General features: G+C 31.7%; 1 protein-coding gene across 1 annotated transcript; it reads left to right on the forward strand.

Annotated features, from left to right (window-relative positions):
• Positions 1 to 19,364: 19,364 nt before the first annotated feature.
• LOC147064004 (neurotrimin-like) lies at positions 19,365 to 221,679 on the forward strand. The gene is made up of 8 exons (XM_085958843.1): positions 19,365 to 19,501; positions 33,846 to 34,428; positions 144,193 to 144,437; positions 170,575 to 170,703; positions 177,943 to 178,036; positions 214,204 to 214,331; positions 217,955 to 218,123; positions 221,204 to 221,679. The coding sequence occupies exons 2-8, from the start codon at positions 34,356 to 34,358 to the stop codon at positions 221,305 to 221,307; spliced, it is 942 nt and encodes a 313-aa protein (XP_085814969.1). The 5' UTR covers positions 19,365 to 19,501; positions 33,846 to 34,355; the 3' UTR covers positions 221,308 to 221,679.
• Positions 221,680 to 288,358: the final 66,679 nt, after the last annotated feature.

Below are 288,358 nucleotides of genomic sequence, written 5' to 3' on the forward strand. Positions count from 1 at the left end.
GTACTACATAAATCATAAACTGTTTAAGACATAAATTTTAGATATTTAACTACTCGTATTAAGCCAGCTTAACATACATTATAATATATATTTTGACTAATAAAACAAAACTAAATAATACATTTTAATAAAAAGCTAGCTTTTAAAAAAATCTGGTCACAACTTGAAGCAGTACCAAAACATTAAGTAGTTAAGTAAACTAGTTAATGAAAGATGTAGTTGGTAGATTTTTCATCGGGTAATTTTTTCATAAGAAGTCCATTTTTAAGACAATTCTTTAATTATTTCACGAATTTATAGTATAAACACAACATTTATAAATAATGGAAATATTTAACTATTTAACTTTTTATATACCACGTTTTTAAATGTTCTGTTGAATCATATAAACTTGACAATTCTATGTATTAATAAATATAGAACACTGAAATGTCATTTTGACATTTCGTATTGATTTCCATAGTAACGCACGCATATATTAATAATTAAGTTGCTAGAACCCCCTTAGCAACAACGATTTTTTCCAAAATATCTTTCCATACAAAACAGAATTATCTGAAAATGAATTCAATTCTGTTTAAAGATGGCTAAAAGTATTAAAAGAATGCATTGTTCACATATTTGTACATATATTCTAAAAGCTTCAAACGTCTAGCTAGTCGGGAAGTTAGTTAAAAATCGGTTACAAGATTGGACAATCAAGAAAAAATCTGTACCGGATAAACAAGAATTCGAGCTAATAAAACACGTGGTAAAATATCGGGGACTATATTAGTAAGAAGTAAGAATCGCACCTCTTACCCCGAAAGGATTGATTAAATACATTTATACGTTAAATGCAACTTTTACGTATTATTTTTTAGGGGACATTATGAGAGAAGACTTACTTCTACCCTTTCCAAGACTATCGTAATGTTTTTTTCGATTGTACGTTCTGACACATGTGAGGAATACATATAAATTGAATACTATTACAAGACCGCATGATATATTACATTACTTAGGTAATTTATATTCATAATAATACATGCCTTTATATTAAATATAACGGTAGTCATAGTATGTATGTACCTATATACTACAAATACAATCTGATTACATACATATTTATGACAGAAATTGAAGGATATACCTTCTTAGGTACGCAAAACATAGAAATAGCTCATTACCGTATCAAAAGGTGCATATTAATTCAGATTTGGTTAGGTTATTGATTATGTTTTTATTTAGATATAATAAATAGAATATTAGTGTCACAAAGTAGACTACGTCAGAAAATCGAGGACTGCCAAGACGAACCATTATACAACGCTTTTCTGTAAAACTTCACAAGATATACTATGCATTGAAACACTCGTCTGTCTGGAAAAGTAATGGCTTTCTTTTGTCAGGTAATTGTTACATTTAATATATTTGTTAAACTGACATCACATTCTTTATTTATAAAATGTATTATAATATTTAATTATTCTCTTTCATAAAATAATAGAAGTGTATTAGAAGTATAAAATGATAACTTTAGTTTCTAGTTCAAAGCAAATTGATAGTCGTAATTAGCTGTACTGAAACTGTCATTACTATGACTATTTTCTCTTATCAGTTTCGAACGGTTTCTTTAGAAACTGAGTCCATGTAAATTTATAAGAGAATCTATCTTAAATAATGCAAAACACTTAAAGAATTAATCAACATCTATAACAAATATATTAATCTTCCAAGCCACTATTATATATAAATTAGTTACTTAGGTATAAGCTTAATTACTATCACGGAGCAACATTGTACCGTAGTGCAAGTACAAAATTGGCCCATTTCTCTCGATCCAGAAGTGCTAAATTCACGTATCATCACGTAACACATAATACAGTGTATAAATTGGTCTTGCAGCATGGTAGGCCATGGTGCCGGAACCCATGAGGCTGTCACAGAGAATCACGAAGTGTTGCACTCTTGATCGGTTATTGATAAAATCTTTCTTTGTGATCATATTCGTCACGCATCTGCTTATGAACTCGAGTGCGTGTGACACGATCGTATCAATGTACCCCCAAGACTTGATGATAATATCGATTATTATAACACAAAAATAAAGACACTTTAGCCTTAGTCAGTAAAGTTGCTATCGTCATTTTCGTCAACATTTTTTAAATTAATTATCTGTCTTATGTATTAATTAATAATTTTATATGAAAAAGCTTAAAGTTATATGTTTTTTTTTAGAATTAATACTAACTATGTCCTCGCTTTTTCGTACAAGGTGATTGTTAGTAATTTTGAACAATCACAAACACCCAGGCTTTGAGAAAAATACATAAATATTGTATCCTGACCGGGAACCGAACCCATAACTCTCGGGTGGAAGGCAAGCCCCTTACGCACCGCACCACGATAGCCGCCTAAAGGTACGAGTATTATGCTATAATAATATTTATTATAGAAACTGCTCAAAAACTAATTGAATAATAAAATAATAATTTGAAAGTTTGTACTAATTATAATTATTAAAACTTTAAAGATATGGTAAGTGACAATCATAATATTTATACTTCAATAATAGATATTTTATATATTACTAGCTGAAGTACCCGGCTTCGCACAGGGTCGCTTCGTGGTTATATTTATCTTAGATATTTGAAAAATAATAAGAGGTAATTATTTTTTTAATATTAAAATATCTGTGTAATACAATATGGCAATATGAAAATAATTCTAATAGGAGTAAAGGTCAAACATAAGAACACTAAATTAAAATCGAATCCAAAATATGAAAACGTTATTAATGTTATTAATATGTAGTAAAAAAAAAAACAAAATTGGATGGAAAAAACAAACAACAAACTTTGTATTTTATATAATAATAATTTAGAAACCTTCGCAGGTGTGCGCACAACAACTGACAAAAGTTTCATCGCAATCGGATGAATGGTATAGGAGCGCATACGAATAGTAGAAGAAGATGATTTTCTAAATCAGAAATCTTTGTGGGCATGCGCATGACAACTCACCAAAGTTTCATTGCAATCGGATTAATAGTATAGGAACGCATACGAATAGAAGGAGAAGAAGATGGTTGTACTAATTCAAAAACCTTCGCGGGCGTGCGCACAACAACTGGTCAAAATTTCATCACAATCGGATGAATGGCATAAGAACGCATACAAATAGAAGAAGAAAAAGATGATTGTACTAATTGAGAAACCTTTACGGGCAAGGGCACTCAAAATGTCATTGCAATCGGATGAATGGTATAGGAACGCATAAGAATAGAAGTAGAAGATGATTTTCTAATTCAGAAATCTTTGTGGGCATGCGCACGACAACTCACCAAAGTTTCATTGCAATCGGATGAATGGTGTAGGTACGAATTCGAATAGAAGAAGAAGATGATGGTTTTACTAATTCAGAAACCTTTGTAGGCGTGCGCACGACAACTCACCAAAGTTTCATTGCAATCGGATGAATGGTATAGGAACGCATACGAATAGAAGAAGATGGTTGTACTAATTCAGAAACCTTCGCGGGCTTGCGCACAACAACTGGTCAAATTTTCATCGCAATTGGATGAATGGTATAAGAACGCATACGAATAGAAGAAGATAGAATGAAGAAGAAGAAGAAGATGATAATTTTTCGGTACTGTTCGGTTATACCGGAGCCAGCGGAAAACGCATTTTGAAAATAGCCGATAAACTGGATTATTTGTTAGGTTAACCTAACCAAACCTAACCTAACCTAACCTAACCTAACCCAACCTAACCGAACCTAAACTAACCCAAACTAACAAATAATCCAGTTTATCGGCTATTTTCAAAATGCGTTTTCCGCTGGCTCCGGTATAACCGAACAGTACCAATTTTTCTAATTCAGAAACCTTCATGAATGTGCATACAACCACTTACCAAATTTTCATTGCAATCGGATGAATGGTATAGGAACCAAGGAAGAAGAAGAAGATACTTGTACTAATTCAAAAACCATTGCGGGTGTTACCACAATAACTGACGAAGGTTTCATCGCAATCGGATGAATGGTATAGGGACCATACGAATAAAAGAAAATAGAATGAAGAAGAAGAATAAGAAGAAGAAGATGGTTGTACTAATTCAGAAACCTTCGCGGGTGTTGGCACAATTATTGACGAAAATTTTATTGCAATCGGATGAATGGAATAGGAACGCATACGAATAGAATAATATAGAATAGAAGAAAAAGAAGAAGAAGAAGATGGTTGTACTAATTCAAAAACCATTGCGGGTGTTACCACAACAACTGACGAAGGTTTTATTGCAATCGGATGAATGGTATAGGGACCATACGAATAAAAGAAGATAAAAAGAAGAAGAAGAAGAAGATGGTTGTACTATTTTAGAAACCTTTGCGGGTGTTAACACAATAACTGACGATGGTTTCATCGCAATCGGATGAACGGTATAGGAACCATACGAATAAAAGAAGATAGAATGAAGAAAAAGAAGAAGATGATGATTTTTCTAATTCAGAAACCTTCATGGATGTGCATACAACCACTTTCCAAAATTTCATTGCAATCGGATGAATGGTATAGGAACGCATACGGGACAGACACACAGACAGACAGACATACAGACAGACAGACATTCATTTTTATATATCAGTATAGCCTATACTCTTCCCGCAAGTGCAAGCAATAAGTTTACAAAGTTTTATCGCAATCGGATGAACGGTATGGCTGCGTATTAAATACGAACAAACAAACACACAAACACACAAATATTAATTTTTATATATTAGATGTAGTACATAAAATACGTCATAATATGCTATCTGTTATATATATTTTTTATAATAATATTTTTTTTCAGAAGTTATTTATCTTATTTCAGAAATTCTCTTTTGAATTGAGTGCTTTGTCTCTATATTAATATTTTTATCATTTCTTATGATCTATTTTTAATCATATAATAATAGCAAAAACAGAATTTTATTTATTGAATTTATACATAAATTATTGGTGTTATAAGCAATTATTACTTATATAACTTCTTTACTAAACTAATAACTTTGACAAAATAGCTATTAAAAACATTAATTATTGAGAAAAATGTCAATATTTTCCAAGTTTAAATCGTGCGTGGGAATAATTATATATAGGTTTAATGGCCATAGTAAAGTATTAATTTCGTTTCAATTGAAATGGATTTAACAATGTATCTTCTAATTTGAAAAGTTGTAAAGTTATGAGTGTTTTATTTTTAAGATTGGATTACACTCCATGAAGTTTTTATGCATAAAACATTACTATTTTATTCTTAACAAAAGATATAATTCAAATTTTATGGTCTGACCAATCCTATCGAATACTAAAACACTAAAAAACTTACAGATTTGACAATATGTTTTTTATCATTTAAAAAACTAGACCTTATTAAATTTACTGAATGTCGAAAACAGATAATTAATATGTAGAATTTATAGTTGCATACTCAACGTTTTGAAATCGATTAATAATTGATCCTGGTTACATGCACAATAATTCAAATTCAAATTTATTTATTTACATACAGTAAAAATTACAAATTACAAATTTAAGTCATTCATAACATGACATGATAAACAAAAAAATAGTATTTAAAAAAGTATAACAAAACAAAGGTATCAAGGTACAAACCACGCCGAATTAGTAGACTCTATCGTCAAATAATAACTTCTTGTTCACGTGTTAAAACTGTAAATTTACTATCACCTCCAGTGCAGCTAATCGCACTTCCATTTTCAAATGGGGAAACGTTCCCAAATATATTATTTCATTTTACGCTCCCGTGGTGTATGGATCTATCAATTTACGTAATTTTAAGCTTTTTATAATAAAAAATATGTCTAAAACAATCAGGAGTGATGTTAGAATTATTATTAGTAAACATTTATTTTATTGCAAACACGGAAAGGAGTCGCATCTAATAGAAAAGCCAACACAATATTTAAACACACCTCTAGCACGCATTGCCGCCATGACAGGTACGTCATCGAAAAATCATCTACATGCGACTACAGCAACTTACTGTTATCGCCGATTTCATATTTTAAGAATTTATAAAAAATATCAAACTCTCATTGACATCACAAATTACAGCTCGTTTTTTTTTGGTAGAACTAACAACTGATGCCCCCAATTTCCAAGATAGTTATCAGGAAAATGTGACAACACTATCAATAATGTAAAATTTTACAACGCGTATAAGTAATGGTTTATAAAATAAAAAGAAAACCAGTCACTGTTATGCCAAAGCGTGTAAAAATTAGATAGATGCATTGCCAGTTTACACCACACACTTATCAACCCACGTTGCCTACTTGATAGTATGTAAAATTTATATTGTTGACTAGAGAGTCATTGAGTTTTGCACTAACTCGAAAGCGTGCTAAATCTTCGTGAACATCTTTCTCAAACAGTTTTAGCCATAATCCAATATTTGGTGTCACAGGTTTGTCATGCAGAGCAACGTACTCATTTGAGCAGCACCATACTTTGTTTAACCCTATCTATGCTTCACACAGTAAACAGTAATTTGACATTCGCGTTTGAAGCAGTTTTTTATATCAACAAATTTATTTTTGTTAATACTGATAGTATTTCTATATTATATAATTTATTCAAACTTTAATATATTAATATCATAAGTCAGATTTCACTTTGAAATTATTAATAATAATTTATGACTTATTTTTTATGAAGTATGTACATAGCTAGTTTTTAATGAATTTCAAAATCTATTATTTTTCTTCCAGTTTTATTTCTGAACTATTTTAAACTTTGAAAATAATTAGTTATTACATTTCGCATTACTGTAATAGGAAAGAAGTGTATTAATTAATGACTAGCTTTTTCTTCGTTTATTCGTAAAGTCTGGTGTAAAGTTTGACTACTCATATAGATACTATGAAAAAATGTGCAAAGGAAAACGCTTTACAAATACCTTCTTATACTGTCTTACGCTAGCATTATTAATTATTATCATCGGCCTTCCCCTCTCTCTATATATATTTTTTTTCTTAATAGTGATGCGTATTTAATACTACAGTAGTAATGATTCTTTATTAAATTACTATCTAGCATTTATTATACAACATAATATGTTTAATATATCTCATTATGAGTAATAGAAGAACGAATGCATATAATTGAATACTAGAAAACACTGATATATCTCAAAGAGGTCATTCAATTGACCAAAGATAATTTAGAGACCTAAACTACGCTAGTAGGATTATTTAAAAAGAGCCACAATATTGCAGCAGCTATGGTAGTAAAAGTGGTTTCTGAATGGTAGTTATACAGCAGTGGCGAGGGGTTGAGGTAGGCTGTTAAGTATCGACGTAAATAGTGCACACTAAACTTTGTAAACTAAGAATACAATTATTTGCAGATGGTGCTGGTTAGTTTTCAAAAATCAAATAAACCCTACCTAAACCAAATCTTAATAGTTTAGGTATGCTATGGGCGACCCGACAAAAATAGTACACATTTTTTCAATCATACTAGTTGTTGATTTTTTTTTAATTAAGCATACATATTACAGATTTTTTTTAAATTCAAAGCCCTGCCTAACCAAACCATAATCTATTAAAATAATATTCTATCTATAAAAAATCTAAAATGATATACGTAGAGTTAAATGTCATAATTTTAGATATTTTATAGATAAACGAATGTTTTTCCTCTATTATCTACTTGGATTAGGCAGGGTTAAATTGAATTTTAAAAACTAACAAACACCATCTACACAATTAATATAGACTTAGTCCTATGAAAAAAAATACGTTTGCCCGACAAAATTTAGTGTGTATTATTTATATCTGATCTTAACAACCTACCTCCGTCCTTCGCAACTGCTGTATACCTACTGTTTAGAAGCTCCATTTACTACCATAGCTTCTGGAATATTGTGGTTCTTTCTACATAATCATACTACGGCATATTAGCTCTCTAAACTTTGGTCTATTGAATGACCTCGTTGACGTATGTCAGTGTTCTCTAGCATTGAATATGAATTCGCTCTTCTATCACTGATGAGATCTATTAAAAATATGTCGTATAATATGTAATAAATGCTAGATAGTAATTAAGTAAAAAATTATTACCACTGTAGTATTAAGTACGCATCACTATTGTTTTTAAATATTATTTAATAATTAATATGGTATCTTTTGGGTTGAAATCACTCAAACATGTAGACTGGAGGCATCTCTACGTGCCACTTTGCTAGCAAGTAAATGCATATCTTAAGAAGGCTTACACTACTTCACTCTACTTAGCAAGTGTGAATGTACTTAGCGTTTACGAAAATGGATAATACTTATTATTATTTAAAATATTATACTACATCATATTAGCATCATTTTTTGTGGATACGTCATTTTTGAAAGCCTTTTTCATGATGTATTTCTAAGCTAATCAATTCTTGTAATGTCTTTGAACTTATTTTCATTTTGTATAAAAATATTGCCAATGCATTTTTCAATTTAAATTGTTATACAGAAAACGATTTAATATCGTCATTGTTCTGGCAGAAGACACTAATTCGAAAAAATTACATATTGAGTTAGTTATACCAAAATGTTCCTTATTTCAAACTTTACCGTCTGGAAAACTTCTTAATAAATAAACAGTTTTTATTTTAAAGTCATCCTTTTTACGATTACTTAATAAACTCACATGATAGACCATTTTAACAACTTCAAAGTCAAATTACTTAAAACTAGTATTTTCCAGTTAGTGTGTTCTGGCAGAACAGAGACGATATATTAGTGTCATTAAATCACTCATTCAAACTGTATTTTATTCTCACACAAAAACTGTCAGTACAGTACTGTATTTATTAGTTTTAACCAGTTAAAATTTACCTAACTGTTGGCTATTAAAATCGTTATATGTTATTTATGTGAATAACATAATAATGTCTGTAAAAAAGATAATCTTAATAAGCTAGCAACGAATAATTCACAAGTTTTGAATAGAATAAATAGTTTATTAAAATTATTAGCAAGTGCAAGTACGTTATAATCAAAATTTGGAACGATCCAGGTGAAGGTTTTGTAATTAGGTCACTTTATACAATGTCTTTTAACCTTTTTAATCCGCGGACCACAAAAAAAATCAAAAAATGTTTTGCGGAACATCAACGTTGGAATAAAATAATTAATATTTATATTTACACTATTTTTTAAACAATTGTCGAAATATAATAATATACAACCTCACTTCAAATGTTGGGTTTCTAGGTAAACTACGCCACAGTTCTTCTATGAAACGATTTATGACTATATACAATAGTGTCATTGATTCCGAAAATGACTTGTTCATTATGAACCCTTATAGGTGCATGAGTTCTGAAAGATATTTATTACTTGAAATTTAATTTAAGCTTTTAAAAATGGATACTAACTATTTTTGAACTGCAGAAAATTTTTGCTGCCCACCCAAACATCTTCGCAGACCACCGGTTAAGAAGCTATGACTTAGTTGATACCTTGATTTAAAACACAAAAAACTAATAGCAAACATTAACTCAATTTGATAATATTTAATATAAAAACTACAGATTAAAATCGTCGTAATTAAGAGGACATCCGTAGTTTGCATTGACGCGAATCGAGTGGTTATAGGTTGAAGTCCCACTGAGCGTTGTATTTTTCAAATAAGATTTTTTATAATAGGTATATTTTCAATAAAAATGGAATCATCATACATATTGATTAAGTTTAACATTACATTCTTTTATTCTTTGTATAATAATATGTACCTACTTTCACTTGATAATATTTTATATATGTCTCGCTACATTTCAAAATCAGCCAAGTCTGCCTTTAGGTATTTTTTTACTTGTTTGTGAATTGCTGAAAAACTACTGCTTTCTAACATTTCTGCATTATCAAAATGTGGAATTTAATAATTTTAAATATTCTATACTCGAATTAATATAAACTTTCATCCTTGTGACTGTGTAATTGAGAAAACAAAAACCTGTTTTTCTCTTATTCATCTATTATGGACTTGGCTGATTTTGAAATCTAGCGACACATATATCCTTGTTCTTAGGTTGCATTCTTCTAACGATTATCAGACATTTTGTTGTAAATTACGATTAAGTACACAGAATTTGGACAACTATATAAAATTGATTTTGGTAATTTTACATTATCTTACTTTATAGTCTATCTATAGTAAAGTGATACTATTACTAAAATAACTAAATCAAAGATTTTACGAGGAATTACAAAAAAGGTTCCATTAAAATAATTAAAGTAGTACCTACACACAAAAAGTTTTTGTCCATTATAAAAATCCTACAAAAAAACATCCATACAAAGGCTTTTTATCAAACCTATTTCAAGCGAAACGGGCTGCCCGTCCTCCAAATCGTCACATCCAATCAGCACTAATTGGTATATGTGAATATTTCAAATATGTTACATTTACCGCGAGAATTGTCTTTTAAATCTTTAATTTTGCCACAGGCTTACTTGTTTTTTTTCAGCTAAAACCCACAAAACATTTATAATTAAAGTTTACTATAGCCCACTTTGGACAATGGCCTGATTATTTTCATTGTCACGATTTTTAAAGTAGTCAATTAATACCTAATTTCTTACATAGTACGTTAAAACAATATTATTACTTGCTAACTTTTGCTCAGTGAACTCACTTTATCCACATAACACAATATAATATACGAAAAACATACTTACCTGCTACGGATTTCAATACCTAATCAAAATATTATTTCATAAAAATAAATAAAAAATATTGTTATTAATTAAGTACATATTTCTATTATTCAACGATTAATTCACAAGATTTAAGAATGTACCATTCTAATTATTGAACATACATAATTTTTAAAACACTGTCACATGGGTGTCTTACTTTTTTCGAAAAAGATTTTTTCTATTGGCTATATTTTCTCATGAGTGTTTTCAAAATTATGTATGTTTATAAAATATTATACGATTACATAATGTAGTACTTATTATATATTTTTTTAATGAATTAATCACAAAATTTAAGATTGTACCATTCACAATTTAATATGACTGTAGTATATAGCCCCTTCAGAAACTTACATATAAATATTGGTACCTACGTAATACCACATAAATCCGCAGCCATTGAAATAATATTCTTTGATCTATATTATTATCATTCATATCGAATTGAAATTGAAATTAAATTAAAATTCTAATAATTTTGACAGTAGTAATTTATTACGAGTCTTCATACTAGATAATATTTTTTAATTTATCACATACTTCCATGCAACTAATAATAATTTATGCATGGTTATCAATTTAACTACACAATAAAACAAACATTCACAGGCAAAAGTTTGCAAACATTAACATCAAAATATACAAACTTTCATAATTTATTATCACAGTATAATGTTTAATTACGAATAAGCAGTTTTGTTCGTGGAAGAGGTTGACCGTTTTACAATGCAAAGGTCCTTGGAAGCTATTTCGTAAGACATCAGGGACTATATGACGTTATTATGACGCCAAATAATACGTATTTATAGTTCATTCAACTTCAAATTGACGTTCATGGAAACTAATATTTTTAAAGTATCAATTTCAATTTATTTCAATTTTCAATTTATTTTTAACATATTGTGGACATTATAAATTATAAGTTTAAGACGTTCACAACATAGAAACAAAGAAGTATACTTAACACAGTAAGTGTTACATAAAAAAGAGATACATAGTATGTTATTAAACAGTAGAAATATGTACATGCAAAAATATTAATTAGATAGGTACAAGAAAGTACACAGGATGAGTTAAGCAGACCCTATTTTAAGAATTTATAAAACAACGTCCACCTATACTCATCCTCACGTAGGTGGAATATATCAACACCCGAAGCAATTTCGTTGAACATAGTTATCGCCCTCCCAATTGGCATTACCAGTGGCAGGTTGGTTCTGCACCTTTGGGAGAATAAACAACTGATGTTCTCTATTTCTAAGATAGTTAATAATCAATTAGTTATCTTTATTTTTATTTATTCTACTTACTAATGTTCTTTAAGGTATTAAGTGAAAAATTTCCATTTAGATAATTCATTACTGAGAATAATAGTTGTAATTACTGTCAAAACCTTCCAACTTGTCCGGTTGATCGATAACTCATACTGTAGATAAGGTCATATAGCCTGAAATAAGTCAATGACTGCGATGAACGATTGTTTATGTAAAATGTACAAAATTATTTACACAACTACAGCATGGTTGAAAATGTTTTTACTCATTGCAGATTGTAGAAGATCATTGAAAATGAATGGAATATTCATCAAACAACATTTTACCGAGCACTAATTTCTGCAAATAAATATTTTTTAAATTAGCTGTTCCAATTACGAAATATTTTAATTTATACTATTAATATTCATGGAAAGATGATAGCTAAAATTCGTTTAGAAGACGGCGCACAGAGAAAGATATATTTTCTTCTGGAATAACGTGTTCTCTTTTACATCTTAATAACGTCGAATAATTACTTAGTAAATCGTTATCAAGTGGATAAGTTAAAAAAACATCAATTTTCATTTTATTTTAGTATTAGAACTTGTCTTATATAAATGTATATATATATATATATATATATATGTTTGGCAAGTATGATGAGGTGGTGGTAGATGATGAGTCGTTGAGAATGAGGATACACTGAATACAATAATAATGATGATGACGTGAGATTATAATCGCGAGGTAATGATGTACTGATGAGATCGATATGATCAAGAGATTAATTATAAGAATGCACTGAGAGACTTGATTCGAGTGGATTAATGGATGTACTATGTCGAGTGAAGAACACGCGACAATATAAGTAGGTACTTATGTCTCGTGACGGACTCGATGAGTGGAGTGTTAGTTCATAGATTGTTTTTCTTATTTATATTAATGCAGTACATATATTACCATATATATTTTCGTAATTCTCAATCAAAACAAGCAATACTGGTCTAGTTATGATTGAGAAAACGCTGACAATTATTATTGATAATATTTTGTTTTTTATACCAAAAACTACATTCTAAAGTGTCTCACTAATTTAATGCAGAGTAACATGACCACATATGTATTTAAAAACATGGTTATCTTGACTGATGTCTTGTTTTATGATCATACCGTTGATATTATACAATAGTGATGAAGACATGGCTGCAAATAATTATTTAACATTCACTGCGAATCTTAATTCTATAGAGATTTTATGGTATTTTCAAAGCATTAGCCTGAACATTCCTTAAACGTTTAAGAAATGTCCATGGTTATGCTCTGAAAATACCATAAAATCTCAATTTTTACCTACGTTGGGCATGTGGGCCCTTAAAATTAGTGATGGAAAAAATATATTTACCCATGTAATTATGTAACTAAGGCAATTGCGTTTCTATATTATATAAACCTCACGATTATTGCCGCCTGCTTCATGCATCAAAAATATAAACAAACACGAAGGTGACGTCACAAATAATAGTAATTCAAAATGTATGAGTGAACTAGGAAATTGTTGACTAGCTTACTACATAATGCAAAAATAAAGCCGTATGTTTGAAAAAAAGGAGGTATAATGTATTAATATTAATCTGCTGTTTTATCTTTCTGCTATTATTTGTAGTAAGTATGTTATTTGTTTATATTATTTTAATTTTAAAAAACTTATTCCACGTACTTTTTACAGCGCCTACTGTGACCAAATTAGTATAACGACTGTCTATGAAGTCGTGGGTCATAGGATATATTGCATGTTGTCTTTTTACAAAAATATCTAATTTAAAAAACTTAAAAAAATAAATCACTAGAGTACTGAAAATGAAACAAAATTCAACTTCAAATCCACCACCCACCACCCTTCAATAAGCACTTTCACCACTCCTATATTACAATCCATGACTTCTTTGTCGTAATACAATGTTTGGTTTTCTTCAAGTGAGAGGTTGTATAGTAAACGTCAAAAATAGTTGTATATACCACGAGGGTCTTCGCCTTCTTCAACATCCACTTCCGTGTTCTTTAAAAGCTTTACCCAGGGGTTAACTGTCTTGATATTTTACGATAAAGGGCGTTATCTATTAGCTCAACCGTTTTTGGAAGAGGTAAAACTGTGGGGTATGGTAAAAGTATGGGGAAAATTTACAACGTAGAATATGTATAGCATCTAAGTACGTTAATACTTAGATTTGTTTTTATAACCTACAGAAAATATTCACCATTTAAATGTTGAATAATTGATTTTAACTCATAAACTATTTTCTTATTCGTATGTAGGTACATCATAACTGAATATCGTGAACTGGATAATTCAACTGTCAACTATCTTAGCTTATATTATACAGATATTTTTCTCATCCCTATAAGAAGCTTATTTTTAGAAAAGCATTAAATAGTTAAAATATTGTGTAATTGTAATAAAAGTTATTGAGTCGTCCGTCATCGATTGATTTGTTCCAAGAACAGCTAGTGATGAAATAAAGACAGTATAATAAGCCAGATTTTTGACTTCGTGTAAAAGCTCGTGATATGTGTTTTTTGGGTTCGCCATATTATATTTTACTACCCCACAAAAACGGTTTCATGTTTACAGAATAATTCTTTTGGATACACTTTTGGGACACTCAAGATGAAATTGTAATCAATCTAACCCCATTAATAACACTGTTTTGTTAAAATAAGTCTAACATTATTTTGTCTTAGCATTCTTTAATTCTCCATCGTATGGTACGTTGGCATTTACAATGTAAACTTTACAATAATTATTGATTATTTTAGTTTCTTAATTTTAATTATAAATAAGTATATTATGTATTCCTAATTTATATTGAATGAAGTATAGTGGGTTTGTGATCCTCTCGTTGACAAGCCACACAAAGGTCATAATATACGAAACCGTAATCAGACCTTTCTTGACCTACGGCTCTCAAACTTCAAGCCCTAAGCCTACGACCAAAATGTGGTTATACATGCTCTAGAAATTGACTAATTTTAATTAAACTCTTCATATTTATTAAGAAAATTAAAACGATCGATCGAGGGCACTTGATGAAAATTTAATTTATATTCAAACTTATATTAACTTTGTAAACTTACATATTTCGAATCATTTGTTTACATAATGTTTAAGGGTACTGAAAAGTAAGCCCCACATTTTAATTATCAGTAAATATAGAAATACAATATTTTTACAATTATAAATTTCAATCTTCGTATTATATTACTCGCACGTCGTATTTTTTTAAATTTCAATATCAAATCCTGAAGTCCAATTATTGATATTATTATATACATTGTGGTAAGTACAATATCTCCGGATGGTCCCTGATGGTTTCTTACATATATTGATTTAGGTACGTATTGGTTAAAAAGAATTAAACCAAGTGTATGTCGAAAATTATTCATATAAATCCACGCATTTTACTTGTAACTACCACATGATGTAGACTTGAAATATATATTCGCGAATTTTTAATATCCACCCTTATTAAGATATAGGTAAAATTAATAATATTTCAATCGTATATAAGATAAAATGTATATTGTATTTGGCAATAATTATTAAGCAAACACGTCATGTATACATATTAGCAGAATATGAGAAGTGTTGTAAGATTTGCATTATCGACTGCATAATCTGCAAACCAGCCAACTGCATTTTTGACCAAAAATTTAATTTTGAAGGTCTTTTGTTATAAAGCATGTTTTTTTATGCTCACACAAAATTTCAAACTCCTAAACCTATTATAAATAAATGTGTTATCGCACCCAAATTTCCAGTATCGTAAATAGAACAACTCCGCTCTTTATATAAAAGTTCTTTATATATAGGGAAGAAAAAATAGTGCATTAATTCATAGTGCAGCTTATTTGAGGTGCATATAAGATAATTTTTCAGACAAATATTCTTTTCTAGGCAATTTTCCTTATACAATTCATACATTTTATCCATTTTAAGAATTTATATTGAAATAAAAGATTTTATATAAGTCAAATATTATGTATTCGATAGTTTTTTACTTCTACTTTCAGAAAAACTTTTCAAAACATTAAAAAAGTGAATCGAATTGTAAAACGCTATGTTGTTACGTTTGTGTGTTAATAATATTTTAGGACGAATATTGTTATCACGAAAACGTATCAAGCGATACGTTTGTGTGTTTCTCATCAAAGTAACAAAATATGAGATACGTCTTAGGTTATTTCGATCTGTGATGACATTTTTAAATTTTTTGTTTTTCCATCAGGTAGAAAACGTTATTCTGAGTAAAACTGCATACTTAACTCAAAAACGCATTTTTTGTCGATACGTTTTTGTGTTAATCAGGGGACGAATTATTACAAAGTTTCAACCACATTTATCTGAAAAGAAAGATATTCCACATGAGGAAATTTCTATATTTGATAGAAATCGTGCAAGTTTTATTAATCAGTCGATAACTATAAAATCTCTATAAATTTTCTTAAATTCCTATAAACTGTCGATTTAATATCTCATAAATTAATATTACTAATGGTAATAAGTAGTAGACAATTAATAATCCTGTTTCACGTTAGTCATTTAGAGATTAGTAGATGCAACAGAAGAATATTTTTCAGATTAATTTAGATTCTAGAATAATATAATGCTAGAATTAAATGCACTACCATGATGTATATAATAATTATTTAATTATAAAATGAAAATAACTCATACTTATGATAATTAGGACTATATCTATATTTGTTATGATACAAATTTACATTGTTTCATTGTAGTTATCATCTTATACGTTATTTTTTAATTATGTACCTAAACACGTAATAAATTTATGACCCAAACAACCTATAAAAGTAATGGCAACTATAAAAAGAAGAAAAATTGGGTAGTAAAATTTAATAATATGAAAATTTAATTGCATGGATTGAGGTGTGAAAGTATATCTTTGTGACATTAAATTTATGAGACATAAAGTGGAAACTGAAAATAGGTGGGAAAAGGAAATAAATTATCTATTACGTGAAAAAACTAAATACAAAAGACTCAAAGTGTCATAATGGTCAGGTGTGTCTAACCTTTTGAATTGAAAAATGCATGTAAGTATATTCTCTTCATGGAAGTAAAATATCTGGAGCAGCATTTAACTTAATGCGGAAGATCTGTGACATCTATAATATATAAATACTTGGACAGAACTAGAGCATGCATTACCGATTTTCGGTTAACCGATATACTGGCAAAAATAACTAAATTTCTTAACCGAATTCCCGGTAATTGTATTTCTAATTGTCTCTACTTATAAGTAGTATAAAACTACTTTTCCTTATTTCGTATTGTGTAACAATAGCTGATCTTCCAACCTATAACAACAATATAATCATAAATTGTACCACAATCTCAAGGGTTCACCGTGGCCGACCCTCCTTCAGCCTGCAACGGTGCTGTAAATGCGATCTGTGTGCTGCGGGTATCGTATGGCCACCAGGAACCGAGAGAAGTGGCACGACTTTATGCCTGCACTATGTCTCAATACTAGGGCGTGACAGGATGAAGTAAGTAAGTAATGAAGTAATCTGAATAATGTTAAAAAGCAATACATACTTAATAAAATTATTCTCAGAAAATACTTATTTGGGGCCAATCTAATGCGGATATGAAAAGCAATAATTTCATTGGTATTAAATTAGAAAATTTTCACGACTACTTGGATGTTATGAACAGTAAATAATTTAGGAGAAGGAAGTAAAAGAACAGTTTACACTCGACATGATCATAGTTGTACGGAGTCAAGCGACTGGCCGCAGTATCTACCAGAATTTTGTATTTGTATGTGTGAATGAATTGTAGGGGGAAATGTGACGCCAAGTTATTATATTGTTTTTATGCGAAATTCGTGAACTTGCCTAATCCTAAAAAAGGTTTACAATTTAATACTAGAGTTTACTAGATTTTTAATAATAATTATTTGGTTGTTTTTAATTTTATTTTTCAATGTATTTTTAAAGTAGATCGTTAATGGTCAATAACAATAAATATACAGTTTTTTTAGACTACATAACTAACTAACAATAATATAACTTACTTTACTGTGTATTACTTACTCGTATCATTTGTTAGATTGGATTATAATACGTAAAATAATCTTTATTCTATCTTATTAATCTATCTATGTTTAAATATAATATCGCCAATTTAATGACATTTATAGTACCTAGAGCTTATAATATGATTAGTCGCAGCACTTAGGTAATTTTGGATTTGAGGAGCTTTTGGTCACGAAATTTCAATTATATTAGAAACAATGATATTATAGGTGAGACAATTTTTGTTTGCTATTTTTTCCAATGCCAAAAGTCACTAAACACTAGCTTATTTCCAAAATTTAATAAATGCCAGGACTTAATATATAGCTACTTTAGATATAGTAAATACTGTGTGATTACACGTTCAAATTTCATGAATCAAGTATGATGCATGCAGGTGATGAAAGTTTGTTCAACTAAACGTAATGCGAATTTAGTTCGCGAAAATTAATTACTTGCAAACTAAAACTTGACACACTGATGATCCGAGCCATCTTGAAACATTGAAAGGCCTAATTTGTGTACAGTGTGCATTAATGTGCCCCATTCTATTCAATCTGCAATTAATATCAGAGGTAAACGGTTTAAATCTATCCCGGCTTCGTTAAGATTCGCTATCTTTCGTGGAAACGAGACCTCGTTCGGGACAGCTACTTTTGCAGGCGGAGGGAAGGGGGCGCCGGAGGTCGGCTGCGGCGGCGTGCAGGGGAGGGGTGGAAACCCGGGAGGGTAGTCTCTTCGGAACCTTTGGAGGGATTACACGTGTCGATGGAGCGTGTCGTTTTTCATGTGAAAAAAAAATGTAGCACTCCAATCCAATCCAAATAATACAGCGCCCAATTCGTGTGACATGTGACCTGTGAGACGTGCTTCATACACATAAAAATAATATTAAACGTACTGACATTCGCAAAGAAACAGACATTTTATAAGTTGTATAACGTTAAACGTGATTTTTATTGAATACGTTAGGATTAACTTTAAAAAATACGTAATACATAGAAATTTTAAATTATATTACCAATCTGTTAAATTGATAAAGTTTTATTGTAACGTAATTCAAAATATATTTAAAAGCTTAGTATAAACTATTTTATACAGTGTATTATAAAATATGCATGTGAAATTTGTGAAATTATTAAAAGAGTGTCCCTCAAAAAAAATTTTAAATTAGCTTTAATACGAGTTTAAATCAAAGTTATTCAAGTATTTAAATGTTGTATAGAAAATTAATGTATAAAATTGCTTTACGAAAAAAGTGCGTATAGTTATTTACTATGTGTAATAATTAATGTGATTTTTAAATTTTAAATAATATATTCTGTTAAAAATTAACACAATATAAAGTAAAATTAAAAATTCTATAGTTGAGTACATTATACCATAATATTATAACTAAGGTAAGAAAAGATTTTATTAGGTACAATATTTATTTATGTATTTCATTGTTATTCGTTATTTATTTGGTACCTGTTTTATTTATGGCTTGACAAACCATTGGTTTGGAATAAATATTGATCGGATTAATTTAATGGGTTCTTGTCTATTTAATGGAAGCCAGAGTCAAACAATTTTTGAAAATAGGCGATGATATAATGGAGTATTGTATATTGTTGGGTTAGTTTAGGTTAGGTTACCATTCTTGAATTTAGCCGAAATCGGCTATGAAAATTACCGCTAATCTCGCCTAGCTTCCATTAAACAGACTTGTACCATTTTAATATTACTCAATTATGAATAATTTAAAAATGCCTTATACCTAGGTATTTCGATTATTACATTCTGGTGTATTAAATTAACTTCTTATTTATGTAAGATTATCATTGAATAATAAAAATACGTGATAAATAATATTTGTATCACTTTTTTTAGTGATATTAGTTTATTACCTCCCTCACAAGTAAGAGCTTTTAAATAATACAAACCTAGTAATTTAGACACTTATAATATCAGTACCAATATTGATTGAAATTTAATATGTTTGTTAATATTTCCTTAAAGCTGAAACGTTAAAATATTCGTAGGCTGTTATTATCGACTGAAATGAAATTATTAATGTATATTTAATACGCTCACAAAATACGACTAAATTATATTTTGATAAGCAAGTTCGTACAGCGCCATAGTATTAGCTTCAAATTTTGTTAAGTGTATTTTATTATTTATGATTTACCTACGTTGCGAACATGCGAGAGTTAAAACTTTTTTTCCATTGGTAGGTACCTAGTATCCAAATAATAAACCATTAAATTCCTACGAAGTTCCATTTTATATTAACTTTTGTTTGATATTACCTTTACTAATATAGGGAAGAAATATAAATTAATTTATATTCTTTATAAGTGGTGTTATCATTTTAAACTTAATACAATTTATAATCAACTATTTATTTTTATTTAACGAATAATTCATAAGATTTAAGAATATAACATTCGATCGCCAATAGTAACTCAATTTGGAAAGTGCTTCATAGAGTATTAAGAGCCATTAATTAAAATTTGTCGCAATTAAGTATGACGCCGATAGCATAGTGGTATATGCACATGGGCGCGAAACCCAAAAAATCCAGATTTGATTCCTGCTTGTTGTCTTCCTTTTTTCATAAAAGATTTTTTCTATTAGTTATAATAAATTTGTTTGTTGTGTTTTCGAAATGATGTATATTTAATATAAATTATATTTTTCATATGATATTACGATAACTATTTGCAATAACTGATCATGTTGCGGGTCCCAGTTCGAATCCTGGGTCTGGAAAATACACATATTGTTTCTCAATTTGTATTTGGATTGTATGGACCTAATTAATAGGTTGAGCAAGTGGCTAACATATTATATTTCTCGTAAAAATAAAAATATGTTAATACAAACTTCCACTCCGTGGAGGCCCAGATATTTAGATCGGACATGGTCAAAAGAAAATAAGATGAGTTATGACTATTTTGCTACGAATATTATATTATTATTAATATCGAAGCATTATGCCATCAGTCAAGCAATTACTCAAATTCGAATACCAAATTAATCAAAACAACGAGACCAGCTATACGAAGTGCCGTTTGCTACGAGGGAGGGAACCGATATGGGATAAATTATTTGATGAATAAAATAATATGTTTCCGGTACCAGATATATTCATAAGCGACTTTGCAATAACAATACTGTTTTCCAAAAACCTACGGAAAATAATATAGTCACATTTTAATTATTTCTTCCGAATATTTGATAAACACGTATATAATAAGAGTATGTATAAAAAAGACACCTGTAGAGAACGGTGGTACATGACATTATCATACAAATTAAATAGAATAATTGTATTTTATATGTACCTACACTGTGAAAATAAATGTTTGTATATTTTCAGAGAAAAAAAATATATTAAAAAATCCAATCACACATTTTGATTTAAAAAACAATATGCTTATTTGAACCCTAAACCTATCTATCGCGATCTTTCCGCCATATCATCTGCGCCATGGTGTGTGGCCTTCAATATATTATCGAAATAAACTGGTCTGTATAATAGTAATTAGATGAAAATAGATTTTTTACATTTTTGTGCTTGAGATGATTACACTTATTACTTATTTACTTACTTTTTCTTGTAAATCTCTATCCTCGAATCATAGAAAAAGCACAAGATTGCGACCACTTCGTTCGATCCCGCGACATGTCCTTATTCTCCGCACACACACTCCGCGTTCTTACTTAGTTTTACCACCGTAATTATTACGAATATTACCTTATACTTGCAGGTTCCTTTTTATATTAATAACGTAATTTTTATGTTGCTTTAATTCTTTAACTCAGTGATATTCAACTTATTTCTATTTATATACACATTCAGATAATTCAATGCGCTGATGCATAAGCCCAATAATAGATTCGTACGCTTTAGTAGCCATTTTATTCAGGCAACAACACAATTTAATTTGCACTTCCCTTGCTGTAACGATGGTCGTTTGACCTTTCTGTCTTCCTTAGATTTATTTTTCTGTTATAATCTTTAATTTAGACTTTACTTCAAAATCGTATTTTATTTTCTTTTGAAATTGCGTAAAATGGAAAATAATATGCAAAAATTATTTTGTTTATATTGATAAGTAAGAATAACCTCTTACGTCTGATTCTCATAAGGTAATTATCGATTGGCAGCGTGAAATATCAAAAAAATATATCGAATTCTGAAGACAAACAATAATTATACAATTAGATGTTCAAAACATATATTTTAAGGGCGTCATCAAAGTTTGACAAGTTACTTAATAAACAATAAATTAATTATTTGCAAACCATACAAAATGGCAAAAATGTAGAGTGCTTCAGTTAAAACATTCACGCCCATTTTTTTTGCTTGAAGATTCTTTCTCCAATGTAGGATCTGGTCCGCTTCAGAAATAGGTTTCGTAACGATTTTTTACGATAAATGGTTAGTAGCCACATTTTCAATCTACTAGATCTATGCTCGGAGTCCAAAATCACATTGAAAAAAAAATCCAGACCAGGAATCGAACCAGCGACCACCGACATGCTACCGCCCGTCTATCGCATGCATAGAGATGGTACATTAAGAAGAAGAATAGCATACCAACAATTATTATTGAAATTTATTTATTGTAGTTATACATTAAAATATATTTTGAATAAGTATTACTTCCGGTGTTGGTGTTGAACAAATTTTTGATTAATGACTACAGTATTCAAATTTGTCAGATCATCAATACCAGAAATTAATAGTGGAGCGTGGAAATAATTAATCTCATATTATATGTATTATTAACTTACTATTAGTCACGTTCGAATAATGAATTTAATTACCGAGAATAAATATTCAAGACAAAATGAACATTCGTAACTATTTATGGTTTTACTAATCAAGTGTCTACTGCAAATTGAATTTCCATTATGAAGAAAAGCTCAGAGAGTTTCTCATTGTTCCTAAGTACAACATTTAACAATCTATCACGAGACTTGTAAATTTCAATTACAAAACTAATTGAAACATATTATCTGCACACTATACAATTAGTTATTGTTTCATATTTCACCAACAGAGCCAATTCATTGTAATTAGGATAATTATGCCCAGTCATTCATTATTTGAGAGACGTTTAACTAAATACATTCACTGTACATAATAGCATCTGCGAGTACCTAGATACCTAACGTTATATTATTAGCCGCCCGCAATGGACGAATTGTAACGTGTCCGCTTATGAAATGTTGGGTCAAAAAATCTAGTCCCGAGAATTCTCTAGAAATATTCAGAATAGTCAAAACTCGAATCACGAGAAATTAATTTACCGAAAATTCAAGAATTTTTATTTCTCGAAAAATCATCAATAAGATTCTCGAGAAATGTATAAATTTTCATCAGGTTGAAATGTTGACCGCGACCAGAATTTACCAAAAACTGAACTTCTAAAGATAAGGTTCTCCAAAAAATTGTTTTTCGAAAGAAAAAAAAACTATAATTATTCTACTAAAATTGATTCCAACCTAAATCCTGACTAAATTAAAAAAAAAAGGCAAGAAGAGGTGACTTCGTAATAATGTTGATTTCTCTAAAATCTCGAGAATTCTCAATAAATTAAACAGCAATCTTGAATTCTCGAGAAAACAAAATTCTTGATTTCGAGTCTCAGGAAATGAAAAAATTCGAGAAATGACAAGTCTCATATTATGAGATTCTCTGTTTATTCAATCTATATTTGGGTCCATAGTATGGACCTTATTATTTTAGTAAGGAGCTACAAAAAAAATTGCTTAAAAACCTATTCACAGGGAACTCAGAAATTGTTCTGTGCCTGTTCGTAAGGCGGGTAAAAATGGGTCTTCTTGATGCAGCATCAATCAAACAATACGGATGAGATTTTTACCAGACGTGCACACACATGGCCTCAGTAATGATTATTCTGCCACAACTACATCGTCGATCTGGGTATATTTAAAATGTATAGTGATCTAACTTGTTAGGAATAAAATTTATTAGGAAAAAATTTTATTTAATAAAGATTTTCCCTATCTTTTTTCTTCAACTTTCTGATAATAATGTGTTGTTTTAAAAACTCTTTGTATATTATATGTTGCCACTATTATCATTGTTTCACTATTGAATGAAGATCTTTACTGACCTTACTCTTTCTGATCATTATACTTTCGTTTCCATATACTTTCGCTAATATTGATTATGTCATAGGACCAACGGCCTCTCAGTCAATCTTTATATTTTTTAATATCACTTGGGTATTACTGGATGAATAGATTTGTGAGGCGATGATCGAAGAGGGAGATAGCCTGTCTATCTTAAATTCAATAATATATTAACATGAATTATGTATTCTGTTGAATAGACTTATTTGTTATATCATCCATTTAATGATATTTAGTTACACCCAATTTTCATCATGCATCAGAAGTAGTTTTTATCACATTATTTATATTTTATGAGGTAACAATAGGAATACATATATTTTAGCTTGGGTACCTACAGATCAATTTTTAGTAACACATAAAATTGTTGAATTCCCTACTTTGTTGATTTTACTAATATTTCTTAAATAAAATTTAGATAATATTAAGATATTTTTGTTTACTATGCAATAAAGGTTCTTAATTGATCAAAATCACATTTACAACGGTGTTTGATGTAGTTATAAATGAGCGCTTCGTATGACTTTGACATAATTATGTTATGGATTAAGCCACAAAGCGCGACACTCAATATCATTGTGTTACAACAATGCTCTCAATATGATTTACATTCGTATGTGGCGATAGACCAAAGGGAGGGCAAAAATTTCTGCATACCCTTTGCTCTGATGCTGGAGCATAACACAATATTACAAATTAGTTGGTACAAGTAGACGTTGTCGATCCGCGACGATATGAAACTAATTAAGTTTCTTTCGTTATATATATTATTATCATTAGATTATAGTATGAAATGTGTATGTATAACGTGATGTAGTCTGAAATCAATAGTGAAACAATAAGTTAATGTGAAAGATAAGTCCCGTTTTTTTAATATAATATAATAATGTGCCTATGTTTATAAAATCGATTGATGATTTTTCAATATTGACGCTTATCTATTGGGTTTGTGAAATTAATGTTGACATAGTAGGCATAATGATAAATTAGTCATTAGTAACTTTCCAATTAATAAAGTTGTGTTGACTGTGAAATTTAACGCCTTCATAGTGAAAAACCGCCCATGTATGGCTTGATAAATTGCTTTTTTTACAAAGTGACTACTATGAAAATATTTTGCAATAACTTATCCCTCAGGATTATGTAATTTTTTCAGCTGCACAATAAGCGATCTTTGTTCGGAATTAACTGCGGATCTGATCTGTGTCGTCACATTAGACTTTCAAATGAAAATATATAAATAGCCCGAGCTCACTTATAAGTTTATTTTCTACGCAATGTGGAGAAGAAGTTTTCTTGTTAGGTTTACAGCTTTTAGATGCAAGATATATGCCCATTGGCTAGGGTAGGACACATTATGAATGCCTTGTACATACCAACATACATTTTATCGCAACCAAAACAAAACACTATTTAAAAAATGTATAAACGTTCCATAAAAACATTATTTTCTTTTAAAATTTCGTATTTTTATATTCCGCCGCTGTTGGAAAACATGTTCTAACAAACGAGGTAGTATTGAGATGTTTTCGGTAAATTTCTACTCTTTGATCAGAAACTAAGTAACTAAGCATGGTTTTATGAATTGGAGGGTATAGGGGAAGATTTGAGTCATGAGATATTTTAGTTTAAAAAATGTAGTATAAAAGAGGTCAATATGAAAGATGCAATTGAAAAAAGATGAAATTTCGTCTTCTGAACATTTTAACAAAACTGACTTCTATCCTTATTCCCCTGTACCCTTCAAGTGTTATTTTGATTAAAGTGACCAATTTTTCACGATATAAACTGTCCAAACTATATTTAATTTAATTGAAGGAGTACTTTCTTTTTACTTCTCAGCTTTTAACAAATTATATTATATATTAACTGAAGTTGCGTGGTAGAACTTATATAGAGTAATAATAATTATTTACATGTTTCTATTAGTTTTATATATATTTTTTAAAAATATTAATGTTATAAGATATCCGGCTAGAAACCCATTCGTACAATAATCTATTACCAAATCACATGGACAATTCATGGATGAAAGACTAATAAAATTCATTTTTTTCCTCTCGTAGGAATTACTTGTATTTGGGTTTTTACCGAATGTTCTTCTTCTTTTTCTCAATGTCTCGGGTTACTGTGGAGGCAATTCTCAAGATATAATGGATATTTTTTTTGTCAAAAAGGGTCAGATTTAACCTACAAGAAATAATATTAAAGTGAGGTGATAGTTTGCTGTATTACTTACGACCAGAGATGCCAAATCAAACATAAAATTTTGCTGAAAAAGACAAAAAAATGCAACATTTTTAATCATAGCTCGTCATTTATATTGATAATATCTAGGTTTTGGTATATTATTTACTATAATATTACTTCTTAAATTATGATTATATTTTTAGTTTAGTCAGCTACAATGATTATACACAAATAAAAAAATATTCAAATTCTTACATTCCACATGACAAAACATTGTACAGGGGAAAATAGCATATCAATTTTGAATAGATATTTAAAATTTGTACATACATTCATTCATACATCTCACATTAAAACTGTACCTGAGAGTCAATATATCATAATAAATATTTTTAAAAAAAAATACTTAGATTTGTAAGCCGCTTGATGTCTACAGAATTTCAGATTTCTGTCTTATTTTCTACAAAATCGTACATACGACACACTAGCTTTGAGGTATATAACTAATACGCTAAGTTATAGGCACATATAAAATTCATCTTGATTTATAAAAAAAACAGTTATTTATTTTTGCAGCCACTTTCTATTAGATTTGGGGAATTTATCGCTTTCTATTTGTGTTTCAAAAAAAATATCTAGCCCGCTTCACCCGCAAATCATAAACATCAACCCACTTAGTGATTAATTAACTTTTTTATTTGTTGATTTTAGTGTTTTGGCCCCTTAACAGGTCGTGCGTAGTATGGAGAGCTTTTTTAGATTGTACTTTACGTCCGGATGGTCACCTGGGGGACATTAAATATTATCAACTGACTGGTTACCATAATACTGCTTTGATATTCCATCTTTTTAATGACCTGATCAAAAATTTTCATTTGAATATGCATTTTTTTATTTATGAATCCCTGGAGCATCGTTTTTAACAACGTATTTAATGTAAACAAACAACGATATCCCACTATTCTAGGCATACTATTATGCAATCTATCATTGTGTTTTAAATAATAAATCCAATAGAATAAGCTTGCAAGATTAAAAATATTATTTTGAAAAAGCTGTATACAATTTATTTAATTTCAGTTTCATATTATACAGTATTCAATTTTCGCAAAATACAACTTACAAATTCAAATACTAAAATAAATAAATATCTTTACATAAATCTATATTAATTGTTGAACTACTAAAGATATTTTGGGATATTATTTGGGATATAGTGCAATTATTATGATAATGACATTACTCTGATTAATAATTATATTTAAAATAATATAGAGATTGTATCTCAGTGGAATACCTATCCGTATAAAGCAGATGAAATCAATTCTACTTTTTTGACATTCATCTTCTTTTTAAATACAAATATTTGCCAGAGGTGAGCTTAGAATTTAGATGAATGTTGTTTTATAAATTTCTCAGATAAAGTTTATTTAACTCACATGACGCACTTAATTTTAACACTCTCGTTACTGTAATATCACCTTAGGTTACCCAGCCCATTAAACTGCAAATATTTTAGTTAATATGCACTTTGTGATCTTCATATTTCGGCTATTTATTGAATCATCAATGTTACATCTAATAAAAATGTAATTATTTTCATGATCGATAGATGTCGACAAAGAGAAGCACACATACTTAATTGTGAGAAAGAGCTTTAAAAGTAAGCATTGCGATCAAGTACCTATGATGACCAGCATTCTTGTAGGCTGTAATAATGTATATAAATACTTGTATGATTATAATTACATTTTATTGCCTTTTTGATCATTAAAGTTAAAACAAATAGAAAATAATGATCATGCAACCTTATTAGACTTATTTCTGTTGCTAAATTAGACATTTTCCTTTTACTTATTTATAATATTATCAATATCGTATGGCAACCCAAGGTAACATCACCCGAACGGTCAAAATTTATTATCATCGTAAAGGGAAGGTTAATATGTAATTTTTTTCTCATAATATTATCTTTTTGTTTTAATCGCATATAAATCTTATAACTTATAATGTTTTGTTGTGTACACATACTTTTAATTTAACTTTAAATGCAATAAATTGGTTTTATTTGATGGTAAAGTTTTTCATAAACCTCGAAAGTTATAATACTATGTTTTTCATCATTACACCTGATTTCATACTGCTATGTATGTTTGCCACGTTTTAAATAAAATATATTACCTACGTGGATACAGAGCTGATATAAATAACACATACATGATAAATCTATGTTCATTTCTTCTCCAATCGTATGATGGATATTTATCGGCATGATTTGCTTGAGCTGGCTTTTAATTTTTAATGTTGGCAATAATAACCAGATCCTTTTAACCCGATTTAATTAAATTATAATTATAATCAATGTCATATAGGCAGACTGCGTGATTAATGATAAACTATTAAGTAATATTCTAATTGATTTTTTTTTGAGTCATTTATGATAACATGGTAAATGCACACTGACAACGAATACAATTAATTCTCGTTTATAAAATAAATTATTACAATAAAAGAAGGTAAAAAAACTGATAACGTACTAAATAAAAGATCAAGTATAAAAATACATTTTGAATAAGTACAATATATTTGATTTTTTTAAAAAAAACCCGTAGTAGATACATTAGATTCTCACTATTTATACATTCAGTAAGCGCATTAAATTGTCATTCTTAGTACAAATAAGCAATGGAACCAGGCGACGTGTAACAAAACCAGCTTATGAGAAGTATCACCAAATATAATTATTTACCTCCTAAATAAATAAACAAGTAAACAATATTAATGTACAATCCATAATCGGTAAAGTAAATGCATCAACCGCAGTACCAAAATATCAGGCTACCCATTACATTTAGGTATAGTCTATTTTTGCTGTTTAATGTATGTCAAACAAATAGAGAAAATCAATTGCAATCCCTGTATCCCAACATATTTTGATACCAAAATACCGGTTTTAAAAATCAGACAATACTAGTATAGGTATTCGGTATTGAAAGTGGAAAAAATGTATTAATTAACATAAAAAGCTTAACAGAATTCAAATATTTTTGTCGGGTTACGCGATGTACTTCCGTGACCCTTCATCGTTCTTTGTGACCAACAATGACACATGCTATAAAATATTAATATTTTAAAAAGGTTTTTACGTCTATTATATTTATTAATATATACGGTACTGTTCGGTTAAAGCGGATACAGCGGAAAACGCATTTTGAAAATAGCCGGTAAACTGGATTATTTGTTAGGTTAACCTAACCAAACCTAACCTAACCCAACCTAACCTAACCTTAACTAACCCAAACTAACAAATAATCCAGTTTATCGACTATTTTCAAAATGCGTTTTCCGCTGTATCCGCTTTAACCGAACAGTACCATATATACTTCTGTATTTTTCACTCATTCTACGAATAGGTACCGATATTAATACCGGTATTCAATATGAAATACCGGTATAGGTATTTTCATTCGATAATGCAATCACTAAATACATGGAATGAATAGTAATTCAGTTATATTTTTTTGTAAAATTAAATAAAGTCGTGGGTCTCAGGTTCGAATCCTGGGTCTGGCAAGTACACATATTATTTTTCAATTTGTTTATGAGTCAGAGTATGGACCTAATAGGTTGAGCAAGTGGCTGACATCCATTTCTCGTAAAAACAAAATCTGTCAATACAAACCTTCACTCTGTGGAGGCCCATATGATCCTATTAGGATCGGACATGGTCGAAAGAAGAAATAAAGTCAAAGTATATTAATTAACAATATTACATTACCTGCACTTTGAAGCTCGTGTACATTATTATCAATTAACAATAATATATAAACAAGACTACTTCAATAATTATCTTCTCAAATTTGATGTCACACTAGGTGTTCCCTTCCCTAACAGGTAAAATACCTCTCCAACCCCCTTGCGTTATCAAGTGTACCCCAGAGAAAAACCGTACTACCTCATTGGCTTCCCATACTAAACCACTTCCTCAGATACTCTCACAAACGACACGCATCATTTTATTCGCTAAATGTTGCCTTATTTTCGCCACTGACTTTAACGTGGAGCATTATCATTCAACACCATAAAATTTTAAATATAATGGAGCGATAGCTTTTCTTAGTTTTTAATGCTACGCGTGCATAATGTGGTCCTTCTAATGACCAAAGTTGTTGCAGTCATAATGTTTATAAATTAATATTAAGAGCGTACATAAGTGAAACGGCAAATAATTTTTAATACTGTGTGGGACATAATTTCGGCCGCGTTGCCATTCGGTGAGCGATAGTCGACTTGTGAGCACGTCTATTTGTGTTGTGATGGCGTCGGAGGAATATATTCTTAAATCGTGTAAAGATGACCAAAAAACATTCCGCATGTACTTGAAAAAGTAAACTTACTATTATTATTAGTAATATAACAATAAACATAACATTAAATGGACGCATATTGGATTTTTATGACAAATTATATTTCGTTCGGTTCGCGTCATTTTCACAATCCGCGCATCGCCTATTCACGATCTTTTTAGACCATGCCTCAGCTGAGGTTTAGCCTTAAATCGCACCATTTAATGCGCACTTGAAAGATGCGTCCAGCTGGTCACAACAAGCAGCGTTTTGATTTGGAACTCGGTCAGAAAGTCGCAGCGACCAAAAATAATATAGGTGGAAATGAGTTAACGCATACTTTCCTGAGGCAGGAAATGCGGCCAGACGATTTTTTCGTACCCTTATGTAAACATCAGTTTTGACGCTGAATAACTTATCCATGGAATCGAATTATGACGAGCAATATGGTACATGTCCAACAATACTGTGTTTAAATATATACGGGAATTAAAAACAATGCTCCGAAATAACAGTTTTTTGTAATGAATGTAAACTTGAATGTAAATTTGAATGATCTTGGTAAGAAAATAATATGATCTAAACCAAAAAATTGAATAACACGTTCATCTATACAGAGATGAACCTTAAATATGGGACAATAAATGGGATCTTTAATAGTCGTACAAAACTTTCTAAAAATGATAGATTAGCCCTATTTTACAACGTTTTTATTAGGTCGTATTCTTATTTGTCCGGTGGTTCTTTATCCGGTATAAATCTTCCAATCGACTTTTAACTAACTTCCCGACTATCTAGATATTTGAAATTTTTAGAATATATCAGAACACGATGCCAATACATTTTTTAATACTTTAAGCCATCTTTAAGTGGAATTGAATTCATTTTTAGTTAATTCTGTTTTGTATGAAAAGTTATTTCGATAACATTATTGGTTGCTAGGGGTCTGGGGTCCTAGCAACTAAATTATTAATATATACGTGCGTTACTATGGAAATCAATATGAATGTCAAAATGACATTTCAGTATTATTTCTATCAAGTACAATTTTTTTTGATCGTTTAAGCTAGTCAAGTCAAGTTTATATGATTCAACAGAAAATTTAAAAACGTTGTATATAAAAAGTTCTTTTTATCTTGTAATTATTTTATATAAAAAAACACCACAAACTAGACCTTACTTCAGTGATTTTTATGGGGAAATAACATAAGGTTCCATCTAGAGGTAAATACATATAAACATGTTTATATAATTTATTATTAAAATATGAAATTATATAATTTTATAATTACCTATATAATTCATTTATTATTACATTAACGAGTATTATAATATAGAATTAAGTTTATTTATCTTTTGTATTATGTCATTCTAATATTATTTCCATAGTCATTTCGAAAAGATACTTCTAAAAGTTAGTCCTTCTAATACTTATTATGGTTATTCTAAAAATCTTATCTTTGCCAAAAAACAGTAGACCTAAGAAATGTGTATGTATTGGTATCAGTCTCTGAGGACATTTTTGCGGCGTCCCGACGACTAAGCGCATAAAGCCTCGCGCCGTTTCTGTAACAACGACGCCCTGGAAACCCGGCGCCCTTTCCCCTGTGGGAGCGTCGCGAGATAAGCCTGCGAATTTTCAATGTTTCCTCCTCCGAAAATCATCATCTGCGAAACATAACACTTCTTTCAAATTGCCTTGAAAGGGTTGAAAAGGTCTCAGCGTAATGGATTTCCGTGTTAAATGTTTAATGTTATTTTATACAAATTCAGATTTGAGTGTCAGATATTCGCAGAAGATTTTCGGGTCACGCTACTCATAAATTTGAGATGTATTTTTTTGCGAAAGGAAATCTTTCCTTTTATGCTCTTCAAAAACATGCCGTGGTACCACCTTTTTACAAATACTTAAAACATCTTCTGTCAAATATATATTAAACGATCTGTTACAAAACTGAAACCTATTTTATTTGTGGTGAACTATTTTACACTCCACATGATTCATAAATTTCAGTAGTTTTTATTGAAAATTGAACTAATTTTTACGCGATAGAACTCGTGTCATATTAGTGAGAATATAAACACAATTATATTATTTTTACAATTTCAACTCTGCTATATTGACAGCTGTTTATTTTAGATACACGATCTTATATATACATGACTCACTACTCTTTAATAAACATTTTGGTGATTTTAAAAACAACGCAATTTATTTTTAAATCCAAATATTATCTTTTTTTTTGCTTATTAAAATAATCAATTTTCGAACATATTTTTTACATCTTAGTCAGAATAATTAAATGTAGTATCTACAATCTCAAATAAGATATGTCGTCTTGATTGATATGCCAATCAATATATTCACTAGTGACTAAATTTAAAACGATTAATTATAACCTCTGTTGGTATTTCTCATGATTCGTCATTTATGAAACGTCTTAAAAATATGTTATATTAGTAAATAGTCCTAGGTGTAAAACGTAAAATTTTCATTTAGCATATTTAAATTACTATACTGCATGTTATTTTTTTATATGAGATATTTTTATATTATGATAATAATTCTTAATAGTCTATAATTTCTAGTAATTACGTCTTGTAGAAAATAATGATGTTCATGAAATAAAATAATGGTATTTTTTGCATTTATGAATAGAATAAATTTAATTAAATTCTAAGGGAATTTTCATTTGTTGTCAAACCTAAGCTGTTTTGTATTTTCTTTTTAGATTTCCACTAACAATGAAGTGCTTAAGACCTACTACCATGCTAAAATTGAGAAGTCTTTGAGACTTGAGAAAAAAATCATATTTCACAGACGTCGGTTTAGTTTTTTTAGTTTTTTCATTATTCTGAGTAGTTGTATTTAATATTTACGAATGCTCTTTTTCAGTTTTCTATCTCGTTTATTTATAAATGATAAAGCTTGGCCTTGGATAAACACTTAAATTTTTGATTCTAACACATCCATTATTTTTACTTGTAATAAACGTATAAGTATATATGTATATATATATAATATAATAATGTATTTTTTCTATTGTTCCAGGACGATAAATCAAAGATTATATCATCTCATCTAATGTGAGCTGTAACTCTTCTCCTCGCCACGAAGAAAATACTTTTCTCAAGAGCCAGACACGTGTGATGATAACCTGACCTTATTTATGTCACCGAAACTTCATGTGAAATATATATATATTTTATGGTTGCACCAAACCGCCATTTGCTAAAGCCGGCAATGTGGCATTCCATTACACATATACGCTGAAAAAAAACTTTTTATGATACCATATCAACTTGATTCATAAAAGAAAGGTCAAATGATCACATAAACTATAATACATATAAATATCTTGTTTGTGTGGTTGTGAATCTATAGGACTGGTGATAAGGTTTATAAAAATAATAATATGTAAGCATTTGTACTTGGTGCACTATTCTTCTGTGACAAATGGTTGTAATGACCCATTTGTGTGAAAAACAGCTCATGTCGCAGACGTGAATAACGTGAAAAGTGTTTTAAGTTTTTTTTCGTGGAAATTCGTTTCAAGTAAACATGAATCCTCTAACAATGCCTGTAAGGGTTGCCTGCCTTCTCTTTATGATGTCGCTGTTCCGTCCAAGCTACGGTAAGTTTTTTACATATTTCACTTTTCATATTATTTTACACAAACTTATGATTCCGCCTAAATTTTATAAAATTGCTTTCGCCTACCTAACTTTTTTAGGTCTTCTATGGATATCATTCCCTTTATTATTTTTCGTCAGAACCTCATGACCGAGAAACGTAATTCGGATGATTTAGGCATTGAACAGCCTTTCTCACCCCTCTCAATATTCATGAGTATCATAGCCTGTATCAATGGGAAACTTATGGCAGTTTTGATTAGTCCATCCACTTGAATGAAAGTATTCCTCGTTCTCTGTGAATTTCAATCCAACTAAATTCCGTAATTTTTTTCGTACTATCTTCTTAGCTTTGTACTATAATGGTCAATTATTTTGAGTGTGTCTCAAATCTGAAGTTTGCTAATGATGGAATGCATTGGTATCTACATTTTGTTCAGTTTCCGTTTCCAAAAGTACATTTTAAACGTATCTAGTCTCTTTCTGTCTCTTGGTGGCATATATTTAATCCATTTAAATTCAAACGTAGTCTGAATATTTAATATTTAAAATATACTATGTTTTCTCTAGTAAACAAATACTTCTTCTTCTTTTACACTTTATGCCCCAGCATTGAGGCATAGGACAAGCACAAATTCACATCGCCAACTCTCACGCCTCCCGTCTTGCTAGACCTGCAGCACTTAGATAACTTTTGTAGCACCGCTGCACAGTAAGGGAAGGCCGGCCACGGCGACGGAAACCCTGAGGCTGTACCACAAAGGTACGATAAGACAAACACAGTTATACATTAATCATATCGATTTCTCTAGTACGTACAGAATATTTTTTTATATTTATTCACCGATAGTATAAAACAAAAATTGGTAAAAATATCGTTCAGAAGAATACTTCTGATTTTAATGACATAAAATGGATTATTCTTACTTTTAGTGTACCCAATATATTATTCCATAAATTATTACAATGTCATTTCGTAAATTTATATCTATTTTGGTATATAATACGAGTATCATAATTTAAAAAAATAATTACAATAGCAGAATTGATTTTTTTTACTAGTTGTAAATAATGGGAAAGAAACTTTCGTTTCTTTCTGTTAGTAAAATACTAAAACAAGATAAAAATTGTTTATATTTGTAGTTTATTGTTTAAAATAATGATGAGCCACCTAAAATATTTGTCGGCTAGAAAAACTAATGTCTTAAATGTAATATAATTAATATTTTACTACTGTTAACTCATTCGCTGTTGACTAGATAATGATTTTTTAATGACCACCTTTAAAATGCACCTTAATTACATTGATCGGCCGCCTGGTCATTACGCGCCAGGTGCGTCTTCAGCGTCAAAAGTATTTTAATCGATGACTACTAAGTACACACTATAATAAATAATACATATTTCAGAACAATGTTTTATATATTATATATAGAAATACTACCAGAAACTTTATAGATGCCATTTTAGCCCTGAAAAGATCGGCATCTCAATTTGTACTGAAACATAATATGTTTAGTATTGACACACGTAGCGAGAAAAGGCGGTGTGTATTACTACCCAGTTACCCACTAAAAACGTATTATTAAGATTTGTGTGAGTTCTTAAGATAATGACTTTAACCAAAACAACGTCATGGCTAGAAATAATCTTCCTGAACATTTAAAACAATGTCATATGAGACGCGAAGGTGTGTTAAAACAATGTTCCTAAGCTCAAGTTTTCCATGCTCAAGGATGTCTTATAATTACACAAGTTATTGTGTGGATCATTCGGTATCTTTCGACTTACGAGTTAAATTAAATTGATGTAGCTTTTATAAAAAAAAAAACATTTTTTGTATCCCGAAGCATCCATTTTTACTGAAATATTTAGAATTGGCAATCGCCCATCACATTGTGAGGATGAAATATGGAAAAATTCAATGTATGTGCTTACATCGAAGAAAATAATATCGACTTTTCCAAATCGCTACTCCACATGAGAGCAAAAAGAGTGAAATGTTAATAAGAACAATTCTTAGTATGACTTTTTTTCTTTCGTTTATGGTAGAATAATATTTATGTAGTGGTAATTTATTTATTTATTTGCAATTAAAAAATATTTAATCACTTAACTCGTTTTAGCTGTCCAAGAAAAAATACAGAGTTAATAAAGAAAGCACCGATTTTTTTCCATCTTATTCATGTTTTTGTTTATAATTTATGTTATGTTTTTTTTGTTTATTATAATCGTTTTAGTAGGGTTATCACTTACACCCAAATCGTAATCTGTTGCAATAATCTATGTTTGCAATTATATACATGAAGAACGACCTTTTGCCAGTCTGTAGATATTTTTTTTGTAAACCTAACCTCATATTCAACTCAAAATCACCAAAATGTTACTTACAAACTTTTGACTTGGAGCAGTCCATATACTGGTTCAATTTACAAAAGCACTCTTCTCTAACTTCACATCACGTTATATTGTTTGTTTTGATACATCTAGAATCGAGATGGGAATCTATCAAACTGGTACCTAACAAGAGTGTAGTCTATTTGTTGCATAAGTTTCAATAGTCCAGCAGTTTGAGTTATAACCTGTAAAACGGGAAAACATTCCAATTTTATTATTATTGTAGTTTTAAATTCAATATAGTCTATCTATATTATATAGATAGATATCTAGATAAAAAAAAATATTATTTAATACCTCAATTGCATAGTGTCATTATTATTATAAAAGTTATCACATGAAGGTTTCAATCCACACTTGAAAATATATTTTTATCATTCACAACTCCATATATATACCTAGATATCATATTCAAAACAAGTAATCGAACATAATAATAATGTTTAATATAAATTTCTTCTTGTGTATTGTTCATTACTAACTTAACCAAACCTAATCTGTAAGAGGACCATGGTCAAGCAAAAATGTGTCGGCTTATAGTGTCGTGGGTCCTTGGAACGAACCTCGGTTCTGGCAAATTCGTGTGTTATTTTTCAACGTGTATTTGGACCCCAAGTATGGATCTAATAGATTGAACATGTGGTCAATTTCCATTTCTCGTTATAACACAAGTCTGCTTTATTCTGTGGAGGCTCAAATGATCCTTAAAAAAATCATTGATTATATTATAATATATTCCTTTTCGATGTGAATTTTTTTTAATGGTAATTTATTAATAATATTATTAGGTAAGAAATAGTTTTTTTGAAGATAAGTATTTAAAAAAACCAATCCTGAAAATATCTAGCTTTTTTATTTATTTTGAGAAATACTACGTATAAAGTTTTCTTTTTTGGTTCCCAATACATCCTAAGAAAATTCGTAAATTATTTTAATTTCCATATATATTTTTCCAAGTATATAATATAATGTACTTGTCCGTCACCCGGCTTCGTAATAATAATTTTGATTGCCGCGTCAATCATTTTAATTTTTGCGAGTGGCCCGCTCGGCAAAATAATTTAATATCCCTTCTGCACAGGTTGAAGGTTTATATCCATATTTGACGTAATGTTTTCGCGCGTGTACTACCCTTTAAGGAAAATTAGTTTCCGCCAAACTCACCCCTTAAAAAGTGAAACATGCCTACATTTCTCCGAGAATATTATTCTATACATGGAGGTAAAGAGGAACATATCGAAGTGGAGTGATATTTGTTTACAAAATTTTTCCTCAAAGATCTTTATAGTGACAATTACGATCCTCTATTTGCACGGCTTTTTTTTGCACGGTTTCGAAATAACACGGTTTAAAAAAAGTATCGATTATATTTCATTTACATTGATTTTTTTGCCTTAACGCAGTTTAAAAAATCAAAAAAGAATAAAAATACGTATTTATATACATATTTATCAAAAAATTACGTTGCAAGAGACCGTACGCCACTGGTGCATACATATGTAAATGTTGTCACCGGATGCCGCCTAGCCATATATAAATGTACATACATGGCGCCATTAGTCAGTCACTTCGGGTTCGATACAAGAGACGTGCCGCGTGCTTCGGCGTCAGCGTCATTAAATATTTCCAGCGATGAGAGTGATTTTTTGCCAGCGAAAAACAGCAGTAAACAAACAGACACCTTTATTGTCAAGTAGCGACACTGAATGAATACATTTCTCTATGCTAAATATAATTTAAATTTACAAATATTTTTATGTATAAATAATAAATAAAATCGATTTATTTTTGAGTTCAAGAATTTCGTATTTTGGGTTGATTTTAAGTAATGGACCTATCTAACATTTTTGTATGGGCACCTTATCTTTTTTTACATGGTTTTGTTTTGCACGGTCGTCTTTGGAACGTATCTCCCGTGCAAAAAGAGGATCGGGTGTAATTTTATTAACACATCACTTTTTTTAAAAACTTGCCTTTGTCAAAAAAAAGTAATCGAGATATTGTTTAAAATATAGTCACAATATTACGGAAGTAAAATTAAAAATAATATTGTTATGCACATTGTACAGTAGTCCCCGAGATGTTTCGAATGTGAAATTGGCGCAAGTCCGTTGGTCAGGCCATGTCTCAAGAATGGAAGCTTCTCAACCCTCCAAGAGGCTTTTTTTTTTATAAATTAACTTGGAAAAGGAAAGTTGGGAGAGCTGTGCTTCGATGTTTAAAGATACACGGTAACCTCAAGTGTAAGGCTGTCGAGAGAACTTGCAATAGAGTATTCGATATTTTCAAGAGAAGGCAATAATATTATATAATACTAGCTGACCCGGCAAACGTTGTTCTGCCATATAAATTATTTCTAGTGAATATTTTGGTTGTTAAATAAAAAAAATAACGAATGTATCGTAAGTGTGTGGGGATGGGATATATAACAGAAAGAGGAATGGAGCGCTGTAGACGATGACCGTCGATAAAAACAAAAAAACATCAACCATTCATTTTCTCAATTCAAAATGAGTAATGATGTTCATAATGAATGAATTACCTGTGACAGGATCTCGTTGTTTAATGTTTATGCAATATCCGTCTTGTCCCTTCCAGAAAATTAGCGGATATTGGAGAGCGTCGTATGAACGGTGTATGTCAGCGATGAACTACAGATTATTGTTTCTTCTTCGAATCACGATTTCTCGCGTCGATGTGCGGTCGCCAACCATGATTACAGCAATGTCGTCAATAACAGGCGCATTGAATTGAAGCACGTGCTCTCCAGCTGGTGTTTTATCAGGATTGACAATAGCGTGATTGTCACTTTGCAATTCGTGCATATGTGCTTTGAAGAATTTCAATAATTCATTGTGCCCATTCAATAGGGCGTCCAGTTTGCCGACGATGCGCCTGGCATTAGGCGAATTGAGGCTATTGTAGCCGCAACGTGCATTCACATGATTGATGTCCTCACCGCCCATGAAGTAGATTTGTAAAAATTTATGTGGTTCGTTTGGCATTGGCAGCAATGAGCCTACTTTGTGGTATACTTGGCCTTAGATTTTGAACGTAGAATGAAATTGTTGACCATTTGCCGCAGTATTGTGAACTATTTCTGTTGCTCCGAACGAAGTCTTTTGGAAGCATGAATTGAATGTGCGAATGGACTTCAGGAACATGTTTGAATCTGGAACCGTGCCGATGAGCAAGCCGTTCAATGGTTCTGGTGGTATCTCAATTTCTGGTAGTTGCACTTTTCCTGATGCGCAACACATCCCGGCTGACTCATGTTTGAATTTGAGCGCATGACAATGGGGACATTCTTTGTCCATATCACCAATCAGTACTTTCGGATGAACGGAATATTCAATATCTGGCTCGTACTCAAATGCGAGTCGAAGGAACGAAGCGGATGTAAATGTTCGATGTACTTGTTGGCGTTGTCGGTCATTTGCTCTGCGTGTGTTAACTACAAACCGGCGCGCTTGGCTCCGTTCCAATTGTCGTTGTTGATTTCGTTCAGCTCGTGCCTCTTGTGATTGGGATGCACGCAATTGCGACATGCTTACACGCACGTTTTTGTTATCTTGTTGGATTTGTTCGTCTGTTCTTTCTGCTCTACTATTTTGCATGTTTGTTGCTTTATTTGTTCGACGGCCCAAATGGCCCCCCTTGCGTCTTGGTGGCATTGTGCACTGTAATACACGCACATAAAAATAGATAAATTAAAATAAATCGTACAAAATTTTGCACGCACTGCGTTGTGATATGCCGAATGAAATGTCAAAATGACGCGACGCTTCTCTTGAATTCTTCTTGGACGTAGCGCCATCTGTCATTCAACAACATAAATAATTTCGTTCTGTTTGAAATACGAACGACGGTTAAATTTGTTCATACAAAAATAATAAAATCGCGATTAAAAAATGGGTGGGTAGGGGTAGGAGGGTGAAAATTTGGGGTTATAGGTATTTTTTGATGCAAAATAATAAAAAAAAATACAAAAAGAAATTTTCAAAAAAATAAAAGAAATAATTTTCTGGATAGAGATACCCTAATCACCTAGCGGTATGAAATATACTTGTTGACCTATTCTCATACCTAACAAATATACATAAAAAAACTCATAACAATCGGTTTAGCCATTTCGGAGGAGTTCGACCACAAACATCGTGACACGAGATTTTTATATATATAGAGATAGATGCTGTGGACGATGCTTTAATTATACAAAATATGAGTTTCAATATCGACAACATTAATAAATAAATTAATTAATAACACACTGGTTGTCCGGTACTGCAGCCTATGAGAGCAAATGTGATGTGGTTTGTGACTCGATATTCAATAATATCTGTTTCAAATAGTTTCCCATTATTTTAATATACCATTTTCAACTTCTAATTTCATTAGGGACTAATGACCACTAAATTCATTTAAAATATCGTACAGAAGCTATTGATAATAATATCTGCGTACTATATACATATTATATATTATTGCGTAAAAGAAAACATAGACATATATTATTATAATGTAATTTTGCAGTTTTTAGCATATTGCTGTATAATAAATAAATAAACAAAAATATTTTCCTTCCATTTAATTTTGGATCACAAATACAAATACAATATTTTTTTTATTTAATACACTCAATAAGAATATTTTTATTGACAAATTTAAGAAGGTACCTATATGTATATTAATATAATATTATACCGAAGATAAGAATACAAATAGAAATACAACATAATAAAATAAATAAAATTATCATTATTTTTGAACTATAGATATAGAGGTATATTGGTATTTACAGAAATGAAAATAAATATAAAAATGTGTATGTATATACTATAAATTATGAATGTGTCTATTTATATTATAAAATATTGTTGTAAGCGGATGATAACGTCCTTGGTGGTTGTTAATATTTTCTAACAAAAAATTATAGTTCACACCAATAAAGTGATAATATTATGTAAGAAGATATTCGTTAGCACCATTGGGTAAATAAGTTACCCCTTCCTTTATTGATAACACCTGAGTCCGACTTAATAAGATTACTAGTAGGTCCCAAACAATCCGTTCAGCACTCAGCCCTCTGTAGTAGTACTATTCGTGTTTATTCTATTGCCAGGTAAATTGACGGAAAATTCTATTACAGGGGAAGTAATAATTGCTCAAATAACGAGAAGAATTTGTCGCCAGCGAGTGAAACGTGTCAAAATACGTTTTCCTAGTATTACGCAGATCTCAAAGTGAGAGGTTTTAATACAAATGCCACATCTAGATTTATATGTGCGAACACAATTTTCGCGAAGTATCTTTTATTGAAGATTGTTCTTTCAACTGAAAAAAAGCATTCAGTTTAAAAGAACATATTATATAAATTCGGTAGATATTTAGAAATAATTCCATACATTGTAGTTATTTCTGTATTAATCGCTTATCATGGTAATATTCTTGACTTTTTTTCTGTAGCACTATTTCATGAAATTGTATTTTTTTCTCTTGCGGTGCAGTGCGTAAGGCGCTGGCCGTCCATCCGGGAGCTCTGGGTTCGATTCGATACAATATATTTATGTCATTTTCTTCTCAAACTCTGAGTGTTTGTGATTGTACCAAATTACTAACAATCACCTTGTACGAAAAATCAAGGACGTATATATTAATAATTAAAATATATATATTATATATCAGAAAGCTTGTAACCAAATTGCAATAAATTACTTAGGTATATATTATTTCATATTCGGTTTTATGGTGGTGTATTTGGTAGAGTGTATATTCCTTAAGCCATGTGTAATACCTACATCTTGTTTTTTCAACCTGTATTTGATACAGATCATTACCCAAAACCAATTCTCCTCAAAAATACAATATAAGAATACTTGTACTTTGGACTAAAAATGAGCTTATTTATTATTTTCCCATATTTTTTAAATTTTTGTATGTAATACTTAATACCATTTAGTTGAGTTGAAACTTTAGAGATTAAGTATCGATTTTTGAATGACCTAAATTTTCAGAAGAACACCTTTTCTTTTTGTAAATATTATATTCAGATATGGGCGGCTCTCGTGGTGCAGTGAATAAGGCGCTGGCCTTCCACCCGAGAGTTCTGGGTTCGATTCCCGGTCAGGACACAATATTTATGTGTTTTTCTCAAAGCCTGGGTGTTTGTGATTGTTCAAAATTACTAACAACCCACGTTGTACAAAAGAGCAAGGACATGGTTATTAATACATAATTCTATATTCAGATATGGTATGAGGTATGGACGCCAAACCAATTAATAGATGTCACGAGTTGAGACTTTTGAGATTTGGCTGTATAGATGCATCCTTAAAATTTCTTGGACTGACCGGATGACAAATGTTGATGTTTTCAAACGAATGGTAGCGAACAAAAAAGTTGTGCGTAGTCTTAAAAATACAGAAAACTCGGCCATATTATTAAAAGTACAAAATACAGCTTTCTGTAAGTAGTTATTATCCAAGAAAAGATCAGTGGTAAACAAAGAAGATCACGACGCCGCATTTTATCGTTTGAACACTTCTGTGATCGTTACGAGTGCAGCTCCAGTGATTTTTACCAATAATCTGACGTGGCTACTTCACGAAGTTGTTTTTATGAGAAAATTATGTCAACCTTTTCTCAATCTACTATGTATGTCCATTAGTATGGTCGATAAAATTATTATTGAAAAGCAAAACGTAAATTAACTAGACGCGATATTTAAAATCAAGACTCATGATATCATAAGCGAATACGTCACCACTAGGAAATACAATCCCGAGCCAAAATTCTGATCCCGGGATTTCGGGATTACAATTTGACAATCCCGGGATTGGCATTTTTGTCCATTGTTAATATGAAATTTTTATATTTACAAATAACTAGAATAAATAAAATCGGTCAAAAATAAATCTAGTATAATTTATACTATTTAAAATAATTATTGTTAATATTGTTTACGTTCAATTTTGGAAATACATAAGTTTAATGGAGTAAATAATATTGTAATATAAATAATAATATGAATTTAATATGAGATTGTTGTTTCTGATAGTAAAGATTAAATGAATAAGTTAGCGAGATTTAAAATAGTAAAGCAAATCATGGTGTACTTATGGCCTTTTCGCTTCATAAATTTAACTAGTAAGAAAAATATGAAACTGCCGTAAAACATATGAGATCATGGTGGAATTACTTTGTTATTAGTGAGAAGCATTGTTTTTTTCCAATCTTTCTCATTTTTATTAATTTATGTGAAAAAATAAAATGAATCGGCATTTCGTTTTTATTTTATTTTCCATAAAAATTGATAAAAAAAATCAATCACGAAAGTTTCGGGATTATGATTATCAATCCCTGGATTCATAGGTATCTAAAATAGCTCGGGATCCCGGGATTGGAATCCCTAGTCACCGCTCTTTCATTTGATATAGATTAATCACATTTTTTTCATTTTGAAATCTCATAAAAAGAACTAATAGGAATATTAGTCATCTTCAGATCTTCAAAAATCAAAGAATTGTTATTCTGGTCTCTTTATTGTTTTTTCAGTGTATTTATAAATAATCATAATTATTATTAGCAAGTGCAAAGTTGTCAAAACTATAATTTAATAAATTTAAGGTTTTTCTTAGTCAAGTAGTTATATTTTTAACTCTACAAATCACAATATCAGCAGTAATCTTCAGTATAATAATAATATTATACTGAATAGTGTCGGTTTGTAGTTTGTTAAATTAAGTTATCCTTTACAATTATCCAAAAACATGTGACATTCCCATCGGGGAAAACTTAATCAACGCCTTTACATTACTCGTTAAACACATACTCTTTTGCACAAATCAAATCAAATAAAACCTCACACGCTTGGCGCACAAGAGTGGGTTACTCCACCCGGTCGAGTGGGATGATATTTGTCAGTATGTAAAATTGTCGGTGGAAGGCCTGTTAGGTTTGTTTAGGCATCGCAGAGATGTATTCAAGATCCCAAAACACAGAGACAAGGGTACCCTTCAACTACAAATAATATATGCCTCCTCAATTCCAACTTTGTCCTCGATTCTGTTCAAACCACAATTCAATTGTTTTTTTTTGCGAAGGCCGAATGTAAATAATCAAATATTCTATTGGCAATTTTAGAGAGCGTTTTTTCTGGTGATCAATATAAATAAATAATTGATATAGGGTTGATTGGAGAGTAAGAGTGGATTTTAATTGGCTTAGCGTCCTATTACAGTACATTTGCATCATTTTGGGGTAATGATAAATGGATAGGACAATTATTTTAATACTCTTACGTATTATTATTGTTATGTATTATTATAAATTTTTTAATATATCTCTAGATACTCCATAACGAAGCGAATGAACGCATAATACAGAATATGGATAGTAAACGACTATTTAGTACCTAGGTATATTGTAAAAGATTTGTATGACCACATATTGTAAGTTATCATTCTCTCGAACCCTTACCTTAAATTCAAATATATGTATTGATTAAGAATCTAAATCTGCCAAACTGTATTCTGTGGTACCTACTCCAATATATCTTTATACCTATAAAAGGTTATTTATATAAAAAAAATATGAAGTAGATACATTAGACTTTTATTTAAGACAAATATCGGTATCATCTCGGGATGGAAAAGTTTTCTCAAAAAAAACAGTACTCGCACGATTTGCAATCATAAATAATTTATTGATCCGATGCTGATATTTGTGGTTTTTAATTTCTTTACAAAGACAATGTTGGTGAGTGAGTTTTGAGAATTTGATTTTTTTAAATTTGAGACTGCTAGGCGCGAACAAAATATCATTTTAATCACAGGCAAATTGAAATCTTTCGTCGACAAGTTAGAACTATAGACCAGAAAAGCTAAAAAATCTCAGCATTTTCCAGGCGTAGACATTTCCTAAAACAAATTTAAAATTTTATTAGAAGTGCAGAAGACAGAAAGAAACTCTTTCTGAATAATTTTCTATGTATCACTTGATTATCAAACAGGTGAGTGGGTTATCAATCCTTTCGTCATATTTTTCATGGCGTCCATGCTGTAGATCAAACACACATTGAAATAATTAAATGTTATTTATGCCAGACGCTGGATTCAATCCAAACCAAAGGCTTTAGAGATGATCGGGTGCTTACGAATTGTGCCAATGCGTGTAGAAAAAATTTGAATTTTATACGTATTGCAATGAATTTTATAGATTAAAAATATATAAATATTGTCTTTTATTCAACAAATAATTCATAATATTTAAGAATATAAGATTCTGAATATTGAAAATACATAATTTAAAAATATCTCATGAATATACCCACTAGAAAAAACCGATAGCCAACATAACGCGATTAGATAAGCATTTCATGTAATAACCATTAGTTTGGCCGTAATTAAGTAGGATGCCCGTAGCTTAGGTAATTGATAAAGCAAACTGGTGCGAATCCAGAGGTTACAGGTTCTTGTCGGGTATAGTATTTCTGTGTAAAAAAAGATTTTTTTCTAGTGCATGATACGTTTTTAAATTATGTATGTTCAATATAAGTATAATTTCATTTTTTATTTGTGTTTTTAAAAAAATAAGCTTTACTCATTTGAATCTATTATTTCGTCAAAATAGCGTCTTAAAATGTGGTGATAAAAATCGACAAATAATAGCAAGATGAGCAATATGGAGACAATGACGTTTCGACGACTCGAGGGCGGCAGACTGCTTCTAATCTCTCCGGAGATTCTAATTAAGCCTCGCTCTAGTCAACCGAAGCAACCTTATCCTCAGGCAACCCTCAAACTACGCTTTAAATGAGTTTGCGGAACTTGAAAAGATAAGGGGGCTGCCATCTGCCTTTACTCACTTCCCATTTCACAGTGAAAGATTCGCCAAACTTTTCATTATATCGATTGCTCGCACCTTTTTTGAATATTTTTTTGCCTTTCGAGTTTTGATCTTACGCCTTTTAAACACGACTGTTTAAACTCAATTAGCAATATTCTATCGAAATGGATAAAAAATCTTTAGCTAAAATTTTACATATATAACTTGAAAATATCTCAGATATAATACCCACCAGAAAAAATCATATTTGAGCAAAATTCGATGATCTACCTACAGGATTTGAACCCGTATAACCACCGATATCGCGCCAACTGTGCATTAACCAATTATTATGCTACGAGCCTCTTATCTAATCACGACAATTAAAACTAGCAGGTCATACATGAAATGCTTATCAAATTGCGCTATTATTGATTATGATTTTTTCTAATGGGTATATATCTGAAGTGTTTTCAAGTTATGTATGTTCATTATATTATGGAATGTTACATTCTCAAAATCTTGTGAATTATTCGTTGAATAAAAGGAATGATTTAATAAAAATTTACATATTACTATATTATTAGATAAGAGAATGCACCAAGCAGCCTCTCATTACGATCATCATGAAGAAGTACCAAACCTGACTCGGCCAAGTGCTTCGAATGCCAGAAGAGAACCTCAACCTGGCTTGGCTGTTCTACATGTCAACCGGATTCCGGTGTCCCGAAAAGCCGCTAAATACTATCTATAGAGTATATACGGCGAAGCTATGAGATACTGGTATGACCTGAAATAAAAAAAAACTGGATAGCGATAGGGATTCTTGGCGACACCGCGTTGTGTCCATATGCTCCAGTTATGGGCCGGATATAGCCAAAAAAGAAGAAGAATATATTATACAAGCTACCAATGCAAAATTTAGCAGTTTCAGGCGGATAATATCGCTATCTCTCTTTGTATAACGAGTGCTTAAAGTCAGACAACGTTATGTACAAAAAAGTGTTGTTTTTTGTTGAGATAACGTTATTTTACATTTACGGCTACATGATAGTCAAACAACGTTATGTCATTTTTTTCTAATTTCTTATTAAATCGTCAGTAAAGTTAAACGCTAACTACATAAGTTACCCTTATTTTCATATTTTTTAGAAACTATCCCTATACATTTTAACATCATCATAAGCAAGATAAATGTACAATACACAATAAATTATAAAATATTAACATTAGGTTTTAAATAAACATTTCCCTTGTTGAGTAACAAGAATTTAAAATAACGATTTTTGGCTCTCCTGTAAAGTTGCACTTTTGTAGATAGTGTTGTTTGACACTAAGCCCTCGATAATATTTTTTATTACTGAGGATACCAATTCTTTCTTCTTTTGATAATGTTCGATCCAAAGTTTTACAAGAAAATGGATATTAGCCATTTGCTCAAAGGTCCATATTCTCACTCCAAACAAAAATTGAAAAACAATTTGCCAGACTTAGGATTCGAATCTGGAACCCACGACATTATAAGCCGACGTGTAACCCGCTCGGCCATTGTTGGCACACTGATTACTGATATTATAATACCCATTATGTTATCATCTAAATACATTGTCTGTCAGCTGAATTTGGAACTAAAATTTCCATTATTTTCCAAAAACTACAAAAGGAGTTATCTACCGAATACAGAATAGTAAATTATGATTAATGATTACTGTTCATATTAGATTTGCTCAATATTCCAATTGTTCGTTTGTGAAATTAATATCACAACAGCGTCTTTACATGATGTCAAGTTATTTTGATTATACTGCTGGGTAGTTATGTAGGTACACCACGGGTACGCAGTGCTTCCAAGAATCTCTTTTGATCGTCAGTCCTATCTTGTCTTCTCAGCTTATGTCAGTACTATATGGCTCCAATTTACACACCATATGGCTGACATTTAGCGGTCTATTTATGGGGTCGTTTATAATTCATGTGACACGGTTTTCGATATTTTTGAAAGATACCCTCCCCACCTCCCATCATCACAATCCATCACAAAAACTTACAATACTTCTAAACTTCCCTTACATAAACTATCTTACATTTATAACCCCCCCTCCCCCATGTTTTGCAATACCGGTATTACAAAACCGATATCATAGTATTTTTTGATACCAAAATACCGGTTTTAAAAATCAGACAATACCGATATAGGTATATATAGGTATTGAAAGTGGAAACAAAATGTGTTAATTAGCATAACATAGCAATAGGCCTACATGTTACACGATGTCTGGTTTACTTCCGTTACCCGTCCACGTCCTTGGTTACCAGCAATGACACGTGAAGATTTGCGAAATAGATTATTGTATGTACTTTCCTAAATTTAAATCTATCCAAATAATGTTTTAGCCAGTCGCTTGCGGATTTTGGAAATTGTCAGATGAATCAGAGATTTATATAAGTATATATAGGTATATTTATTTTATTGGTGGATACTTTGGTTTTTTTCCATATATTTCACGAATACCGGGTATTCAATAAGAAATACAGAAATACTTGTATTGGTATTTTCATTCGGTATTGCAATCGCTGCCCCTCCCTCTTATTAAAAAAACAAATTCATTGTATCGTTGAAAATGATCGACTTCAATACCTACCTACGATGTTACGAAAAAAATAACATGTTGTGACGTTCCTTCATAATCCGTTTGTTACTGATCATCACATTAGAATCATTATGGTGTGACATCATAATGTACGACCCCTATATTACCACAGAAAAAAAATTATAGTACATATCTGTGTTGCCAATCGTACTATAAGTTTAGTACAATACTAGTATTTTGATTATTTGATTTGTCAAAAATACATTCATTCATTTTAAGAATTCAATAAAATAACAGCTTATTTTTCGAAAATATCATAAATTTTACACGTTTAAATTATAATCAGCATTGAAAAAAATGGCAACACTAAAATGCTCATCCAGATTTTTTCCGCATACATCCAACATAAATTTACATAGAACATTGCAGAAGTTATATTGTCTCGTTTCAAAATGATATCGTGGAAAAAATATATTATTACTAGCTGACCCGGCAAACGTTGTTCTGCCATATAAATTATTTCTAGTGAATATTTTGGTTGTTAAATAAAAAATAACGAATGTATCGTAAGTGTGTGGGGATGGGATCTATGACAGAAAGAGGAATAGAGCGCTGTAGACGATAACCGCCGATGAAAACAAAAAAACATCAACCATTCATTCTCAATTCAAAATGAGTAATGATGTTCATAATGAATGAATTATCTGTGACAGGATCTCGTTGTTTAATGTTTATGCAATATCCGTCTTGTCCCTTCCAGAAAATAAGCGGATATTAGAGAGCGTCCTATGTACGGTGTGTGTCAGCGATGAACTCCAGATTATTGTTTTTTCTTCGAATCACGATTTCTCGCGTCGATGTGCGGTCGCCAACCATGATTCCAGCAATTTCGTCAACAACAGTCGCATTGAATCGACGTACGTGCTCTCCAGCTGGTGTTTTATCAGGATTGATGACAATAGCGTGATTGTCACTTTGCAATTCGTGCATGTGTGCTTTGAAGAATTTCAATAATTCATTGTGCTCATTCAATAGGGCGTCCAGTTCGCCGACGATGCGCCTGGCATTAGGCGAATTGAGGCTATTGTAGCCGCAACGTGCATCCACATGATTGATGTCCTCACCGCCGCGCCCATGAAGTAGATTTGTAAAAATGTATGTGGTTCGTTTGGCATTAGCAGCAATGAGCCTACTTTGTGGTATACTTGGCCTTTGATTTTGAAAGTAGAATGGAATTGTTGACAATTTGCCGCAGTATTGTGAACTATTTCTGTTGCTCCGGACGAAGTCATTTGGAAGCATGAATTGAATGTGCGAATGGACTTCAGGAACAGGTTTGAATCTGGAACCGTGCCGATGAGCAAGCCGTTCAATGGTTCTGGTAGTATCTCAATTTCTGGTAGTTGCACTTTTCCTGATGCGCAACACATCCCGGCTGACTCATGTTTGAATTTGAGCGCATGACAATGGGGACATTCTTTGTCCATAGCACCAATCAGCACTTTCGGATGAGCGGAATATTAAATATCTGGCTCGTACTCGAATGCGAGACGAAGGAACGAAGCGGATGTAAATGTTCGATGTACTTGTTGGCGTTGTCGGTCATTTGCTCTGCGTGTGTTAACTACGAACCGGCGCGCTTGGCTCCATTCCAATTGTCGTTGTTGATTTCATTCAGCTCGTGCCTCTTGTGATTGAGATGCACGCAATTGCGACATGCTTACACGCACGTTTTTGTTATCTTGTTGGATTTGTTCGTCTGTTCTTTCTGCTCTACTATTTCGCATGTTTGTTGCTTTATTCGTTCGACGGCCCAAATGGCCCCCTTGCGTCTTGCTGGCATTGTGCACTGTAATACACGCACAAAAAAATAGATAAATAAAATAAATCGTACAAAATTTTGCACGCACTGCATTGTGGTATGCCGAATGAAATGTCAAAATGACGCGACGCTTCTCTTGAATTCTTCTCGGACGTAGCGCCATCTGTCATTCAACAACATAAATAATTTCGTTCTGTTTGAAATACGAACGACGGTTAAATTTGTTCATACAAAAATAATAAAATCGCGATTAAAAAATGGGAGGGTGGGGTTAGGGGGGTGAAAATTTGGGGTTATAGGAATTTTTTATGCCAAATAATAAAAAAATACAAAAAAAAAATTGTCAAAAAAATAAAAGAAAATTTTTCTGGATAGAGATACCCTAATCACCTAGCGGTATGAAATATACTTGTTGACCTATTCTCATACCTAACAAATATACATAAAAAAATTCATAAAAATCGGTCGAGCCATTTCGGAGGAGTTCGACCACAAACATCGTGACACGAGATTTTTATATATATAGAGATTGAAAACTTTTGAAACACACCTGGAGATACTTAAATATTATTTCAGTCATAAAATGAGATGAAAGTTTAGGAGCTTTCGTGAATAACAATTCCACTCCCTACTCATAATAATAATACAGCACTAGAAAGATTCCTTCTTCGTGATACTTCGTTTCCGGAAAATGCATGATCATTCCATACAATATCTCTCGCAGGTCGCGACCTTGCGAAGCCTCACCCCACTTGCTCGAGATGAATAATATAACAGTCGAGTGTTGTGTTCAGACAATGTTCCGTCTGTTTGCATTATTGTACTTAATGGTGACAATAAATTAGAACTATTAAGATTATTTTTGAACCAGATATTATAATATAATAATTACACCAACTAAGATTATGATAAATAAACAGATAAAGTGTGTAGCGTTCAAAACGACAAACCGGAGCGATCTATAATTTTCTGAAAATATTAAAGTACGCTCATTTTGTTGTTATATAATGTACCTACTTTGGATGAACTGTTTATACGGCCTCCCAAGTTTCAAAGTATGTTATACCTACCAAACTTTTCAAGTTAATAAAGGTTAATAAACAATTTTCATGTCATCATCATCATCAGCCGGGGTCAATCCACTGCTGGATGAAGGCCTCTCCAAGCTTTCTCCAACTCTCTTGGTCCTGTGTCGTTCGCTGCCACGTATTTCCGCCGAACTTTACCAGTTCGTCAATCCAGCGGCTTTTAGGCCGACCCTGTGGCCGTTTCGTACCCCTTGGGTACCATTGGATGACGGCATTTGTCCAGCGGCCGTCCTTTCGGCGAGCAATGTGCCCCGCCCATCTCTATTTTAGCTGTTTGGCAACGTCTATTACATCGCGTACTCTTGTCTGCTTCCTAACCCATTCGTTTCTCTTACGGTCCTTTCGCGTGATGCCCAACATGCACCTCTCCATGCCTCGCTGTGTGACTCTTAGCCTTTGGACATCTCTCGTGTTGAGGGTCCACGTCTCGCAGATACGTACAATACCTACAGTATTATTATAACTTGACGGTCATAGTACTATGGACCCACGCCAGATATCACATATAAGACATCCATAAACTAATTTAAATGATATCACCAAATTGTATTAAAGGAGGGACAAGCACCTCGCACCCTCCGTCTATTATTTGTAATTCTTTGTAACGCGTATATCTTGGTCGCTGTATATTTACTTGCATTTCCGTTGAATTAACTTTTGTGAGAGCTTATTGTTACCCGATCATCTCCTCGCCATCTAGTGTAAATACATCCTTGAATATAAATCATCTGACAATTACCTTCAAGACGACGATCTTTAAACGTAACAGTTGTGTATACTACTCAGGAGTTGCACTATGGTAAGGAGACGAAGGAAGGATAACAACATCACACTACATCAGGTTCCTGTCAACCCAGGCCACCTGATTTCTTTACCCTCTTCCTTGAGGGACATTATTGAAGGACAAATCAATACCTACCTCATTCGTAAAAGGTTTTAAAAAAGTTCGAAGATATAAAAACTGTAACTTCAAATTTATAAAATATTCCAAAATATACTGAGATACGTTAACATTCGACCTTGTATGCCAAATAAATAGATACTCTACAACCATATTATGAATGACGTAGGATGTGTCAGATACTACATTGTACGCTGAAATTTTGCATACGACTATGTTTTATGTTTGAGCGAACATTATTGAGATATTTTGTTGGCGAATATAACCAATTTTTTAGTATGATTTCAAATAGAGCCCTGTTAATTTTCAATATGGGATATTCTCAGAATGTGTCCAATATAAACGTAGAAAATTGCGATTAAAAGATATCACCTCCCAAAACTGTCGAACACAAGTTTTGATATTTATTTTTTTTATTATCTGATTTCAATAATAATACCTATAAGTAAAATAATTAAAACTGTAATATATGTAATTAAGATTATTATTATAATAATAAATTTTCATCAAGGATGCTTTTACAATAAATACCTATTACTGGTTTTCTTATAGATTATTAAAAATATCCCACGTATATAGTACGTTTTACCAATAATTAAGACTGTCTATGTTGAAAACAATACATAATAATATTTCATATTAGTTTCCATAGTAACGCACGTATATTTTAATAATTTAGTTGCTAGGACCCACTTAGCAACCAATAATAGTGAGTAGTAAATATTACTTTTATCGAATTTTTTTCCGAAATATATAAAACAGAATTAAGTGAACATGAATTCAATTCTGCTTAAAGATGACCAAAATTATTAAAATAATACATTGACGTCATGTTCTGATATATTCTAAAAGTTTCAAATGTCTAACTAGTCGGGAAGTTAGTTCAAAATCTTCAATCGTCTAATACAAATCTTGGACAAACAAGAAAAAATTTGTAATGTACACACAATAAAAAATCTGTACCGGACAAACAAGAATACGAGCTAATAAAAACGTGGTAAAATGACTGGAATTAGTACTAAATATTGTGTTTTATTTAAATTACATACATTATTGGCGGATAACGTCAAATGGACGCGGAGAGCGTGTGATCAACTAGAGAAAGAGAAATAACTCGTGATAGAGATACCTTTAGGATGGTTGTGTAGTCATGGATCTGAATGGTATATAATATTAGCTTAAGTACATATATAAGTAATTAGTATAATATCTTTTTTATAATGTCAGCTGTACGTTTGCGTCACCAAATCATTTTTTTTCTTTTATTTTGTTAACTGTCAATTCATGGTGGAACTGCATTGTATTGTTGTTTTTATTTAATAAAACGCAATTTTTTTATAGTACTTATTCCACTTTATTCCTCTATAAAAAAATTTCGTTTTATTAAATAAAAACAACAATACCAAATCATTTCGTGAGTATTAATTGTAGTCGTTACTAAAATTGTGAATGTATAGGCTTAGTCCATTTTATATAATAGAAACACTGAATTTATTCCGTACATATGTATATATGACTGATTTATTAGCACCTCTCTTGTATTTGATTATTCTTGCATGTTATATTATGTAAACTGATTTCAATTTTTAAATTCATGTTGTCACTACCTAAAAAAAGTTTCACGTTTGATAAAACGACATAATTTTGAATTATTAATACCGTCATAATTTTATTTTCATACCATAAACCTGCCATTTAAATCAAGCACGGTGTATAGTTCTGTGAAACATTGCCAGCGTTTCAATGTCATTGCCGAACATTACAACCTTTATTTTTGAAACAATACAAAACAGCGTTATTACCCCACCAAACTTTTATAGTTATTGTGTCCATAAAAGAAAATACAACGCCATCTATGAACATAATGTGTGACCGTTAATCATGTTTTGTCACCGAAAACGGAAACGCACTTCCCGGGTTTTCATACAATGTACAATGAAAGAATTACTGAATCGTTTTTTCCTATGCCAGCGGTGTGCGCGTGTTTTCCCTTAAATGTAGATAAAGAATGGCCTCATATGATATAATCTACGGTCTGGGCGATGGGTTGGATATCTGATGCTCGAATACATATATCCTGGGAAGGAAAAAAACCTTTCTCAATTTAGTATATGCGCAATTCAAACATACGACTGAGGTAAAATATTATTTCCTGTAAAGGACCGAACAATTTTCTTTGCTTACGAAAAATGGCTAACCGCTCGAATAAACGATAAATTCAATGATTGATAACATAGCAAACATAATATTTGGCTGAGTAGGCAAGAACAAGTAATTGCTTTTCTTTGCTGTTTGAAAAAAATGTTAATATAATTTTTTACAGGAAAAAACCAGCATTTTAAAAATGCGTGTTTGTATAAAATTATAAATACATAGTACTTACCTATCATAATATATTACAGTGTAAATAATGTTTAAGATTTTTACATAATATTAACTAAATCTGGGAATAATTCTTATTAGGTCCATTCTAACCTATAGATCAGAATGCTGGACAATAAGAAGAAGATTTAAAAAACCTGAATATTTTGAAAGTTATATATCCAGCGCATTTTGAGAAAAAATTATCACGAATGTATCCTTGAACAATGGACTCCCGAGTCATTTCACATGAAAGAGTGGTCGACTCCGTTGGGTAGGCCATGTCTCAATGATGAAGTCACCCAACTCTTTTTCCTTGCGGACTGTGTAGAAGCAAATATGGCATCCATGAGCCTATGGCAGCGGAGAGTACTTACGGCAGACATAGATGAATGGAGACATTTTTGTTAGAGGCGTCACTTTGATAAACTAATATGATATGTGAATTTTATAAAGTTTATTCTGTAGTTATAATATAGGTGTCTCATAACCTAATGACTGAGTTTTATATAGATAGGGAGAAAAGATTATGGCACTCAATATTACATCCTAATAAACGATATTTTTATTCAATGAATAATTTACAAGATTTCAGAATGGAACGTTATTTATTAAATAGGTATACATAATTTTTAAAATATCTCAAGCATACATATTAGAAAAAAAATCTTAAAAAAATATGATGCCCGACAGGATTCGAACTTGTATCCGTCGTGCCTCGGCCAATGTGCGACTGGCTTAGACAGATGAGACTGCTACAGCTGTTCAGTTATACCTTCTTCAATATACATAATATGCAATAATGCAGTATCGAAACCCAAACATTTCTGATGCTTGTTTATTCATAAGATGTACTTATGCATCAATATCAATAATATCATACACACGGTTATGTATGTATTAGGTATGCAGTAATACATTTGTAGCTGATGTTATTTTAGGATGAGATTCAGATCGAGCAAAATATTATTAAAAATATTTATTATTAATTACAACCAATGATTCTCATCATAAAATTTCAAATTAAGTTCTTTACTCAGCCTTTCTACCAGAGGCACCTAGCGTAGAAATATGAAGCTTGCAATTTGAGACATTTTTTTGATAATTTATAATTTGATCGATATGTTTTGTTATTACATACATTTATAATAAAATTAGTATATCTCAACATATTAATAAAATAAAACACACTATATTTTCAAAAATTAAAAAAACTTTATTGTTTTTTATTTATGCAAAACTTTTTGCATTCATGGAAATATAAATTCCACCTGTTTTAAAACCACATTGATTATCATGCAAAAATAATACCAAACAAAACCGACCGAATTTACTTTTTGATTGCGAATAAATATTTAGCCAACGTAAACATAAAAACATATTTATTCACCATGATAATATTATATAATTATTTATGTTTCTATTAGTATACGCTGTCTAAATATTGCGTACATAGTCAAAAATAAAATGTATTTGATAAAAATGGTTAGTATTCGTTACTTGTTTAATAGAGATGTTTATTTTTCATAATGTATTGGACTGTTGTTAGAACAATTTGACAATTAAATTTGATTCTGCCTTACGCATCGAATTACGTAGCTAGAAATTAATTTTAAGACATGGAATTATTTTATAAGTGTCAATATGAGTATGTACGGGAAAAGCGATTTGCAGTTATATTGGTAAATATACATATAAATAAATATAAACGTGAAATGAAAAAAAAAAACCAAAATACGATAATAAACACGAAAATATAAACGTATAAAATGATTTTTTGAACTGTATCGATCATTAGCAAGCTTAAAACCAAAGAAAAATTGGTATAAATAACGATAAAATCATTACATAAATTTATTTACAAATGAAAATGTAACTTTTTAGCGCCTTTCCTGTTGTATTTTTGTTCGTTTTTTTTCTTGACGTAATGCTCACTAAGGGTGACTAAATTGGATCGTAAAAAAGCTCTACTGAACTAAACATCATTTTTTATGACAAAAAATACACAAATTTTAGTCAAGACGAATACGCAGAAACATTATGTTTGTTTTCATAATATTAAATTGCTTTTTTTCAAATTTTCCATTATATACTAAGTTAATTTTATTTACAATGATAAAATCATGTACAATCAATTATTATTTACAAAATATTGGATAGCTCAGAATAGATTTACACGGCTTATAATAATTATAATGGTTTTTTCCTTCAATTATCATATCCTTTAAAATATTTTAAATTCAGCTTAATATAAAATTTAATTACACTGACATTCAGTATAATATACAAAATATAATATGTCACTATAAACCTAAAATCGATTATACATAATATAAAGTATGTAATGTAGTATTCAAAATAGTATAAGGAGTTATATTTCGTTATACCAGTTTTACTTTATTGTAAGTGCGATTTATGTTTTGAATTAATCTAGTTTGACGATTGAAACCATTGATGCGATGTTGGTAAATGAGAAAAATTACAATTCCGAGTAATTCGATTAATCCAGGCGTAAGACGATTGATAAGCTATAACCATGTTTCAAGATGTTTCTCCCAGTATACCTACTATACTTCAGTAAGAGAGAGTAGTTACGACGAGTCTCAAAAGTAATTTTTCGTTACAAAGATTAGAGACTGCGTAAGTAATAAGTTGATGGTATTTGTTTAAAATACATTCTAAATAGGATGTTGGAAACATAATATTATAATATAACGTCTAGTTCAGATCAATATACATAATATTATCTTCTTTTATCATGGCTAAGGATCATAAACATCTTGGATATTTTCATCGTTTGAGCGACCAAGACTTTTTTTTTATTTATTAAGGAAACAAACAGTTACATTTTGATTACAAAATTTTAAAATATAATAATGAAAAGTTATTGCAACCAGCAAAGTTTCCATAAGACTTTGTGTGAATGCTCCTCCTCCTTCACTTGGTCGCTACCTAACCAAAAAAAAAAAAATTTTAAACGATACATGTTAAATAGTAGAATAAATAAATTATCATTGATTTTGAAATTGCGGTAATTTTAATTAGCAGGTATTGTTAATTGTTTAAACGCGCGTGTTTAATTCATAAATATAAAAGATAATAAGGCTTCAAAATTATATAAATAGATTATCTACAACGTTTAAGGAATGTCCAGGATCATGCTTTGAAAATAGAACAAAAGCTCCATTTTGACCTACGCTGAGCATGTCCCCCCTTAATTTCGCAAGATTACGCGCCACTAATTCCCATCAAATGGTAAAAAAAATCCTCCACATAATAACAACTTTCTTGTTTGTACTAAGTACATTTGGCCTATACTACGCATAATCAATATATGTACATATTAGTAATGAAATCCATATTGTTTTAATGGTCAGAACCATTATTCATACTTTTGAATGGGACATTGTCAACAGTTACCAAATATACAATGATACAAATATAACAGTTACCAAATACAGCTATGAATACTAAGAAATTTAAAGACAAAAATATTTAATGAATATATCGACAATAATTAAATGCAATTCTAAGAAATTATTATATTCAAATATATTTCGCATTTCAAAAAACATTTACATTTAGATGGCCGTATGCTGTACTTAAAAGCAGATGTAAGAAGCCTAATATGTAGATTTAAATATTCCACACTTTGGATATTTTATACGTAAAGTATAATTTCGAATAAAACGATATTTTAGAGCCGTGAATAAAAATGATAACTTACCCGAATCACAAACAAAGACGGCGAACCCCGGGTAAAGTTTGAAGTGATAGCCGCTAAAAAATGTCCCCATTTCCGGCGCTTTTTGAAGCTATTTCAGTATTCTCTATTGGCAAAAGACCTGCGTGCCAGAATAATTCGTAGGCCCGCTGTGATGAGGGGAAGAAATATCACCTCTTATCACGTGTGGCGCGTCATCACGCCTTGTCGATTCGAGCGGAAGTTCGACCCAAATTACTTCATTTCCTACGAACGCGTACGAATTCATGATGGAAAATTTCGTGTCGTTTTGTTCGAGGCAGTTTGCTTTTTTATATGCTTGCGAATCGTTGCCTGGAAATAGTTATTTACTGCCGTATTTGAATAAATATTATGATGTTGCTTTTGTACGGATATATCGAAAGCATTGTTTTACGGAAATATAAAGGTTCCGTATTAGATATATTTCTTCTATCTAGTTTGTTATATCAAAATGGCGTACCTACATAATATTTTGCAACTTAAAATTTAAGCAATTTCACATTACAATTTTATTAGTAACATTACATATATCAACAATAAAAAAATGGCGTTAGTAAAGATTTGTCATTTAAAAAAAAAACAATCTGAAACAAGAAAGAAGAAGAACACACAGAAGAATTCGCTGATGTACAGCTCCTACAGTATGGGAGCATTGATTCTATATTCTGTCCAGGATACCTTCAATAGTCGTTGTTAACATCACATTTAAGGCTGTTGGTTTCAAAGTAGGTAACCTCCACATTTCATCATTTTGATAAAATCACAAAAAAACATCAACCACACAGGATCGCCAATAGAATATTTTCTTATTTTGGAATATTTTTTTAAATGTTCGGAACCTTATTAAAATTAACCGAAATGAGATTACAATATTAAAAAAAAAAACATTTTTAAAAAATGATGGCTGATGAATATAAACAACTTTGCAATCAACCTCCGGATTAATTCTATTTAACCAACAAACTGAACTGGATTTGATATTCTATGTATATATTATGCAAAAGTACTAATAGAATCATAATCAAGAAAAATATCAAAAATAATTAAAATGGAGATTAGAGACTTCAAAATTATTAGTCCCGTTTCGAAAACGTCAAGGGTTGTCTTTTCCTTGACTCGTAACCAGATGGCACATAACCTCATAAATAACTGATGTTTACCAAAATGTCCGTTATCATTTAGAATAGGAATTTCAACTTTATGAGACATCGTAAAATGTAATACTTCATCTCCAATTCCAGCCGATGTGTTAGCTTTCAAACTACGTAATGCATATTAATTTACGTCTCCGGAAACTTGCACGTATGCAGTTCACCGTATCACTATAAAATGTTGTATGAGAAATATATGGCTGTATATTAAAGACCGTCCAACCGCTTTGGGTCGAATTATAACTGACATAAAATTCATGTCCAAATAACATACTATTTTTGTCGGTTTACACATTACAGGAAGCCAGCAGCAAACAAATTTTGAAAATAACCGATATACTGGATTATTTGTTAGGTTAGGTTAGGTTTTCATTCTTGAATTCATGAATTTGGCCAAAATCAGCTATGAATAATAATTAATGATCATCTAATAATATTGGAAACCATAGGTATAGCATACGGTCATCTCTTTCAGATAGAAAGCTCACGGCAAACTGGCCACAATTTACATATTGTCTTAATTTAACTTCAGCTGAGGTTGAAAAATTTCATTGAGAAGATAAAAACTATAGTGTAATGATTTTATATTGGTAGCTACTGATATAATTATACACATAAACGTATCATAAACGTCACCAATTAGACAGTTACAAACAGAATAAATTCGAGGTTATATATTGACCTTTTACTAGGTGAATATTGAACAGCGGTGTTATGCGGGTGGATCAGCTTAATAAATGTCTTTTACTTCCGTTCCGTCTGGAAGCAACATGAAGTAGAAATGTAGTAGCAAAAACTGATTTGTAGTCTAAACTAGACTTTAATCTGAATAGAAATAAATATAATTTAAAGTTTGTGAAATAAATAACGCAAAGTTATGTTTAGCCGTTACTATTAATACGAGCCGTTGAAATAATTATAGTAAGATAAACGTATTAAAATGAATCATTTCCTATTTAGCATAAGAACAAAAGTCATGATAACAGTTAAACTAAGTCATTAATTACCCGGGCTTTACACAACAATCAGTTAGTGAGATAATATTTCAAGCCTTTCTACACATTGGTATGTTGTCCTTGGTAGGGTTTTCATTTTTTTCTACTACTGTAGTAGGTACTTTTCATTTTACTGAATAGAAATTTGAAAATAAAAAAGATATTCTTTGGTGAAAGATAACTGTATTTTTTAATATGTAACGCTTCAATATTCTTAGGCAAATATATAATATGTTTGTTTAGTTTAGAGAATATATTAGATAATTATTGAAGACACCCCCCGACCAACGATTAGCAGCATATAATATTTCGCATATTGAGTTATAGTAGTATAGTACAATAATAAGTGGGTCCTTGTGAACATTTCAATGCATCGAAAAGGTTTATCCTTCACTCCTAGATGATGCTGTAAGGTTTTGAAAACTGCTTCATCCAACAAAGACGGTGGTGTGAGCTCGTCATCTAGTGGTATAAATCAATTATTAAATAAAGGCAGAAAAGGGGTGATCGACAACAAAAATTGAGTTGATGTCAAAAGGAAAAAACTGAAAGATGCCGGGAAACCATTTATTTCGAAAAAAGGAGCCTCAGTTCCAGGAAAACAAGAGCCAAGAACAATGATAAACGTATATTGAAAAAATGTTTGATTAAACGTTTTTCTTCATTCCTCAAATTTATTGTAATATGACCATTATCGTTTTTCGGGGGATGCCTTCAATTATTGCCAGTTTTTATAGTAGATACCATAAGATCATAACCTACTTAAAGTTGGACATGCCTGATTTAGAGTATCAGTTTTAGTCTTCCAAGTTTATTGCTAACATTAGGAGCCTGACGTTAATATATTAAACTTCATATTATCACGCATGTTTTACTGTCTAAATGACAAGTACTAAGTTTCTTTCATTAAACAGGCAGGTACCACTACTATCATTTATAATAAAATACCCACGATAACATTTACATACCGCTTTCTGGGAATTACAAAAATCATTATTGATAACCCTAAGTAATCCACAGTTACCAGTAGCAAATACGGTGAAAAAGGACCCAGAGTGGAAATAGCATGTTGTCATTATGTAACTAACGTTTATCTTGTGGCGATCGCGTGTCGTCTACCGACTTAAGCCCTCAGCTCGCTCTACTGAGCAATTATTTATTCTTATCCGGAATTCGTTAGAAAAACTACTAATACCACCGACCTTTGCATTTAGAAAAAAGTCCACCATACTTCCCTTATTTAGCGTCGGAAGCTTGGTAGACATACAACAATTATGATATTATGAGTACGGTTTACACAAATACAAATTATAATAATTATTGAATGTTTATTTTGACATATCAATAAGAATATTTTAACAGTAACAAAGCTAACAATTGGTTGAATTAACAACGTCATTAAAAATATTCACTGATATCATTCAATCTTAATTAACAATATTAATTTAATCCTCCATACATGAAAACGGATGGCTGATTAACTAAAAGCTACCTATATTTAAAAATAAATTCAAAATGTACAATTCGAAAAATCTAAGTAAACAGGATGTGGAAGTCTAAAGCTGTGTATCTTTATATTGAAATAATAAATTACCTGAAAGTCTATCTGTACCGCTTTTTGTCTTCATCGTCGATAAATAGTGTATGTATAGTTTATTTCACTGATTTCATCCAAGTCAATACTAGATATACCAAATCTTCTTTCTGGTAGGTAATGATATAGTTCTACGAGTATGTATCATCGTGGTCTTTTGATGTGTTAATTTAATACTTACTATATAATTCTATATAGTTTTACATTGCGCATGGTGTTTGAAGATCTACTCAAGTCGCTAAAAACGATTCAAATAAATTAGAACAAAGTTTATATCAATTATAATAATACATTTTCAAATTAATCGTCGAATAATTTATATAGTAACGTATATATTCCTTTCATCTGTTTAGCAATATTTTCTTATAACACAGAAACACTTTATAAACCAAATAGTTTTCATGTTAAATAACTCTTCAATGGGATAGCTTATATCTAAAAAAGTCATGCATGTGCGACTTAACCTTTCGTAAGGTAGAGCTTTTTGGTTCGAAAGTCGTTTAAAGGATAACGAGAATGGCCCATTTTAAAAGTCTATTTTCGTAATGGAAAGTCCATAACTATTAAACTTTTGATCCGATTGTGAGCTTTTTATCAGTTCATTTTATTGTCATATTATTTTAAACACTCCAAACACTTATTTTAATCACCAATAAGTACAGTTTGTTCTAATCGGATTTTTTTATCAACGTGAGGTAAGATTTTATTAAGTCATACGTTTTAGGTATATGTTTGGATGTCTTTTCATAATCATTATCACGATAAATAGCTTAGCAATCAAGGGCGGGTTTTGACTTACTTATTTGTCTTCTGATCCTGAGGCAGTGTGTTTGTTGACATCATCGACATCCGGGTTTATCTAGGATACCCCTCGGCGATTAAGACCTACCACTCTACCTACATAAACTGTCCATGTTAGGAGAATTATCGTTCGTGGAGGTTATAGAACTTTATACTGTGTAGTATACGTCATTCGCGTCCGTATAGTATTAGATCATTTATCATTCATAGAACCTTTCTTTTAAAGATGTTAGTATAGTATAAATATTTAATGACTAACTCCAATACTCCGACCCTTAATGATCGGATTAACGCTATTAAATATGTCAGTTCAAATACAAAAAGTAATTTTGTAGCAGTAAAATCATAAGTGCTTCACCAATAGCTAGTAAAAATAATCTTCTCTTCAAAAATATCATAATTATTATACTTACGTGATCATTTTAATTTTTTACTAAAGGAAAAATAGCTAAAATTATAACATCATTCAATATAATACCCAAATTTTTAATTGATCCTTCCCACATTTTTTTTAATTTTAAAAACAGTACCTATTTAGTATTATCTCGTAGATTTTTCACTGAATACTTCTTTACCGGTGATGGCAAAACTATGACATGTGGACCTTTCGACTCTCCTCCTGCCTTTATCTCATCTCCCAGGGCGGGGACTTTTAGTATGTTTACCTACTAACTACTCCTAACAAAGTCCTGAAGTAAAAAATTGTGGCATATTACATGCACTATACAATATATTCATTGATTGGACTATTATGGCCAATTTAAGTTAATATGTGAAGACACAAATATTTTTTTTTTTTTTTTTTAAATTTTATTTATCAGACATATTATTGACTGCATAAATTTTGACAAGTACAGCCTGAGCGCAATCCTGCACCGTATGTTTCATCTGATGACAAAGGTGTGGGAAGTAGAGCGCTGTCCAAGGGACTGGGTGAACGGTGAAATCATCACACTTCATAAAAAAGTGACCCTCTAAGCTGCGACTATTACCGAGGCATTACGATACTCAGTGTTCCGGGAAAGATTTTGGCAAACATCCTCTTGATGAGAATAGGGGACCCAATAATGCACATCCTCAGGAAAAACCAAGCCGGGTTTCTACCTGGTCGAGCGTGTGCAGACCAAATCCACAACCTTCGATATCTTCTCCAGCAGAACCATGAGCTGAACAGTCCGATGGCTTGCTGCTTTGTGGATTATGAGAAGGCTTTCAACAGTCCACACCGCCCCTCCCTCTGAATGATACTGGGAGCATTAATGATCCCTCCCAAGATCATTGCCATAATCAAAAGCCTGCACGAGAATAGCGAATGCTGTGTCGGAATTGGAGACACTGTCACGGAATGGTTCGGGGTCACGACCGTGTCCTTGCTCCGTTTCTCTTCATCATTCTCTTTGACTTCATACTGCGAAAGTCAATACCACCCGACCAAGGCATACCTGTTACCCCCACGGTGAAGCTATGTGACCTGGAATACGCAAATGACGCTGTCCTATTCGATAACTCAATCGAAGGCATTCAAGAGACAATCGACAGGTTGCATAACAACTCCTCTCGCGTTGGTTTGAAAATCAATGCGAAGAAAACCAACGTCTTGTGTAATAGCACCTGTCCTGATTCAGGTTTCCCTCTGATTAGCGACGGACAAAACATCGAGAGCGTCGACAGCTTCAAGTACCTGGGGGTACACATCACGGGAGATGGCATTTTGCAGAAAGATCTCGCTATCCGAATGGGAATGGCTGGAGCAACATTCAACTCGATGCGAAATGTCTGGGTGTCACGTTTGTATTCGGTCAAAACCAAATGCCGCCTATTCGACGCTTACAGTCTGATGGTGCTGCTTTACGGTAGCGAATCATGGCACCTTACGAAGGCTCAGAGCAACCGTATACTGAGGCTCGAAAACAGATGTTTGCGACGAATACTGGGTGTGCGGTGGTATGACTTTAGGAGCAACGAGGAGATAAGAGAACGCACCAAACAGCCTCTCATCACGCTGAAAGTGAAGTGGCGACGTTAGAGCTGGCTCGGCCACGTGCTGCGGATGCCAGAAGAGAATTTCAACCTGGCTTGCCTGTTCTTCAAACCGACCGGATTCCGGCGTCCTGAAAGGCCGCTAAATACAATCTACAGAGTGTATACGGCAGATCTACGGGATGTTGGTTTAACCTGGAATGAAGCAAGAAGACTGGCGAGCGACAGGGATTCTTGGAAGCGCCGCGTGGTGTCCATATGCTCCAGTTAAGGAGCGGATATGGCAAAAGAAAGAAAAGAATAAATTTTGACATACTTGCAGAAAAAGGTTCACCATTCCAGCTAGATTACTCGTCATGGAACATATTACTCAAAGCTACTTTTTCTTGTTTCACAATATAATAGATTCCAATAATTATAGGAACTTTCATTAAAATTAATACTTTTGATAACATTAATTCACTTCACGGGTTTATTATTCACGGTTTAACGTTCCCCTGACATAATCGCAGCATGTTCCAGTTTTATTCTTCAGAATTACTCTGCATTAGGTTGACCGCGACCCGTTGCTTTTTAAAGCCAGTGTACCATGTCGGGAGAATTTTTTAGGGATGAATGCTTTGAAAAATATTCAATATTCAAGGCAGGGATCTCATTTTTACTCATACTTGTGTCAGAGTGGTTATTTTTGTATGTTCAAAAAGGTTTTATTTTAGTTTTGGTTACTTACCTACATATTATTTTTCTTTAAAAACAGTTTAACTTCAAAAGTGTTTGAGCTACATTGGCTAAAGTTCAATGAAAAGTCCGTAACTACTTTTTTCAGCAACTTAAAAAATTGGATTGAACATATTTTTTTAGTTATATGTTGATTGAATATTTCGAAAGGTCACATGTACAAATCAAACAGTTTAATCAAAATGTTAAAACGTAAATACAGTTAATTCAGAATCTTATCGAAATATTAACAAATCTACTGTTAATTAAAAACGATGATTAAAACAACGTAAACCTTATGATGAGTTCCTAATAAAATGTCATTGCGTAAAAGATACCTAACTTAAATTTAGTTAAAACAACCGTATAAAAATCTTACTGTAGGTATTAGTGTGACAAAAACTGCACGGAAATACGTGATATTCAGCACCCATAATTCACTGTGTGTTCGATAAAGTATGAAATTTTATTCACATTACAATGCCCCTCGCTTTTGCGCAAGTAGACGACGTGCACTATTTAGAATGTTAAAGTATTGCGAGGAGAAGAAACATAAAAGAAAGCTTTTAATTTCTTTCAATAGTGCCAGAAATTGATTATCTCTTATGACAAGTGAACATGCAAAGAACACGTAATAGTATCATTAAATGCAGTGCAGTGACGTAAAAGACTTGATATAGAAGTCGCATTGTAAGCAGGCACACGAGTCGACTATATTCAAGAGGGAATAGGTGATTTTTCCGTAGAGGAACAATACAACAACAAACAATGTCAAAAATCCAAGTAGTCTATGTTATATGTATGCTCGAGTAAATGCTACTTTTCATGCTGTTGCTTGTCGTTATATAGTATATAGACGACGTCTTTATTTTATTGTTGTGCAATGTTATTAACTACAATAATATTGGTACAAAAAACCTAAATAAATATTTTAAAAATGCATTCTTTGTTAGAAATTATACTTCATTTTTTTCATAACTTTGATATAACTAACATTTTTTTAAGATCCTTATTAAACATATTATAATTACTACTTTATATACCTACGTCTGTGTAAGAACCTAAGTCTACGTAAGTGGGACTCTTTGTAGGAGGCCTTCGCCCGAGGAGCGGTTCTTACAAACCAAACAAACTAATTACATATCACTGTTTAATTTATAAACATTATCTAATAGTATTATATACAAAATAAAAAATCTTAATATATATATATATATATATGTATTACACAAAAATATAAAAAAATTATAATAATTAATATTATATAAACTAGAAAATAAGTAGATATATTCACAGGTTGTATATATATGCATAAGATATAGTCAATTAACTGTCATTTACTTTTGTTTGTAAGAAATAAAAAGGCTTTTTTATTTTTATTTATTCATTTATACCTACGTCTGCTCTAATCAAAATATTTAAGGAAGTCGTCCAAAAGCTCATCTCTTATCAAATCTCCTATATTTAGGCAAGATAAGAGGCCGGTGGAATTTGTCTTCCCCGTTTCCATTCCGGTTTCGTGGAAACAAAACGAAATTGCCTTTCCGCGAGAGGATTTCCGTGTTCTCTGCCGATTGATGGAGTGGGAATACCTATGAATGCATTTAGAGGAGAATGGCGTGTAGGAAAAGCATCTTTATGGGAGAAAACTCTAGCGATAATACAATTTAGGGGTGATAATAATGTAATCAAAAAATACCGGCTGTTATTAATAATATAATATTCAACTCAGACTTATTAGATACAGCGAAGAAAACTTCTTACTAGATGATTATTTAGAGTATAATATATCTTAATATAAAATAAACCTTCATTATTAGCGTATAAAGCAAAAACTCAATAATAAATACTTGAAAATGGAAAGATTTAATTTTCACATTGACTTGGAAAGAAATTTATCACTTAAAGTACGTAATGAGTAGTAGAAACAATATTATTTACGTAAAATTAATCAGGGAATACAACAAATTTTCCAGGTCTAAAGGGGATGATAAGATGTGTGAAGATAAGTAATGGTTGTTTGGACGCTGTGAAGCGAAAGATTATCATTTATCGTTACAAGAATATAATAAATATAATAATAGGTACTTTAATCTTTTACTGCATAGTGTCCCAATTTTGGAATAAACAAAAAATATGCTTTTTCTTAATAACTTAATAACTATTTTACCATAAACATCCTTCTTTACCGATTTTGTTTAGACATTTCAAGAAAATAAAGCATTTCTGCATTATAGCCTATGCATTTCTGCTTTGACAGTTGACGAATTTGTATGTACCTACGCCAAAATCCGCATTTGTAAATAAACAAAAAAAAAATATACAGAAGATTGAAATTGGTTGATTAAAAATATTTACACATCAAATAAGGTGTGTAAGTAAGTATATTAGTTTTTTATAATTTTTATCATTTGGTTTTGTATTTTGTCATACTGAAATGTGAGATTTCATAATGTCGTAAATATGCGACACCACGCAATAACGAACAAAATTAAGTGAAATATTCGAAAAAAAAATATTATTTTTCCTTCATTCATAAAGCATTTTGACTCCAAGAAATTTTTTTTTTCAAAAACAAAAAACCATACAGTAAAGGGTAAAGATGGCAGCGTGAGATTATAATCGCGGGTAACGATGTACTGGTGAGATCGATGTGATCAAGAGATTGATTATATTAATGAACTGAGAGACTTTATTCGAGTGTAATGACGTTGACTATGTCGAGTGAAGGACTCGTGACAATAGCAGTGCGTCTCGTGACGGACTCGATGAGTGAGTGAGGATTCATGCATTCTCCTTCCAATTTATACAAATGCAGTCCACATATTACAATAAATGTTCTCGCAATTAATAAATTATAACAGACTCTACTGATCTAGTTATGATTGAGGAAATGCTGACGATCATTGTTGCTTTATTTTTTTGTTTTGACAACAAAGCGTTTATAAGTTAAAGTATGTTGCTTATTTAATATATGGTATGATCATGGCCTCCACATCCTGTTGCGGGCCCCCAGGCCAGAATCATTGCTGCCCCCCCCTACCTATCGCTCAGGTTAAAGGCAATCTGATGCTTTACAATGGCGTTTTCCAAATGGTGTTTGAGGTCAAATAAAATTCAGTGCAGATTTTTTAACACAAAACAACCAAACTTTGCGTTGCACGTAAAATAGCGCTGCAGGCGACTACTTATTAGAGCATAATATTTTTTTATCTCGTTTATCTGGTCGATCGACACGCCAGGCCACCTCTGCCTGGGCCCTTAAGCTAGAGCCCTGTCAGCCCTTCCCCCTTGTGGGGGGGGCATGGGTATGATTACTACACATCAATGACATCACAAAATATTATTCTAGATTGTGTTGGCGAATGAGAAGTATTTTTATCGAAAAGTTTTTTTGTCTAGTTTGCTTTAGTTTATAACAGATTAATTTTTCGCGCGTTTTACACGTCCTCTTTCCGAAGCTAGGTGAACAAAAAAAAACACCAAAGAAACCGTGGCATTGATTCACGCTTAATCCCGCGTTTAACATAAATTATTTGTTATGTTCAGTAAATAATTGAAAGTAAACTACCGATGAAACAAAATTCAACTTCAAGTCTTTTAATTATAACTTTCCTAGCACGTTTCAGATAGCCTACCTTCCTTAAACAGACTTGTTTTGCTACTGATCTGCTGTATGGCACTGTTGTCATAATCATTTTTGATACTACACCCCACATAAGTCTCCCTAGAAAAAGTCTACGCATCTTGTCGCAAACTTTAGCTTCAGAGATTTCATGTCCCCCTCCTATAGCACATTCAACAAATACATTTTGGTGTACCAAACCTTTCAGTCTGCTTTATTCTTATTTTTTTTTTAAATATTGTTTTATTTTTATCTACAATATATTATGTTTTGTCAAACATGAATAGGCAGGTTACATTATTATACATCAAAGAGCTCCAAAACGAATAGAATGGTCACATTTTTACAACATGGTGTTTTCGTTACAAAATTATTTATAATCCAATGTTTTCCAAATAATTTTAGTCATATAGTTACAAGATAAAAAGAACTTTTTCTATACAACGTTTTTAAATTTTCTGTTGAATTATTACGCTCAATATGCTCAAACTTGTACTTGATAATGAAGTAAATAAAAAACAAACAAATATAGAATACTGAAATGTCATTTTGGCATTTCATTTTGATTTCCATAGTAACGCACGTATATATTAATAATTTTGTTGCTAGGACCACCCTCTTAGCAACCATTAATAGTCTTTTACTTTTTATGGATTTTTCTGAAATAACTTTCCATACAAAACAGAATTAACTGAAAATGAATTCAATTCTGCTTAAAGATCGCTAAAAGTATGAAAAGAATGCATTGGCATCATGTTCTGATAATATATTCTAAAAGTTTCAAATGTCTAGCTAGTCAGGAAGTTAGTTGAAAATTGATTGCAAGATTTGTACTGAACAAACAACCACCGGATATACAAGAATACGAGCTAATAAAAACGTTGTCATAAATAGTGAATATCAAAAAATGCCATTATGTTCTTTTATTCAGTCTTGGCTATTCTATTTTATAGCCATAACTTACTATAAAAATGTATAAATGTCAACATCATACAAAAATTATAATTTCATAACATGAAAAAGTATCAGAAACAAAGCCTTGAAATGAAGCATTTTTTTAAAGATCGATATTGCAAGAGAATAATCGTAAGAAAACATCTATTGTATGTATATAAAAGCATATTTTCCGTTATTCATTTAATATGTAAAATGTGCATCTTTTCAAGTCCCTTGAATACATCAGGACAATTATTATTAGTGTACCCAAAATAGCAGCTGTATTATTACGCCAAGCTTATCCACCCGCTCAGATATTCAACTGAGTGGAACTCACCTGTTTTTTTAGCTAACCAACGACCAATCTTTTATCGACTTGATTTTCAAAGCAGAGATTCTATAGTATCGAAATGTCTCAAAACCCATGGGAGTTTATTACCTGTTGACTATCAATCCTTGGACGTTGCATGTAATAATTCTACGTGTACATAATATAGCAACTACCAAGCGAGAAGCGGTATTTTTGAATCATTAATACAATATCAGTAACTTCTATTATGTCATTATGTGCTCTCAAAATACACAATGATGATTTAACTGTCAATTCTCAGTTTGAATTCATTATATACATTATATATCGACAAGATCCTGACGTCAGTTAGGAATTAAAGTAGATAACTATTATTATTAGGTATCTTAATTCAAACCACAAAAATCGGTAGCTAATTATAACTTTATTCGATAAAAGCTTCAGTTGCATGATTATTGGTTAATTTCGTCGTAATTAAGTAGGATTCAGATGGCTAAATTGGTAAAGCACATTAGCCAAAGCTGTCCGTCATCATATATTTTTCAAGATTTTGTCTAATATACTATATATCTGACGTTTTTCTAAATTAAAATTCAAATAAAAAATTGTACATTCTTAAATTTTATGAATTATTTGTTGAATAAATAAGTTATAAATTTACTATATTAAGTATATCATTTACAAATATTGCAAAAAAAAACTGTAATCTTTTATCCATATTACCTAACAATGATTCGATTTACGTTTAAAGGATTCATTCTTTTCATAATGGTTTGTCTATCGGCATGTTCAATACTTCCGTCCACGTAACTGAACTTTTTTGTGTACAACTTTAGGTACCTACTGTGTTGTTTTTTATATTATATTATATATTTTTTTAACTTTTTATATTATTTTTCAAAACAATATAATATATTGTTGCATGTTGTATGTGAGTATATCATTCTCATTTATATTTTAAAAAAAAATCAGTCTAAAGCTCGTGCGCTGTTTATAAATAAATATTTTTTTCCCACTTAAATACTCACTGCTAACTGGTGTTAGGTATAATTATATTAACCACGTTCACAGTTAAACTAATGTCAGTTAAGCACATTGTAGCGTTAATTACATTAAATGTTTTTTTTCGGATATATTCTAGTGGTTTGTAATATATTTTTCAATTTCCTGGATAAACCTGCACAGTGACCTCTTTATTCTAATCACTTGACCGAAGCCTATAGCCATGCATACCTCTGAACATAAAACCGCGCTTGGTCGTGCATTATTTTGAAGTTGTCGTGTAAATGTTGCTACTATGAACCAAAGTTAATTCAAGCAGAAACCGTAGCCGTAAATAACCGCTTTAAATATTAAGCAATTTAGAATTTCTAGTCACATTCCATCAGACGAGCTTATATGGCAACCTACATACAGATTACGTGAAACATTTTCAAATGACCCCTTCCGGGTCAGCGAATACCAACCAGTGTCGGATTATCCCACATACGAATGAGGTACTCGTCTCGGACTTAATACGGACCACATAATCCTGCTTCTTAATTTTTTTTAAATCTCTGAAACTTAATTCCATTTGTAGTTTGAGATACCTCAGACATATACCTACATATTAGAAAAAAAATATTTGTACAAATGGTACCTACTTGAACCCAATACATAGCAATTTTGAGTTCTAAGTTTAAATCAAGATATTTCATTTACAGAATCAGGTTATATCAAAATTTTAGTTTTTAATACTCATTCACTGCGGACCAGTTAATTAATATTTAATTATCACATTTAATTAACATGCTAATTATATATAATGGCTATCTAATGCTGATACGGCAGCCGTGTCGTCAACGCTGCTATCGACCGAAGGTACTTGATGGAATTTGATTTAAGTTCTTTTTACTATTCCATTTGAATCGTTTTGTGCGACCCGGATTTCGTTTTTCGGCATCTTCGGGCACTATGTACTCACCAAAAGGCAAATATACACTGACAACGAATACAATTAACTCTAACTTTTATACCAAATCAATACAATAAAGAAGGTAAAAATTTTATCACCTACCAATTAAGTCAATAAAAAAATATTGTATGTAATAGTTAATAAAAATAGAACATATATAGTTTATTAACATACCAGAAACACACCGATTAGAAAAGACTTCAGAAAAACATTTATATATTACTAAGAAATCGGTGTGATCAATGATTAAGTACATGGTGATCATACGATTATTATTAAAATTATGTTTTAAGCTAAATCTAATTTTGATTATTACATTTTTAAGAAAAACAGCACATCAATGTATATTTCAATGAAACTAACGTGTATAAAAGGCTTCAGAAATTTAATTTGAAAAATCAACCTTCAAAAAGAAGTCACGAAAATAGAAAGTCCTAATCCACCTTATTGAGGGTCACAGAATCAAACAAGTATACACTTTTGCCTGCGGCACTTATAATCACGATTTTTTTCTATGGGGCATCGAACTGACCTAATCCGCTACTATCCTCAACCTTTTATTTTATACGACCGCTGTGAACTTTCAATTCATAGTGACAAGATTTGGACGCTATCCAACGGCTTGCTCTGCCCGTATAACGAACATGGTTATTCCTATCTGAAAAATTCAGTTTCGTAACGGTGTTGAATCAATAAAGATCAAATGCTTACGTACAAGCACTTATCCCACAAGCTGCCAAAATCTTAAATGTAAAACGATATGCTTTTAGGTCGTATAAAAAGCGATTGATCTTTTCATCCCTTAACTTGAGAATCTCGCACTAAACCATTTATGAGAATTTTTGACGTATTATATTAAGCATTTTTATCTTCTTGATAACAATGTTTCAATATTTAATATAAAAGTGATTGATTTGATTTTTGCAACTATTTTATTAATCTATCACTACAACCATCTTATACTTGCTTAATATTACATCAGAAAGATGTAAAAATAGTTATATTACACTGTCATTTCACAAATCAATTACATATCTTACTTAATTCACAATATCATCACGCTCCAGCATCAGGCCATAGAACACGCATAGTGTGATCTCACCAATTCTTTTGAACGCTTTGAATTTATATTTTGTTATGTTCATTATGTAAAATAAATTAATTTGATTTGAAGTGGTGTCGAAGGCAAAATTTATTTGTCGACATTCATAATAATATGCATTAAACAAAACAAAATAATCAACAAATACTTAGCTATATCATAATATAAATAAAAGAAGTCGTGAATAGCCGGCCCTAAATCCGTGGATCCTGGGCTACATTTTTTTTCAGTGTGTGTTTGACATGGCATCCATGAATGGATTGAGTAATTATTGGCTGTCACTCAAACATCATTAGTGAAGACATTTTTTTTTTAATTAATCCTGCTTTTATTAACTAGGTAGTCAGTGTTGTATAAAAAACATTATTATTGAGAGCGTACATTAATTCTTCTATAAAAATATATTTCTTAATATATTTCATGCCTGTACTTTTTATATTTAGCAAAATTTATTGTTTGTAATTTATCAAAGTGAGAATATATATCATGTAGTACCCGTCTTCTTCTCGTATCATTCTCTATCGGAGGTCAACTACCGTCTGGAGTATTTTTACTTTATCATCTGCTATACTGGAATCATTCTACAGTGGCACAATGTGTACGGTAAAAGCAGGTGTTGGTTTACCAATATAACTTAAAATCGCCCATGACGCCATTGTAGAATGATTCCACTCTATCCGGAGTACTTCCGTGAAGCTTCACTCATACTTATCACGGAGTACAATCTTAATCTAAAATAATTACAAGATAAAAATAACTTTTTATATACCACGTTTTTTAATTTTCTGTTGGATCATAAATAAACTTGACAATTCTATGTAATAATAAATAGTTTTTTTTTGTGCTTAATAGAAATACTGAATAAATATAGAATACTGAAATGTCCTTTTGACATTTCATATTGATTTCCATAGTAAAGCACGTATATATTAATAATTTAGTTGCTAAGATGACCTTAGCTACCACTAATAGTGTTTTACTTTTTACGATTTTTTTTCGGAAATAACTTTCCATACAAAACAGAATTAACATAAAATGAATTCAATTCTGTTTAAAAATGGCTAAAAGTGTTAAAAGAATGCATTGTCGTCGTGTTCAGATATATTCCAAAAGTTTCAAATGTCTAGCTAGTCGGGAAGTTAGTTAAACATCTTCAATCGTCCAATAAAAATCTTGGACAAATAAGAAAAAAATGTACTGGACAAACAAGAATACGAGCTAATAAAAACGTGGTAAAATACAGTGTATTCCTACGCTATATTTCCGTCAAGGATAATGAGTTTGGGAATGCTGTATTTTTGTCATCGTAAAATCTGGTAAAGATATTGTAGCTTGATACTGTGTAGAATACCTATACATATATTAATATTTTTATGTGGTGAATATCAAGCTATAATTATTAACATTTGAAAATTTTATTTACAATAAAATTCACTAGGTACCTATTCCAAAATTCTGCGATGGTTTCGCACGGACCCCATTGCAATAAACTCACTCTTTGCCCGTTTTATACACTATTGATTATTTTACCCACCACATATATCTCTGAAACACTTCAAATGTGCGCAATAATAATAAAAAGGCTTTGAGTAAATACTGTGGCGCGGGCTTTTTGCAAAAGCTTACTTGGGCATAACAAAGATTAACAACGGGGTGGGGGTAAAAGGTATGATCATTTATTTATAAAACGGCCACGATAAGGTAGCACTAGCGATATGTTAATTATCATGGCTGTACATTTTATGGAAAGAGCGTTAAAATAAACGTCTATCACGGCATTAAGGAAGACCATAAAAAAACCAAATGGATCCGTGAATCCCGGCATTATAGTATATTATTTACACAACGCGGTATTTCATCAGTATTCAAACCTACTCATATTACAATTATTTCATAATATACCTATAATGTCAATTATTGTATATATGAAAACAAGTTACATATTACAAATTAAAACTTGTACCTTCTACATTTCCAATTCCTAATACTTGCGCAAAAAGATATTATATAGATACATTTTTATACTTATACCTTGTCCAGATGGCGCGATTTGACTCGAGCGCATTTCAGGTACATGTGACCTCATTGAGCCGTCCACGTGCACAACTCGCGCGCGGTTGAGGTGGAGGTGACTTCATTGATACGTCCACATACACTCGCGGCGTGTCGCGCCAAGACAAGCATCACCTGGACAAGCTCTATGGGTAAATCACACAAAACCACTGTAATTTTTTCTTTAATAAGAAATCTATGTTGAGTTTCAATAACCTATAGTTTTATACCAAATCACAGGTTTTTAACATACATAATTAAAAATACCTTAGAAATATATTATATATATTAGAAAATATTGTATTCCTGGCCTGATTACGTGATTTTTTCAAGAAGCATGTGAGTATTTTACTGTTTCACTACTAGTACACTACTGTAATTGGGTCTCTTGTTAGCTGTAGTGTTTAAAACAATGGGGAATTAATACTTATAACAATGTCAGTCAAAAATTAGGCGAATTGGCCGTAGGTAATTATTTAACAAATTTCATTAACGTTTCATAATGCTACAATGTAAAATATGTATGACAACACGTTCAATACGAATACTGAACTGATCGGATACTGCAATGTGTAAACAAACAATTATGATGTACCTAGGTACCACGAATTTGGTGTTTGGAATAATATGAAACGTATTATTTTTTATGACTATTTGAATACTCATGATAAGGGTTATATTATATTTTATATACCTACGCTCAATTATTATTAGAACGTTATGTTCGTGTAAGAGAATCGGAAAATTGATTTTGTGATTCTCTTGGGATATGACAAAACCTTCTAGGATAAGAAAAGACTTATCACGTTTTGTTCGTTCGCCGGTCGTTAAATTTTTGATTGTTCTTGAGACGTGATGGATTTTCTTTGCGTTATTACTATTTTAATGTGTAGTTTCCAAAAATACACGTAGCTATTAGAAAAGTAGAGACCGATTAGATACGTATACATCATAATATATAATATTTATTGGTTAAAGGATCAATCACAACAGAGTGACCAAGAAATAAATCATTATATATTATAATATATAGATATAAATCAATTTTTTTACTAAGCATATTTTTATTGAGTATGTTAGTTTCAAAGTCGGTATCCTCCATTGTTCGCAATTTTAAGATAATCGTAAAAAAATTCAAACACATTTAGGATTGCAAAATATATAATATGGACGTACCTATATATTTGTATTAATGTAATATATGTGTCGCGTACATACGTCAAATTTAAATATAATATAATATGTTCATTTCGCTATTGTGTTTCTATCTATTTGAATCATTCAAATTTGACTTTCTACTACTAATTTGATATTCAACTAGCATAAGTTAATTTAAAATAATGAGGACGTGCGAGTGTTATCATTATTGTCTTGCTATAAAAATCGTAGATTTATATGTACATTTTATATATAAAACTCTAATTCATCATACAAAATTCGGAAATATATTTATATTCTTTATGTATGGTGCAGGACGGGACTCGAATCCGCATTCATCGGATTCCGGTCGATGTGCTTTACCAATTTAGCCGTCTTCACCTAATCTATTTACGACTAAATTAACCAATAATTATGTGATCTAATGAAATGTCAAATTCTTATTTACGACCGGCATTTATGGTTTGCATCAAGGTACAAATAATAGGTATATATTCTGATTCTTAACAGGCGCAAGTATCTCTCAAAATTTTAGTTTAACTTACATGCAGTTTCTAATAATTTAATAAACTGTTTTCTTATCAGACGAATAACTCATAGGATTTTACAGTTACTTACGATTAGTTAAATAAAACATAGTATATTATCTAGGTTAATTTATATTTAGTAACATCTAAAATATACATACTATCTCGTTTTTGCTCCAAAAGGAAGCAATACCAAATGCTAATATTTGATTTATAATAATTAAAATGAAATCGTTACATTCCGTCTTCCAAATTTACTTAATAATTACAAGGTCGCATAATATTAAATCAGCATTGTATAAGTCTTACGCTGACCCCCAAACCGCATTGTATTTTAGTCTATAAACAAAACAAACATACCCAAAGTTCAAGTAAGTAGTAATATTATTCAATGGCCAATAAATATTGAAAACGGGCGTATAACCCTCTGTAGCCGAAGCAACCGTAATGAATCACGATATATTAACCCTAAAAAGGCAGCATCTTCTAATAAAGTGATACGCTACGCTACAGCATTATCATCTCGAAGAGGTTTCAATTGAGCTCACCCCCTCCCCAGCTATGTGAGGCTACTTACTTGCAATAATTAACCCCTGGCCGACGTGCCGTTTTCAGACGTACGGATAGCTCAATACAGGTCAACATAAGTTAACCTATGTAAAATCATTCCTGTTTTCTTGAAACCTCTTGATTGAGTATTTATAAGAAAACGGTTTTTTATTATCAATAGTTTTTATTAGAGGTTGTGATCGTGATATCTCATCTCGAGAATTTTCAAGAAATGATCAGAAAAGGCCAAACTCAAAACCGAAATTTTGATAATTCTCATTTTCCTGGCCCCACATTCTGAAGCGGGCCCCCCTATCTATCGCTTAGGATAAAGGCGGGGTGATGCTCTACAGTAACATTTTCCAAATGGTGTACGCAGTAAAATAATGAGTATATTTTCATACTTATATCCATTTGAATTATGGAGTTGTCAAGTATCAATACACAATTAAAAATTTTACCGTATAAACATATAATTTAAAATAATAATATTGTCGAAGGAAAACAACCGCAGGCGACTTTTTTACTATACCAAATTACCAAATTACTACTACCAAATTTGTGATGTGTGTTTATCTCACTTATCTGGTTGACTCGCCTCGCCGGGCCCCTCCTAAGCCCGGGTCCACAGACTAGAGCCCTGTCAGTCCCCCCTTTGTGGGGGCCATGCTCATTTTACCAAAAATCATGACTGATAATCTCAAGTAACCAATTATTGTCACTGAGCCAAGCTGCCGACCGTAACCGAAAGAAAGTCATAAAAAAAATAAAAACGGATTTTCTTAAGAAAAATTGATTTCTCGTTTTAAACAAAAGGCCTCGAAACATTATGATTGTCAACCTACCGTTTTTCTTTCCAGATATAGTGTTTTTCGATACATTATATTATAGTTTGCAAAAAAAGTGTCTAGAATATGGCGTTTTTTCTAGCGTTTTTATGCCTCGAATAGCTTTAGCGTGCTGAAAAAACTGAATTTTCTGTCGACCATGACTTTGAAGACAGTTTTATTTTATTTTTTTCAAAATAAAAAAATAAACAAATTATATATTACTGTTTAATTATTCTATCTCTACTAGAAAGACATGCAACTTACTCATAGTATTCATTAAATTATATTACTTATATAATTTTTGTGCGTCAGATTTTTGAATCTGACGGATTGCTAAGTTACTGTTGTTCTTTTACCATGTTTTTCTTAGCTCGTATTCTTGTTTGTCCGGTAGTTGTTTATCCAGTACAAATCTCGCAATCGATTTTTAACTAACTTTCAGACTAGGTTTACATTTGAAACTTTTAGAATATATCAGAACACGATGCCAATGCATTCTTTTAATACTTTTAGCCATCTTTAAGTAGAATTGAATTCATTTTCAGTTAATTCTGTTTTGTATGAAAAGTTATTTCGGAAGAAATCCGTAATCCAATCCACTATTATTGGTTGCTAAGGAGGTGGTCCTAGCAACTAAATTATTAATGTATACGTGCGTTACTATGGAAAGCAAAATGACATTTCAGTGTTCTATATTTATTTGTTTAGTTGTTGCTAAATAGCAAAAAAATGATTTGTTGACAAATGCCTTATTTGTCCTAAATTATTAATTCATAGATTTGTCAAGCTTATATGATTCAAGAGAAAATTTAAAAACGTGGTTTATAAAAAGTTCTTTTTACCTTGTAATTATTAATTTGAATTTAAATCTATATGTAACACGAATAACTTATTAATTTTCACGCCGAAGGCTGCTTCCTATAAATAAACTCTACCAGGAAAAGGTTGTAAAAAATTATATTCATACAAAATAAAATATTTTCTTATATCAGGTCTTATATCCCTCGACCAATAATAGCGCTCGGATATTGTAATGATGGCAAACTATCACGCACGATATTTGGTGACACGCGATTGACAAAAGTCTAATTTAAAATAAACATAGCCCATATATGAAAAATTACCTTAGAGCACAGGATTATGTTATTTAACGGATATGTATGACTTTGGGTGTAATTGCGAAGTAGATACAAAGCACGAGGAAATCTTTCAACTTTTCTAATTGGCGAAACAGTATAAGTTGCATTAACTAAACTTTATATTTATGATTATAGCCAAAATATACTAAAACATTTATATGGTGGTCAGTCGAACCAATTGGACTTAATCAACAATCCCTCCCTTGATCATTCATGGTAATGAAAATGAAAAATAAAACAAATAAATAATAAATTAAAAAGAAGAGTTGTTTAAAAAACTACATAAACACACTTGCTTCGGCCTGCCTGGTGTTTTATATAATATATAATAATAGTTTTTTGTCAATTAATAATATTACTGTGGTTTATCTAACTTGTTTAATTCAGTGAAAATTATTAGCATTTAAAAAAAATTAAAGGTTTGATTGTGAAACTTTTAAAATACGTGGTACTATTCAAAAGAATCATTTAAAATTTCAATGTACTTTATTTGATTTTTTGATTCGTGTCAAAAGATTCTTCATTTGAAAATCTGCTCCACTGAATATCAATAGAGAGACAATGTTACACCTAATCGCAGTTGTTGTATAATCTTGAAAAGTGAAGAATTGCTTTATTCATCAGCCGGATTAATCAGACGGCATAATTATATTTGCGCCACGTACCTCGACTGCGAAACATCATTCAAAACACCGCCTGCTCAAATCGGGTCATACATTTTCTAGGTCCGGCCCAAATGGGTGGACGAAAATTGCTACAACTATTCTGGATTCATAAGACAGTCGGACTTGGTAAAGCTATGTAGCAAATAAACGAGAGAGAAAGCTCTACATCTAGTGATTAAATTATAAAATACCTGAAACTTAATAATACTATCATGACGTAAAAAGCATTATGGATGATTTGATTTATTTCCATATTGTATTATCAAAAAAATCAGTATAATGTTATTTCAGTTTTCTTTTATATTTCGTTAAAAATACATTACAATCAGTTTCAGAAAACACATATTAGAAAATTTTTTGAAAAATACTATAATTACTGATATATATAAGATTCAAACACACATATATCGGCGACTGTTTTACTAACTAACTTACTGATCAAGATAATTGATTAAAAACATGCCTGACATGCGATACGTACAGGTAGAAACATCACCTTGTTTAAGATTTTTTTTTTCAGATATGTTTCTGGAGCTTTTGAAAAATGTTACATTCTAACATTCTAAAAAGTTGTGTATTATCAGTATTGATTAAAAATACTTTAATCTCTTTTATCTTTTTTACCATATAATGTACATATGTATTATTATAATAATTATAAGCATAATATATGATGTTTTTCTCATTGATGAGTAGGTACGTCAATAGGTAATATTAAATTTTATTTAGTTTCATTTTGAAGATGGGTTCATAACCCGAATCAGCTGTCTACATCAATTACTAAAATGTAGAATTAATTAAAAAAAAAAAAAACGTTGTTTTGAAACCAAAATAGTGTTTATTACCTGTCTTCAGTTCACTCATTTGTCTAAATCTCTTCTTTTTTATATTGTGACTTAATTCCGCCATACGTGGTAAATTCGTAAATCCACAAAAAATTAGTATAACAAGTAAGTTATACCAGATTTTCTCTGGATCAACACAATATGATGAAACAAATTTTAAAGTTAACATTAAAATATATCAAAATATATGTATTTATTAACACAAATGAACGATATATAATACTACAACTAGCTAAAACATACACAAAATAAAGTTAGTGGTCCGATCCGATGAAGTGAATTATTTGTATACGTAAAAGTTAGGTAAGATCTAAAAATAAATAAAAGTTTTGAAAAATTTAGTTTCGATAATTATGCAAAAATATATTACATGTATATAAAAACGGCCCCCCAAAGGTTTTTGTTATTTAATTTGGCTCTCATGAAAAGTAAAACAGTCGTCATTGGCCCAACTAAACCACATGAGTCAAATTAGTCAAATTATCGACAATTTTATTACTAAATGCCATTTAACTAGTCTTTTCCGCTACGATATATTTGTGTAGAGCGACGTTTTCTATATTATTAATTAGCGGTTCATTATCAGTTTATGCATGCCAATGCCGTGATGGGAACCCATTTGTAACATAACATCAGTGATAAAATTAATTACAATTAGTTAAACCTCGACACGTAAAAATGTCAACGGCCAAATGGCAGCGGTTAGACGACTAGATAAATGACCTCATATTGACAGTTTTACGATAAGGATAATCGCTACGAACAAAAAATAAATAAAAAAAACTGATATCAATATTTCTTCTACAACTCTTCGAAGATCTTGGCCTCATCCATCCCGCATGATCCAGCCTCACTACTATCGAATTATTTTAACCGAATATTTTCAAATATCCTGTGGCGCAGTCCAGCGATCTTAGCTTTAGGCGTTCATGTATTTTTTCCCTTCAATGGTTTCATAATATAATATAGCTCACCCTATCAAAAACTCTTCTAGTATTATATATTCCCGTGGCCAAGGCCAAGTGCAGATTTTTCATTTCTATATGTCAATTGACCATCTCACTTCTGTAAAATGTATAATATACTTCTTCATTACATATCGATATTCAAATGATTCTTTGCATGACTTGAAGATCAAAATAGCACTTGCTAACGTAGTTAATTTGGTGATTTATTTCATACATCCATTAGTTCTCACGAAAAACTTGAATTAAACAAATGACTCCACTTTATATGTCAGCTGTGCACAGATTTTGTTGGTGGCGCAACTTAATAAAGTGTGGATTCATTAGTATATCCCAGATTCTCAGTCAGAACAAGGAATATTGCAGCTTTATCTGCCTTCATTTCCATTTTTTTTATATTTTTATAAAATAGAAGCCTCATCAAATATCAATATCACCATTCAAGTGCCGATAATTGTATTGAAATATAAAATAAGCAAATTTAAGATTAGCCACTAAATTTAATAATGTACCTCTATACAAACATAATCGTGCGTATAAAATGTATCAAGCCCTTGTAATACTTAAATCACTTTTAGTCAGACATTTAGGATTATTGAACTGTCAATCATTAGCTTTCCGTTATAAATATATAGGAAATATACATTGACAACTAAGTATTTGAATTATATTGCACTCATTGAGTTGAATAAAATCTCCTTGTTAGCTATGAAGATATACCTTCTGTAGGTATAGCTAATTCTTGATTATGTTTATATCAGAACTAATCTGTTAATTGTACCATATACACCCAGTGAATCATTGTGTAACCTAGGTGTATGTCTAAAAACACAATTATTATGACAATAATGTTTTAAGATTTATTATGTGAGCATATTTTGTAGTAATCTTAATTTATTCACATGCATCTTAAACCTTTTCTCAACTTATTTAAAAAATATCTCATGTCACTGTAAGTATTGCTGACCAATCAATTAGTTAGACATTATATTCTGTCTACGACACTCCATACGATATTTTCGTTAAAACAAATTCGTATTCCGTATAATAAAATCATTTATCATCCTAGCCTTGACGATGTTATAACTGCCACTATATATCGACACAACCCTAAAGAATTCTCAATTATCTTATGCAAGACAATCAACCATGTTGAATTAATTTTTAATTATCAAATTTTGATTATAATAAATTCTATGAATCAATTTTTCTCGTGACACCATTATCATGACAGTCTCAATAATTCAAATTGATTTTTTTAATGTAATTAACATGCCAATTATTACACATTCAACGCAGTCACGACATGACAGAAAAAAGTGTTAATACTATTTAAATAAAAATACAGGTTTATTATAAGTAAATAAAATTAGGTACATGGAAGCGTGACCTAAGTAGACTTTATCTTCAAAATACTTATAAAACAGCATCCACAGATAAGTAAACATTCGATTAAGTAAGTAATTATATTTTAGAAGCCACATTGGACGCATTCATAAGATTGTTAAATCGATATAAAATTTATGGCTTCGTTTCACAGTAATATAAAAAAACAATGAATTCACTGGTAGACTCAATTATTATCTTGGCTGTTTGTCCTCGGAAATGTGTCCCTAGGCGGCACTAGAGTTTTTCACCGGTACCTACGTATATTTCTAGCAGGTCCTAAAATATAAAAAATGCCGTTTTGGAACATTGGCCATAATAATAACTGTTAACTAGTTAGCACGAAGCCAATTTTTTTTAAAAGAAAAACGCGTTTTCAAAAAACTTAATAACGAAACGAGAAAGTTTTTAAAAGAGTTTTTAAATTGCTAATTTTATCAATAGATACAATTATAAAACGAAGATTAAATAATTACAAGATAAAAAAGAACATTGTATATACAACGTTTTTAAATTTTCTGTTGAATCATATAAATTTGACTTGATTAGCTTAAACGATCAAAAAAAATGTACTTGATAGAAATACTGAATAATGAATAATTATGAAATGTCATATTGATTTCCATAGTAACGCACGTATATTTATTATTTAACAATTTAGTTACTAGGACCCCCTAGCAATCAATAATTATATCGAAATAACTTTCCATAAAAAACAGAATTAACTAAAAATGAATTCATTTATATTTAACCGGTTAAGTGCCCAAAGCGTCTTTGGACGCCCTAATTACACCAATTCCTATGTTAATTACTATCAATTAACTAATTGCGGCATAGAAAGGATTAAAGATGGCTAAAAGTAATAAAAAAATGCATTGGCTTCGTGTTCTGATATATTCTAAAAGTTTCAAATGTCTAGCTATTCGGACAGTTAGTTAAAAATCGATTGCAAGATTTGTACTGGGCAAATAAGAATACGACCTAAGAAAAACGTTGTAAAATACACCTATTCCATATAATAATAAAACCAGACAGATTATATTACCAAACTAGTGGTAGGTACTAAATTATACGTTTAATATATATAAAAAAAATCTAAAACATGTTTTGTATGGTTGAATTGGTATCTATTAAAATAATCTATGCTCTGGCAGCATTGTATACATACACTGTTTGTAAATAAAAAATACAATACAGCTTACTGCTGACATCTTTTTGAACATACCTAGTTACTTATATTATTATTTACATTTGCAAAACAGCATAATTAATTTTTTCTTTAAAATAAATAATGCGTTACAAAAAAAATATTTTTCACCGGTCTTACAGGCATATTGCAACAAATAAATCGACCCTACAAAATGACTTGCAACTAATTTAAGTAGGTATTAGTAATTTTTTTTGATTCAAATTCATTATAATATAAAAGCTCCATCTGTTTTGGAAACAAAAACAGCAGTTTCCATTTTTGCAATATGATGAAGAGTCATTAAAAATGTCTTACATCTTTCTTATAGGTATAATTTTCAAATGGAGACTCACGTTTTTGTTTCCAGAGCCTTCGTATGATTGGCCCTCCAATGCAATAGGCAGAGACGTCTCACACTAGGAGTTGCGCATTAGATTCCTACGCCTTTATTCTGCAAATGTATATCATTCTAATATTATCATATTATAATCAGTGAGATGTAGATACATCTTTCTTACAAGTCTAAAAAATATTCTAGTTAAGCTCCCAAAATATCTTTCATTCTTGATGTTCGACCTCTATACTATAATTTCGTATTTGTATTTTACCACGTGTTGGCTCATTAAGCAATTACTGAACCTTATGTAGTATTTATAGTTTTTTTTAAATAAAGAATTAATTAAACCCACCACCGAGAAATTCGCGGAAATAATAGCATGTAGTTAATAGAAGTCAAGTGAATATAAAATTAAATACCTAGTAAAAACTCTATACAATCAGCTCTCGCATACATAAATTTGTCATACAACTGCATCCGGACATGGCGTTTTGGACAATATCCGTATATACTCAAAATAATTACCCGCCATGTTTTTAACAGCAACACTAATTCATTAATGAGATGAGGAAGGACACGTAATTATTATTGTCACTATAGCGTGTTTGAATAATTATCTATTAATAATATTTCAGTCATGTCGTCAACAATTAAAAGTGTGGTTATTTTTATCATTAACTAAAACTTTTACAACGTATACTTGGTCATAAATTATATGTGAAAGCATCTTTTTTCGACGCAAGGTTCTGTATATACTTATATATTTATATCAGTGGCAAATGGGAGAGATAAGCTGTTAAGATTCAACATAAATAGTACATACTAAATTTTGTCAGTCATACTTATGAACTAACTATACAATTTTTAGATGTTGCTGGTTAGTTTATAAAAAATGAATTAAACCCTGCCCCAACCAAACCATAATAATTTAACTACCTACCTATGCTATGGGAGATCCGATAAAAATAGTTTACCTACACTTTTTCAATCATACTTATTTGTTTTCGTTGAATTAAAAATACATATTACAGATTGTGTCGGTTATTTTTTTTTTAATTCCTTAAGCCCTACCCAAACTAAACCATAATCGATAATAAATATTCTTCTATCTATATAATAACTAACATTATGTATGGTTTAATGGCATAGTTTTAGATATTTTGTAGAAAAATGAATATTTTTTTACTATGTCTTGAATTAAGTTAGTCATCTACAACACATTGCAGACTTCGTTCAATGAAAATAATTATGTATGAATGACGAAGTTAACTATTTATATCGGATATTAACTGCCCGCTTCCACCCTTCGCCACTGATATATTTATAATATAGGTATATATATTTAAGAAATAATGATTTTCACAAAAAAAATACTATAATTGTAAGTATATTATATTGTGTGTCAATATTATATCCTTTTAAATGTATAGTATTATTTGTGTTTGAGAATACATCTTCTCGGTCTTTCCATCGTGGCTGAGGATCGTGACCATCCTGAAATGCAGTAATCTTACGCGCAACCCCCCACTCCATCTTTCTGCCTCCAGTAATATTCTTCAAATTTTTGATCAAAAGCGCCGACGCTCTCACTTATTTTACTTCCCCTGGAGACTACTAAAATATAAGTTTCAGTCTCTTCAATAAAATATAATTGAACTTATTTTAAAAATTCAAAACATTCAAACAATTGCAATATTTTATGACAGGTTCTGGTGTAAGTTTTACATATATTAATTTTATAAATTAAATGTATCGCTAATAATTCAAACCTTTAATAAATATATATGTAAGTACTCTGATTTTATTTTGTCATTTAATTTTACTATTCCGAATTTTCTACGATTTTTTTATATTTTGTTCAATTCATTTTTAGATAACGTATTAGTCAATCCTTTGTCCGTAACATCTTCCATTCATGAAGGGACATGCGTACACTACAACCACAAGATGTTAAAAATTAGATGCTTATTTAAGGCACGGTTTATGTATAGGGGTTTCATGCGTAAGCATGCGGACAAAATGTGTGGCACCTCCGCTTGCCTCGTCAAGACTATGAATGAAGTATTCAGTCAATTTCATTTTTGATGAATAAGACAAAGATGACAAGATTAGAAACATGGCAGTAGAGAAAATTTAAGAGCAGCAAGACACATTATAATTATTATAAAGAGCATAAAACAGGAATATGTTTACTACATAGTGGAAGAGGGAAAAAATCTAATACAATTAATTTATCAGACAGGAGAGAACTCAAGAAAAAGAGATATGTCACCTAGTACGTAGCCACCAAGCAAGGCACCTGCCTATGTGGCCTTAGCCTTAGTAATCTAATTCGTCGGTAACCAACCTGATGATATTCATTGATTATGTGTCATCGGCGCTGGATAGAGGCCACCAGGTTGACTGTTCCTATAATGACTTCTCGAAAGCGTTTGATAGAGTCGACCAAAAAGTGGAAAAACTCCAACTAATCGGGTTGTCGGATCGATTTTTTGAATGGTTCGATAATTATTTTAGAAATCATCAGCAATACGTATCGTATGGCCTTTATCAATCAAAGACCTTTTACACATCTTCTGGTGTCCCTCAGGGCTCAAATTTAGGGCCGTTGCTGTTCACGATTTTTATAAATGACATAGCATTGGTTTGACATGACATAGTTTGCTGATGACTTGAAACTCTTCATGGAACTTGTCACCTTGGACGATTGTCGTCAACTCCAACTTGATATAGATAATAATATATTAAATTGGGGCAGGCGTAACAAACTGAACTTTTATCATTTACTAAAGCCTCACGAGTATTGTTTTTCCAGTATTCGACGCATGGCAGAGTTCTCTCGCGAATATCATCTGTAAGGGATCTTGGCATTACGTTTGACAGTAGACTGGCGTTTAGTCGTCATGTAAATACTATTTGTAAAAAGGCGCTAAAAATGTTGGGCTTTGTCTTGCGTACTTCCCGGGTTTTTTCGGATGTTACGGTACTAAAATTCTCTATAACTCCTGGGATCTTTATTTAGCTACATATTTTTTCCGACTTACACGCGGCGTTAATGTGAACTCTGCAATTCTCGGTGGTGTTGGCTTGTGTGTCTCTGAACAACTCTTACCTTAGGAATCGAGGGCATCCGTTGTTTGTTCTCGCAATGTGCAGAACTAACCTGCCATCAGTGATGCTAATTGGGAGGGCAATAACCATGTTTAATGAAATCGCTTCGGATATTGATATATTCCACTTACGTGAGGGTGAATTTAGGTGGACATTGTTTTATAACTTTTTAAGATAGGGTCTATCGATAGTTCACTCTGTGTGCTTCCATCTACTTTTATTTTTGTTGCTTTATTTTATTTCTTTTCTTATTTTATTTTTTATTGTACTTATTATTAAGTCACATTTCTCTGTATTTTTATTTTAAAAATTATTAACACTTATTTTATGTCATGTCGTGAACGCTTTGAATTTGTAATTTGTTATGTTCATTATATGTAAAATAAATAAATTTGATTTGATTTGTTTTAATGTGGGTTTGGTTTTGTCAATAGAATGTCTCGAGATGCACCAAGAATCTTTCAGCGCTCGTCCAGCGTACGACGCGCTTTCGGCGGAGCGTTGAGCGGAGCACGCAACTCAAACGTAAAACCGTGTGTGAAAATACTCGTAGACAATGTCGTTTTTAACAGGTTTTTCTTAGCTCGTATTCTTGTTTGTCCAGTGGTTGTTTATCCAGTACAAATCTTGCAATCGATTTTTAACTAACTTCCCGACTAACTAGACATTCGAAACTTTTAGAATATATCAGAACACGATGCCAATGCATTCTTTTAATACTTTTAGCCATCTCTAAGTAGGATTGAATTCATTTTCAGTTAATTCTGTTTTGTATGAAAAATTATTTCGGAACAAATCCGTAATTTAATCCACTATTATTGGTTGCTAAATTATTAATATATACGTGCATTACTAAGGATATCAAAATGATATTTCAGTATTCTATATTTGTTTGTTGCAAAATAGCAAAAAAATGATTTGTTGATAATTTCCTTATTTGCCCTAAATTATTAATACATAGAATTTTCAAGTTTATATGATTCAACAGAAAATTTAAAAACGTAGTATATAAAAAGTTCTTTCGTAATTATTGGTTATACGTTTGAGTTGCGCGCCCCGCTAAACGCTCCACCGAACGCGCCTACGCTGAACTTAATGTCACCCAATATAATATGTTCAACATATTATATATTATTATCCCAGTCACTGAAAAAATAGCCATTAGTGTTAACAAAAAGAAAAACATTGCATTATTTTAAACGAAAATTCAATTTTATTTCATTGTAAGTATCAAGCAAGTTAAGCGCGGTGAGGCCGGGCTTTATTCGAATGACCTTTTCAGCTATTTTTTTTTTTGCGCCGAGAGCACTTTATTGCAAAAAGATTCTCGAATTTCCATAATAGCCTCATTTATTAACCGTACGCATTGCTTTATTTCAAAGAACAATGATTCCATTGTTTAACTACCTACGTGTTTCTCGTTACAATGTGGTTATCCTAAAGCCGTTCAGGTATAATTCGGTCTTTATAGCTCGTTAGATACAACCAAAAATCAAACCGATACATATATATATTATTAATATTATAATGGTTAGCTCAATATGTAATTAAATTTGTTTTCAATGTGATACTTACATGGAAAATATATTTTAATAGATTCATTGTACTTTTATTATCATTAAAAACTCATTACATTATTGTGGGCAATATCCAATTTTATGATAAAATAAACAAAATTCATCATTTTTGCTGATATTCAATTTATATTACTGTTGTACTATTACTATTGTTGTATTACTGTCTGATTATAATATCGCATAGATACCTGACAAGTGAATGAATTAAATTAAATTACAAAACAATTTCTATCAAGTAGAAAATACGCTTCATAACTTTGCACTCCGGCTCTACGATGAAAATGGTATAATATATTCTAAAAATATATTTTTTGCATATATTATCTATTTATTTATTTATCACTACATATATTACAGGGCAAAAAAAGAAATGGGTGGATAAGGAAGCAGACAAGCGTTTGCGATGTGATAGACTTCTTTAAAAGCTTCAAATGGAGATGGGCTAGACACATAGCTCGAAAAAGAGATAATCGTTGAACAAATTTAGTCATCCATTGGTATCTAAGAGGTACAAAACGTCCGCGAGTAGACCTAGAGACCGCTAGATCGATGGAATGATAAAGTTCTGCGGAAGTAGGTACGTGGCAGCGCAATGCACAGGACCGAGAGAAGTTGAATCAGCTTGTAGAGGCCTTCATCCGGCAGTGGTTAGATTCAGGCTGATGATGATAATGATGATATTAATATAAATTAATACCATTTGATATAAGTTTATGCAATGTAATCGGACAAAGAGGTACCTAACAAAAAAAAAAAAATTTTAAACGGTACATGGTCAAACGCGCGTTACCATGATCTTACTCCCTACTTCATTTATCGTTTGTCAATTAATGGCTACGGCCGTATGTTGTAGCTTAGCCACTGGGAAATGCCAATAGAAATAGTGTATTTCAAAAAAATATTACCTTATTCTTAGGTCAATAATTATTATAAAGCAAACATTATTCGTAGACTGTTAATCACATTTAAATGGTCAAAGATATAACTTATAATCAGTATCTTTAAAAGTATCTTTAAATGTGTAAATCTTGCCCATTTTTTGAATAATAAAATGCCTAATTCTTGTCAAATTTGGGATCACAGAGATTATCAATGTAATGTTTTATTGTAAATATTTCACTATAATAATGTCGACATAAATTTTACTAATGGTTGTATAAATGCTTACAAAAATTAATAAATATAAAAAATCTTAACACCACTTCACATGGACGTGCTGAAATATGACTATATTCTAAAACGTTAGAGCGAGAGGTTTAAAAGAATACTATGTTATCTAATAAAAATAATTTATGCAGTCATCAAATGTTTAAAATAATTATAAAATATAATAAGACTTCAAAATTATGTAAATAGATTATCTATAACGTTTGAGGAATGTCCAGGACCATGCTTTTAAAATATCATAAAAGCTCCATTTTGACGTACGCTGAGCATGTCCCCACTTAAATATAAATTTTTCGGATTTACTTTTTGCAGGGTTTGGAAATAACACTACTAAAAAAAGTGGATCAATCTAGACTGATTACTTTACAGGATTATAAAGAAATATAGATAACGAAAATTAATCATTGCTATATTATATATTGTCACCGAATGTGAACACTGAAATAGAACGCACCACTAGGGCCAGATTGAGCTAGCCGACATCAGAGGTGTTGTCACGGTAACGTCTAATACACTTCTAGCGATGGGTCGTGTGTCAAAGATATTTTTTAGGTTCAACAATGCCTTTCTTCCAAAAAGGATTTTTCGATGACTGGTTTTTTTAGTTTAATGTGTTTTCCGTTTAAAAAATTCTTCCAAAATCAAAGACGACTCATTATTTTTTCGTTCAATCTACATTTTTCCTTTTAAACTTTTTAGAAAATGAAAATTTAATTCCAAATCAAATTCATACGTTCTGCGTGCCATTGTTTGATCACGGGTCATATGTGTGGTATCGCTGGTCTTTTAATTAGTATTTGCGGACAAACTTATAAAGTCGATTTATGTGGAAGTTGTACAATATTTCAGTAAGTCTCGACAACAAGATTTCACACAATATATTTGAAGTTATACTTCTTTATGCGCGTTTGGAAAATCAGATCAGAGTGTATTTTTGGCGTGTGACATGTAACACATAATTTACTTTTTCACAAAAAAATAAATGCATCGATTTTGGATTCGAACCACCGATTGTTCGCCTATCAGCCGCAGTACGCGATTACGCCACAGTATAATACTCAAATCGTGACTAATTATACAGTATAATATTATATTTTAGAATTGTTCCGTTGCCTAGGCACTGAATTTATTATTGTCAACCATTTGCAATTCTTTACGTAAACAAACTATTAAACGTCATAGTGGCAGTTGTTACTTTAAAAATAAAAACAACGATAAATAACTATATAATTTAGTAATATAAGTTAAAGTGTGTAGAAATAAACCAACGGCATTTCAATAAGCGGTCCTTTTTCTTGAGTGTGTAATTTAACAAGATAATTAAGAGCTAGTCGATGAATCTAGGTTATCACAAGTTTTGTTTTTGTTTTGTTACGCAAAAGAAGTATAACTTCTAACGCGCGTACATAAGTACACACGCCGATTTTTTTTTATTTCAGATAAATTGTACGTAACACATATTATAGCTTTGCCCTTTATTGTGTTTTAATGTTGAAAAACAGTCGTATAATGTACAATTATTTTTTGTTAATTAGCACATTTTCATATGTGCTAATTCGTGACATAATTTTTTTTAACTACAGTATACCCTTTTTATCTGTAACTGAACCAAAGTACCTACATAAAATTTACATAGATATCAAACGTTTTAATTTTGTCATTATTCATTTTAGCATGGTATCAAAAAAACAATGCCCAAAACATTAATTTTATGATGTAATTTGTATTCACAAAACTTTTTTCATATTCCTTCTTATTATCAGTTTTAACAGCCTTATCTATTTTTACTCGCTTGCTTTTGAGTTTGACATTTTAATATGTATAATACCCATTAAATGTTTGTATTCTCTGACATTTTCAAACACATGATTAGTGTTTTTATTTAGAACAGTCAATTTTAAGTTATCTTCTAATTTAGATTTTTTTATTTGCATCGTACAGAACACGAATACACCATATTCCTCATAATGTAAAATGCATAGCACACTACGACGGATAGGCGCAGTCACAAACTGCAGGATTTAGCAATTCAGTCAAGTATTTAAATAATAAAATAACCACACATGTTACTATAAGAAATGATAACGATACTAGGTCATGTTTGGAATCCTGATATTATCCTATATAATAGTCCCTATTAAAAAAGTCGGATCTGAAGTTTTGTCATTTTTGGATTATTACGTAAAAGTTATTTAAACACTTTAAACATTTAAACCACAATCACAGTTTGTTTTGTTTGTTTGAAAAATTTCGAGATACTCATGTTAAAAATGACGGATCTACCGAGAGTGTCCGAATAACAATGTCGATTCTTACCAACCGACATTGTTGGCTGGGCGTGGGTGAGTAAGATGCGTCGGATCTGACAGTTGCTCCTATGTTCACCGGACAGACGGATGTTTTTATAAACGTTTAGAAAAGTTTCTATAACCCGTATTTTTATTCATTATGGCAACCAATAGGTCACAAAGGATATTTGATGAAACATCTTTGATTGCTCGTAATGAAAAATAGCATTTTGCAGATCCGACTTTTTTAATAGGGACCGACGATTTTATCTACATTAATATGTAAGTACCTTCTACCTACCAACATAATAATTCTCACCCCCATTATAAAATATATTAATTTTATTGATAGGACTGCATTCGACTAAAGATTTAAAAATATATAATATACTAATAAAATAATTTATGTGTGTGTCTATGATATCGATATATTATATATGCATCGTGTTTTGACAATTTCCATGATACCTGAGCATTATATATATTTAATTTTATTATAACCAGTTATAACTCAATAAATGACTGGCCCAAATTGATGAAACTTAGAAAGCTGATGGACTACATTATTTCTCGTACCAATTTAATAGAGTTTCATTTTTATATCTCAACAGGTTCCGAAGTTGATATAAAACTTCCTGAAAATCACGCACATCAAATAGTTCGTGATGTCGTATCAGTTAGTACGTAACGTAGTCAGATAGAAGTGCTGAAGTGCTGAAGTGAGGTACGGATAAATGTAAACGTAACAACACACAACAGTTATTTACCGCGCGGGTTCACTCGATCTATCAGTAGGGTGTTACGATGGACGACATAGTTATTGGATAGTAGATATAAGAAGAAATGTATATCGAAATGAAACGAAGTTTGGTTGGCAGTAGTAAATAATAAAAATTGTCCAGATATCTACTGCCAATTTCATTTGCACCATTACTCAAATTACATAATATAATCGACCTTCCATTTAGTTCTTCAATTTCTAATGTGGTCGGGTTGTCTATTAGATTATCTTCCTTCGGTTAAAGGGCGCCCATTTTTTCATGGAAATCTTTTTTTACTTGTCCAAAAGGCGCAGTATTGCCATACTGTGATAAATAAATGATGTGGATTCGCATTAACGCGTGAATTTTTAATATGCACTTACTCTAATGCTTAATGTACCCTGAAGATTCGGGCAGTAGGTATTAGGAGAAAGTGCTTACTGCGCGGAATAAAAGTCGTAAAGCAAAATTCATGTCGAAATTATGTTCCCACGCCTTGCAATAATTATTTTTCTGAAATACGGGCGAGCTGTCTCAGAATTTCTTTTCCGTGTATCTTTTTGTAACAATATTTTATGAATGGTTTGGGTATAAATACGCCTGTAATGCGGCTTTTACTACACCATGTTGTAGCTGTTTCGTTATAATATTCGAACGACTTTTTTCGTGACTATATTTTCAAGGTAGGTATATTAAAAAAAATGTTAATTATGTACAACATGTATAAAATGAACCAATATTAAATATACAAAATATCTTTTAAAGCACATCCAGGGGTGAATTTATCAGTACTCTGAGTACACGCAGAAGTAGGGTCCCATACTGCCAAGAGTCCTCCAAATAAAGTATATAAACGCAAATGAAATATTATATTATGTACTAAATTAATAATAATTTAGTAGATTTCAAAATATTACAGAATAATAAATTATTACATTGATTAACTTGATAATTTTATTGCGTTGAATTAATTAATTATTATACATACTTTATTATGTTATTATTACATAATTATTAGCGCATCGGTTTATAATTTCGTGGGTCCTGGGGCCCCAGTTTCTCTGATCTGAGAAATGGACATGTTATTTTACAATGTGTTTTTAGACTCTAATGAAAGCTTATTATGATTGTTTTAGGATCGGATATGATATTAAATGTATTAACATATAGACATGTATTAACATACAGACAGGTCTGTTGCATGTCCTATCTGTTCATTTGAAAGTCTTTTTGTGAAATTTAGCCTATGCCATAAGTATCAAGTGTTAAAATACAGTAATATAGTTGTGTTTTTTTAGATTTAAAAACCTTATTGTATAAAATATGCATCTGTTTAAAATTTTAATCTGTGACGAAGAGAGGGTTGACGTCCTTCACCATGATAATCACTCGCCGTCTGCTACTGTGATCTTTTCTTATATACCGATTTAGGGGATGGTATACTTTTGTCCTCTCATAATATGACCGGGTTACTATAATTTTATGATTTAGATACTATGCAGAACTTCTCAGTCCCTTCCTAATTATTTCAGATGTCAACATTTTACTTCAAGGAATTTTGAGGATGCGTCAATACAACCACACCTCGAAAGCCTTAACTCTTTGTGACATCTCGTGATTTAGATAGTTATTAAATATATGTTTTTGTTTTTAAAACTTTCTTTTTATTTGTTTTTTTATTTGATCATTCAGATTTTCTGTGTAACGCTTTTATTAATGGGAACGTTATTATTTAAAGTGTTTTTCATGTTTATTGTGAGAAACACTAAAACCCACCATTAATTACATCGTAATAATTATTTGCATGCTTTTAAGCATCTACAACGCAATGACGACCTTTCTATAAATAAAAGCATTGTCTCTCATGTAGAAGTTAATGGCACGCATTAAAACTCCCCCTTGAACTGACCACTTGCAAAAAATACGAGAAAAACTTTTAGTGCTTCGAAATGTTTCAACTCCTCCGTGAATTGTGATATCTTCATATAAATATTGTATTACACGACGGAATGGGCCAAAAAGACATACGCATACATACCCAAGTTATAGCATAATCCATTAATGGATTTGTGTACCTATATAATACAGGTCCCATTTTATGTAGATACGTATATGTTTTTATACCTGACTTATATACAAACATAACATATTTTTTTTAAGTTAAAACCTTTTTCTGAAACCTTTTTTTAAACGATAAAATATGTACATATTACTCGTATAATACTGTATATAGGTATGTGCTTAATATAATTTTTCAAAATAATTTTGAAGTGATATCTAAAATCTATATTAATTGACTTATTATTCTTGGATACTATGCTTAGTCACCGTTCAATCTTTAAATGGCTGGTATATCGCACCCTCGCAACTAAACCGCCACAAGTTCAAATTTACGTGTTTTGAGTTAATTACTACGTTTCATTTTCTATCGTTCATAGTATATGTACAGAAAATTTCATATCTCTAAGTCTTGATGACTCAAAGTCAAAGTTCAAGTCAAAACTTCATTCAATATCTAAACATATTTCAAAAGGTAAAAACTTCAAAGCTGTTTTTCTGTTTGACGTTATTTGGATTGTGGCAGTTTAGTTACGATGGTTCGATAATATTATTTTAATAAAAATAATAACATTTGCAAAAGCTCGGCAGATTCCAATTGTCAAACAAAAACAAACACTGGGAAATTGAAAAAAAAACGTATCAAATGACAGTTGTATATAAAGTGTAAGGACTATATTAGTTGTCAAACGAGCCTTATTTTTTGTTTGAATCCTAGGTCTCCATAATATAGTATTTTTTTAAAGGCGTGGGTACAGATTATGTGTATAATTTTACATTATATAGCTTCCATAACCCGCCACAAGTATCTGAAAAAATACATATTTTTATATCTATTTTGGTTATATTTTTATTCCAATATAAAGTTTATTGGCTGATAAAAATGTAAAAATATATTCATACGTATTTTACACTTACAAAACAAAACAATGTAAAAAAATACCAAGTTATACAACAGAGCAATTACACTAAAACGCCTAAATGTCGTTAACCACAGGCATTTTTACTCTGGACTGTGTTCGGTTTTTGAAAATAGACAATAATTATTTTGGGAGCATTCCGCCATCTATAAAGTGTTTTATAAAACAGTAGTGATTTATTTAAGTACACAATTTTAGACTCTGTATATTTTTTTATTACAGTATGATTATTATGTGAATTTGTGGAATTTATTGTATCGATAATCTCATTCAATCAAAAAAAAATTCATTACGCTTTTTTATTTTTAATAAACTTTTCAGAGACATCCTACAATAATATATATGAATATAAAATATTATCCAGTAGAGAAGAAAATACTCTCTTTTATAATATAATGTAGGAATATTAAAGATAATAAACATATAATTTTGGTTGGTATTCGTCAGCAGAACTTAAAAAAATTGATATCATAATTATTATTATGAATATTTCAAAAAACACATGTGTAGAGTAATACTTTTATAAATAAGAGCACTTCACAGTACAGTCAATGACGTGGATTAAAACCCCACTTGATTCAACTTTTTTCAAAGTATGTTTCTGGGGTTTTAAAAATAAATGTTAACTTTTAATAAATAGAATATTACACTCTTAAATATTGAATAAAAAAATAAGTTTACTCACTGTAGGTATCATACATTTATTGGTAGATATATGTGATGCTGGCCGGCCAGGCGTACAAATGTCTCCATAGCTATTGCAAGACCTTAGTAACAAATAAGTTTCCTGGCCACGTTATCCAATTCTTTGGTCATATAGTAAGAAAAGATCCGAAAAGTCATTCGAACAATCTTAAAAATGAAGCAACATCATCAAATAAGATCACCAAATTGATAACAATGACGGAAGTTATAAAAGCGCAAGATTTTTCTATGTTTATATATTTTTTCTAAACATTTTAATGTAACTGACGATTTTTACTTGCTAATTTTGTAGAGTACAAAATGGTACAATCTTGATAATTTGTTTAATCGGTAGTTTTTCATATGTAAGCCTTCTTTATCTTTTACCCGTTTTCTTTAGTATAAGGTGCACTTTCCTTTAAAACAATACTCCATCTACCACATAATAAGTACTGTATAATCCTATAGCCCTTTTGTGTACCCAATAGTGCGTTTATGCTTGTGGATTTTGTGGCCCACTAAATCTTTTTTTGTTTTACGACGATCCCGGACATACACTTTTCTGGGTCGCCGCCTTTATTTGCAGGCAAGTAAGGAAAACTGTAAATGAATAATTAAAACGAGGAAGAGTAATTGATTAAGGTAAAAGCCCAGCAGAGTGGGTGGACATTCAAAGGGAAGATGAGATTATTTTTTATGTAAGATAATGGAGTAACATCCCCCAGAATTTTTTATGATTCATAATGAATCGTTATAAAAAAAAGGAATGAAATTGGAAAAAAACGGCCACTATCCTTTTGAAACCTTAAGTAATACCTACTTACTTTCGTATAAGACCCGTATAATGAGCTTTTAGTACATTTAGGAAATAATATTATTATTTCTCAGAGGCTTTGAACATTTTCAATACTTTATTATAGGTACCTATACATATTTCATATAAATTTTCAATAACTTTACATTATAAAATTAAAATAATAGTACTTTAGATAAGACAATATTTTTATGAATCATAAGTATGCAAACTTTGCGAATTTTACAATGATCCTTCGTCATCCCATATGTAAATGATAGTGCAAATCAGTTGGCCAGGTCATGTCTGATGGAAGACACTTAACCCGCAAAGAGATTTCCCTTCACTAGAGCAAGAGGAAAAAGAAGAATCAGAAAACCTTGACTGTGGTCGTTGAACTGTGTTGAAAGTGAGACAGCATCCCTGTGGCTACGATACATGGAGTTTTTGTCAGTCATAGAAGAGTGGATACGTTTCTTAGGGGTTGTAGATAAGTGCCGATGGTGGTGATAACTTGCATAGGTACCTAGGTAGTATGTACCAAATATCACTTTTCAATAACTTTACCTTCCGACACAAATTTAACTTACTTTAAGACACTAAATACCACCTTTTGGATTATTCTCAATCATTTACTTTTTTTAAATTAAATTTATGCAATTTTTTTTTTCGCTAATTTTCACAATACTCGTAAATGAATGGAATGTGTTCAAGTAATACTAATAGCGTATTTTTAGCGCTCGCTACCAATATAATCCAATCAGATCAAGATGGAATTTGAATTCATAGAGGTCTAAGTATGATTACGTGCTAATGAAATTAAATGGCGATAATGTAAGCGGACTGTAATAATTATTAATGGTTGTACATATTGGTAAAATTGACTTGGGAACTCCGGGCAATGACTTTGTGTTGAGCAGGAAATCTCGCACTCTTGGCTCCCATGTTGCTCACGCACATACTGTCACGGTTATGCCACAACGTCAGTCGTCGCTTTTGAGCGCACGGTCTGTAGACATGCGTGCTTACCTTGTAGATCGGTGATTCATGGTATGTAATAGAATTTATTATATTTTATTTTTGTTGGTTTTGCTATCATATTGGCCCTAAATTAAATGTCAGGAGAAACATAAATTTGAAATGATTTGGTTAGGAGCTTATACATAATTGTGTATACTATAACTAATATACAATATTCTATATACCTAGTTATTATAAATAGTGGATAAATATATATTTTTTTCATATGAAATCAAAAATCCATTGAACTGATATCTATTAAAATCGTTTTTTTATTAAAGTTTACCACAAACTAATATCAATACTCAAATCTAAAAATAATTTGTAAAAAAATGATATTATATGCCCAATATATACCAATCATTACAGTTGATAAATTAATCAAATACTTGAATGTTCAAATGCTTAATTTCAGAGCCGAAATGCTGTTATAAATGTTTTCATTTGAGCTTACTATCATCGATTTCTGGACATGATTAACTTAACTTAACTAAACTACATAATTATTCGAAAACATACTTCCACAGTGTCTATGGTAGTAAAATAGCAGTTCCAATTTCCGATTCTAAATCCCATTAAAATGTCGTGTTTAGCAACATTATGTCCGGTTTTCAATATGCACTTAATTCAAATCGAGAACAATGGTGCTTTTAGATATAAGATATTGTGTTGGGATAAAAAATATTCATCCTCAAAGTCCATTTAATTTAACTTACACTTTGTATAATATGATCGTATGCTCCTTTTAAGAGCGAACATATTTATTTACCTTTTTCATAATTACAATCTAAAAACTTTTACAACAGCTATTTAAAAAAAAAAGAAATAAACCTCTAAAATATTTAAAATATTATACCTGCTATGATTATTTTCTACTTCAAGATTGCACACGTAACGCTTTTCCATGGCAAAAACTGTGCTTACAAACTCAGTGTACCTAGCTAACGATGTTTTTTTATCCTGCAAAGGGCACGTTGTGGCAAATATCGAGATCGATCTAACCCGCCAAAGGCAAGCTTTTTGTTTATGGTCACATTATTTCAAGTACACTCGTAGACGTATTAAATGATAGAGAAGCTTTGCTTATTCTTTGTCAAACAAAAGCTCGTATATATACTCACCTACTTATATTATTACTTATATCAAAGCGTGTATAATGATATTTTTGAATATGCATACAAAACCTTTTGTTAGTTCTGTCGCTTTATCAATACACATATTAATTACTTCATCATTGTTAGTTTAGTATTGAATACCAATCAATCATAAACACTGCTGTATTGTTTGTATTATAAAATTTCAGCAAACGGGTGGGATTGTGACAATTGAATATTTTCTAGGGCTCAATTGTTTTAATTAAACTTTCCGCGAATTATTTTTGGTTATATTCTTTTTTTTATTGTATTTAATGTAAATAAACTATTCAATTGTTACCTTATTTTAATATATTATTACCTAATGTAACCATGGTTATGATATTACTCATGATGATTATAGATGGCATTTGGTGTTTTCTTAATAATTACTATCATTATCTATTAAAAGTATCAAAGATGATTTGTATTAATTTTCTAGACCTTCATTTACGTAAAATCAAAATATGTTAATTAAATCTCCGTAACTCGCGCAGTACACAAAGCATTGGTAATCGAATGTGATTGGCTCCAATATAAGGAGACGTTTTGAAATTTGGTTGCTAGTTTTTTGATAAAAAACCGTGATGGAAGAAGAAGATTTTAATTAAATTTAAAAGACTATCACTTGCTGATTTTATCTTCAACTTTATCATCGTAACGGAAAATTCTATTCTGATAAAAGGACAGTATTGCTCTGAAAGATGGATACAGTATATACATAAAAACAATATAGTATGTGGTATGGGAAACTTATCGCGTTACCTAAAAGAGGTTGACAATTATTGATGCCTCCGCCAAAAGATCTATTAGATGACTCTTTCTACTACGTGTGTATGTATAATATATTATAATTTTCTTACGGCTTCATATTAAAAGTTCTATCGTCAAATCTTATATTCCATACATAGAACAAAACTACTAACTCTGGTCAGCCATGGTATTATAACACGCTAGGGTCAGTGGGCGGGAAAATTGAACTTTCCAACACGAATTCATAACAAATTATGACTTCTGGATGAACAGCCACGAGTTTAATTAATTCTAGCTGTTAACTAAAAAAATAATTCTCTCATTTTTTTGTGAAAGTATTAAAAATAATTTGAATAAACTTTTTTAGTAGAAACACTTTTTTAATAATATTTTTATTATTATATTGGGTGGTGATTTCACGATTATATTATAAAATTAAAAATTATATGAAATTCTACAAATGTGTTTATTAGTCGATAGCTAGTTTGGTTATAAAATCATAATCTAGAGTAGTTTCGAAAACATTGATGTTGCTCCGGAAGACCACAACTCCGGTGGCTGGACCTCTAGACTCTTGATGTATTTAAATGATGTTTCAGAATAAGGACAAAAAAATAGTGAATAGCAAAGTTTGAAGTGGACAAGACCTATCGTAGTAGATTTTTGGGTTTCCAAAGTGTGTCCTTCTTCCTTCTTTCCTCGACGTTTCGGGCTCGTTCCAGATGCCATTACGCCCCCGAGCCCTGTGAGAGTGAAAGCCTCAAACATTATATGAAAAAGACCTACATCGGGCAATAATAATATTATTGACACATATCAATTACCTAATTGATATACTTATACGTTAAATTATATTACTAACAATAATTATATTTTCCGTATATAAATTACTTGACAAACCTATTTTTAAAAAACCTATAATAATCTTGAACCGTGTGAGGTTAATACGCTTCACTGTCACTGTAATGGAATATTACATTACCCAAAGTCATTTAAGCCACAGTGAATGCATTCATTCCAAATTAGCATCACCACATTCAGGTTAGTTCTAGGCGTTGTAAGAAAAAACAGCTGATTTCTTATAGTTATCTGGTAACCAAATACTGGTTATCAACATGAATGGCAAAGTTCTTATTTACATTAAGTATATTATATCCTTCAACACATAACACATACCCGTTATGAAGTTATCCATATTTAAGTATTGGTGATAATAGAGTAGGTACTGCCAGATACTTTACCGATGGCTGGATGCAGTGAAACATAATATATTTGAGACGTTCATTATTTTCAAAAACTGATTAGTCCACATATTAATATCGTCAAAATCATACAAAAATGCGTACTTATATATTATTATATTATATTTAATTAAATAAAATAACAATATGACGTTAATAGGTACCTACAGTAATATGATCAATCAATAAATTAATAAGTATAAATTCCAGAATTTCATACATTACTTTAGGATACCAGAATAATTTTCGTATGTAATCTTTATCGTTATCGTTAAATCGTATGTAATTAGTAATAAATAATATTCATTCATTTACGTAACATAATTTTCGCGTTTTATTTATTTATTTTCACATCGTGGTAATGTTTCGTTTCTTACATAATTTAGTAGAGATTACCAAAAGTTTTTGAAAACACACTTTATGATGGGAACCAACTTTTATGTTATACAAGCCTTCCTAGTTATGAAAGTTGTGTGGCATAAACATGGCTAAATAAAAATAATACCAGCATGCTGACGTATCTTTATTTACGGAATAGAAGTAAATGCGATGCCATATTTCAGGACTGCAAAAAAATACCCCATATAGCGGACAGTAAATGAGGCGAAACGATTTGCTTCTCTTTCACTCGTCATGCTCTCTTTTTCAGATGGTGTCCTTCAAGTTTGGGAAAGTAAAACTGTGGTTTGCAAGCTTCGAAAAATTAATTTGTAATAGTGCTTAATGTATGTACTGTAAAAGTTTCTTTCTACCCAATTACCAAAAAATAAAATGCAGATATAGTAGAACTTTTATTATCAGGACTAATTATCGAAGATGAATATTGTCCGGATTGCGAAATATGCGGATGATCGGAAAATAATTTTAAAAAAATCGTTTAATATAATATATAATATTTATTAAATCATATATAACGAATAAACTAATATACTTAACGGTTTTTTTCTATTTTTATAATAAAATAAAAGGTCGTGAGGCCCAATGAGAGTAGTGTAGTGAAATATAAGCATAATTATTAGTTATGAAAGTGAAATAATTACTTATTAATTATTAAATAAAACTTGCAAAAATCCCAAATATATTCTGACGTCACCGAAAATCAAACCCGGAGTCTTCAGATGAAAAGCTAGTGCTTTACGCATTTTATTACAAAGACCAAATATTTGACAATCTACTGTAGTAGATACTAGACTAAACTAAATACCTGCTCGTATTTTTTATTTCTACAAACATAATTATACTACATTACTTTTTCCTAAAACAATCGCTTTATTTTATAAATATAGAAATATTAGTGAGCAGTACTTTGATTTCGATAGCATTTAATTCAATTCAAGTCTTGGTCACGTCTACTTACTTTTTCTACCTCGAGCGATCCTCTGCGGCACCTCTCCAGTCTTCGACCTCATGAAGGGCTCTTATGTCATTCGTCACCCCCTGCTTACAGCGCAATTATTAGCATAAAATTAAATTCTACCAAGTAAATACTATCTTAAAATACTTACAAGATAAAAAGAACCTTTTATATACCACATTTTTAAATTTTCTGTTTAATCGTATAAATTTGACATTTATATGTTTTAATAATTTAGGACAAATAAGGCAATTGTCAACAAATCATTTTTTTGCTATTTTGCAACAAACAAATATGAGGCGCCGAGTGCCAAAGAAGCTTAAGCGCCAACTTTACGATTTTTGACATTTGAATGTAGGTTTTTTCTATAAATCGATATGTATCATGCCACAAAGTCTTATCGCTCAAATAATTATAGATATTTTACAAAAGAGATTTATTTTCTCTGGCATAATTTGTTTTGGTCGTTATGTCGGCACGCCACAAAAGCTTATCCGCCATTATACTATGGAGAGCGCGAGACCAAAACAGCTGTCAGATTTGTCTTATTGAATATACATTCTCAACAGTGAAAAAAACTAAAAATAAAGTCAAGAAGGATTAGAAAAATAGTTTCGATGTGTGTTAAACCTGTAAACGAGGAAAATCACGGTAAGTTTAACAAGTTTTATCCGTTTTACTTTCACATACGTTGTTGTTTAAAATATTTTAGATTACTTTTGAAATATGGTTATTAACGTCGTTTTAGTAATTTTGTCCACTAAACTTTTACTTCCATGAAGGAAAATAACTCTTATTTCTAATTTCATCTTGTTTTATATCCAATTTCGATTGATATACACTAAAAAAAGTATTTAAAAATCAACCGAATCCTTGAGAAAAAATGAAAGTGTTAAATTTGAATAATGATTTTCTTATTTTGGCCAGTTTGGAGTAACGATTTGATTTAGTATTATTAATAATATTGGGTATATAGACGGTTATTACAAAAAAAACAATCCAAAGGCTTTGAAATCATTGCTGTAATGGCAAAAACGTATTTAATATTATAAGGCAAATTTTTTGCCAAACAAACTCATGTAACAATCATAACAAATTTGACCATTTTTTTCAGTGTTTATTTGGCATTAATTATTTTTTTATGTCAAAATGTTTTTTTATTGCTATCCATACCCTTAGATTAAAATATTTTTTTAAGTGATTTTTTTTTTAAATTAATGCTATCATTTGAGTTTGAAAATGTTAATGCCACAGAAGCTTATGCAACAAAAAAAAGTATCAAGTGCCACCTTTTTTCATTTTTCTATATGCCAAAGAGGCTCAAACACCATTTTTTTTGGAATCCAATAGATATTTTTCATTAAATATTATTGCAAATAAAACTTTGATTTTTCTAAATTTGCTTTGCTTAGAAAATAATTTTCCATTTCAACATTCAAGTTTAAAATTAAAAAAATAAGTTCACTGAAAACTTGTCGGCCATTTTGTAGCACTTTTGTTAAATGGTGCTTGAGCTCCTTTGGCGCCCGGCGCCTCATATAGAATAGGTACTGAAATGTCATTTTGATTTCCATAGTAACGCACCAGTATATTAATAATTTAGTTGCTAGGACCACCACCTTAGCAACCAATAATAGTGGATTGGATTACAGATTTCTTTCGAAATAACTTTTCATACAAAACAGTATTAACTGAAAATGAATTCAATTCTACTTAAAGATGGCTAAAAGTATTAAAAGAATGCATTGGCATCGTGTTCTGATAATATTCTAAAAGTTTAAAATGTCTAGCTAGTCATGAAGTTAGTTAAAAATCGATTGCACGATTTATACTGGATAAACAACCACCGGACACACAAGAATACGAGCTAAGAAAAACGTGGTAAAATAGTTAGGCAGGTACTCCAATCAGCACTCGTAATATGTAAAAATACATTATTTGCTTGAATTATACCATTATACAATAGGCCTAGTAGTATCTTCAATTTTTATAGCATGTCATTTGTTGCAACAAATATTCTATCTCTGGTTCGTGATGAGAGCATCTATTAATACGAAAATAAACTCCTTTTAAATAATGTAGAACCTATTTTTTGTCCATAAAATGTTAAATTCAACAATCCTTAGAGTGAAAGCAATAATGATATTCGTATTTCCAAAGTAACTAGCTTGGCTATGGGGACTATGGGTATCAAGCCGTATACAAGTCACTTAGTAATATTCAAAAGCTATCATCAATAATGAAAAATGAACTTACACAACACTTTTTTTGGATAGCGCATAACCTCGTGTAAAGTTATAGGCATAGTACAAAAATTAAAGAAATACGTCATATATATTTTGCGATAAGCACGACGTGAAAAAACGCATTTACTCAAGCGCATGCACAGCGTAGCCCATTTGGTATTTATCACTGTTTACATGCGATCACTCCAGAGTCCATACTGAAATTTATATATGTATTCCCTTTCCAAGCTGTATGTCGTATCTTCGTTCGGTTTTTTTGTCAAATTTTAGTATGAATATGGTTTTTGATAGGTACTATTTAGAATAATAATTCATATTCGATCATTACATTTAGAGATATTTAATTATGTTATCGGTTATTATAATAAATATAACGTAAATACTCCAATGACAAATGTATTGTTTTAATAATAGTATTATGGTCAATAATTACAATTATTATTATATTGATAATATTTTCTTCAACTTTACTCTATATAGATTATACACGCCAACATTTAGCGATAAAACTGGATATGAAATAACAAAAATATATAACAGTACTCAGTACTGAATATTGTACGAAATATGTTACGTTATCATGATAATCTTTGTCTAAAATCTAGGCATAATTGCATGTAATTCAAGTTTTACGTTTTTGTAAAAATTCAAATGCCTCGTGAAGCCAATGTGGATCTTGGCCAATTTGACAAGATTACTTAAGTCACACATCAAACGAGAAACAACATGAGAATATACTTGATGCGAAATTCGATGTACTACAAACTCAGAGTAATAATATTAAAAAAAAACTTGGTATTGTTCCGCAAAATAAAGTGGTGTTTTTTTTTTGCGGATAACGCACAGTAGAACCTCAATTATATTATTATTAACTTAACTATGAAGCTTTATACAATCATGTTGCTTCTCAGCACGGCTGCCAAATTTAAACCCAATATAATTAACCATATTTTCTACTAAATTAACTAAAAATATTTACTAGTAATTTTATATTTAACAGAAAAACAATAAATTTTAGCAATACGTGGTCGCAGCTTTTGAATTAATGGAGTCATTCAAATCAACATTTACCGGCGAGGTATACAAAAAATATTTAATTCAGCTGTAGAAATTCTATCTTACTCTAACGCATATTGCGGATATATAAGCGTGCCGAATGCTTTCTCACTCGCATTTATGTTTCGTTTTCGTTCAGGCCTTGAGTACCAATTATATTATATACTACCTCTTTATAACTTTTAATTACAAAATTGTACATAATATAATTAATTGTCACTTTAATAAGATATGACCGTTAAAGTATATATCCACATAATATAATGGACTATCATGGTAAAAGAAAAACATCTTTCAATCAACGTTGCATTGTTGGAAACTCTGAAAATTCAGCTGAAAACTAAGGGATGTGAACGAGATATTTATTTTCATCGGATTATTTAGTTCCCAACCCTGCCGCCGCCTCATCAAGGGGATAGAAAATCCGAATTTCGGGCAGGGCCAATAAATCCAGTCTCAAAATGCCTTTCGCAGAACTTTTCCTTATATTTATATTATTATTTACGTCTTTAAATGACAAAAGAGACCACTCGTCATAACCTCTCGACGTTTTTCCCCCGTCAAGAGGTTTAGGGGAGCTCAAAAAAATTAATTACGAAATATGGTACGAGAAAATTCTATATATTATATTATGTACTACGGTGAATTTTTGTAACTGAAGTTGGGTATATTTTTTCCTGAATGTTCTTTATTTAGATCATCACAGTATATCGGATTTCAATGTATATAAATATACGGGAATCAAAGTTTTTTTTTCTAATGAACATTTCAATCACAGAAAAAAATCAAGATTCAAATACAAATTAAAGACAAAAGAGTGATTAAAACATCAAAAATATTTCATCTTTATAGATGAATACTTTTCTTGGCTCATTGTTTTAGTACCAACTAAAGATAGCGTATCGTTTTACGCATCGGCTTATAATTTCGTGGGTCCCAAGTTCGAATCCTGGGACTGTCAAATACACATATTGTTTTTCAATTTAATATGTATGTAGTGTAATGTAGTATGAATATAATAAGTTGAGCAAGTGGCTAACATCCATTTCTCATAAACACAATACAAACCTCCACTCTGTAGTGTTTAAGATCATATTATTAGCATCTGACATTTTCAAAAGAATAAATGAAAAATGATATAAAGTTTCAGTAAACAGTAATGTTTAATTCAAAATTTACCATTTCAAAGGACAGTTTTTTTTTTTTTTTTAAACACATTTTATTTGGACGTATGGACTACTCCAGGACCGCCCTCGAATTTTAAATAATATTAGTCCATACAAATATTATTCTTCATTTTAAGTCTTTAAGTTTTTCCGTTGTATTATGTATTTCTATACATAGACAACGTAATTCATAGAATTATAGTTGAAATCGAACCTTTTGCTATTCACATACAACGGATATAACGCAATAATCCAGATGCTACTAATTGATATTATATTTCTATTTTCATTTTATGATATTAATAATACACCTAACATGCGTCAAAAAAATGTGTGATCATCCGTTTTAGTTTTTTTATATTATAATAAATTAGCCTCTACCTATTTTCATTTAAGAAACCTTAAAACTTACATTAGGTATGTTCCTATCTTATTATTAATTTTATATTCTCCAAAAATTACCCACAGGTTTTCAAAATTTCAATTTTTATATCATTATTATCACCTGATTTAATTAATTTTCAGTTTAGATATGTATTTTATATATATCGAATGTGGGGAAATTACTTAATATATGTATATATAATATTAATACTTTCGACCGAAGGTACTTGATGGAATTTGAATTTAAATTCTAATGGATTCAAGCTCTGTACTATTCCATTTAAGTCGTTTTTTGCGACCCGGGTTTCGCCTTTCGGCATCTTCAGGCGTCGTGTACACTCACCAAAGGCAAACACACACTGACAACGAACACCCTTAACTCTACCTTATATAGTAAAACAATACAATAAAGTAGGTAAAAACTCCATTACCTACCTATTTAGTCAGAAATTACAACAAAAAGTACAATAAACAAATTATGAATAGCTGAAGTGTCAGTAAAAAACCCAATTAGTAAAAACCCTATCTTATTAATAACAATACACTGGACAGCATATTATTATAATAAATCGTCAAACCTAATAATAGGTTTAGTTTTGGTCATGCTAGTTGTTACACGTTCACTAGTAATTTTTAATTTATCATCTATAAGTTTCTTTAATTTATAAACTTGTTTCTCGTATTTGGCTTGGATTATCACTGACACATTATATCTCAACTCCCCATCTAAGCTATCAAATTCAATGGGATGAAGTTTACGAGAAAGTAGACAGTGAATTAATTTAAGATATTGACTTACATTATCCCGTACTGCATACCAGTGATTTGTTTCCTCCTTCAGCCATGCTATTTTTGCTTTTCTCAAAACATTAACAGCCGGGCTAAACACTCCACCTGATACACTTATTTTAATATTTCGAGATATGAATTTTGGAATCACATTATTTTTAATACAACTTTTGTTAAACCACAAATTTTGACACGCAACGCGAAATTTTAAAAGTAACTTACTATATAATTCAGTCAATCTTGCCGTACTAGCAATATTTATAATATTAATACTTTCGACCGAAGGTACTTGATGGAATTTGAATTTAAATTCTAATGGATTCAAGCTCTGTACTATTCCATTTAAGTCGTTTTTTGCGACCCGGGTTTCGCCTTTCGGCATCTTCATATATATATATATTTATGCACCCCAATTTTCAAAGTTACTCAATTAAAATGACTCATTAAATTACACTCGCAGATATAACCTCAACAATCTGTTGTATCCAAGACGTGCAATTTGACACGGTAATGTACCGAGACTGCCCATTTGCATTGATTACTCACTGGATGAACTAAATGATAATATAATATTTAAAAACCTGGATAATATGACTTGAAACCACAGAATGGGAACTTTAAGCAATATCAATGAAAAGCAAGTGTCAGACAGTAAATATTATATTTTATAACTATTAATTATAAAAAATTTCCAATATTATTTTATAATTTATGTATTGCTACAACATTATATTATTCATTCAATATATTATTTTTATTACTTAGAAAACTGTCCGTGTATAGCCTTGCTGTAGGGTAGTCACGAATATAGCTTTAATTTAATAAAGAAAATATCATTAACATTATTAGCCTATTTAAAGAAGTCGGCATCTTAAAAAAAATTAAAACACGTTATTCATTTATAAAAAGTCAAATGTACTGTTTTTTTTGGCATGGGTAAACTTAACATATATTTTTGTTTATAAGCAGTGGCGATTCTCCCTTGAGTGCGCTGGAGCGGTGCACACCCACCCACTCAATTTATGCGAAAAGACTTTTTTTAAATGAGTATTTAATTTATATTTGATTAATTAAAAGTGTTCTGATCTATTACCGTAGTCATTAATTCATATACAAAAACAAATTCTAATATGTGTTTTTAACCGGCTATTTTAAATAATAATATTATATGTTGATGTGAGCGATATTCGCCATCGCTCGACCAAAGCGCCCAGTAATCTAATTTCGATTTCTTTGCAATGAGAAAGAGCGTCGTCTGTCGCGTGGGATAGCAATACGTAAATATTTTTTCTACGTGCTCGGGAGCGACAGTTTCAGTCGCTCTCGGCCCGAACGCAGATTCATCGGTTTTAAAACAATACAGCCCGTATCACACGTACAATTATTGTTTGACAATTTTTATTCAATATTATTATAAAAATAAATTCTTTTCACAGTACGCATTTAAATTTCCGCACATGTTGACAACATTTCTCAAATTTAGGCGAAGTACAATTTTTCGAAGCGAATTTGTCTGTTATTTACAGCTTGGATATTTTTTATAATGCTGATGGCGCCTCAGCATTATAAAACATTTTAATCGAAAAAAATCTCATTGACACATTTACGGAAACGGTTTTACTATTAAATTTAATTTTTACTATTCCGATGACATCAGTGGAAAGCGAAAGATGTTTTTTCACACTCAAACGGATCAAGTGTTTTAGTAGAAATGCCATCGCGCAATTAAGATTGAACGCATTATGTATGCTCAGTATCGAAAAAAGAATGATACAAGAGATTCCTGACTTCGACAAACGCGTAATTGAAAAATTTGTGTCGATGAAAAACAGAAGAATAGATTTCTCATACAAATGAACAATAAATTCCGGTCACTGCCAGATACGAGATATTTCGGTAGTACTAATAATTCGGTCAAAACAAAATAGTTCGTGTCAACCAGTTTGTGTTAAAGTTTAAAATCCATTTTTTTTCAAGAAAAACTGTTTTTAGAGGTACAACAAATAATAAATAGTGAGTTATTTATGATTTCTTTTAAATGTACTAAATTAAAAAAACCAATAGTTTTTTTTTGATTTTTTGGTGAAGTTTTGATGAAGGCAAATGCCTTTTTACGGCAGTCAAAAGGTGAAAAAAGTGAACTCCCAGTAAAATAACTCACCGGTCGCCACTGCTTAAAAGTATATTATTATTTTAATGTATTTTGGCAAAAAACAAATTAAATTTAATTTATAATTTAATCAAATTTAAATAATACATACTAATACCACACCCATCACGACGTACAAAATTGCTTGCATCTCAGCACATCTATTTCCTGGAGAGAAATTTGTATTGTTCCGCAATACTGACTATATTGAATCCATTTCTTTCTTTATTAAAAAGAAAATTCAAATGCACTCTGTTATATTTATAATTGTTTATTCATATCTCTACTATGTGATAATTATCATAATACTTATATTTTCTGACCCACAATCACTGTGAAATTACAATACATTTTTCCTATTATAAAATAAAAACTTCGTCTTAGTTTGCATTAATTTCTTTTGAAAACTAGTCATAATAAATTATGTCATGTTCAAAATAATAAAGAAAATTTTTCTTCGTGTAGGTATACAAAAAAAGTACATTATAGTAATTTAATTAACGGAAATTTTGACACATCGTATTTTAAATGTGGGTTCTCAAATGGTCGTATTCCACGAACGTACATAATTCCTAATAATGTAACTCAAATTTTCTTTGATTCTTGACTCACACGCAGAAATAACGTACTTATTACAGTAGAATGTTCACCCTTAACGTTTATAATATAAAGCATTCAAAGATATCCCACTGATAAAAAAATCTTCAATATTTTAATCGGCGAACCTAGGAAATAATAAGTTAAGATTACTTAATTGCTACATGGAAAATATAGGTATATTATTAAGACCATGTCCGATCCTAATAGGATCAAATTTTGTTTTTTTACGAGAAATGGATATCGGCCACTTGCTCAACCTATTAGGTCCATACCCTGACTCACACACAAATTGAAAAACAATATGTGTACTTGCCAGACCCAGGATTCGAACCTGGGACCTACGGTGTGATAGTCCAACGCTTAAGCCGCGCGGCCATCGTGGGTGTATTATTAGTATTATTTAGTCTAATAAAATAAAGTTAATGATATATAGGAGGACAATAGAATATAGGTAATACTATAAAAGAGGGAAGAGAATCAATTTTCAAATATGATTGAATAGAGGGGATGAGATTATTTAATGTGATGAATTTAAAAAAATATATTTCAATTCACCTTTACGCATTAATGACTATTTAAATTAATGCTTTCTTTGTCATACTGATACATAATCCTTGAAACCAAGACTACTGCATTGCTTATAACATATAATACCATATCGATCATGTTTACCACCCCCATATACCCTACAGCCTTGTGAGTTTTTATGCGTTATCTGAAACTTGATTTTGATATTGCCTACCAATGAAACATCCATTCTGTATAATTAAATTTGAACTCTATTGAAACAAATACGGCAGACATAAAAGACATACTATGGTTAATTCTGGAGATTGGTTTTACAATAGCCAACAAAAGAACAGTGTTTCAATAGGACCGTTAATACAAAATACATACTGTAACCTTCTAACTTTCGGTTACCTACCACTAAGCAGACAGGGGGTCACGATACTCAATAACGTTTTGAAGTTGGGTGAGTTTACCCTGCCCATTACTGTAATGTCACCTTAGGTTACCCATCCATTTTTATCCAAATATTTTCATCAATATGCTCTTCGTCATCTTCATATTTCGACTATTCCTAGAATCATCAATATTATATCTAATTAAAATGTTATCATTTTTTAAAAAAAATCTACAGAATTATCCAGTATATATAATTGATAGATATCCGTCATATTTAATTTACCTGTCATTAATTATAAATCCACATTGCATACAGAGTATTTCATTCCATTACGAACAAAAGAGATATAATATATATCTAAAAGTATATAAAAAACACATGTTCAATTATTGTGAGAAAGAAATATGAAAAATATGCATTCTATCAAGACAGTTTTATGACTTGTAGCCTGTAAAAATTTATAGAAATACCCGTTTGATTATAGTTAAGTTTTTATGTCTTTTTGATCATTTAATAAACATAACAAATAGCAAATAATGAGGATGAAACTTTGACTGAAATTAGGTACTTTTACTTACTGTAATATTATAAATCTCGTACGGTCACCCAAAATTACATCACCGAAATAGACGGAATTTATTAGCATCGAAACGGTTTAAAGACAAAGAAAAAATCTTATAAGCATAGAATTTATATCTGCAATAATTGCCAAGGTTTAGGACAAGCAAAAAAGTAAGAAATATATTGTATGGAAGATAACTGAATAGTTTTGTTGTAAGTTTTGACAACATATATCGCTTATAGTTTGGCGAAATTATCATATTTTATTTTCTCTATAATTTTGATAACCAATACATATATATTTTAATTTCTTTTATTTTGTTAACTGTCAATTCATGGTGGAACTGCATTGTATTGTTGTTTTTATTTAATAAAACGCATTCAGTTGAAAATGTCCCACTGAGGCGGACGAAACCGGTCCTAATATATTAATTAAAAGTGGAATAAGTACTATAAAAAATTGCGTTTTATTAAATAAAAACAACAATATATATTTTAGTTTCTCTTTTGTAGTCTTCTTTTTACCAGCTATTGTAATATTGTCAATTTGGTATGGTAACCCAAGAAGATATCACCGGAATGGGCGGAATTTATCAACATCGTAAATCAAAGGTTAAAATGACAAAAGTGACCATGTAGTAAATGATTTATTTGTACAGATAATTAATTACATTTAAAAAATATATTACCTACAATTTTATAGTACTTTAGAATACAGATTGGGCGATAGAGGAGCCAGGCTTATTTTTACCGTCCATTTAAGTAGCATTTATACGAAGAGAATTTACATTCTGTTATTTGTAGCAACGATACTCTCCTAGAATAGCACGTTCGGTGGCAGATAGAGTATGGCTCGATTACGATGTGTTTTCAATTGCCACTATTTGGATTTTTTTTAAATAATGACGGGACTTTCAAAATACGAAAAATATATGAATATATAATACCTTTTTCTTAAATATGGCATGTTTTGGTTTAATCAAATCTCAATAATCCATCAGTTTCAAGCATTACCGATGCATTACTATTACTCTATTAGTAATAACAAATATGTATTGGTAGTTACTTATAATGTTAAAGAAATCGCCTTCTGAAAAAAACCTGTTCAGCCCAACCTTTAGAGCCCTCGTGGTTCACCCATCGGGAGCGCAGGGCTAATCACCTTGCCTCCTTAAAATCAAACAATTAACAAAACAACACCACAGCAGCCTCAGACGACAACCGGATTTGTAAACTGACAACCCATTTCAAAAACATATAGAAAGCCATTATAGAAATAAATTACCACAACTGAAAATAATAAAAAAAAAACATTGACGTTAAAACTATGTATGACATATTATTTTAATTACAAAAAATGATAATCATTCTTTAATTGACTAGTTATTTTTTTGTAAGTAGGTAGGATTCCCGTTGGTTAATTAGTAAAATATATTAGCACGAATCTAATAGTTACACTTCATGTACCGTCGGATGCTGTATTTTTTTTTTTTAAAGATTTTTTCTGGTGTATCTGAAGTGTTTTCAAATTATGTATATGTGTTAAATAATATTATATGTTTGAATTTGTATATTATATTGATTGAGAATACTTTGAAGAGGGGTGAATTGTTATTATAATATGAGAAAGAGATAAAGAGGCGGATTTTTAAAACGAAATCGTAGGTAAATCGGAACAATTAGAAAATAATTTTGAACATACATAATTTTGAAAACACTTCTAGAAAATATATAATAATATATAAAAATATAAAATATATAAGATATTCCGCAGGAACTGAATCTCCATCTCTCGGGTATCGCGTCCACACATATCGGCCACAGTACAAAAGGAGTTAATTACGACAAATTTTAAGTAATGGCTTTTAATACTCACTGAAGCGCTTTAAAGTGTTTTCAAAATTATTTATGTTCAATAATTGGAATGTTACATTCTTAAATCTTGCGAATTATTCATTGAATAAAAAAAATAGTTAATTAGGAAAATGATATGTTTTGTATTATCGTGTAAGTAACGTAAAATGTTAGCACTAATAATAAAATTGATAATTTAAAAAAAAAGAATAAATTATTTTACTTACAGATAGTGATTGATTCACATTGTATATTATATTATTACCTTATATTAAACTACCAATATAAACTTATTATAATAGATTATTTGTTGAGTCATTACGCAAAGTATATAACAAAATAATAATGCGTTCATGGTAAAGCTTCATACCCACGCATAAATTCTAAAATCGGTCCAATGGATACATTTTTTTGAGTCCTAGTAGTTATAAATCATGTTTGATAGAATTATAAATGATGTTAAGCACATATACGTCTCCATCATCGAATAGAATGAAGTTGTTTTGTACATTTTCAAGAGAAAAAATACTGGAAAAAGATTGTGTGCATATGTATTTGAATAGCATGAATCTTTTTTAACCATTTTAGTACCGACAGTTATTGTAAGCTTCACGCTGAAGCGTTAAAGAGTTTACTTTGTTGGTCATAAAGGGGTTTAAAGTGGTTTTCCAAGCGATAGGAGCTACGTTAAAATCTGATGTGGTTCAGTTCAGTTATGCGAAAAGTTTACGCTATTTTGTAATATTATATAAACAATGTTATGATTTAGAATATGTTATCATATTCATACTTTTGAGTAAAACTAAAAAAAACTACAATAATTCTTGTTGATTCATTCTCCCCAAGTACCTCTACGACGCTATTGCGTGATAATGTAATGAGTTTATTATGTTAGACATTAAATTACTGCAAGATATTTTTTATTAACATTATAATTAAGAGGCTGAGGAAAGAAATATATAATATAGTGTGTGTACTCATGTACTTTTGTTAGAAGTTATACTTCTTTGGCGTAACAAAACAAAAACAAAACTTGTGATAACCTAGATTCTTCGACTTGTTAAATTACACACTCAAGAAAAAGGGCCGCTTATTGGAGGGCCGTTGGTTTGGTTCTATACACTTTAACTTATATTACTAAATTATATAATTATTTATCGTTGTTTCTATTTTTAAAGAGAAAACTGTCACTCTGGCGTTTAATCGTTTGTTTACTCAAGGAATTGCAAATGGTGGACAATAATAAACTCGTTGCCTAGGCAACGGAATAATTATTCTACTTTCAAACTCGCGTTTGTATACAGCTGACTGATTCGCAGCTAACTTCATACTGTCGCGAACTTCCGTAACGGTGTGCGCGCCCAGCTCTCAATTTCATTCTCTATCAAACGTCCCAAAAGATGTATAACTTCAATAAAATAAGACTTGATTATAAAACTAAGATATCGGAATCAGTGTGATTGTGGTCTCAAGTCAAATCAAGATTAAGTTTTATTTTGAATGCAAAACACGTCATAGATTAGAAAGTTTTATTTACTCATTGAAATAGTGTCAACTAAATATGATATATAATTAAAGCATGTATATTTATTTCTTAAATTATTAAGAATAATACAACTTTATTGCCAAAGCTCCAAAACTAAGGACTATATTTTAGTGAAGGTTTCAGATCTATAGGAATTATTCACATTTTTAAAGGACGTTTTATAAAGACCTATATTTGGAACGCTGGATCACCATCAAATTTGAAATATTGTACTAAATTTAAAGTACGAGTGAACTTAACGTGATGTATGTAGAAAAGTATTAACCAGTTTAATTAATTAAAAAGTTTTTACATCGCTGTATACATAACATGAAAAGGTGAAAAGGGATTCAATCACGTATCTGCACTCATGTGCATAAATGTTGTCATTAGATTCATGTCAGCTTATCTAGTTTTAATGTCTGACTAGAACCTCTTCAATTTCGAAAAATACACTCACAAACATAACTAAATATTAATATTATTAAGACCATAAAATATGAGCTTTCACGTTTTTGAACTGTCTTTAGTATTACTACTTCACAATGTCAGTTTCGAGCATCAACTCGTAAGACAAGCACAAAATCGCACCATTTCTCCGCACCTCGTAGATCGTTTTTATAGCAACGCTGCAGTATAAGACGGGTCAGCCATGATTCTGGAACCCGCAACAGCTGTTGGAAAAGGACGCGCAGGAGTGTCGCACTCTCTGATGGTATCTGGACTAAATGATTCAGCTCGTGATCACATCCGACAGCATGAACTAGGGCAAGGGGGGGCAAACTGTAGCCCGCGGGCCGCATGAGGCCCGCCGGGTATTTTTTTGCGGCCCGCCATCATTAATTGTACTTCTGATTACGAATAACTTTTTTATAATTTTTTTAAAAATATTGACAATACATTAAAATTTGTTTAGCAATAGTACGCGATCCATTTTTAATAGATATTGATAGTGTACCGACAGAGCTACAACGTGAGATTATTGATCTGCAGTGTGACACTGATTTAAGAGAGATGCATCGTCGTGAAGAAATCTCCAAATTTTACAATGCCCTTAATTCAGACAAATTCGACCAACTTAAAGATTATGCAAGAAACATGCTCATTATTTTTGGATCAACCTATATATGTGAACAAACATTTTCGATCATGAACCTCAATAAAAATTCTTTGCCATCAAATATCTCCGATGCCCATTTACAAGCAGTTTTGACAGCAGTTTGAATACCTGAATTTAAAAAAATGTTAAAAAATGTACAACAGTTTCATTCTTCTCATTATTTTTTTTGTAATGTTTATTTTTCGTGATAATAAATAGTGTATATCTAAAAATGGTATTTTACTTGCGGCCCGCCGCTCATTTTGAATTCTTGAATTTGGCCCTCCATCCAAAAAGTTTGCCTCCCCCTGAACTAGGGCATCCAAAGCGGTGCTAAAAATGAGGAAAAATTTTAAAACTTTCATTAAATGAAAACATTGTCCATTCAAATTATATTCTATTATATTGTATTGCCATTAACTTGAAGCTAGGGATCAAATTGCTAAATTAATCAGAACATCTTAATTAAAGGTCATTATTACATTATTAACAAAAAGTGTCAATTTACTAAGTTTAATTGGACACTCTTGTTGATCGTAATTTATTAATTAGTTGATCAAATAATCAAGTAATCAAGTAATGTATTAATATTACAAATTGAATAGGTTTTACCATCACCACGTCATAATTCATGCGTAAAACTGAATTCAACTGGATAAGGTTTTATTGATAATCTTTTCATATCAACTTATAGGTTTTGTGAATATTTTAACTTGGTTTGACGTCTATCAAATAGCTACTTAAAACAATAGAATAAATTTGGTTATTGTAGGGGTGATGATAGAATAATAATTTAGAACAAACCCTCATATTATACAGAATGTGAAAAACAGTTATGAAGAATTTACAATCATAATAATTATTATACTCGTAAATAAAACAATTTAATTAACATGATCACGGGTGCACTGTGTATTTGTTTAAATTCTCATCATTTTTAATAAAGTTTTATTATCAATAATGAATATTGATTAAAAGAAATATAATTAATCAGTTGTAAAACATATTAAACCTATCTAAAAATTGCCTTCTCAAAAAAAGATAAAAAATAATATGTTATAAATAAAATGTGGCATAAAATTTAAACATTTTAATAATTTTATTAATTATTCTACAGGAACTGCAAATGATCGCAATTATATTTATCGTAAACTTAGACTGATACAGAGTATTCAAATTTACTGATACAAAACATGATTTATGTTATATAACACAATACAACAAAACACTAGACGTAAACCTACGTAGACCTAAATTTGAATAACAATGCTCTATTTTATGTAGGTTTTTGGTACACATTATAAATTATAATACATTATTAATTTCTCTGCAAAATATACGCTGCCTCGTTAGTGCGTGATATATAGTACGGGTAAATTATCTTAGTGAACATTGACGTCTCAGATATCAAAAACCTCTCGAGTTAAGATTCTACACTTAAGATCCACAAATTAAGGTGCCATCTTAGGATTACAAAGCGACTCTTTGTAGTATCAAATTCTGTACTCTGTTCTTGACCAAATTGAATCAAAGCTTTCCAGTGAAGACATTATTCTTGAAGTGAAATTCGAGTGATTTCGTTTAAAATTACCGTGAAACAAAGGAGATTTTTTCATTATGATTTTTTATTGTATGCGTTATACAAAACGTATCATGTTTATTGTTGCTTATTAAAAATAATTACACGTAACTGATTTTGTATCACATCATTATTTATTACATTTTAATCTCGATAAAGTTTACCGAGGGTTTTTGAATATGCGTTATTAAAAAAAAACTATATGCACACCATAGTAGCAAATATTTTATCGACGTTTAAATACCAAAGTAGTACCTGCATGTATGTACCTATTTATGTGGTGGCAATCCGTATAACCACATTATATTATTCTAACCATCATTGATAGCTTCAATTTTTGCGGAGACAAGCAAACATTTTAATATTTTTTTTCTTCTTCTTCGTCGGGGCCTCGGGACAGCATTCCCCACAGTTTGACATTCAGCGGTACACAGAGATATTGCCAGTCGTGGATTGTCATGCATGTGGATTGAAGTCCTATTCGGTAAACATTTTTGTCTGCTTATATAAATACTTCTGATGCTGTCGCAAATAATCTACCCTAATATTACATTATAAACTGTAGTTGTAAATATTTTAATTTACTTGAAAATTGTATAGCCCCATTTTCTACAACATGTTTCGACAAAGTTGTAATGGATGGCAGTTAAAAAAAACTCAAAAGTTAAAAATTAATCGTAATCAATAGTATTAGTCGACTATAAGAATTGAAAAATTTATTTCATAACTTCAGCCTCTTTTTAGATAAGTATATCTACTCCCAAACTTTTCCTGCAATAAAACACATTGCAAATCTTGAAATTTCAATGGAAAACCTTGTTTATTTTATAATGTATATAAATAATACATACTCAATAAAAAAAAATTAAAAAAAAAACAATAATTATTTATTTAGTAATTATTTTTAAAACATAACACATAAAAATATAAGTGAATAAAGTTCTTAATGACTTCGATGATTTTGGGTCCTTGAATTGGAAATCGTCTTGATATCAGGCACAATATTCTAATATCTAATGGTGGCGTCGGGCCTTTTTCTGGACTTTGACGTCGTTGCAACATAATAAGAAAATCCTGCTTTGTATTAATATGTCATAGTAAACGGACGTAAAACAATAATAGCTCGTGTACTCTTGTGTACGTGCAACATTCTACGAATAATGTTTTCTTTATAATAATTATTGACCTAAGAATAAGATAGTGTTTTTTTGAAATACGCCATTTCTATTGGTATTTTCCAGTGACTAAGCTACAACATACGGCCTTAGCCATAAATTGACCACCAAGGATAAATAAATTAGGTAGTAATATCATGGTAACGCGCATGTTTGAACATGTACCGTTAAAAAAAAATCGGTTAAGTACATGTTCAAACACGCGCGTTAACATCATTTTACTCCCTACTTCAATTATAGTTTGTCAATTTATTGCTACGGCCGTATGTTGTAGCTTAGCCACTGGGGAATGCCAAAATAAATGGCGTATTTCAAAAAAACACTATCTTATTCTTAGGTCAATAATTATTATAAAGCAATCACTATCAAGCTTATAATTAGTATCTTTAGAATTATCTTCAAATGTGTTAATCTTGCCCATTTTTTGAATAATAAAATGCCTAATTCTTGTCAAATTTGGGATCACAGAGATTATCAATATAATTTTGTATCGTAAATATTTCACTATAATAATGTCGATATAAATTATACTGATGGTTTTATAAATGCGTTTAAAAATTCACAAATGTAAAAAATCTTAACACCACTGCACATTATATGTACTATATTCTAAAACATTAGAGCGAGAGGTTTAAAAGAATACTATTTTATGTAATAAAAATACTTTATGCAGTCATCAAATGTTTAAAATAAATATAAAGGATAATAAGGCTTCAAAATTATATCAATAGATTATCTACAACGTTTGAGGAATGTCCAGGATCATGCTTTGAAAATAGAAAAAAAGCTCCATTTTGACCCACGCTGCGCACGTCTGCCCTTAAGAAACAACACTAATTTACGTTTATTTTAAATTGAATTTAATGTTATTTCTTTGTGCCGTATTACCTATTAAATTGAGTGTATTTGAGTGTATAAGTTATGTGCTGCTAATTGAAAATTTAATACATTGACTGTATCCAACAGAAGTGAAGTAATAATAAAAATCCATCGAATATACCTATTTATATAATTGTCGCGATAAATTAACATAATATTATTTCGAAATAGATCATCCCTGACAAATGTTCAATTATTCTATAATAAAATTAGGTATTGATGACTGTACAAACGTTGAATTGAAGAATCTTTTCCTGTAGCTGAACTTATTTTCACTTAATAAACTAGCCTTTTTGACGGCTTTAGTTAAAATTATCAATATATTCAAATTATTTGTAAAAAAAACACCAGTTCTACAATATTATGATCAATAAATATTTTTAAATATCAACATAATAAACCCACATGTATATAGGTATGTTTTAAAGAGATTTTAATAGCTATATTTACTTATAAATACCGGTATCAATACCGGTATTCAACAAGAAATACCGAAAAACTGGCGTTGATATTTTCATTCGGTATTGCAATCCCTAATTGTAACGCCTTGAATTATTTGCAATTTTTAATGTTCGTTTTTATAAATTTAAAATATATAAATTTGAATTAATACCATTTGAGATGGTATCTAATTAACAAAAACACAGTGGTAACTGAATCAGCCTAACATATTATTATTTACGCATTAATTCATCATAAAATTTTAAGTTGCCATATTATTGAGTGATTTTGGAGCAATATTGCTGCGTTACTGGCAATCTGCCGACCGAAACTTATCGATGAAGTAGTCAAGACATTCAAACGGTGTAATAGCTTGCGTCAAGTGAAGAGACACTTCAATTTAATTTGACTCTCTTATCTTCCAAGCAAGTATCAGTTTTCGTAACTACTACTGTAATGAGGAAACTAACTATTAGATGTTATTTGCAAAGTTTAACGTCTGGCGATTGAACCAGTACCGTGGGTATAACATCCTTGAACTTGTACGCCGTACATATCGTATTCGTATAAGTACTAAATAAATAAGATAGTATTTTATAATATTTCTTTGATACCCTCATAATATCTTCATTTAGACTTCAAAATCTTAGATCATATCAACAAAAATATACCAATGGCTACTTAATCAGATTTCCATGTACCCATAGAGTCTACGAAATAAACCTAAAATATGGTACGTAGGACACAATGCGTTAAAAAACGTTAACTATGACTACATTAATTGTGAGTATTTTAATAAATTATATTAAATCAATGAGCAGGATTTTTTTTATACAAAATTATGTTATATCTATAACAACATTAAGTTCTATAATTAGTAGGATACATATTTTTGACATACATTTGACAACATTCGTCTCTGTTCTGGCAGAACACACTAACTGGAGAATACTAGTTTTAAGTAATTTGACTTTGAAGTTGTTAAAATGTTTGAAATGGTCTATCATGTGAGTTTATTAAGTAATCGTAAAAAGGATGACTTTAAAATAAAGACTGTTTATTTATTAAGAAGGTTTCTAGGCGGTAAAGTTTGAAATAAGGAACATTTTGGTATAACTAACTCAATATGTCATTTTTTCGAATTAGTGTCTTCTGCCAGAACAGTGACGATATTTCATATTAAAATATGCAAGATAATATACCTATTCATATTAACAAATAATGTAATATTATGTTAACAATGATATTAAGTAGGTACTTATCTAAATACCTATAACATAAAACATAATTTCCATTATTAAGGGGGGACATGCTCGTCGAAGGTCAAAATTGAGTTTTTATTGTATTTTCAAACCATGATCCTGGACACTCCTTAAACGTTGTAGATAATCTATTTATATAATTTTGAAGCCTTATTATTCTTTATAGTTATTTTAAACATTTGATGACTGCATGAAGTATTTTTGTTACATAAAATAGTATTCTTTTAAACCTCTCGCTCTAATGTTTTAGAATATAGTCATATTTCGGTACAGAACTGTGCAGCGGTGTTAAGATTTTTTACATTTATTAATTTTTAAACGCATTTATAAAATTATTAGTATAATTTATTACGAGATAATTTTTGTAAAATATTCACGATAAAAAATTATATTGATAATCTCTGTGATCCCAAATTTGACAAGAATTAGGCATTTTATTATTCAAAAAATCGGCAAGATTAACACATTTGAAGATGATTCTAAAGATATTTATTATAAGCTATGTCCTTGACCATTCAAGTGTGATAAAAATCTTATGAATAATGATTGCTTTATAATAATTATTGACCTAAGAAGAAGGTGGTGTTTTTTTGAAATACGCCATTTCTTTTGTCATTCCCTAGTGGTTAAACTACAACATACGGCCGTAGCCATAGAATGACAAACTATAATTAAAGTAGGGAGTAAAATTATGTTAACGCGCGTGTTTGAACATGTACCTAACCGAATTTTTTTTTATTTTTTTTTAAACGGTACATGTTCAAACACGCGCGTCAATATCATTTTACTCCCTACTTCAATTAAAGTTTGTCAATTTATGGCTACGGCCGTATGTTGTAGCTTAACCACTAGGGAATGACAAAAGAAATGGCGTATTTCAAAAAAACACTACCTTATTCTTAGGTCAATAATTATTATAAAGCAATCATTATTCATAAGATGTTTATCACACTTAAATGGTCAAGGACATAGCTTATAATAAATATCTTTAGAATCATCTTGATATGTGTTAATCTTGCCGATTTTTTGAATAATAAAATGCCTAATTCTTGTCAAATTTGGGATCACAGAGATTATCAATATAATTTTTTATCGTGAATATTTTACAAAAATTATCTCGTAATAAATTATGCTAATGGTTTTATAAATGCGTTTAAAAATTAATAAATGTAAAAAATCTTAACACCACTGCACAGTTATGTACCGAAATATGACTATATTCTAAAACATTAGAGCGAGAGGTTTAAAAGAATACTATTTTATGTAACAAAAATACTTCATGCAGTTATCAAATGTTTAAAATAAGTATAAAGAATAATAAGGCTTCAAAATTATATAAATAGATCATCTACAACGTTTAAGGAGTGTCCAGGATCATGGTTTGAATATACAATAAAAACTCAATTTTGACCTTCGACGAGCATGTCCCCCCTTAAGAACTTGACACTCACTTAATTCATTGTGTATAATATTCATTATTGAATAAAAAAAATGCTTATTTTTAATTATTCGCTAGTAACATCAGTGAGGGTTTTGGTTTCATAACTCACAATCTCCATCAATGCTTTTTTTTGGCAAGAAACAGTTTCCTCGGTACAATTTAAAATGAATAGTGTGATGATTCTTGTTTTCAATGCATTAACAATAAAGAAATGGGCTGTAATAAAAAAATGTTTACTTTTGCTAAAATATAAAATATATATAATTTAAATAATATGGAGAATGTTAGTTCTGCTCTGAATCTATGGAGATTGTTAGTTTAGAAAATAAGTTAATTTTAAATTCTTGATTTCTGATTATCACATGTACTAGCAAATAATATACCTATAATGTCTGATTTCAGTAAATAACTCAATAAAATACTTGAATACAACAGTGGAGCGAACGTTTACACCATCATAGATAAACAACAACTGTCGGCCAGACGGTGTGAATATTAAGAACATTGCTGCATTCATAATTCATTTTTTTATTTTGTGAGTTATGAAACTAGAATTCTCCTGATAACTGTAATAAAAATATATTAGTAATATAATTGTCTTGGTTAATATTAAAAATTTGTTGTCCTTCCATTAGCTGAATTTAAAACGTCGATTAACGGGGTTGTTGGATTATATTCATAGACAATGAAAGATGCGTGTTAGGCATAAAGCCCATTGACGCAGCGAGTGGGGCGCTCGCGCAAAATTTCTACAAGTGGCGCGTAAATCGTCAAAAATACAACGTAATCAAATACGCCAGCGCACATTGGATTTGACGACGCCTTGTGCCCGCATGCCACATGAGTCACCGTTTTTCGCTTCTCAGCGATACGATTTAACGAAAATACAATGGAGTCCATTCATTGAACACAGCAAGAAAAATCACGCTCCTCGAAGCGTCGTCGATAAGACGGGCGAGAAGCCATTATTAAGATAAGTGTACGCTTTGTTTAGTTATTGCGTGTCCGATATTTAATTACAAGCCCGGAGAAATAATATAATATTTTTATTGCTTTGTTATGAGAGACGCTGTAATAATAATTATTTTGTGCTTCTTGGGCCCCTTATTACATAGGTGAAGGGTAATGCGCGGCAAGAGGCGTGTGATTATGGTTATGAATATACGCTTCTTACGCCGACTGCGCCCGCTCGTCTGTCTTGATGGACTTTATGCCTTAGGCGTAAAATCCACTTAACGCAGCGAGTGGGGCGGGGCTCTCGCGCAAAATTTCACAAATGGCGCGTAAATCATCGAAAATATAACGTAATCAAATGCGCCAGCGCACACTGGATTTGACGACGCATTATGCCCGCCTGCCCCATGATTCATCGTTTTTTGGCTTCTCAGCGATACGTATTAACGGAAATACAACGTAGTCCATTCATTGAACACGGCAAGCAAAATCACGCTCCTGCACCGCGATTTCCTAACTATCGACTCGTGTGGCACCAGACGACATGACGTAATTGTGACGTCAGCCAATACACGCTCGAGGCATGCCGCCCACGCACAGTGCTCACCGTAGATATTATTACCATGAAACACCTATATGTGTTTGGTGACAATGAATAGCGCCGCGGTCTGAGTGGCGTTATTTTCTCGAATGCTATTATCACTCCGGTAGTATGTCGCAAAGTCGGGCTCCATCACTTTTCTGCAGTGCTATGCTCCCACAGAGGCTGCTAGCGATGCAGATAAGGATACATTGTACGAAAGTTTGGCGGAAGCCGCTGGAAATATCCCCAGCTGTGATCATGCAGTTATCCTTGGTGATCTTAATGCCAAAGTAGGATCTGACCCCTCGCGTGGACCCTTTGTGCTGGGAAAACATGGCCTTGGCCAAATGAACGATAATGGTTCCCGTCTGGTAGATTTTGCCTCAATGAATGGTCTTGAGATTGGTGGTAGTCTTTTCCCTCATAAGATCATCCACAAATATACATGGACATCGCCAGACGGTAATACAAGAAACCAGATCGACCACATTTTGGTTAAAGCGAAATACCGGCATGAACTGCTAGACGTGCGGACATATAGAGGTGCAGACATCCACAGTGACCACGAACTCTTGGTCGGGAAATCCCGTATAGACCTCAAACGAGTCCCAAAACCCAAAAGGACGGTCAGACTCGATGTGGAAAAACTGAAAAGTACCCGTGTACGTGCAACCTATGAGCTGGAGCTGCAGAAGCGCTTATATGATGCTAGAACTCTCACGTCTTCCATCGACTCGGATCCCTTAGAAGGAAAATGGATATTATTCCGGGATGCTATAATGAGCTCCGCAACTACTGCATTAGGAGAGCGGCATACGCACAGACCGGACTGGATGTCACCTCATACATGGGAGATGATTGAGAAGAGGAAGCTCCTGAAAGAATTGCAAGACAATGGTACATACGACCCACAGCGCAGCGCGGAATACCAGACAATGGACCGCGTGGTAAAGCGTTCTGCCCGCCGCGATAAGCGCCGACGCCTGGATGACCTCATTCGGGATGCGGAATCTGCTGCCTGCAAGAATAATCCAAGTGCTCTCTTCCGCATCACCAGAGCAATTTGCGGTAAGAAACGTCCAGTGGTCACTGCATTACGCAACTCTGACGGAGTGACAGTCACCGAACCTGCAAAGGTCCAGGAGCTATGGCGCCAACATTTCAGTGATGTCCTGAATCGCCCACCTCCATTGCATCCCTTCGATATTCCGTCGGAGATCACTGCCCTCGGAATCACTACTGCATCGGGATTCTGCGAAGATCCTCCGACAACTGCTGAAGTTAAAGAGGCTGTCAAAAGACTGAAGCGCAGGAAAGCTCCTGGAGATGATGGCATCCATGCAGAATTTCTGCTCTGCGGACTGAGCGCTGTATTGCCGTCCTTTTGTGACCTTCTGCACGAGGTGTGGGAAAGGGAGCAGTGCCCCAAAGCCTGGAGGGATGGTACCGTTGTTACTCTGCACAAAAAGGGTAACCCACAAGACTGTAATAATTACAGAGGAATCACTCTCCTCAGCGTTCCCGGGAAGGTGTTGGCGCAGATTCTCCTGTACAGGATTAGAAGTCCCATGCTGGACGTTTTGCGTGCGCAGCAGAGTGGATTTGTCCCGGGGAAGTCCTGCTCAGAGCATATTTCAACTCTCCGAAGCCTTCTGCAACAGTACCAAGAGATGAATATACCTGTCGCCTGCTGCTTCGTGGACTATGAAAAGGCATTTGACAGTCCTCATCGTGAATCTCTGTGGCAAATTCTGCTAGGATATGGTGTCCCACGGAAACTGGTCGCCGTGATAAGTGCTTTCTACACCAATACAGAGTGTCGCGTGAGAGCAGCCGGAACATCCTCTGACCTCTTTGAAATCACGTCAGGAGTCAAGCAAGGATGTGTACTTGCGCCCTTTCTTTTTATCATCATGATGGATTTCATAATGCGTAAGACGGTTTGCCCCGACAGTGGGATACGCCTACATCATGATGACACAAGCGATCTATGCGAAGAAAGACTGTGCGATTTGGAGTATGCAGACGACGCAGTCGTGTTTGACTCGTCGATCGAGAGGTTGGAAGTGACCGTGAACAGGCTAGCCGCGAACTCGATGCGTGTGGGTCTTCATCTGAATGCCGCTAAGACCAAATCCATGTGCAGTGCTGCTTGCATCGACGCCGACACTCCTCTGCGGGTTTCTGGTCTGCCCGTCGAGCTGGTGTCCAGATTCAAGTACTTGGGTGCCACGGTTGCCGATGATGGTGGTATTTCTAGTGAGCTTGGAATCCGCATTGGTGTGGCGGGCTCTGCGTTCAACCAACTTGGAGTCGCATGGAGGTCAAGGCTGTATTCTGTGAGGACCGAATGTCGTTTGTTTAACGCGTGCATGCTACCTGTGCTCCTGTATGGCTGTGAGACATGGCATCTTACTAAGCTTCAAGAGTCACGGCTTTTGAGCTTTCGATCGATGAGAATCGATGTCTCCGCAGAATCTTAGGGGTACATTGGTACGACCGCGTTACAAATATCCGAGTTCGTGAGCAGACACAACAGCCTTCGGTGATTGAAGTTATCACAAAGAGACGATTCACGTGGCTGGGACATGTATTCCGGATGCCGCCAAAGAGTGCGGCACTTCGTACCCTTGTGGCACAGCCTCAAGGGTTCCGTCGCCGTGGCCGGCCCTCCGTCACCCTGCAGCGATGCTACAAAAGCGACCTACGTGCTGCAGGTCTGACATGGCGGGAGGCACAGGAGTTGGCGATGGACCGAGGGAAGTGGCGCCAACTTGTGCTTGCCCTATGCCCCAATGTTGGGACGTGACAGGGTGAAAGAAGAAGAAGTATGTCGCAATGATGTCATATGACGTCATGTCGACCGGGCAGCTGGCACTCACAAGTTCTAACATAGGGCCCCTGGAAGCGTCGTCGATAGAGGGCGAGAAGGCATTATTTAATAACACTGAAGTCATTGTTTAGATATTTCGCTGGTAGAATGATGTCATCGTGAATATTAATTACAAGCCCCGAGAAATTTAATAATATTTTTATTGCTTTGTTATGAGAGACGCTGATAATAATAATTATTTTGTGCTTCTTGAGCCCCTTATTACATAGGCGAAGGGTAATGCGCGGGTGGGAGGGGGCCTACTTCGTAGAGAGCGCACCGAGCGCCGCTTTGGTGGGCTTTATGCCTTAGAATCCCACTCGGTTTATTTTTTTTCTATGGTTCTTTTTTAAATGTATTATTTTGGAGTTTTTTAAAATGATTTATTTTCAATTTAAAAATATTATCACCCAGTTACGTATATAATATCAAGTTACAATAAAAAAAACTCTGTTCCAACACGTCATAAGATAACAACTGTTGCAAAAAGAAAGTTATTCATAAATTTAAATTCCAAAATCTCAAAATGCTAAATTTGCATGAATATACGTAACCCTTGCTTTATTTAGTACGAAGATAATATTACCCCAACTAATAAATTGGTGTATTATTCAAATAAATACATTACTGTCATTTTTGTGCGTTTTTTAAGTGGATACACGTTGCTGGAGTTATGATTTAAAGCTCGCATTTTGTAGGTGAGTTATATTTTATACTCACATTATATTCAAAGAAGATTTCAATTTGCATATTTGAATTATGGTAATCGTTTTAAGGATCTTACTTAGAAGAAATATTGTGCAATAAAATCCTTTAAATTGTAAGTCTTTTTGAGCGTAACTTTCTTTCATAAAAATGATATTCCATCAATCAAGTTTACTGTGGAACATTAAAGGTAAAGACGTAATAAGATGTTTCATTTATTATATTATATTCTTTGTGAAAGATGTTACAGTGAGTCATAAACTGAAAGTATTAAACATCACAATTCAATCGTCTCTAATACATACGTATGTTTCTTCATATGAATTCTATGAAATTTCTTTCGGTATATTAATTTCCTGTGCAAACACAAAGCCTTCTTTTTCAATTTTCCGATTATTCGAACCGTAAAATTGATATTATATTTTGAATATTATACTATAAAGCAGCGCTTCTTAAACGTTATATATATCTACTTATTCATGGAGAGGCAAGTACACAGAATATGTCTAATATAATTTCACATTTAACATAATATTAAAAAACTTATCATGAAAAAATCCCAGCTGTTATACGGAGTCAAAAAAGACTTAAAACACTTTAATACAATATAAATGCGCATATTTAATATATATTTTAATATTAAACATATATTTTTATCTCTTTAGGACTTCATTTTAAAATATATGAATAATAAATAATATTGTTTTCTTTGTATATTTAAATGATTTTCTGTTAGGTTAAAACACAATTTAAAATATATTATTCAAGCACCAATATTTTGCTTCTTCAGGGCCCATATAAAATAAAATGCTCTTAAAGTATTTTTTGAATTCATTATTATAATAGTATCTAGATATTATACAATATATTGGATAACACACGATATCAAGAACAACATGTTTAGGATGTTGTTAAACAATAGCATAATTTTACATTAATATAAATAATTATTATTTAGATATGATTTTTAATGAAAATAAATATTTCTTATCATTGTTCGTGTGATAGACTAGGGATAACGTGTCCGCTTATGAAGTCGTAAATCTCGGGTTTAAATCACGAGTCTGGAAAATTCACATGTTCTTTTTCCATGTGTGTTTGGACCAAGAGCATCTTCACTAGGCGGCCAGCATCGACATCGAATTAGAGAACCGATTAAAGAAATAATCATTATAAGTATAACAATACTATTAAAATAATTACAAAAGAGAATAAATATATTTAACGAAGTATACATCATCATCATCATCATCAGGGGCGCGACAACCCGGTGTGGGTCCTGACCTCCTCCAACAGCTTCCTCCACCTGTCCCTATCCAGTGTGGCCGCTTTCCAATTTGGTACCCCCAGAATACGGCAGTCACTGGCAGCTCCATCTAACCAGCGAATCTTTGGCCTCCCTCTTTTTCTACGTCCTATTGGATTGCTGGACATCACTCTATTTGCCGGTTTATTGCCATTCATACGGTGCACATGACCTAGCCATCGCAGTCTCCCAATCTTAATTGATTAAACTGCGCTGCAATCTTCGTACAGCCCGTAGAGCTCAGCATTATATCTTCTCCTCCAATTGGTGCCATCCCTGATCAGGGATGGCACCATGATTCTCTTGTTGATTTCTTTTGTAATATCATTATGTCGAGTTACAAGAGATTCAAGGTATATGAAACTGTCGACCGTATCAAACTTGTATGCACCATTATCTAACTTTGGTGCGACTTCTCGTGGTGTGGAGTATACATACTATTACAAATTAATCAACTAAGTTTATATATTACGCTATGTAATAATATATATATAGTCAATACACTGATAAGTACAGCAAGATTACTGGTAATATCATTTTAAACAGATCGTATTTAAAAATATAATAATATATAAAAAAATATTTTTTTTAAATCATTTGTTTGTAGGATTTTTCACATAGGTATGTTTCTGATGTTTTACGAATTAAAGTATAATATCGACAACCATAGTATGAACACGGTAATTTATTTATTTATTTATTTATAAAAAGAGTATTACGGCATTACAGCTATTGGCCAATGCGCCATAATACATAATAAATACAAATGTATAAAAATATCTTAATTACAAATAACAATAAAAAGACAGCATGTGTTAATATTAATGAAATATGATAATTTATACAATTATAAATTTAGCCTATTTAATACGTCCACAAACATTATAATATAATTAATAAAAAACAAATCAACCTTTATGGTGCCATCAAATAAGCTAATTGCACGATACACAGCATCGTGAAACATAACATCTGTCCTGCGACGAGGTATCTTGAAGACCGTGGAGCTACGAGTGATATTGGTGGGAACATGAAAATTAATATTTGCCAGTATATACGGATTGTAAATGAACCCACGAAGAAGTAAAAATAAATGCTTTAAAAGAACAATCACTCTTCGGGTAGACAGGGATTGCATTGATAGCATACCCAGAAGAAAACGAGTCGGGTAATTCATTTTATTGTCATTATCATAAGAAAAGAACCCGTATGTTCTTAAGAAGAGAAATCTAAGAAATCTATTGTGGAATCGATCGAACTTAATTGTGTGGATGGACCTATTAGGACTCCAAATAATGCTGGCATATTCGAGAATACTCAACACAAATGATACGTATAATTTACGTAGCACTCGGACGTTTTCGAATGATTTTGAAACCCTCATTACAAAACCAAGCATTTTGCTAGATCTAGTACTGATGTCAAGAATATGCTGATTGAAAGTGAACTTTGCATCATACAATACACTCAAATCTTTATCTCCGTTAGCCTACTCAATATTATACCAGACAATGTGTATGGGAACAATAAGGTGTGCCTTGAACGACTGAATGAAATAATATTACATTTGGAGGTAGCGAATTCAAGTTTATTCAATATAGACCATTGCGAGATAGCATCTAGGTCAGACTGCATCATCGCACAGCATAATGGGGTTTCAATAGTTTGAAAAAGTTTAAGATCATCTGCGAATAGCAAACAAGAAGAATTGGTTATAACTTTGACAATATCATCAAAAAATATTAAAAACAAAATTGGGCCGAGATTTGAACCTTGAGGAACACCAGAGTTTGTTCTAAAAATCCGCGATTCATTCCCATGGTAATCAACAAATTGACGGCCATTTTTCAAATAAGAAGCAAAAAAACATATTATACTATATGACGCGCCAAATGTACAAAGCTTTTGTAATAAAATATCGTGATCAACACGATCAAATGCCTTGGAAATATCTGTGTACACAGAATCAACTTGAATTGACTTATCCATAGAATTTGAAATAAAATTATTATACACTATAAGATTTGTTACTGTGGACCGCCTAAGTCGAAAACCATGCTGCGAATCGGAGAGGCGAGAGTCTATTTGACGGTTGATGTGTATATGTAATATCGATTCAAATAATTTATATGGAGCCGAAAGAACTGCTATTGGCCTATAGTTAGAGATCTCTGATCTAGATCCCTTTTTATGAAGCGGCCTTAGGCGGGTTATTTTCCATGCATCAGGAAAAGTGCTGGATGTTATGATTAAATCAAATATATGTTTAAGCGGAAAGGATATATGTTCGTAACAGCCCTTAACAACATAAGGTGGCAAGCCATCTGGACCAAATGAACTTTTGGGAGACAAATTTGAAAACCCATATTCCATATAGGTATTTCTCGTCAAAAGCTGAGATTTGAATATCTTGCGTTGCAGACGAAGGACCAGCAGAATCGGGGTCAAGTAGCGGTTCTATTGAGCTATAAAGTGATTCAAAATGCTTAGCAAATGCATCAGATATACCATGGTTATCTATAGGATCATTATTCAATGTCATCATGGCATTGTCTTTTGTAGTACTACTGGAACTAAGCGAATGAATATATTTCCAAAAACAATTAGGATCTAACACAATAATTCGACCAATCGACGTTAGATATGATTTGTGAGCCGAAGAGATGTCACACTTCAATGAGTTTCTGAGACAGGAAAATTTACTATAATCTGCAGTCTGTCTATGTTTTTTCCACAGTGCGTGATAATATGCCTTTGACCTCAGATTATAAATAATTTCTGGCGTAAACCACTTAGGATATGAGTACTTCGGTAGATGAACGAGCCGGCGAGGGAAGCAGGAGTCCAGACTGTTATAAAATTTATTATAGAAAATATCTAATGCCGTGTTTACATCAGTTTGTTCATATAAAGAGGTCCAATCTGTAGTACTCAAATACAACGCTAAAAAATTTCCATTTGAAAAATTCCATTGCGGATTATGCCTATTCAGTGGAGGAATCGACAAATCATTTCTGTGCGATACATGCTTAAAAGATGCAATTGTGCAAGTAGAGGAATGATCGATATCTTCAGGAACAAGAGGCTCGTCACACTCGCTGACCACCGTGCAACCAACGTTAGATAGCACCAAATCAAGCGTCCGACCGAGACTATTTTTCACAGAAGAAAATTGTTTTAAATTAAATAAATTATTTAAGCTGGTATAATCAGATTCAATTAAACCAGCGGAATATAAATTAAAATCTCCCAAAATAATAGGTTTTTTGTTGGGCAGTACCAAATTTTCTATTATGTGAAAAAAGTCAGTGTATGTAGTCGCTGAGCTGCCGGGAGGGAAGTATACAGCGGCCAAGTACAGTGAACAAAAGTTAAAATTAACTTTACACAAATTAAAATCAAAATCATATTCACTCAAATACTGTGTACAACAATTAATAAATTATAACGTTTCGTTCGGTATTTATTATGTTTTTTTATTTATCCATTGTATGTCATACCAGTGGCGAATGGTGACTTTTGGAAAGAGATAGGCTGTGGAGATCTGAGAAAAAAAGCTCATTTGTAAAATGTGTAAATTATTTTATTATTAATTATTTTGGACAAAGCTGCAGTCATAGACAATAATATTATAAGCGAAGATTTTAGGCTTGGCGATCGGAGTTTACCATATTGCATACAATGCGATATACAGACTGAGGTCACGTGACGTAAAATCCATACAAAAAAAAACACCAGCATTCCTCGACAAATAATACGATAATTACGTTAAAGACAGAAGACGCGCTGTGGCATATTTGACAGGTTATTCTATAATCTGTATATATGTTCAATAATTTCCTACATGTACGACAGATGTCGTTGGAAAATTAATTTATTTTTATAAAATATAAAGTAATCAAGTGATTATATAAATACGTCAATATGCAATTAAAATAATATTTTTCTCAAAAAGGTAGGCTTTAAATAATCGCCTAGTATGGATTCTTTGCCACTGTGTCAAACATTATAAGTATCAATCTCCACTTCGTTTTTTTTTCAAAAAAGGGTCCATAATTTATTTTTAAAACGACAAACAATATGATTAAAAACAGTTAATTCGATGCGTTGTTTATAATATATTATTATATTCCTGTTAATGAATAATAATAATATATAATTGAAGTCGATTTTTTATGTTACAAACATAATTTCAAATAAATTTTATTCCCTTACTAAGTAAGTACGTACGTACAATTTTCGTAATACTTTTTTTACAAGAAAACTTTTTCTACGCTATTGAAAAAACTCACAAATATCATATTTGCGTTACGATATCAAAAAAAAATACTTTCCTTTTATAATTTTTCTTGCTTTATCTCTAATAGTTATGCCTATGTGTGAAAAACTGCTCAAATGAAAACAATATTACAATCGCGAATAGGATCTGTATTTTTTATCATATATTAGGTTAGTTTCGGAATTCCTAGCAATTTACCCAACCGCTCGGTGTTATCTTAATATGGTAACTTTAGCAGAAAAGTGGAAACATTCCTGACTTATCGCGTCATGTGTTTAACTTTTAGCAGCGGGAAGCATTTCTCGAAGTGTTTGCCATAGATAAACGTATCAAACCATAGATGGGATGGTGGACTATTTGCTTTTCGAACCATACGTAAGTATCGTTCGAAATTCAAACACATGAGGGCTTATTTAGGCGCGTAATTTATTTTTACGAAATGGTTCAAGTATAAAAATGAAAACAAAATATTTTATTTTCAATAATTTTCAAAGATATTCTAATAGTTTAAATATTATTTTATATGTAATATAATATTGTTTAATAAAGCAGTAAAATTAATTTAGGTTTAGTGTAGAAATGAATATTAAACTTTTTTCTTGTTATCAATTAAAATTACACTGGTCTGATTCCTTGCGTGATGGTTTACAACTCTTTTGATTAAAAAAAACAGTTACAGCTAAATAAGATGGTAGATTTTATAAAATTATTAAAAAGTTATGTTTTTTTTTAGTTCAAGGTTTTTTTTGTTTCATGTATGAAAGTACTTTTGCTTAATATTAGTAAAAGCAGTATTATTTCTTTAATTTAAGTTACATATTTCTATTAAAACTGTACCATTTCTTAGGTTATATAATAAAATATGATTCATTTGATAAACTTAAATACATTTTGCAGTATTTAATTCAAATACGTTAATAAAGATTTGAATAAGTTTTTTTTGCTAAAAACAAACGATAAACTGAATGTAAAATGAATATGTACGTCCTAATCATTGTTATATAATCTGGATGAAGTACAATGGATATTATCTAACTTTACAATTTATTAAAAATTGTCAATGAACAATAATAAAGTACTATACCAATAATATAATTCATAATCAAGATTATTCTTCAATAATTGTGGTCGGCCACTATCAGGACGATCTTCACTTTATTGACTGCTTCCGAGAACAATTCGATGGAGTTTCAATCATGTTGTTCACGAAGATTCCTAAGTCATCGAATGTGCTATCTTCGTTTGACACAATAATCGTTACTTTCTTGAATAATGAGTTGGGAAATACTATACTTTTGTCGTCTTAGCCGAGGTATTGTATGTTTCGAGATTTAATACTACGGAAAACTTATCCATCCTTTCTTATACGTTTGAGGACATTAACATCAATCCAACGATATAGACGATTCAGCATTCATAGCTTCAACTTTCAAAAATCATAACATGGACAAAAATAATATATCATAATCTATTTAAAGCTCAGTCGGAAGCCAACAGCAGTGGAGTGAGGTTGTACAACTTCGCTTGCGTATTCGGGACGCTATTCGCCTGGTTACTCGCGAATGGTTATAAATACGGGATACAACAAAAATAATATTGTTTGTAAATGAATTTGACAATAAACTCAACATGTGTGGTCCCATGTGATTTTGACAATCAGTGCCAGTGCTTGAGAAAAAGTGAAAAATATTTATTGTTGCACGGATAGTGCACTTTGTGCGGGGAGTGCGTCAAACGCTGTGAAGCGAGGGGTTGTCCACACTGTTTTTTGTTCACACTGTTGCGCGAATTCCAAGACCGCGTGAACGGCAAAAGCAATAAAATGGAAAACACCACGATGGAAGTGAATGAAACCAAAAAAACGAAGAAGAAAAGAAACGATGATGAAGAGGAAGTGGTTGGAGAAAAAGAAGAAAAATGGCAGACGGTGACCTCTGGAAAAAAACCCAGAAGAGACTCTGGGGTCACTCCAAAGGGAAACCAAAACATTGTCATGATAGCGACGGGAAGTAAAATTCCATTAAAATTGAAAATAGCGCAGATGCTGCATAAGGCAGGAGTAAAAGTACAGAAAATTTACAATAAAAATTTAAAGACGTACATCCAAGTAGAAGACGAAAAAGAAGCAGATAAAGTGAAACAAGCTGGAGAACTCAAAGATCTCGGTTTTGTGACCAAAGAGAATGACTCCTGCTCTTATGGAGTAATAAGAAAAGTCGATATTGATATGGACCTCCAAGAACTGCAAATGGAAATCAAAAGTGATGCAAAAGTAATCAACCTTAAGAGGTTGACAAGAAAGGGTGATACAGGAGAGCTGACAAAGACCTCGTCAGTCAGTATTAAATTTGGGGAGAAAATATTGCCGAGAACAATTTACATATATGGAGTCTCTTTTGCTGTAGAACCGTATGTATTCAGGGTTATGCAATGCTACAAATGCTGGCGATATGGGCATATCGCGAACAATTGCGGACGTACAGTAGAAACGTGCCCTAAGTGTGGTGAAAACCACAAAACCTGCGAAAAAAATGAGGAAATTACGTGCATCAATTGCAAAGGTAACCACGCGGCAAACAGCCAAAAATGCCCAAAGTGGCAAGAGGAAAAGAATTGCAAAGAAGCAATGAAAAAAATGAACATACCTTTCAAGGAAGCAAAAAAAAATATGTTAAATAATAGCTATGCTGACATATTAAAACAAAAAAAAATCGTAGGAAGAGATGAAAGCGAAACAATTCAAAAAACTAAGGAAAACAAAAAGAAAGAAGAAGCGGTGGTAGAAGCTTCAGGCTCAACAATAATATCTACAGGTAGTAGCGTAAAGCCTACAAAAAATAAGAAAAATTCAAAGGGGAAGACAGAGGTTAACGCGATGGGAGAAATTATGAAAGTCTTGCTGAAAGGGGGAGACTGGCAGCAGATCATTAAACAACTAATAATTAAAGCAGTGGACTGGGTATGCAAACAATTCAAAGAAGGACACTTAAAGGAAATTCTAGGGGAGGTTCTGGAGCAAAATGGATAGTAAAAAACAAATTAGGAGTTTACAATGGAATGCCAGAAGTATGAAGCAAAAAAAGGATGATATAGAACTCTACTTAATAAGACAAAAAATTTCAATAGCATTAATCTCAGAGACTTGGCTGAGGTCTGAATTAGACTATCTGAAATTCAATGATTACACGATGTATCGAAAATACAGAAGGGATGGATACGGAGGAGAGCGATTCTGGTGCATAAAACACTGGCGTCTAAAGAAGAAAGAAAGAAAGACGGAAGAGCTAGACAAAATAATTATAAAGCCATTTAACAGAATAGGAGTGAGGACCTGATCGAAGGATCCCCTTCTAGAAGAGAAAAGGCGATATGACAGCGAGTCGCAGTCAAAGCCTCGGTAAAATCACAAAAAAAAAAAAAAAAATCTATTTAAAGTGGCCGTAGTTGGCAGACTATTTTGAGCTTGACAAGTTGATCGTGCATATGCAGCTTGATAAATTTAAGATAGATTTTTCTTGTGTTTGGATCAAAGGATTCATTTTTCTAATCACAAAGTAGTGATGTTTGAAAAATAGATTGGAAACTATGTATTTTAAATACCTACTTGTCAAAAACCCCACCAATACAATAAATACAAGTTAACCGTGATTTAATATTGAACATATAAGTTAACAAAAATAATTTAATTAACTATTTCTTTTATTCAAAGAATAATTCACAATATTTTAAGAATGTACCATTCTAATTATTGAACTTTCATAATTTTGAAAACACTCATAAGAAAATATAGCCAATAGAAAAAATATTTTTTAAAAAAAGTAAGACACCCGGCAGGAATCGAACCTGCGTCTCTTGGGTATCGCGCCCTGTACATTACCACTATGCTACGACTGCCATGCTTAATTGCAACAAATTTTAACTATTTGCCTTTATCTATCTGCTCATAAGCGCTCTCCAAATTGAATTACGGTAGGCGATCGGTTTTTGTATTCTAAATTAAAGTATTTATTTGATATCTTTAATAAAAAAAAAACGGTGCCGTGTGGGACTCCAACACACTTCTATTGGATTCCGACCAATGTGTTGAATTGAACTATTTTCGTTCTACTTAATTATTGACGTAGGTATATGGTTTGTTGACTTACAGTTAAATTTCATCTCAAAAACTGTACGCACTAAGTTCAATTATTGTTAATCACCTAATTTTACATTTTACAATAAATTGTCGGGCAATATAAATAAATATGAAGGATTTCAATATACGTTTATAATAGTTTCAAGCTTTTTGTAAACACCAGATTTTTTTTGTAAACACTAACAAAACATTCAATTTAAATTCGGAGCGTTTTCTCGGGGTGTTCAGGAAAAAATAACATTCCGAATTAAACCGAAGTACAATAAAGTGGCCATCTTATAGAATCTTTTCAGTGCGGCAATGGAGGACATGTTTACACGCTTAAACTGGAAAAGGGGGGAATTCCCCATAAACGAGGATCGCTTAAGCCACCTCAGATTTGCGAATGACATTATTATCTTTACAAAAGACATCAAAGATCTAAAAAAGCGAGCCGGGGAGAATTCGCGACTGAGCTGACTGAATTTTAACTGAATATTCGAATAACAAAAGAATATCAAAAATCTTAAGGAGTATTTGGAAACACCCATTTAAATATAATAATGAACTTTACAAATCTCAAACACTACTTCGCACAACCTTTTCGTGGTGTAGTTGATGTGTATTCAAATTTAATCGAATGACCTGACAATGATTTTAAAATATGGCGAGCGAAACGTAAACCCTTAGTAAAAGAAAGGTCCAACACCATTTCATTGTACCCACTGCGAGTAAAATGTGTCGCGCTGGGTTAATTTAGTTGTTTTTACCTTGGTTATTATACGTAATTGCCTATCGTAATCAAAATACATCTCAATAATCCTGTCAAGCTATATTCCACTTGCGGTGGATTTTCGTTGCATTGGTCATTCTCAAGATATCTCATTGCAGCGAAGAATAAAGGAGGAAGGACACACTGTGACCACCCAAAAATTTATTATGATAACTTCTACTCAGCTCATTTTGTGTACGTCCATGTACTTTTTTATGTGTCATTAGGCGAAGTCCTCTGTATTCTGTAAAAAAAAAATACAGTAAAATATAATGTCTTCTACAGTAGATACTTTATTAATACTTATAGACTTAAAAATTGGACACCTTACGAAACGTTTAACGAATGTTTATTTTTCGTAATCACATGCGTGCGGAACATGGATCCTCAGTGACATAGTGATGTAGAAACATAGAGTAGCAATGCATGGTATGGGAACGTTCGTGGGCTCGTACTCGTGTTGGGTAAATAAATAAGTAGATACATATTATTAAAATTTATTATTTATTCATAATACTCGTAATAACGAATTATGGAAAGAAGTTTTCATGAAAATTGATGAATACAAAGTATTGCTCCGAATCTTTTAGCATTTTGTGCTAAGCCAGAGCTACATCCCACCACTTTCATTCAGTTAAAAGGCATTTTCATTTTCTCTTGTTATTTTATTATATATAATGTTATGATTTCTCCGCCACCAGAAATATTCTATTATGAACCCCAGGTAGCGATGTTTATTATTATTTTGTACCCTAATATTATGTTGTACTTACCGTATTTTAAATTTACCGGTTGTATCAATATGTGATCCTGATACTTAAGGGCACATACACCCCTCCGCATATATGTTCATAATAGCTATCCCCATTAACAGTGGTCAGCAACCTTTTACCGATTCGGAAAATGGATTTAGATGTAACGGTCATTTATTCTCTTCAGGTTAAGTTATATTTCACATACTGGAGGACTCTTGTGAAGGCTTTTGAAGTCGCGTTTGAAAGGGGACTAATAAAAATGTACCTAAGCCCCATGCTATACGATGTACTAAAGGAACGTACATTTGTTAAATCTTTAAAACGTAACAATTCACAGGTTATTTGTAATATGTACTGTTATTATACAGTACAATTCCATGAAATAAATGCTTTGAATACTAGTCAAATTAATTAATGAAAATGCGGTAACTAAGCCAAATGGTTGAAAATTCAATCACTATTACATTCAAATTTTCTATTCAATTAGAATGGCTGTTTCAATATTGTATACACTCCATCGACAACATTGTCAAATGACTAAGCGTATGTAGAAGGATGCCTGGCATCATGACTGGCAACCAACAGGTGTGAGAAACTTCCTTCTAATCACGGATACACTGGATGAACATCCTGGTTTTAAATTATAGTGGATTTAAGTTGTGTACTATTCCATTTGAATGGACATGGAATAGTACTCAACAAAACTTAAATGCGATAGTAAAAAACTTAAATCCATTAGAATTTAAATTCAAATTCCATCAAGTACCCTCAGTCGAATATCGTAGCTTTAGATAGCTTCTGCTCAAATATATCGTGAGACTGAACCGAATCTGATTTGGACATTCAAGATGTGGTTGTATGAAAAAATTAGCCACTTTATTGTGTGGAGATATTCAGATCACTAAGAGTCTAATAATGTGCATGCCCTCTCCTGAGGAGTTTCAGCTATATATACCAAGCCGCAGCATAAACTGTTGCGTAGATTAATGCCTTGCTGGTTCCACTTTGACTTTTTATGTGACCAGTTCTGGGATTTTTTTTTCTTTTTTATAATTTTTTTTATCATACAATTTATTTGTAGACATATATATAAATATAATACAAACGTAAATTCCATACAAACTATTGTTCTTTTACATAACCACTCAAATATATCTACTGATATTAGAGTTCGGTACCCACGTATTCTATATAGAATTTAAATGACATTTTTTTGCTGTATTTTGTATCAATATTTAAAACTAAGTTTTTAAATATTCCATTTATTCGGAATTACTATTAATAGTTTGCTTTTAATTAACTATTGATTTTGAATATTTGAGTAACGTATGTGCATATCTTCGTAAATAGTTACATTTATTTTAAAACTCCCAACCAAAAACTAACGCAGGTAACTTAAAGATAAGAATATACCATCGCTGTTCTGGCAGAAGACATTAATTCGAAAAAATGAAATAATGAGTTAGTACCAAAATGTTCATTATTTCACACTTTACCGTCTGGAAACCTTCTTAATAAATAAACAGTCTTTATTTTAAAGTCATCCTTTTTACGATTACTTAATAAACTCACATGATAGACCATTTCAAACATTTTAACAACTTCAAAGTCAAATTACTCAAAACTAGTATTCTCCAGTTAGTGTGTTCTACCAGAACAGAGACGATATTATTCATTCATTTTTATTTCTTGAATAGTTTAAAACACAACATAGAAAATGTGGAGTTTTAATTCCATTTTAAATACTTACTTATCAAGTTATTATATCTGAAAAATAATAAAGCGCCTCGCATTTACTTTCAAACATGACGTAAAAGAAGGTCACCGCCCCGAGCACAATACAGACGTACGCACATTATAAAATTTAATTCCTGTTCCGAAATATTGTTAAGTCTATTTTTTTATTTAATTTTCAGTGTTGTCAGCCCAGCGGACGAGTGGAAAACAGGGTGAAGAGGGTACCCCGACGCAGGCAAAGGCCCCTTCTGGCGCGGCTGAAAACACTCTTCAAAGACTGGGGGTTGGGGGGTCCGTGGTGGGTACGGGGACGCAGACTCGCGTCGGACCTTACTTCGACTCCTCTGCCTCCAAGAATGTCACTGCCTTGCTGGGAAAGACAGCGTACCTCAACTGCAGAGTGAAGAATTTGGAAAATAGGACGGTGAGTTTATTACCCAGTGATATATTATTATATAGCAAAAAGGCAACTTTGTTAAATGTTGTTTTTACTTTTAAAAAAACTCTAAAATCCAACAAAATAAAACAATATACAAAATAAATTTATTTGGATTAGATATACATATTTAAAAACTGAGTAACCGAAATATTATGAGCTTTATGTCTTATGTATAGGCTCAAAATGAGTTAATAAACCATCATTATTATATTATTAGGACTGATGATTTTTCTTCGTTAATATTATATGTGAAAATTTTGATTCACAAAAATATTATGTAGAGCCAAAAGACAAAAGTAGAAATATTCTCTAGGACATTTATCTTCACGTTTTTTTTTTTACTAATTTCGGTCTAATCAAAAACTAAAAGTGACTTTGCACAGAAAGTTGCATTTTGGGCGTAACGCAGAAAGATCACAAAATAAATCAATAGATCAAGATCCACACAATATGTAAATGTATTTATTTTACATATAGTGAACTTTACGTCGAACTGGTCCACAATATTTACATATTATAAAAAACAAATAAATAGATGTAGTATTATAAAAACAGTATAACGAGTAAATACAAAAATTATAAAGTAGATACCAACACAGAAGCACACTGAATGACCTAAATAGACCCTATTTGAAGAATTTATAGAACAACACCCACCTATTTATACTAATCCTCACGTAATCCGAAATAATTTGGTTGAACAAAGTTATTGCTCTTCCAAACAACTGACACTCCCGATTTCAAAAATAGTTTTCAAGGATACACAGATCAATACTACCAAGAATGGCAGAGTTCTCATTTACACCGTGTATAAGTCGAAAAAAATACATGGCCAAATATAGATATTTTCTAGTGTTTAAGCGATAGTATGTAAGCATATCTAATAGAAAACTAGTTGGCCATATTACGCATTCCGATAGAGGTCACCAAGCCGATGAAACGGCACTGGATCGGAATGTCATTCGGCAAATAGATAATCGCTGAACAAATACACTCATACTTACATACATACAACATTAGTGAGTCGATAATGATGAAATTTCTACTTTATATTTAAAATATATTTAACCAACTAAATTTGTTGGGCCAATAATATAATTAGTTTTCTCAGAAATTGATATTTCTGTAATGATATTTAAGGACTTCTAAAAAAGTTAGTAAATAATAACATGTTATAATATTATGTAGGTACCCAACGTTTATTTTCTCAGCACATTATACACAAAAAGGTTTTGATGAACGTAATCCTTTCGAGATAGCGTGTGCCAAAAACATTTCGTATGGAACAATAATTATTCTGACATTTATCACGTACGTTTTTTGTTGGTAGCTATACCATATGGTTAGTTCACAGGCTTAATTTTTTGTATTATTTTCACCTATTACCACTGTTAAAAGCATTATTACATCACCACAAAAAGCTCAGAATGTGCTTTTTGTACTACAGAAATAAATCTCTGCGCCCTTTAAAAATATAACCCTAATACGTTAGGACTAAGTATAACAAAATTTATTATTTATCAAATATTTTTCTTATTTTCACTTGATTTTTGAACGCTGAAAGGGTTATGTTTATTCAGATAACCTCAAAAATGAACTTAGATAAGAACCAAAAATAGAAAAGTATATTTTTTTTCAATTATCTCATGTTATTCAATCAAAACGAAAACAGAAAATATACTTGTAATATCATAATATCGTTTTATTTTATGTTTTATGGATAACTTAAAAATGTTAGATCCAAAGAAAATCATAATATAGGCTTCCACAGGGTACGTTCCAATTAAATTCAACCAAAATATCATAAATCACGATTTTTAAGTTAAATTTTATTTAACTTATTGGGTTATCTTTAATAAAATTATAATTTAGGTCGCTGTTCACCTTTTAATATTGTCTAAATTATTTTGTTTTTCGAAATATTTTAATTTTTATTATAGTTACTTACTTGATACTTCATAAAAATTTTGATTTATTATTATTACAGTCTCAAAACATGCAACGAAATACAATAACATTGGAAATAATAATTAATGAATGAAAGACACTTTCTTGTGTGACCTAATTTAAAAAGTAAAACAAAATGAAAATGCGTGTAAATGAAAACACTTCAAAGAGATTTACTTTTTTTTTTGTTTTTGTTTCAAAAAGATTTATAAGTCAAAGGAAATTTAACGTGTAGGTACATAAATGTTATTTTAAATGATTTCAAAGTAAAATTCATTATAACATTTTAAGCTAGCATCTCAACATTTCCATGGGATTATTATAAACAGTTCATAATATAATACATACTGATGATAAATAAAAATGAGTAGGTATACCTAAGTAGTATTTTTTATTGCATCATAATATGTTATCAAATTATAATATTATTGTTTATTTACTTAACTTCCATAAGTCTGATTCTAATTAATTATCTTCTTATCTCTTAGTCCACGTTCACTTCGGTGGATCATAATTAATATTATAGACACTACGTGGAATCTCCAAGAATCCTTGTCGCTTGCACGTCTTAAAACATGCCAATATCAAATATATCGATCGTTTTTACTCTATGGATAATATTTAGGAGTTTTCCAAGGTGCCAGGATTGTATTGGGTAGAAGACAATAAATAGTCCGAGAATGTGGTCCAAAAGGGAAGAGATGCTCAAGTCGGTCCAACCAGCTGTTGACCTGGTCATCACAAATGCCAACTATTATGCTTTTAAAAAAATTGCAGCGTCTTATTATATGTAAATTAACTATCTATAATCATTTATTTTTTGTTATTTCTTCCTCTACTTCTTATTAAATTATGTCTCAGTAAACTCAGACAAAGCACACTCGTGTGCGTGGCGATCTCGGTCTTGAAAATCTGCTCCCAGGCGTAAACAACTGCTGATGCCTCACATCAATACGTAGGGCTTCGTGATCACTCGATTAAGACCGAGTGTGATGCGAGGCAGGTCGGCTTGGAAGGAACTAGTAGTCAGAATGATACTCATTTGAAGATTAATATATAGTACTTATTTGAGTCAGGTCTACTATCATATATTCAACATAGATGTTAGAAGTGACATGAGCATGCAAGGTTAACTATCTTATCTCATCATAACTTTGAAAGTCATAAACAAGCATCTGTATTCGAAACTCAGTATACAGATGGTCTGATTCTTCGTAAGATGATTACTATAAATCAGTACAATCAGCATGCTAGCATTGAATAGACGCCATTTAATTTTGACTGAGTTTCAGATATTTCACAATTAGTTCAATGCTGCTCCAGGCATTCCCTTGCTTTATAACGAGCGCATTTTGCAAATCGCGATCATTCGTGATATGTTACATTATTAATGTCATTGGTGTAGGGTATCTAAAACTATTGACATTTTTAATATTCTGGTTGTCACTGATTTAATTATAAACTGGGTACAGCTAAATGCCATAAACCATGATTTTGGTTTTCTTCGGTTCACACCAACGAGAAACAAATCGTTATACATATGGTTGATTATATATTAAATTTCTTCGATATAATAATTGTTAGATAGTAGGTACAGCATCATTGACATACTCCAACAACGTTTAATTTTTCGAAAATGAATGATTTGAAACCACAAAACATGAAACTAGAAATTAGCGTTACATTTATCACTCCATAATGGGTGTAATTTAATTTTAATATTAAAATAGAGTTATGATTAATAAAATACACATAACGCCATTGTATATTTGATAATAAAAACCTCTAACCTTCTTTGATAAATTTATATGCTTTTAACTTTGAGGATAATACCAGGAAGAAGGTCTCTTGATAAACGACAGGGATGAAACCGTCAGACTTGTTGAAAGATATTTTCATTACATTTTTCCAAGAAAATAACTAAAAGAACAGTTTATGGAAAAGTAAAAGGATGTAAGAAAAGCCGACCTATATAGATAATATATTACAATTCTCCTGACTGAATTCAAACTACGAGTCGTTTTAAATATGAAATAGAATTTTTGTAATAATAAAAATTATACAAAAACCTTATGCTTGCTTTATAATATAGGTACTATGATAAAATGTTTAAGTATGTGTGTTATATGAAAAAAATCTGTTGGAAAAACAAAATATCATACAGTGTATGAATCTACCTCGTTTCTTGGAATTTCATATCTTTGACATACCTATAACCTAGCAGTACCGATCATGCTAAAAATTGAAAGGTTAGTGAAAGTCATGTCACCATAAAATGCTAGTTATATTTCTTTATTACTTCCTACTTCAAAATTCATAATAATACTTTATTTTCTTCGATAATACTTTACTATGATGCGACGGGAACCTTAAAAATACTAGGATTTTTTTAAAAACAGGTCACATGAAACAATTTTTTACTCTTTTTCCTAAAAAGTTTAAATTCGTACCTTTTCTGCAAATCTTCACGATCTCTTGCAGAACCCCTGACATGGTTTACGGAACGCGGTTAGAAATCACTGGATTCACAAATTACCATACCTAATTTAAACTTAATTGTAGGTTATTTTTCTGTAACTGGACAAGATAAACCATTAATTTTATTGAATGTCATATAATAATTTACTAAAATCAGATTTTTCTCAATGTGTACGTCAAAATGAACAGAGGTGATAAAATTGTAATTTTATTTAATTATTACCTACGTAACGTCTTGGTAATAGTTTATTAAATTAACTGCAAGTCATTTCGTAAAACAGATTAATTTTAATCAATCATATCATCATCCCACTTCAGCCCTGATATTTACTTGCCAGTTCTACACTGAAATAAAAATGCTTTGCTAAACTATTATTTATTTCAATACCTCAATTAACAAGATGTAAGTAAGTAATTCATGCATAATAACAAAACACTACTTTTATTTTTTATTTACAAAATTTAAAAATTTAATACGCCAAAGCAGATAATATTTTTTATTGTTATCAATATTAACTATTTATACTAAAATCTTTCTGAAATTCTTATTAAATATTATTGCATAAAGATTCTCCATTACTGTGTGCCTTAAATTGTTAATGGATGTTTTATGTCAACTCCATTTCAATATAATTTTTCGATAAAATGGCAAATTAATAATATAATATTTGTATAAAGTCGATGAAATATTAAAATTATATTGAAAATGTATTTTAATACAAACATGGCTATGTAGGTCGCCGAGTTTCGAATTACGTATTCAAATACAATGCTGTGGAATATTCGTGAATTTTTCAATAAATTCATTTGAATTAATTATGCACTGGATAATTAAAAAAATATCAATATGTTAATTATTATGATTTCATTTGCAGCTTCTACTCTAATTGGTAGAACAATATTTGTTACACAAGAAATTTCTGATGAATTTTAAAATAATAAAATCAGCATCCACTATGGATCAGAGTCAAGTACGATCATTTCTTGGTAGATAAAACGCGCCCTTAAATCCTACGGCTGAATCAAGTTTACCTTTTTTCTTTTTTATCTATTGTGTCTTTTGACCCAAAAATTAGTTAACGAATAAGTTGTCTACCAATCGTCGTAAGAATACCACCTAGCATCTATGCCAGCACGGAAATTGGTAATATACACCCTATCCTCTTTTTGCACGGTTTCGAAATAACACGGTTTTAAAAGAGTACTGATTATTTTTTATGTACGCTAATTTTTTTGCTTTCACATGGTTTAAAAAAAACTAAAAAGAATAAAAATACCTATGTATGTGCATATTTATCAAAAAAAAATGCATTACAATAGACCGCACGCCACTGGTGCATACATATGTTGTCACATGATGCCATCCAGACATAGATACGTACATACATGATGTCACTAGTCAGTCACTTCGAGTTCGGTACGAGAGATGCGCCGCGTGATTTGGCGTCAGCATCATTAAATATTTCCAGCGATGACAGTGATTTTTGCGGCAGCGGGCACGTTTATTGTCAAGTAGCCACACTGAATGAATATATTTCTCTATGCTAAATTTAATTTAAATCGAAAACTATGTATTTTTATGTATAAATAATTTACATGTATAAAAATAATAAATACACTCGATTTATTTTTGAGTTTTATTTTTGTATGGGCACCTTATCTTTTTTTACACGGTTTTGTTTTGGACGGTAGTCTTTAGTACGTATCCCCCGTGCAAAAAGAGGATCGGGTGTAATAATACATCGAAATGCAGTACTTACAAAATATACTACTGTTGTTTTATTAGGGGTATCTATAAATTTAATACAATTCACTGATAATTAACTACAAGTTCAAACATTTTTTTAATTTGAAAATTTATCTGATCTTTTATGCTTTGATTTCCGTATTGACTATTTATTTTGAAATATGTCAGTAAATTAATTGATTGTATTAGTTTATTTAATGATGTTAACTTTGATTCTTGGTGGATAAACATTGTATAGGTACACATAATTTTAAAATAATCAGGCCCAATTTTGTCCGCGTCAATTATAAATAATATACAATATTGAAGTGGACGAATGCAGTTCAGACTATTAATAAATCACCTGGAATTATTAATTTTTTTTTTAATTGTATTTAAATTTTATTTTTAAAGTATATTTTTTGTAATCTGTATCTAAATTCCCCTAGTAGCACAACTAAATTTTGAAAGAATAACTTTTAATACCCACCTAAACCTAACCTTACCGACTTTTTATCATATATCTCCCTCGTCTCTTGTTAGTATCTAATGCCCACCCAAAGCAGTTTCTGAATTTTTATATGGCACATAATCTTTTCGCCGTCATAACGTGATTACAGCATCAAAGTATACCTTTACCTATAGAATGTTATTTTTACAGCCTCAAAGAGTCTTCTAAGGACTCTCATCTCTCATAATGCAACTTTTTCTCATTATTCTATCAACACTGAGGCCCCAAATTTTCACACACGGTTATATGCTTGAGTTGCGCGCGCCGCTCAACGCTCTGTAAACTTACCACCAAATTGGCGAGTTTAAATACATTTTCCTTGTAAAACTCTATGAATGTTTTTAAATCGCGACCCTCGTAGTATAATGAGTAATGCACTAGCTTGTCATACGAGGGTTTAGGATTCTATTTCCGGCGATGCCACAATGCATAATATGCATAATATCCTACTATTATAATATGTGATTTTTTCAAGCCTGGGTATTTCTGTGATAATTCTACCACTACACAACTGTAATTGAGATTAAAAATAATATTATATTATAAGCAGATTTTATTATGAAAAATGTGGTTCTGATAAAGCATTCGCGATGTCAATAAATGATTGAGAAGTCTCACTGTAAAAGGAAGACTAGTATATTATGTCTATGGATTATGTTTATATTTAGACGTAGAACTACGTATTTGTGTTCGGCAAGGTGTATCGTCAATCGCTCGGTAATCATTCAAAAAAAGTATTACGATCATGTCAGAATTGCTTTTATATTAATTCAACGAAATAAATACAGCGAAACAACATAATTATTTTATCACTCCATATAGATATATAAAAAAGTCGCCTGGGGCAGGGAAAATAGACCGCGACAACTGCGTTCCGGTGGCCATTTTATTCGTGTAGCTCCACAAAATCTTAAACAATCCGGACGCTTACATGATTTTTAAAAATTATTAATTTATTCAGTAAAAAAAAACAAGTTCAAAAAATATTTCTTTTGCCAATTTTGTATAGAACCGCTTTCGCTGATAAACTTACTACGTTTATCACTAGCTAGTGAATTACCATTTTTTTTAGATATTTTTTTAAAAAGGCTTTCTCTTCATAGCAGTTCATGTCCTATCGCTATCTTTGTCTTTAATATATCATGTATATAATTTACATTTCTGCTTATATCGTATGCCGTAAATACTTCACCCTGATAAATGATTACTTACGTAAAATTGTAATGCCGTGCGATAGCTGCAAAAAGGACATGAGAAACGTCGTCGCTTCTTTCAAACGTAAAATTAACGAGTCACAACTCGCGCCGGTCCCAATTAAAAATCACTTAATTACCTAAAACTAGAACCGAACGGAATAAATTACGTCATAAATGAAAACATTTCCAGTACAGGGGTAGACGTGAAAAAAAGCTTATTATGAATAGCTTTACGAACGACTGAGCGATGAAAGTAAAATATTTATGTGTCGTTAAAAGCCAATGGGGAATAGTTTCTAACGTGTAAATTTGTATACGTATTACATAAATTTAATATCTTTTCACGTATTTTCTAGCATATATTATCAGATAAAGTCATATTATTAATATTATATTCTCTGCAACACTTATTAAACTAAAACCATTAGAATATGCTAGTATTCTCACAAGACCTTCTGCAGCAGAATATAAGAATTTGCTGACTATAATAGTACAAAACAAATTTAAAAATAAACGAATATGAAACTCATATTTAACTGGCTACTAAATGAAAGTCAAAGATTCAAACACGTGATAGAAAACAAATATTTAAGAGAATATGTCTCTATAGCTGGATGTATATCTGATGAAATTGTTCACAAAAGAAGTGATTTCGGCCGTCTGAATATTGTCTTCAAAAGTGACATCCCATTGTGCCTGAAATAAAAATTATTCAACGAGTGTTTACTTCCGTAAATATATATACGTATGACACACTCGCTAAAAGATAAATCCAGGATCTTACACTTTCTGATATGAATATTCTGAATATGGTAGCATACCTATAGTTTTTTTTATAATACCACTACCACTTTTTCTAATATCTTAATTTGATAAAATCTACAACATTAAGTTGGCAGTCATGCTAATAATTAGGTTATCTTCCTTTACAAAATAAAAAAACCCGAACTCACGTGTTCTTTATTCACACCATAAATATTAATATTAGGCACGATTTAAAGTTGTCAGTAAGTTGTTGAAGAATTTGTATTTTTTATTATTTTTATTTACTGTTTCTCATACCACACCAGCGCATCTTATCTATACACAAGGCTGCTATCGGCGGCTACCGACGGCTATTGAAGGTAGTTTATCATATTTATATATTGAGGTGGTTAATTTTACAATAAGTTAACCGTCTGAACTGTCAAAAAGTGCTATGTTTGGAAACCACCTCTCTTGGCTGTGTTAGCTTTTAGAGCGAGATAAACGGTTTTGACAATTTAATTTAGACTGATTACTTATTGGAACAATTATAATACATCAATACATAAATAAACATAAATACCTTCGATAGCCGCCAATAGCAGCCTTATATATAGAATAGATGCGCAAAAATACACTCGTGGTACGCCGATAAAACACTGGTGTATACGGTCAGCGTAAAATGCTGCTTCATTTTAAATTCCATAAAAACCATAAATACAGGTATCTACCTATATTAAAGTCTAATTTACGTAAGTAAAATATTCCATTATTTTAAAGACCCTTATTAAGCTTTTTAGCATCTTAAGACTGCATGTATATACACCTAAGATAAGTAAAATGCGTACAACCTTCCCATCAGTTGTCAACAAGTTTAATTTTCACAAAAAATGGTCCTGAAGATACTGTGTAAGCTCAATGTTTTACGACCAGTTATCATTCATATATTATTACGTATACTTATGTCCCTTGATGTATACATGCATAATGCTTTCAAATTCTGGTGATAAATTTTAAAGCAGCTTGCCTGTATGACCTATTTCTATTCTTATTTTTCAAGGCATGAATATCCTAGTTTGACCCAGATTTTGTACCTCAGTAACCTTTTGCTACGTATTTTAATTTCGCAGTCTAACACCGTCATGTTGTTTGATCTCAATTCAAAGTATTTTAAAGTAATCTCTTTTTAAAACTTTTGAACACAAAGGTAATTTTAGACCACAATCGTTGCCCTCTCGTGGCGGTGTTTACAAAATACACTACAGCAAGGCCCGCGAAACAAACATTGTGAGGCGAGGCTAATGATAAAATTTCACGTGCAGCAGCTGGAAAAAATGCCCGCCTTTGTGATTTATGAATATTCATTAAAGATCCGCCTAGTAGAGTTAAGTACTACCTATTCCTAAGTAAGTAGACTCCGTTTCACGAATTATTTCCGAGTGTAGTTCAGAAACTCCATACAAACACACTGTATTAGATTAATATTATCTATTAGATTTTTTTAAAAAAGTATGTTTTATAACGTTGACATCGATACAGATTATAACTTACTACCTGCACAACTAGTTAACTCGTTGAAATGGGTTATACGTGTAGTTTAATTTCTATGTGTTCGGAATTGTTGAGCGAAACGGTATATAGGTAACTAGAGCGTGGAGCGTCGTATTTGGCCAACTTCAGAAATGATTCTTGTATAATTTTAAACGTGGCAACCCTTCTCTTTGGACGACGACGGGTGGCGCCATCTTTTCGCAATCTGAAACATTTCGTTGTAATTTAGCATATTTTAAACCAGTTTCACGATGCTAAGCTAAATTTATATTTAATTTACTCCCAGTGCAAATATAAACTTTGTCGAAAAAACAAACTGGAAAAGTTTTGCAGGATACCTACCTACCTTTTTGTTCAAGGACGATTTTAGGCTCATTTTTTTATATTTAAGAGCACAAAAATAAATTTAAAAGTTGGAGTTTTGTCGTACCTACCTACCAACAATATAATTCTACATAATTTGGATTACATTTAAAATGAGTGATACATAATATACAGCATACAAAATATGTAATTATTCACTTCAACAACATTTATCTACCAGCGATAATAATAAATAAATAAAGATTTAAGTTGGTTACCATGCATTGAATTTCATGAGTGTGGACAATAAAACTTAATACATTCACTTTGGCAATATAATTATAACGCCGTAATTATTATGGGTTCATCAAACGACATTTTAATTCATTTAAAAATAATCTACAAACACTACATGTATTTGAAATACACATTATTCTTTATCATATTATTATGGTGCATCTTTAAATGTAATTACCGATTTAAATCCAAATGATATCGAATGAGTTTGATTTATTTCGTTCTCGTGTTCTAAGATATTTTTATAAATTCTAACATTAATTTTATACATTTTCAAATCGAGAATATTCAAGACGAAGAAACGAAATTTTCATTCATTAAAATACAGATAAATCATAAAATTATTTATTATGAATCACTTTCGCAAACAAATTTCCCCATCCTATTATGAAATCGAGATTCATCTAAAAGGTGGCGCTAGTGTCGCACTATCCGTACAAATTGTGCGACATTTTTCTTAAACGTCAAAATTGTCAACCGTTTGTGCCCGTCTTCGTGACTAATGGTCCGGCGCCACGTCAAGGCTTTCATAAAAAGTCTAATGATAGCGCGAATCATTTTTAGGTTTAAAAATATTCGGTCCGACGCGGTACGGTTTAAAATGGAGCTGGTGCGACTCGCAACGTTACCCGCCAACATCGACTCTGACAGATTAAATGGCACCCTTTTCGCTTATTTCTGTATTTCATTTTTAAATTATTTTTTTCACCTTTTGAATCGTCGAAATGAAATTGACGAGTACCTACTTAAAAGCTTTATAATTAACGTCACAGGTATTATGATTTTTTTTCTTATTTGTTCGTAAGTTGTGTTTCCTACATTTCTTATCGTTCAGTTAGACATGCAACAAATTTAATTGAGTTTTACTAAATATTTTTTATTCTAACCACGCGTCTAAGCATCAACAAAATGTAATTTGTGAGTTGTATCCACACAGAAATGATGCCTTAAACCGAAAACGACACTTTTTTTTATTTCAGCTGTTTTCGCCAAAATAATTCTTCACATCTGCGAAGCTATTCTACACACAATCCGACTATCGACGGTAGTTTATCATATGTATTGAGGTGGTTACTTGTTACAATAAGTTAACCGTCTAAATAAACTGTCAAAAAGTGCTATGTTCTAACAACCCCTCTCTTGTGTATTAACTTTTAGAGCGAGATAGACAGTTTAGACGGTAACTTATTGTAACAAATTATACTACCTCTCAATACATAAATATGATAAAGTGATAATATTTATCACTTTAGCTATCTATAGGCACCTTGTGTATTGAATAGATCCACTGAGTCCAAACACAAATGGTTTTTTTTTGAAAATAAATTATAAATTTTCTCGACGCTCTTATGAACCAATTATTACGGTACGCGCTAAGCCCTGGTCTAAGGAATAGTATATATATGACACCCCGGAAGTCCGGGTAGGGAGGGGAGTCGGGGCCGCACGGCCGATCCGACCTCAGAGCTCGACTCGCCGGTCAACCGGGCGTCAATGAGGCCCTCGTAGCGTGCCGTCGGCAGAACGCGGGAGACACACGACCAGCTTCCACCCTTCGACTAGCTCAGAATAGTTCAAGGCGGTCAATAGTAGCTGGTTTTTAGTCCGGTAGAGCACGTTCAGTGCACGGTAGGTCTTGACAGTTGGGGGTAAATGCAGGATTGACGGGATGGAAAAATGATGAACGCACGTTGTTCGTAGCAGCAATCGTTGCCGAAAGTTTTATTACCTAATTAGTTAGGTACACGAAAAAAATTACACAACACACATTACATACACAACACAATATTACTACACATTAACAATCTCACACTTTATAAATTTTTAACAGCCCTAAATTTATTAAAAACGGGCGCCTAGGCTGTCAATTAAAAATTAAGCTTCCACAGGGCACACAGCCTGTCGCGTTTGGGAGTCTTACGCTAACTAACTTTCTACCTGCAGTGTTGCGGCTAGCTCTCCTTCTTTTGAGCTTTATCGCTGTCTCTTTCAATCTACCCCTGAACGACCACCCCTCTCTATCATTCTTGCATGCGGCGAATGTTTGGCTTTTGCCTGGGTTTTACCGTAAGGGTCGTCCAAGCTACCTTTTTGGCAGGCAGACTGAAAGTTACAGAGATTTCTAAGAATTGAGCCCAAAAGAAGCAACATTTATAGTTGATTACTAAAGAGCATTTTATGCATAAAACGGCGATGGAAGGATTTTGGCGGGATATGAGAAACATGAATGTGGCATCCATATCTTCGCTCGTGATTTACTATTAAGGGGTCCTCCATGCCCGTAGAAACGTGGAGGTATCAAGCGGCCCCATTCAGATTCGAGCGAAGTGCCCATTCTGTTTCCCGCCATCGTCCCTCCATCCTCGCTCGTATTACCGCAACACAGCGGTGTGCTCCTTGCCCCATTTACTTTATTGACGGTGACATGACCAAACTCAATAAGTTTACATATAACGGGCCCTTCTTAGGGTCAGTTTAAAATTATATTCTCGCAAGTAATTCATTACAATTCAAGAAAGGCATCGGGGCGTCGCCATGAGCAACCTAAGTTCACATAGTTTTTTTTTCAGACATGAAATATAATTCGTATCTATAAGGAATTTACATTACAAGACCGGACGTCATTGTCCGCCTCCGTATCCTGCTTGAAGAGCTTATTAATTAATCTTATTAATAACGACCCTTTTCCATTACATAAATATTTTTTTTTTTAAACAATGCCTTTCGCTACCTTTCGCACACGTCACGAGTCTCCATGACGCAGCTACATTCGCGACTTCTATTTTAAGCTTACAACTTTCATGGTTATAAACAAGCACTAAGCAGCACTCACACACGGTTATTCTGGGTCCTCGCCATTTGGTCGCAACACCCAACCGTTTACCGCTACTTTGGGTTTACCAACGAGACTATCCCCCACCGTTCATATCCCGAGGGAGGGTCGACGGACGCCCCTAGCTGAGGCGAGTGGTTCAGACAATTGAAGTTAAATTCCCTCCACCAAACCCGCCCCGCACCACACTCGGTCTTAATCGAGAGTATCACGGGACCCGTCAATTGGTGATGTGAAGCATCTAAAAATTGGCCTGGGAGTGTCCTGGGAGAAGGTGCCCAAGACTTAGGTTGCTACGCTCAGAGTGAGCTCTGACTGAGTTTACTGAGTTTACTCTAATTCAAAGTGCCAGGGAGAGAAAAAGCACATAGAAATTACTTAAAAGAAAATGAAGCTACTTATTTATTATATCAAAGAACGAAGCTAATCATACAGGCAGCAAAATTTATGTGAAGAGATCTTCACGCCCGTAGTAAGACGCCGCAAATTTTTTGAATGCAAGATAGTTGGCCTTAGTAGCAACCAGGTCGGACGGGCCGATGGGTCCAACAACTGGTTGGACCGACCTGAGCATCTCCTCCCGTTCGGAGCACATACCTTTGGTTCAGACAGACCTTTGCGTGGTCGATCCCTCGCCCACATGCTCAGAGCGTGAACATCGCCCCCCATCGTTCAACCACCAGCAGAGTATACCTCGCTGCAGTGCCCCCGCGGTGGACAGTGATAACCAGCCTCAGTATATCCTGTCACCTAAGTAGCGGTTACAAAAACAAAGCACAATCTTACAAGGTGGAATCTGGCATGAACGACATCGTTACAGGCTCATCACCTTCAGTTCGCTACCAATTACGCACACCGGTATTCTTACTCGGTGACGCTACATTTGCGAGAAATTATGTTTTGACAGGCATAATCACAAAGCAACATCTATTACACATTACAATAAAAGAAAAAAGAAGACAATTTAACAGCAATCGACTTCTGGGTAAAACTCTATCATTCCTGCCTCACTACGCTAGTAACAACATATTTTTAAATCACAACAGAAATTCAAGACATAACTAGGATGAAAACCACAATTACAATCAATAAACAAAGTATAAAACCTTAAAAACCCGTCCCTCCGCCATGAGGTGACCCTGATGCAAGCTTCCTACCTACGTTTCGAACCGCAAGAAGAAGGCGGGTAACTGAAGTACCCACATCGCTAGGTTGCGAGCGATTGCGTCAACGACGTTTTCGACTCGTATGGCGGCAGTCCGTGCTATTTTAATTTCTACCTGTTTATTTCTACGCACCGTTTTAGGTCGCGTACGTCTACGGTGGCTATCCCCACCGATTTCCGTGGTCTGAAACCTCCTCGATTTATATCCTTCTCGGTGAAGGCCTCCCCTTGCACCTTTATATAAATACCTTGAATTTCTAACTATAAGGGTAGATTCCACACCACCCGTATCCACTCTTCTTCGAAAGAGTAGATGGTGGAGCATCGCCCGTTTTAGCTCCTCTGAGGGCCTATCCTCATCGCCTACTTCAACACTACACTACTGCACTTTTTCGCTACTTCACCCCCCCACTACTAATTAAAAAAAAAATTAAAATGGAATTAGATTTTCTGATAATTCGGGTAGACACAACGACGCCATTCTGTCTCGCGGCTAAGCGAATGAATGCTGATGTGTCGCCCTTTCTGACACGGCTGAAAGCCCATTGTTATCTATCACGTTCGCTAAGTTTTCACAACAATGTTTCGGATTCACGTCCACTAGCTCTTAAAGATTCATCCTCACTCAGCGATATACAATTCACGAGAGGGTTGTGGTATTCCGTCCCTGCATGTCAAATTACTAGAATATCCGGCCACCGATCGATAAGGGACCCTCAACACACAATAAAAATACACCTCAATATTGTCCTCCACCAGTCGTATCTCGATGAGGAGTCGACAAGCGGCCCCTGCGGTGGTGAGAGGGTCTGTGCCGACAGAGGTTTACCAACAGACTCTCACACAAGGGTGAGAGGGTCTTACCGAAGGCGTACGAGCCGGCCTCCCACACACTCGCCGGAGTGACGAATGGCGCCCCTCAATCAATCACTCCCGACAGAAGACAAAACCAAGGTGCCACAATAAAAAAAACAAATTAAGCTTCGCCTCGCTACCCATTCATGAACGGCGGAATGACTCGGCCGGCACTACCCTTCGCGATCTAGGCTTCCTCTCGACACACGCGTCACGTCAAGTCTCCCGCTCACGATCGGTACCATTACCTAGATGCAAGTTACTTCCACAGATGGCGCGCGTAGCTAAGACTCATCTCGTCGACTCGCGGCAGCTCATCCTAACACCTCTATTACCACCTAACGAACGCGCACACTAAAAATCGTACCCTATATTCATCACCCGTATCTACATGCGTCCTTTCTGACACGGCTGAAGGCCTCTCGTTATCTACCACGCGCGATAAGTTATCACAGTGATGCTGCGGATTCACGTCCGTTAGACCTCAAAAATCTGCCCTCATCACACGACACCAACTCACGGGACAGTTGTGGGGGACACACCACCCATTACTAGAATATCCGGCCGCGATCGACTATTGACTCGTGACACAAAGAAAATACAAATAAAAATACAAACTCAATTACGGCGTACCTGGCGCGAACAGATTCGTTACACACCGACGCCCTCCGCACACTACTCTATCGCGCACACTGGCACTCGTGCTCAATGTCACTACATTCGTGAGCCCGCCTTAATCCTGACAGAGACGACAGATGCCTCCTCGATCAATCCCCGATCGAGAGACATGGTCCCACCTCAACGAGTCAACCAACCAGCCGACGGCGCCATCATCTAGTCAACCGCCCCGTAAGAAGATGCGCGTAGCTAAAACCTATTCCGTCGGTCCACGGCAGTTCATCCCAATACCTCCATTCCTCCTTAACAAAGATTCCTCGCTAACGACCGTCATTACCTCTCATTACACGCTCATACATGAGTCGTCATTAAGTAAATTAACCTAGGCAAAATTCAAGGGATACAATTAACAAAATGTGCTGACAAAACAAAAATTAAAAATAAGTATTCATGGTTATAATACTTAGTACACCATCCTTCCGTACTAAATATGCAATACAGAGTCATCAACCTGGCCAAGGTAGATTTATAAATGATAATTAAGATTCATTTTCAACATTTTTCATCTCATCTTAATTGAGTGAATAAGGTCATTCATATTTAATTATTCTATTTTATTCCGTCGTGTTCGACAACATAGGTTAATGCAGTACCAAACTGCGGCATATACTGTAGTTAAATTGTAGGTCTAACAACAAAATGACACATCAATAAGACATACACGGCAATGATAATAATACCCAAGCATTACCATACGAAAATAAACAATATGAAATATGAATTAAAATTAAAGCGTTATATTGGCCTGGTCGTTCCTCTGTAGGGGGTCTCTTTCCTCGTCATCTTCTCCAGTTAGGGCCTGACAGGCGCTAACCGGCTGTGTGGCGGTCTGGCACCGCGTCGTCCGCGCCGCGATGGCGCATCACGCCTCTCCACGGACATTTCGTGACCAGCATCCCTCTTGGTCCGCGCCGTCTTCTCGCAGATACACTGCACGGTACAACACTCAATAACTTCCATCAAGTCCGTATCGCAGTTATCCAACGTAAAGTTATGAATAAATTTAGTATTTATAATTTATTATTATTGTCGTTGATCCTTATTTGCACGCACTGACAATTGTTAGTATTGCAAAATTAACAGAAAAAATATAAACTTGATAAAATATGTCCAAATGTCAAACTGACAGATGACAGCTGTCAAAAGCGACAAATAACAACACTCACAACCGATCCAAGATGGCGGGTGTCAACAGACTCAGCATTTTCAAGATGGCGGACGATCACAACACCACAAGCGTCAAAATTACAGTCGTCAACCACAACAACCGTCCTCCCACTGTCACAAATGTCAAAATGTCACTGTCCACGTCAACTGTCAAACGCTTTAAGCACACTAAATTTAGCACTGACTCTTCATTTCAGGATATCGGTTCGGTGAAGCTCCTTCGGTTCTTCACTGCCCTATTTCTGACACGTACTTGTCAAAATGACAGGTACTGTCACAGGTCCACGTTGGGCTCGCCAAAACTTGACACCCCGGAAGTCCGGGTAGGGAGGGGAGTCGGGGCCGCACGGCCGATCCGACCTCAGAGCTCGACTCGCCGGTCAACCGGGCGTCAATGAGGCCCTCGTAGCGTGCCGTCGGCAGAACGCGGGAGACACACGACCAGCTTCCACCCTTCGACTAGCTCAGAATAGTTCAAGGCGGTCAATAGTAGCTGGTTTTTAGTCCGGTAGAGCACGTTCAGTGCACGGTAGGTCTTGACAGTTGGGGGTAAATGCAGGATTGACGGGATGGAAAAATGATGAACGCACGTTGTTCGTAGCAGCAATCGTTGCCGAAAGTTTTATTACCTAATTAGTTAGGTACACGAAAAAAATTACACAACACACATTACATACACAACACAATATTACTACACATTAACAATCTCACACTTTATAAATTTTTAACAGCCCTAAATTTATTAAAAACGGGCGCCTAGGCTGTCAATTAAAAATTAAGCTTCCACAGGGCACACAGCCTGTCGCGTTTGGGAGTCTTACGCTAACTAACTTTCTACCTGCAGTGTTGCGGCTAGCTCTCCTTCTTTTGAGCTTTATCGCTGTCTCTTTCAATCTACCCCTGAACGACCACCCCTCTCTATCATTCTTGCATGCGGCGAATGTTTGGCTTTTGCCTGGGTTTTACCGTAAGGGTCGTCCAAGCTACCTTTTTGGCAGGCAGACTGAAAGTTACAGAGATTTCTAAGAATTGAGCCCAAAAGAAGCAACATTTATAGTTGATTACTAAAGAGCATTTTATGCATAAAACGGCGATGGAAGGATTTTGGCGGGATATGAGAAACATGAATGTGGCATCCATATCTTCGCTCGTGATTTACTATTAAGGGGTCCTCCATGCCCGTAGAAACGTGGAGGTATCATATAGATAATACAGATATTTTATTTAATACAGACTTCTGATTCAAATATCAGTATTATTTATTATTTCTCAGGGTTTCAATCTAACATATAATTAATTAATTACATTAGCATAATACGAAATATCAAAAGTTGAATAAACGTTGACTTGGAATAATTTTATTTTGTCATCGGCTCAACAATACAATGTGGAAGTTGACCGCCTCCCGAAGAGGTTTCATGGCATTTGGTAATAATTTGTCTGTGTAAGATCCAGAGAATGATGCAGGATTCTAACTCATGACTTATGCTTTCAGACATATGCCACTCGTTCATCATGGAGCCCATTTATATTTTTTTTACCACATCCGATTCTAATAAGATCATATAGGGCTCAGGAAACGGAAACAGATTTTTTTCTTACGAGAAATGGATGTTAACTACTTGCCCAACCTAGCCATACTTTATCAATGACAAACATTGAAAAACATCATGTGAATTTTCCAGACCGCACGATCTTATATGCTTGATTGTATCTATTTATGTTTAATGACATTTTATTATACGTAATCATTGAATTCTATAAAATTAATTTGAATCCCGATAATTCTTTTGACTTTCACGGAGTTATCAATATAATCAGAAAGTAAACATATTTAATTAATATGTATATTATATACCATGTTCACTTTTGGAGCATATGGATCGGATGGACCTCCATATAGTGCATGTTATAAAAAAAACAGTTGTTAGCCATATGTTCAACTCATGTACTATTGTACTTTATCATACATACTTATATTAAAAACAACATGCATTTTTGACCAGCCGTTGGTGCAAACTCATGGCTTCAAATTTTTACAGGGACCACCGCTCTACTGACTAGACCAACTTGGGTACAATAGAGAAAACCATTGATTGACATAAAAGTATTCTAACATTATTTGGTTTAGGAAATAAAAACTTTCTTTGCTATTTCATTTATATTTATTTCAGATAAGAAATTTTATATATCAAACCGCGAGTTCAAGGCCTTGCCTTGTATTATTATATTACCCTCTATGGTAGTGAACAACATTAGAATACAAATTCTACATTATTTGCGCAGATTAGAAATGTTGTTTATTTCTATACGATAAAGCATTTTTTTATTAAATAATAATTTATTCTGTACAAGCTATGCCTACGTAATAGAAATACATTATCAACAAGAAAAAACTGAAAGAGTAGGGTTTACCTACCTATCGGAATGTTTGCCTGTGGCGTAATCTTTTGTTCACCCGCAAATAACTTCAATTATCCAAAAATTACCAGATACTTACCTTTTACCGGTCTAGTAATTAAAATATTATCGAAACATCGGAGAACAACCGACCCCACCCCGATCTGTTAAATTTTGCGCAACAGTAAACTTTACATAATTCCCAGTATTACTGCCTACTCATATGTTAAGTTAACAAACAAAATTTCCTTCAATTTGAATTGGCAAATTAACTTTTGCGTTACTTTGTATGTTATCCCTTAGTTTAATGATTCTACAAAGTTGGTAATTGAAATCAAACATTAAAAGCTTTTTACTTCGTATAAGGTTTACATGTGGGAACAATACTTTATTAAATTATCTCCTGTATTGTTTCATATAATTTATTTTATTTGTGAATGAGAATAAATACGCGTTACAAATAGTGGAATACAAATAACCATTTCGTGCAATTAATTTTACCTTACCTGTTAATTCATATTTGACAATAATTAAAGGTGTAAATTAGGGTTTCTAATCTAGAGTTTTCATTCGATTTCTAAATTATTTTATTAAAAGACACCTTTATTTTACTTTTACTTTTTGAAGCTGGTTTATTATAAACAAAATATTGTAATATTAGAAAAATACCATTTTCCTCGTATGTATCATAAAATTACTACATCAAAAATAATGTGCATTAAACTCAAATAGACTAATATTACATTATAATATCTAATTCTTGGCAATTTTTTTCATGTAACCTTTAAAACCTGGGATTAAAAATAGTAATCTCGTATGTTCTATTTTTGCTTTACGTGTAATGATATTAATTGTCAACGATGATAACTGTCTAAATTTTAAAATCCATTCTATACAAAAATGATTATAATCGTCACCTCAATACTACAACCAGATGACTTGATTTTCACTGTTTTGATATAGATATTAAATAATTATGATACTACAAAATGTACCTTCTCTAAAATTACTTCTCTACAAAATGATAAAACTAGGTAAGTCAGAAGTCAATGGAAACTGTATTATTTTGTGTTTGAATATATGAGATTAAAACAATATACCTACAATATTTTTTCATACAATTGAACATTCTTTTTATTGTTCCCAATTGGACAAGTATAATTTTCCTTTTTTTTAAAATAATAATTATAGACTAAATTTATGTTAATCAAGTAAAGTTTAAATTTCATTTTCCTAAAAATGACCAAATCAGAGTTACCAAGTTGTAGTATTGTTGAAGCGATGGTAAATAGATGACTGAAACCGAATTCAGTACGGTCTTGCTAAGTAAAATGACGATGTTTTTGGTTTTAATGAAATTGTTGTCATAGATTTAAGCTTTTTTTTATTTTATACACACTTGTCTATTTAGAGATTATGTCAAAACAATCCAATAGTTTTACACACCTAATATAAGAGAAAGGGTAGTTTAAACCTCCTACGATAATTTCACTAAAACCAGAAACACTGTGTTCTTACTTACCAGGGCAGATTAGTACAGAATCTATATACTAGAACCACGTACCTAAACTTAAGCGACAGTTACATTGAGCTTCTTTACGAGCTGCTTGTTGGCGAATTTAAAAGCGGGCGATTCAGCTACTGTAATTTGATGACTACACACAAAACTTTCCATTCGCTGAGAAGCCACAAGCCAGCGACTATTTTGACAGAACGTAGTTCGTTTTTTTACCGGAAGGTTGCTACTGCGCTCTACTGCCCAGACGCAGCAGGGCCCACACGCCGGCGTGTAGCGTGTAAAGTTGAACGGGTTTCAACTTTTCTCGGTAGAGTGTTTACAACCTGCTTGTTGGCTTATTCGATGATTACACTGGGCGACTATAAATTCGCCAACAAACAGCTCGTAAAGAAGCTCAATGTAATTGACGCTTTAGAAGCACGTTGTTATATTATGAATATTATTACTATCGATTATTGTATATTTTAGTCAGTTTATATTTTTTCTGCTCGTGTTTCATTTCTGTTGTTATTTTTCAATTTAAACATGAATAATGAACACTACTATTAAGTAATAAAATAGTTTATCAGCGGGCATTAATGGAAAGATTCTGTAATAAAACCGATAAAAATTTGCACATTGCAGTTATTACAATTTTATCAAACCGAGATTGGTTGGGTTTTTGGGGCCCCTTCAATAGTAAATACGGCACTGGCTAGAGGACAACATAAATCTATCATACACACAATATCGTTAAATACGCCATCGTCATAGATTATAAGATTTAATTGCTTTTATTGTACTTAAAAGTATTGACTAAATATAAGGAACGTTATGGTATTTACAAAATCCACAATTTTAATAACTATTAGTTGACACTGCTGCAGCGAATATAGTAAATGCTAAAAGCAAGTTGATTGGGTAATTTATTTATCTATTGATTTGCTAATTTACAATTTTATATTAAAAAACAATAAATATAAAACAAATTAATAACCAATTTAAACAAGTTGGTATTTTAACTAATATACTTTTTGTAATAGCTGGGTAATAGCCAATATTTATGTTTTCCTGTATCTGAAAATAAGCCTGAGTCAGCAATGGACGACTTTAAACTATATATCATTGTAAATGCCAAAATTATCTGTAAATTTTAATAGAAAAATTTCACCTGGTCCCAAATTTCGAGAAATCTGGCTAAGGTGCGAGCCACGCTATCCTATGGCTTACCGAGATTTATTTACGTAGTCTTATTTCAAAGTAAACAAATGCATATGACTGACAAAGTTTACACTATTTACATCGGGTATTAAAAACTTATCTCCACCATTTACCACTGCTACATAGTATGTTGCTATTTTATTGAAAAACTAGCTGGAATATAATATCCTTGGTACCCATTTGTCATACTTGTATTACACTTACATTAATACGAGTAGTTTAAAATGGTTAAAATAATATTAACGACTCTCTGTGGAGTCAAATTATCGGAAGTTACATTGACTATTAGAAGCTTAATATCGTGAGACAGTAGAGACACCAATATCTAAGTACCATTATGATAGTCTCTGGCGATAAGTGCTGCTCATCACAGTTACTGTCGCTTAAGATAATTTGACTTAATGAAGACGCTATTTGGAATAGCACTTACTTGCCCAAAGTCTCGTGCTGTGAAACGGATCGTCGTTAAGACAGTTGTAATATACGCATACTATAATATATATTTCTTTCCTTTCAATTAATAGATATCGTAACACGAAACATACATCAATGATATATATGTTACGCCGAATGTGCGAAATTGACTATTACATGAAATGGGCAAAATTTTGGCTAATTCATGTAATAGTCAAGCCTGTTGCCTTATTCATGAATTGGGTAAATTTATTCGCCAGAGTATGGAATTCTTAAACTGTCAACACGACAGTAGAAAAAGTAAATTTAATACGGATGGTTTTATTAGTTATAATTGGACATAATATAATATTATTATTATTAGGTTAGGTTAGGTTTGGTTTTGTAATTCTGAATTATTCAACTGAATGTCCATTTTGAGGTTAGCTAACAAGTGTCAACAAACTATCACAAACATACAATCGACCATTGCACGATTGATACCCAAGCACGAATCAAATCGCGAAAATACCTTTCAATAAAATACTTCCGTTATCATATTATAGTTCTAGATTTTTTTGCGCATAGTAAATGGATATGAACGTCATTGTAGTTATTGATTGGTATATTTTTATATTATAATCAATGACATTTAACACATTTCGTTAGTTTGATTACTTGCAAAAAACAACACCGGAGCGCAACCATCTATTTTGACCATAGATAATATACGTACATTTTGACCAATGCATGAGCATTTGACACATTTAGTTTAGTTGCAAAAAATACCACCGTAGCGCTACTATCTAATTTGTCCAATGCATGAACTAGGCAGAAAAATTACTGCCGAATTCACGCACTCACCAGATATTTTGTCTAATTCATGAATAAGGCAACGGGCTTGCAGTTTTCATGATTTAGGCAAAATTTTGCCCATTTCATGTAATAGTCAATTTCGCACATTCGGCGTAACATATATATTCAATACTATCCCGTAATACATTGTAATGCTATATTTAATTCAGGAAGACAACATAGATCTAGTATCCTTTCAGAATACTTATATCTCTTACTAACCAATATTTTTTTTTGTTTACCATGTCCGATCCTAATAGGATCATATGGGCCTCCACAGAGTAGAGATTTGTATTAACAGAATACTCTAATAATATCTATAATATTGAAAATAACTATAAACAGGTGACTATACTGTGGATCATCCACGTATCATGTCGCCTTCTTAAAATAAATATCCTTAAATATAATATATTATTTGGCGATCAATTATTTGAGTGATCTCAACCTGCTATGATTTGAATGATGTGTACACGGCCGCCTTCCATGATACTATAAATGTGTCAGAATGAAAATATTTTAGTTCCACACTTCCTTGTCCCGAAACGAAGCTTCACGGGACTGATGTAGCAACCATACACCTTAGTGTTTAAAAAGGTTTTATAAAATAAATAAGAATCTTGACTTGCACTGTCATCTATTATGTCCTTCAAATCACGGAGAAAAATTTTCAAGTTGGTCTTGGTTAATATCAAGTCAGCGTGGTCAATCGGGCTCGTGTGTGGACGGACCCTGGCGAACTGATCCCATCAGCAGGCAGTCCCAGAGGACGTGTTCATCGTCATGATGGACGTGTCCGTATGTGAATTCCAGCCTATGTTCTATCAAACGAAAACCGTGAAAAGTCACCATAGTCGGTCAGGAACTGGCTTACTCAGTGTGTTGGTCTTAGTTGTCACATCTAGAAAAAACAGATACGTTATTAGGCAATCAGTCGGTAAATAGTTTCTTCGTTTTAAAAATATAAAAATCATAATATTATATCCTAGGGTCCAAACCAATATAGGTATCTACATATATCCGCATAAAATTTGTACAATTGTTATAAAACTAAAAACATTTCTATGAAATCAATTGTAGTTTAGACAGCCTACATCGCATTAATTTTTACGTTTTAATCAAAACAACATGTAGTATTACCACGAGCTACTCTATGAAACAGTTACTATTTTTTTTAAGTGAATGATGTATAATTGGAGTTTAGATTTGAATATTAAATTATTCACGTAACAGGCAAGTTCGTGGATTTATCAGCATATATGCAGGCAATATGTTATTTACATGAACAATCTCAACCGTCTACAAGTACATAATTTGTATCGAAAAGTGAAAACTTTCGGCCCCTAAAAACAAGACCACATATTTTAATTCCGATGTGCTAACTTACAAAATAAAAAATAATTCTCTGACTTTCAATTAATCTTCTGCACGAAAAAGAAATTCCATTAAGTTTTTAATACTAAAATGTAACTCTTTGGGGTATACCTATTTGGTTTTCTCTTACACACACCTTATTATATTATAATATATACTTACTTGTACATATATACAGTCAACATGTATACGGGTAACATTGCACAACTTTTAGGTGTTTTTAGCGATTTATTGGTTTTTGGAAATAGTCATCTACATCTATTTAGATTATTAGATGTTCTTATAAGTTCGTTAAATTAATTTTGATATGAAAATCTTTCAAAACATAAAAAAACATAACTAAAATGCTGTTTTTATGGGTGGTCCAATGATAAATGAATAATTGGTTAACTTTGGACTTTAGTATTTTCGATGACCAAATTCCCTGATTTTTATCTGGGTAACATTGGAATGTATTTTTTTTATGTAAAAACTCTAATCTAAAAGAAAACATCAAAATATCACAATTTAGTATCTATTACCCATTCTTATTGTCTGGTTTAGGTGAAGGTACCTATAACAATAGTGATGATGAATTGAAAATGACCTTTCGAATACAGAATACTGTTTTTGCTACAATAACGGTTGTTTTAAAATAGTTTGACAGGTTATTGTGGTTTGTTATAAAAACCATAGAAAGAAAGTAGATTGGGTGTGCTTTTTCTATCAATAATGTCTCCTAATGCCGGCCACCAGAAAAAAATAAAATGCAGTTTCTTAGGTTTTGTCAAATGATATATTGAATTCCAATGTTACCCCACTAGTACTGTTGAGCCTTATTTTTACAAGTACTTTATTACGATTAAATAACTGACCATCTAATGATATTCGATTATATCTTTGATAAGTGAATATTTCATGTCTAATATTTTATATATTTCCTTTTTTCAGTCCACGCACACGGTGTCTTGGGTCAGACATCGCGACGTGCACCTCTTGACAGTGGGTCGTTATACATATACGTCGGATTTACGATTCAGAGCCATTCACAACCCCCACTCCGAGGATTGGACACTGCAGGTATGTGATAATCTACAAATTTCCTTATTTAAACGTACTAATTTATTCACTCATATAAGCGACAGATTATTAAAAGCATATAAATGACGAGATAAACAATCGAGACTGTCACAATAAAGCGCGTATCTTGAGGCGAGGGAGACAACCTTATTCGGCAAAAGTAATCTTAACATTGTCAATGAAAATGAAATGAAAGCAACTACAGGCAAATTATAAACTATTTTTGGTGCAGGGAAATAAAATAAATGTTATATTATGCTTCCTGTTACCCTAATACAAATATTAACCAGACCATACTTACCACGTCATATTCACTTTGTTACGCTCCAACATTAGACCATACTAGGGTAAGCACGTGGTAGTATTATTTCTCTCGGTCCATCAATAGGTCCCACCCTTTTTCTGAGGTGTAGATTGGCTAATATAATCGACTTTTTGCGGCTGTACTACAGAGTCGCGAATTGCCTAGAATTGGGTATTTCCCGAGAAAATCTCAATCTCGAGATTCGGGATTCGGGATTTCCCGAAATGATGAAATTTTGAATTCTCGAGATTCGAGATTTCCAAAAAAGAATTCTCGAGAATTCTCGAGTTATCGGGGGCATTTAGAAAACCCGTAAAAATCGTAAAATCAGTGTAAAAACAGACAAATTCCAAAAAAAAATGATTTATTTTGTTTATGTAAGAATAGAATACAAACGAAATAGAAGTAGGAAAACAAAAATTATATAAAAACAGTACTTAGTAAAATAAAATTTCAAAAAATACAGACTGTCAATGGCTATGTCTGACGATTGCGCTCATTTTGAGCCGACCGAACGTTTTGTGTTTTCTGTTCACTTTTTTCATATAGAAAATCGTTTTTTCAATTAATATTTGATAAAGAAATCCCGAATTCCGAGAAAAGATTCTTGAGATCCGGGATTTCCCGAAATGTTAAAAATTTCAATTCTCTAGATTCGGGATGGAAAATCTTGAAAAATTCTCGAGAATTCCCGTCGGGAAATTCCCGAAACCCAACTCTAGAAGTGCCAAACTATCGGACTGCATTCGAAGTAGGTCATGAATATATAACCCAGCGACAATTAAAGCAGAATTGTGACCAAATCCACCATCAAGAACTGATGAGTCGGCATATAAATTCAAGTGTACCACTATATTATATTTAGCGGAGACATCGGTTGTCAAAATTGGGCTTTTCCAGATGCTACTTCTCACAACTGTACAGGAGCACAGATAATATGCACACAATATTTCTAACACCATTCGATCCGCATAAGCTACAGTGACAACCTCCATGCATTTCCGAGTTGATTGAACGCAAACCTTCATTGAAATTCCGATTCCAAGTTCACTTAATAAACTACTAACCTCGACAACCGTCACAGTATTTAAACTAAGTTACCTGCTCAAAGTCGAAAAGCAATCAGTAGAAATATGTATGATAGCGACAGTGCAAATAGTATTGCATAATGCTTTAGTATTCGTTGCTTTCAGATAGCAATCCAGTGAAGGTTTTCCTAGAAAGAGATGAGACCGTCGCTTCATCAGAAAGTATAAGTCTTTAAATGATGCATATTTTTCACAACATTACTATTATATTTTAATATGCACTCAATGCGTTGTATTGCCTACGAAAAAAATTCAATGTGAATACCCAACACGGCTCGAATTAGTATCGATTCTGTTAACTGTCATCTCTAACTGATTAATTCATTGTAGGATTTGTAGGTTAATGGATGATTGTATCGTTTTCGTCCACCAACGGCCTTTCTTCGCATAAGACAGAAAATTTCCACTAACGGGACTAATCACCATCCGCATCACAATATAAAGTCAATCATTATATAAAATACAAAACCCGATCGCCAATAGTAGCTTAATTTGGAAAACGCTTCAGAGAGTATGAAGAGCCATATTTGTTAAAAATTTGTCGCAATTTAGTATGGTGCCTTTAGCATAGTGGTCTATGTGCATGGGCGCGAAACCCGAGAGATTCATCTTTGATTCCTGCGGGGTGTCTTTTCCGAAAAAAAATCTATTGACTAAAGTGTTTTCAAAATTATGTAAGTATGTAAAATAAAGTATTCTGATATTAATAAACCACTAAACTTATTTAATTCAAGATTTGAGAATGTAACATTCTATATATTGAACATACATAATTTAAAAACATATCATGCATACACACACTAGAAAAAAATCCATTTTAGAAAAAAAAATACGACACCTAACTTGATTTGAACCTGTAACCACTGGATTTGCATCAGTGTCTTTTTCTAATTAAGCTATGGGCATCGTGGCGTCGGTTAGTAATTAAGGCATTTAATTGATAGCTACCTTGATTTAATATACAAAACCCGATAGTCAACATTATTAACGTAATTTGATAAGCACTTCATATAAGAACTACTAACATTAAAATCGTCATAATCAAGTAGGATGCCCGTAGCTTAATTATAAAAACACGCTGGCGCGAATCCAGCGGTTACAGGTTCAAGTCCCGTCGGGTGTCGTATTTTTTTTTCTGAAACGGATTTTTTACTAATGGGTATAAATATGCATGAGATATTTTTTAAATTAAGTATGTTCTAATATTCTTAAAGCTTCATTTTTTTATTGATTTCTTTCCACTTAAATAAGGATGCCGTATTTTTATTTTCTTTTTTCACAATGAGTTCCCTTTTTTTCACGTACAAATATTTTTCTCATTCTTTAGCGTAAACGACTATATAAAAAGAAAATATTACTTTTGATACTCAATTCGACTAGATCTTTCAAATGTATAGCAAAACACATTTGAACTTTAATTTTAGCACTCTAAAAGTTAAATGTATGTTTTTAAGTGTTGTTTATTTTCTTTAAACGTTTCCTCCAAACAGTTCCTCTCCTCTGGAGAGATTTATTTATTTAGACTTATCTCTCAGCTCCATCGACATTTTTCTCGCTAAATAAAGTTTCTGTATACATAATATAAATTTACTAATTAATTAATTCTAAAATAGTCACTTATTTTGTATCCCCGGATTTGCGTAAAACCGATTTAAACTTAATGATTACCATTTTTCGAAATCGTTCAGAAAATAATAATACACTCACCAGCTTACTGATTTTGAATAAACATTTCCAATTTCAATAAATAGTCATGTTAATATAGTATTACTTTTAAAAGTTACGATAGCGAAACGTGTAAATTTGCATGTTGGGTATAACGCGTAAAGATCGCAAAATAAACAAATGGATAAGGAAACGCGATGTGATCGAGGTCGCTAAGCAGGTGAAATGGCAATGGACTGTACATATCGCTAGGCGAGTAGACAGCCGCTGGACAAATTTAATGCCGCCAAACAGTGATTTTCAATATTATCAGTGATATATCTACCTATATAGACGGCCTTTGTAGTCCAGAATCTAAAGCGCTGGGCTTACACCAGGGGGGCCCGGGCTTGATTCCCGATGTGGTCATAATAATATATAGTTTACATAATCTAATATTTAAATTCCTCAAGCCTGAGAAAGTTGCCAATGTTATTGGGTTTCACGTCATGTTTCCGTATTTATTAAAGAAACAAAAAATATATATTATAAAAATCTTGCATTATCCGTTTAAAATGATTATGAGTTTCAAAACTTCTCTGATTACTTTCTATGTCTTGCAGTCAAATATGTGGAAACTTCATTGCTTACATTGCTTTACTTCTGTCTATTATATTTACATGTATTTATAATACTGAGAGTGTTTATATAAACACAATAAAAAAACAGGTTTTATTATATTTTTAATTTTCATTTCTTTTTAATTTTTCTCAATAAAAATAAAGATGTAGGTATTACATAAAGGAAAACTAATTTGAAATAACTGTTGTCACGATTCACTAAGCCAACTTTTGTTAATAGGATGTATATAGGCTTACTATATTATATAAATAAATACATAACGTTGAAAAACCTACACATTAGACAACTTCAATATAAGTCCTGGACAAAGCGGAATAAAAATACACATATTTCGCCTGCGTAGCTCTTACATTATACCAATTAAGTTACTGACTAAAATCATTTTAACGTAAAACACATTGGCCGAAATCCGTCCGCAGCGATATTTTTCTTATATGGATGGTTCTAGTGTGTTTACAGATTACAAGATTTTTTTGTTCACAAAATAGCTATGTTTATATTTTTTGCATAGAAAAAACCTTCCCTGGTTTTTATTTAAGTTTATTATTGTAAATAGAGGAGCTACTATTAAATTCATTTTATTTTATTTTCCAAATAAATGTTTTGATGTTTTTTGGATTTATTTATTACTTAGTTTCTTCTCTACATATTATTTATTATGTAATATATTATTCTTAACTATAAGAATAATACATTACAAAACTATTGAATCATATACCTACTGATACATACAAACTACTTTCACGTCACAAGCACTAACTAAGTTAACCCAAACTTTAACCGGGTCGATATGATTGTAAAAGTATGACATTTTTTTAACTTCTCGAGTAGAGAGACAAAACAGTGTATTCTGTTTTGAAACTAAAACAGTAAACTTTTATTTTATTTTCACAACACGCTTTCAACCTGTCATACTTCAAAAACCAGTAACTATATTGCACGATCGCGCGACAGATAAAATAAATTAATATAGGCATTTTGACACGAACGTACAAGGTACAGAAGTTAGCCGTAATGTAGTTTTTCAGATTATTGTATCATTCTACGATATTATGTTACAAAACATGACGTTTAATATGTAATAATATTTTAAAAGGTTCATAAAAACCTTTTTGGTTGACATACAAATATTCATATGAGACTGACTTGACTTTTAAAACAACTGTGAAGTCATAACCTCTAAAGGCAATGCAGCGGAAATAAATTGAGACATTTGAAATATTTTAGGACTAAAAACTTATAATTCATTGAACAGTCTAATCAGATTCAGAGACATTCAAAGATTAAAATTATTAAAGGAATGACTCTCAACAAATAAATCTATGACGCATTCCGATTTTCTTCTGATAAATTTCTCGTTGTGAACATGACAATCTGGAAAGAATGGTGGTTTTAAAACTTAAATAATAAACAAACCTGTGACAGGGCACTGGGTCAAGTCTCTACCTTGAGACAAGCTACGCCCCGTGGTAAGGTATAGAGCAGTGGCGAAGGGTGGAGGTAGGCTGTTAAGATTCGCTATAAATAGTGCACACTAAACTTTGTTAGTCATATGTATTTGTTTTTATTGAACTAAGACTTCAATTTACAGATGGTATTAGTTAGTTTTTAAAAATCAATTAAACCCTGCCTAAACGAAACCATAATAGATTTGGTCTAATTTGGGCAATACGACAAAATTGTGTACAATTTTTCATTCATAGTTATTTGTTTTCGTTGGATTAAAACTACATATTACACATATTTTTGGTTCATTTTTTTGATTCATTAAGCCCTGCGTAAACCAAACTATAATAAATAAAAAATATTATTCTATCTATAAAATACTCAAAGTTATGTATGATTTAATTGCATAATTTTAGATATTTTATAGATAGACATGTATTTTTTGACTAATATCTATTATGGCTTGGTTTCTCAGGGTTTAATTGAATTTTAAAATCTAACCTATACTATCTGTAAATTGTAGTCTTATTTCAATGAAAACAAATATGTATGTCTGAAAAAGTTTAATGTGCACTATTTATGGCGGATCTTAACAGCCTACCTCCACCCTTCGCCACTGGTATAGAGAGTCTGCATATGAGGCGTATATTATCAAAACCTGCTTAACTCCACGAACACAATTGTTGGCAAAAGCGAAAAAACTGCTGTGGGCTTAATTATTGCAAAATATAAGAAAAGATAAAATTAATGAATAAAGAAGTAGATAATAACACGTCACCTGCCGGGTTTTAATTGGACGAAAAATCAAAATGGCGGTTTTTATCTCTGATGTCATTGGTTGTATAGCTATGAGTCTATTTTGAAACTAAACCATTAAGGATTTGAGCACGATTTGATACTGAACATGATTTTCAACATGAATTATCTCTGTATTTAAAGCATTTACGCAAGCGAATGAATATTTATTCTATAGGTATTGCCATAGAGAACAGTTTGGCATTAAAATTTGAAAAAACTCGAAAATGGTCGTTAGGTATCTTTTGATAATAAGGTGCTCATGTGGCTGCAACAACTTTCAAAATGGTACTATACTATTATTACATACGTAGGCCATTTTTTTTTTTGCTTAATTTTCGAAAAATAGTTTTTAAATCATCAGAATATAGCAATATAGTTTAACATTTACAGTAGGAGTTGTAACTTTATATTGAATAATATAGATACATAATTTTAAAATACCTCAGAAAATGGTTATTTTCCAAGAACTAGAAAAAATCGTTTTGAAAAAAATACGACTCCCGACTAGACTTGAACCACTGGATTTGCGACATTGTGCTTTACCAATTAAGTTACGAGCATCCTTCTTAATTATCACGTAGTTAATTAGTAGTTCTTATATGAAATACGTATCAGATTGCGTTAATTTTGGCTATCGTTTTTTTTTTATGTCAAATCAAAGTATCAATTAAGTGCCGTAATTGATTTCAAAAAAGGTTTTTTTTATACTTCCTTTTCTATACTTGTTAATTGTTGTCTATTGAATGAAAATAATTATATTCTAATATAGTACACCAAAGCAGGTATATAAATTATTGCCATTTAATTTGAATACTTACAGAAAATGTGTAGCCAATAGATAATTAACCTACATTCAATAAAAACAAATGAAAGAATATTAATTATTACGTAATCGTAAAAATGCATACCTGATCCAATTTCGTATTAGGATGAAAAATAGCATATTGCCGACAAAAATCAACATACCTAGTCCTGGACCAGCTAGGTGACACTTATGGATTATTAAGCTTTGCCACAGTGCACTTTATTGGACCAAATTATAAACGAAATACGTTTATAATTAGTTTATCATAAGTATCATATTAAGCTTAATACAATTAAAAACCTTAAAACTTGCATTTGCCCTGCAATTATTATTTTGAAAAAATTACGTTAAAATATCAATAAAATAGTAGAGATTCTGTGTTCATAATACTAGTTCGCATGTGAAGGATTATCACTACTGTAGTATTAGGTACATGGCACATTATCTATATCCACTTTGTAGACTACTTGTCTTGTATTGCTGTGAATTGATGCAGTATTTCCCATTTCCAGATCAAGTTTCCGCAACATCGCGACACGGGAATCTACGAGTGTCAGATATCGACAACACCGCACATGAGTCACTTCATACATTTAAGTGTTATTGGTAAGTGCAATATATATTATATAATATTATTAATTATCTAGCTCTAGCATGTGTCGTATTAAAAGTTTAATATAAAATTCAATAAAAAATACATTTCACTTTTAGTTATTTTTAATATTCAAAACACAGTCTTTAAACGAACTTATCACCATTCTATATAATTTATATTACAATAATTACAAGATAAAAAGAATTTTTCATATACCACGTTTTTAAATTTTCTGTTGAATCATATTATATACTTGACAATTCTATGTATTAATAATTTAGGACAAATAAGGCAATTATCAACAAATCATTTTTTTGCTATTTTGCAACAAACAAATATAGAATACTGAAATGTCATTTTGATTTCCACGTATATATTAATAATTAAGTTGCTTGGACCACCTCTTTAGCAACCAATAATAGTGGATTGGATTACGGATTTTTTCCGAAATAACTTTTCATACAAAACAGAATTAACTGAAAATGAATTCAATTCTACTTAAAGATGGCTAAAAGTATTAAAAGAATGCATTGGCACCGTGTTCTGATATATTTTTAAAGTTTCACATGTCTAGCCAGTCGGGAAGTTAGTTAAAAATCGATTGCAAGATTTGTACTGGATAAACAACCACCGGACACATAAGAATACGAGCTAAGAAAAACGTGGTAAAAAATGTAATAAAACCCTTACTTTTAATAAAATTTTCAATTTAATTTAAGCCTCATACTTCGATAATAGTTATTACTACAGAACAGATTAATAAATAGAGATTTAAGATATTGAATGCACGTTACATTTACGTGACAAACTTTATTGGATGTTATTATCACACACATAACTATTGAAAATAACATATTCTTTAACACGCGTTTAAGGTAATTTGATAATATATTCTAAAAGTTTCAAATGTCTAGCTAGTCGGAAAGTTAGTTAAAAATCGATTGCAAGATTTGTACTGAATAAACAACCACCGGACAAACAAGAATACGAGCTAAGAAAACCTTGGTAAAAAAATACTTTCAGTTTCTTGACTGAGATCTTTTTATTTTCAGAAAATATTACTCCATAACTAAGTATTTGGTAATATAAAAATTTTAATTATTATCTTTCAAAACTTTAATAATTTCATACAGATCGACAACATTCCAGTATTTAGAAATTAATAATTCTGATCTAATAATTTGAAGTATATTGACAATTAATATCGGTCTGATAAGCAGAATCTTATTCCATAGTGCCTTTTTCAAAACTATATTTAAGTGAATATTAAAATATGTATACATCCCTGATTTCAGTTTTTTTTTAAATCGATACGTTATTGTACCTATTATAATTTTCCAATAACTGGTTAGTCTCAATAAGTCTGCTACATACTTATAATAATTTATTCCTAAATATGAATATAGAAATAAAATAAATGTTTTATTATAAAGAATATCTTCAATAGACAAAACGATATATAATATGTCTATGTTTTATTTTACCTTGTATTATTTAGTCGATATTTGAAAATTTCAAATGGAATACATATATTTGAATGAGATTGGAATTGGATTTAGTATTATTTGTTATAAAGTATAATTTTTATTTAGTTCAGTATTTTGTCTCATGAGAACAGCTTTATAATATATAAATTAATAGTTGTTTTAATTTATAATTAATGATTAATGATAAATTTATAATACATAAAATAAAAATACGTCCAGCTCCTATATGGCTTAACAAAATTATAAAATTTGTCACATATGTATGATGCCGAGTACCGTTTATAATAATCTGATATACCTATATATAATATATATGTCTGTGTTTTACAATTCAACTCTTGGATTTATTGTACGCTCTCTCAAAAGCACACCTATTAACCATTTACCCGTATATTTTGAAGAGAAAGTTTCATCTCATAACTCAACTAATTTATTTGTCCAAACGGAATATTTCAACGCTTTCTTTGTTGAAGGACCGTATTTTTCACTTAGAGAAGGTATAAATTAAATTAGAATTTAACATTATGGCAACAGCCTGTAGTGGTTAGGGCCTGCGTCACGAACGACCCTATGTGCCACGAAAATAGGAAACCACATTTCTAAAACGGCACTATTTTCGAATTCCCTACTAAAAATAGTTTATTTTGTGAACATACAATTTATTTGTTTTTTTCTTTTCTCTTCAGTCAGCCCATTTTTCATGCATACCATTTTGACAAAAATTTAATTATGTATTTTTCAATTTGATGAAAATTGTTTTTTGTATCGTGCTTAATTTTCCACCACAAACCTCAAATAATATTTTACCACGTTTTTATTAGCTCGTATTCTTGTTTGTACGGTACAGATTTTTTCTTATGCAGTACAAATTTTTTCTTGTTTGTCCAAGATTTTTAACTAAATTCCCGACTAGCTAGAAACTTTTTAGGATATAACAAAACACAACGAAAATGTATCCTTTTAATACTTTTGGCCATCTTTAAGCAGAATTGAATTGATTCTCAGTTAATTCTGTTTTGGATGTTTCAGAAAAAATTCGTTAAAAGAAATATTTACTACTCACTATTATTGGTTGCTAAGTGGGTCCTAGCAACTAAATTATTAATATATATGTGCGTTTCTTTGAAAATCAATATGAAATGTAAAATGACATTTCTGTATTCTATAATATTTATTCAGTATTTCTATCAAGTACAATAAAAAGTTTTTATTAATACATAGAATTGTCAAGTTTATATGATTCAACAGAAAATTTAAAAACTTGATATATAAAAAGTTCTTTTTATCATGTAATTATTTCTTAATATATTCGCGTTCTTCTTCCTTCTCCAATATATTGTAGTAAGGCCCAAATTGATTCATGGTCTCCTCATTATGTCGCATCCACCAAATAAGATCATGCGCTGACCCATCCCCCTTAATCCCCCTCCATCACAGTTGGTCCTCAGCATCAAAGATCCTTAGCACCATTCACTTCCTCCATTATTTTCCCAGTCTATCTATCTGTCTACCCAGTCTATATTATAAGTCTTGATCTATCAGCACGACTTTTCTCCGTGGGCATCCAAGTAGGTTGTACAATCTTCTCTATTACATAATACTATTTACTTTACACTATCACTCTCCAACATCAGGGCATATGATAAACACATTTTACCATTTCCTTTCCCACGCTTCTTTCCATAGCTCGTTAATCGTTGTTGTAGCAACATTGTAGGGTGAAATATGGCCGGTTACGATGACGAAATCTTAATGACATCTTCCAGCTACGTGATGTAACATTTTGATTACTCAATTTTAATTATGCATACCAAATATAACATTGTGTACCTACCCTTAATATTCCAAGAATATTTTAATATAAACGAATACTTTCCATTTTCTAAATTGGATAAAGATTGTAAGTGGCTTTATTTGTATGAGTTGATTTTCAATTATTTCAAATCATGTAAATAATTGTATCTCTTTTCCAATAAAGTTTATTTTCGTAATCGAGAGTTTTCAAGGTTGGCTTCTTATTAAGAACAAAAACGACCCAAAAAGCTTTTCTTTTACAGTCATTAAATTAATATTATTATTGTCCATATTCTATTAAGGATTTAATAAAATGTTTGGCAATGAAAAGAAAGTGTCTTTCGTCTAGACTTAATTAAAATTATAAAGAATAATATTAATTACAGTAATACCCATATTTTAATCATTAGCAAAAACTAATTAGATAATATTTTATTTAATCTGGGTTTATATAAATTTAAACGGCAAAAGCATATTTTTGACACATTTTCTTAATTATAGTTAAGTCCGTCAAAGGAAAACAAATTAATAATTTACAAAATATTAACCAGTATCGTACTATAAATAGAAAAGACTATAATATTTAATTAAAATAGTACATCACTATGATATTACTTTTTCGGTAAGGATAATTGAATACATGAAATAAAATAGGCATTAAGTGCCAGAAAATCGGAAAAAGTGAGAATGCAAAATTTTTTTTATGTGCCATCGTCAATATCCTAAATACATGTCTATGCGCAAAAAAAACTATATTAGAGCTTCTATAGATATTCGAGAACGATGGAAAGTCTTGGTCGCTTAAAGGATGACGAAATTCAAATGTGTTCACGATCCTCAGTCACGAGTGTACGACCAAGAAGAGAAGATATTCAAATATAACTTTGTGTCTATGTAAGAGGGAACGTGTTTATTTTTTTTAAATAGACACTAAGTGCCGTTTAGTCAATATCCGTCATTAGACATAGTTCTTCGTTTTCGATAAGGGGGGACATGCTCGTCGAAGGTTAAATTTGAGTTTTTATTGTATTTTCAAACCATGATCCTGGACACTCCTTAAACGTTGTAGATAATCTATTTATATAATTTTGAAGCGTTATTATCTTTTATAATTATTTTAAACATTTGATGACTGCATAAAGTATTTTTGTTACATAAAATAGTATTCTTTTAAACCTCTCGCTCTAATGTTTTAGAATATAGTCATATTTCGGTACATAACTGTGCAGTGGTGTTAAGATTTTTTACATTTATTAATTTTTAAACGCATTTATAAAACCATTAGCATAATTTATTACGAGATAATTTTTGTAAAATATTCACGATAAAAAATTATATTGATAATCTCTGTGATCCCAAATTTGACAAGAATTAGGCATTTTATTATTCAAAAAATCGGCAAGATTAACAAATTTGAAGATAATTCTAAAGATATTTATTATAAGCTATGTTTTTGACCATTCAAGTATGATAAACATCTTATGAATAATGATTGCTTTATAATAATTATTGACCTAGGAATAAGGTAGTGTTTTTTTGAAATACGCCATTTCTTTTGTCATTCCCCAGTAGTTAAGCTACAACATACGGCCGTAGCCATAAATTGACAAACTATAATTAAAGTAGGGAGTAAAATTATGTTATTGCGCGTGTTTGAACATGTACCTAACCAATTTTTTTTTTTATTTTTTTTTAAACGGTACATGTTCAAACACGCGCGTTAATATCATTTTACTCCCTACTTCAATTATAGTTTGTCAATTTATGGCTACGGCCTTATGTTGTAGCTTAACCACTGGGGAATGACAAAAGAAATGGCGTATTTCAAAAAAACACTACCTTATTCTTAGGTCAATAATTATTATAAATCAATTATTATTCATAAGATGTTTATCACACTTGAATGGTCAAAAACATAGCTTATAATAAATATCTTTAGAATCATCTTCAAATGTGTTAATCTTGCCGATTTTTTGAATAATAAAATGCCTAATTCTTGTCAAATTTGCGATCACAGAGATTATCAATATAATTTTTTATCGTGAATATTTTACAAAAATTATCTCGTAATAAATTATGCTAATGGTTTTATAAATGCGTTTAAAAATTAATAAATGTAAAAAATCTTAACACCACTGCACAGTTATGTACCGAAATATGACTATATTCTAAAACATTAGAGCGAGAGGTTTAAAAGAATACTATTTTATGTAACAAAAATACTTAATGCAGTAATCAAATGTTAAAAATAATTATAAAGGATAATAAGGCTTCAAAATTATATAAATAGAATATCTACAACGTTTAAGGAGTGTCTAGGATCATGGTTTGAAAATACAATAAAAACTCAATTTTGACCTTCGACGAGCATGTCCCCCCTTTTGTGCTTTTTTCGTAGTGCCTAATTCTTGTCAAATTTGGGATCACAGAGATTATAAATATATTTTTTTATCGTAAATATTTCACTATATAATGTTAACTTTATTTTTACTAATGGTTTTATAAATAGGTTTAAAAGTTAATTAATCTAAAAAATCTTAACACCACTGCACATGGATGTACTGAAATATGACTATATTCTGAAACATTAGATCGAGAGGTTTCAAATTATACTATTTTATGTGATAAAAATACTTTGTGAAGTCGTCAAATGTTTAAAATAAATATAAAGGATAATAAGGCTTCAAAATTATATAAATAGACTATCTACAGCGTTTAAGGAATGTCCAGGCTTATGCTCTGAAAATACCATAAAATCTCCATTTTGACCTACGTGGGGCATGTGGGCCCTTAACACTAGATACGCGGATATCAAAATAATATTTAAAAATGTTTAAATATTGTATACTTATACATATTCGTACTTACTGATAGTACTTAAAATATATTTTATCAACATAATTAAGTAATGTAAAGTAAAATAATGATTTAATTTTAATTCAATCATAAACCGCTTTACCCTAATATAATCTGAGGAATTATAGTGCCTGTATACATGCATGAATTTACTTGCACGAATAGTGTGTATTTTAAACTATCGCGATAATAACTGTTTACACGTTAAAGTGCTGACTGTCTCCAATATCATTCTTCAAGCGTAAGCAAGACGCGATGTTGTCATCATATTGGTGCTATTTTTGACAGATTCAGACAGGTTCAGTCAAGTTTGTAGAAAATCGGTAGACGTCACAATATTTAGTGCGGTGTAGTTCGTATTTCTTCCGGCAGGTTCATCACTATCGTTCTAATGCTATTGCGCACCGCCATGCAAGGACCAATAATTATTGCGTGAAAATTGAGAAGCTTCTGAACTTTTTTGATACATGCATGCAATCTTGCATGATAATACGTGTTTACACGTATATTTTCTTGTTATGGCTGTGATAATACGTACTGTCAGCAGTAAATCCATGCACGTGTATACGTGAATTTCATGAAAGCATTAATTTATTAAGACGGCACTTCAGTGAAACGGCAAATAATTTTCAACTATAGGTGCGACGAAATTTTGGACTGGCTGGCAATCGGAGAGCGAAGTCGAGCTGTGAACACGTCAATTTGTTTTGTGATGGCGACGGGGGTATCAATTCTTAAATCGTGTAAAGATGACTAAAAAACGTTACCCATTTACTTGAAAAAGAAAACATGTCAATGAATATATTATTATTATTATTAGTAATAGAACAATAAACATAACATTAAATGGACGCATGTTGACTTTTTATGACAAATTATGTTTTTTTCTGCACGCGTTATTTGCACAATCTTCGCGATCGTTTTAGACCGTGCTCCAGCTGAAGTATAGCCTTAAGGTGATTCATCAGTGAAACGGCAAATAATTTTCAACCATAGGCGCGACGAAATTTTGCACTCGCTCCCATTCGGAGAGAGAATGTAGAGCTGGAAACGCGTCATTTTGCTTTGTGATGGCAACGGCCGTAATAATTCTTAAATCGTGTAAAGATGACTTAAAACGTTACCCATTTACTTTAAAAAGAAAACATGTCAATGAATATATTATTATTGTTACTGATAAAACAATAAACAGAACATTAAATAGACACATGTTGGATATATAAGACAAATTATGCCTCATTTGCACCCGCGACCCGCAATCCGCGCATCGCCTAGCGACAATCTTTTTAGACCGTGTCTCAACTGAGGTATGGCCTTAAGTGATTCGCTATAATTCAGTGTTCACTCACATATACAAATTTGTTTGTAGAATTATTGCCCAGTACCTTTCTTTAGAAATCCATATAATTTTGTTAACCTAAAGCTATTCATATACAGATAGTCCAATTCGAGCCAATTCGCAATAAGAGCAACGTTAATTATTTAACGCTCTGTTCAGAATTCGGCTGATATCTCTTATCTGATTTAGAAAGTTAACGCTAACCAGGCTCTTCCATTAGGACTCTCTGAGTTAAGCCACTCAAACACACCAGCATTAGATAGAATTATTGCCTAATGCTTTTTAACTATTCTCAAATGAATGGAGGAGTAGTTAATTTTATTTCAACTGGAGAGGAAACGTTTTATTTCGCCACAAAAAAAAGAATCTCTGATTCTGTATTCGAAGTAATCCAAAATAATTACAAGATAAAAAGCACTTTTTATATACCACGTTTTTAAATTTTCTGTTGAATCATATAAACTTGACAATTCTATGTATTAATAATTTAGGACAAATAAGTCATTGTTGCTATTTTGCAACAAACAAATATAGAATACTGAAATTTCATTTTGATTTCCATAGTAACGCACGTACGTATATATTAATAATTTAGTTGCTAGGACCACCCCTTTAGCAACCAATAATAGTGGATTGGATTACGGATTTTATCCGAAATAACTTACATACAAAACATAATTAACTGAAAATGAACTCAATTCTACTTAAAGATGGCTAAAAGTATTAAAAGAATGCATTGGCACCGTGTTCTGATATATTTTTAAAGTTTCACATGTCTAGCCAGTCGGAAAGTTAGTTAAAAATCGATTGCAAGATTTGTACTAGATAAACAACCACCGGACACACAAGAATACGAGCTAAGAAAAACGTGGTAAAAATGTAATAAAACCCTTACTTTTAATAAAATTTTCAATTTAATTTAAGCCTCATACTTCGATAATAGTTATTACTACAGAACAGATTAATAAATAGAGATTTAAGATATTGAATGCACGTTACATTTACGTGACAAACTTTAATGGATGTTATTATCACACACATAACTATTGAAAATAACATATTCTTTAACACGCGTTTAAGGTAATTCCATATTTTTCCAGTACCACCGTAAACACAGTAAACTACACTCAGTAGGGTAATCCAGTCTCCATTAATGTTGTGTTTCCAAGTTATAACTATCGGAAAAAGCTATTTTTCATAAACAGTTAACATAATATTAGTGTTATATATATTTTTCATATTTCATACCTAGCTAATAACAATTATTATCATTCCATAATGTAAAGGGTTTATACTCACATTGGCTTAATGCCTAGAGCGATGGCTGTCTTTGTATAAATACGAAATCGTGGGTCGAGGGTTCGAATTCCCGCTAGTCAAAAAAATAATGTTTTTTTTCTTGTGTATTTGATCAAGTGTAACGAGCCAATGGGTTGGGCGAATATATAAAATAAAACTGTTTATTGTAAAAAAAAAGTCTGTTCACTAAAATTTCACTCTGTGGTGTCTCATATTATGCTGTGCATTTGATTGAACATAGTAATTTACTTTTTTAACAGGGTTTAAAAGGGTTTAGAAAAATTAGTAAGTACTCTCGTAGGTATCTGTAAACCTCATGTGTGTTTATTTGTGGGTCATGTCAATTTATTTTAGATAGCGTCGTGGGTCCCAGGTTCGAATCCTGGGTCTGGCAAGTACACATATTATTTTTCAATTTATGTATGAGTCAGAGTATGGACCTAATAGGTTGAGTAAATGGCTGACATCCATTTCTCGTAAAAACAAAATCTGTTAATACTCTGTGGCGGCCCATATGATCATATTAGGGTCGGACATGGTCGAAAGAAAAAGAAGAAGAAGAATATAATATGTCAATGGTGTGTAATAAAATTTCAGAATCTTATCAGGATAGTATAAAACCACATATCTAGTCAATATCAAAAAGGGTACCGTTACTCGAACATATGTTTACGTAGACTCTTTGGTGTTTGGTTTCTTTGCGATCACTGCATGAATAAATGTAGGTATTTAAGTATTTTCGGTGGGTTTTTTTGTCACATTTTTCTAATATTAGTTACTGTGTTATAAATTTTTAGGAGAGGCAAGTTTTAATGATAAATAAAAAGATATATATTATTGAAACACCCCTATAGCCTATTAATTGATGCCTAATTATTCTTAACTCTCTAAAGCCATAATGAATGGAAAAAAAATGGTTGGTATATTTTCAACAACAGATTCAACGATTTAAATTATTGACATAATTAGACACATTGAAATTTCTAAATTCTTTTTGGGAAATCTTTGTTTATATAATTAAATAACATGATACATAATAATATATAATCATTACATATGCCACACAATTTAATATAGACCATGGCTGGCTTTGTTCATTAGGATTTGTGAATCATATTGTAAACTGAAGAAAATCATAAATACATGTTATTATTATATTATTAAATATTTGAATAATATAACGTCATTGTTCTGGCAGAAGACACTCATTCGAAAAAATGACATATTGAGTTAGCTATACCAAAATGTTCTTTATTTCAATTTTTACCGTCTGGAAACCTTCTTAATAAATAAACAGTCTTTATGTTAAAGTCATCCTTCTTACGATTACTTAATAAACTCACATGATAGACCATTTCAAACATTTTAACAACTTCAAAGTCAAATTACTCAAACCTAGTATTCTCCAGTTAATGTGTTCTTCCAGAACAGAGACGATATGTAACAAGATATATAAAACTTTTCTGAAGTATCACGCAATTTTTTAATAATTTATGATCGATCATTTAATCATTTTCTACTTTATTGACTTTCTATCTAGAAAACAATGCGTAAAATCCATATATTTTGTGAATCGACTGGTACCAACTAATTTTTAGAAATAATTAATTACCGATGGGTGTAAATATTTAACAATTAATATATGAATACTAATTAGGTAGCCTGTCTTCAAAATCGATTTATATTGAAAACCAATTAATACTATAAGTTTATCAAATAAGAGATATATATTATTATACTGAATTTTTCTCTGAATAAATTGATTGTATCACTAGATGTATAGCATGATACACCATCTTATTGGAACCGTTTATCGTTCATATCACAATCATCTAATTCATACCAGAAAAAAATGTTTCTGTAGCGTTCTCCATTGCCATTTTCAAAAAAATGCGTTTCAATTACACATCCAGACCATAAATCACACCAACCTGTTAATTTTTGTGGATATAATGGAGTTTCAATAATATCATGCAGGTGTTCATTACTCCAAAATGCGACAATTGTGCTTATTTACAAATTCATTTAAACAAAAATTAGTTTAATCGCTGAAGATGATTTATTGATGAAATATTTCAAGTTGCTCTAAAGCCCAATAGGCAAAATTTAGATGCACCAAATTGTCATTCAGTTTATGTTTTTGTGTTAACTGTATTTTATACATCTTCAAATGCAAATCTTTATGAAAAATATTCCATGTAGTGCCATAAGAAAGTCCGAGAACAACGTGTAATTGATTGTTCTGCATTTTCATCTACACTTTGATTTACAACATCGATACTTTCAGCAGTGTAGTTGGATTTTTGACAAATTGAATTCTTAACATTACAAACATTACCATTTGACTCGAATTTTCTAATTAAATTACGAATATTAAACTATGTAGGTCCGATTATTTTGACAATAAATTTCACTTAATGCCCGAAACGTAGCTCGAATAGATTCATTATTGTTGTAATAAATTTTATTAATTTGTATACGCTGGACGATGAGTTGTCAAACAATACGGAACACAAATGACATTTTTGTCGCTGCTATGACGTTTTAAAAATATATGGTTCTAATTTTATAACCCTTTATAATAAACAAATATAACAATTTTTTCTTCGCTATATATTTTCTATAGCAGGGATGGCGAACCTATGGCATGCGTGCCACTCGTGGCACGCGAGATGATTTTGCATGGCACGCGAATGTTTCATTTTGAAGAGAAAATATATTACTTCTATATTATATATTTTAAAAATAATGACGACATATTATGCATGTGTATTTTTTTTTAGTTTTTCATATTATGTTTACCAATCGATGCGCAAACGAAAACGACAAAATTCATGCATAAACGAAAAATCGCATTGTATAAAAAATAGCAGGCAAATATTTTTCAAGATAATCATTACGCAATTGCATAGGTCGGTCCTTAGGATCGGGCAATTAAAAATAAAAATATTCAATCGAAAAACCTTATGCAACTAATTATCGGCAGTCATTCAAATATTATAATAACTGCTTGTTATTTTTACTGAAACATAATCTCTAAAAATGGAAAACCGTTCAGTGATGTAGAATATAATATTAAAGAAGAGTGATTCAAATGCTTCCACAATCTCTTTGAGAGTTTTGAAAACAAGACATAAATATTCAAAGAATAAAATATATGCCTTCGGCTAGAAATGCGGTGAAAAATAGAAAATAAAGAACTGAACTTTTTTAATGGAATTCTTAAAAACTACTTTTTTAGAAATCTTTTAAAAACTATTTTTGCCACGAAGAACTGCTTGGCACATCAGACATTCGAAAAATATTATTTGGGAAATTTTGGCACGCGTTCGTAAAAAGATTCGCCATCCCTGTTCTATAGTATTCAACGATTTATTTTCCCATCCACAGTGCTTAGTAATAATAATAATAATATTATTAATAATGTATTACGCTCTCAGTAGGAATTCGGTAATATTATTCATTTCTTACACTCCACTTCACAAAGGCACAGTAGTAGGCCGTAATGAACGCTGCTCTAATAAATAATTTAAAAAGGTCTTTTTGTTTCTCGCTTAATCTCACTTTTGTGGGGTAATTTCGTTTTTGATTTCGTATAGAGATTACGCCTCGCACGAACGGAAATCTTAAAGGAGGCGGGAGAACTCACAGAAGCTCGCCCCCGGGCGGGAAACTAAAAAGCCGACCAATAAACAACCCCTGACACTTTATGGCTGCCTCAAAAATTCTCACCCGTGCCACTTCACAATAATACTTTATCATATTTTTTTAATGTGAGCTTAATTGAAATTATTTCTTAGTTACGATAAAATGTCCACTATAACACATCTAGCTCTACTTATATGGCGATTAAATTCTTTGTAGGCAACTTTGCTCACTCTCATTATCGTCGGTATTTTTTTTATTTCTCTATATAAAAAAAGTTATCACGTTACAGTAATATTATACTTCGTTTGATAGAGTTACAGTAATGTTACAGTAAAATTATACTTAGGTTGATAGAGTTATTCATCGAATAACTTTAATACCTTTTGTTCATGTTCAACCATTGGAATTAGGTCAATGCCTACCAATATTTGAATTATTATGATATTAACTATATTAGTACTTATTTTTATCACATAATGAAACATTACCTGAATAAAACTACTATATTACATTTATCATAATTTCATATTGATTAATTTCAGTTTGTTGCTACACCTTCATAGTACCTACCTACTTATTGGTGTATTGGTAAAAAATTCTTCAGTTTTTTGGTGGTTTTTTTTACCAATGTTATACTAATTTATTTTTAGGTATTCAGAGGATAAATACCCAATGCTCAAAACTAGTGTTTTGAGTAAAATTTATCTATTTTTAAAAATCATGTTTTTCAGCCGTATTTTAACAACTACAATGAATCGAAATAATTTCACTACAGATACATAAGATTTTTATTTATTACGTTATATTATATTATTATAATTTAATTGTGTACCGACGTGTAATGACAAAATTCATTGTCATACATTATAATTTTAATAATGTGTATTAAGCAATTTTAATTCTGGCGATTTATTATAGAATTTAGCAATCAATAAAAATGTTATTTTAAATTTTGCCATTTGCATACAAAATGCTTATGTAAAGCTTCCAAACTGAGAATAACCCATATTCATAGGAAAACAGACATTGCGATACGCGTCTCTAATTTAATTTGATACATATTGTGTTTTTATTATAAATATAATATTGTTAATATAGAAGTGAGTACCTAAATTATTTTATGCTGAAAATCATTTAAAGTTTGAACTACATTTTTGACGAACTTTCGACAAACAATCGAACAATCGACTTTACAATGCTTCATTGTAAACTTTTTCAAGAAAACAAGTTAATTAGTAACGCAGGTGTAAAACATATAAATTATTATTAATTAAGCATGCTTTCACTTGTACCAAATACAAGAGAATTACGTCAGTGAGCAAAATGTTACTTCTATATATTTGAATATGTTCCGCCTACTATTTTCCCGAATTTAAAAGACGCTTTTCAAAACACTTCTTAAAAATCAATATTCACACCTCGGAAACCTGGATAATAACTATCCGAAATATTGAACCCTAAATAGTGTTAATTTTTTTATCGTATTTCTCGAGTTAAGCCTATCTAGCACCATTAGCGAGGGGTGCAAAACTAGTACATGCGCTACCTAAAGACATAGATATTTTCAATGATCTACTTTGCATTTTGTTTTTGAAACCTTATTTTATTGTATAAAATGTTTTTTTTACATTATTATTTTTTTCTTCTCCTAATAGATCCTAATAAGATCATATTATGGGCCTCCACACAGTGGAGGTTTATATTAACAGAACTGACTCATACACAAATTGAAAAACAATATTTTTACTTGCCAGACCCAGAATTCGAACCTGGGACCCTCGACACTATAGACCGGCGATTAAGCCACGTGGCCATCGTGGGTGTTGCTATAATAACTGCAATGCCTGCAATGGTGCTATAAAAACGATATACGCGCTGTAGGTCTGTGGGAAGTGCCGCGAACTTTTGTTTGCCCAATACCCCCAATACTGGGTCGTGACAGGGTGAAAGAAGAAGAATGTCCATAATGTTTGGTTTTCTTAAATAAATAATAACCTAATCTGAATATTTGATATGTATATTAATATGTTGATTATATTAATGCAAATTTTCTTGCGTTGCATGTTTATATTATGACAGATAATTCAAAATAAATATTTTCCAGCGCATTATGGTATATAGTAGAAATATTTATATATGACAAATATTTGTTCACTCGTATTTCCGTGGAATTCATTCCTCAGTGTTGATACAGTTCCAGTTTCAGTACCGCGCGCTGCGAAAAATTCAATTCATTCCGTCATTTAAAATACTCCTTGCATGTTTATTTACCCCGGCTACTTACCCAGAGCATAAATTCCATTGTTTTTATTTGTTCACAAATAAAATAACTCAAATTTTCTTGTTTATTTCACTGTTTTCACGGGACGACAAAAGAGTGGAATTATCATAAAACCCACTTTAGGTATATATTTTGTAAACTGCTGCAAGTAAGAAAATTTATTATTTTTTTATATATATACTTATTTACTTGCGCCTTGAGACAGTTACGTTTAATAAGTAAACCAAAACAGAAATTATTATTTTAAACTATAATAGAAATATTGATTTTTTTATTGTCTCTACACTCCGGTGTGGACAAGGCCTGAACAAAAACGAGTGGGAGTGAGTAAGCATTCGACATGTTTATATCTCCGCAATATGCGATAGAGTAAGATAGAATTTCTACGGCCGAATTAAATATTTTTTGTACACGTCATCGGTAAATATAGATTTGAATGAATACAGTTATTCTGAAAACTGCGAGCACCTGTTGCTAAAATTTAAAGTTTTTGTGTTAAATATAAAGTTAATTGTAAATTCTTTTAGTTAATTTCGTAGAAAATATATTTAACTACGTTGTGTTTAAATTTGGTAGCCATACTGAGAAGCAACATGATGGTATAACGTTTCATAGTTAATTTAATAATAATAAAATTGGGAAAGGGCAGATGATCTGGCGAAGGAAGCTGGCCATTCAGGGGTACCATATCAGTGGATACCAGAAAACGTGGACTGGAATGAGGCTATAATGAAAATGTGCCCAAGTATGTGGATAGATTTTCACCATAGGGCATCATTTGAAAAGGGGAAATGGAGTAAGTCTATTCTACCATCACCACGAGAGGTGCCTTGGTTTGTAGAGTCTTTTTTGACGAGAAATGAGCTTAAGTTAATACTGAGGCTAAGAACAGGGCACACCATGGGCAAAAGATTTCATGTTCTCATGGAAAGAAGCAAATCGCAGCTCTGCGATGAATGTCATGTTTTAGAGAACATTGTACATATAGCACTGCAATGCCCCAGATATGAAATTCACAGAGTGCAGCTGCGAATTGCGGATATCTATGAGAATGTCGACGAATTGAAGGGTGTCCTGGCGGTGGGTAAGACGGAAGAGCTAGGCAAAATTGTAAAAGTTTTTTTAAGAGAATAGGAGTGAGGACCTGATCGACGTATCCCCTTCTAGAAGAGAAGAGGCGATATGACATAGCGAGTCGCAGTCAAAGCCTCGGTAAAATCACAAAAAAAAAAAATTGAAGTTCTACTGTGCGTTATAATACGCAAGACACGTGGCTTCATTTTGCCGAACAATACCCACTTTCTTTATATTATTACTCTGAGGGAATGGACCTCACCCTTACCGAGAACAGTCATGTTTTATTATGTCTATTTAACCTTGAATATTTTCTTCTAGTGTGCATGATGGCCGAGCGGTAATATTGTGTCAGTCGTATAATGTCGTCGATTCCGGGTTCGAATTCTAGGTCTAGGAAATTTATATGTTATTTTTCAATGTGTATTTGGGCCTAGAGTATGGACCTGGTTGGTTGAGCAAGTGGCTGACATCCATTCCTCGTAAAAATAAAAAAATTTAACACAACATCCACTCTGTGGAGGCCCATATATTCTTCTTATAATCGAACATGGTTAAAAAATGCGTAGGAATTATACATAGTAAATGTGATTATTATTATGGTTTCTACTGTCGACTTTATATGCAACAATATTCGATTTTTTCTCTCACTCATTTTCTAAATCGACTTTCAAACATTGAACAACATGTGAATTTTTCAGACGCACGATCAAAACTCGCGAATTCCGGTTTCCGAAGTAAATATAAGGCTACTCGACCATGTTTTATTTATTACATAATATACATATTATTTATATAATCCTTATGTGCTAAGTATATATTCTGACACCTGATAAAAATATTATTTAAATGTAAATTAAATTTTTTACTGAAACAAAGATTACATAAACTCGCATAGTGTGTATATCATGGTAAAAAAAACTTTATCAGGTGTGGGATTCGAACCTACGTGCCACGGGTTAGCTACAACGCAATGGCAGTCTCTATATTACGACTACAAATAATAATTTAAAAAACGGTCGATAAATAGATATTTAGCAATAAGTATCTACATAATAATATGTAATTTGTAACATATTATAATTATATATTTACCAGATTTCTAACGTAATATTACAACATGTGTAATAATAAAATACTTTAAAAACAATTATTTATATGATGTATATTAGCCAACGCATAAATAGAAGATAGAATGTACCTACGTAAAATAAATAGGTTTTGTTAAAATTAGTTTATATTACATTAAATTTTAAATAATTTTATCTTTTTTGAATTTTGTAATTAAACATTATGTAAGTAGGTATATTTAAAAGAAAACACTGAAAAAAAATCTTACGCTTCGTATTTCACATTAAAATACTGTTATTTGTAAGTTGTAAGATCGCCGTAAATATATTTTGTAATCTACTAAATAAGCACACCCACAAAACAAACGAAAATGGAAAATTATTCACTAAATCATTCAAAGCATTATAAATAAAATATACTAAGAGCTTTCCACCGAATGGTAGCCGAAAGCTTTTGCTTTTTAACGGTAAGTTTCTTTGACTCAGTAGCGTATCGAGTTTCCACCCACTCAAAAAAAAACTAAACCACTCTGATATATTATAAATGTCAGGAATTTTAATGCTTGATGATTTGATGACATATTGCTGTATTAAAAACGTATATTTTATACAGATTTTTGATAATGTCATAGTTTACACTTACACAAATATATAAATTTATTAAATGTAATATACACTTGATATGTATATTATCGTATATCAATTTACATTCAAAGTACTTAGTTTGTTTTTGAGAATAAACTTAATATTATGTATGTTTATTTCCATAAATCTATTCATGACTTACTTAAATTAATCCAAAAATATTAAGTTTTAGTGAGCATTTGAACTTTTATTATAATTTATCTTTTCTGCGTAATCATGTCTGAAGAATTTTAACAGAAGAAAATATACATTGTGCGACACCTATAAAAATAGCGCATAACTAGTAATTAATTTCGGTATTTTGAACAGGATACAAGGGAGAGTGGCGAAACAAGCCAATATATTATTAGACGCAATCTTAATAAAGTCAATAAACAATAAACATATTAGCCCCGCTTATTTTCTGCGCACGAGAATCAATAATTGTATCTGCGCAGTTAAGCAGTTCCACTATAACGGTTTCCATGAATATGACTAAAACTTTTATACTATAATATAAATTTAATTAAAGGCAGTGATCAAATCCTGCTGACTGCGAAAAATACTCAATATTAATATTTTTGATAAAAGCTGGTTTACATTAATTATTGCAATAGCAATTTTATTTTTTTTACATTATCAAATCTATTATATATATAAATCTATAAACGTATTTATTTCTAATTCCTTGAAATTATATTTAAAGTGTATTACACAAATACTATTTTAAAATGTCAGTGTAATTCAAAATAATAATGTGGATGTAAAACCATATTAAAGTTAGTAAAAAAAAAATGATATCAAGATTTAAATGTGAAACAACTGGTTATGTATCTGGATTAGTTACATGCAAAAATATTAAAATAATAAATAAAAAATGATATAAGGTACCTATAAACCAATTATTGTTGTTTAATTTTAGAAAATATTATGTTTATAAAATGAAATCTTTATTTTTCATTTATGATATTTACACTTAGGTGATGTGGTTTTACATTCACGGTGCTAATCTAATTATGATAGTTTCATGGCGTATGGGGTAATAATTGTAAGTGAAGAATGTTCCAGACATCATTATTTATATAGGTATATCAAACAAATATAACATCATTTTGAAAATAATTAGGTACTTACGTACGTATATGTATCGATCTATACACATTCGCTCTAACTGGAACATTCCTATCTCTTGACAGTATGTAGATTATATTTCTTTTAGATTAGATCAGATAGATTAGATTTATAGTAGAATGGTTGTTATCCAATTTTTCACCGCATTAGACACTGAATAAAGTGCACTTAAAATACCTACACAGAGTTTATTATAAACATACCACATTCACCCCAGCGGACCTATTCTATGTATAAGGCGGCTACAGACGTTATTTTATCATATTTATGTATTGAAAAGGTCAATTGTTAGAATAAGTTAACCGTCTAAACAAACTGTTAAAAAGCAGCCCTTCTCTTGGCTGTGATAACTTTTATAGCGAAATAGACAGTATAGATGGATAACTTATTCTAACAATTACACGGCCTCACTACATAAATATGATAAAGTTATAATAGTTATCACTTTAACCGTCGATAGCCGCCTTGTGTATAAAATAGCTGCGCAGATTTGATATTTTTTCCATGAAACGTGACGGAATGGCGCCGAACGAGAGAGACAATGCAATAGGCTTGATGTAAACAGTTGAAAATAGTTACCGTAACAATAACTTCACCTAATTCTACTATCATTCACTTGAAGTAATCGCATGGATATATATTGTACATGGTGAAAATAAATGGTTCCTCTATGTATAGCTTAACACACTTATAACCTAAAAAAAATAACGAATATAATATTTATTACAGAAAATAAATATTTACAAATAACGTTAAAAAAGAACGCTACTGTTAGACTAAACACAAACTTTTCTCGAGCTTAGTAATATAACAATTGATGCAGTAAGCTTAAAAACTTTTATATTGAATGTTTTACCTGGTTTACCAACATATAAAATGTGCATTTTCTCACCAACCAGGGAAAGAAAGTAGCATTAAAGTTCGGCGCTAACACAACAAATAACAATTCTTTTTACCTCTATACCTAATAGAAACTTTGGTAAACTTACTGTAAACATATTATTTTAAACACCCAATAAAACGAATCCCAACATAGAAGCAAAGTTCATATTCACGATTTGTTTCATTTATTTTTACAATTTTGACAGTTATATTTTCTATATTCTGATTATAAGATCTATAAACAATGGAGGTTATTATTAATTTATTACATGATTACATTCTAAGATTCTTGGTTTAATTTATTACGCCTGTTTAAACACGAACTGTACAGTTCAACAGTACAACTGAATATAATTAAGTTTAGTGAAGATAAATTGATTGAGACTAACAAACAGACAATAATTTAAAAAAATATATATATTTGTTAGGTATCATGGAAATATTCAAAACACTGATAACAAGTAAAAGCAAATATTTCTAAATCCCAGACAAATATTTAAATTATATTCCTAGTATAGATTGGTGTTTCGCTATTTAGCATATTCAGATGCTATGTAGGTATAACTATTTTCTATGGTATATTATATACTACTTCCAGAAGTTAATGTATTCATTGTTTATATTAACTAAGTCTACCCGGGGGCCTTATGTTGTAACTTGCGAGTAGAAGTTGCCCGGTCGACATGACGTCATATGACATCATTGTGACGTACTACCGGACTGACTCAATACCATTCGAGAAATTAACGCTACTCAAATACTGGCGTTATCCATTGTCCCCATACACAAATAGGTGTATCAGCATAATAATATCCATGGTGAGCCGTGTGCTTGGGCGGCTCGCCTCGATGCGTGTATTGAGGTTACGTCACAATTACGTCATGTCATCGGGTGACTTCATGTCACAAGTTATAACATAAGGCCCCTGCAGCCCTATGTTCTAACTAGTGATATCAAGTCACCCGACGACATGACGTAATTGTGATGTCAGCCAATACACGCTCGAGGCAAACCGCCCAACACACACTGTTCACCATAGATATTATTACGCTGAAACACCTATTTGTGTATGGGGACAATGAATAACGCCAGCATCTGACTAGCGTTATTTTCTCGAATGCTATTATCACTCCGGTAGTACGTCACAATGATGTCATATGACGTCATGTCGACCGGGCGACTACAACTCGCAAGTTCTAACATAAGGCCCCGGGTCGTTAAAATCAAATCCTGTGGGATACTACAAAAGTCTTATCACTTAGAATATTTTATTTTATTGTAGTTATCATAATGTTATTATGAATATTCCAATTTATAAAAAGAAATGGTAATTTCTTTGATTGAATTCTGAATTTATGAGGTTATTTTTTTCTTCAAGTATATCACATATTGCGTTTACTCTAAAGTAGGCAACATAAACAGAAATGCTTCAACTATTATGTATGATTCGTCTTACTAAGATATTGCTCCGATAAAAAAACAACAACGAGATTGCTTTCGCTCTCCAGGCATACGACTTATCAATAATAACAGTATTATTGATTCCTCGCCGTAGATTTTACAGTATTTTTATATGTATTTATGCCATTCTTTGTTTCATGAAAAAATATTTTCCAATATAAAAAACGTTCCTAAACGTAATTTATGCTGACAGAAAAATAAAAAGAGAGAAAAAAAGAACACGTGTTCCTGACACCTTCACTACCGCCTTTAAATTTAAAATTGGGAGAGGAAGTATTGCCAATAATCTACAAGCGCGGAAATAACAATAAAAAAACAAAAAGTCTTATAGAGGACTTTAAACTAATTGTTGAGTTTTCTCAATTTAGATTCTATTTCTCACCCCTAAGAAGAAGAATGGCGTAATAAATAATTATAAATACAGTAAATAAAACAATACGTATTTCTTTAAATCAAATTTAATATATGTTATAATATGTCCAACGTCGCCTCTTCAGTCTAAGCGTAATGAGAGGCTGCTTGGTGCGTTCTCTTAATCTCCTTGTTACTCCTATAGTCATACCACCACCGCACACGCAGTATCCATCGTAAACATCTGTTTTCGAAGCTCATTATACGGTTACTCTGAGCATTCGTAAGCTGCCATGATTCGCTACCGTAAAGCAGCACAGTCAGAATGCAAACGTCGAATAGGCGGCATTTGATTTTGACCGAGTACAATCATGAGTCCCAGACACTCCCCATCGAGTTTTGCCTGGCTCGGCCACGTGCTACGGATACCAGAAGAGAATCTCAACCTGGCTTGCCTGTTCTTTAAGCCGACCGGATTCCGGCGTCGTGGAAGACCGCTAAATACTACCTATAGAGTTTTTACGACATAGCTACGGGATGCTGGTTTGGTCTGGAATGAAGCAAGAATACTGGCGAGAAACAGGGATTCTTGGAGGCGCCGCGTGGTGTCTATATGCTCCAACTAAGGGCCGGATATGACCGAAGATATACTCGTACTATGTAATATAATACTTCTTAACCATGCCGTGGAATGGTCGCATTGTGTGGATGTGGGTTTGAATTCTGCATCCGGAGAAATTCATGCATGTTTGATTCAAAGAAACTACCCAATTTGTTGGTGAAATGGTTAACAACCATTTCTAGTTTTTAAAAATACGATAATATAATTTGAATAGACGCAAAAATTTAAATCTACTGCTAATCTAAGTTTAATCTACTATTAATCTTATCTGCTATATTGGTAGTAGGTTTTTTTTAAAAAAAATATTATCCAGCGTAGATAATAATATTTAAGTAGTATCTGTTTCGAAATAGGGAATAATAGTTATTTTAATATTATAATAATTTCTATACCTATATTTTATATGAGATATATGATTTACATTATCAATACAATATATAATAAGTGGATATCTAAACGGTTTTTATTTAAATTTATTATTTTTTTAATCTTATCATGGTTACTTTCATGAAAACAAAATCGAGACAATCCGATTTTTTTAGTTTTCGTGTAATTTTATGGCAAACGGACAAGATTGACCCTACTGAGAATGTACTAAAACCAAACCTTTCTGGTAGTTAAAGCTAGTGTCGCACTTTCCATACGAAGCTATGGCGAATTTCCCGGCGGGTCTTAGTGGGTCGTTACGTTGACCATTGTTGATTCTCATTTCACACGTTGGTGATTCCTGAAATGAAAAAAGATTTTTTTTCATCCCAGGTCAAATTTATCTAGCCACTAGATTTTTCCAGAACTAGTTTACATTATCTTCAAGTAACTACCTACATTACTTCAATGAAACGTGTTTTCCTTTCTTTCTAAATCACGTAGGTTAGATAGGAAGCAATATTCTAAATTAAAATATATTTTCAATATAAGAGGTTATTTTAGTTTCAAATAAAGATTTTTTTGTAGTAAAATTACATTCAGTCTATCAAAATTCATTCATAAGTATATTCGGGTATACCAAAGAAAATACTTCTATATCGAGTAATAAGGCACAAAATGATATTATGTATTGACTTTACATATCTAATAAGAAAATTTCTCTAGAAATCATATATACTAATTTTTGTCTTGGGTATTATTAAATAACAACTGTAATATTATAAAAGTTGTAATAAACGTACACGAGAAAATTAATATATATGATTTATATTGGTACGAGTATATTATTAAAATACTTACCTATAATGTGAACATTTCTTAAAATTATGTACGACATCATGGTTCATTACTATTGATATTTTAACAATGGCAATAATTACACCAACAAAATAAATAAACATTAGTATTCCGTTTTTATAAAAGAAAGCAATCAAAATTTTTATATATTCATTAAATGACTTTGTATTTAACACGTGAGAAGTTTGTTAATTTTTTTTAAGATACATAATAGGTATTTTATTGACTTTATACCTAAGCTTCAATATAGATTTTTGTAAACAAATGTAAAAAAAAATATTTGAATATCCTAAAAGGTACTTTTTTATTAAAGAACATTTGCGATGTGTTTATCTCATTTAATTGGTTGAGCTCTGGTCCCTAGGCTAGAGTTGTGTCAGCCCCCTTCCCTTTGTATGGGTCATGATAATAATATTAGTATCGTATATTAAGGCTGTATGACAGCTGAATATACCACTAATTTATATTTATAATACAAAATATATATATTATAAACATACGCATACAATATTTATATACAGTACACTCTTTAGTTTTTCATAGTAAGCAGCACATTACTAAATTACGCTAACTCTGCTGATTTACTACGAATTGTTAAGAAAAAAACTTACCTAATAATAATGTTTACTCAAGCAAAACTACGATGGTCGATTTCCAGCAGTAGGGCTACGTAATTACTCGTTATCATGCCTGTTTAACTATTAAGCCAGCATAAGTTATAAATTTCGCCCGGAGCTTCGATAGCAACGTAATAGTTTCCTTTCATGAGAAAAAGCATACGGAAAATGTTTTTCCAGCTACGCGAGCGTCGTGAAAATGAACGCGCAGTCACGGAATGGCATCGATCAGCCGCCATACGTACGCATTTTTGTAATTTTCAACGTAATATTTTAATAAATAGGTTCTCTCAACGAAATCCTAACGCATCTACTAACCTGCACAATAATGTTAGTAGTATTGTGGTCATTATCAATAATGACTTACTATTAAAACCACATACTTCTGTCATTACCTTATTCCACATACTACATCAGCTGTACTTGATTGCAAATGACTTTATGTCCGGTTTTCAGGAGAACGCAATTTAATATAATATTTATATCCTTAATATAAATGTAACTACCTCCAGTGTTTTAGTAAATTCGGGTTTCTCTTATGAATAGACTTAAATGTGTGAAATGGGCATAACAGATATATTTATTTAGATACAAAATCATTCAAATGAGTTAATTTTTGATTTAAGATTATTATTTAATACTTTGTATCATTTTTATCATCCTATATATCAGTGATGAGCAATTTTTGTTCTCACGAAGACCAAATTTAAAATAACTTACTAAATCATTTGGGGGCCACTTTGTCTAGAAAAATCTCTTTCAAAAAAAAAATCTTCTTTATATAAAAAAAAATCCATTCATCGGTATTCGACAAGGGTAACTTTCTTTTATAAAACACGAGAATGTAGTCCGCCAAAGTGATCGATCCGTCATAATTGAAGACAAAATAATCATAGCATGAAAAACAAACAAACTTTCGCTTGTCACAACAGATATTTTTTTAGGCAAATATGCACTCAATATAATACATTCGTATTCGTTTGACGTAGATATTTAAGATAATATGTTTATTTTGATGTTACGTCAACTTTAATTTTTTTTGCGTCATTCGGGCTATGCAGGTTGCTCATTAGGTACTGCTCCAGATATTAGACTAATTATTTAAAATTTTCTACTTAGTTATATATGTAGTTATAGTTTCAATTCTTTATCCATAATACGATTTATTCTTGAAGATTTGTTCTCCCCCCTCTCTCAATATCGTTAAGATGCTAAACTTATTCCACTTAAAAAAATCGATATTTATTATCAAAATGAGCCAAGTGGACCATATTTAAAAAAATATATATATAATAACGTCCACGCTGGTGGAATATATTAACATCCGAAGCGATTTGGTTAAACACAGATATTGTCTACCCAAATGACATTACAAATGTCAGGTTACTTACACACATTGAGAGAACAAACAACTGATTTATAAGATAGTTACCAGGGACACACGTGTCAATACTACTATTAAGAGGCCTCTTTGGAAAGCGGTCAATATTCGCATCGGAATAACGATGATGATGACTCGATTACCTGGTTACTTATTTACGTGGAATTTAATAATTTAATTAACTTACATTTTATGAGACCATTAACTTTAAACTTACCCCGTTTACACGTACATGGATTGACTGCTGACAATACTTATTATCATGGCCATAACAAAAAAAATACGTATAATCGTACAAATTACAAGATTGTATGCATAGATTAAAAATTTTCAGAAGCTTCTGAATTTTCACGTGACAATTTTAATGTGCAAAATTTGCTCCTGCACAGTAGAACAATAGTAGGAAACCTGCCGGTAAAAAAATTAACTACACCGTAGCAGAGACTCATTTTGAAGTTACCCAATTTTCACGACCTGTCAAACAGTACCAAAAATGACGGCGTCACGTTTAATCTCGAATAAAATTTACTTTTACGTATAAACAGTTATTATCGCGATAGTTTAAAATACACACTATTGGTGAAAATAAATCCATGCACGTGTACAGGCGATATTATTCAAAGGTACTTTATTAACAAATTACTTATAAATATTTTGGTTTCTCTAAACAAATGATTTTAGCCTCGTATTTCCGTATCTAATTAAATCAGCATTACTGAATATAATAAATTTAGTACTTACCTATTAGCATATTGTCATTTTGAAGCATAATATTATTATATTATATACCTACGTCTAGGGTTGTCAAAAACGTATCAATACTTGTTGACCAATATTCTGATTCTTTTCTTCCGATTTGATACTTTTTATCAGTAGGTACCTATTAGGGAATCCAATCCCGAGCCAAAATTTTGATCCCGAGATTTCGGGATTGCAAATTGACAATCCCGGGATTGGCATTTTTTTCCATAGTTGATATAAAATTTTCATATAAATATACAAATAACATTGATAAAATCGGTCAAAAATAAATCTAATATAATTTATACTATTTAGGACATGTATTGTTAATATTGTGTAGGTTCAATATTATAAATATTTCATAAATCTAATTAGTCAGCCAAATATGAAACTGTCGTAAAACGTATGATATCATGATGGAATCACTTTTTTAAAACTGCGGTGCATTGTTTTTTTCTAATCTTTCTCATTTTTATTAATCTATGCGTAAAAATAAAATGAATTGGCAACACATGAATAATAAATCAAACTTCATTCAAACTCAGTTTATTTCTTATTAGTTATATGTTATTAAAAATATTTTTTTCTGTTATATTTTCGTTTTTTTGTATTTTGTTTTCCATAAAAATTGATAAAAAATCAATCCCGAAAGTTTGGGGATTATGTTTACCGATCCCGGGATTCAAAGATATCGAAAATAGTTCGGGATACCGGGATTGGAGTCCTTGGTACCTATCAATCAGAGAACTCAGAAATAATGGGAATTGAAATACCTAATGGGCGTAGAGAAGCAGGCAACCGTTCTCGAGTGCGGAAGAATACAGGATAAACTTAAACACGTGTCAAAAATACGTCATTCTAAGCATGTTCTTCGTTTTAACAACTGTTTTCGGCTTGTGCAATGATGCTCACTTGATATTGGTGTATTGAAGGTAACGTCTATAATGCGTGATTCATTTTCGTAGGACACTCACACATTCAAAACCCTGCGTCAAAATGTGGGAATGGGATGATTTGATTAATTTGAATAATTTATTAAATTTGATGAATTATTGATTTTGATGTTTGACGAGGGAAGAATTATTTTCTTTTAATAAACATCATAAGGCATAATAATTATTCTCAATCTATATTAAAAATGTGTCAAGCGCGAAATGTATAAGGTACAACTACTGAGAAGATAGAAGCATATTAACTGACTTGCTTATTTACTCCAACAAATCGTAACGTACGTCTATTCCTTTGCGCATTTAATTCAACTGTGCGGCGTCCAATCCTCCCGGAGGCCAATTGGGTCGGTGTCGAATTGGGTCGGCGTCCAATTGGGCCGGCGTCCGATTGTACCGGCGGCCAATTACCGGAGGCCAATCGGCGGAGGCCAGTTCGCGGTGCCAAATCGTCCTAGACCCTCAAAATGTACTGTTTTGGGATATAGTTTATCGGAATTCTATTTCTTAATCTGTTCTGTGGTAAAAAAATTCACTTAATTATTGTTTTATTGTCTAAAATTTTATAAGTTTGCTAATATTTTGCATTTTTATAATATTAAAAAGTTTCGGTACATTGATATCGAAACATGCAAGTATTGATACGTTTTCTTTAGATATGACGGCCCTACCCACGCGTATAATACATTCAATGATAAATAATAATATTCACAATTTCCTCTTTAAGCTTCAGCTGAAAAACCGCCAAACTAAAATTAATTAACTTCTCATATTATTTAATGGAATATTGAAACCTATCCACAAGGTTTTGTTTTAATTAAAGAGGTTTAACAATAAGGATCACAAAGTTCAACGAGTAGGCAAACAGGAGATACGCCTTTACGCCCTTTAAAATATATATTTCATTGGCGTACGCATAATTTTATGGCATTAGGGGTGGCAATTGACATTTATATTGAGAATAATAGCTCATTTTCTTCAATAAAGCTGTTGTACGTGATAACAACACAGTATGATATGCATTTAAATGGCGTAATTAACTTCTTATAAATGTTATCTCTTCAATAAATTAAGTCATAAATAATATACTATTTCCTAAACTGAATAGATAACTACATTTTATTGAATAATCAACGGCAATAATTCGATGCATATTAATACTAATAATTAATCATTGTTTTAATATAAATATAATATTACATAATTGGTTTAATTTCTGAATATATTGATAGTATGAACAACGTGTTCGAGTTTGCCTTTCAACAACTTTGTAACCACCAAATTTATTTATTTATTTGAAAAATACAGGTTGAGTACATAACAAATTATTATTTCAGGACGTTCACAACATGACATTTAGAATAAAAATTACAAGTAATCAGTTACAGAAAAAACAAGGTAAGGAAAAAAAAGCAAAAATAGTTATATACAAAAGAAAAAACAACAATAATTCAAAAAATACAAATTAAACAATAAAATAGAATTTAAAAAACAGAATATATAATGGATCGCCAAAAATATATACATCTCTAGGGAGTATATTGACCAACCGCACAGCTTTCGCTATTGGTGCCTGGTGAGCCTGACATGAGGAAACAGCTTTCACCCAAAATAGGTCATGGCTGCGACCACGCATGTAATTGACGGGTGCGTAAAAATTCAAAATTCAAAAAAATACATTCAAGTTATGTACCTACTGTCTCCATTAAAGTAGTTTTGAAACGCGTTCTTTTTTTAATTCAACACTACCTATCGATTTCGTAATGGTGACAGCTTTTTGCGGTTTATAATTCAAAAATCATGGACCCTCAGACAATAGAGCCCAAATAAAAAAAATATATATATTTAATACCAGGAGTTTTTATCATATTACTTTCATTATTTTACGGTTACTGCATTATTCTGGAATGGATGCACAGAAAATATACAAGTGTGACTCATTTATTGATTCTATGTATTACGATTGAATATTGTTTGCGTTGATACACTATTCTTGAATATGAGTCTATTATCAAGTCCTTATGAAGTCTCTTACAAGCTTATTTTAGAGCGCGTCCAGAAGAAATTTCTTCGATGTCTTTATTTTAAGACGTATAACTATTTTCCTTTCAATAATTCGTCAAACGATTACTTTCCGACTGCTTTTCTACAGGACATGCTCACTTTTCACTCTCATGATTCTCGTAGGTTACTTCTGCTCTTGTGACATTTTTGTCTGCTATCACGAGGAATGGTTTTCAATCATGGCGTTCTAAAGAATTTAAATTTATATGCGCCTGTCAATTACCTACGTGGTCGTAGCCATGACCTATTCTGGGTTAGAACTATTTCTTAGAATCAAGCCTATCAGGCACCATTAGCGAGACAAGACTAGTCAATACGCTCCCTAAAGATAATGATTTGCTGTGCATTTTGTTTTTGAAACTTTATTTTACTGTACAAAATTGTTTATGTTTTTTTATTACTTTCCTCTTCTCTCTATCTCTATATTCTCACTATCTTGCACTATCAACAAATTGTCTGAATTTTGCCTCTACGTCATTGAGGTTGTATTAACCAATTTTTGTTTTTATTAGAAATGGATTAATTACTTCTTCTAGGTCCATAATCTGGATCCAAATACAAATCGAAAAAAACTACATGTGATCACCAGCCAGACCCGCGATTTGAATCCGGGACCCGTGACATTAAAAACTCGATCATCGTATTGTGTGTAATAATAATATTATTAAGTTAATAGTACCGAGGCCGTAAAGATTGCAAATAAATCTTACAGTAGGTACAATAATGTAAGTTATTTTGGGTGAACTTGCAATGCAGGTCACTTATAGCTAACATTATTAGTCATTTTTTTTGCTTCATTTGTATAAGTTAAGCTCTATTAAATCTATCCTAAAAAAATATCTATTTAAAACAAGATTTTTTTTTGACACCTTTGGTACCATGACTTCTTTTGAAAAGTATCTATTACGATTTTGGGGTTCGATGTGTGGGTTCACACTTCGGGAGCTGTCGATGTGTCGTAGGTTATGGTGTTGAGTATGATGATGAAGAAGTCGAAGATGTATGCAGGAGCGAATTTTATTAAGCGTAACGGTTGGTACAATAGTATGTTACAGCAGTTATGTTACAATACTAAACTTATGATAGGTATGGATCCGAGGTCCGCATCTCAGTACAATCAGATGTTGGGCGAAACGTATATTCGAGTGACATTTTGATAAATCAATATTCGTTATTTATACAGTCAAAAGTAATACCTAAACATTATACTCCAGTACATAATTATATTGGACGAGTCAGCAGCTTAAATACGAGTAGCTGTGATTACAGTCATAATATAATATGATACTATGGGAATAGGTATTAGACTAATTTTCCATTGCAATATCGTATTTAATATTGCAAATCAATTTTCTGATACAGGTAAACAGTTGTTTACCGGTATGTGAGACCCTGGGAATTTATTATTGCAGTCGAATAATTTGATACATTAAAAATAGATATTTGATCAATAATATACTGACAGCTACACGATTATTTATGACGTCATTTTTCTGCAATAATTTCAAACAAAACATTGTGTACCTACTTCAAATCTCTTTCTAACATTTTATTCAAATCGATTGCTTAATATTACTTTGGTCAAAACTCAATATATCAACCCCAATTTTCTTTTCAGGCCTATACTTTAATGGCCTAATACGTAAGTGTTCGCGCCACTGGCCTGATGTATGTTTATAAACGAGCATACATAATCAGCCGAAGGGCATCGTCGAAAAACCATACAGACAGGGCTGTATTCGCTCAAATATTTATATCGCACATCCAAAAGATCGTTAATGCTTTAGCAGTAACCACCTACATGGGACTAATCCTATATGATCCTTTCATTGAAAAGAACAATACACATCTTATATAATATAATTTCACATTTTCTAAAAAATAATGCCTAAATTTCGCAATAAGCGTTTACATAGTTTCAATATTATTTTGAAGTCGAAAAACTCAAATGAAAATAGTGCTGCTATCATTCACAATGTGCATTAGATAAATAGTTATTAATTCAATATTCACCCACGATGGCCGCGCGGCTTAAGCGTCGGCCTATAGCGTCGTGAGTCCCAGGTCTGAATCCTTGGTCTGGCATGTACACATATTATTTTTCAATTTGTGTATGGACCTAATAGGTTGAGCAAGTGGCTGCCATCCATTTCTCGTAAAAACAAAATCTGTTAATACAAACCTCCACTATGTGATGGCTTATATCAGTAATTGCCAAACGGTAGCTCGCGTAGGATATTTTATCTTATTTATAAATTTGAATCTGATTTGTTTAGTGTTGCCTCAACTGTAGAATCTGTATAACCTTTCGTCCCAACAGAAAAGTATCCAATTTTAGTTCAAATTGCGCTCAAAATGAAAGCATTATTTTGTTCCACCTACTTATGTGAATCAACGTTTTCCACTATGAAGTTAGTTAACAGCCTCACAATTGGGAAACAGACTCACAGATCTTGATAATTTCATTCGGATGGGAGTGAGAAGGTACTCACCAAGAATTGAGAAAATTGTGGAGGAAAGTGAATGCCATTCTTTTCACTAATTATTTTTACTATTATTTCAAGATTTTTTTCAATTATTATTTTGTTTATAAATAAATAATTAAATTACGCATTTTATGTTTAAATGGAAGTCTGATGTCCTAATTTATTTTAAGTATTATAATAATAATGTGTATGGTACGATGTAAATAGGACGATGATAAAAAAAATATATAGAAGAAATATGTATAAGTAGCTCACCAGATAATCAGATAATTTCAATTCATGAAAGTAGCTCACATCCTCATTGAGTTTGGAGACCACTGGCCTTTATGATCTCATTAGGATTGGATATGGTCAAATTCAATATTATAGGCGCAATTTTGCTAAGCATTGAAACGATTAATTGGAATATTTCAGGAGACATTCATTTCATTTGAATGACTCCATTGTTTATTTATTAATTGTGGAAACAATGTGTTCATTACCTCACCATATTCGATCCAAATACGATCATAATATGGGTCTGTATTAACTGATTTTTGTTTTTTATATTGAATGGATGTTAGCCACTTGCTCAACCTACTAGGCCTTGTCTCTAGATGTGATTGACTCGATTGCATTCCAGGTACATATGACCTCATTGAGCCATCCACATGTAATCGCTGCGTATCACTTCTCGCTCGCGGTCGAGGTACAGGTGACCTCATTGAGCTGTCCATACGCACTCGCAGCGTATCGCGGCGATACACGCATCATCTGGACAAGCTCTTAAGTCCATACTCTGAGGGACATCAGCCAATCCTTTCCTGTTATTTTACATTTAGCTTACAGTATTTCATTATAATTAACAAGAACTTAGTTTCTTTTTGTACATCCTTGGTTAAGATTTCCGGCAATGATTTTTACGTAATACTAACTAAGTTTTATTACACGCTAACTGTGGCAATCCAAACGTCACTCAAATGCAGAATGATGCTAAGTTGTATCACAGTTATTTTACAGAAAATTCCTCTGATGCAGTTAAACATAATTGAAGATTCTACAATCACAATTTGACCAAACTGAATTAATCGACTTCGATTATTGAAAAAAATGGAATTAATATAACAGAATTCATTTATAATTAATTACAAATAATATTTTAAAGACGAGTGAAAAACTAAAACAAGAAATACCACTCAATTATCTCGAATACTAAATTTTAAAAAAAGTCTTTCTGAACGCTCTGTATGGAAGGCTTTCATTTGTATCACATAATTTGCAGATTTAGAGAAATTTAATCAATTAAATTGATATTGAAGATATTTCATGTCATGGTAGGTATATATCTACTCAGAGTATGTATTGCGTATATTTAAGACATGTACGTCGTGTGGATTTTCGCGCAATTTTTAGTTGCCTAATTATTTTTTCTATAATAAATTATGTATTTTCACCCCAAACAGTTCTGCGATTAGAGCCCCATATTGGTCAATTCCGCTCCTGGACTCTGGAGGTAACTGATAAGTATTGGTATAAGGTTTGATTGGTTTAATTAGTTCCATCTTCCGACCTTCTAGTAGTATTATAATAACACTTAATATTTTAGTGTTTACACATTAAATATTTTAATTCGAATTCTTTAACTAACAGTAATTACAATTTTATTCTGTCTACTATCGTGCTTAGTCAGGTAAGGTACCAAAATCATCCAAATTAATTGCGCAGAGTTAAGATCTTTTGGCAGGAAAGCAATAATTTCGTTCCGGTATATTATAGAAATGTGATATAATATGAGTATAATTTATAAATGTGAATTTCCTGTTTGTGAATGGTATTAGCAATTTTCCGAGAAAATTATTCACATAGTACTAATATGATTGTTCAAACTGTTACAAAGGAAATTCTTTTGTTCGAGTGATTATCAAAACCGAATGTTTGTTTAAAATTACAGCAGAGTTATTACAGTAATTTTATTTATTTTCTTTGTCTGGCGTATTTTCGTTACTTATATCAGCCAACGGCAAACAATACGCACATAATTAAATTTTTTTAATTAAATTATTATTTATTCAATATAAAATATTCAATATTTTAGAATGCAACATTCTTCATTAAACATATTAGATGATATTAAACAACCTTGGGAATATTCAAAATATGTGTACAGAATGGGTAACACCTTAAATTCATGGTTGATAGAAAATTCTCGCATGATTAACAATTCTTGGGTGGATTACAAAATCAACATATTATGTCAGTTTTTTTCATACTTGAGATTTATATGTCATTTTGTTTTATTTTTTTGTCTATATGCTCTCATTTACCGTTCTTTCAAAAACAAACCACGACATGATTTAGATTGTGTTAAAGTTTCTTTGATTCCAGCAAAAAAAATCATTTGACAAAAGAGTTTCTACAAATACAATATAATATTAATTATGTCAAATGATATCTGTCTATTACATGTTTTTTGAAGTGTACTTATATCAAAAGTTCTAATGATTATTATTTCTCATTAAAAAAACACATATTGTGTAGTATAACAACGAAAAATTTAATTCATAATTCACAAGGAAGAGATTATATTACGTTTTTTTGGTACTCTCCTGTAAAATTGTTCAGTTCTGACATATATTTTTTTTGTAATCTATCCTTCAATTTTATCGGTAGTTTACTAGATACATCACCTGATTTTGTTAGATGTGGGTTCAAATTCCTTTCGATGCATTTTTTAAATAAATGTAATTCGTTTAATATTTTTCTAATACAATAAGCCGTGAGGCTATAATATTTTAAATCCCATCAAGTACCTTCAGTCGATAGTATTAATACTATATAGTATTTTATAAGTATAAAATTAAACAATCATAAAAATACTGTTATGTGTTCGGCAACGGAAATCCTTACCAACGGCCTTCTATCCTTCACGTAGTCTAATGGAAAGTGCATGTCTATAATAAGGCACGGAGGATATCAATCTTCAGTGTTGTTTATTCGTCAAATAGTATAATAGTATATAAGTATAGGTACAAGGTATAAACAAAAGGTAAATAACTCAAAAGAGTTCGATCGGTGGTGAAACAACTCGGAAAATAGAGATACCTACGCTAAGTTTAAACAAGTTGAATGGTCCGTGTTGAATGGCATTAGAATCATTTAAAATATGAACAAGTAAGTAATATAAGTAACGCTTAGTTCATGTTCAAGAGTTATATGTGTGCAGTACACAACTAGATAGGGTGGATAAATTGGGGTTGATCAATAATATAATATTGAGTATGTGCATTGCAATAGTCAAAATCACACCAATCGAATATTCTTAATAATATATGCTTAATTAGTTACTTAGAGTGTCGATGAATTAAACAAAATACAATGTATTTTTATTAGGGAGATATCATAAAGAGAGGAGTTTTCATACATAGTAATACAAAGGCTTTAAAAAGTTATATAAATTATTATGACCTCACCAGGAATCAAACCCGGACCCCCGGATATAATACGAGTGCATTATTCAATGGACTATATTATAATATGTGTTTTTAAGTCGTTCCAAATTATGTATAGAAAATATGACTTAATAGTTTATTATACTGTATATTTTGTATTTTTGTACCTATATTGTTTACTCGAGTATACTGTAAATAACATTGACTGGCATTAAAAAAATATCCATTAATATTTCATAACGCTTGAGGTATTTATTCACATTGTCATTAACTAAATTAATAATAATTAAATAAATATGAATAGTGAAAGCACAAGATATTAAATTAAATAGTATAAAATCATTACATATAAAAAAAAAAAAGTGGATATTGCAAACCTAATGCTATTTAGGGGCCCACATGCCCACTTAGGTCAAGATGGCGATTTTATGGTATTTTCAGAGCATACTCTTGGACATTCCTTAAACGATGTAGATAATCTATTTATATAATTTTGAAGACTTATTATCCTTTATATTTATTTTAAACATTTGATGACTGCATAAAGTATTTTTATTACATAAAATAGTATTCTTTTAAACCTCTCGATCTAATGTTTTAGAATATAGTTATATTTCAGTACATCCATGTGCAGTGGTGTTAATATTTTTTAGGTTTATTAATTTTTAAACGCATTTATAAAACCATTAGTAAAATTAATGGTAACATTATATAGTGAAATATTTATGTTAAAAAATTATATTTTATTATATCTGTGATCCCAAATTAGACAAGAATTTTATTATTCAAAAAAGGGCACGATTAACAGATTTGAATATAATTCTAAAGAAACTGATTATAAAGCGATGTCTGTGATCATTCAAATGTGATAAAACATTCTACAAATAATGATTGTTTTATAATAATTATTGACCTAAGAATAAGGTAGTATTTTTTTTAAATACGCCATTTCTATTGGCATTTCCCAGTGGTTAAGCTGCAACATATGGCTGTAGCCATAAATTGATAAACGATAAATGAAGTAGGGAGTAAGATCATGTTAACGCGCGTGTTTGAACATGTACGGATCCGAAAAAAAACTGTTTTTTACGGTTAGGTTACATGTAGATATAAATCGATTGAAAGATTTTACAGGTGTCGGTAAGGCGTAATTTCCGAATTTTTGCCTATATATAAATTTACTTTTTTTATTTATTTACTAAAACAAATCATGCAGACTAAAATCTGAGTGAGATATGGATTTGCATAATATGTACATCAAACACTAATGAATATACCGACATCTACTTCATTGCGTCAAAAGGTAGACTGGTATGGGGACAGAATTATAAATAATATATATTCAACCATTTCTTTTTTGTTTTGTTTCAGAGCCTACAACCGATATAATTGGCGGTCCCGAGCTGTTTATAGATCGCGGCAGTACCATCAATCTCACATGCGTGGTTTTGTTTTCACCAGAACCCCCTGCGTATATTTTTTGGAACCACAATGATGCTGTAAGTATTTCTTTATTAATAATATTTTATATTTTAACTTAGGTACTACTAATTAACTACACAATGCTCGTGCCTTGTATCATAATGCAATGACAAGCTCACGTAATTTTCCTACCTCTATTATTAGGTAATCCCTGCATAATGTAGATTGTAGACCATCGCTGTGGAGAAAAAGCAAGTTGGTCATAATTACCGAATACAGCATGGTTCATTAACACCTTGAATGTTATTTTATCAAGCAATATCCGAATTACATCCCCAAATCACGTGAAATGCCTATCTTACTATCCCTACTTTATTGTATTGATTGGTTATATAAGTTAGGGTTTATAGTAATCGTTGTCAGTGTTTATTTGCCTTTTGGTGAGTGTACACTGTCTGAAGATGCCGAAAGGCAAAACCCGGGTCGCAAAAAACGACTCAATTGGAATAGTACAAAACTTTAATCCATTAGAATAATACTAGAATGCGGTTAATTTATATACCAAAAAAAGGGATAGGTATAATTTATTATTATTAATTTTCTTATTGTCTTCTTTTTTGTGCCGTCTTTCATTAAAAGTTGGTGATGTAATAAATTGCAGTACACCTTCTTAAATTGGGCCAGTCGTATTTTTTAATTAATGTATTTTAGTTTATTAATGTGTCCAAAAAAAAAACAATCGATGAAGTAGTATAGAAGTAATATCAACTTTAATTTGGCAATTATCCATATTTACTTAATCTCTAAGCTGCTTTATTAATTTTTCATTTACCTAGAGATTAGATATTCGTTACACTAATTCTAATGGAGTGACATCCATTCTATTACCATTTAAAAACGGCCTAGTGCTCGAAACATGACGTCACTATATGAAATTCTTCCTTAATAATTAAATAATTATTAAATTTTTGTTTAATAAAATAAGAATACAATAATGTCCCCAATATATTCATTAAACACTGATACAATGAGCAAATAATAAACCTTTTCTATGATCATGGCTTATTTGAGGTGTCAGGATGGATTTGAAAAATATATTTTGTCTGAAACAATAATTAATTCCTTTCTGCTTTCTTGGTCCTCAAATAAAGTTAGTTTTAAAAATTTTATATTATATTTAAATGTAAAAAATATCGCAGACAAAATTTATTGGCTGATGAAGTGACCTTTTCCTTAAAATAAAATGGATTATTTTCAACACTCGTTTTAAATTATATGTAATTAGCCCGATAAGAATTTTTAAAGTACGCATTTCCCAAGAGACAATAAAAAGTTAAATAATTCATTTCTCCGGTATTACTAATTACCCTAAAACAATCGCTGATAAAAAAAATAATCTCATTAGCATAAGAACGAAAAAGAAGAAGAAGAAATAGTAGTTTGCCTGATGGATAGGGCTCATTTAAATGCACCATGATAAATTGAGGATGCTGAAACTTTTCTCCATTCAGAGGTTCTTTTTTTGTCTTCTCCGCTTTCAAATTGAGACTGAAACGATTTTTTTTTATTTATAGGAAAAGTATTCGAAACTTTCGAAGCCTTAAAATGATAATGAAAAATCTACATCATTAAGTTAAAAAAGCAGAACTTCGTTACGCGCCCTGATAAATGAATTATTTATGGACTGTCATTTTGTCTTTGATTAACGTAAAAGCATTCGTAAGTTTTCTTTTTTACTGTTTGCCTATGAAAGGATTATGTCAATCTAATTATTTAAATCCAACATGCTCAAAGGATTATTCCTGGAAAATATATATATATTTATTTAATTCAAACCTAATGGAAAATACTTTTCTTTATAATCAAATCTATGAAATTGTCAACAGTGTAATATTATCACAACAAAAAATCTTTAAAATAAATTATATTCTAAAATTATTATTATCAGTTTTTTTAACGCGCCGCTTTAAAAAATGTTTTTAAATTTGCTAGTACATATATAATATATAATATTTTGAGAAATATATTGGATATAATGCGGAAAGATTACAAAAGAATCCAATTGATAATGAGGCAATGTAAGAGATTGCCTAATTGAGTAAATGCACCCATACATGATACCCACTTAATCGACAAACTCGGCGAGTTCGGAGAATATACGTCACACCAAATAACTAAGATTTAATGAAACTAAGAAAGACGTTCATCCAGCAGTGGATTATAGATATATTATATTGATTTGAAAACAGTCGGATATCTATAGTACTTACTCTGTCGCATAAATTGCATAACAGTCAGTAACGGTTTCGTTCGCTTAATGTCATATTATCAATTTGATAATATCACTATTATATCCTAATATATATAATCTATTATATCATAATATTCTAATTAATATTATTAATATGTAGGTATATACGATGTCCAAGCTGTAACGTGTGGGCCTATCAAAGACGTGAGTCACTGGTTTGAATCACGGATGACATATTCTTGTGTTGTTTTAATGTGTTTTTAGCATGGCCCTAGTAGGTTGACTCTTCGTGAGGTGGCCAATATCCAAATCGGATTGTAGAGCCAATTAAAACAAATATGATTCTGTTTGATAAAAGATAACCTGTTTACTAAAAGATAACCTGTTTACTAAAAGATAACTGGAGATAAATTAGTTGTTAATTAATTGGTTACTATAACAATAAGTAGGTAGGAAAACTTAGTATTGAACGAATTCTAGGGTGGCGCATGACTGAGAAATTATATTAAAAAAATAAACATAAGATGAAAAAAATTCAGCACTTTTACGTTTATTTTCATGGATATAAAAACAAATTATCACTTCTTATAATATAAACCAACAATATTGGAAGTACCTATAATATATATTAACTTCTCATTATATACCTAGATTCCCAAATTCACATATGAATTATTGTTATTTTATTTGATAGAATTAATGTACACATAGATACATATTAATTTATTATTTTTAAGCAATACTGAATATTATACAAAGTATTTTTTTAATAAAAAGCATTTTTCATTGATATAAATAACGTAAAAATAAAAACCACAAAAACATACATAAATGTTTAATAGATTTTATAAAAACATTTACCAATTATTGAATATTGAATTGCTTACTGGATGAATGCTTTATTATTACTGTTAGCTACTGAGTCAGATATCCATCTTAATAATCGTCAGCTGAATGCAAAACTATTCTAACTTACATTTGAAATTTTTCAAGAGAGAGTTTTTTGAAACAACTTACTGAAATTATTTATTATCTTTATGGATAAATGTACGCATCATATTTTATTAGGATTATTGATGAAAAAATCTGTGCATACACTTGTTTATATAAATAATAAATAACTGAAGTAGGCTGTTTCAAATAAATCTTCTGCAAAATATTTCAAATGTGAGTTAGAATAGTTCTGCATGCAGCTGACGTAATGTTTCCTAATATCTACTGAAACAGATATCCATCTTGCTAAATAATGTTACCTAATATCTACGATACCATAACGTTTAGCTGCTGGTGTCGGTGACTACGCAAATTAACCTACGCGTAGAACCCTTTAATCACTAGTCACTATTTTTATTCGAGTATCTGCCGACCAGTACTTACCCTATTAGTCGTTGGTGTAATCCTTATATAAAAATACATTAACATTGTGTCTTTTTCTCTTCTGTGAACTAGATCATCAGCTACGAGTCGCCGCGTGGTGGCGTCAGCGTAATAACAGACAAGGGAGAGACGACCACATCTTTCCTGCTAATCCAGCAGGCCAGGCCCTCTGACTCAGGCCAATACCAGTGCAATCCCAGCAACGCCCAGCCCAAGACTATCTCGGTTCACGTATTAAATGGTTTGAAAACACCTTTTCTATATATATTACACATTTTATAAACTGACGTCAGTGATTCTATACCATAATCCCAAGAGCTCATGTCTAAGATTCCATAACTGCAAAATTATGCAAAAAACGACAAATTGAAAATGGAACTATATTATTATATTCTTGAATTATATTAAAAATAAACAATCGTAGGTACTATCATAATATACTTACAATATTTGGTTCGTTCCTACTAAACTAGAAAAGAAGTGATTTTTAAAATTTTATTACTAGAGTTTATTTGGTAAAAATCTATTTTAACGGATATGACATTTTATTTAGTGTTAACTCTGATACCAAACGTTAATAATAATTATTGTCGATTCGAATATTGTGCTACGGTAAATAAATAGTGTATTTAATAATCAACACGTGTATGTACCTATTTTCAACTATTTTCGTTTAATAAAATCGTTCTTCATTTAAAACTTTATTCATAATATGATCCATTTAATCTATCCCTGTTAGAACTGCGCGTTTTTAAGGGATCTTTTTTTTTTAATTATTTCAATTCAAAATGATTTTTTTTGTAAAAAAAAATCGTGATTTATTCTATAGATTTAATTTCTCTCTTCGAAATGAATTTCTTGACGTCTTAGGCATTATTTATTGCGTTATCTTTATTAGTGACTTCTTTCAGGCGACGATTTCGTTTGAAAACTCAAATAATCTTATTATCATAAAAGTTCAAACGAGTCTTGAAAAATGTACCTTAGCTTTAATATTTTATAACGCTAACTAATAATTATATTTATTTAACGATTATTGATTTGCTTCGACTTTACAGTACCTGCAAATCTTTTCTAAAATATATTTTTCTAAAACAATCATATTGTTAATAATTCTTTTACGATATTTTGTAATTTTGCTGGTTCTTACAGCTATTCGCTATCTTAAAAAAAATCTGTATTTTTAAAGCATGACTATAATTATTAGTTACACTTTACGCTTATTGTTTTATTAATAACACATCTAAAATTACTATCAAGTTCAAAAAATATTAGCGTGAGAGAATTTTATGTCAAATTTGCATATTATTTATACGTATTTAGAAACGTTAGATGACTTATAAATTTTAAATAGTAAATATAAGCTAAAAATATATCATTGACATAAATAAGGAATTTTAAAAATGTAGCTAATGGGTATTAATTTGCCTAAGTCATCCTTAAAAGATACACGATTTCATCAACGTGGTAAAACAACAGGAGCAATCCTCTTAACAATAACCAAATAAAAAGACAATACTTAGTAAGTAATAAGTCCCGACAACACGTTTTATTAAATACAGTTATCGATTTTTAACATATACTTTAAAAAACGTAGTTATTTATATTCAATATAAATCATACCCTTGCCAGAATACTGTGACTACTCAATTTTTCAGTCAAAATTTTACAATGCTCTTCGATCTAAAAATAAATTACTTAGCAGTTTTTTTTAAATAATATGCAAGAATAATGTAATATATTTTTTGTTTATAGTGTATATATAAATTAAAAGTGGCCATATTCTAATTGTAAAATCTCTTTTAAATTACATACTTTGCTCATGAATTGTAATATGTTTCAAAATATGGCACTCTGCTGAGTGAAACATATTTGAATTTTTCAGCCATAGATAAATAATAAACTTCGAAAACACAAATATGCCAGGGTATATTGATCTGTGGCAGTTATCTTTCAAATTAGCGAAATACGTATAATGTACCTACGCAAAGTAAAATATGTGTTTATTTAACATACAAAATATTATTTTAATTGGTTGGTAGGTTCATATTATCTACTAAAAGGGTATGGCATGTTTGTATCGCACGTTTGTATCGCACGAAGCCTTTTTCATTATATTATGTAATAATGTACAATGTTATCGTATCCTTTGACAATGATTGCAAAAGTATTGCGGAAAGTATACAGAGAAATGTTATTTAATTTGGTGTTAGGTCAAAACCTTTATAATTCAATTAAATATATTATAATTTTTGTACACAAAATTTGTGGTCATTTATTTATATTATAAATACTACACGAATGTATTTTTATTTGTATTTTTACATACGAATTTAAAGGTTTAAACCTTTTTTTGTGTAGTTATTCCGGTATTATTTCATTTTTTACGTCATTTAATGATGAAGTTCAATGAAATTATGTACAATTATATGACTTACAGCTTTTCCAAAAAAAAAAAAACATTTTCTATCCATTATCATTGCCTGAGGCGTTGATTTTATTGTAATTAATTAATACCAGGAAGCTTTCCGAAATATATTATTTGTAAATTAAATTAAATTTAAAAAGTATGTAGGTAATAATAGTCTACCTAGATGCCTACGTTTTTTATTTTTATTTATTTGTTATACAGTAGGTAATAGGCAATTATTTGATTGTATTTTTAATAATATGTTATTCTAATATTTTATACAGTCATGAATAGCTATTATAATATTTTAAAAATATAAATTTAAATAAGGTAATTCGTGAGGTTACTGCCAAAAGTTGGCAAGTCTCGAAATCACGTTATGGAGTAATAATTGCATTTTGAAAATTTTTCTAAAATTAGACATAATGCTAATTTATTTGTGCTTTATGTGCATGTATCGGATGATCTTGATTTTTTTCAGAATACACATTCATAATATAAATACATAATCCGTTGATAACTCTAAATACCTAAATTATTGAACAACGGATTACTATATAATCTCTATATTTTCATACAAAGCATATTTTAACGACGATTTGTTTATATTATTTTTTTAAATCCCATTTAGCCATTTATTCATAATTTAATCCTATGTAGCCATGGAAAAGTAAGGAAAGAAAAAAGTATATATACATGGATGTCGATTTAATCAGAACTTATAATCTATATTTAAGAATACTTAGTATATAATATTATATAAGTACACTCGGATAATAGTTTGGTTTGTCTACAATTTCTTGATACAATACGTTACCATTATAAGAAAGAAAAATTATAACAGTTGTAGATATACTCTAGAAAAAAAATCAAAATGCGAAAATAATACCTAAGTACTTTTCTTTTACCAGGTGAATACCCGGCGGCAATGCAGAGGGGCGGACAATCTCTACTCCTTGCCTCGCTGGCACACCGCGTACTCCTGATTGCCGCTTTGGTCTTACAATTCTCCTGACACCTTGTGCAGGCCCATTAAAGTGCCAGCCCAGCCCGCCGTTACCAGGCTCGCATAAAGTGCTGAGCAGTGTGTGTACCAAATAAAATACAGAAAAGAACGATAACAGACTACCTATCTCCTTAGTACCGCTGTTCTCCTAATACTGCCCCATAATTCATATTGTAATGTGACGTGGAAGGAACGCGTGTTTTTGCCTCATATATTTTTTTCATTACTTCATGTGTATATATCAGAGATATAATAAAATAATATATTGTATAGTGAAATTTAACAGTGAGCGACGAATGAAGTCTGTATCAATAATAGTTATTAAATGCCAATTCATTTGCGTAAAGTGCATATTACGTAACTCTTTTTATATTTATAAATATCTACACAACTAACTACATTATTAGTTACGATTATTTATTGAGTTATCAAAACATATTTATAACTTTAACGACATTTAAATAAAAACTAAATTTTTTTGAAGTTTCACAATATTATTATACTTACGATGTAAGTAAAATGTATTATATATTTTAAACTTATCGTCCAAATTTTATTTGCACATATTATATTATAATGTTTCTATCTATAATGTGCATGGTATAAAAAAATAATAGTACCTTTGTTATATTTATCCAAATTCATAGGTAGTAATTTTATATAAATTAATACTGTAAATTATTGTATATTATTAATTCTTATATTTTGTTACACTAATTACGTCCTCTAATACAAGTATTTGTTAAATCTTAAAAATTAACATATCATTTTGTAAATACAACGTATAAAGTGGAGTTATAACATTATCACTTTACGCAATCGAATTGTTTTATTAAATCCCATATCCGGCGTAGCATAAAAAATGCAGAATACATTATTTTAAAAATAATTAAACTACGTAAAAATCATTATTTTGTTCACAGAAATAAAAATTAATTAAACATTCATTGTTCGGTTTATTTTAATCAACATTTGATGCATGTGCTTGTATGTAGATAATTTAAACGTTTTGTGTGGAATAATAATTTTTTGTAAGATACGAAGAATCAATAATCCAACAAGAAGTGGTAAATGAAAAGAAAAAGACAGTTATTGAACAATATGACACGATTCCCTGTGATAATTTATGGCATAAGATGTAATTTGTATGTAAATACTATAAGATAATATTATATTATAAATATAAATAAAGGTTAACTCAAATAAATGTTTTATGTTCGTTTTATTTATATCACAAATATATGAATCCGATTTCATTTATATTTACAAATCGTATTGTTTACCAAGTGTATCCGAAAATAGTACCTACTCCAATAATATCCTTCATTTCTTTGTGGAATCAATTTATTTCTGGAAAATATTAAAAATAATCCGTCTATAAAATAGAAACCACTCAAATGATTAAATTTCAAATTATGTTTGAGTCACTAATCTTATTACAGTATTCTTCTGGATTTTTAGGCTTAATAAATATTCGGGTGAAAATATTATATTATAACATTGCAAATAGAATAAAATTCATTGCAATATAATTAAACATTATAAGGTATAATCAATACATTAATATAATTATTGAAAGAGGAGTATTATATTTGCAATAAATTCAAACTAAAGTAGAACAGCTTTGTTGTTCATCCAAACATTTTTAAAAAAAAAATCGGTAATGAAAATATGTGTGGATAATAATCATTTAATAATTCTGTGATGTCTACGAAATTGCATAATTCAACCAGAAAACACTTTATTTGGCTCTGATACTGAAATGGATTATGTTGATTAATATAAGACTCTATATTTTCAATATTAATAAGAACAAAACACATGTTGGAAACAATACCTGTCAAAAACTGTAAAAGTTTTTGAAATTACACATGTGGAAGCGATAAAAATTTTGCACCATTTTACAATAATCTTATCTTTGTAAAAAGAAGCAATTTTCTACACTTATGACATTGAAAACAAAATACAAAAATCACTCACTATAAAGATATCTTCTAAGTTACTCTGAGAGATTTTGGGTAATACCCAAAAATCTTCTCCCATCCCTGTCTCGAAAAGTTGATTTTTTCGTACCTCGTAACGTTAGGGCGAACATACTTCAATATGGTTTCCATGAGTAAAATAAAGAGCACGTCATCGCTTATAATATACAAGGCACCCGGGCACGTAGCGTACGTGTTTATTTTATGGGGCGGAAGTTATGACACTAAAAGTTAAATATTGTGCCCAGCGCTACTTGCACTGTTCAGGAAAGTGCATAGAAAATTTTACGAGCTAACGCTCTAAAGTTTCGAAGAAAATATACCGAGTTCGCGCTCTTTCGCTGTATTCTGTGTCACGTTTTACGACATAAATATACATTTCCAGTTCGAACATGTATCTTAAATCACCATTATACACGGATTTTAAATCCAAGGGGCATGCTTACTCGTAATCGTAAGGATTTTTTCCAGATAGATATAGACAGAGACAGCCTTGATTTTTTTTATTATTATAAAATGTGTAGGTATCTTGATATTCACCACGTATAAAAATATTTTACGACATGTGCTTCGCTTATACATTAACCTGTATCAAGTCATACTAAGTATGAATATACCAAGCCCTGATACCATGGCCCCCACAAAGGGGGGGCTGACAGGGCTCTAGCCTGGGGGCCCGGGCTCAAGAAGGGCCCGGCGTGGCGAGTTGACCAGATAAATGATATAAATACACGTCACAAATTCTCTCTAACAGTAAAAAAAGTCGCCTGAAGCGCTATTTACCTTCGATATTATTTAAAATTATGTGTTTGTAAGATACAATTTTCATTTTTGTATCGATACTCGACAAGTCCATAATTCAAATGAATGTATTAAAATAAATAAAAAATCACTAAAAATATACACATTAATTTTACCGCGTACGCCATTTGGAAAACGCTACTGTGGAGCATCACGCTGCCTTTATACTTAGTGATAGGTAGGAGGGCCCGCCAAAGATCCGAGCCTTGGTGCCCGCTTCAGGATGTGGGGGCCATGCCTGATACATTTGGTAGGTACTCGTGTAGGTACATATTTTTCCCAATCTTTCCAGGTCTGTCGCTGCTCTAAGCAAATAGGGAAGGGAATTTCGTTTCATGGCATAGAGTTGGTTATGTGTTATAAAATTTAATATCTGCATAGATAGCAGTGGCGAAGGGTGGAGATAGGCTGTTTATGTCTGCCATAAATAGTGCACATTAAATTTTGTCAGCTATACGTATTTGTTTTTATTGAAATAAAACTACAATTTACAGAAGGTGTTGGTAAGTTTTGAAAATTCAATTTAACCCTGCGAAATCAGGCCATAATAAATAATAGTAAAAATATTCTTCAATCCATAAAATATCTAAAATTATGCAATTAAAGCATTCATAACTTTGGATATTTTATGGATAGAATGATATTTTTTATCTATTATAGTTTGGTTTAAAGCGAATTCTTCACTGAGCCTTTTTTAAAGAGGCACCTAGCGGAAAAATACGAAGCTTGCAATTTGAGATATTTTTTTGATAATTTACAATTTCAACTGTATTAATGAATAAATATGTATCTGAAAACATTAAAAATAAAAATATTTTTTATTTTAAGTCAAAGACAAACTTACAATTGTAAAAAATGCAATAAAATGTGAATTTGTTCTATCGGTCCGCACCCTATTATTACATATATTTTATGGTCATATTTAATATTAAAATTTAGTTTATTAAGTTTTCTAAGCATCACTTAAGCGATTTTTGACAAATTCATAGTTTTAATATTTTTTATATCTATTTTAAAAAACATCGATTTTTATAAAAAATATAAATGTGTATAACTTGAAATCCTTTTTATTTATATCAAATCGATTATTTTTATCAATATAAATAAAATATTTATATTAATATAAATAAAAAGGATTTTAAGTTATACACATTTATATTTTTTATAAAAATTGATGTTTTTTAAAATAGATATAAAAAATATTAAAACTATGAATTTGTCAAAAATCGCTTAAGTGATGCTTAGAAAACTTAATAAACTAAATTTTAATAATAAATATGACCATAAAATATATGTAATAATAGGGTGCGGACCGATAGAACAAATTCACATTTTATTACATTTTTTACAATTGTAAGTTTGTCTTTGACTTAAAATAAAAAATATTTTTATTTTTAATGTTTTCAGATACATATTTATTCATTAATACAGTTGAAATTGTAAATTATCAAAAAAATGTCTCAAATTGCAAGCTTCGTATTTTTCCGCTAGGTGCCTCTTTAAAAAAGGCTCAGTGAAGAATTCGCCTTAAGCAGGACTCAATGAATTTAATAAAATTAACCAACAATATGTACTATTCTTAATCCAACGAAAACCAATAAGTATGAATAAAAAATATCCATAATATTGTCGTATCGCCCAAAGTATACCAAAACTATTATGGTTTGGTTTAGGCAGAGTTTAATTGAATTTTAAAAACTAACTAACACCATCTGTAAATTGTAATCTTAGTTCATTAAAAACCAATACGTATGACACACAAAGTTTAATGTGCACTATTTATAACGCATCTTAACAGTCTACCTCCACCCTTCGTCACTGATAGATAGTAGTTGAGTCGGTACCTTAATTGGTAAATCACTGGATTTTGATTTTTTCGGGTATAGTGTTATGGAATAATATCACTTATATGAATATATCTTGTAATATACAAATTTATTAATAAAGGCTGCGCCAAACCATTTTGTTAGCCAGTAAGTGCAGTAACATGAAGTATCTTAAATTATAAAAGATGTTGTGAGCCCTTTGTTCGCCCACATCCTCAAGCTCACGAAGCAATTCTACAGCTCCATCAACAACCATCCCAACACGACAATTAAAGACCTATTACATTACGACATACACGCTCACTATCAATTTGACCGACCAAGAAGGGTACTTCTACTAATGCCCCCCTCCCCTAAATAAATATCCTTTTTTCCTATATTCTTCTCTTTATGTATACTCTTTTCTTCTTGTACTTTTCTATATGATTACAGATCCCTTGCCACTCAACCTAGACCGACCAACACCCAGGATGTCCGGATGACCCAGGAGGGTACTTCTATTAATTCCCCCCTCCACTAATAAAAATATCCTTTTTCCTTATATACTTCTCTTTCTGTTTATTCTTTACTTCTTGTACTTCTCTATATGTTTACAGATCCCTTGCCACTCAACCTAGACCGACCACCACCCAAGATGTCCAGACGACCCAGGAGGGTACTTCTAATAAATCCCCCCTCCCCTAAATAAATATCCTTTTTCCTCATATTATTCTCTCTCCCTACAGATTAAAACCACAGCGGAGGGGTTTTTGGCCGGTTGTGGGCTTGCTCACCTCCGGAGTTTTTCCCCCCTCTGCGGCTCAAATTTTGATGAGCAAACGGGCTAAGACCCGAAGTAACACACGATGAAGATGCGATTATGGATGCCGATCTTGCTTTTTGGCCTTCTCTCAGTCTTCGTGGGAGCACCGGCTGGTGCGGAAGAAGATGACCCCGGCTCTGGATTCGGACTGGACGAACGCCAGACCCCACGGGCTGAACGCTGAACTCTGCAAAGCCGGACAGAAGCGAGATGTGGGGTGGGGAGATGTTGGGGGCCTGTGACGGCGGCGGTCCTTGTTGTTGTTTGTTCAGAAGAAACACTTTTTAAATATACTTACTAGAGATTCCTTCACCCAGATCCCAAACCTGGTCTCGGTCGGACGCGAAGCCGCCGAAACCAGGTCCTCTCACTCCAATCATGCTTCACTCCAGATAGGTACTTCATATAAAGGGGATAGACGCTAAAAACCATCTAGGTGGCCCAAATGAATAAGCACATACCCTAAGTAAGTAAGTTGTTCGGGACACTTGCGGTCTAGCACCCGTCGCGAGCAGTCGCCTTTCCGTGCGCTCCGACTCCAGCTGAGATATCCAACCGAATCAAGACCTTCAATCTACCTGCAGAACCAGCCGACATAGCAAATACCTACTTTGCTACATCCTGCCAAACAGCAACAAAGTTACCTACTTTTTGCCGATACCTGCCGACCCGCAAAGAATTACCTACTTTTTGCCGCCGCCTGCCGACCAGCATAGTATTACCTACTTTTCTGCCGCTACCTGCCGACCGAGCAAACTACCCATTTTTGCTTACCACCGCAAGTGATTCCGATCATCCGCCTACGACAAGATGGAGCATATCCAAATCGAAATATCCAGACTCGCCGCATTCCGGCCGACCAAACTGAGGGATCTCATGACGCTGCACTTCCTGCTCTTGACGGCATATCAGGAGCAGGCCGAGTCGGCGTCACCCGCAGTCCCACCTACCCGCCCTCCTCCTACCTGGAGGAAAAGCATCAACCCGCCAAGACGACCATCACCGCATATTTGGACAAAGACCACTCTACACCATCACACATCATCACATCACAACAGCGCGCCGATCAAGGAGGCACACCCAGCCACTCATCCTGGACACGATACCGACCATCTATCGGTCGTTATCAGGGGCTTCCACATCGGCACGCACACGGAGGACATCACTAACGATCTTCTTCGGAGAGGCCTCCCGATCATCAGCGTCCGGAGAATGACACGGGGCAGGACCCGGCATCCAATGCCCCTTGTCCCTGTGTACCCAGACACAAGCATTAATCCCAGACGCTCGACTTCACAAGGAGACCTCGACGGAAGTGGATGTCTCCTTCGCTGAGGCCGAACCCGGATCCCCGGATACACAACCGGCCGAAACCACAACACCTGAGACCCTGACTCCCGACTCTGCCAACAACTCATATGCAGAAACGACAGAGTCCCCGGAAGTAGAAAGTCTCGAGACCCCGACTCCCGATGAGCTCGCAGAAAAGACTCCGGACGACCCCGAAACCGACTCAGAATCAGAAGAAAACGACCAACTGTCCGATCAGAGTGACATCAACCAATCACAAGATGACTTGCCTGATGAACCTCAGCAGACCAACTGCCGGAAGTCCCCGGAAGCAACACTACCCATGTCCCGCGCTTCCCAGGTGATTTACTATGATGAAAGGAACAGGCTGCTCAGCAGTCTTCCAAGAACAAATCTCGATTCCGAACAGAAACGCCTGCTTCATGAAAGAGTCAGAGACCTCCTAAATCGCACCAAACTCCCTGAAAACCTCATAAGAACCGATCTCAGAGAAACTGAAGGACTCAAAAAACAACAGGACTGCAAGAATGATCCGAAAGCATACTTCTTCTTGGACGCATACTCAGAGGCACTTAAATGCCACTTAAATGAATCAAGCAAGACCTCAGATGTAACTCCAAAACCTGACGAACCACAGGAGACCAACAAACCTGCGTCACCAACTCCCGACCAAGACTCCGAAAATGAATACCAGCCGACGGACTATAACGAGATAGTGTATAAGCTCGACGTAACAGAACACACTGCCCTCTCGTTAAAAAGCGCCATACCGCAACACGATGCAACCAACAACCTTCCAGACCCTGCATCACCAATAACCGACCAAAAACCAAAGAAAAAGAAGAAAAATAATAAGAAGACAAAGACGCCCAAAACTGATAAAATCTACTGCAGCGAGACCAACCAACGCGCCTACTTCTTGAAAAAGAAATAAGCCTCCAGACCACACGCAAGAATAAGGACCCAGCCCAGCCCTGCCAACCGCCAAGAAGCAGAGCTCCGAGCTGCGATACTCGGAGCTCTTCCAGGCTATGGCAACGACCGGAAGTGAAGAATACGAGCCAAAGCAGCAAGAGGTATGCGAAGAATTCGACGGACGCCTGCGTGAAGTTTGCTTTACTTTTTAATCATCATCCAGATCATCTCACTGAGATCTCCAACCCGGCCTCGCTCGGTCGCGAAGCCACCGAGGCCGGGTCCCTTCAACTAACAACAATCAAGTGCCGCACAGATAGGCACTAGATATTGCGGGAGTAGACGCTTAAAAAACCGTCAGGCATCCCTCATGAATACGCTTATATCCTAAGTAAGTTGTTCGGGACTTGATATCCGGGAGGCGAAGGCAGGACCGTCTGTCCGCCGGAGCTCCCGCGATGATTGTCGATCTCTTTAAAATGCCGTATCGTTAATTAAACATTTAATTAATAAACTGCCGATGTCAATTCTGTTAAAATAACTCTGAATAAATTCAACCAGTTTAAAACGTTATTGTTTTGAGTTCATAATTGCCGCGGTAGTTGGCATGCGGCGCGACCTCCACCTTTGCGTCGCCGTGTTGGGCCAAGGCTCCCCAATGAAGCCGTTCCCTAACATGATATTTGGTGTCAATGGCAGTCTGGTAAATCCGTGCTATAACAAGAGGTTGTAATGTTTCTGAGTAATTTTATGCAGTACCTACCTATAGTAGATTAATTAATTTATATAAAAACTACTTACAACATATTACCACAGTTTTGACATTAACATTGAAATAAAAATATATATAAATGTTTAAAATGATGAATCACTGAACGCATTATTTGACTCCCCTTCGCCAATGGATCCTTCCGCCGTAGGAAATATAAAAATCAGTTGGCATGGTAGGACTTCGCGGTGCTTTGAGGTGTAAGGCAACCACGAGACGGCGTAATAAGCATCTTCTATTTTAATTTTACGTGTCATTAATTATGTATTAAAATATAAGTGAACAATTAAATTAATCATTTATTTTTATCTTATCGATAATTATTATCCAGATACCTGTTGAGCAACATTATTGTCGAAACAGATTTATTATAAATATGAACGTGGAATTCTACAAAGTACTTTACTACTATATAGCGCCAGTCCTGGTCAATTAATAGAACATCGGCGTCTGTCGACGTGAGTTGGGGTTTCCATTCCTGTGTCTGAAAATAAACTGCAAAGCGAGCCGTAAATTGAAGACATATTTTTATTATTGACCGCATTGTGTCGCATCAAACAGTTTCTTACATCCTGGCAGCTGCGGTTCAAACACTTTACAAATGATGGGGTCAGTAGATGTGGAATTGAGAAAATAATAATAGAAATTGGTAAACAAACTACTACAACATTATTATTACATACCTACCTAATCTTCTTCTTTCTTTGCCCATATCCGCCCCTTAGCTGGAGCATATGGACACCACGCGGCGCCTCCAAGAATCCCTATCGCTCGCCAGTCTTCTTGCTTCGTTCCAAGTCAAACCAGCATCCCGTAGCTCCGCCGTATATACTCTGTAGATTGTATTTAGCGGCCTTCCAGGACGCCGGAATCCGGTCGGCTTGAAGAACAGGCAAGCCAGGTTAAAGTTCTCTTCTGGCATCCGCAGCACGTGGCCGAGCCAGGTCCAACGTCGCCTCTTCACTTTCAGTGTGATGAGAGGCTGCTTGGTACGTTCTCTTATCTCCTCGTTGCTCCTAAAGTCATACCACCGCACACCCAGTATTCGTCGCAAACATCTGTTTTCGAAGCTCAGTATACGGTTGCTCTGAGCCTTCGTAAGGTGCCATGATTCGCTGCCGTAAAGCAGCACCGTCAGAATGCAAGCGTCGAATAGGCGGCATTTGGTTTTGACTGAGTACAACCGTGAGTCCCAGACATTTCGCATCGAGTTGAATGTTGCTCCACCATTCCCATTCGGATAGCGAGCTCTTTCTGCAAAATGCCCTCTCCCGTGATGTGTACCCCCAGATACTTGAAGCTGTCGACGCTCTCGATGCTTTGTCCATCGCTAATCAGAGGGAAATCTGGATCAGGACAGGTGCTATTGCACAAGACGTTGGTTTTCTTCGCGTTGATTTTCAAACCAACGCGAGAGGAGTTGTTATGCAACCTGTTGATTGTCTCTTGAATGCCCTTGATTGAGTTGTCGAATAGGACAGCATCATCGGCGTATAACCTACCTAATAATATTGTATTACTCTTAACACATTTTAAACACACAACAAAATTTAAATTTAGATAGGTAACTATATACTATATAATTATAATATGATTGATTTTTATATTCCATTGGTTTGTTTCTAATATATTATATAGTCGTATACTTAGAAGAGACCGCTGATATTTTAATCAAAAAAATATTAGTTTTCTTTCGTCTTTTCCGTTCAATCGTTGCTGGATATCAGCCCTTTGAGCAGTGACGTCCCGTGGGGGTAGGCAGATTGAGCGTCGCTTGAGGGCGGCAGTTGCTCGAAGGACGGCAAATTGACGAGAATCATTAGGTATATATGGAAATAGGTACATAAACTTAGTAATAACAGAGATATCTTTCCATTACAGAATTCAGCTCACTGGTTGGAAACAAAATGTATGAATAGTTAACAGGTTTAACAGGACTGTATTTTTTGTCGGGTTCGCGATGTCTAGATTACTTTCATTGTCGTTGGACGTCACGTCCTTGATGACGATCAATGTCACGTGCAGATTTGCAAATTATATTTGAATATTATAGGAAGGTGCATACTTACCTAATAATTAATGTATCCCAATATGTTTGCCAATGTATCTATAATGTATACATACAACAAATTTCTTAGATATTGGAGTCATGAAAGGATGATATTATTAAAAATACTGTAAGTATTAAAAAAAATGGGGCGACATTTTGTCTAGGGACGCTACTGCTTTTGAGACCCTAGGGTAGAGCCACCAAAGTGACCCTAGTATAGTAATGGCGCCAAGAAGTATTGAATATGAAATTATGGGTAATTACAACAAAATAAATTATTCAGATATTTTCAAACTCCGTATGTCCGTATTTGTAATTCAAAATGCATAATATAATATTTTATCCACAATCGAGATAGTACCACACAACCTAACATAATAATACATATGTCATATTATAACTAGGTACATACTGTAAGGTTGACTATACCAGATATTTTTAAATACCTACCATTGTCCTATATATTATTATTAATACTTTTTACCACCTACATACTATTTGAAAAGTTTAATATAGCCTTGAGCCATATATTAATAATTAAAAAATTGTTAATTCTCTTAATAGTATTATACCTTAAAACATCCGGTCAGTTGGGGTTAACCCGAGTTCGTATATCCGGTTTGTTTCCTTCCTTTTTGATTCCTTACGGACAACTAAAAGTCTATCTTAATATTATGATAAGTAGAAGTCATTATTAATAATTAGAAATTAGGAGACTGCTTAAACACGACATAATCCAAAGCTTTTTTAGGGTAAATAATCAAAATTCTCGTTAATATTATATCATCGTCTATCTGTTAAAACCTTCGATGTGGTATTATTATCAAAATGTTTTTTTTACTAAAGTACTGTGCACTAAAACCTTCAATGATCATATATAGTATATATCAATACAATTTAAAAAAATAATTAATAGTATAAACCTCCGATTTAACATTTCTCAACTTTATAAGATTGTATTATTTAATATAGGACCTATAACAAGTACTCTATGATGATGGACCCTTTACCATTGGTTAAATTATTCACAGACCTACAAAAAACCTACATTCAAGTTTTTATCTACACAGCAGTTTTGTTGTCCCTCCAATGAAGGTGTTAACACCTCAACAGTGATTTTCCAGAATACTTTATTTGAAGCTATAGTAGTTATTCTTCTTCCTCATAGTCACCATCATGGCCGTGGATTGTGATAATTCTGAAATATATATAGGGGAATTTAGAAAAGCTGTCAACAATTATTTCCCCTATCCTCTGCAAGCCTTGTTATGGATACACTACATTTCTAATATGATTCTACTAATATGAAAGATAATTAAAACACTAATGTCTGCCTGTACCAGCTGTATTTCTTGAGATATCACGATCTCTTCATATTATTGTCGTCACCGTTGGTGCTATACATTTCATTTCTTTCTCACATCCATCCTAGTCATCTACAAATACACTATCCTGACTATCCCATGCATTTTTACAAAGTTTTACAATACGCTACAGTCTTTCGTGGGATTTCTTTTAAATTCTAGATCTCAACTATGTAGTTATAACTCAGTCTGATACTCCGTCAACAACGTACGGTTAAAAAATATTTGCGCTACCAAACTATGCCAATTAAATTGTATGTAATGGTTGTAATTAAATGATTTTGAAACATAATATATTGTTTATATTTACATTATTATTTTATATTAAATCTCAAACTAATATAGCGCCTGTACACGTGCATGGATTTACTTTCACCAATAGTATGTATTTTAAACTATCGCGATAATAACATTACGTAATAGTGCTGGCTGTCTCACCAATCTTATTTTTCAAGAGTAAGCGAGACGCGATGTTGTCATTTTTACTATTTGACAGGTAGTAAAAATCGGTTAATCTCAAAATGATTTTCTGCATGGTGTAGGTCGTTTTTTCACCGGCAGTTTGGCCACTATCGTGCTACTTTGCAGGCTGATATTGTACCACAGTCCAATTGTCGGGCGAATATTCAGAAGCTTCTGAACTTTTTTAATTCATGCGTGCAATCTTGCAATTTGCACGATAATAATATATGTTTACAGGTGCATTTTTTTGTTTTGGCCGCGATAAAACGTACTGTCAGCAGTCAATCCATGCATATGTAAACGGGGTAATATATTGTATTGATTATAAAATACACCGTACCTAGTAGATTGATCACAATTATATTTTTTTATAATTTCCTTATAAATACGATACGATAAAACGATGCAACACATTTTATTATACCAGAGTTATACTGCCCTTGCAAGGAAGAAGGCAATAACTCGCAAAATTTGTGAAATTGAGTTATGAATACCATCCGTTAGTTAATTTTGAAAGCTATATATTCTGTTCACTTTAAAATCAGAATTATCACTAAAATAACGTTAAAATCTTTAGTGTAAAAATGAACATCTGCTAAAATAATACAAATGTCTTAGCTAAAAGGCAATAATTGCACCTATTTATTGCAGTTACTGCTTGTTTATTATTACTTATAACATCCTACTAATAAAAATTATCACCGTTTTTTTATTAATTCACAGTACCTACTAAAGTTGGGAAAAAAGTCACATTATATCATTTATCTCGAAAGTGTGTGAGAGTCAGTTACTGCCTTCTTCCTTAGAAGGGCACTATACAGGAGGTATGTTTACGCAAAAATATGCTTAAAATCCTGCTGTAAGTGAATAAATAATAAAGAAAAAACCTTTTAAAATATTACTATCCAAATGTGCAATGGTTTATTATAAAATAAAACAATTTTGTCAGTAAGTAAGTAGTCAATTCACAATATACGTAAATCACTATCAGCTCAGGAGTGGTAGGTACTACGTCTTACTGCGTTTGTTTGTTTACAAATACCATGAACGGTATAGCCAAGGTCTGTAATAAATAATATAATCACAAAACTAAACCCTAAAAATTCTCAAAAATGGAGTGAGTATACCTACTTAAGACTTTGAATGACAATTATTACTGTTACGTGTTATGTCCACTGTGTCTTTTACACAACCGAAGAGAGTACTGCTATTTATTTACATATGTTTCCGCCGAAAAGTAATTGGTAGGTAACTAACAGTGATTTGATACTAGGGCTTAAGATAATTTGCGTGGAATGACAGAAAACTGGACATAATCTCGGATAGAGAGGAAGGTAATCGACAACCGGCACTTTATTTTTATTCAAACACATTTATTTCACTACCTATTAATTAATTACATATTCATTAGACAATTATACAATATACACGGTTACGGAATTGGTTTTTAATTTCTTATTGAAAGGACGCTTGAGATCATAGATTTTCACGCCCCAAAAAAACAAGCTTTGTAAGGTTACATTTTGAATGAAATGCCTGTTTATGTACGCACGCAAGGCGGTCAACTGATTTTTTACAGGAATTTCGAATCGAATACTATCTTATTTGTTATCGCCACAAGAAGCGCGCGTTTTGTAAAAATGCGGCAATATTAAATTAAATCAGCTTTAAATTTTAAGCAGTGTTTAAGGGGGGACATGCTCGTCGAAGGTCAAAATTGAGTTTTTATTGTATTTTCAAACCATGATCCTGGACACTCCTTAAACGTTGTAGATGATCTATTTATATAATTTTAAAGCCTTATTATCCTTTATAGTTATTTTAAACATTTGATGACTGCATGAAGTATTTTTGTTACATAAAATAGTATTCTTTTAAACCTCTCGCTCTAATGTTTTAGAATATAGTCATATTTCGGTACATAACTGTGCAGTGGTGTTAAGATTTTTTACATTTATTAATTTTTAAACGCATTTATAAAACCATTAGCATAATTTATTACGAGATAATTTTTGTAAAATATTCACGATAAAAAATTATATTGATAATCTCTGTGATCCCAAATTTTACAAGAATTAGGCATTTTATTATTCAAAAAATCGGCAAGATTAACACATTTGAAGATAATTCTAAACATACTTATTATAAGCTATGTCTTTGACCATTCAAGTGTGATAAACATCTTATGAATAATGATTGCTTTATAATAATTATTGACCTAAGAATAAGGTAGTGTTTTTTTGAAATACGCCATTTCTTTTGTCATTCCCCAGTGGTTAAGCTACAACATACGGCCGTGGCCATAAATTGACAAACTATAATTGAAGTATAGAGTAAAATGATATTAACGCGCGTGTTTGAACATGTACCGTTTAAAAAAAAATAAAAAAAAATTCGGTTAGGTACATGTTCAAACACGCGCGTTAACATAATTTTACTCCCTACTTTAATTATAGTTTGTCATTTTATGGCTACGCCCGTATGTTGTAGCCTAACTACTAGGGAGTGACAAAAGAAATGGCGTATTTCAAAAAAACACTACCTTGTTCTTAGGTCAATAATTATTATAAAGCAATCATTATTCATAAGATGTTTATCACACTTGAATGGTCAAAGACATAGTTTATAATAAATATCTTTAGAATCATCTTCAAATGTGTTAATCTTGCCGATTTTTTGAATAATAAAATGCCTAATTCTTGTCAAATTTGGGATCACAGAGATTATCAAAATAATTTTTTATCGTGAATATTTTACAAAAATTATCTCGTAATAAATTATACTAATGGTTTTATAAATGCATTTAAAAATTAATAAATGTAAAAAATCTTAACACCACTGCACAGTTATGTACCTAAATATGACTATATTCTAAAACATTAGAGCGAGAGGTTTAAAAGAATACTATTTTATGTAACAAAAATACTTCATGCAGTCATCAAATGTTTAAAATAACTATAAAGGATAATAAGGCTTCAACATTATATAAATAGATCATCTACAACGTTTAAGGAGTGTCCAGGATCATGGTTTGAAAATACAATAAAAACTCAATTTTGACCTTCGACGAGCATGTCCCCCCTTAAAGATGAGCCAAAATGAAATAGTACAAAACTCAAAACAATTAGAATTTAAATTTAAATTCCATCAATTACCCTCGGTCGATAGTAATAATTTTCTAGATTAACTTTGTTTTGCAATCGATAATAATTACAGTACATCAATGTGCCATCATCTATTATTACGATGATAACAGTGATTGTATGGGTACATAGTGATAAACGTACTCAGATTTATTTGAATGCGACAATATATTATCACATAGGATTTAATATTTAATTAATGATTATTGGATGGATAAATAATTTAGTGTTTGGCAATAAGAATTAATTGCTAAAAACATTAATATATATTTTAAGTAGCAAACCATAATTTTCTTAGATGACTTCTGGCTTGAGAGAAGTCGTTTCACCTGATGACTTAAAGCCACATGCCACAATATTGTTTAACGCGCAGTACGTGTGTTTAGCAACTAAAACTGATATTAATTTACACATCCGACGCACGAGCTACAAGAGGCCTGCGACAAATTCGACGCCCTTAAAACACCGGCCGCAATTTTCATTAGGCAAACCTCAATAAAGCGCCTCAAGTTTGGAAATAGGGCCTGACCTTCCGCTACATAAGCAGTGATCGTTACCTCTACGTTATTATGGGCGCCGGTTCGAGCGTCGGCGTCGGTGGTAAGTGAGCCTAATGCGTGTCACACGTGTTTGGTCGGGTCGGGAACGATTTACCTACCGCTGCCGTATGTTGACTTGCCCGATTACGAAATTCTTCAAAGTGCGGTATCTTTCAAGCACTTAACAACATGGGATATGGCGATCAAAACAAAATGCTTACGATTTTTAGTTAATTTCATACAAGCATTTATCTACAACGAAATGTCAAAAACATAAATGCTGTGTACGCTTTTAAATTATATATTCTTTCAAGATTACTAAACAAAAATCTGTGCTTAAATTTTCAAATAAAATTTTAATCAATAATAGACAATGTGAATATGATATTCTTCATTGAATACGTCACAAAAAATAATACTATCTCATATTTGAGTATTTTTTTCAATCCTGTCACCTGTTTTCATGTTCACATATAGCCAGGATGCATTTTCTATTAGTGAGGTTTCATTTTACCTAAATTTTCTAAAAGGTATCACAAAAAAAGCATCTAATGGAATAGTACGGATGTAGACAATTTCATTGATAAATCCATAATAAAATATTATAATGTGCAAGTTTTAATAGGATTATGTTAGATAAATATTGATTAATATCCGGGCCAGCTTCGCCCATTTTAAATGGTGTACCATATCCCCATAATGAATCATGTCAACAATATAATTTATATACAGGCAAGAATAAGAGACGACCAGCGCGTGTAAATATACACAAAGTACCCGCCCCGACCTTATGGGGAACTAGTCAATTTTCATTGCCACAAGACTCACTCGCAAGGGTGTCAACAATTACTGACAAAAGTAAATTTCACCCGGGATTCCGTCCGTAGATACACACACATGTCCTGTGAAAATTGATAATACGGCGTATATAAATTTATGTAGATATACTATCGCTTTTCTGTTTATTATGTATATTGTAATAATATTCTTCCATATGTGGACAGTACTCATTTATGTATGTATGTGTGTATTTATTTATATATTTATTTGTTTATTTACATTCACAACAGAGATTAAAATTTTAAATGAGCTGCTACTAATCAATACATAATATCTAATATATACCAAATAATTCCCTCAAGGGAAAAAAATACAATAGAATAAAATTTTCTTAAACAAGAACATCACTGAAAATTTCTGTCTCTGCGGAGCGCATTGATTAGTCTCGCACCCCTCATCTGTGATGCCTGATAAACCTGCAGTGACGTTCCGTAGGGCTAGGCAGATTGAGCGTCGTTTGGGGGCGGCAGTTACTCGAAGGGCGGTAAATCGAGGAGAAATAGCTACCTTAACTTAGTAATAACGAAACCATCTTTCCATTACAAATTCAGCTTACTGGTTGAAAACATAATGTATTAATTGACATAAAAGGTTTAACAGGGTTGTAATCTTTTTGTTGGGTTCGCGATGTCTAGTCTACTTCCATTACCCTCCGGCGTCCTTGGTCACCAGAAATGACACGAGCAGATTTGCGAATAATTACAGTCTATAATTTGTTAATAATGTATCCAACACATTTCTAAGGTATTGGAGTCATGGAAGGATGATAAAAAATACTGTAAAAAGAATGAAATGGCATTTTGGCGCTACCTAGGGGCGGCATTCTGTCTAGGGACGTCACTGTAAACCTGACACGAGGAAATAGTTCTGATCCAGAATATGCTATAGCTGCGAATGCGTAGATATGTACATAAGTAGGTGAGATTTTTTCAATACTGGGTATTTCTATGATGTCTGACAAAACTATAATATTTGAGCCACGTGTTCTTTTTTAGTGTAAAAATATTATACTAAATTCAAAATTTATAACAACTCAAACGTTATGATTAATCCTTTCCTCATACTGCATCATTTCTTTAAAATAAGCTACAGGTCAGATATGCCGAAAGACACTATACCAAGGGAAATAGGGCTCTACCTTGGCTTATTCTATGTTCCAGTACTAGAATGTGATATGGTGAAGTACGTGATCTATGTTATTGTATGTTTATTACAGTGTATATAATATGTAAATACCACCAATAATTTATATGAATTGAAGGCGTCCCCGGCAAAGGGGTCTATATAATACAGCATGTCAAAAAGTGATTTTATTGACTAAAACGGGTTTATATACTCGTAGCATTGCTCACGATATTGGAAAGTTTTTTTATTTTAACTGCCACACTTTTTGAGATATTACTAAGTAATACTAAAATGCTTACCGTTGAAAAGGGGTCTATATGATTATTTTATTATCCAAAATAATAAAAATAAAAATTTGTCAATGATAAAGAGTGTTTTCATGAACATAATAATTATTATCACAGATATAATCCAAAAGTCCGCATGATCGAAAAAACGATTTTTCCTCTACTGAACAATTTTGTTTTTGCATATAGACCCATTTTCCGGGGACGCCTTCAAATACTAAATGTACAGTACAAGATTTTTATATAGTTTATCACGTGGCCTTTCATCCGGGAACTCCGCGTTCGACGCGGTGAAGACACAATATAAGTATGTGATTTTCTCAAATCCTGGGGATTTATTATCGTTTTACTTCGATTATTAATTACACTACTGTTAAAATATACAACTGTCATTGAGCCTCCATTTAAAAAAGAATATTTATGTATATATTCAAATTATTAAGTTTAATTATAATACTATACAACAATATTACATATATACACTTAACAAACAAACGAACTAATTAATATCAGGATTATAATATCCAGTGTCTCTAACGTAGTGAAAATCATAATTAATATATATTTGTATCATTTTAAATAGTATATAATGTAAAGTCGTCTTATATACCTACATACAATATAATTTTTAATGCCATTTTAATTTCTAATCATTTTTTTAAATACCCCATAACTTGACAAATGTATGTTAAGTCAAGAATGACATAATTTTCCATGTACTAATTGTTGGAGACTTACCTGAAGATGTCTTGCAATATATGTATATTTTGTTTAACTAGTCATCTAATATATTTTAAATATAAATCCTACTTTAACCATGCACTTTTTTATTTTCCGTATCACTAAGTCTGATATAATATAGTTGAAACACGACTACTTACTTATACTTCACTTTTTCTGCGTTAGCTCTCAAGCAAATACTCTCGACGTAGTTTATCGAGTGTACCTAGCTTGTAGTTTACACGTGAATTCGCACCTGTCTACGTAGTAACGGCCTCCCCTTGCCAGAGTCTATTTACAATGCAAATTTGATGATGCTCTCAACTCCTGGATGTCCAGCGTACTCGGGCAGTTAGCGGCCACCTTCTCCAGCTAATATCCATTACGTTATGAGAAAAGTTGTTACAGTGAAAACTCTCGAAGTATGCGCATCTGGGGCTTTGCACACTTTGCTAGTTAAACCAGTACTGACCATAATGTCGATGGACTGACCCCAAGTAAACAAAACAAAAATGTTTACCTCGTTACATTCTGTCTAAGTATGTAATCTTTAGTAAATATAATAACCAAATTACCATACTCTTACAATGTTACTTTAGCGTTTTTTTTTAATTATACAATACAAAAATGTACTCAAATGTGACCTCAATATTGCAGTAGTTATTGTGTATATCAAACGTATTAACGATTGTTTCAACAATATTTAATATAATATATAAAACTAGTGACAAACATTTTTAATACATTTAAATTTATTTATCTTACATACTATAGTAAACAAATTATAAATTCAATACGTTCACAAATTAATATAGAAAAAAGTAATAATGGGGAACCGCATTAAGACGGTACTTCAGTGAAACGGCAAATAATTTTCAACTATAGGTGCGACGAAATTTTGAACTCGCTGGCAATCGGAGAGCAAACGTCGAGCTATGAACACGTCAATTTGTTTCGTGATGGCGACGGGGGTAATAATTCTTAAATCGTGTAAAGATGACTAAAAAACGTAGCCCATTCACTTGAAAAAGAAAACATGTCAATGAATATATTATTATTGTTACTAATAGAACAATAAACAGAACATTAAATGGACGCATGTTGGATTTATATGACAAATTATATTTCTTTCGGCAAGCGTAATTTGCACAATCCGCGCATCGCCTAGCCATAATCTTTTTAGGCCATGCCTCAACTGAGGTATAGCCTTAACAATAGTAAGTATACAAAAATAGCGTTACTATAAGAGTTAGAAAAATCATTAAGAAATATAAGAAAGTATGCCGTGAATGGCAACATCTACCTAAACTCATACTCACGCAAGTGTCATATAACAATATCCGAAGCGATTTGGTTGAGTTAGTGCCCTCCGATTCGGCATTACCAATGTCAGGTTAATTATATACCTTGAGAGAAAAAAATAACGATTCTTCCGATTTTTTAAATACCTATAAGAATAAACAATATGTCAATACATACTATCAAAAATGACATTGCAAGTTCTCATTTAAGTCGAAAAGTCAAAAAAATACGTATCCAGCTAAATATAAATATCTTCTAGCATTCAGATTACAGTATATGAGCATACCAAAGAAAAAAATAATCAAATAAAGGCACGGATAGTAGGATAATGAGTCTCAAAATTTTTGAAATGGGTATCTTGTAACGATGCTACAAGAGTGACCTAAAAGCTGTAAAAGCCTAACTATTTGCTTAAACTATTAGATAATAATATAATCCGTCCGTTCCAAACAAATATTTTAAAACCAGCGAAACAATCTTTCATTCGTCTATTAAGGGCGGTTCATTATATATATTAATAAAATGATAGTTTTAGTGTTTGAAAAAGGCTCTTCCATAACTAGCGTCACAAGATATTACGCTCCAACCCCCACCCCCGCATTCGTTAAAAATAAAATCATTGGAAATAATCGATTTAAAGAATTCGTTCTTACGGAATATTTTATTCTAAAAAAATGAGTAAGTATAATATATTATTTTTATAAACTATTTTTTTTATTCAATAAATAAGACACAAGATTTGAGAATGTAACATTATATATTATATTGAATTATTGAATATACATAATTTGCGACGTGGGTTATTAAGAAATTAATTCATACTTACCTTAATTTAATATACTAAAACCGATAGGCAACATTATAACGCAGTTCGATAAGTATTTCATGTTACAACTACTAGTTAAAATCATCGTAATTAACTAAGATGCCCGAAGCTTAATTGGAAAAGTTTACTGGCGGGAATTCAGCAGATACAGGTTCAAATCCCGTCGGGTGGCGTATTTTTTTTACAAAATGATTTTTCTAGTGTCTATATGCATGAGGTGTTTCCAAATAAATTATGTATTTTCAATATATTATTTTGTTTGTTTTTTAACTTTATTAATGTCCCGCACTTCTCTATCCACAAATAATCATAAATAATTAAATTAAATCAGACCTTATCCCGACAGTCAACGACCTATAAACAGTTATTACGTATGTATTACAAAATTACAATCTTTGTAATGACCTTTTAGTACAGTATGTACACTACTGCACTCAGTTATTGATATCAAAGCAAACGAAACATGCCTCTATTGCTATCAAAATGTGGAAACAGTATTATAAACGTATACTGTTGTAATTCTGTATGCAATATCATTTACGTTCATCATAAAAACGTTCATTTAATGACAGCAATATAAAAATTTATTGATCAAGTCAGCAAATACATTATATTGGTTGTGGCATCCGAAATTCGGAGGAAACGTAACGAAAACACATGTCCCTTTATCGATTCAACGCAATACAATATTTTTTTACGATACTTAAGCACAGCCATTATTTTTCTTAGCAAACAACAACTTTCGCCATAAACATTCAATACGGTATCTGTATTATTACTTTCCGACGCAATCGATACAACTTAATCTCATATTGCCGATACAATTCCGATGGAAGCCTTTTTTACGATCACTGCTTAAAAAATTATCTATTTTATGGTGATTATTGTTTTTTGTATTATGTACCTAGAAATATTTTTCGATATTCTCTTAAGATATTCTGTTTTCAAATTTATTTCAATGGCATTAAGTTGAAGAATTCAGTATATTTATATTACACCGTTTTTATTAAGTCGTATTCTTATTTTTCCGGTGATTGTTTATCCAGTACAAATCTTGCAATCTATTGTTAACCAACTTCCCGACTATCTAAACATTTGAAACTTTTAGAAAATTTATCAGAACACGATGCCAATGCATTTTTTTAATACTTTTAGCCATCTTTAAGTGGAATTGAATTCATTTTCAGTTAATTCTGTTTTGTATGAAAAGTTATTTCGGAATAAATCCGTAATCCAATCCACTATTATTGGTTGCTAGGGGTCTGGGGTCAACTACATTATTAATATGTAAGTGCGTTACTGTGGATATCAATATGAAATGTCAAAATGACATTTCAGTATTATTTCTATCAAGTACAATTTTTTTTGATCGTTTAAGCTAGTCAAGTCAAGTTCTATGATTCAACAGAAAATTTAAAAACGTTGTAGGTATATAAAAAGTTCTTTTTATTTTGTGATTATTGGTGATTGGCACAACCTTTTTATCAGAAGGGGGAAATTATGCATTTTTTTATTTATTCAATAATGATATACCATCTCTCGAAACTTAACTTCGACGCCCACTATGGCCGAGCAGCGTAAGCATCGGCTTATAATGTCATGGCTACAAGCTTCGAATCCTGGGTCTGGCAAATTCGCAAATTGTTGTTCAATTTGTGTTTGGGAGTCATAGTATGAACTTGAAGGTTGAGCAAGTGGCTAACATTCATTTCTCATAAAAAAAATCCTCTACTCTATGGAGGCTAATAATTATTATGATCCTCTCAGGTCTGAACATAGTTAAGTAATAAAAAGTCACTTTTACCTATTAAAAAATATTTATTTTAATATTAAAGGCATTGTTAGCACTAGTGAAATTTCTGTCACTGAGCATCAATCAATAATATACTTTCCTTTATCAACAAGAAACATTTTGATAAGCTCGATAATATAAATGTGACCTAGTGGCCATATCCAAGTGAGTGTTTTGAGAAGTCATCTTCAATCAAACCAATCGGTTCAATTTACATTTATTATACTTATATCAAGTATATCTATTACAGTACAATAAACTAAAATTGATAATAACAGTTGTTACAATGTTTCCATAAAAACCTAGACTAAGTATTTATTTGTATATGAAAATATTATTTATTCATATATTTCAGTTGATCTGAAGCAAAAAAATGGCATTGAGATGAGCACGCAGCCGATGTATGACAACATAATTATCATTTAGGTTTGTAATATTACGATATTATATAATATTAAAAAAGAAATATTTTATTTTTTGGTAGAATGGCATAACATTTATCACTAATGTTATTACTCATTAATTTATATTTTTCATTTTATAAACGACTTCTTAAACCCCATAAAGAGTTTGGTCTAAATTTATTTTCATAATTGGTAGCAAAAGGAATTCAACAGTATCCATTCAATTTGTTAGGCACTTACAAACACGTTCAAATACAATTTTATTCCCAATCAATAAAAGTTTATAATTTTGACAGACTATACAATATCATAATGCTATACAGAAGTTTACTGTGTGATACACTATAATTAGATTAATCAAATCCTCTTAGAATAGCCTTGTCACTGAAATAGCGGCGGGTTTATGTACTTCCGTGGAGCCTTTTTTGCGAAAATGTTGTCTATACGGTAAATCTCCATTGCGTATTAAAAATAGTTCATTAAGTTATTATGTTAGAAGAAATTTTACACGATAACTGCTTTATCCTTTGACTAAATTTAGCTATATATTTCAATTGATATATCAGTATCAATACTAATAATAAAATACCACAAATAATAATGTAGCGGACAGTGATCTCGGGCCTTGCCAGCATTATTTCGACAACGTAAGAATCAGCAAGTCATTTAACTATCGCACAATCGTCTCATCGGCAATCAGCATATTATATAGGTGTAGCATACTTCAATGGGGTCGACTACCTCGGAATGGTCATCGAAACGCCTCGAAGTTGCAACAATGCAGCGTCCAGTAGATAACCCTAATGCGAGCTACATCAACAATAACTCTAGCAATTTACCAATTATTCATGAATATAAATAGCGAATAGTTAGCTTAGTCTTAAGTCTCGGGCCAGTACCTCAGATCAGATTCAGTCTCAGTATCACTCCGCACATCATTTCTTCTACCAAACCTCGGACCAACGCACTCTGTCATCAAGCTTCAGACCGCTAACGTCACTCCTGTACATTTTACTCTTTTACCAACTAGCAATAAACTATTGCTCCTCCTTTCATCTGAGCAACTTTCAATCCGACTTTTATCTCTTCAACTGTCACCCCTTATAATTAATTCTCGTCCCTCTACAATGAGACCGCCAAAATAATATAATTATTATCCAAAACTACTGTAACAACAATAATATTTTTCTGCTTTCGTGCTTCATTTACGAAAAGAGATCATATTATTTTCTTTCTTGTTCACTCTTATAATAATTTTAAAACAAATATCCCTTAGGGGGGATCCTATATATATGCCAACAGAGAGCCTAGTGCAAAAATACGAAGCTTACAATTTGAGAATTATTTTTGATAATTTACAATTTCAACTGTATTTAATTAATAAATATGTATCTGAAAACATTAAAAAAACTTACAAATGTACAAAAAATGTGAATTTGTCACATATTTGGTACACAGTTACGTTATTATTACATATTTTTTTTAGTTATGTTTATTATTAAATTTTAGTTTATTAAGTTTTAATTTTTTTACCGTTTAGATTTTTGAATAATTCATAGTTTTAATATTTTTTTATCTATTTTAAAAAACATCGATTTTTATAAAAAATATATATGTGTATAAAAAATATATATGTGTATAACCTGAAATTCTTTTTATTTATAATATCAAATCGAGCTTAAATATTGGGACCATACCTAAATAATATTTCATATAAATAAAAATGATTTTAAGTTATACACTTTAAATGTTTAAAATTAAGTTTATCTTTGACTTAAAAAAAATCTTTCTAATGTTCTCATATACATATTTATTAATTAATACAGTTGAAATTGTAAATTATCAAAAAAAAATCTCAAATTGCAAGTTTCGTATTTTTCCGCCAAGTTCTATGTTGGCATATATAGGATCCCCCTTAATAGTAAGTATTTACGCATTAGCATAATTAACTCTAAAGCAGGGTATTATGATATTATTTTTCATCATAATTGATGATATTCAATTTTCATTAAATTTAATCTTTGATCATTACTGTACTTATTATTTCAAAGAGCATGGCTTTATTTTAGGCTTTTAGCTTAAAGTCCTTATTAAGTATGTCAATATTTTAGAAAAATGCGTTATTTTTCAGAAGTATTACAATGCTATGTGAATTAAAAACGGTCAATGCAGTGCATCCTTTAGTACAGCATTGCATATAAAAATACTGCATGATAATAATAACACTGCAGGAAAGTTGTATGTAGGTAGTCAATTTTTGTATTCAAACCACATAACCAATTCAATACTGGAATTGATGCCAAAACTTTCAAATGGTTTGAAATCTATCAGAATAGTTTATGTAGGTTACAAGCATCCACTTTTACTAAGCACTCACTCAAGACTCGTATAATTCAATGTTTTCAGGAGCATTATGTGACGCCAGACTAGCAAATAATTCCACAAACTATTTAGCCTGTTAATTCACCCGAGATAACTGAACGCAATTCACTGTGAACTTAATCTCTCGGCTTTAACTGTTTCGGTAGAAAAACAGCTCAAGGATAACGCGTATTTGTGATATTCTGCTGAAGGATTTTCTGAAAACGGATCGCGTAATATGATACATACAATAAAAGCGTTTAAAATGCCGTTATAGGTACTGAACCAATTTCTTTTAAGAAAATTACATGTGATATTATTTTTCCAAATAACAAGATGAGGTACCGAGGAGTGAACGAATACAAGTGCACTTTTAATCTAGTTGAATAAATCGACTTCAACTTTGAATATAATATATTATATAATATAATTTCATCGGATACCTATATAAATTTCAATACTAAAGTTTTAATTCTATATAATACTAGCTGACCCGGCAAACGTTGTTCTGCCATATAAATTATTTCTAGTGAATATTTTGGTTGTTAAATAAAAAATAACGAATGTATCGTAAGTGTGTAGGGATGGGATCTATGACAGAAAGAGGAATGGAGCGCTGTAGACGATGACCGCCGATAAAAACAAAAAAACACTAACCATTCATTTTCTCAATTCAAATTGAGTAATGATATTCATAATGAATGAAAAACCTGTGACAGGATCTCGTTGTTTAATGTTTATGCAATAACCGTCTTGTCCCTTGCAGAAAATTAGCGGACATTGGAGAGCGTCGTATGAACGGTGTGTGTCAGCGATGAACTCCAGATTATTGTTTCTTCTTCGAATCACGATTTCTTGCGTCAATGTGCGGTCGCCAACCATGATCCCAGCAATGTCGTCAACAACAGGCGCATTGAATCGATGCACGTGCTCTCCAGCTGGTGTTTTATCAGGATTGATGACAATAGCGTGATTCTCGCTTTGCAATTCGTGCATGTGTGCTTTGAAGAATTTCAATAATTCATTGTGCTCATTCAATAGGTTGTCCAGTTTGCCGACGATGCGCCTGGTATTAGGCGAATTGAGGTTATTGTAGCCGCAACGTGCATCCACACGATTGATGTCCTCACCGCCCATGAAGTAGATTTGTAAAAATTTATGTGGTTCGTTTGGCATTGGCAGCAATGAGCCTACTTTGTGGTATACTTGGCCTTTGATTTTGAACGTAGAATGGAATTGTTGACCATTTGCCGCAGTATTGTGAACTATTTATGTTGCTCCAAACGAAGTCATTTGGAAGTATGAATTGAATGTGTGAATGGACTTCAGGAACAGGTTTGAATCTGGAACCGTGCCGATGAGCAAACCGTTCAATGGTTTTGGTGGTATCTCAATTTCTGGTAGTTGCACTTCTCCTGATGCGCAACACATCCCGGCTGACTCATGTTTGAATTTGAACGCATGACAATGGGGAGATTCTTTGTCCACAACACCAATCAGCACTTTCGGATGAGCGGAATATTCAATATCTGGCTCGTACTCGAATTCAAGACGAAGGAACGAAGCGGATGTAAATGTTCGATGTACTTGTTGGCGTTGTCGGTCATTTGCTCTGCGTGTGTTAACTACGAACCGGCGCGCTTGGCTCCGTTCCAATTGTCGTTGTTGATTTTGTTCAGCTCGAGCCTCTTGTAATTGAGATGCACGCAATTGTGACATGCTCACACGCATGTTTTTGTTATCTTGTTGGATTTATTCGTCTGTTCTTTCTGCTCTACTATTTCGCATGTTTGTTACTTATATCCCATCTACGTGAGAATGAGTATAGGTGGACGTTATTTTATAAATTCTTAAAATAGGGTCTGCTTAACTCATCCGGTGTACTTCCTTGTACCTATATACTTCATATTTTTTGTATTTACACATTTATACTATAGAATAACTTAATATTGCATAATTACAATATTACATAATACTTTTTTAATAATATTTATTTGTTTCTAAATGTCATGTTGTGAACGTCTTAAACTTATAATTTGTAATGTCCACAATATGTAAAATAAATTAAAATTGAAATTGAATTCGTTCGACGGCCCAAATGGCCCCCCTTGCGTCTTGCTGGCATTGTGCACTGTAGTACACGCACACAAAAATAGATAAATTTAAATAAATTGTACAAAATTTTGCACGTTCTGCGTTGTGATATGCCGAATGAAATGTCAAAATGACGTGACGCTTCTCTTGAATTCTTCTCGGACGTAGCGCCATCTGACATTCAACAACATAAATAATTTCGTTCTGTTTGAAATACGAACGACGGTTAAATTTGTTCATACAAAAATAATAAAATCGCGATTAAAAATGGGAGAGTGGGGGTAGGAGGGTGAAAATTTGGGGTTATAGGTATTTTTTTATGCAAAATAATAAAAAAAATACAAAAAGAAATTTTCAAAAAAATAAAAGAAATTGTTTTCTGGATAGAGATACCCTAATCACCTAGCGGTATGTATATACATTTAAAAAAATCTTTAAAATCGGTCTAGCCGTTTTGGAGGAGTGCGACCACAAACATCGTGACACGAGATTTTTATATATATAGAGATATTATCTTGTTTCAACATGCTGAAAATAAAGTATTATTCTAAAAAGATATACCTATTATTACCCACGGTGGCAGCGCGGCTTAAGCGTTGGACTATCACGCCGTGGGTCCCAAGTTCGAATCCTGGGTCTGGCAAGTACACATATTGTTTTTCAATTTGTGTGCGAGTCAGAGTATGGACCTAATAGGTTGAGCAAGTGGCTGACATCCATTTCTCGTAAAAAACAAAATCTGTTAATACAAACCTCTACTCTGTGGAGGCCCATATGATCCAATTATTCAAACTATTCAAAGAAAAACTTCATATTTATTTATATTTATAATTGTTGTGTTTAGTGTTTAAAAAATTCCCTCATAGTCTAATGTGAAAGGCGCTTGGCTTTCACCCGGGAACCCCGGGTTCGATCGCGGTGAAGTTACAATAATATTTAAGTAACTCTTCCAAAGTCGGGATGTTCACTTCTACTACTAACTATTTGACTGTTTTCCTATGCTAATGAAAATATATTTTCAATAAAAACGTTCTAAATATTTATAATATTAATACTAGGGAACTTCATGAATTTTTAATTTTGATTCTAATGGATTTAAGTTTTGTACTATTCCATTTGAGTCTTTACCTAAAGTTTTTACCTACCTTATTGTATTGATTTATTATATAAGTTAGAATTAACGATATTCGTTGACAGTGTGTATTTACCATTGGTGAGTACGCATAGTGACCGAAGATGGCGAAAAGTGAAACCCAGGTCACAAAAAACGACTCAAATGGAATAGTACAAAACTTAAATCTATTAGAATTCTAAATATTATGTCTCGATTTTGATTCTGAACGAAATTTGTCAATTTTTTCCTTAAAATAAATATCGACCGGAAGAGCTAAAAAACGGACACTTATATATACTGAAAATACTTATCGACTTTTATTGTGGAGAGAATTTGTTAAATTTCTCGATAAAATCGAGAATTCTCGAGACAAAAATATTGTTGATTTCAAAAGATTTCAAAAAATCTCACTAAATGAAAAATGACGAGAAATCACAAGCTCTATAAACAGAGTCAGCAACAATGCAGCTGATGCAAGTGCTGAGAGGACGTTGGTATGCAACAAGAAAGATGGCGGAAACTCTTGGAGAAGGCTAGATCAACCCTTATTTATTATTATTAAGCCATTGGTGATGATGATTTGTTTGTATTATTAAAAACGTATATTGTTCAATAAAAACAAGTAACGCGTGAAATAGAATTTTACAAATACATTTTTTGACGAGTTGAGGCGTGTAAGTACAAAAAGCGACAAGTCCACAATTCAATATTTTCGGGAAACATCGTTTTTATGTTTCAAGCTTCTATTATTTGTTTTAACGTGAGATTATTTTTTCCGTTGTATTCTATGTCGCATAAGGCACATATTTCCGTGGCACTGTCATGAGTTTACCAGATGCTGCAGCATGGGAGACGCCCTTTTCAATATTGAACGTTCCCTTATTGGTTGACTTAAACACGCGCGAAATCAACCAAGCTTTAAATAATATGAAACACGGACTTGGCGCTTTTTGTAATAAATCGAGAGTTCAAATATTTTTTTTCGTAGGGTTACGTCATGTTTTGGAATTTATAGATCAATACGTATTGTGTAAAATTATACAAAGAATACGTGCGTATTTTTTTCTCGATTTTGACCAAATGTGGACTTATCGCTTTTTGGAATTAGACGCCTCAGTTTTAATATTATTAGGTTGGTACTATTAGTTACAAAGATTATACTCATTCTGATATATTGGAAAAAGTCAGGTAATTTCAAATAGTCTTGTTAATTATTCACATATTCGTGGAGCATTTTAATTATTGAATTCACACGCGGGCAATATGTAGGCAATCTGTTTAATCAAGAAAATATTCATAAAATACCTGTTGAAATCGAATTTGAATTTCACTCCGGGAGCGGCCTCTCTCCCCGAACGTGTAAATTGCAATTTTGTAGCCGCTGTCGTACAACAGGACCGAATATCGTTACATAATAGCGCATATTTACGATCGCGCAGGTTGTACGCAAAGCTTTACAAGCAAAATTATCGATTTCTAATTTACTAGCAAAATTTGAAAATGGAACGTTATCTTAAAAAAATATATTTATCGTAACTTCCGAATTTGAAATTAATAGATTTTTTTAATAAAAACCTTCTTCTGGTAAGATAGAAAAAAAATATTTGGGATGAAGCGTGTGCGTAGAGATGAGGGATGCTGATCATGTGTGAAGAGCGGAGGATGAAGACTTATAGTTGCTGGTGGAGATGGCGATTTTATTTACTGATTGACAAGTGCAGTTTACATGGATATATAACAATAATGCAAGCGATAAAAAAATGAGATATTTAGTGCGAGGCTCGGCGATACTGAGCGTCTTTCGTGATAGACTTATTTATTGAACCTCTCAAGATTGAATAATGCTGATACTGAATATCCCATGAATTTCGCTCAATTAATTTTTTTAAATATAATAAATATTAATTTGAGGTAAAGTTCTTATTTGTAGGTAGTTAGATGCGTGTAAAATTGTATACATTGAAATAAACAATATTATTTTCGCCTTCAGTTTTTCTCATAGAGTGAGCGATAATTATTGATACTGCTGACGTCCTGTGAAAATGTACGTTAAAATATTTAAATTTAAAAATAAAATATTTTGGCGATCGATTCGTATGTTGCGGATTTTGCTGACAATGCTTGGTTTCCACCGGATCGTTGCTCGCCATAAATATATTAAATTAAACTTAAAAAGGTAATAATATATTATCTACGTAATATAATGTTTAAATTATCTGAAATCATTATGTATTGCAGATTCACTTGTTGCAACTTCCCAGATCTAACGCATAATTTGAAAATATCACAATCGCGCTAATTTAAAAATGCTTAAAGCTCAAAATATTTTTTATACAATATACTTGTATGTAATTAAATGAGCAACCACGTGAAATTGGAACTAACAATGTATACTTTTCATACACAATAAATAAAAAAAATGATACTTCTTCATTCTTGCATTCTTCAAATAAGTGAATAATATTCGGTAAGTACTATTGATTTATATACAACTCACTCACACGGTCTCATTACAGAACCGTTAAGCTTAGATTTTAACAAGTAATTGAATGCATCATAAACTGTTTTAATGGTGATGCTTGAAGCTTCTCCGCGACATCTAAAAATCACCCATAGGCGTAAGCAAGAATAAAGTATGACCTTCCATTGTATTTTATTTTATAGGGGTTTGAAGTTTAAGCAAAGTGCAAAGATAGGGTAGTGATATAATGACTAAAGAATTACGAGTGTGAATTTACTTAATTAAGTTATTCACGTACCTATCTTTTGCATAAACAATTAAAAGCTCGTTGCATCTTAATTGACTACAAAAAAATAATGTTTTAAACTTTACAGTAGGTACTTAAATGTGTACTATAATCTGTATTATGTGGTTAGAATTTCTGAGTGTTAATATAAAAAAAAACAATAACGAAAATCATGCTAATATTTGGAAGCAGTCAGTTTTTTAATTACAATGTATATTAAAAAAAGACTTGAAGCTTTCGAGATGTGGCTGTATAGACGCATCCTCAAAATTCCTTGGACTTACCGGGTGATAAATGTTGAAGTTCTTAATCGAATGGAAAAGGACCGAGAAGTTCTACGTAGTATCAAAACCAGGAAACTACAATACCTCGGCCACATTATGAGAGGACAAAAATACAGTATTCCCCAACTTGTCATTCAAGGAATGATCAATGGGAAGCGTAGCAGAGGACGGCGCCGCATTTTGTGGCTTAAGAACCTCCGTGATTGGTACAAAGTGTAGCTCCACTGAACTGTTCCGGGTAGCAGACAACAAAGATAAGATCGCCTTGATGGTGGCCGACCTTTGCTAGGGGATGTCACAATAAGAATAATTTAAAAAAAAAAACTCTAGACAGTTGACTCTTGGCATTTGTTTATCAATTTTTCATTACATGTAATTAATTGTTTGTAAGAAAGGTATGAAAAAAATAAAGGTGTATAAAGATAAAGACCAATATCAACATGATAAATATGAATATATCGAACTTCAATAAAAATAAATAATAAGGTAAATAAGATGTAGTGAAGTCTTTAAATGAGATACTTGCGTTTATTTAAGAGAAAATTACTTTTTTATGTTTGGGTTGGTGCTTGAAAGAGCTACTCGTAATTTCTGTTTAACAACGGAATTTTTGATCATGACCAACGATGAGAAATATTTCTGACATATGATGTGTTTTGGCAAACGATAGAACGGTATTTATTTCCTTTCTACTAATATTAGAATATTCTTTTTTTTTGTATATTCAAGCATCATTTATATTACGGAATTATTCTGAAATGAAACTTAATGGTAATTTTCTTCAAATTAGGAGCAAAACTTAATTACAAACATATTTTGCGGTACATTTCCCAATCGTCCGTAGCACACTGGTTGGCAACCTATTTATACACTATTATAGACTACATACACACAAATAACTGTTATTTTTATGTATGATTAATAATCGTAGGTTTACACAACTATATCTCCGTAAAAACGAACCCAGCCTGTGCATGAAACCATTCGTCCTATCTGTTCGTTCACCGGCACGGTATTAATTTGACGTGGCTCGTTGATTTAGTGTGGAGCCGGTATATAAATCTACGTTGACAGTTTGTTCGTGTACATTGTTCTGACTCAATCCTAGAGTAACGAGTAATGGACACGAAAGCATAATTGAACAGATCTGGGGCTCGTCGCTGATTGGTTTAAATAGTTTTTAATGTATTGGTGCAGGCAGAATGTTAATTTCGATAGAAATTGTTCTAAATTTCAATCCATAGTATTACTTTGTTATTTCAAACATTGTTTTTGTAATCCCTAATATCCAATATTGCCAATAAAAAATGGCATTTTTATATACTTACTGTAATCATATATTATAAGAAGAGGGCTATTTTCCTTTAGAAGATGAGCCGAGTAATATTAAGGGGGAATATATTTAAAATAATACATTAACTACGTAGTCAATGTATTTTTATTTTGTTTTAGAAAATAATTTAAAATTAAGCAGAAACCTTCTAAATACGGATTTTACATAACCATTCACTATTTAGTGAACAGAAGGAGAAGGCACGGGATACAACATCATAACACCGGAAGAGAAAAAAACGTGGCGTCATTGCCTCATTATTTTGCTGTTGCTACTACTGTGAATGATAGTTCCTGGCTGATCAGAGGGTGGGTAAATAGAAGGAATGAAGAAGGTTTTCAAGAAAAGAGAATATTGCAATATATCGATACATAGAACAACTTTTCGCGTCATTATTAATTATCCCATGAAAAATATGTAATTAAAAAATTTAACAGGACATTGGTTAAGTTATTATAATCATAAAAAAATAATATATCGGTTTAAAAGCCTAACCTATGCAGAATTATAATGCTTACAAAATACTTACAGTCGTACACATTTCAGAGTTGACAGTAAGTTTTATATTATATATTATATGAATAACAGTACGATATTATATCCAACGCATATCCATTTCATTATCTTGATCAGCTCTGTCATATGTATTCTATTGTATACTTATATTTTCACATATATATTTCGTGGTCTTTTCGCATTATGCCCAATATGCACCTTACCAAGTCACGTTGCTTTATATGAGACACATAAATTGAGCAGTTAACTATTACGATGGTCAAATATGTATTTGCTTATTTAATTAAAAGACATGTCAGATTATGAATAAGTTAAATCAAATAGACATATTATATCATGTAAAACGCATTTTTATTACGACATCATCATAGATGAAGATTTTTCTTTCATCTTTGAATTTGTGTCGATTAAATAAAATATTAAAGATTTGCATTTATATTAATTTATATTATAAACCAATCATGTATTTTACTAAAATGAAAAATAAGTGAATAATAAAATATTTATTTCAAATATATTGCCATAGGTAATACAAATAATCAATTTTATTTATATCAGAAAGCCATGTTACGTTACATAAAAAAATAATTGCTTATCTATTTATGTTAGCAGGGTATGCATTATTATTATTATTTTCGGAAAAAGCTGGAGGCTACCTAAAAATTTCCGGGAAAGCTATAGGAAAACTTACAATGAATATATTTTTAACTAATTTCAAAGAAAACGAGCTTATCTTATCATATTCCAAAAGCACCACATTAAGTGGATGAAAGCACTTTATTGTTTTTTTTAAGTTTTTTTTTCGAGACCAATATTAGCATTCATTCAAAAGTTGTTCTTTATTGTTCAATTTTACGGTCCAATTATTCTCTTGTTGAACAAAAAGAATGTTTTCGGCGAGAACGTGTCGAACAACAAAAAAAACAAACGCAAAAAAACAACTAAATGAAAAGCAAAATGTTTTATTTACTCAATCAAATTCTTTATTGTCTCAATTAAACATCGCCGGCTGTTGAGTTGACTATTAAAGGAAACGGTAAATATCTATTCATTCCGTTGTATACATTTTTGAATACAATGCATATTTTAACATCACCCATGCGGCACGAACTTCATATAAAAATACTTTTCATTGAGAAATTTTATTCCTTTACCTCAACAAGGCCATTCGTTGAATTATAATAATACGCTAATCAATTTATGTGTAATTTTACAGATAATATTTTCCATGAGGATTGAATATTTTACTACTAAAATAGAATTGATAATATGACATATAAATGTTGAAGGTACGTAAGTACCTACTACTCAGAAGAGCTCGTAGGAGGAAATCAAACGAGAACCCAAACATGCAAACCCTTTACACAACGTGTTCAAATGAATTATTATACATTATTTATTTGATTTTCTTTTCTTAACCTTGGTAACGACTAACATTTCATAATATTTTATATGTACTTAATTTGTAGCATTTTTTTGACCATGTCCGATCCAAATAAGATCGTAATATAGGCCTCGACTGGGTGGTGGTTTGTATTAACAGTTTTTGTTTTTACGAGAAATGGATGTCAGCCACTTACTCAACATATTATGTCCATGCTCTGACTCATACACAAATTGAAAAACAATATGTGTACTTGCCAGACCCAGGATTTGAACCTGGAACCCACGACACTATAGTCCGACGCTTAAGCCACGCGTCATCGTAGCATTATACCTAGTTTTAGCGTGCATGGACTTACTGCTGAAAGTACGTATTATCGTGGGCCGTGGCCATAACAAGAAAATGCACGTGTAAACACTATTATCGTGCAAGTTGCAAGATTGCATGCATGGATCAAAAAAGTTTCGAAACTTCTGAATTTTCACGCGACAACACAAACAAAGACCCCTCCAAACCTACCCACCCCGCACCACACTCGGTCTTAATCGAGCGTATCACAAGGTCCTACGTTTGGTGTGAAGTATCAACAGTTTTTTACGCCTGGTAATATCTCAGGAGCAGATACCCAAGTACTGAGGTCGCCATGTTCTCAAGTGAGCTTTGACTGAGTTTACTGAGTTGAGTTAAGTCAATTAAAAGTAACATAGGAGAAAAAGACACAGAAAACCAATATAAAAGAGATCTATACGTCCGCAATAAGATGCCGCAATATTTTTTAAATGCAATATAATTGGCCTTTGTGGCGACCAGGTCGGTTGGCCTGATGGGTCCAACAGCTGATTGGACCGACATTCCATTTGCTGCGGACTTTTTAATTAATATTTAATTACCACATTTAAATAACATTCTAATTATATCTAATGGAACATTCTGGGATATTTCCAGAGGATGTGGTTTACGCCGTGTCATTCTCCGCCACATGGACATGTTGGCCGGGTAACAAATCCAAGCTCATAGAGCTTGGCAGCAAATCAACCATGGCATGTCAAAAACTGACTGGACGCGACAGTTAGAGTTTGTGCGGTATCTGCGCCTGCGCACTAGAACTATAGTGTCGAACCTTCCGGAAAAAATAAGAATTACACGGGGCAAAGCATTTTGTTATTTACATTTTTTTACAACCAGTCAATCAGTCAATTGCACCATAAAATGACAACATCGCTTGGAGAATGAGATTGGCGAGACAGTCATCATTTTTACGTGTAAACAGTTATTATCGCGATAGTTGAATTTACACACTATTGGTGCCAATAAATCCATGCACGTGGACACGCACTATTATAATACGAAGCTTTAATGAATACAATTTACGTGTCAGCTATTTTTGCAGATGATAAAATAAGTAAATGATTGTATAGGTATCTTTTAATTTTATGAGTTATTTTTCAGAGTGATCATAAAAAAAATACTTCCGATAAATCGTAGTAGTACAGTTTAATTTTCTCAATCAAATACTTTTTAATAAAAATATCTCAGTAATTGAGACGTAACTTAAGTATCGTGGATAATAAATCTTAGTTTGTAAATATCCAAATCTCTTAATACATTGTTGATATTTGAGCCGTGACATTTATTGCGCATAAATAGACAGAGGCAATAAAAGCCGTTTGCCATTGTGGCAAATAAAACAACAAACTTGCAAGTTTTGCTGCCGGCCACTATGGCAAAGGGAGTGAAATGAAATGAAGACTCCGTTCGTAAAACATCATAAAAGTGTTTTATTTATTAACTCTGGAGGGTGTGAACCAGGCGAAATTGAAGACTAACAAAAAACGAACATTATTGCGTTTTGTTTCTTTCTACGTCTGTTTTTTATTAGCTGTAAATTGTGTTTGTTTTTTTTTCAATTTCAATCGAACGAAAATATTGTTTTGGTTTATGAAGTTTTAATAATAAATTGAAGAAAATATTGTATTACCAGATGCCAACATTGCAATAAGGAAATTATTTGATAAAACAATCGTAAAACCAACATCGGCACGTTTCTCTGTGTTTTCATATAAGTACTATTTTTTAAGTTTTAAACCAATTTGATAAAGGTCACTTTTTCTATTTGTAACTTCAAGTTTTACAATCATATAATCTGACTGACATACCTTTCATATTTTTTCCAACAATAACACATGCCCACATTCTATTGATTCACTTCACATTGTGGCAAATTTTTGACCTTACCACATTTCTCTTGATTCAGACATGTGTTGTGTAATTCGATCATTAACCAAAGTTAGCTACAAACTTCTACAAATATGATGCCATAAGCCAGCCGCACAACCTGAGAAAACCTCTTTACGTTTTGCTGTCTTTAGGTTTTGCCATGTAAGTCACGGCCAGTACTCTGCTAAAGAATCCCTATAGAAAAACAGGGATGTTAAATTATTTTGTACAATGATTACATACAAAATTCTATGCAAAGACCGTAGTCTTACACTTGTTTTAAAAGCATATGCATTATTTTAATGTACTCATAAATCTATTATGTGAATATTGTCCTAACGAGTAACCTAAAGTCTCACTACTTTCATAAGTTATCGAGTAAACAATTTGTTTTTTGCGATTTCATTTGAGTTATGTTCTCATTATTTCATTGTCATTTACAATAATTACTATGTTCAATAAATTCACAGTCATTTTTACGTTTTCTTCGTTATATTAATTTATTTTTATTACACAGTTATAAAAAATAGATCAAAGTATGTAAAAATGTTGTATAAGTTCTCAAAATAATAAGTATTCAAAATATTAAGTAAGCCTTTTTATATTTCCCAAAATAATATAGAAATTATTTATAATACATTTTAAGAACACAATTATTTTGAGATAGTAAAGTTGCTGGATACTTTTTTTTCATTTATTCATGAATATTGAATATTGGTTATGGTGAAGTGATTCAGTTACATAATAAGCAGGGTCTACTGTGCTTAGTTAAAATAATTACAAGATAAAAAAAACTTTTTATATAAAACGTTTTTAAATTTTCTGTTGAATCATATAAACTTGACTTGACTAGCTTAAACGATCAAAAAAAATAGTATTTGATAGAAATAATACTGAAATGTCATTTTGACAGTCATATTGATTTCCATAGTAACGCACGTATATATTAACAGTTTAGTTGTTAGGACCCTAGCAACCAATAATAGTGGATTTGATTACGGATTTCTTCCGAAATAACTTTTCATACAAAACAGAATTAACTGAAAATGAATTTAATTCTACTTTAAAATGGTTAAACGTATTAAAAAATGCATTGGCATCGTGTTCTGATATATTCTAAAAGTTTGAAATGTCTAGTTAGTCGGGAAGTTAGTTAAAAATCGAATACGACCTAATAAAAACATTGTAAAAATCAATTTCTCAATAATTTCCATATAATGTTCAAGAGTTTGGGAGACGTGCATTCTATACACTGTTTTACTGAATAATTGTAAGTATATAAAATAGTAATCTAAAAATTATATTTTGGGACGATAAAGGAACGAAGGTTTTGCGAAAATTAATATCAGTTTATTTATCCAGGCTTTACAAAAGGGTACTTAATTTTAAACAAAAACTAAATTATTTTTCACTCCATTTAAACTAAAGCTTACAAAAATACGAAAATAGAACATTTTAGTTTGGCTATTAGTTTTATGGAAGTACATACCCGCTTACGTGTAAAATTAATTTTAAAATATTAATGACAGCAGAGTAAATGTTGAACTTTTTGAAAACAAAAGTTTTTAGTTTCTGAAAAAGTTTCGTATTTCACGGTAGGTAACTGCCAGGTACGGACTATCATCAAATTATAATTAACTAAGATTGCGTGTATAATAGGGCAAGGCTACGAAGAAAATTTAGCAATGACCTCTACCTTCAATGAATATTGATTTGGCCAAATAAATCGTATGTGAATAATAGTCGAGATTTGCATCTAAAACGCAAGACTGGTGCTAGAATTACAATCTATTGTCAAGTAGATTTTGCAAAATCTACAAGAAAACTATGAACAATATTCTTGATATTTCGGAGTTTGGTTTATCGCAATTATAACTGTGTCAATTTATTTATTTGATGTTATATTTGTATATGCATTAGAATACTCAGTGTATACATCTAATATTTTTATACAACAGAAATGTAGTATTGTCTGTTGTAATCATATTACCACACCTACTTAAATTTCGATAATTTTGACAGAAAATAAGATATAGTCAGAGCAAAAGAAATCGAGATAAAACAATAAAATAAACTTGATGTAAATGCAGTCGGCAATAACAACGGTAACAGTAATGACAATTGCCTTATTTAATTCGTGCGCTTTAAAATAAATTGCATCTGCGCATATTCAAGGTTAAACTTCTGTTCCCTTTTATAGACTATCTACCATATATAGGGCGACTCATAGGGTAATAAAACATCATAATCTTCTGACTTTATTTATAACGTATATATTATAATTTATTAAATTCGCATTTACATATATGAAGGACCAAGATCCGGATGGTTTGGTCTACAAATTTTACGACTTGGCTCCACCTTTTTCGAAATTCAGTAGTTTGCAAAAATCAGTGGAATACCCGTGGTACCTTCGATTTAGTTTGCCCATCTATATAAAACTCTCCGCCGTACTGTCTGATCTTTGACCTGATCAAAAATCACGAATTTATCCATATTATCATCATCCCAGCTGACTATGAAACCAAAAAAGATAAATTCTGGAACAGACAATCCGAGGGAATCTGTCTCGAATATCAAGCTTGCATTTCGACATCCACATCTTGAACCACATTTCAAATGAGGCTAGTTTTGCATATCGTTTACCAATAATATCCAAACCTCAGAGACACAATATTCCAAGTGATTAAAACAATGTCTTATACCTCACGGCAGGAGAAGTTAGTATAATGCCAGTCACTGAAGCTATGAATGCGGCTTTGAATCCATGACTGGAAAAAAATAGATAACTTTTTCTATGGATTTTGCCAATAGCTAACAATGATTCTTCATAAAAATGTCTTTGTAATTATAGAGTAATACAATAAATGTTTAAATGTAATTGTATGTGTGTGTTTTTTTTATTTGAAAATGTCTAACCATTTACTGATCTGCATTGCTAAGAGGTTCAGTTCATGTGTAAACATGGCTTTAGATATTCAAGTAGCCACATTCCATATTTGAAATAATATTTGAATACACCTGGTGTAAAAGTATGAGTGAGCGGGGGTGCAATATATCAAATTGGATTAAATTCAGCGGAGATTTCCATAAAGGCTCAACGCGAGACTCAGCCGACTGCAAACAAGGTTTGCGCTACTATGAATTTAAATATATGTATGGAAATGGGCTGCTCGTCGCCCCACTCCGCTCCTGGCGACGCCTTTTTTGTGACGGTAGTTAGCGAAAGTGAGACCCGACATTTTAAATTAAATTCTCTTTTTGGGAGCACACATGCTGTCGTGTCGTATTTTCAATTGAATTTATATCCGTTCGAATATTTTCAAATACACTCGGGGACACTTTTTTTTAATTTATGTCAACTGTCATTTTGCTTTCGGTAATATTTTTATTGTATTTTAATTGAGAATGACAATATTTTGTATTATAACCCATTTAACTTACTGCCTCATCTCCTGACCTAGCCTATACAGGGTATATATTTTGAAAGCACAATTTAAAGTAAATCACATCGTCGGTCAATCAATATTATTTGTAATAAGTTTATTTCTTATGTGTTTTCGAGCTTCAGTCTTAAATTTTGTGAATTATTCATTGAATAAAAAATAGTTGAAAAAATTAGTAAGTAATTAATTATTCTATTAAATAATTTCGCTGATTATTTCTAATTTAGTTCCATCTTCGGATACCTTTAGATTTTGAAATACTAGACATCCAGAAAGCTTACTTTATTTTTAATTACGATAAAAACGTTAAAGTTACGTTAAGTATAAATGTAAATAAGTTGGTAGTTTGTAACGATTCATAATTAAATCTCTCTGTAATAACTATACTATAAATGTATTATTTTTAATCACAGAAGCAAGTTTTTTGTACAGATAAATTTAAAAATAAACGTAAATCATCATTTTATAATAGAACTCTAGGACTAATGAGCCTACATAGGTGGTGGTTATATAAACATATGTTTTACAATGAATAGTGGTCAGTTATTTTCCCAACCTGTTGTATCCTTGATAAAACACACTTTAACAAGCACTTTTCTTTATATCTATTAATTCACAATAGCAGTAGTACATGTCACTGTCGTGTGTTGTGATCACTGAGTTCGAACAGTATTACATAGTATAAAAATAAAACCTTGAAGATTTGCATAAATGATTTTTGCTAGTTCACTGCAATTGAGGCAAATGTTGTTATCATTGCGGGTGCTCTGGTGATTGTATTTATATTACCAATATTACTCTCGCTCAACGCCCCTCCAACGTTGTCTAGTTTTCTATAAAAAATATTAAACTTCGCACTAATATAGTCAGGCAATTGAACCCAATCGGAAAAGTTTGGGCGACACAATAAAAAATCAAACTTAATATAATATCAATCAAACATTTAATTATACATAAATATTGAAAACGCAGAGCTTTTGTAGGATATTTGTGTAACAATGACAACATGTTTTTATTAAAGCTTTTCAGTATGTATTTCTAATGAAAAGCATATTCAAAATAAGGTCATTGGCATCAGTAGGTACAAAACAAATTGTGTTAGACTGTTTGTTTTTTTTTGTGATTTTACCGAGGCTTTGACTGCGACTCTCTGTCATATCGCCTCTTCTCTTCTAGAAGAGGATCCGTCGATCAGGTTCTCACTCCTATTCTGTTAAATAACTTTACAATTTTGCCTAACTCTTCCCTCTTACCCACCACCAGGACACTCTTCAATTCGTCGACATTCTCATAGATATCCGCAATTCACAGCTGACGACATCAAATCTTTTGCCCATTGTGTCCCCTGTTCTTAGCCTCAGTATTAACTTAAGCTCATTCCTCGTCAAAGAAGACTCTACAAACCGTGTTGGACTGTTAAAATGCTATCTTAAGAACCTAATACATACTTCAAATTTAAAAAAAAATTGTCGATAAAGAGCAAAAACATCATCTTTATTACGTAGGCGAGTAGTTTTTCTCTATTATTAAAAATTCCGTTGAATTCTTATTATACAATATATAATAATTTTTGAATAGTTTTTAAGTATATTATTCAAATTAGTCAAAAATGTTTTTTGACAATACTTACCATGCTCCAACCGAACCTCACACACGCCATGACCTGGCCTGAATGTAGTATGTTTATAACTCGAACGTTAGCGATACTGACAAAAGTAGAGTGCAATTAAAGGTTAAAATATATTAGCATCACGTTTATGTGCTGTCACAGTAGCTGCCGCTACGGGAAAATGTGTGTAATGTCGTTTTTCTTGGTACCTATTTAAAATCTTATCAGACTGATACTCCCATCCCGTAGCACATATTGAACCTTTAAATAGCAAAATCTGCCAAAATCACCAGAACAACAATGAGGTCACCTCACACGTACCGCGCTTCATCGACACCCGCATGACTCAATGAACATTTTTATCATTTTCTACATGCCTTCACAAAAGCGCGTTTTTTTTGTTTTCAGTGGTTTACACTGTGTATTTTCTATAAGGATATTGTCTATTATCTATGGTCTACTGGTTGGGTTCTTAATTTAATAAATTAATTGAAATTTTCATTAATAATAATTTAAAATACTAATACATTAAAGTTGGCACTTTCCATCATTGAATTTATAAAGACAGTGATCGTTCATATTCTTCGGAATGACGAAACCATTGACTAATTATTGCTATGAAAACATGGCAGTACGCGACGTGCATCATAATGTATCTGAACCTTAACATTATGTCATTATTTTCATCTCAAATGCATTTTGTATCTTTTATTTATGTATCACGTTATATTCGTTCTCCTTCCGTTAGTTTATTATTTGTATTTATTTCATATAAAATTACTTAATCCCAAACGGCATATGGTTAGATATAATATTATTATAATATCAGGGTAAAGATTTACTTGGCAAGCATACTTGATAGTGCTAACATTAATTTACATATGTGAAATATCTGTGTAGTTGTTAGGGAATAGGAAGTATGTGATTTATTTGAGCGTAAAACAGTCGAGTTATTTTTCAACTTATCATAAAATTACTTAAAGTTTCAAATACAAAATTTAAGCATCTTGTCAAATTTTACGCTAAAAGGAAAGAATGACTAAGTAGCTTTGACACTTGCCTCTGACAATGTCAGTCAGCATGCAAAAAGAATTGCCCTAGAAATATTAATAAAATATTTTTTATAATATATTCTGTGCCTTTGTCCTCGTCCGCTCCATGGGTGAAGTTTATTGAAACTACCCGATATTTGAAAGAATCCCTGTTATTTACCAGCATCCCGTACCTATACACTATATTATGTTCCAAGAAAAAAGTATACAGGAGGCGGTGAGGCGGTGAGGCGATAGCAAGTGCGTCAATTTGTCAAGCGTAAGACCACTCAACTAAAATACAGTGTTAATATAATATAATACTGCAGACCCAATTTACATATATATATATATATATTTATTTATTCAGTTTATGCCATTTTTTTATTGGCTCCACCCCAATTCTAGAAATATCCTGTCGATTTACTTTCTCAACTAGTGAAAGGCAAAAATGTATTACTTCGCTAGCATTTTTTTAGCGTAGATATTTACAACCATGGTAATCCGACTGGAGATCTTTTGTAAAATCTGATACATTTCTATACTATACATTTCGTTCCAGCGTGTTTATTTCTGCAAAATTTCAGAAGATTCTGTAATATATGCAGATCGGGGAACTCAGAAATATTGGGAAGCGAAATACCTAACGGGTGTGTAGAAACAGGCAACCGTACTCGAATATGGGATAAACTTAAACACGTGTTGAGAATACGCTTGTATTTCGTCAGACAACTTACTGATCTCGTTTTATGCACTGATTCTCATTCAATATTGGTGTACTTTAAATTGCAACGCACATTATCGCACGTCTATTATGTGTGGTTCATTTCCGTAGGATACTCACACATTCAAAGCCCTGCGTCAATTGTAGTGTATTGGGTTATCAAAATGTGGCCTATCGGAATTCTATCTATTAATCTGCTCTGTGATGCAGATGTTTTAATAATACGATAAATCGTAGAAACATTAATCTGTTCTTCGTTATTTTATGCAAATAATAAATTGTTTATCCTAAATAAAGTAAACCTACACTTACACGAAGATATACTTTATCCAATAAATCATTTAATAAGCTACGTATAGGCATCTATAATTTTAGTATTATCTATATTATAGTCATTCGATGACACCCAACCAGGTATACAATCGCCTCAGAACCTTTCTAAAATCTGCTGGATTTAGCTTTTAAATTTTGCTAAAATAAGTGGCAGCAAAATATAAGAAACTATAAGATGGCACGAACCAAACTAGTGGTAATTTGTTATGAAAATTGAATGTCTATCTGGTGGTAAATTACATATTGCCGCATCGATTAGATGTTGATTGATAATAATATTAGTATATCAAACATATTAGAAATGACACCAAATTGTATGAAATTATACCTCTACAGTAAACAATTGTTTTTTTTTTCCTGGAATATTAATAAAATTCAGGCATATTAAATAATTCATTTCTGTTGAAACAGTATCATATTGCAATAATAATAATAATCATGGTCTCTCTTGAAATGTTTCGGAAAACATATCATTTTTCGTCACCTTCACAGCTAATATTATTATGTTTTCGTTTAAGTCATATTCTGTCACTTTACTCCGAAAAAAGAAATTTTTCATAAAATGTCACAATACAATATTCTCTTCCTTCAAATTGGCTTCAAACAATATGAGTCGCTATCATATTATTTGAGAATTTATTTTCACTCGAGTACTTTCTAATAATATTTTCTGGGCACGGCTGGTATGTATATATATTTCCTTTCATTAGTACGACCTTCTATTATGCTCGAAGGGAGCATAAAACTGAAGCGTTTAATAAAATGAAAATATCTCGGAAAGCTCATTGTTTGGATAACATAACCTGAAAGGCTGCTTTTTATTTTTTCCTTAAAGTCATCACTTATATTGCCTTTAACCAAATATGAACAAAAATTTTAATATAAAAAATCTATATTATAAATTATAATGTTTATTGTCTGTCTTGGAATAATACCTAATACCTGACCAATTAAGCCGCGTTGACACGGTCCAAGTACGATCCAAGTAGACTTGGATAGGAATAATTAGTATGAAGATGTCTCATCCAAGTGACAGCTCCATACTATTTATTCCTATACAAGTTAACTTGGATGAGTAGGGCGCGGTCCAAGTAGCTTGGATAGGAATAATTAGTATGAATATGTCTCATCCAAGTAACAGCTTCATACTATTTATTCCTATCCAAGTTAACTTGGATGGGTAGGACGCGGTCCAAGTAGCTTGGATAGGAATAATTAGTATAAAGATGTCTCATACGAGTGCCATCCAAGTTAACTTGGATAGGAATAAATAGTATGAAGCTGCACTTGGATGGCACTCGATCCAAGTGTACTTGGATGGTACTTGGACCGTGTCAACGCGGCTTTACTTACTATTACTTTAGGCAATGACACCTTGATTCATGTTCGACTGCTTAATCATCATCCAGGTATCTCGTTCTTGACCTATGTTTTTTGAGAATAACATTAATGCTATTTGTACCCATTTTATTACAACGTTTTTATTAGGTCGTATTCTTATTTGTCCGGTACAAATCTTGCAATCGATTTTTAACTAACTTTCCGACTAACTAGACATTTGAAACTTTTGGAATATACCAGAACACGATGGCAATGCATTTTTAAATACTTTTAGTCATTTTTAAGTAGAATTAAATTCATTTTAAGTTAATTCTGTTTTGTATGAAAAGTTATTTCGGAAGAAGTCCGTAATCCAATCCACTATTATTGGTTGCTAGGGTCCTAACAACTAAATTATTAATATATACGTGCGTTACTATGGAAATCAATATGAGTGTCAAAATGACATTTCAGTATTATTTCTATCAAATACATTTTTTTTGATCGTTTAAGCTAGTCAAGTCAAGTTTATATGATTTAACAGAAAATTTAAAAACGTTGTATATAAAAAGTTCTTTTTATCATGTAATTATTTCATACCTTATTCCGTCTATTTTGTACACAGATCACAGACAGACCAGAATCTTTGGCAACCCCATATTTCAAATGTATTTATTTATTTTAAATATAATTAACAGTGCAAATTATAAATTCAAAGCGTTCACAACATGACATAAAGTAATTGTAAGTATATAATTTTCAAATAAAAATACAGGTTAATATGAGTAAATAATACAATAATAAAAATTAAAGTAAATGGAAACACGTAGAGTTAACTAGATTCATAGACTGAAAAAAATATAAAACAAAATCCGTCTAAATTCACGTAAGTGGAATATATCTATCAATATCCAATGCGATTTGATTAAACATAGTCATTGCCCTAACAACCTTGAGATAACAAACAACGAATGCCCCCAATTGTTTAAATAATTTTCAGAGACGCACAAGCCAATACTACTAAGAATGGCAGAGTTTCCATTTACGACGTAAAAAATATGTAGCTAAATAAATATTTGTTCTAAACTTTAAGTTACAGTATGTGAGCATACTTAGAGAAACTCAGTCGGATAGAGCCACTGATAATATCCATACCGCCGAAAGAAAAGGAGTCTCAACAATTTCTTCTGGACCCTCTCCGCCATAAAGTCGTTGTTCAACTGATGCGGGGCCCAGACAATACTCTTAAACATTCTTAAGTTTATCCTATATAGTAAGTCCTATATATTGCTTAGGTTAATGACAGTATCATCCTCTACGGGTCTTCAGTAATGTTTTCCAAATTCTACAAGTGAATTAGGTATCATTTAATTATATCAATCACGATATCACGTCAAATTGCATCGCTCAACCACATATTTTAAAATATTAATATTCTTGAATTAAAACAGCGCTGAAGGCGAAATTTTTTACCATTTCACCATTTGAACCAATTTGTGATGCGTGTTTATAACACCCAGGCTATAAGTCCTATCAGCCCCTCCCCCCCTTGTGGGGGCCATGACTCAAGAATCGAGTGGAGTTCCTTTGTGTTTTTTAGTGTGACCTTTATATGAGCCTGCAACATAATTCATAATGAAAACTATTCGGGACTAAAAATCGTTAAATTGTTTCAAATGGGGAAACATGGTTCCATTAAAGTATAGCACACCAACGTTTAGCTGTAAAAACATCTGATGTAAATATTGTCATTTTACAGGAGAGACAAAAAACTTATTTGTAAACACAAAAATGAATGTAACTGTCACTGAATAACTTAGTGGGGAGTTCATTATATTTGATATAATACTAACTAAGTTATAATACATCCGATATTCAAATTGAAATTTTAATTCAAGTTTATTTACTTTTTACATACTTACTGTGAACATTACAAATTACAAATTTAAGACGTTCACAACATGACATTTAAAAACAAAGAAACAGTATAAAGCGGAAATAAATATATGCAGTATCACAAAAACAGTATGAAAAGTAAAGTAAAATGTACAAAATTAAAAAAATATACATTAAAAATGATTGCTATGTCTATGAAACATGTTACATCGAAGGTTTATATAAAATTTTATTTTAATTCTGGTAGTAGATATATAGAATAGTGTAGGTTTCATAAAATTATGCAGGCTAATATAAACGAATGCATAATATTATAAAAATGTGTTGTCACAATTTGTCACGTCAAAAGTTTTAATAACTCAACGACGATTTTAAAAATTTATCGCAGTGCGCTAATTGATTGCATTTTATTGAACTTTTTATTTTCCTTTTTATAGGGGTGTAAGAAAATTTAAATAATCAGGATTTAAATTTTTTTTAGGTTTTATTTGGAAGAAATGAATGGCTGTAAGTACACATATTATTTTACACCTTCGATATTAGTAAGCACTGATAATTCTAAAACGTGCATAATAACTATTTCTTACTTTTTATACATGTATATATTACCAATATTTTCTCTGATTAAATACATAATACTATCCTTACAACTGGCTATAAATATAAGTTCATTGCATATCCGGCAAAATGTCATTTAGCAGTTTCATAGAAATTGTATATAATTTCTAATTTTTCATTTTTGATGCCATATTATTTAGTATTTCTTTTTAATATGCCTACCTAATTAAAAGATTTTTAAATGACCTTCAAATTCATCATAAACCGCGATTTATATAATATATTATACAGATGCGTGGGCTACGTGCTTTTTCTTTCTCTACGCTACATCTAAATGTGTAATTTGGCCTCACCGTCAAGTGACAACACCTTTTTTTTGGTCTGCCTTTATTTTGTTTATCTGCAGCACACATCTGATCATGATCGTTGATGTCCTTTCGTCTGGCATTCTTTCAATGTAACTCGTCCATCGCACTATATGCTAACATTGATTTTCTGTTCGAATGCATGCTTTATTTTTATTCCACGTGTCCCATTTTCAATGTGTGTCTAAAAAAATCCCAATATGTTTCTTTCGAAGATTGTCTGTGTTTCTTTTTTGTTCATTTACATTGATTAAATCCATTAAAGAAAAATATCGAAATATTTACAATGAAGCACTGAATCTGTGACGTAAGCAGACAATATACCGTTACGCACACCATTAAAGTTTTCTCTTCCAAATCGTGAGGATTTCAAAATGTCTCCATCTAAAAAATATATCCTTATTATTCTGACTTTGTATAACTTTTACCGACCAATGAGCTTTATTTAAAATTTATTCATATTAAGCTTGGGTGAATTTTAAGCAGGCGTACGGCGAGGCGGTCGGTGTTTTTGTCATTTTTCGTGCTTATTTTATATTCTGAATTTTCCCCAATTTGAACTACGCTGATCCCATTGCAGATAGTAGGGTTTACCGGTTTCATCGGCGGTGGCAACATTTTTTTTAGAATTCGTTTGAGCTTAGAAATTGTATAGAAAAATGAGATACGTTATGGCGCCGTATAAACCGAAATTATAATATATAAAAATTATAATTGATTTAAGTTGAATAGACGTGTACCAATTAAAATTTAAATTCAAATTCCATCAAATACCTTCGTCAATAATATTTTTTTTTAAATATATCAGTTTTATATTTAAGCCTAACGTCGCCGGCGTAAAACAGTGACAGAATACCCACACCCAATGCTTCACATCCTATAGGTACCTCAAACCTTAACGTTGTATTTTCAATGCCCTTTTGTAGTTCACTTAGTTTTAAATATATTTTACAATACCATAATTCCAAATGTCAACTTTCCTCAGTTGATATTAAGCTTCTTCTTTCTTCTTTCTTTCACCCTGTCACGTCCCAACATTGAGGCATAGGGCAAGCACAAGTTGGCCCCACTTCCCTCGGTCCATCGCCATCTCCTGTGCCTCCCGCCATGTCAGACCTGCAGCACGTAGGTCGCTTTTGTAGCATCGCTGCAGGGTGAAAGAGGGCCGGCCACGGCGACAGAACCCTTGAGGCTGTGCCACAAGGGTACGAAGTGCCGCACTCTTTGGCGGCATCCGGAATACATGTCCCAGCCACGTAATTCGCCTCTTCGTGATAACTTCAATCATCGAAGGTTGTTGTGTCTGCTCACGAACTCGGGTGTTTGTAACGCGGTCGTACCAGTGTACCCCTAAGATTCTGCGGAAACATCGATTCTCGAAGCTCAAAAGCCGAGACTCTTGAAGCTTAGTAAGATGCCATGTCTCACAGCCATACAGGAGCACATGTAGCACGCACGCGTTAAAAAAACGACATTTGGTCCTCACAGAATACAGCCTCGACCTCCATGCGACTCCAAGTTGGTTGAACGCAGAGCCCGCCACACCCATGCGAATTCCAAGCTCACTAGAAACACCACCATCATCGGCAACCGTGGCACCCACGTGGGCACCCACGTGGGTGCCACGGATATTAAGCTATTTACAATATATTAGTATTAATGATGTATTATGCAATATTATTAAAATACATTTGTTTATACAAAGTTAATTTTATAAATTACAAATTGAAGACGTTTATTGCAAGATATGAAAAAAATATAGAAATATGTAACGTAATTAACAAAACAATGTAACATAGAATATAAATATAAAAATCATAGATGAACAAAGTAGACCATTTTTTAATAATTGATATTATGTCTACTTATACTTAAAAAGTGTAATATATCAATATCCATAGTGATTTGAATAAACAGTTATTTTCCACCCAGTTGACATTACCTATGGCAGGTTAGTTTGCCACAACCGATGCTCCCGATTTCTAAGATCTTATAAAATAATCGTAGAAATATGGAGAACTTACCAAATTTATAAATGGTAAGTATCGTGTCGGAATTCCGTATATTAATAACCTTGTTATTCCTTGGACTTTGTAGGGTGACAGAAACGAATGGGAAAAGACCAAGAAATTTTTCATAGTATAAAAACCAAAAAACTACATTGTTAATTACAATATGAGAAGACAATGGGACCTTCGTACAGTACTTTCCAAGTAAACCGTTAAGGGGGTCGATTCACTGCTGGATGAAGGCCATCACTAGCTCCCTCTACTTGATTCTGAGTTCTTTGCTGCATATGAAATATAGAATATTATGTATCTTCTCAAAACAATGAAAAGGTTTTATTATATTATGTAGGTACTTACTGTTACCATGTAAATAATACACCGTCAAGCCATGCGAACCGATGTAGTATATTATTATCGACGTTCAATGTGACAAAACACATTATTATTCGATTTTTAAAATTTAATATCTTATTCCTATTCGCACGGGTCCACATTATGATTTTTTATTAAAAATGGCGGTGGTTTCCTTATTCAGCAAGACAGTCTTTTATACATATAACGTTGGAGAAAGTATAATGTAATCATTAAGGGGGAGACGCATGCCAGCAGAGAACCTAGCGGATATATACGAAGCTTGCAATTTGAGATTTTTTTTTGATAATCTACAATTTCAACTGTATTATTTAATAAATATGTATCCGAAAACATTAAAAAGATTTTTTATTTTTTTTTAAACTTAAAGATAAACTTACAATTGTAAAAAAATGTAATAAAATGTGAATTCGTTGCAGGGTCAAATCTTATTATTGCATTATATTTTATGGTCATAATTATCATTAAAATTTAGTTTATTAAGTTTTAGATTTTATGTGGTGTAGATTTTTGACAAATTCATCGTTTTAATATTTTTTATATATATTTAAAAAAACATCGATTTTTATAAAAATATAAATGTGTATAACTTGAAATCTTTTTTATTTATATCAACTCGAGCTTCAATATTGTGACCATGCCTAAAATAAAATTTGATATAAATAAAAAGGATTTCAAGTTATACACATTTATATTTTTTTTAAAATCGATGTTTTTTAAAATATATATAAAAAATATTAAAACGATGAATTAGTCAAAAATCTACACCACATAAAATCTAAAACTTAATAAACTAAATTTTGATAATAAATATGGCCATAAAATATGATGTAATAATAAGATTTGGCCCTGCAACGAATTCACATTTTATTACATTTTTTTACAATTGCCAGTTTATCTTTAAATTTAAAAAAAAATAAAAAATCTTTTTAGTGTTTTCAGATACATATTTATTAATTACTACAGTTGAAATTGTAAATTATCAAAAAAATCTCAAATTGCAAGCTTCGTATTTTTCCGTTAGGTGCCTCTTTTTGCCTCTGAAAGTATAAACATTCCCCTTAAGTAAAAAGTCCACCATAAACTATTAATATTAATATGATGTTTTACGTTAAATAAGCACTTTTGTGAACTTCAGCAAATCCCAGGATTGAGAATACTAATTCTGTTCAGTGGGTTTATTGTATACACAAGGCGGCTATCGGTGGCAATCGATGGTAGTTTATCATACTTATGTATTGAGGTATTATAATTGGTACAATAATTTAGCCGCTTAAACTGTCAAAACTGTATATCTCGCTCTAAAAGTTAACACATCAAAAATAAGGGTTGTTCAAACATAGCACTTTTTGACATTTTAGACGGTTAACTTATTGTGAAAATTAAACGCCTCAATACATAAATATAATAAACTACCGCATATATATAAAATAGACCCACAGGACTATAATTCATACTTTCTATATATTTTACACTCTGTCGCCATACATGTGTATAAATGTCATGTATTTATTTGAATTGGCCGAATAACAATTAGTAGTAGAAATCAGTTTTTTAAGCCACCTCTTTCCTAAATATATGCAATCAGGCGTTACTTGGTAACAGAGGTTACTACTTTCCACATATCCGGCATTCCGTAGGCGGACGGTTTTAACCGTCGATACGATACGTAGGAATTTGCCGAGTTAAGAACTCGCGTATACGTGCCGCGCTTACAGATGCAAAAAAAAAAGAAAAACACAAAAAGTTCTAAGGTGACGTCGTTGTTTTGCAGATAAGCAATTTTTTCGAAGTCATCCGGCATAGCCATAGAATCTTCGCTATATCGCAATATTATTTAGTGAGCGGACGCAACTTTTATGGGTCGCTGGACCAATTTAGATATCTTTATTCCGGAAGTTGTCTCTCTTTGTCGATATCTTTATCTTTAATAAATGAAGTTATATTTCACAAAGGTTGATTCGAATGCCAGAATAATCTTGTAGATAATATTTTGAAATCTCTTGACACTGAAAGCGGATGGTTGACATTTTGGTGGTTAGTAACTCAACAAATGAGTAAAACCCTCAAGATATGTAAACACGAATTATAAGTCTTCCCATAAAACAAATGATAAATGAATATATTTAAAAATAAGTTTTTGTCTACTTGCTGACGACGCGATTAAAATATTTCGTTACGCCTCCCATCTCAGGAGCATCATTGGTGTAACAAAACAGAGATATTTTTTTGACAGGGTTGTGACGGTTTTAAATTATTTTTTTACTAGATCTTGACCAAATAAATAGTTCATTTTACTGATACTACGCCTTTTTAATAAAAAAAACATCCGTCTTTTACATCCGCGATTCCGACTTTATTCGCCAGAATTACAGACGGGGAGGTTTGTTAATACTTACTCGCCTTTTTAAATATTATTTGATAATTAAACCTGTACTACCTAGGTACTTATCACATGGCAAGAAGGAACACTTACAGATTGTGAAACTTTGAAAGAATAGGTATAATATGATATGAATACAATTTTTTATCTACGCATAAACATACGAACCGACTTTACTTTTTTCAAAAGTAGTTTAAATTTATAATATGTATATAAGGTGTAGGTTTGAATTGTTATGTAAAAATATATTTGTGAGGCTGTTCCAAATTTTTCATGTATTTTATTTATTTCTTATTACACCTTACACACTATATTTATGTAGCTATTATAGTCACAAAAATATTCTTTTTAAATTGGTGGAACATTAACCTTATAATATGTGTAATAAATTTAGATCCAATCTTAATAAGTATAATACAAATTTTCATGGATTCCCGAGTGTTTATAGTACTCGATCAATCTCGCTTCATGAAAATATTTTCAAAAAGGAGAACGACACCACTAGCCTTTTTGAGCTGATCATCAAAAATTTTCCCAGGCCTTCGGTAAACAATGAAAACCGAAGTGAAAGCCAACAAACGCGGTGAGCCTTCTCCTACCTCTCGCAGGTTTTGACCTGGACCGCGAAAATTCTGGAAAATTCTATAAGCTTTTGCTCAGCGATTAAGTTTGAAACAATTTTCGCGGAAAACCTCAATAGGCAGGTAGGTACTATATTTTAAACTAGAGACAACTGTGAACAACTTTCAAATGAAATATTTGAGGTTTCAAGTGAATTATTCTCACTATTTTTCTCAGTGCAAAATGAAATGTAATTTATTCGGTTTACATTGAATTTATTAATGTTACCCTATAGCGTAATTGCCATTTTTTCCATATATTTAAATTTAACCTTCTATTTGCTTCCAATAAACAACTGCAATATCATCTGTCTGCCACAAACTGTCTCCTATTATTTCTTTTCGTCTATAATCAAAATACTTAATTTAAGGTGAAAAACCCCATGTCTCCATGCGTTGTATTGAAGAGTGTCTTTTATCCCTGAATCACCTTACTTTCACGTGTGATATGACAAAAGCAACGTGTATATGTAGTTCGTGGTCGTACTACCCTCGCCACTTGCCAATTTCGTCGTATAATATAATATTATTGTCAACCATTCAAATATATCCAGCTTCTTCTCATATCATTTTCATCAGTCCCAATATCCGATGCATGTGTCAATATGGGATTGATGAGGGTTTTGTAGAGCTTTATTTTAGTTTTCTTTAAGATGAGTCTCGATGTGTCTCTGTAACACATAGTATACTTAATAAAATCCTCACTGTATCTGAAATATTCAATGAATTTTATATTATTTTTTTTAATATTTCACACTCACACTTTCTACAGATATCGGTTTTTTTCAAATGACAGTGGTGATGCATATAATAATATTAATAGGTGATATTAAATTTATATATTCTTTTTACATTTCTTTAATTTTTATCTAGTATTGGCATTCTCAAAAACTCGTTTATCGTAAATTCGGTTGTAGTTGTAAGTTGAAGGGTAAAAGTTCTTAAGTCGAGTTTTTACGAAATTAAGATTTTAATACCAAATGTGTCTACAGAATTGTGCTCTTTTTTGTGTATCCATAGATTTTGTCACATGTAAGCAAAATTTATAGATATTTTAATTTGTGGAAATTGCTTACATAGAGAAAATTATCTTTTACTCTAAGTAAAATTATTTATTCAAAACATTGAATATAGCACAATATCAAAAACTATAGTATAGTATTTTGAAAACTGTGATTTATTTAAAAACTGATTGTCTCAGCTGTAAGTAAACTAATTTAAGGACTTTAATCTCGAAACTACAGAATTATGTCATTACTTTAGCGAGTAATAACCGGCCTTTTTTTTAATTTTGAAATTTGAGACTGTATGTAGTAAGGGGTGGTAGTTTGAGTCCGTTCATGATTGACACCTTTCCTGTATATATCACTTGTTACTGATGTAATAGTAATTTACGCCTCTCTAGGTCTCTTATGCGTCATCTAGGTAAGAATTCCTCAGGATTTTTGCCAAGAAATAATGTTTAAAATCACTATAGTTGAGTTTAGTTAGTAATTATGAAATAATATTACCTTATTAATATCATTTCATACTATTACATTGTTAAGATATACAAAATATACTACTTGTAAACTCCAAATAAATGATCTAGAATATTGTAGGAGAATGATCCGGTTTATACTGATGATGATATATAAGTATTATCTGAAAAAGACACTGATATTATGTTTTTCAGAAGAAAAAAAAATAGAAAGAAACCTTCGTGTAAGTATTACATTATAATATTATATTGCATTATATTAGTTTTATCTAGGGAATGTACCAATGTAGATAACAAAAATCACTTTACTCAGTAATAAATTATACTCTGAGTAATTTTTTTGATTTACGCATTTTTCGATAGCAGAGAAAAACATTGCGAAAAAATCTCGAATAGCGCGCGATAAGGAATTGTTCGATTGTACCAATTTAACGGGCCGTTTCAAGAACAAAACTTGAATACTTACATAAACAGTTCCGGGAGAGGATTGTAAATAAGGCAGCTTTTCCCAGATTCTTTTAAAACTTTGCATCAATGTTTTGGATTAGCGAAAAGGCCTATAAAATATATCTAAAATAACGATTTTTTTTTCTCTCTGGTTGGTATATTGTACACGTTAACTTTAAAACTTACTACTTGCTAGTAATATATATTAACTTATTTATTTTATTTCAAGCTTTGCAAACAGTTTTTCACTATTTTAATTAACCTCCATCAACTTACTATATGCACACATTATTTAATTAGGAACTAATGACGTAAATACTACATTCATTTGTCTTAAAAATCTATTATCGAATAGATACGTATTGTATTTTAAAATTGGAATAAAAAGTGTCAAGTGTTCACCTTATTGTATTCCAGTACCAGTGTATAGGTTCATAGCATGAACCATACAATTGGAAGAGGTTCAAGAACTAAGAGTAGCATAATAAATTGAGACTCCCACGTTGGGCATAACGCACAGGGATAAAAATATAGATATTTGACATAATACACAATAGTTATAAACACCTTGAAATGGAGATGGTCAGGCCATGTTACTCAAAGACCATTAAAATCATCAGAACAATGAGATAATCAAGTTTTCCATTAAGCGTCAATTACATTGAGCTTCTTTACGAGCTGTTTGTTGGCGAATTTACAATCTGCCTGTAAAGTCGCCCAGTGTAATCATTGAACAAGCTAATAAGCAGGTTGTAAACACTCTACCGAGAAAAGTGGAAAGCCGGTCAACTTTACATGCTACACGCCGGCGTGTGGGCCTACTGCGTCTGCGCAGTAGAGCGCAGTAGCAACCTCCCGGTAAAAAAAAACTACGTTCTGTCAAAATAGTCGCTGGCTTGTGGCTTCTCGGCGAATGGAAAGTTTTGTGTGTAATCATCAAATCGCAGTAGCTGAATCGCCCGCTTTTAAATTCGCCAACAAACAGCTCGTAAAGAAGCTCAATGTAATTGACGCTTTAGTAGCGAAAGTGTAAAGACTCACAAGAGTGGAGTCAGTAAAGAGAGGCCTTTATCCAGTATTGGATCAAAAGTGGCTGATATGATGATCATAACGATGATAATTAATGATTATTCAACATATTACGTTGAGATTAGAAATTCTAGAATCCAGTAGCTGGTTTAGGGACTTGGACGCCTGGGGCACTAACTGATTTTCAGACTCCGCATAACAAATCCTCAATTTCAACAATCAATGTACATAGTAAAATAAGAATGTATCTCTTCCCCACCAAATTATTATTGACAACAAGCAATACGATATATTATATAATACTGAATTTGTTTGTGCGGTTATGTTATAGGCTCCTTTGATATTAGGGTTTTGGAATAATTTAGTATTTGTATGGACTGATTTTAAGTGTTTTGAGGCCTATTTTTAAGTTATCTCATGAATCGATTATCATACTACGTGTCGAAGAAAATCGGAGCTGCTAAAATAACACACGTTTTCAAAAAAAACAACATTTGAATCCAGTCCGCAGTCATTAGTCCGCAGCTTATAATATTGACATAAAGGATAAGGGAGAGTTTAGTTCAAAATTACAATATTATAAACGACGTTGCTTGAGTAACTATTGGTGGGTATAGTTTAAAACCCAAATGCCCACCGACCTGGAAGTTTTCGTTAAAAGTTCTGACTATCTCTCATTGCATGCATCAATGTTTACTTATGTTTGAATGCGAGGCATGTATGCAGAAAGGCGGGCCGCGGTTTGATGTACAAACTATACTAGACGTAATATATACATACAGCAAAAATACAGCAAAGTTTTCATCAGTGATGTCCCGTGGGGGTAGGCATATTGAGCGTCGCTTGGGAGCGGCAGTTACTCGAAGGGCGGAAATTCGAGGAGTATCATTAGGTACATCTAGAAATAGCTACCTAAACTTAGTAATATCGGAAAAATATATTTCCATTTAAAAAACAGCTCACTGCTTGGAAACAAAATGTAGGTATTAATTATTAACATGCAAGGTTTAACAGGACTGTATTTTTTGTCATCTTCACGATATCTAGTTTACTTCCGTTGTCCTTGGAGGTTAATGGCCAGCAATGGCACGTGCAGATTTTCGAATTATAGGTAGGTACGTACTTACCTAATTTAAAATCCATCCAAATATTTTTGCCAGGTGTATTTTTTAATGTATTTGAAACCATGGACTCGCAATATTCTCTATTGTAGCACAGATGGCATTTAAATTAGATTAAGTGGTATATATTTGATTAGTAATGTATCTATATAACACATTTCTTAGATATTTTAGTCAGAAAAGGATGATAAAAAATACTGTATAAAAAATGGGACGGCATTTTGGCGCTGCCTAGGGGCGGCATTTTGTCAAGGGGCGTCAGTAGTTTTCATAAATCTACATTATATAAAAACGCATTTAAAAATAAAATTAATCAGAAAACCTGGACATAATATATGGAAGTGGCGAGGCATTTTTTATTACAACGTTTTTATTAGCTCGTATTCTTATTTGTCCGGTGGTTGTTTACCCAGTACAAATCTTGCAATCGATTTTAACTAACTTCTCGACTATCTAGACATTTAAAACTTTTAGGATATATCAGAACACTATGCCAACGCATTCTTTTAATACTTTTAGCCATCTTTAAGTAGAAGTGAATTCATTTTCTGTTAATTCTGTTTTGTATGAAAAGTTATTTCGGAAGAAATCCGTAATCCAAACCACTAGTATTGGTTGCTAAGTGGGTGGTCCTAGCAACTAAATTATTAATATATACGTGCGTTACTATGGAAATCAAAATGAAATGGCAAAATGACATTTCAGTATTCTATATTTTTTGTTTGTTTGTTTTTTATTTACTTCATATCAAGTACAAGTTTGAGCATATTGAGCATAATAATTCAACAGAAAATTGAAAAAGGTTTTATATAAAAAGTTCTTTTTATCTTGTAATTATTATCTAATTAGGTACTTATATATTTGTATAATGTTTTCTTATATATTTTAACACACCAGAAAAGCAGGTATACTCTATATCAAGGACGACACGATTAATAAAATTAATTTATTAGAATATAATATATGTACTAGATATATGTAGTCAGGTTGACGATTCTTACAATGATTTTTCGAAAACATTTGACAGAGTCGATCAAGATATGTTGATGGAAAAACTCCAACTAATTGGTTTGTCGGATCAATTTCTGACGTTATTCGGGAGTTATTTTAGGAATCGTCAACAATCAGTCATAGACATTTTAAACATTTTCTGGTGTCCCTCAGGGCTCAAACTTTGGGCCATTACTGTTCACGATTTTTATAAATGACATAAGTACCTAGAATTGGTAAATAAAAATGCTATATTTGTATTGTTTGCGGATAACTTGACACTCTTCTTGGACGTCGTCGGACGTGGTCGTCAATTCCAATTTGGGGCTGGCCTAACAAACTGGACTTCAATATTGCAATATTTTATCATTTACTAAAGCCTCTCGAGTATTGTTTTTCCAGTATTCGATAGATGGCGGAGTTTTCTCTCAAATATCATCTTTAAGGGATCTTGGCATTACGTTTGACAGTAAACTGACGTTTAGTAATCATATGGATACCATTTGTAAAAAGGCGCTACAAATCTTGGGCTTTGTCTCGCGTACTTTTCGGACGTTACGGCATAAAAAATTCTCTATAACTCCTTAGTTTTAGACTTTAGAGTGGGTCTATTGTGTGAGCCTTGCATCAGTTGAATAACGGCCTTATGATGGCGAGGGTCTAGAAGAAATTTTTGAGACTCCTTTACTTTTGGCTGTATGGATATTATCTGTAGCTCTATCCGACTGACTTCTCATAAGGTATAATACATACTGTAGCTCAGTGTCTGCCAAACTGTGCCCTGTAAGAAGCCTCAATACTGTTCATCTCAGTAAAAGTACTAACACGATTTATCACCTTTGCGAGTAAAAATAATTTCTTTCTTCGATGCTGAAAATATGGGTTATGATTTTCTTTTTTTTGATTGGTGGCTGAAAGGAACATTTCTTAATGATCTTTATGAGAAATTAAACATTTTAAATTTAAGCCTGTAAGGAGCGAACAAAAATAATATCATTACAATTTCAGGAAAATTAAAATCGTTTCCTGACAAGTCAGACCTGTGGACCAGAAAAGTTAAAAACTCACAGCTTGATTACTTCCCAGGTGTAGACGCTTCCTCAAACAAATTAACAATATGATTTCCTTTATTCATATTAATAAGGTACATTTGCTTTTTTAAGGCATTTTTATTTAGTGTGCTGCGGAACAAACCCCATTCATCATTATGCCGTGAAGTAAAAAAGTTTGGCAGCTTAACGTTTAGAAGGGATCTTAATTTAGCTACAAATTTTTCCGACTTATACACGTCATACATGAAAACTCTGGCATTCTTGGTAGTATTGACTTGTGTGTATTTGATAATTATCTTAGAAATCGGGAGCATCTGTTGTTTGTTCTCCCAAGGTGCAGAACTAACCCTCCAAATTGGTATTACTAATGTGCAAAAAATATGTTTAATAAAATCGCTTCGGATATTGATATACTCTATTTACGTGAAGGTGAACTTAGGTAGACGATGTTTTATAAGCTTTTCAGATGGTGTCTATCAACCTCACTATGTGTGCTTCCGTGTACTTTTATTTTTATTATTTTATTATTTACTCATATTATATTTATATTCAAACCCATTCGCTGCGGACCTTTTAATTACTATTTAATTACCACATTTAAATAACATGCTAATTATATATAATGGCCACCTGGTGGGCAACGTGGACGACGGTTAATTTAACTCTTTGAATTTTTGAATTTATAATTTGTCATATTCATTATATTATATTGTAAAAAAAAAAATGAAAAAATGTACTAATATCCTTAAATTTTCTTCATCTGACAACACTGGATTGATTTATCAGCATTCGATCAGATTATCCAATAATTTGAATAATAGTTTTATCGATATACCCTTAATTATAATTGAATAAAAAAATAATATCATCAAAACCCGAATGGAACCCATTATCCAATCAACACGTTTAATTCAATGATAAATTAACAAAGCACTATTTTGACAATCTTTCAGTAAGTAAATGACTTTGAAAACTATTTTTATCATTGAATTCTTTCATCGATAGTAGAATATTGCCTTCATAACGGTTTAACTGAACCGTTTGTTCTTCGCTTACAATGCGCACTTTCGTTTATATTCAAAAAATCTTAAATCATGCATCAAAAATAAATAAATTGATATCAAAGAAACAACAAATATCTTAACTAAATCCTTAAACAAAATGTAAACAAAATAACAAAACATTTACTTTATCTTTTCATACAATTCAGCCTAAACTTGGAACTTAAACTTATCTACTACTATTACTATTCACTTAAAAAAGGTTTGGTGGGTCTAGATTTGACCTATGTCATCATTATTAGCCTGGACCAATCCACTACTGGATAAAAGTTTTCTCAAACTGATTTCCATTCATGCATTGTGTTACCACGTACTTTCGCTCATTTAACTAATTTTCTCATCGGCCCATGAGCCTCTTGCAAACAGCGAATGACAATTTCACCTATTGGTAATCTTTCATGTTTATTTCCATTTAAGATTTAAAGCAAATTAATAATTCTAATTCTAATTACTTATTCTTTTTTTGTCCTTACACACTATGAACAATATGCACTTTACCAAAACGCACTGTGCTAATGAAATTTTTTGGACATCTTTTCATTATGGGTTTAATATTATAATATGACTTATATTAAGTCGCATACATATAGAATTATGAAATTTATGTATATTGTATATTACATAAGGTAAATTCAATACATTTTCATAAGTAGTGTAATAATAGTCCAATCTGTCAATACAAATCTTATCAGAATCGGACATGGTCGAAAAAAATAATAATAATATAAACTAAATATTAAGCTACTTGTCGTAATTTTTACATTTGTATTTGTATGACAATAGCGTATTTTGTTTCCAACACCTCAAGGTTACCAACTAAGTCACTAAAAAAGCAGGTCAAGAGAATTAAAGAAATCAAGTGGTTTTCCGGAAATAAAAAAAATACTTTTATTATTTCTCGAAAAGTTCAAATTTTACTCCAGAGATGACACGATTTGATAGCGATGCCGACTTTTAAAATTTGTCAAGAGAGCCCACTTGCCTTTTTAACACAAAAAAAACGTATTTGGAGACGTTCATTAATTTCTTTTATTTAATGCTGAGCTTTTTTCTTTCGAAGATATAAATAAATTTGCTGACATATTAACCCTTCACCACCCACATAAAAACCTAAGATTCTCTATTGTTTCCTTAGGTACACGTCCTAAATTCGCTTATTATTAAGTAATATTATTTTATTTATTTTATCATTATGTATCGTAACTTCATTTTATAATATGTTTAATTACATGATAAATTAAATTGCTCTGCTCTATATACTATGTATATCAATTCATAGGTTTCATTAAACATAATTTTATATTGATTTTATTTTAAATAATGTAATGAATAGATGATTATTATTTCATGCTGAATCGGCAATAAGTTATACATAGGTATTACGTCAAAAGACGGTTTTTTACTTTGACTTTAGTTTTACAACGTTTATTCTCCTGTAGAGGTTTTATAAAACTCTAGAACTGGGATGTTATTGTCTATGCTCATTTATAGAGCATAGACAATATTGCAATGGAAACGCACACAGTTGTCAATTAGAGCTTCCAAAATCTAAACGTTCCGAGCAGCTCGTCCGTTCCCTTTTAATGTCAATATAAAAGTTTTCATCATAAACCATGTAGAGGTGTTTTGTTCTACAGGGACACTGATGTACGCTAAAATGATTTGCAGTTGTGTTGGTGTTCGTTGGTAGTATTCACACAGGGTGTGCATGAAGAATTATGGTAAATAAGCATATTTTTATGACTTATTGTTTTAATAAAATATGGAATAAAAATGCGTACATTAGATCATAGATACCTATATACTCGTATTATTTAATTATACTGATAGTTACAATTCAATGAAAACATCGTGTATTATTATTTATTTAGTTGGGATTGGGAATATACAATGTTTTGGAATTTATGAATTAGCCTTAACGATATCATTATCGTTATTTAACAGATTAGTTATAAATTTATAGAGAACTATACAATTAAAGACAATTATAATACCGTAAATACATAATTTCGTTGGCAATGTCATTTAATTATACATATAATCATTAGGACTTTGGTGAACAATTACAAATGGCATTTTCAGCTATAAGTATAATGCTGTTAAAGTAAAATAAATAATAGGTAGAACATAATTTAATCGTGTATTATTATTTATTTAGTTAGGATTGAAAATATACAATGTTTTGGAATTTATGAATTAGCCTTAACGATATCATTATCGTTATTTTTTAACAGATTAGTTATAAATTTATAGAGAACTACACACTCCTCTTAAAACACGCCAAACCGTTCTTAAACCAACTCCTGATGCATCCGAAACTTCTGTCACGACACTACTTTCACTACACATTTCGTTTTTATTTTTTACGTATGTATATATAATATTATATACAACTTCCTTCGTTTGGGCATTAATATTATGATTAATTAAACGGGACATTATAATTCAGTATGCAAAATCATTTCAATAACAATCACTATATGAACACACTGTATACGATTGCAAAGAATGAGTTTATGACAGGTTTATTACCAGTAACTCTTAAAAACAATAGAAACTCCGCCCTTTCCTCTCCTGGACTGCACGCCTAACCAATGGGTGAAAATGTAATGATTGCAGGCGGTTCTAAATAGAATTTTTTTACAGGCCTTAATGCATACACACAAATATTACCAATAGAGATGCGAAGCAATTTTACCGTACAACAGTGTCCCTGTAGAACGAAACACCTATACCAGAACAATCAATACACTTTTGATTATCAACTTCGAACACCCCCTATAATTCTTACAACATTAGATAGCAAATCTATGCACGGCCGCTGCGTCCTCGTCGGATGTATTATTTTTCAACTTGGCACACTGATATTATTTTTTATTTTTTTAATCATATATAAAATGTTTTTGATAATAATATCTAACCAGCATCATAGACATTCTTCACACGGGGAATTCCATCATACTTTTTTTGTAGTATGTATAAGTTATGTAAAACTAAATTAATATAAATATTCTTTTAGTGTACGTTTAATTGAAAACATGTCCTATACCAGAACAATCAATACACTTTTGATTATCAACTTCGAACACCCCCTATAATTCTTACAACATTAGATAGCAAATCTATGCACGGCCGCTGCGTCCTCGTCGGATGTATTATTTTTCAACTTGGCACACTGATATTATTTTTTATTTTTTTAATCATATATAAAATGTTTTTGATAATAATATCTAACCAGCATCATAGACATTCTTCACACGGGGAATTCCATCATACTTTTTTTGTAGTATGTATAAGTTATGTAAAACTAAATTAATATAAATATTCTTTTAGTGTACGTTTAATTGAAAACATGTCCGATTCTCCAATATAATGTGTATAATGTTATATTAAATATGTATAATTAATGATTGGTAACCATTATTTTTAAGCAGCTATATGTTTCTCAATGGTTATAGACAATGCAGTAAATAATACCAAAAATTAGCTATGCAATATGACTCATCTTTCCGGTCTCTGTTATAACAATTTACATATAGTTAAAATTCCTAGATACTCGTAATACCTCAATCCGGCTGGTTATGACTTATCTCCAATTTCCTTAATGCCACAAAAATACCCATACAACGTTATTTAACTTTATTTTACATAAATTTAGCTTTGTGTTTTTATAAAGTTGAATCGGGCATTGTTTATTTTATTTTAACATTCAAGATCTTAAAAAAATGTTATATTCATTGTTTCAAGCGGCTTTTTATTTTTTTCCCTGTGCCGCGGATTCGAAAGAACAGAAATTCATTACTCCAAAAATTACATTTCCAAACAAGTTAAGTAATTGAAATGCAAATTTTCACTGAAAACACACTAATGTTCTATAATTTAAAGCAATAAATTCACTTACCGCCTCCAGTGACGTCCAACTCAATGTAATTATTATTAAATTAAACGAAACGCCCCGTTCGTTTTCGTGAAAATAAGCATTATTTTTTTCCTATTTTAATGCTTCGCACCCAAAGTTTTGAAAGTTTTTTTTTGCATAGTTCAAAGGATTTGGGTCAAATTTTTCATTACCTACTTTTTATAATTTTTATGTTACAACATCGTTGCAAATTGCTTTCGAAATGTGCTTTTAACGGATGAATTATTTTTATTTATTCGTGATGTACGCAATTATTGTTAATGGGTTAAAAAAACAATTCCTAACTGTTAGTAAGCATAACATATTTTTTATATGTCAACATAAATCCGACTTATTTTATACCTACATATTTATAAAACACTTTCATAACACACTATGCTCACTTTTTCAAATAAAAAATCAATGAAATTAAAATGAGTGCCACAATTAATAAATTTATGTCTGTTATTACGTTAATTATTATTATTTAAAAACTATTATGACTACCTTAGAATCATACCATTGATAACACTTTAAAACTTGATAGTATGAGAATTTTGTATAATAGTATTCATACAAACCAACAAAAATAGAGTAAGTACCTAGTTAATGGTTTACAACAAAAAGCTCTGGATATTGTAGAATTTAAAAGGTAAACATACGGTATCGAGCCCAACCATACTTAGAGTTATGTCAAATATTTAGTTTAGATATCCATATCGCCTGCTTACTGTGAACCCTCAATAATTATCACCATTACCACTCATATGTTTTTCTCATGCTTCTTCCACTGCTTTAGCTTCATGGATGCTGTATTTCTTTCCACAGTTAATACACTTCAGTTAAAATCTTCCGACCCTTGTTTTCCCTGCAATGTGTTGAATTGAGCATCTTGAGTAGTTGGGTGCCCTGATCCTTGAAACATTGCTCTTATAGGTTTCCTTACTTTCACGTATGCGACGACCAGGAGATCAATGCGTCAGCTGAATGCAAAACTATTCTAACTCTAATAGTCATCGCATACGATTTCAAAAAGCCTTATCAATTACCTTTCTTTCAAAAATAATCCATCACTCTCTCATACGATCTTACTCTAAATGTTTACTACAGAAAAATTTGAATTAAAAGTAAATTAAACAATCTACGTTAGTGGGTACGTCTTATTTATACGTTAATGCTTTCTATTTTCGTAGGATAGTTTTGGTAACCGTTCAAAATTAAAATATGTACCAATATATTATATTTTAAGTATGTAGTAGTTGCAAAATTATGTTAAATTGAGAATATAATATTTTATCGATTACTTGTACAAATGCTTTGTTTTAATTATTACACACATAAATTGTATTGTGAATGTAATATTGGTTTGTAAATACTTTTGTTCTGTACTGTACCAACTATAAAAATAAACATTATGAACAACCGAAGCAATTTTAAAACAAGAAGTTGGCTGAATATTTAAATATGATCGAGAATAGATTGAGGCTCAATACCCTGATCCGGAACGATTTGCGAAAGTTTCAAAAGCAGAGAATGATGCTATTACGTGATATACTATTTATGAAGGGGAAAAAAAGCTACAATTCAAACAACACTGGACCTGTATGCACTTCAATAAGTTGTTTACGTAGAAAAATACAATATGTATCTGAATAAACAATAATTTCTATAAATATTAATGTTTTCTTAAATGTATGTATGTAGGTTCGTTTTATTTTATTTTCACCTATTCTTTGAAACAAACTCATAAAATTATGATAAAAATTGAATGCTTTTTTATGCAACTTTTAAGTTTTATGCAACTTACTCGATTTTTCGACTTACACGAATATCTTTGGAACGAATTAATCACGTAAGTAGAGGACTTACTGAACATATTATATTGTGTTGTAAATACTTTTAATCAACAATGAAAATTAATACCTACATATTGTATATTGTAGACCCTGAAATAGACTAGGCTGTATTATCAACAAAGATGTACCTACCTGCCTTGACTTACTGAT

Source organism: Rhyacophila brunnea, unplaced genomic scaffold, assembly GCF_057557595.1.
Source record: "Rhyacophila brunnea isolate RB1 unplaced genomic scaffold, BYU_Rbru_1.0 scaffold_8, whole genome shotgun sequence".
In the NCBI taxonomy this organism is placed as follows: Eukaryota; Metazoa; Arthropoda; class Insecta; order Trichoptera; family Rhyacophilidae; genus Rhyacophila; species Rhyacophila brunnea.

Bases quoted from the DNA above. Each gene is read 5' to 3' on its own strand.
- LOC147064004 (XM_085958843.1), top strand. From the start codon at position 34,356: ATGAATCCTCTAACAATGCCTGTAAGGGTTGCCTGCCTTCTCTTTATG. The intron at 178,037-214,203 runs GTAAGTGCAATA...GTTTTGTTTCAG, and splicing joins CATACATTTAAGTGTTATTG to AGCCTACAACCGATATAATT. The intron at 218,124-221,203 runs GTTTGAAAACAC...TTCTTTTACCAG, and splicing joins CTCGGTTCACGTATTAAATG to GTGAATACCCGGCGGCAATG.